Source organism: Rhinolophus hipposideros (genome assembly GCF_964194185.1).
Source record: "Rhinolophus hipposideros genome assembly, chromosome: 6".
In the NCBI taxonomy this organism is placed as follows: Eukaryota; Metazoa; Chordata; class Mammalia; order Chiroptera; family Rhinolophidae; genus Rhinolophus; species Rhinolophus hipposideros.
This window is the reverse complement of record NC_138052.1, coordinates 50521571-50786907: the sequence shown is the minus strand read 5'-3', so window position 1 is coordinate 50786907 and position 265337 is coordinate 50521571. Positions and strand designations below refer to the sequence as shown.

The window sequence follows — 265337 nt, the reverse complement described above, 5'->3', positions numbered from 1 at the left end:
AAAAATAAAAGTGCAGGCCTGTAACTATAGATTGAGACTTGGGTGTTCACTGAGGCAAATATTATGTGTAAGATCCTAGAGAGCTAGCATGCTATGTGGAGGGAAAAAAATGTAGAATAAAGATTTTTCTGAAGAAATAGTCCTATCATTTAAGTAAATGGTGAGTTACCAATTACACATTGCCATATAAAAAGTGTGATCAGTGAAAATGTTTCCAAAATCAAAAGATTTATTAATTTTGAAATAAAGGCCATGTGACATTGGAACCTACAATAAAAGAGGAAATATGTATAGTTTTATTATATTGCAGCAGTCCAAAGCACCAAATTAAACATTAGTTGCAAAATTATCGAATTTGTCAACACTAGAAGAGTTCTATTCAATAGTAGCCAATGAATTGCATCTTTTTTCCTCAGATGTGCATGCAAAATTTTCCAATGGCCTTTGAAGAAGAGGATGCCCTTAATACACCCTTTCATGTTTGCAATGCCTTCCCTTGCCTCTTTATTTTTGCATTAGATTTTCCACTTAAGACATCATTCCTTGAGCTAGAATTTTTTTTAACATAACAATTGCCAGGATTTTACTATGCATTACCTCAATTATATGGGAACATAGTTCTGATTCGAAATCTTACGTTTATGTTAATTGTGTCAAATTGGTTTACTATATTTACTTACTTTTACAGTAGGGTTTGCTTTCTGTGAAAACAAATGAGAATGTTCCCCCCCAAAAGCACCTTTTAAAATTAGTTTTGCTTTAATAATTTTTAATATATTTTTTAAAAGCATGGTAATTTAAGATGCTGTTTTCCATAGCCCGACACAAAAAATAAGTAACAAGGTTTACTTAGCAGGAGTTAAGATGATAGAGTTGTCTTGAGTTTATCATAATTGGGAACAAATATATGATGTCTATATGGAAATGAGAAAACTTGCAGTACCATTCTTCACAAATAAACCATTTTACATGATCCATTAATGCTGTTGGTGGGATTGTGAATTAGTATAGCCACTGGAAAACTGTGTGGTTGTTCAAAAAACTGAAAACAGAACTGTCATACAACCCAGCAATTCCACTTCTAAGCAGTTAATTTGAGGAAAACAAAAACTCTCATTTGAAAAGTTATATGCCCCCCTTGTTCATTGTAGCACTATTTACGATAGCCACAGTATGGAAGCAACCTAGGTGTTTGTGTATATACAATGGAATGTATATACAGTGGTGTGTATGTGCAGTGGAATATTTTTCAGCAATAAGAATGAAATCTTGCTATTTGCAACAACATGGATGGACCTGGAGAACATTACGGTATGTGAAATAAGTCAGAAAAATACCAGATGATTCTGTTTATCTATGGAATCTGAAAAAAAACCAAACGGAGTCAGATAACAGAGAACAAACTTAAGGGTGCCAGAAGGGGATGTGGGTGGGGGTGAAAAGGTGATGGGGAATAAGAGGTACAAACTTCCAGTTATAAATAAGTCATAAGGATGCATACAATATACAACACAGGGAATATAGTCAATAATGTAATAACTTTTTTAATTGACAGCTAGTTAATAGACTATGGTGACCACATTTTAAGGTACATAAATGTCAAATCCCAACATTGTAACCCTGAAATTAATATTGCTTGTCAACTATATTTTAATAATTTTTTAAGAGAGTAGAACAAAAAGTTCTTGCATGTGTCTTAACTGCAATTCCAGAAGTAAAGCATTAAAAGAATGGGAGGCATTTCAAAGAAATAATGACTGAAAATTATCTACTATAAGTAAAAGACATGAATTCTCAGATTCAAGAAATAGTTTACATAAAACTAAGTCTCTACATCACATTAATACTTTAGAACACCAAAGACAAAGAATCTTAAAAGCAGAGAAAAGATACTATCCCACAAAGAAGAGCAAAAAACGACACCTGACAACAGGAGTCAGAAGAAAAATGGTGTAGTATCTCCAAAGTGCTGAAAAAATGTTGATAATTGTTAATGCTGGATCATTTCCTCAGGGTTTTTGAAAATTTCTATAAGTTTTATTTGTAAAAAAGCTTACAACATTGAGGGAAAAATACTGTTATTTATTATTTAAGAGTAAGGACAAACGAGATTGAAAACCTGACGTCAAAAAATGTGTGGTTGCTGCTAAATTAGCACATAGAATTTCATAAACAGGAAAAGAAGGTGGAAAAAAGCCATACCTCAAGAAGTCATGAAAACAATAATCAAGAAAATGCAACAATAAATAAAGGATAAAATAAAGGAAAATAAAAGTGGAAAATAGTATTTTAGAAAAACAATAGACAAGAATAACAACACTCAAAGTTGTTTTTGAGGGAAGAAAGCGGGGGTGCGGGACGGAGACAGAAAAAAACCACTAGGGGAGAAATGATTTAAAAATTAAAAGGAAGGGATATGGTTAGTGTGCTTTTCTATATGTTATGTTATACTTCAATAAAGTTTTAAAATTTGAAAAGCACAAATAGTGTTATAAGGAAAAAGGAATTCAGCAGAGCCATAAAACAATAACTCAACAGCAATAACTTGGTAGAGAATTTTTAGAAAATGTAACATCCAAAAGTCACAAATACGTGAAGATTAACAACATGCTACTAATTAATGGATCAAAAAAGAAATTACAAGAAAAATCAAAAAATACTTTGAGACAAATGAAAATGAAAATACAACCTAGCAAGACTTAGGGGGTGCAGCAAAAATTAGCTCTAAGAGGAAGTTTGTAGCAATAAATGTCTATATCAAGAAAAGGAAATTTTGAAGTAAACCTAAATTTACACCTTAAGGAACTAGTAAAAGAAGAATACACGAAGCCCACTATTAGTAGAAATAAAGATAGAAGTGGAAATAAATGAAATAGAGACCAAAAGGACAATAGAAAACAAAGGAAACTAAGAGCTGGTTCTTTTAAAACAGAAAAATTGGCAAAAATTTAGACTCACTGAGAAAAAAAGGACTCAAAACCAGAAATGAAAGGAGACATTACAGCTATTACCACAGAAATACAAAGGATCATGCAGGCTACCATTAACAATTGCGTGCGAACAAATTTGATAATATAGAAGGGACGGATAAATTCCAGAAACATACAACCTACCAAGCCTGAATCATGAAGAAATAAAAAATGTGAAGAGACCAATTACTGGTAGGGAGATTGAATCAGTAATCAAATTCTCAACAAACAAAAGTGCATGAGAGGCAGCCTCACTAATGAATTCTACCAAATATTTAAAGAAATAATCCAATCCTTCTCAAAGTTTTCTAAAAAATAGCAGAGGAGGGAACATTTTCAAACTCATTTTAGGAGGACAGCATTACCCTGATACAAAAACCAGACAACGACACTACAAGAAAAGACCATTGCACTCCAATATTTCTGCTGAACATAGAAGTAAAATCCTCAACAAAATATTAGCAAACCAAATTTAACAATAAACAATTAAAAGAATCATACATCATGATCAAGTGGAATTTGATCATGGAATTTGATCCAGCAAGTATCCTTCAACATCTACAAATCAATATGATATACCACATTAACCAAATGAAGGATAAAAGTCATTTGCTCATCTCAATAGATGCAGAAAAAGCTTTTGACAACATCCATTTATGATAAAAATTCAACAAAGAGGGTATAGAAGGGACATAGCTTAATAAGGGCCGCAGCTAACGTACTCAGTGGTGAAAGGCTGAAAGCTTTTTCTCTAAGATCAGGAACAAAAGGATATCCACTCTTGCCACTTTTATTCAACATATTACTGTGTTTCCCCCAAAATAAGACCTAGCCGGACTATCAGCTCTAATGCGTCTTTTTGAGCAAAAATTAATAAAGACCCGGTATTACATTATACTATATTATATTTATTATATATTTATTATATCATATTATACCATATTATATTACATTATGTCATTATATTACATATTATATTCCCAGTCTTATAGTAAAATAAAAACGGATCTTATGTTAATTTTTGTTCTAGAAGACACATTAGAGCTGATTGTCCGGCTAGGTCTTATTTTCGGAGAAACACAGTATTAGAAGTTCTAGCCACAGCAATTAGGAAGGAAAAAAAAAGGCATCAGAAGGAAAGAAGCAAAACTCACTTTTTGCAGATGACATGATATTATATATAGAGAACCATCAAGACTCCACCAAAAAATTGTTAGAACTAATAAATGAATTCAGTAAAGTTGCAGGATACAAAATTAATATACAGCCATCCCTTAGTATCAGTGGGAAGTTGGTTCCAGGACTCCCCACAGATAGCCAAATCCACTTATGCTCAAGTCCCTTATATAAAGTGCTGCAGAGCAGTGCATACAGCTAGCCCTCTGTATCTGCAGATTATCAACCCCAGATTGAAAATACTGTTTTTGATCTGTATTTGGTAGAATCTGCAGGTATGGAGGGCCAACTGTATATTTATTAAAATAAATCCACATATAAATGGACCCATGCAGTTCAAACTTGTGTTGTTCAAGAGTCAACTGTACAAAAATTTGTTGCATTTCCATATGCTAATAACAAATGATCCGAAACAGAAATCAAGAAAATCCCATTTACAGTTGCATCAGAAAGAATAAAATACCTAGGAATAAACTTAACCAAGGAGGTGAAAGGCCTGTACTATGAAAACTATAAGACACGGAAGAAAGAAATTAAAGAAGACACAAATGGAAAAATATTTTGTGCTCATGGATTGGAAAAATATTGTTAAAACAGCCATATGACCCAAAGCCACCTACAGATTCAATGCAATCCCTAACAAAACTCCAATGGCATTTTTCACAGCGTAGAATGTCTGCCATATAGGTCGGATAACCACAGGAGTAATACCCCATCCTATTCACAGGCCCCACTGACACCCAAGGGCAGGACACTGTGCAGGGCGTGGACACAGTGAAAAGCCAGTACTGGAACATACTCCTCTAAGACAAACCAAAATGAACCCAGTTTAAGCAACTCATTTAAGTATATAGAACCTCAAAAACTTAAAACATATATCCTCCGAAATGAAAAGTCTATTAGAAAAATTCTATTTAGAAGGAAAGCCATAGTCAATAATTTAAAAAAACAAAAAACGTTTAAGATCTTCAGATCTATCTAACTGTAAATTAGTAGATCATATATATGTTCTACGTGATAAGTAACAAGCAGAAGGCACTAAGAAATCCACTACAAAAACATTGCACAGGAACCGAACGAATATTATACAAGCATTAAAATCATGATCTGTATTCTAATTACAACTATCTAAAAAGACATATAGGATGAGATGTTATAAATACATTTTTAAAGAAAAAAATACTAATGCTTCTGCTTTCCCAATGATTTAATTCAACTTTTTTCTTTTTTTTTTTTGGAATTTTGGAAGTTTGCTGTTGTTTGGGGAAACTTTAGAATGGCAGATAGAGTGGATGTGGAATACAACCCTACCTCCTCCAAATAGATAAACTCCAAATGCTATATATAATATTTGAGATATTTTAATACATAGCTGAGCTATAAGGCAAGAAGAAGACCATAAATAAAGAGAAAGCCTGCAGCAGAAATTTGAAGTTGGATCTCCTATGGAGTTCACCTGACCAATATAGTGGACTTTTATTATACCTTACAATCAGAAAGTGGGAGGAGTCAAGGCTGCCAGGGAGAGGCTGCTTCTGGGCTCCACTTACTGGCAGGGTAACTATGCGTCTTCCCAGCAATATTTCAGCACTATGACGACACAACACAATTTTCGATGGAAGGTGCTCATCTCTGCAACAGTCTGCCCTTTAGCCACCAAATATTGAGTATATTCTTCTTCCCACAGTGAACATACTCTCACCACCCGAAGGAATAAAAAGCAACGTCTCACCAAGTTACTGCATCCTGTTCACAGTCGAGGACTGAGCGGGGAGACTCAGGCACAGACCTCGCTATCAGATCCGAATGTGGCTCGGTGTGACCTAACAACGCAGGAACTAATGGACATGTTACCTTCCCTTGGACCCCCAACGCTTCCAATGTACCATTGCAAATCAAGGACAGGACAACTCCAATAGAGACTCCAATAGAGACTCCAATAGAGACTCCAGAAAAAGGACTGATGGAGGTCTATAGCAACCCAAACCTCAGACATGTTATGGTCAGGCCTCTCTACAAGGCCTCCACTTGAAGATGTTCTTTATTCCCCCTTTCATTTTTGTGTGCAAACAGGCCAATTCTTGTCTCATTGCTTGTCAGCATGCCAAAGTGGGGAGAAAAGAGAGAACTCTTGGGGGTCTCACACCTGCAATTCCAGAGATCACAAATGTCATTTCACTTACAACCAAAAACAAGTCACATAGCTTGACCCAGACACAAGGGGACCAGAAGTGAAGAAGTGGAAAGATGTAGAAAGAATTTGTGTAGCACAGTGGGTGTACTATCTTCCTGTTTTACAGAGCAGGCAATGAAAGTTCAAGGAACCAAGGTCACATAGGTATACAATCAACAGAGTCGGAATCTGAACATAGGAAGTTTGGCTCTTGAGCTTGTGCACTTAGCCACTGCGCTACACAAATTCTCAAGGAATTTGATGAAATCTTGGGAAGTGCTCTGGACATGTGTAAGCAAGATGTGAAATCAGGGTTCAAAGTGATCTCATCTAGTTTGAAGGACACAAGAAACCCCAGCCAACACCTAAGAGTAATTTTTACAGCGTTCTGACTCTAGAACTCCACTCCCAGCCAAACTGTCTTTATATATATATAAATGGAGTTTCATTCCCTCACCTCTTTCAGCAGGTTGGTAAGAAGCCTGTGTTTCAGCAGATCTAAGTTAGCTTAGCAGAAAACCAGGGACATACCAGAGACCGAGCTCTGAGTCTTTATCAGGAAATCCCACTATCAGGAAATATCCATGAAGGGTTCCTCACTCCCTTCCATCTTCCTGTAAATATAAAGGCACATTGGGGCCTCCCCTGCTGGAAACCTGTTCATGTGCATGCATTCCAGTTATGCCACCACCAGATCACCCTGCTGTGGGATCATGAGAGCTCAGGGCACTGGTACTCTGTGCTACTTCTACTTGTAAGTTTTTCTCAGTAAAATAATTTCACTCTTTAGCACATGGCACTAGTGACTTGTACACCCATTCACTGTAAGACCCATTTTTGAACACCCAGGAACCCAGAATGTATGCCTCCTCCCTAAATACACACACATATCTTCTTTAAAACGTTACCCAGGGAAGGAAAAAGAATCCGAATACATAACTTCTAAAACAGGAAGATCTGATATACTAGAAAGAGTTGTGAAAAATAAAACTAGTAAAATATATAGTTAAGTCCAAATAATTACTGATGCTATATTTGTGAGTTTAAGTAGAACTGTTTAAGGAAGTCTCAAAATGCTGTGGGCATAAAGTACAAAAATTAATGAACGCGAACAAAAGCTTAAGAGAGTTTCAACCAATCCTGAAAGGTGTGGTGGGGAAAAGAGAAGAATGAAATTGTACTAAGATTCTTATTTTGTTCTGAAGACTGGTAGTTGTCCCCAATATCCTTTCTCCCCTTCTTAAACAGCAATAGAATTTTTAGTGGCACTTGGCTACAGCTACAGACTAATGTATCAGTCAGGCAAAACCGAAACTATACTTGTCATTTAAACAGAATTTAATACAGGAATTAGCTCAATAGATATTGGAAGACTGACACGTCAAAGTGAACATTGAGGTAAAACAGAGGTAGTAACTTCCGGAAGCATCTACAACTCCCAGGGCTGTGGGAACGAAGAGAAGAGACTGAAGTGATAGCAGGTAAGGCTGTGACTCAGACCCGTGAGGAGAGAGGGATGTGGTTGGTGCTCGGGGTGCTAAAAGAAGCCGGGGTGGGACCAGTTGATGCTGATGGGCTGCAGGACCATTCTCCGGGTGACATGAGAGGTATAACCAGCAAATGAGGAGGAAGCAATTCTCTTCTCCAGTGTCCCTCCACTGCCTCTCCCCGGTGGAACTTATTACAAAGTCAGCTGACGAAGGAGAATTGTAACTTGCAGAGCCTCCATCTCAGCATGGAAAACCAGAGTTTAGAAGGGTGGGAATACATCTGAGAGATAACAGCTCAATAACCAGCCCAACTGCTTTCCCAGACTCCCTTATCACTGAGGCAGGCAGGTGATGAAGTCCCTGCTCACTGAATGAATTGAAACCACACGTGCCGTTGCTGGGTCATCCCTCCCCTTTTCCCTTTCCTGGGGCTGCAGCGTCCACATGGAGATGAGCCACAACTACCAGGCAGATGACGTTAACACCTCAGATGGTGGAGTAATAAGATTCAAAAGGCCTAGGTTCCTGAAATCATGGAGTCACCAGACATTGATGAAGAAACATAGACTTACATAGGCTTGTTGAAACTAAAGAAGAAAGAAAAAAATAAAGTGGACATCATGAAATTGAGGGTAACAACAATAGAACATAAACACATCTTTGGGTGAAAAAAATCACCATTTAACTATAATCTCTGTACAAGAAGTACATTAAAGCAAAAAGAAAGGTTGAAAATAAAGATGAAAAGTGATATCCCGGGAAATGCAAACTAATAAAATTAGAGATCAGGCAATATTAATATCAGGCAAACTGGCATTCAAAGTCTACAGTATTAAATGAAACAAAAATACTTATGTTAAAATGGTAAAAATCTATCAAAAATATAAATAAGCCTTCTTGTTCTGAACAGCACATCACCAAAATACATTGGAACAAAGCAAACCATGTATAAGCTGGGCCCCAAGAATTTTTAATTCGTGAAGAGAAATTGAAAAGAAATTGGACATAGCTTGTTATACAACCCAATTTCAATTCAATTTGATGTTTCAAACTACTCTGATATTAGACAGACTAACCCAGAATTTGAGACATTGTATGCACATTATTGGGTGATTATCCATTTGAGTCGATGAAGCCTTTGTGAGGAGAATTGGTTTTCCTGTGAAGGAATGAATATTCCCATTGTCAGTCATTCTGGGAACAGCTCCCTGGGCAGAGACAAGGCTGGAGGGAGAAGTGTTCCAGCAAATGGGAGGCTGGTGTTCTGGGCATGGAGCTGCCTGGGGTGAGCCTCTTGGCTGAGGTGTGCTGAGAGCGAGGGAGGGGCCCCAGGTTAGGCTAAGGTTGATGGTGCTGCTCTGTGCTTTTCTGCGCGTGTGTCCTGTATGGTCCTTTTTCTCTGGACCATCAGAAAGGTCTGTCTTTTCTGTTCCCACCTGGTCTCAACTTGCGCTGCAGGTTATGGGACAAAGCTGGTGCAAGGAGAGCGCACAGCCATAGCACAGCCCACAGCAGCAGCAGGCTGAGGTGGCCAGTGACCGTCAGTCAGAGAGAGATAGCTGTGTGGAGACGGCTGCCCTTCAGATCCTGCAACATTCAGTTGAGAACTGCAACCAGCCCAGGAGGACCCCCACAGGAAGGGACCTGGATCAATGAATCCCAACCTCTTTCTCCACACTCCCTCCAATCTCCTGTCCACTGGCCAAACTCAACCAGAAGCCAGAGGACAAAGAAATCTGCTCATGCACTCCATCCACGTCAACCCCTCAGGGCAGAAAACAGGATGGAAATGGGTGAACCTTGGCCCTGGAGTAGGGGAGGGAAGACATGCCGCACAACTCCTGTATGTTATCTAGTTTCAAGAAGAAATGTCAGTGAATCTGAAAGGATGCACTTATACTTAGTATCTGCATTTTTTTCCGAAGCATTCTGTACCAAAATCTTTACATTAAAAAAAAAAAAAAATCAATCGGGCCGGCCCGGTGACTCAGGCGGTTAGAGCTCCGTGTTCCTAACTCCGAAGGCTGTCGGTTCGATTCCCACATGGGCCAGTGGGTTCTCCACCACAAGGTTGCCAGTTCAACTCAAGTCCTGCAAGGGATGGTGGGCTGCTCCCACTGCAACTAAGACTGAACACAGCACCTTGAGCTGAGCTGCCGCTAAGCTCCCCGATGGCTCAGTTGGTTGGAGTGCGTCCTCTCAACCACAAGGTTTCCGGTTCGACTCCCACAAGGGATGGTGGGCTGCGCCCCCTGCAACTAGAAAACGGCAACTGGACCTGGAGCTGAGCTGCGCCCTCCACAACTAAGACTGAAAGGACAACAACTAGAAGCTGAATGGCACCCTCCACAACTAATATTGAAAGGACAACAACTGGACTTGGAAAAAAGGCCTGGAAGTACACACTGTTCCCCAATAAAGTCCTGTTCCCCTTTCCCAATTAAAAAATCTTAAAAAAAAAAAAAAAGTCTGTTCATAACAGACCTGGGAGGCAGATACTGGTATCACAGGTGAGAAAGCCTAGGTTTAGAATAGTAAAGGGCCTTCCCAAGGTCCTAGACCTGGTAAGTAGAACAATTAGGGTTCAGGCCTAGGTTGGACATGAAGGGAAAGGAAGGCTTTGGGTTGATACAGAAAAGCCTATTTTACCATTTCTACTAAGAAGAAAATGGCAAATAGTTGCACTATTTACCGGGAGTACTTTTGTACTCCCGTAATTTTGTTTTTTTAACAAAGTGTTTTTAGTAATAAATTTTTAAAAGACTTAATATGTCTAGGATAGGAGTGGTATGCACTATTGAATAAGGAATTAAAAAGGCTAGTAAGTATCTTTAGTTTAAAAGGGAATTTTTTAATATGAATTTTTTATTTCAAAAGAAATGTACAAGAATTGTAAATGCAAAATGATTTCTCAATCAGGCAAACATCTATAATTCTCTCTTATATTAGGGCTTGCCTCCTGCATCATTCTGTTCCCGAGGTCCTTTTAAGGGGAGAAAAAGAAAGATCTACTCATTTCCATTTCATTTAACACAAAAAGAATAGCGTGTAACACTTGAGAAAAGCCAAGTTTTCATTTTTACTGTTGCTAGTCTAGAAAATTGGAATTAGTCGGAAAGTAAATATTAAGACTGAAATACAACTAGTAACATGTATACTTTTCAGTGCATTTCCTTCTGAAATAGGAGTCAAAAGAAAATTTTACTTTTGAATTAATTGAACAAAACTCCACCTAGTGGTGGTGGAAAATGTCTTGAAAGTGAATAGAAAAGTGTCTTGTAGAAAATGTGGTCAATTCACTGTCAGTTTATTTGACAGGTAACTATAGTTTAATATTAAAATATTCAAGGGCTGACATAGTTTTGTTGGCTACAACTTTAAAAAACTGGGCAGATAAAATCCTGTTGCACCACATATCACTGAATACTTCTTTCTTTATGGAGTGTCCCCTAACAGATTGTAACTGTGTGTCTACAAAGCAAGAACTGTGTGCTACATTTTACACTGAACTTTAAATGAACTATATCATTTAATCTTCACAACAAACTCATGAATCGAGTTCTATTTATTTTTTCTGTTTTGTAAATTAAAATATCGAGGCTCTAAGCAGATAATTTTCCCACGGGCACTCAGGAAGTAACAGCTAGGATTCTGTAATGGGGTAATATTTTAATATTAAATTATGCAATTTTTATTTCTTTATCCTGCCCCTCTCACCCTAAGCATCAAGTAATAGTTTTCTAGGTACATGACCTGCAGAAGAATCACGGAGACAGTCTAGAACAAAGAAGTTATAGCTCAAAACAGACATTTTAAAGCCTATGGTGGAAAAAATAGTAATGAGAGGCCTGGTTTTTCTACAGCAAGAACTAAGCACTTGAATAAGATACAGTTTCTTGCCTCCTAACACTAAGAATTAAGCTTGGAAAATTAATCAGAGTGTACTAAGAACGACAGAGAAGAGAAATTGCAGAATGTGACATATAAGTCAGGCTTCTGGGGGTGGGAAGGAGCTTGGAGAGATTTGAGGGAAAGGGTCCTCAACACATGTCGGGGCCTGTTCCTTGACCCCAAATATGGGGTCAACATTCTGATGTAAGGGAATGAGGACGACCAGCAGAGAGGTTCCAAAAAACTCAAAACCAATGACGTGTTTCCTGCTTTCCAGTACATGGCAAAGCAAGCTTCCTACAGATGCCCTATGTTGGGAATGGTGCCAGAAAAACATGACACCCGGGAAGTGGATTAGCAGTGGATGAGAGACCTGTTTAGATGGATGTGGCCCAGGGCAGCTTCACAGAGGCCCAGTCCGTCCAGAATGGGACAGGAAACGCAGCTAAGAAGTCCAGGCTCCAAAGGAGGAGCACCAGCGTGCTGAGAGACTTGGGAGCCTGAGAGAGTCGGAGGGTCAGGACAGTGGTGATTCAGAGAACCTGAAGGCAGGACTTACCAACATCAGCTGCAGAAGCCCATGTACAGTGATCACAGGACAGGTGGCTTCTGGTCCGCAAGAGAGACAAGACCTCAGGGGATACCAGCAAAGAGAAGATGACAGCTTGGGGACTGGGCCATCCTTCCTTATTACTGTTATGTTATTTGAAGTTCCCTCTGAGCCAAAATGTCATTTGGGAAGAAGAGGATGGAGGTGGGAAAATCTCCTAAAAGGTGGAACACTCATGCCACAGAAACCTTGTAAACTTAGAGACTGCTGCTTAGGAGAGAGGAGTTTAAGAAAGTGAGATAAGAGTCCAGGCATGGCACGGTCAGGTCATGGAAATGTCCCCCATCTCACATGTCCTCTGGAGTGTTTTTGTTTTTCCTGCTCCGTTCTTGGTGTGACCAGTCACATCAACTTGCTGAACTTTTAAATGTAGTTTGTAACCAAGCAACCTGACAGCTACCAAAAAATAAGCTGAACGCTGGCTCTCAGCAGACGAGCAGAGCGTGTGCGGGAATCACCAGGAAAGCCTCTCCTGTACAACCAGGATCAGCACCCCACAGTGGGGTCACAGTACACCGGTGTCCCTGAGATCTGGGGAAAGGAGCTCAAGTCTCACCGAAGGGAAAAGTGGACAGCAAGCACTAAACTGGTCACAGGAAACCAAGAATAGAAACTAGCCTTGGGTCGTTAGCTAACAAGGTCACACTTGAAGATAACGGGAAGCTGCCACTAGTTCTGCTACCCTCGGACATTTAGACTGCACTGTTGTCCCAGTGAATAATTTCTCAATGGTCCCTTCATCTTTGCATTATTGCTCAAGACTTAAAGTCACAAATGGCAGCATGTGATTGGCTGGGCTCTCGTCCCCAGCTGCTCATGCTAGCTCTCCAGGGACAGGGGTTACCTGTCCGACTCAGGTTGTGTAGTGGGAGGTCTTTCCCCACCGAGACGTGCAATGGAAGACTCACCCAACATGGAAATAATGTATAGATACTGAGCAGCCAAAGGAACCAACAAGCATCCACCATAGTGAGACCAGTACAATCAAAGCATCAGAAACAAAACTGGGAAGGAAGTGGAACCTGAAAGGCTGAGGCCTGCTTCCCAGCATAAAATCGTCTGGGAAACGAAGGGAAACTTCATTGGTTTAGGTAGGCGTAATTTAAAATTTATTTCCATTTCAACTGGGCAACGGTGGGCTGAAAAATACCTTGTACAGGTATCTCCTGCCTTTCAAACGTTCGGGTTATGTCACTTTGCTTTTATGAAAGACCTATGTTGGTACCCGTTTTCTCTAACGGAGAAGATTTTCACTTTTACGAAAAAAGAGAAAGGCAAAAATAAAGTTCACCTCAGTGTTTGTTTTGCAGCAAGCCTTATAGAGGCAGCATGCACCCCGAGCAGTGAGGCACTGTTTCGACTGTACGTTAGTGTTATTTTAGGTTTTATGTGTTATTTGGTATGATTTGGTATGTTATTTTGGGGGTCTGGGAATACTCATAATTTTTTTCATATAAATTAATGGTAATTGCTTCTTCGCTTTACACCATTTCGCCTTAGGAAAGGTGTCATAGGAATGCTGTACTTTCAGCAAGCAGGGGAAACCTGTGCTTGAATGAAAAAAGTCCCCTTGGACAGAAGGAGAGGTTCGTGACTCGGAAGCAGCTCGGAGTTGCCTGGGGGGCTGCCTGGGGGCACGGCAGGCACATGAGCACAGCGGACTGTGGACTGGGTCCACTTGCGGGTGCAGTTTTCCTTCAGTTTCTCCCCCTCTGAGCCTTCACGGTGCAAGAGCATAGCTAACGTGGCCGTTCTTGGTAGGTCAGGATGGAAGACTGGAAGCTGGGTGAGTGTTTTTTTTTTTTTTCATTTCACAAGGCACTTCAGGGCAGAGGCAGAGGATTTCTGTGGTTCTCAGACTGGGTATAGAGTTGACACGCGACTCTCAGGGGGGTCTGCACCTCCCCCTTACGGCCAGGACCAGGCAGCTTGGCTCAGCAGGTGTGTTCTCGTTGCTTGTGAGACTTGTGGCTTTTTGGCCATGGCTCCTCTCTGGCCCAAGACTTGTGTGTATAGCCCAGATCTGCTGAGTTTTATCACTACTTCCCAGATGTGGGGACAGAGCCCCAGAAAGCAGTTTCCAGGCTCTCGGCCTCACATAGAAAGGTGCAGGCTCAGGTAGTAAATGGCCATCAGCTGTGATTGGATGGCCATAATGTGGCTAGTTGGCCGTCAGCTGTAACCAGTGAGCCATTGGCCACTAATATAACTACTGTGGCTACACTTGCAGAAAGTGGGGGCTAGCAAGAAGATGGTGGGTGAGCCGGCAAGCGGAGCAATGTGGATCCAGCCTCCAGTGAGACTATAGTGCCGGCAGCGAGAATATAGCAGTATGAGTCCCCTATCTATGGCTCCGTGGGTATTCCTTTTTGGCCTCACCATGTCCTGCGTTCTTATGTGGGGAGCGGGACTAGAGACCCTGAGTGATACCCTGCACGACACCAGATTCCTCCTGCTTCCCTTCTCCAGCCTGAATGGACCAGTACTTCCTCCCACCTGCTGCCAGGCGTCACGTTAGGGCTCACTGTGTGTTCACATCTCAGGCATACTCAGGATGATGTTGAACAAGTTGAGGTTGTTGCTTGGGGACTAACTCACTGTTCAATGACGTCCATAAATCCCTTTGGAGTTGCTGGAGACAGGCCTCCTCGTCTGTCAGTACTGAGAAATGGCCCATCAGGGCAGTTTACAGATTGCTGATTAGAGAACACTGCCACGGTGGCCACGCTCCCTGGGTCGGACCACCCTCATTCTTAGGGGCAAGCCAGCCCCAACCAGCTTTCTTAGAAGTATAATTTGGCTATGGATTTTTTAAAATCTAGGTTGAATTAAATTTAGTAAACTGCACAAATCTTAAGCATAGAGCTTGAAGAGTTTGTAGGGATTTATGTACCCGTGTAAACATCACCCAGATCCAGATATACATGTGATTAGAGCTGAGAGTGTGATTCGTTATATCCAAGTCCCCTCAGTGGGGGTGGGGAGTGGTTCTCAAACATCAGTGAGCATCAGAATCATCTGGAGGGCTTGTTAAAACACATTGTTGGGCCCCGCCAGAGTTTCTGACTCGGTAGGTCTGAGGTAGGCTGAGGATGTGCATTTCTAACAAGTTCCCAGGTGATGTTTCTGCTGCTCCTCAGGGGCCCCACTAACAGAACCCTTAAGAATTGCCGGTAAGTGTTAGGTAAGCTGCCTGGTATTTATACCCATGCAAAGAAGGAAAGCCCATTAATAGAACAATTGTAATTAATGCGGAATAGCCAGGTATTTGGCTGATGGTCTTTAAATTCTGGCCTTCTGTTGTCTGGCCCAGGACCCTTTGATCAGTCTCTGTTTCCATCAAGGGGTCGACAAAGTTACAAGCATAGACTGGATCAGTATATGGCCTCTTGGAGACTACTTACCAGTGAATTAATCAGTGCTGACTACTCAAAGAGCTGAAAAGAACCCGTATACTTTTATAGACTAAAAGACTACTATTTTTACGCTCAGAGAAGGAGTATTGGTAAATTGCTCTGAGATCCTCAAAAGAAGATTAACCAGAGTAAAAAAAAAAAAATTCAGCTGAGTACATTTAAAGATCAATTTGGCTTTATTCAATGATTCATGAATCAGGCAGCATCCCACCTAGCAAATAGAAAGAAGTTCCCAAGAGCTACAGAAAGGGGAAGGTTTTTAAAGGCAGAGAGCAGGTGGAAAAAGCAAGTTTCTTAGCAAAGAGTAGATTGTTTCAGACTTAGGTAACCTACCTGTGAGGAACTGATGGGGTCTTGTTGGGAATTACCTCACTAGTGCTGACCAGGTAATTTCAAATTGACTGGTTAAGGGTTACATTCCTAGGAGAGGCTGAAACTGCAATTAAGTTAGGTATTAGGTCTTGGTTTGCCGACATGGGATTTAACACAAGTGACTCCATTTGGGGGCCTGTTGTTTCTTTTTAACACCAGTTAGCACCTATGGTTAGGGCATTTTAAATACTTCTTAAAGGAACACTGTGGCAAAATAAGAAATATATGTTTGGTCTTTGTCCCCAGTTTCTGACACATAGCTCCTAAGACCCTTGGAATCTCTGAAGAGTGGTAAGTGTCTTGTACGCTCAGGAGATGACTGGTACCTGGAGGGTTTGCTAAAACACTGTTGCTGGGCCCGCCAGAGTTTCTGGGGGCCTCTAAAGAGCTTCAGGATAGGAGCTGGTTGACCAAGCATACTTAGAGGGTTGGAACTTTCAGCTTCACCAATCCACTCACCCCTGACCTCTGGGGAGGGGAGAAGGGCTGTAGGTTGAGTTCAATCACCAATGACCAATGGTTTCATCAATCATGCGTATGTAACTAAACTTCCATAAAAACCCTAAACCACAAGATTGGGAGAGCCTCCAGGGTTGTGAACACATTTTTGTGCTGGGATGGTGGCACGCCCAGAGAGGCATGGAAGCTTTTTGCCCCTTCCCACATACCTCTCTCCATGCATCTCTTCTATTTGTTCCTGAGTTGTCTCTTTTGTAATAAACTAGTAATAGTAAGTAAGGTGCTTTTCTGAATTCTGTGAGCCATTCTACCAAATATGGAATCTGAGGAGGAAGTCATGGGAACCCCTGATTTATAGCCCTTTGGTGGGTCAGAAGTACAGGTGATAACCTGGGACTTCCAACTCAGCAATCCTGTGGGGACTACTCTCACTCCAGATGGTTAGGGTCAGAATTGAATTGTAGGATACCCAGTTGGTGTCTGGAGAATTGATTGGTGTGGAAAAAAACCCCAACACATTTGGTGTCAGAAGTGTTATGAGTAAAAGCAACTCAAGCACATTTAATAAATATAAAACTAACCACCTAGAATATGAATTTTTTGTTTTTATATTCATTTTCTGAACCTAGAAAGCTTTTCATAACTTTCCATATATTCCAGATTATTTTATGGTGATTATATATTGCTTTTATAATTAGAAAGAGCAAACCTCAAAACAAAACAAAATTTTTCCAGGGAAAGCAACAATAGATGTCCAAGGAGTTTAAATGATTCACTGACTAACCTCTCTTGCTGCCTCTATTTGGATAAATAGCTATATTTAAGTAAGAATTTCTGTATTACAAAATATTTACTTTTCTTCCTACAAACACATATATATCAAAATGTCCATGGGTTGTTTTTCACTGTAATTTGAATCTACAATGTACAAGAAATGAGTTTTAAATAATAGTCGTTTAATATACTATCATCATATATATCATATATATATATATATATATATATATATATATATATATATATTACACACACATACACGTTCTTTTTTAAAGCAGCATGGAGGTGGAGCAGTGTTTGAAAACAGAGGGAAGCATCTTTTTTTTTTTCCAAAGAAAAATTAAACTACTTTCACTGTGGGGTATACAGAGTAATTCTGGTCCCAGATTCATTTCATTCTTTTGTGTTTACGTAGTGTGGTTATTCTGTGAGCGAACATTCTGGCAACTCATTCTTTAGAAAGAAATGCACTTGTAGACAGGATTTGCACCATCAGCTCAGTTGTCTGTGCCTCCAGGACTGAGAGGGAAGTGACCAGAATGAAAGACACACTGCAATTAGATGGATTTACAAGGCTTCCTCTGAACATCACACCAGGGCAGGACCAGTGCTTCTTCTGGGTCCTTCCGAGGCGGTGGCCACAAGTAATAGCCATAGTGAAAGTAGACTTGACACTAACCTCGTGGGAACCATACTGAAGACAGGACCAGTTAGGGACAGTCTGCCTGGGGAGGCAACAACGGCTCTATCCACTTTCATTGGGCCTTTAGGGCAAAAGGCAGCCAACATATGCAGCTTCTGATACTTTTCAAAAGTTGCAATTCATTGGTCTAGTGTTTGGTTCACCCCCTTTAAAACTAAAAACACCAAAGCCTTCAAAAGAAATAGTCATGCATTTTTAGAATATAAAATGAAACAGAGCAGCCATGTATGATCCATCCGTCGCACATGGAGCGTTCTTTGCTAATGTGTCCCTAAACGCGTGCTTTCTTGACTCCTCTTGCAGTCAGGGGCTTGCAGCTTTGCAAGGCAGCCCTCTCCATCTCCAGACAGCTCTCATGGGTAAGGAACAAGGCCTTACACCATGCCCCCAAACGCAGTCTAATCTTTGAATGTTTTATGACACCTTTGCCGTTCTCCTAACTCAAAATGAACTTGTGGTCAGCTCAGGGTCTTTATTACACGAGCTTCTGTTAAATCACCTTATGTTTAATTATTTGAGCCAGAGCATAGGACTTTATATGCTCCTGGTGAAATAGTAAAAAACTGATTTTTGGGGAGAGGAAGCATTTCATCTAAGATCCCACAACTGAGGTTTTAGCAGATCATTCCTTGGTAGCTCATCAAAGTCCGTTTCACTCTTGACTCTGGCATCCAAAAAATTGTCAGCATCAAAACAAGACAAAATTAAAATGACAAAATACTTCCATGTATCAGGCATTAAGTTCTTTGTATAAATTAACTAACTTAATCCTCACGACAACTTTATGAGGTAGGTCCTCATTATCATCCACATTTTAGGGTTGAAAAAACTGAGACACAGAGACATAAATGACTTGCCCGAGGTCACAAAGCTGGTAAATGGCAGAGCTAGGATTCACATCCAGGCAGTTTGGCTTCAGAAGAGGTATGCTGAACCACTGTGCCTCTCGAAGCAACCTTTCTAGTTTTCTGTCATCTACAGATTTCTAAAAATGTCTTTGATTTTAAGAGTGTCATAGGCTATTTATTTCCTCAGCACTTGCTGATCCCCAGGCCTTATGCTTAGCGCTGGGGGCACACATATAGGACAAACAGGGGAAGGCTCGGGGGAGGGTGATTTCAGTCTTAAGTGACAGAAACCTGGCTCAAACTAGATTAAGCCAAAAAGGGGGATTTATTAGCTCGGATATTCAAAGTATAAGAGGGGGAGATCTTGGTTTGGAAGCAATAGGATCTCGAGGCAAAGATGCTGTGGTGAGGGGGCAGGGATTTGTGACCAATGGAAGATGAGAGAAAGCCTGCCAGGCAGAGGTAAACCAGAACCACCTACAGGAGATGGAAGTCTTTGGTTGAAAGCAAGAGGGGCCTGTTTGGGCTACCTCATAGATAAAGGAAATGTGTTAAAAGGCAGGGGATGGCTTGTAAAATCATAAAATCAGCTGAAGAGCCAGGCTTACCAGTTTGAGGCATCCACGGAGCATGAGATTCACTGGCAGGCATCTTCCCTGGAATGAATCGGTACCAATCGGTACTTCTTTCCTCCCATAATGTCTCTTTCCCCAAGACTTTGAGATACCTCTGCACACCTATTAGAATTGCTAAAATTATAAAGACTGACCACACCAAGGGTTGGGGAGAATGTGGAGAAATAGTTCTCCTACACTATTGGTGGGAGTGTCGAATTACACGGCCACTTTGCAAAACCAGTTTGTCTATTTCGTAAAAAGTTAAAAATGCATTTATCACCTGACCCTACCATTCTACCCCTAAATATTTACCTACGAGAAATGGAAGCAAGTGTGTATGTTAAGAGGTGTACACAAATGTTCATAGCACTTTGTTCATAATAGCCCCAAACAGGAAACAACCCAAAAGCTCAGCAAAAGGTGAATGGATAAACAAACTGGTCATCTCCACACAATGAAATGCTACTCAGTGACAAAAAGGAGTGAACTGTTGATGAACACAATGACAGGGATGGATCTAAAATACTTATGTTGAATGAAAGAAGCCAGTCGAAAAAGGTAATGCAGTATATGAGTCAGTGTATATAAAATTCTTGAAAATGCCAACTAGTCTATAATGACAGAAAGGAAATCACTAGTTTTCCGGGGGGAGCAGCTAGAGGAAGAAATTACAAAGGAGAACAAGAACACTCTTGTGGGGGATGGATATGTTTGTTATCTTGAATGTAGTGGTGGTTTCATAGGTACACCCACGTCTAATTGCCTCAAAGTGCACATTTTAAGTATTACAGCTTGTCATATGTCCATTATACGTCAAAAAAGCTGTTTAAAATGTTTTCTACAAAGTCCCCACTAAAGATTTGGAAAAGAGATGATAATCTTCCTCCTCTGCAGTCACCACTATTGGAGAAATTATTAAATGTGCAACAATTTCTTAATGTGTCTTTGGTCTGTTATCTTTGGAGGTGTTGGCTCGTGGATGTGACATGCCTCAGGGGAAAGGCAGAGCGTCCAGTGAATGGTTTCATGCAGCCCAACTCATTTCTACACAGGAAACTAGTAAATCAGTACATCAGAATGTGTATGTTTGTAGGAACATTAGAAATCATCTAGTTCAATAGTGACATTTAGCAAGTGAACAACTCGAAAATCAAAGAAATAATTTGCCTACAGGTATTTGGCTGGTTTTAAAAAAATCATGATAGAATTAATGAATTTTAAAATTCTCTCGTGGGCCAAATCATAAGCCTTCTCAATATAAACATTAACAACAATCTAGCCACATTTTTTTTTTTGCCAGATTTTTTATTTGTTTGGCTGGTTTTTGTTTCTTCAATAATCTTTGTGATTTATCCAATCTAGAGACACACCTTTCCCGTGGGAAAAAGGGATGGGAAAGATGTGGCACTCACGTAACTGATTGTGCCTTTCTGACTTCAGCTGTTTCTCCACCAAAGGTCTAGACAAGGATTCCTTGAACATGTGGCTAGTGGTGGCTCCCATCTTCCTCGTGTTGATGAACCGTTAGGTAGAGTAATCATGTTGTCTGCTTCTATCCTTTGGCCTGCTTGGATAACTGGTAAGGAACAACAATAACAACAAAACACATAACCAAGAGGAATTTCCAAGATTCAGATAAACATTATTTAAATAGCAATAGTCATCCAAGTACTTTAAGCAATCTGTTATATAAGACATCGGGTTCATTTCAATAGCAATGTTGGCACAAGTTCAATTTTTTTTCTATTAAATTTGGGGACAAATGGCTAACCTTTTGTAATAAAATATAAAATACAGTGATAGTTCTATAGTATACCTTATGCAAAAAGTGATTTCAGATGTATGAAAAATTTTAAACCATAAAAGTATTAGTATAAAATATAGATGAATGTGGACTATACATCTTTTTTGTTATATGCTCAGTGCATATCCCCTATTCCCTTCGAGAACTGCTCTTTCTTCACATGTCCCCTCAAGATGAGACCCTTTCAGTGATGAGTCCAAAACTGCCTGGAAACAGCTTATTTGTCATGAGGGTGAGGGTGGTGGTGCTGGGTGTTTGAGGGGAGGGGGATAGGCTAATCTCCTAAAACAGATTGTATGAATTAGTTTCTCTTTTCCTGGAGTTGCAATTAGGGCACAGAGATGCTAGTTCACTTGTCAGGGGTGCTGGAACTAGAGTGACCACAGTATGGATAAACCATTTGTCAGAAAAGAAGAGAGGAGAATGACGCAGATACTTAGACAGGAGCAGAGAGGAGAAGTGGTCAGCTCAGAGAAGTGGGGAAGATGCTTTGGTTCCAGTTAAGGTCCTAGTTCTAGAATCTCACGTGGCCTGGTTAAATCTTCTACCTCTAGGTTCCAGTTTAAATCCCAAGTATTATAATAATTTTCCTTTAATTAAGCCAGCTTCTATTGCTTGCAAATAAAGCCTAGATGGAAGCAATAATCTTGGCAAAATATTTCCTAAGTATGGTATCACAAGAAGACTCCCCAAAGTAAAAGTTTTTTTAAAGTCCTCATAAAGATTAAAAATTTCTCTATCCAAAAAAATCAGACAAGATTAAATTCAAGGAACAACTGGAAAGAGAGAACTACACATATATGACAAAGAGGTATTCTTAATTCATTGAAAATCCATAACAAAAGATAAATATACTAATAGAACATCAGCAAAGATCTTAAAATACGCCATTTCCAATAGAAGAAATACAAGTAACCAATTTATATATAAAATGTTCACGTGCAAAATGAAATACATTTTTGGTCGAGCCCTTGGACAGTCTGCTAACTGGTTCTCATTTCTAATTTTGCCTTCACTATAGAACCGCCAGAGGGCGCCTTTTGAACACATTGGAACATGTCACTCTTCTATTTCAATCCCTCTAATGGCTCTCCATCTGATCTAGAGAAAGCACAATCCCCAGGCCCCGTTACCTCACTAACCGCATCTCCTCCCATTCTCCCCCTTCCCCGCTCCACTCCAGCCTCTGGACTGGTTGCTGTTGTTTGAACACACCAGGTGTGATCCAGCCTCCAGAACTCTGCCAAAAATACTCTTCCCCGATATTCTCATGTGTTGTTCCTTTACGTCCTTCAAGGTGAAAAGTCACCATCTCCATGAGGTTAGAACCATTGTACTTAAATGGGTGCCCCACACACGCACACATACACACACTATCTGCTCCCCTCCCCTTTTCGGATGTTTCTGTAGTACTTAACCACCTTCTAGTGCACAATACAACTCACTCACTTATTTTGTTAATGGTCTGTCTCCCCATAACTAAATTTCAAGCTCCATGAGGGCGGGGATTTATCCACAGCCCTTAGTACATAGCCAGGCGCGTAGTAGGCGCTCAGTAAACTTATGTCTCATGAATTAATTTTAAAAACACAATGTTGTGCAGAGCCTGGGAAATGGTTACTTTCATACGCTATTGATGAGACTGTAAATTGGTGCAATGTTTCTGAAGGCTGATATGGCAGTGGGGATCAAAGGTCTAAAAAGGTGTATCTCTTGTGTAATATTAATTTGACTTCTAGTAATTTATAAGAAAGTGATATATTAGAACTCTTTTGGTTGTTATCTTAATAATGACGGAACGATTTATTACAAGGATTCATTATAAGCTATATTATGAAGGAAGAAAGGGAGAATGCATTATGTGGGCCATTTAGACAAGACACACCCACCGTCTTAAGTCAGGCTCCCCAGAGAACAGATGGAGATAGATTTACATGCAGAAAGTTTAGTGGACAGTGTTCTTTGAATCAATAACTGTACGGCAGTGAGGAAAGGAGGCTTGGGCAGAGGGTACGGGTGAACTGTGATGCAGTTATAATCAACGCCACAGTCAGTGCCATGGAGTCGTCCCACATTGAGGCAAGGCTCTCAGGTCTTTACTCTCACAAAGCAACCAAGCATTGGATGTAGGTTGCTTGTGGGGAGGGGGTGTAACTTGTTCCAAGCAGCTGTTTAGTCCAAGGACAAGTCCTAGGAAGTGACTCAGCTACTATGAGCCATTAGCAACAGACATGCCAGCCTCTGGGGGAACAGGTACCTCAGTCCTGATGGGGAGAACTTGGGCAGCACATCAAGTATCTACTCTACCTACAGAACTTGAAGAAAGTGTACATCCTTCCAAGCCTTAGAATAACTGGAACTGGACCCTGGGATGCTGTCAGGACTCTCTCTCTCTCTCTCTCTCTCTCTCTCTCTCTCTCTCTCTCTTTCTCTCTCTCATTTTTTTCTTCTGCGCATCTCTTTCACTCTGGACCATTTTCTGTTTCTTATTCCACGTGGTCAAAGACTATTTCCAGCAACCCCTAACTCAGACATGACAGCTTCATCCTCAGAGACAGAACAATTCTAAATGACCCAGCTTGGGTTGGCGTCCACTTACCCAATGACTATGGTAGAGGGTAAAATCACATGGTTCTAATGTGACACCTGGATTTGAGGAGGCAGAGAAAGAGGCAAATACATGCTTGCATGTGCTGCATCTACAGAATCAGAGAAAAATCACTCAACGTTTATAAACTAAAATGTTAACAGTGCTTATTTTTGGGTAGTGGAATTAACAGTGGCTTTTCTTTTTTCTTTTTTCATACATATTTTTGTAATTGTTATATGTAGAAAAATAACATTTTTCTAATTAAAAATAGTTTTTAAAAGGAAAAAGTAGGTACCTGTCTCTGGTCTTCTGCATATAAAGGGCCTCTAGTTATCGGGTATGGAAAGACTGTTCAAATAAAGGAAGATTTTCTGGGAACTGGTGTGGGGGGAAAAAATCTGGCTTGACTTTGCAAAGCCTATTCCACTGAACTGCAAACAAACTAAACATGGAAAAGCCAAATACTCAGCAGTTATAATTAACCTTCCTAAATCCTGGTACTCCTTAGACCTCTATCATGGACTAACTTTGTAAGTACAAACTTTAAACAAAATCCTCTGTTTGCTTTTGCCAAAATGTAGGCAAAATCAGGCAGGGTCACATAAACCATTGACCAGAATGTTATCAGCACCCTAGCATACTCCCCACTAGGGAGGTCCAGTACGTAGGTAGCTTATTTGAAATCATTGTGTTGGCTTCTATTTTACATTAATACAGCCAACTGATGTTTGCTAAGTATCTATGTGCTGGGAAACATAAAGAAAAACACAATAGAATGCTACTTTTCATGAGCTAAGGATCCAGTAGGTAGAAAGGTAGAATGTGTGTGTGTGTGTGTATTATTCACAAACATATATATTCACAAATATATATTTTATATATTCGCATATATGTTTGAATATATATATATATATACATATATATATATATATATATATATACTCAAATAATTATAGTAAAACAAAATGTATTTAGACCCATACTTGAAGCACAGAGTTCTCTGTGAGTTAATTACTCCTAAGTAGGTTGGCTTCATGTAGAAATTTCAGTTTAAATGAATGTTTTGGAACCTCAGCTAAACACAATCATTATGTATTTTTTAATTATATATTTTATATATCATTATATATTTTGTATTCGTTTTGTTTTGTTTTAATCAAACATCCGTATTAACATATCCCTGTATTGCCATGGGCTGTACAGGCTTAAAAACTAAAAAGAGGCCCTGCCATTAAATACTTTTAAATAAATGAAACTCCTAACTTTGTGACAGGGGAAAGAAGAGTGGAGTTTTATGGCCTTGAGGGTCTGGGGGAGGTCTGGTCTGTAGAATGTGGATGCTATCAAGACTGCCTTCTTCACTCTAAGAGATGTACGAGGCTGACCCTGATTATAAGCAAAACCAGCTCTTCCCTGAAGGCGATTGTACCGTAAAAAAAAAAAAAATGCTGGAGAAACGAATTAGCTGTTTCATTCCATTAAGTAATGGGATAAAAATGCATGTTGAATGGTAGAAAGACTAATGTTTCCCATCACAGTTGTGGGGGGAGCCTTTTTAACTGGAGACAGCTTCGGTTTCGAGGGACAAACTTAACCCAATGCACTGAGGATGGAAAAGGGGTGGAGACCATGTTGAGCGAAGACCGGATATGACAGCTTTTTCTCATTCTAGGCTTTTCCTTCTTTTTGTTAGAACTAACACTGATGCGCCCTGTCTCTAGAGTTTATCTTTCTCCAATTCGCATTGTCCCTCACAGGAAACACAGGAAGACATACCGGTATCTAAGACAGCCGGTTTCCCTTCACAACTCGAGATACTAAGCACTTACCACATTTCTAAAGCTTACAAGAATCAGGCCAACCCAAACTCGGAGAACAGGAGTATTCATTAAATCAGTCATGGATATAATAAACACTCACCGGGAGGTCGTTTATCCTACCTCAGATTGGAATTTTAAAATCTTACTTGCCAGTAAAATAAATTTCATCCTGGCACTCACCTGCTGAAGAGCTTATTATCTTTTGACCCTTTGTAATTCCTGGGCGATCCATGTCTGGGCATTCTGGTGGCACTGATGGTCCAATCACAGGCAGCTTCTAAGGACAGAACCCCTTTTCCTCATTTCTCTCTACTGCTTAGCCAGCTGTCTCCCACCACTCACCATCATCCTTTGAGGGCAAGAGCGGAAGAATTTAAAAAATTTAACCCTAATCCAGTTATATAATGTCTTTTTCATTTTCATCTGCCCAAAACATATATAAAGATTTCTATCAAAGCACTTTGCAAAATATTGAGTTCATAATAGATGTTTTGGATATATGTGATGTTTGCTTTACTAATTGGATTTTATCTCTCGTACATTATCATCATCAATAATGTTTGTCAAGTGAATAAATGTTTCATTTCCAAACTGGACTCAAGTTAGAGTAAACTCAATTTTTTAAATAGCAAAATATTTGTTTATGGTATTAGGCTAACTTTTACAAGAAAGGGTCTTCAGTGAACAAACTATACCAATGCATATGAGTATGCCAACAATAAAAATTTGTGTGTGGGTGGGCCGTTTTATAGAGAAGGTGCTGTGCTCTAGTTAACCAAGCGCTGGAGTTCTGAGTCGGAAGTCTGGATTCCAAGTTCTGCCACATTAGGTTACCATAAGGTTCAAGTGAGAAAATGTATGCAAGGAATTTCCCACAGTCCCTGGCACCCATTTTAAACTGGGGACATCATTTATTAGAATTTTGTCTTGAGCATCTTTCTTACCATCTCACGTACTAAGGAAAAAGCCAAATTCCTCAGCTTTTGGGAGTGCAGAATCAAGGTAATAGGCAGAGAAAGATTAGCACTAAGAGGCAGGAGGAAAGGGAGGGAGATTCTTGCTTGCTGGGCCAGTTCCTGGATCCCCTGTGTAATGAAGAATTTAGGTACTACTTGAAGGTTAAGGAAAGTAAACAGAAATCAGAGAGACCAATCTGTGAATAGGAAACAGGGATGGAGCAGCGAGCAGGAAAAACCACACAGGCTGAACAGAGGGAGAGAATTTGGAAGGTTTGAGAGTGCTGTGCTCCAGACCAGCTGTGGGATATGACAAAAAAAGAGGACATTTTAAAAAGAGTTCTTGTGCTGTATAAGGTGAATATGCTCTAGCATTCTTTGTGAAATCCAAGTAATGACTAAAATTCCTTTTTAATAACTTTTGACAGATGGACCCTTTCTCAGAATGCAACTCTATACAGAGACTAGGCCATTTGGGGTCTTGGGATATATTCTTATAAGCTGTATAGTTATTAGCCAATTATTAACATAACACTTACTCATCCATGAATATTGTTTAGGTAAGTATGCTCCTATAAAGCCTTCTGGTTCATCACACTTAACCAGACTTGGAATCTCAGTTGAGGTTCAACAGGAAATCCTGAAACATATAAAAAATAATTTTCTGATATTGAATCAATAATATATTTTAAAAATTTTAAATTATTTTGAAACTAAAAAATTATGATGACAAAATAAATGGCTGATTTAATGAAAAAATCCAACTGTTTAGTTGGCATTGCATAGTAGAAAAACACACTTCACAAAATAATTGATTGCAGTTTTTGGATCCTGCAGGTTGTGTCAGTGATACCACCACGACTAGACAAGTAGATAGTTTAGGAAGCAAATATCTATGAAGTTAATAGAGTTGGGTGTTGCTCATACATTTGAGAAGAGATTGTTTAAGAGTTAAGGAGAGGACTTATTGGCACAAAACTTGGGAACCTACCTTCAGAGAGAATTTGATTTTTACTGAATACTGAGGAAGATAATCCTCATGGAGAGAGGAAGAAAACCTGTATTTGTTGAATAGCCACTCTGTGCTTTATTTAATCCTCCAAATGACCCTAAAAGGTCATGTATGAGTTGCCTGCCCAGCCCCTTCGGTCTACTCCAAGTTATATGCTGGTTTTTCTTTGGGGAATTCATCTCAGCCGTGAAGTTTGGGAGGAGTAATCCATTCAGGTTCAGGGTAACCTGTGATTGGCCTGCGCTCGCCCCATCTCCCTGGCCACAGCATGATTCATAGATGGGCACATATCCCAATTCAGGCCAATGAGAGTGAGATATTCAAGGACTTGTGCAAGACTCTCTTCTCTTGGATGGAGAGGTAGAGATGCGCGATGTCTAGAATCTCTGAAGTCATTTTACTACCACTAGGGGACAGTCTGGAGATGCTGTGGGGGGTGGAGGTGGGGAGCGTACCCTGTATTATATGCCGATAATGACTACTAGAGAAACGGAGAAACTTGGGGGACATTTTACACACTGCTGGATCAGCTTATCCTGAAACTCATTCTGACTCTGGGTTTTTCCATTACAGAGCCAGAAAATTCCCTTCGTTTGTTTAAGCCCATTTGAGTTAGGTTTTCTGTCAATTTCAACCAAAAGTTGCAAACCAAGTGATACAGAGAGTATTTCCATGTTACAGAGGAGGTAGTGAGAGATGAAACCAAGATTTGGAGCCAGACTTTCTGACTAGTGTTTTCAAAGATGTACTGTAGTATTGGAGAAATTCGAGGGAGGTAGCAGATGACAATTCCCCACCCTCAACCCTGGATTCAGTGAAATCCAGTGTTTGACACGCGATGTGTTCTGTATACTATGCTGCCACTCGATATTACGAGGAAACAAAATGTTTAAAATACTCTTTTTTCGCTATGCTTGGTTTCTAAGTTGTGGAGGGGTCCACTCTAGTGCTAACTCTTTCATCTCTTTATATACTTTATAGAGTATTTCTCTGTTCCCAACTCTAAAATTTAGCCTCATTTTCCCAGGGTATCAGAGGTTTTGAGTGACATCTCCTGGAACTGCTTGCAAGCGAGGCTCATTTAGACTTCAGACAAGAATTCTAAAAACTTAGTGACAATTGCAATAGTAGGTAGGTAGGGCTTGAACTAAGGGCCACTGTAATTCCGTTTCTCTCCCTTCAACCTATTCTATGCACAGATATCAGATTCCTCATTCAGAAGTTCAGTCCTGACCAAACCACTTCACAAATATTTTCCCTGGTTTCCCACTGTCTACACCAGCAATCTCATCAGAGAGTGCGCATATCCCATTGTCTTGTAGAAAGAAAAAGTAGCATTTCTACGTATAGTTATTAGTTATTTTTGAAGTGAGGAGAAAAATTAAGCTTTATTAGTAATTTAGATACAGATTGACACAGATTCCCTTACTCATTTTATATGTTGGAAAATCCTACATCACATGTATTAAGTTATCCTGAGGGGAAAAAGGGAGTTCCACTATGGGGTGAGGTTGACAACTGCTATTTACATGGCCAAGTTAATGGCATTTGGGGTTATATTATATGCTTTTTAACTGAGCTAATCCTTACCAAATGGACAACTGTCTTTAAAAGATCCTTTCAAGGAAACCATGCATTGAAAATCACACTAACGCAAGCCCAAGTAAACTTAACAGAAATGGCAAGACTGGCATGACTCCTGAACTTGGTGCAAGCTGTTTGTCAGCCACATTATGAAGTAAACAATGATGATATAACAACATCAGGGTAAATGTGACCAAAAATTAGAAATTATCAAGAAGACTTTAAAATATGGATTTATATAATTAATGATAAACTGTACTTTGAGGGTATATTGTGCTATAAGTTATTAGCTTACAATAATAGCACATGTGTGTTTGTATATAGACACACACATACATCTACACACATATATTGGTGGGTACTTAAAATTTTGTTACTGGAATATAGGGCGATAAAACAATTTGAGACCAGAGTTTTACATAACGAATCCAAATTCCTAGTTGCTTCAAGTACTTGAAGAAAAGCCGGCAGGGTTCAGATAACATAATAAGCATCGATGTAACAGGTTGGACCTCTACATATGTCCCCAACCTATGAGTCTAGCCTCTCCTCCCACAAGTCCTTGCCAGATGGTCCTGCCTGCAATTCTTGTCTCATGATTTCCCACCTCTTTCCTCAAGACTTTCATCATGCTCTTCCCTCTTACCTGGTTGCCTAATTCCTGTCCATACCTCAAAGCACAGCTTCAGCCTTCATGAAGCCATTATCCACTTCGTCAGCTCTCTTCTCTGAACTCCCACAATATTTAATCCAGACCCCTCTTGTGGCCCTTGTCATTGTTCCATCTATAAGGCTTATCCCCAGGGACTACTATATTTTTAAGATATGAATATATGTTTGATTCGTCTTTGTCCTTTGCCAGAATCTAGCACAATACCTGTTATATCATAGGTACTCAGTAAATATTTGTCGATTGTGAGAAGGATGGATGGGTGAATTCCAATCAGTGCATTGTCCTAAATGTCTGATACAAGAACTATTTTATAACAGTACACAAAGGAGCTTCGTAAACAATCCCTCACAGGAATAGACAAGGTTTGAGCCTAGATTGTGATTTTAAACAGAAATACACTTCTCTCTTTTTCAGCTGTTATTTCATTAAAGATTGTATAATTCTCACCCAGAATTCATAGCTATTTTGCTGATTTACAGCTCACAATGTAATTAACTTCCATAAGTCATCTGATTGTGAGTACCCACATTAACCAGAAAAAACATGGCCATGTTACACAGATTTGATTTGCAGCCAAATCTCCTTATACCCCCTTGAAAACAAAATTTGGCAGAAATCCAACTGCTCAAGTCAAATAGACATTCAGCTGCCCTGTGCATTAGTTATGCCTGGTGACCTCAGGAAAATACACACAAATGGAAAATGCTGGCTTGAAGTACTATAAGATGATTGTAGTTCAGAACAAAAACATTTACTTGAGAGCAGCCATAATCGCTGTACTTTTATCTAATGTATATTTAAAAATGTATTTGATTTTAAGCCTATAAAAAATTCCAAAATATCTGCTATACTATCTACCAGGATATAAGCATTCTTTTACGTATGTATTCAAAAGACATTAAAAACAGATCTTTCTTTTTTCTTGTCCACTCCAAACCAGTGGTCATTTTGACATGTCAAAATAAATTTTATCACAAAATTTAAAAAATGGGACCTGTGGCCTATAGAAGATTCTAAGCTAGAGTCCTACTGTGGTCACATCACCTATTGAACGAATATTTTCTCTTCAAGCTGAACAATTAACAAATCCATTATCATGGGCCAGGAATAAAAAACCTTATCATTCTGCTTTTGAATTCCAATTTTCCTTATCTTCATACCTACACACACACACACACACACACACACACACACACACACACAAACACAAAACCCTTCTACAAACATAGTTGTTTTCTTTTTCAAACAATGCTCACTAATATGCAATTCCAAATCTGTGCCTGACCAGTCTACAGCTGTCTCCTCTTAGCTTAATTTTAGGGGATTTTCTTCTATAAGAAGTACTGTGTAGGGGAACTAAGATTTTCAGTTCTCAAGAATGTCTTCGTATTTTTCCAGTTTTACTTCATTTCTGAGGTCCGGGATTACTGCTGTGGATATAATTTAGGCACCCTCTGGTGGTCAACACAACATCACTAACTCTGCTAAACATAACTTGAATTATTTAAGCTTAAAGGCCAATTTTATAGCTTATCACATAAATATTCTTTTTTCCTAAAGAGTTTCATGGTCTAAATCTTTATGTTCAAGGAAAATGCTGCCTCTAATATTATGTATATGGGTTTGCCTTGTGAAAGTGCTATTTATCAATCATGGCATGCCATGCAAATATCAGGTAGAGTATATATTAAGAAAGCCTTAGATAAAAAAGAGGGGGAAAACTCATCTGGCTTAAGCATTTGAGGAAAACATGAAAAACAGACCAAATTCACTCTAAACAAATTTACAGTATGGACATAAATACTTCCACTGGTAATATAAATAAGTATAGGATAGAGAGAATGTCACACTGTGAATATTTTTAATAAATAATTTAAGTCTTAATCCGCATAGCAGAGGAAAAGAAAATGTTTTTATGACATTAGCAGAAATGCTCTGTAATTTTTTTCTTCAACAGCAAACTTATGCACTATTTTAGGAACTGTGCTAATAGCGCTGGTATTCCTAGTGTTTAAAGCTGTGTTGGCATGATGAAGTGCTATAATTTTAACTTGTTATTGCGAGGCAGAAAATGCCTCATTAATTTCTACTTCATTCAAAACTGAGGAACAAATCAATATTTACCAATGGGAACGAAGCTAAATGACTAACACAAAGAAAACCCAAAACACTTGTGATAAGTTGCTAATTTAAAATGTAGAAAAAAAATTGAGGCTTATTTAAATTCTGTTTGGTCAACAAAACTTAAATAAAAATGAGAAACCATTTTAATAAATTTGAAATGGATTGTTCAGTGCATACTTTACATTTTAATCCTTATTGTATAAAAAGCAACCCTTTAAAAAGGGTTGCTTTTTATGCAATAAATATGTTAGTATAAATACTGCAGATGAAATCGCAGTAACAATGTTTTAATAAAATTTGACTTCCTTATTACATTAGGTATTTATGAAACCATAACTTATGACTCTTAGACTTCCAAGGTATACCAGCACGTTAAATATATTGAAGTCAAATAAAAATGTCTTGTTTTACCCATAATTCAGTTAATTTAAATATTTTAAAACATCTAAGAATGACAGCTAAACCTAAGAGACATTAGCAATAACTTAGTCCTATTCCTTCATTTTATAAAGGAGGATGATAACCAGAAAAAGTAAAACATTTGCCTAAAAATTTAACAACTAGTTAGTAACAGAGCAAACAAGTCTAGCTCTTCTAGTTCCTTGCGTGTCAAGCACAAAATTAAATCTTTGAATGAAAACAGAAATGTTTTGAAAAATCAATTCATTCTTTGCCCTTTTTAACAAACAATCTAAGGCACCACCCATAATAATCACCCCCAAGTGGTTAACGCCCTTCCTTACATTGAATCTGTAGCGGAAAGGCTATTGCTGTATTTCCAGCTAAGTGTGAAAAGAAACACACTCTATTTCTCATTGGATAATACAGTGTTATAAAAACTAATAAGATTTTCAAGACATAGCACTTTAATCAAGTATAGAAAGCATTTTGTTAGGTCATCAAAACATTAGGAAATCAATTGGAAGGAATTACTTGTGGAAAGCTAGATGCTTAAAAAGGGAAACATGGCAACATTTCAGCTGTTTTGTTTCAAATAGTATCCTAAAAACATCTCTTGGGATGAGTGTGTCTGTGTTTTGGGTATGGGAGTGCTGAGACTTGCACAGAAAAGAGGAAGGGGAAGGGAAGAAGCTGGGTCTATCACTAGGATTCAGTTGTGATCAGCCACAACTAGTGATTCCAAAGCTGCTCCAGTAACCAAAGCTTGGCTTTATGAGGGAGGGGTGAGTCTGAGCACAGGACTATTAATTTCCCTCTGACCCCCCCTCCCTCCCAAGGATAACCCCCAAGGGACAGAGAGAATTACCAGCAAGCTGAGGTGTAGCACCAACACTTTGATGCTCTGGTACCTCTCTAACAGAGCTGAACAAAGAGAAGAAGCAAGCACCTTTCCTCTCTTAGCCTGATTGGACACATCATTCTGAGTAGAGGAGCCTGTGAATCAAGACTCCTTGAAACAAAATTCAACTTCCCAAACTACAAGACCCAAATATACAAAATGGCTCAGAACAAAATACCCCGCCCACCCTTGCTACTCTGCTTCTGATACTAAACAGATTTTTCTTTTTAAATTCAAACCACTACCCTTTAAATTGGTGGGGGATGGAAGGTAGGGGAAGTGGTCAGGGAGGACAACAGATGGCCTAAGATTTTTCTGTTAGTTCTGCCACTAAATAGGTAGACACATTTGGGAAAATCTTTTGACTGCTGAGCCCTCAGTTTCCTAATCTGTAAATTGGCGTAGTTTGGTCCCTTCTTGAAAATTCCACATGTTTATGTGAAAGGGAGAATTTTTAAAAGTGTTAATTATAAAGGCTATCCTTGGATCCTAGAATAGTCCATAATCCCCCTGAAATAGTGTGAACAAATTTGGGTAAGTCTACATGCACATAAACATTTTTCCACGAAGAGGGACAACAGTATTTTCATTAGAGCCTGGAAGGGAACTTAGGTTTCTTCACCCTTCTTTGGTTGACGACCACTGGTTGAGATAGTAAATGGTGTCTTCAGTTTCTGATTTATCTGGTTGCAGACAAATCAGCAGCAGTCTTTACATGGTTATAAAATCTGTCCCACAAAGCCTTGTGGAGTTTCTCATTTATTTTCATGAGCTGTGCATTTGTAATTTTTCATGAGCAGAAAAGCTATTAAAAAATCGAGTCCTTTTCGTTAAAGATTGAAAATTCTGGGGATTTCAGGATTTATTTTGATATTATTGGCCAAAGGAGAGCCATTTTACTACATCAGAAAATTTCAAGCCTATAGCATCTTAAATATTTGCCCATTCATATTGAATTATTTTACTGTCTTTTTTCTTGAGTTAACTGACATGAAACAAAAGGCTTGGCTCCTCCTTCTACCTCGGTTTTTTTTTTCTTGCTGATGTTTGAGTCCGCTGTGAAATGATGATAAATTAACTGTGGTTCTATTTGAAGTAGTAATTTTCATTTTTATAATGATTTGGATGCTCAAGATAAATTAAATACAACCTATTTATATAATATCCTTAACAGAATTAATTGAAAATTAGAAGGGGAAAATGACATTAGGGAATCTGAGGAACCGAAAGAGGAAAGATGCAGGTAGGAAGAAATGAGAACCAAAGAGAAAAATCTCAAGGTTAGATGCTGCTGATACGGTATCAAATCCATAAGCAGAGACACAAGAAACAAGGAGGAATTTTTAAAACAGGGACTATAGCAACGAGAGAATACTGAATTTTTGAATACATTAAATGCAAACGACAAAAAGAAAAATCCTAAGCTTTTCAAGAACATCTTTTGACTGATAATCTCAAGGCGTTACATGGCTTCTTGTTAATTAAGGCAGAGACAGAGGCCAGCAGAGAACATCACAGAAAGAAGGATGTTGCCAGTGATTCTCAGATAAACGCAAAAAGCTCAGGGGAGCAATCTTTTGTGGTAAAGGAGAAGTGCCAATCAGTGAGGAATGTTGGTTTTCCCTGAGACAATATCAAAGCGGTGTACAGTAAAAGGAAGAAAATGAGGTTTAAACATTGACCTTGTAAGAATTTAAGTAAATCCCAGGTGCTTTTTAACCGACTCCTGTTCCCTCACACATGACAATCTGATCAGAATGACTCCTTGCGGCTGTTAAGTCCAAATGCAATGGAAAGCAACATGCAGTGCCTCTCTGCGATCGACTTCAGGTCGCAGGCTCCAGACTCTCCTTTTAACCCCAAGGGCGCCAAGGGAGAGACAGACATAGCCTCAAACGACCCCGATCCCCAGATGGCCCCGGTGGGGTCCTTGTATTCACGCGTGACTCTCTTCCTCCGTGGAGCGGCAGCTCAGTGTTTCTCCTCTCCGCGCCTTCTCCCATCCCCTGGAAAAAACGCACACCCTGGGCTCTCGGCGAAAACGCACCGGCCCCGCCCGCGGCCCCGCGCGGCTCCCGGAGGCCACCTGCCGGGCGGCGGCGGCCTCTCCTCCGGGACCCGGCCGGCGGGGCGCGCGCCCCCGGCCCCCGCGCGCGCCCGTTGCCATGGGAACGCACTCCGCTCGCCCGCCCGAGGGGCCGGCGCCGCGGCGCATCCAGAGGGAGCCACTAGCGCAAGATGGCGTCGGCGCGGCCGCGGGATGCGGAGTGAGCGCGCCCCGCCGGGGCTCCGCGAGGCTGCTCCCCCCCCGCCGCCGCCGCCGCCACTGCGGCGCCGCCCCTCCGCCCGCCACTGCGCCTCGGCCCAGCCTCCCCGCCGGCAGGTACCGCCGCCCGCGCGCGCTCCGCGTCGTGCCCCGATGGCAGCGACAAGTGCCGGCTCGCCGGGGGCTAGCGGGTCTCCCCCGGCGCCGGGCGCCCGACACTAACGCGCACATAACTTTTCTTGCAGCGGCCCCGGCATCCCGGCCTGCAGCCCCCCCGCGCGCCGGCGGCCCCACCACGCCCCTCCGAGGTGAGCGCGGCGGGCCGATGCCGTGATCTCGGGTGGGCCCGGGCGGAGCGCGTGGACTGGCGGCGGCGGCGAGCAGCCGGCCAGCGCCTGGACAATGGCCCTGACCCTGTTTGGTAAGTGCAGCCCTTGGCCCGCGCGGTCGCAGGTGGGCCGCGCCCGGAGCTCGGGGCGGGGGCCCGGGGCGCCCGGGGAGGGGACGCCGCGCGCGCTGTGGCGCGCGGGCTGCGGCCGTGGACTGGGGGCCCCGGGGGCCCCGGCTCGCTCCCTCGCGCCTCTCCCATTGTTTCCTCTCCCGGCAGCGCTGATGGGCGTGTGCTCCCTCGGCCGATTCTGGGATGGGAGGCTCGGAGGTCCTGGGTGTTTTGTGAACCGAGGATTCTCTAAGATGCCAACTTGGGAGCGAAGTTAGCTGGTTGTTTCCAAACCGACGATTGTCAAGTCGGTAAATAAAGATCCTGGAAAGTTTATTTATTTTGGACAAGGTATCTGTGCATCCCACCCTCCCTGGAATTGCCAAATGCATGTGTTGATTCTGGTTGGAATTGGGGGCAGTTTTTTGGACTCGGTATATTATTCCTTTGTAAACTAGAATAAGTGGTGAACTTAGTGTTTGTTAAAATAGAAAATGTTTGCCCTAACGAATATGAGAGCAGAAGAAAGTTGGTTACTGGAAGTAAGTGATCTCAGGAGAATATATTTCAGCATTTCAGGAAAGAAATGTTATTTCTGTGATGTAATTACTGCAACACTATTGTTTCAGTGGTTAAGACTTCAAGGTTTCGTTTTTTTCCCCTTGAGTCAGCAATGACAATGGATTGGAACGGACTGAAAAGATACATTCTTTCCTTTTACAGAAACAGATTGTAGTACATGTGTACCTTGCTTTAAGAAAATCCAATACATACAGCATGTGAAAATTTAGATCTTCAAAGTATACAATTTTTCAAAGAAACAAAGTACAATGACTTGTACAATGATATGTAACTGATACAAGGACAGTCTTAGTAAATTAAAGTATCAAGTTTCCAGTTACGTTTTAATGTCATTGGATCAAACAGATACAGGCATCACCTACCACAAATGCCTTTTGATGTAAATACTTAACAGTGAATTAATCTCTTGGAATCAAAGTTACTTTTATTTAGCTATCTTATTTTATAAATTAAATTTAGACCCAGAGAGGTTATTTACCAAGGTCACATGACCCTTTTGTAGCAAAACTGAGCTTAGAACACAATTCGCCAGTCTTCAGTCTGGGGCTGTGTTTATTTTAACCAAATACCCAGAGTACTAGAAATGACATTTCTTCTTTAGTGTTGAGTCTCCATAGGTGTTTTAAAACATGTTTCTTTCTTTGAAACTAGTGAAAATCTCACTGTTTTTCAGTACACTGCATCTAATCTGCATTACTTAGGTAGTAGATGAATTTTCCTTCACTGTGGACTTTTTTTTGTACAAAAGTTAGAAATGATGAAAGGCTTTACTCATAGTTGATATTTTCTTTTATTGAAGCGTTTATCTTACCCTATTGTAGCTAATACATAGCAGTAAGATTTCTAGAAGTCAATTTCTCTTTAAAACTATTTCTGACTAAATCATTGTCCTTCCTAAAGAGACAGTCTGCATTTTCAAGGTTTGTTTTCTAAGGTACATTTACAAATTAACCACTTTTAGAATACTGACATTCTTGATGAATAAAACAGATAAACTGGGGAGAAGTGGAGTGTGTGACAAGACTCTTAAAAGGATTCTGAAATTGTTAAATCTTTTAACTCCTGAAGTGGAGATGAGGAAAGGAAGAACATGGAATGTGACCTTTAGAAGAAGGTATGAGAAACCACTCCCACCCCTCAGAATGAATAAAATATCTTTAAAATTTCAAAGTTGTGGGAAAATAGAATTTAGTTTACAAAATCAAATTTGGTTAACAATTTTTAAGAACATTTATCTGTTATAAAGCAAAGTACACCTGTGTGTAGAGGCTATTTTTTCAGTAATGATAGAGCAGCAGCTGCTCTCAAAAATGTGGTTGCATTCCACTCATTAGTCATTGAGATGTCTGTTAAAAATGTTGATTCCTTTGCCCAGAGACCTACAGCATGTGCCCTTCTGGGGAAAGGAGATTTTCAAGGGACTCCCCTGTGATTCTTATGCACACTCAAATTTGAGAACCATTGTATTAAAGATAAATACTAGTTGTCCAATTTTAAATAGCTTTTGTATATGTTAAGAGCAGTCCTCAAGGGTTAGAAGAAACGGATTTTATTTTAGAAATTACTAGTATTTAACTAGTTGGTCTTAGTCAGGACTACCTACTATCCCTTTACATTTACTCTTTTTTTAAAAATTAAAATTCATTATTTCTCTGTTTCACACTCAGCACCTTTATATTTACTCTTAATAACCAATTTAGAACACAGGAGCAATGAGATAATTAAAATTCTGTGAGAAAGGACTGAGAGAGAGGTGGTGAAGACAAGATAGGAACAAGAAACTCGACAAAAGGGACTTACGACTCATCAAAGTCAGATCTCAATAGATTTCCACCTAAGCCTCCCCAAAGTAACCCATGCCAGGACTCTACCTTGTGTATCTTGCGTGTGCTAGTTGGTTAGGCGAGTGTCTTAAGTCTGCTTGGGTGCCATAGTAAAATACCATACACTGGGTGGTTCACACAGCAGACATTTGTTTCTCACAGTTTTGGAGGCTGGGAAGTGGGGACCAAGGTATCTTCAGATGATTCCTGGCTTGCAGACATCCAGCTGTGTCCACACATGTTAGGGAGACATGGAAAGCAAGCTCTCTGGTCTCTTATAAGGGCACTAATACCACCATGAGGACCCACCCTCATGACCCCATCTAAACCTAACCTCTTCTCAGAGGTCCCATCTTGAAATACTATCATGTTGGGGGTTAGGGCCTCAACATATGAGTTTGTGGGGGGACACAATTCAGTGCATAGCAGCCAGCACTAGAGTCTAGTTTTTTAAAATTTGTGTATTATATTTCCATCCAGGTTTTTTTTGTAATTGTAAAGATGTTCTTTTTATAGGAAATTGGTGAAAGTTAGCTTCATTTTAAAAAATGAGAGCCTCTAAAATTACTACATTTAAATATATACATTTACATTTTTTTCACTTAAGTACATTGTAGGAACTCTAAAATAATTGTCAAATAAAGCTGACGAATGAAGAACGTCTTATCTCGTGTTCACGATTAATCATCTTTAATGCTTGAAAGGATATTTTTAATGGAAATTTCTGCTTTATTCTGTGATAGGAAAACCAGACCCCAGCCCTTCCTGATTTTACAGTCTCATTTGGGAGTTGAAAATGTACATTTGTCATGCAGGGTGTCATACAGGGTCTCAGCTCCCCCTCCCCACACAAGAACGCAAGATATGGTGAGGCCAAAAAGGAACAACAGAGCCATAGATAGGGGAGTCATACCACTATAGTCTCGCTGGTTGGAGACACAGAGCAGACATCGGCCAGTACCCCAGCAAGGGGTCTTCCTGCACCCCTGTCTCACTGGTGGCGGGCTGAGACACAGGAAGTAGGATCCACAGGATCCGCAATCCACCATCTGCTTCTCTGCCTGCCAACCAACCAACCAGGCCAGTCACGACAGTTATATCAGTGGATAATGGCTAACTGGTTACAGCTGTTGGCCAACCAGTCACAGCTGATGGCCACCTACTACCCGAGCCAGCACCTTTCCACGTGAGGCCAAGAGCCTGGAAACTGCTCTCTGGGACTCTGTCCCCACAACATTTTTGAAGGTTCATGAATTAGCAAGAGTTTTTCTTCATTTTTCAGATGAACCCACCCCTCAATCATCAGCATTGATACAAATAATTTTTAAATCCTCATAGCAAAACAATTATCCAAATGTAGTTCATCCTCTGCTCACTCACCTTACTTGTTCATTCAACAAACATCTGTAGCAATTAGCAAGAGACACGATCCTTGCCTTCTTAGAGCTTACGTTCCAGAACTATACTGTTTGCACTTAACTACTGTCATGCGGGAGACCCTGCTCGCTGCACCATTTGTCGTGCGAGGTAGCCTACGGGGCCACTAGTCCCGCTCCCCACATAAGAACGCAGGATATGGCTAGGCCAAAAAGGAACACCCACGGAGCCATAGGTAGGGGAGTCATACCACTGTAGTCTCACTGGAGGCTGAAGCCACACAACCTGCAACCTGCTGTCCGCTTTTCTGCCTGCCAACCAACCCACTCACCAACCAGTGCAGCCACGGCAGTTGTATCAGTGGCTGATTGGCTAACTGGTTACAGCTGATGGTCAGTTAGCCACAGCAGATGACCATCTACTACCCGAGTCAGCACCTTTCCACGTGAGGCCGTGAGCCTGGAAACTGCTCCCTGGGACTCTGTCCCCACACTACCTAATTCCATATAGGCTTTGTTAGAACTTCCCTGGCAAAGAAGCATGTGTTTTCTAATAATTGTTGCACTGGAAGGAAAGACTCAGATCATCTAATTTAGGACTTTTTAGCTGGTGTACCCGACAGAATGTCCTAATTGGCCCCCCAATAGAGCCCTAGTTGACAGAGCTGGGTGAAAAAGCATTCTGCCAGGTCATCCTTTGGCAAGAATTTCTGTCATTTATAACTAAATGGGGACTGTGGTTTACAGCTCAGACCAACTGATGAGAATTGGTCACTCAGTTACAGTCCAGCGGGGCTGACTGAACCCTGAATAACTCTCTTCTCTTTACAGATGGAATTAGCTCTGACATTGCTCCCCTCCCATTTTTTCTTTTCCCTCTCATTACCATATAGTCATTATCATCATTGCCATAGATCACTTCTAATACTTAGGATTTCACTGAAATTTCTTACCTTCTTTCCTCAGACTCTTCTAATGCCATAGAAACCTTTCTTTATATTACTTCATTTGGCGTCTCACTATCCTGACACATTGGCCTCTGGACCTCTTTGAAAAAGGTACTTTGTAGCAGTTAAACGACAGTGATGTATTTGTGATTCAGTTAGGAAGTTTTCTGATTTCCCATGATTGTCCTGGCTTTAACATTTATTTTTAAAAGGACAAGTCAGCTGCAGATTTTCACTAAGACTTATTTGACCAAAAGCTAATTTCTTTGGAAACTCCCAGTTGAACACATTCTCTACTGATGTTTTTATTTTTCAGACGTTGCTCATCAAAGAATATGAGAAAGGGTTTGTGGGGACAGAGTCCCAGAGAGAAGTTTCGAGGCTCTCAGGCTCACATGGAAAGGTGCTGGTTCGGGTGGTAGATGGCCATCAGCTGTGACTATTTGGCCATCAGCTGTTTTCGGTTAGCCATTAGCCACGGATATAACTGCTGTAGCTAAGCTAGCTAGTGCGGATTGCAGTTAGCAAGTGGGGTCGGTTGGCAGAGAAGCGGATGGCAGATTGTGGATAGTGTGCTCCTGCTTCCTGTGTCTCCAACCCAGCGCCCAGCAAGAATATAGTGGTATGACTCCCCTTTCTATGGCTTCATTTGGCCTCACGGTATCCTGAGTTCTTATGTGGGGACCGGGACCAGGAACCCCTCATGACAGGATTACCTAAGCTGTAGGATGGTCCGATGGTGAGAGCCCAGCTGCTTTCTTAGAATGGTTCATCTTTTCAGCTGTCACTAAAATCACCATTTTTATTTAAGTAATTATCCATATTCTCTTACTGGTATCAGAAACTTAATATTTCAGCTTTAAAAGCTTTCTTTTAATGTTTGGAGATGTGTTCCTATGTAGGAGAGATAAAAGAATTATAGTTGCTATAACTCTGATAGTCACCATCTGTGCACAAAAAGATATTGGTGATGTAGTCATCTGAGTCACATCTGTCCCTGAAAATAACCATCCTGTAAGCAGCCTAATCTTTGAAGACAGTCATGTGTGTAATTGTAAAAATCTGACATAGGGCCGGCCCGGTGGCTCAGGCGGTTAGAGCTCCATGCTCCTAACACCGAAGGCTGCTGGTTCGATTCCCACATAGGCCAGTGGACTCTCAACCACAAGGTTGCCAGTTCAACTTCTCGAGTCCCGCAAAGGATGGTGGGCTCTGCCACCTGCAACTAAGATTGAACACGGCACCTTGAGCTGAGCTGCCGCTGAGCTCCCGGATGACTCAGTTGGTTGGAGCGCATCCTCTCAACCACAAGGTTGCCGGTTTGATTTCCCGCAAGGGATGGTGGGCTGTGACCCCTGCAACTAGAAACAGCAACTGGACCTGGAGCTGAGCTGCATCCTCCACAACTAAGACTGAAAGGACAACAACTTGAAGCTGAACGGCACCCTCCACAACTAAGATTGAAAGGACAACAACTTGACTTGGAAAAAAGGCCTGGAAGTACACACTGTTCCCCAATAAAATCCTGTTTCCCTTCCCCAATAAAATCTAAAAAAAAAAAAAAAAAAAAAAAAAAAAAAATTTGACGTCATTGTCAAGAAAAGTTTCAGTTTCTTTTATATCAGTATTTCTCAACTTTCTTTTTTAAAAAAAATCACTCTCCATAAAAAGCCTTTTAGACATTTTTTTCTTTTTTTTAAAATTGAAGTTTATTGGGGTGACAGTTGTTAGTAAAGTTACATAGATTTCAGGTGTACAATTCTGTAATACATCAGCTATATATCACATTGTGTGTTCACCACCCAGAGTCACTTCTCCTTCCATCACCATATATTTGATCCCCTTTACCCTCATCTCCGTCCCCCCACCTCTCCTTACCCTCTGGTAACCACTAAACTATTGTCTTTGTCTATGAGTTTTTGTTTCTCATTTGTTTGTCTTGTTCTTTTGTTGTTTTCAGTTTTATATACTATATACGGTATCAGTGAAATCATATGGTTTTCCATTTTTTCTGTCTGACTTACTTCACTTAGCATTATAATCTCAAGATCCATCCATGTTGTCGCAAATGATACCATTTCATCTTTTCTTATGGCTGAATAGTATTCCATTGTGTATACTGTTATTTATCCATTAGTATACTTGTTTATTAATTCATCTATCAAAGGACCTTTGGTTGTTTCCATGTCTTGGCCACCAAGAATAAAGCTGCAATGAACATTGGAGCACATACGTCTTTACAGATAAATGTTTCCAGATTTTTTGGGTAGATACCCAGGAGAGGGATTGCTGGGTCATATGGTAATTCTAATTCTTGATTTTTTGAGGTATCTCCACACTGCCTTCCATAACAGCTGCACCAGTCTGCATTCCCACCAACAGTATATGAGGGTTCCTTTTTCTCCACAGCCTCTCCAACACTTGTTACTATTTGTCTTGTTGATGATAGCCATTCTGACTGGGGTGAGGTGATATCTCATTGTGGTTTTTATTTGCATTTCTCTGGTGATTAGTGATGTTGAGCATTTTTTCATATGTCTGTTGGCCATTTGTATGACCTCTTTGGAGAAATGTCTCTTCAGGTCCTCTGCCCATTTTTTAATTGGATTGTTTGTCTTTTTGTTGTTGAGTTATATGAGTTCCTTGTATATTTTGGATATTAGCCCCTTATTGGAAGTGTTGTTTGCAAAAATCTTCTCCGATTCAGTTGGTTGCCACTTTATTTTGTCGATGGTTTCTTTTGCTGTGCAGAAGCTTTTTAGTTTGACATAGTCCCATTCGTTTATTTTAGCTTTTACTTGCCTTTGGGGTCCAATTCATAAACTGCTCTTTGAAGCCAAGGTCCATAAGTTTAGTACCTATGTTTTCTTCTATGCAGTTTATTGTTTCAGGTCTTATGTTTAGGTCTTTGATTCATTTTGAATTAACTTTGGTACAGGGTGATAGATAGCAGTCTAGTTTCATTCTTTTGCATGTGGCTATCTGATTCTCTCAGCACTGTTTATTGAAGAGGCTGTCTTTTCTCCATTGTATGTTTTTGGCTCCTCTGTCAAAAATTATCTGTCCATATTTATGTGGGTTTATTTCTGGGTTAACAATTCTATTCCATTGATCTATGTGTCTGTTTTTCTTCCAATACCATGCTGGTTTGATTATTGTTGCCCTGTATAGTCAGGGAGTGTATACCTCCTGCATTGTTGTTTTTTCTTAGGATTGCTTTGGCTATTCAGGGTCTTTTGTGGTTCCGTACAAATCTGACGTTTTTTTGTTCTATATCTTTAAAAAATGCCATTGGGATTTTGATGGGGATTGCATTACATCTGTATATGGCTTTGGGTAATATGGCCATTTGAACTATGTTGATTCCTCCAATCCATGAGCACAGAATGTCTTTCTACTTCTTTGTGTCTTCTTCAGTTTCTTTCAAAAATGTCTTATAGTTTTCAGCATATAGGTCTTTCACATCCTTAATTGTTCTCTCCATGAAACTTTAATACAAGAGATATACTGTATGTATATCTGCTTTATACATAAAAAGAGTAACTTTTTGACACCCCCCCCCCCAAAGCCAGCTTTAGCTCCCTTGCGAGTGGTATTACCTTCCATTGAGAATATATGTTTCAGACTAAAGCAGTCATAAGAGTATTAGTTAGGCAGAAAAATACTGTGTGGTCGTACTTTGTATGTTATATCATAATAGTTCTGAAGGTATGACATTAGTATAATAAGTTATACATTTTTCATCATATTGATTTAACCTCAGAATTAACATGTTACTATTATTTTGAGAGCAGCCATAACAAAGAAGTCCTTGTTGGGGTTGGGGGTGTGTGTAGCTTTTCTTAAGGTACCTTTTGTACATATATCTTTTCGTATGGGTAATTGAGGTTTTCTCAGTCTTTATGTAAAGTATTAGTAACAGCACCTTTAAGAAAACTTTATTATTTATCTGCTGTATATAAACTAAATGAAGTTATTGAACTTGATGTGTAAACCCAATGTAAGAGAAGTCCTAGAGCCTGGCATTACAACCAAATTCCAAGACATAAGTCATTTTTACATAGAAAATGATTCCCATAAACTTTGATTTTTATTTATTAACATAATCCTACTACTCCTATAAAGCAGAATAGGAAGAAACTAAGAAAACGGGATGGTCTGACCATATTTTACATTGAAAAGTCATTGAAAAAAATCATGTCTGACAAAATAAAGTTATTACCAGTATACATTTCTAATTTGGCTCCTTGTTTTTAAAAAACAGAATGACTATGTTGTGAATATGCAAAAAAACCCACTGCACTGTATACTTTAAAAGGGTGAATTTTATGGTGTGTGACTTATATATATCTCAATATAAGCTGTTATTAATTAAAAAAATCACCCGAGGGGGTAGGAAATCAGATTGAATAGAAGGGAAATTTACTTCATTTAAACGAGAAAAAAGAAACCCACCAGAAAATAGCATTTTTAAAAGAGTAGTTTTATACCAAGGAACCTTTAAAACTTTTTGTTTTTTAAGAAAGTTTTTTTGCTTTTATTCCCTAAGGAACAAAAAACAAAATTATGAATTGATAGGTTAAAAATAACTCTGTCTGTTTTGAATGGTTGTTTTAAATTCAGAGAAGTGAATACTTCATGGAAAGAGTTAATATGGACAATTGAGTAATTTGTCGGAGAAAGGAAGATGAGTCAGGCCAGGCCTGTGGCCAGCTGCTCGCTGGTGTGGCGGGGGCCACCGCCTGGTGTTTTATCCAGCTGCGCTGAGAGTTGTTCTTTCCCCTTTCCACGCTGACTTTTCCTTTGGATTTCATTGGACTGTATATGTCATGGTGTAAAGCAAGCAGAAGAATTATGTAGTCCAAGAATTATATCTCTGCTTTCGTAGATATTTATGACCACAAACTTGACATCTCAAAAAACCAAATGGCTTCTCTTCTTTAGACTGCTAATCTTTCCTGATTTTCCCATTTCTGCCATTAGCTCATATCTTCAGCCATTGTAGTACGTATATTCTTTCTGTATTGTGCCCTTATATACTCATGGAACATTGTTTTTTAGCTTCTTAATAGCTGTGAAATTATCTTGTCAGAGATGATCTTAGGATTTGAAGGGGCTTGTGTTAGGTAGAACAGGTAACAGGTAAATGGTGTAGATGTCCATTTCAGGGATCTGTAAACATCTGCCTAACCAAATTATTTCCCCTACAGGCCTTCCCTTGTGAATAAATTTTACACCATTACATTAAAATTAAAGCATGATTTTTAGCACGTTATCTATGAGGAATAACATACTAAATATAGATAACTTATCTTTATATAGCATGAAAGAATGATTTTAATTTGTGGACTGAAGATCTTAAAGCAGGGCAAGCATTTTGACTCAGGGAGATACACTGTAAGAGAAAACAAAGTGGCAAGTATTAATATTTAGAAGGACCTGTAGGGGGTGGTGTGGTAATAAGCAAAACCATATTTGGGAACTAAGGGAAGGAATGGATGACAGGAGACCATAGAGTGAGAGAAGGAAACAAACACAGGAGCTGTACTATTTCATATTTTTTTCCTGAAGAGTAGCTCTGAGACTTGGTATGTATTTTCCTATTTTGTGATTTGTGTACTCATCTGTTCAATGGATTTTGGCCTAATATGTGCCAGGTATATATTAGTTCCTGTTCTTAAAGAATTTATAGCGGGGTGCCAAAAAATGTATACACATGATTTGTGTTCATTTTTTGTTATCAATATATATGTTAAGTATTACAATTTTAATACAGTTTTTTCCTTTCTTAAAATGTGTATACATTTTTTTGGTACCCTCTGTATTTACAGTGGAGGGAAACAGATGATTAAAAGGGAAAAAAAAGTATAATGTGCCAGGTCGCCAGTGCTCTGAAGAACAGTTGAGCAAGGCGAGGAGGCTGGGGCTAGCTTTGTGGCAGCGTGGTCTGTGATGACCTCACCGCTAAGGTGGGTTTTGAGCAGAGACTTGAAGGAAGTGAGAGAATGAGTTGTGTGAAATGGGGGCGTCACCTCATAGTACAAGCATTTAGGCAGGGATGTACTCGGCAGTTTTGAGGACTAGAAAGAAGGGCGATGTGGCTGGAGCGGAATCAGCCAGGGGAAAGTGGTGGGAGAGGAGGACAGAGAGCCACCAGGGGATTGAGGGGTGTTGGGGTCAGAGATTATGGAGGGCTCTGTACACCACAGTGAGGACTGCAGGTTTAACTCAGAGTGAGATGGGAGGTTTGTAGGGGATGCGTCCATAGCATGTAGTGTGGAGGAAAGGGCTTGGGTTTTGGAGTAAGGTATGTTTAATCCTTTCTCTGCCAAGTGTCAGCTATATGTTCCAGCCTCGTTTTCCTTATATGTAAATGGTCTATTAATTCCCTTCTCCCATTTGTGCAGAAATAGATGAGATCATGTGTGGATGGTTCTCTGCACAGTGGTTGAAGATACATGGTAGCTAATAGTGTCACTAATATTATTATTATTATTATAAATATTAGCAAAGATTTAACATACCAGCAGTTTCCCCATTTGTTTATTTCACAAGTCTGTTGACCCTCTTGAAAAAGTAGTTCTGCAATATTTCTATTTATGTGTGTGGCTAAATACATGCCACATGCCATTGTAGACTTTGTCTGAGAATGCTCTAGTGGAGTCTTGGTTCAGGGAGATACAGTGAAGACCAGATAGACTTCTGATAGCTGGATACTTGATACTTTCTGTTGCACTCTGAAAATGTGAAAACTACACTTCCCAATAGGCGATGTTTACTTCTCCTTTGGGAGGTAATCCAGAATATAATCAGATATAGCCCCTGACCTCAGGACACTTAAAATGTATCAAAGGACTGTAAACTCAATGTCTGGCACATAGTGGGTGCTCAATCCAAGTTTGTTGAATGAACGAGTGAATATACAACAATGGACTATCACTCTACATGCTTTGCCTGTGAACAACCTTGACTCAGTTTAAACATTTGCTTTTGTTTACCTTTTCCCCTCCTTTGTTTTGGGTTATTCTTGCTTATTATTAGGTTGGTGCAAAAGTAATTGTGGTTTAAAAGGTTCAATCTAATTGCAAACACCACAATTACTTTTGCACCAACCTAATAGGTTTGAGTCCATAATTGGAAACTTAAACCTGCTGCTTAGAAATTGGTTTATCTAGCAATTCATTTCCCTACTTACAGTCCTCCAGTGAGTCCCATCACCATTTAGGTCAAGTCTGAATTCCCTAGCTCGTATATAGGCTGTCAGGATGGGCCCCTGCTTACTGGCCTGGCCTCTTCTCTTATCTCTCCTCCTCAAGTATGTGCTTCAGACGTGCTGCACTACCTTGAAGTTTCCAGTGTTGCGTCCTGCACAACACAAGCAAGTGGGAAAGGACGAGGGAGGCGGCGAGGGTTAAGGTTTATTGAAGAAAGAGACAAGAGACACTGAATGCAAAGAAACCACAGAAGACCAAGGGACTCACAGCCTTAAGAGACTGGAGCCCCGAATCGGGTCGTCGTGGGTATTTATTGATTTTTTACAATAGGCATCACATGATTCTGGGCAGGGTCTGTAAAACTCTGACACCACCAATACAATTAGCATATTTCCAATCACCCAATCATTTTGTCCCAAAGCAACCTGTACATGTCGTCCCCACATGACCAAGGTGCGGTGTGTGTGATCCCTGGGGGAGCGGATCTCTCAAAGCAATTATCCCATGAGGTCAGTGCAGAGCAAGCTGGCTTCGCTCAATTACTGTTCCTTGCACAATAGGGTGCCGGACATCTGAAGCATGCGTCAGCAGCTTCCCAGAAAGTGTTGGAGGATGGGCACACCTCACAACTTAAGGTTAACTCATGGGGGTCCCTGGGGTCCCGCCTGGCTTAAGTTGTCCCTCCCTTGAGGGATCTTACTCGTCTTTGGCTGCAGACCCAGCATATTGGGACCATGAGAGAGAACTTATAAAACTCAACCCCTAAAGGGAAAACCCCGCAACCCTCTTTCCCTAAGGAAAGGGTGGAAGGGACAGACGGTTAGGATGTTGTGTGACAACATTCCAGAAGGGATTGTACTCAGTGGACCTTTGGCACCATCATTTGTCAAGCCCTTCTTTGCCCTACTTCTGCACATCTTGCAAAACTCAGCTTGAACAGTCATCTTTTCTAAGCAGTCTGTGAGTTAGTTATACCTTTTCTGCATCTGTAGTGCCCTATATACATCTCTGCCCTCCCACTTGTCACGTGGTGATATAATGGTTCGTTTATATTTTCCTGTCTTCCCTATTACATGAAGTTCCCTAATGGGAAAGCTATGGATTTCTTCTCTGGGTCCTTAACAACTGCCAGGGTCTGATGCAGACCAGCTACTCAATAAACATTTGAGTGAATGTTGGATATTACAGTAGTCTACTATAGTTCTTAAATTTGGGAGTTAATTTCAAGGCCCAAATCCATATAACACACCTTTTAATTTTCATTATTTTTTGGCATTTTTAAAAAAAATTCAGTAAATGTGCCATTATGTTACGCCTTGGTTCCATACTTTTAAATGGATTCTCTAACTGGAAGCTCACAAAGGCTTGAATGAAATAGAAATCTCTCTGGGAGCAGATTCTTTGAGGTTTAACTATGGTATCACAAAGGCTTGAATAAAATGGAAATCTCTCTGGAGCAGATTCTTTGAGGTTTAACTATGGTATTACTAACCAGCAGCAGATGTTTCTAAATTATTTGGCATAATTAGATAACAAATTCCACTTCATTACACTATTGTTCCTTTTCATTTCAGTGGTACAAAGGAATCGTACATAAATTAGCTTGGTTTGTTCATGTTTTACCCTCACAGGGAACATAATCAAATTGAACAGGAATTCAATATGAAAATGGCTATCTTAACCTTTTAAAAGTTGTAAATAAAAACAATACTCTTTCTTTCATAATAGTAAATTTGTGTGCTACGTGAACATTCCTATTTTCCTGTTTATTAGGAGAGCAGATGTAAACAACAGTTTAGACGTTCATATTTTTAAATAGATAAAAAAATTATTTGTTACATATTAATACCTCACATTGTTCCAGAAAGAATTTCAGGTAGTTTACAATAAGATACAACTCAAGAGGAATGGAAACAAACACATGGGAATTCGTTTTTCTCTGTCTTGCATCATTAGAAACAATCCTCTCCTTTGGATTGTTTCCCTTAGGTTATAGTCCTGCTTTTCTATTCTGTGTGAGAAAGCCTTTCCTCAATTTTGGAACCCTCTGCAGCTCTATCGTGGATTATTACTGCTCCTCCTCTTACCAGAGGTTTGAACGGAGAGCATTTGGCACACCCCACCTCTTCCCGCGTGCCTGCTCTTCAACCCTCGTCTACACCATCTCTTCTCAGCCATGGTGTTGTATCATAATAATTTTGGGGGGAATAAAATTTGAATTTTATTCAGTTGGCTAACTGTACAAGGAAGGGAAGAACAAACATCAGAAGATGAGCCGGATTTCAAGTGATGGTAGTAGTAGAACATAAAATGTCATTCGATGAGAGTCCCAAAGCAAAGAAACAAAACTAAATGTTTCAAAGGAAACACAAATTGGGGACAATAACTTAGATTACAGAATTAAATTTAATAAGAAACAACTCCTTTTAAAAATATATATAATTAGGAAGCAAGTAAAAAAATAGCCTCTTTAGCACCCCGTAGTGAAAGGAGACCACAGAAAACCCTCATTCGCTCCGATCACCTGCCCTCATCTCATCAGGCCTGGCTGTAGGCCTTATTACCTTTATGATGTCAATTCAAACACAGAACCTAAATCTTAGTTTAGCCGCTCAACGACACGAGGCCTCAGAGCTCAGCCTCCCATCCCCACCTTCAGACCAAGTCAGTATGAATTTTATGTGTTTCCCCTGAGTGTTCAGGCAGCACTCTCTGTGTCTGTACCCATACACAGGGCGCACACCATTAAAGGATGTTTCGCCCTGTTCTCCAGAAGACCGCCCAATGGTCCACCTACGTGGGGGTGATGCAGAGAATGTCACGGCCAGGATGAACCAGGTAGAGAGGACGAGGGCTGTCCTGAGCACGGTGCTGGTGGGGGTTCAGGAGGCTGGAGAAGGGGCGCAGGCATGTGGCCTCCCCTGAGTGCCGGTCATAATTAGCTATGAGGCATCTAGGAATGCCGTCAACTCTAGTGGAAAGAAAGATGGGCAACAGTGAAAGGAAATATTTCTCTGCCACTTTTTAAAACAACAAAGAGGAAGACTTTATTTAAGACTCTTGCAATAGGTGTCAAGACCATCACAATAGGAGAGATGGGACTTAATTCAGAATACAAGAACAAGTGGGGATTTATAGCCAAGGAACAGGGTGGGGGTGGGGGTGGGGGTAGGTGGATGGAAAATTATTATTTTTTTTAAATGAATGGTAATTTTTTTTTTAAAGATTTTATGGGGAAAGAAGAACAGGACTTTATTGGGGAACAGTGTGTACTTCCAGGATTTTTTTCCAAGTCAAGTTGTCCTTTCAATCTTAGTTGTGGAGGGTGGCGTTCAGCTTCAAGTTGCTGTCCTTTCAGTCTTAGTTGTGGAGGTCGCAGCTCAGCTCCAGGTGCAGTTGCCGTTGTTAGTTGCAGGGGGCACAGCCCATCATCCCTTGCAGGAGTCGAGGAATCGAACTGGCAACCTTGTGGTTGAGAGCCCACTGGCTCATGTGGGAATCAAACCGGCAGCCTTTGGAGTTAGGAGCATGGAGCTCCAAGCGCCTGAGCCACCAGCCGGCCCCAATGGAAAATTATTAAGAGGAAACGTCAAGGGTAGAGGGATTTCTTGCTAAACCTACCTAACAGGATTCTTGCTGAGGGGAGGCCAGGCTGGTCTGATTTCAAAGGTGAGTGTGGGGACAGAGCCAGGAGTGCAGTTTCCAGGCTCTCAGCCTCACGTGGAAAGGTGCTCACTCGGTTATTAGATGACCATCAGCTGTAACCAGTTAGCCATTAGCCACTAATATAACTGCTGTGGCTATCCTAGGGAGTTGGTTGTGGGTTGGGTGGCAAATTGAGGATCCTATGGCTCCTGCTTCCCGTGTTTCTAACCCAGCCGCCAGCAAGAATATAGTGGTATGACTCCCCTACCTATGGCTCCGTGGGTGTTCCTTTTTGGCCTCACCATGTCTTGTGTTCTTGTGCGGGGTAGCGGGAGCTGAGACCCCGCATGACAGTGAGGGATGAGGAATTTGATTAAATATAAAGAGGGATCAGATATCAAGGGTTGGTTGGGGGATTCCTTCGAAACTGACATGGCAGAATTTTTGCTGAAACTGGGCTTTGCAGGCCTGGTGAGGCTTGGGGCCAAGGTTAAGGCCTAGTGAAGAAGAGGGCTGAGCGGAGCCTGATGTGAGGTTGATCAAGGACAGCCTGCTGTCACAACTGCCACCTTACGTTGTGGTGGAAATGCTTTCTCAGTTAATAACCGGGGAACGGGCTTTTCCTTAGTCCTCAGAGTTGAGCTTTCTGCACTGTTTGGTATTTTTGATTGCCTCTTTAAATTTTTCTTTCTTGTCTTTTCAGACATTGTCTTTTCTGCTACTCCTTTTCTTCCCTCTCACTGTCCCCCAGTTTCCTCCCCTAAAATGTCAGTGCTTTTTCAAGAACTGACGTCCCTTTCTCACTTGGGAATATATAGACTTCCAGCAGTGAGCACCGAGTGGATGATTCCCATCCCCATCTCTGGCCTTGCCCTTCCTTCCACACCCTCCAAATCTCTGTCAGGATTTCCCGCAGACACTTCAGACTCCATGTGTCCCAGCCCCAGATCCTTAGCTTGCGTTTACTCTTCTGTCCTCTTCCCTTGCCTCTAATACTCAGTCAGCTGTTAACTCTTGCAGCTTAGTCTTTGGAATAGTTTCCATGTCTTTATTCTTTCTCTGTGTTTCCAATTCTTGCTCTGCCCTTCCTTTCAGTACTGTGGTCCGTTCCCTCCCTCCTGCCTGCCCCTGCCATTTATTCAGAAGGAATCCCTTCATCTTCTTAATTCTTTACCATTTTATCTGTGAGTCTCCTGTGACATTTATTAGTGTGTTCCTTTCATAGTAATTATACACCTTTGTCCTATCTTCTCTAATGTTTCTGTAAGGTAAGATTCATTCTTTCTCGTTTCTGTCCTCACCGTGCTTAGCTCAGTGCTTCTCACATTGCAGGTGCTCAAAAATTATTTAAGTGAATAAAATAGTTCCGAAACCATGATACTTCTGTAGTTTATCAATCCCCAGGGCAGGAATATAAAGCATTCTTTAATTTTTTTCTATAACTTTGTAATGCTTTAACCAAGATAGCAATAATAAACATGTCTCAAAATCTCTCATATATTGTTTTTTGTTGCCTAGTGAGCTTATGTTCAGTCTTTAAAGAAATACATATATCCCTGTAATGCTGATGCATGTCAAGGGCAGATATATCATTTACTTTGGGATGCGTTGCTCTTTTTAAAATTTAGTTTAATTTTATTAGTTTCAGGTGTACAAAACAACATAATGATTAGACATTTACACCTTTCACAAAGTGACAACCCCACCATTCCACTACCCCTCTGATATCATACATAGCTATTGATTATATTCACTATGCTGTACTTCACATACTGTGACATATATATATAGATATACATATCTCTCTCTATATATAAAATTATAGTTGACATTCAGTATTATTTTATATCAGTTTCAGGTGTACGTGCAGTAGCTGGCATTTATATAATCTATGAAGTGATTAACTCCCTCTGAAAAGTCCAGCACCCATCTGACACCCTATATAGTCTTCACAACATTATCGACTATATTCCCCATACTGTATTTCACATCCCCATGCTTATTCTGCAACTACCAACATGTATTTTCTAATCCCTTCACTTTTTAACTCATCGACCCCAACCCCCTCCTGTCTAGTAACCATCAGTTTGTTCTCTGTATCTATGAGTCTATTTCTGTGTTGTTTGCTCGTTTATTCTGTTCTTTAGATTCCACACATAAGTGAGATTATGTAGTATTTGTCTTTCTCAGTTTGACTTATGTCACTTAGCATAATATCCTCTAGGTCCATCCATGTTTTTGCAAATGGTAAGATTTCAGTCTTTTTTTATGGCAGAGTAATTAATACTCCATTGTATAGATGTACCCCAATTTCTTTATCCAGTCGCCTATTGATGGGCATTTCGGTTGTTTTCGTATCTTGGCTATTGAGAATAGCGCTGCAGAAAGCATAGGGGTGCGTATATTTTTTTGAATTAGTGTTTTGGATTTCTTTGGATGACTATCTAGCAGTGGAATTGCTGGGTCGTAAGGTAGTTCCATTTTAATTTTTGAGGAACCTCCATACTGTTTTCCATAGTGGCTGCACCAATTTGCCATCCCACCAACAGTGTACGAGAGTTCACTTTTCTCCTCATCCTCCCCAACACTTAACTGTTTGTTGATTTATTGATGATGGCCTTGTGACAGGAGTGAAGTGGTACCTCATTGTGGTTTTGATTTGCATTTCTCTGTTGATTAGTGATGTTGAGCATCTTGTCATATGTCTATTGGCCATCTGTATGTCATCTTTGGAGAAATGTCTCTTCATGTCCTCTGTCCACTTTTTAATTGGATTGTTTGTTTTTTGGTGTTCAGTTTTATGAGTTTTTTATTGTTATAAATTTTGGATATTAACCCCTTATCAGTTGTATCATTGGCAAATACCTTCTCCTATTCAGTAAGATGTCTTTTTGTTTTGTTGATGGTTTCCTTTGCTGTGAAAAGTATTTTAGTTTGATGTAGTTTTTCTTTTGTTTCCTGTGCCCTAGGAGATATATCAGTAAAAATATTACTAAGGGTAATGTCTGAGAGTTTACTTCCTATGTTTTCTTCTAGGAGTTTTATGGTTTTGGGTCTTACATTTAAGGCTTTAATCCATTTCAAGTTTATTCTTGTATATGGTATAAGAAGGTTGTTCAGTTTCATCTTTTTGCTTGTATCTCAGGTTTCCCACCACCATTTATTAAAGACTGTCTTTACCCCGGTGTAAATTCTTGCTTCCTTTGTCATAGATTAAATAACCATATAGGTGCAGGTTTATTTCTGGGCTCTCATTCTGTTCCATGGATCTATGTGTCTGGTTTTATGCCAGTACCATGCTGTTTTGATTACTATATTCTTGTAGTATAATTTGATATCAGGTAGCATGATACCTCCCGCTTTGTTCTAATTTCTCAGGATTGCCATGGCTATTCAGGGTCTTTTATGATCCCATATAAATTTTAAGATTATATGTTCTAGTTCTGTGAAAAATGCCATTGGTGTTTTGATAGGGATTTTGTTGAATCTATGTATTGCTTTGGCTAAGGTGGACATTTTACCCACATTAATTCTTCCTATCCTTTAGCATGGCATGTTTCGATTTCTTTGTATCTTCTTTAATTTCTCTCTTCAATGTCTTATAACTTTCCGAGTACAGGTCTTTTATGTCCTTGGTTAAATTTATTCCTATGTAATTTATTGTACTTTATTTTATTTTTTGATGCAATTGTAAGTGGGATTGTTTTCTTAATTTCTCTTTCTGATAGTTCATTATTGGTGTTTAATAATGCAACCAATTACTGAATGTTAATTTTGTATCCTGCTAATTTACTAATTTCATTTATCAGTTCTAATAATTTTTTTGGTGAAAAAAAAAAGGTGAAAAAAGTGGTGAAAGTGGGCATGCTTGTTTTATTCCTGATCTTAAGGGGAAGGTTTTAGCTTTTCCCCATTGAGTATGGTATTGGCTGTGGATTTGTCATATATGGCCTTTATTATGTTGAGATATGTTCTCTCTATTCTCACTTTGCTGCGAGTTTTTATCATAAATGGATGCTGGATTTTGTTAAATACTTATTCTGCATCTGTTGATATGACCATATGACTTTTATTTTTCGTTTATGTGTGTATCAAATTAATTGATTTGTAAACATTGAACCAAACTGACATAACAGGAATGAATCCCACTTGACATGGTGTATGATCTTTTAAATGTATTGCTGAATTAGGTTTGCTAAAATTTTGTTGAGGATTTTAGCATTTATATTCATTAGGAATATCAGCCTATAGTTTGTTTGTTTCTTTCTTTTTTTCCGATGTCTTTGGTTTTGGAGTCAGGATAATGGTGGCCTTATTAAATGAGCTTGGGAGCCTTCTGTCCTCCTGGATTTTTGGGAATAGTTTGAGGAGAATAGGTGTTAATTCTTCTTTGAATGTTTGGTAAAATTCACCTGGAAGGCCATCTGTTCCAGAGCTTTTGTTTGTTGGGAGCTTGTTGATTACTGATTAAATTTCATTTGGCAGTAATTGGTCTGTTCGATTTTCTGTTTCTTCTTGATTCAGCCTTGGAAGGGGGTATGCTATCAGGAATTTATCCAATTCTTCCATATTGTCCAATTTTTTGGTGTTTAGTCCCTCCTAGTATTATAATTTTTTGTTTTTCTTTGGTGTTGTTTGTTAACTTCTCCTTTATTTCTGATTTTATTTATTTGGGTCCTCTCCCCTCCCTCCTTTTAAAAAAAATTTTATTGGGGGAACATTGGGGAACAGTGCATTTCTCCAGTGCCCATCAGCTCCAAGTAGTTGTCCTTCAATCTAGTTGTGGAGGTCACAGCTCAGCTCAAAGTTCAGTTGCTGTTTTCAATCTTTAGTTGCAGTGGGTGCAGCCAACCATCCCATGCGGGAATTGAACCAGCAACCTTGTTGAGAGCTCACACTCCAACCTACTGAGCTAACCGGTTGCCCCTCAGCTCAGCTGCAACTTGTTGTCTTCAGTCTAGTTGTGGAGGGCGCAGCTCATTGGCCCATGTGGGAATCGAACTGGCAACCCTGTTGTTCAGAGTTTGCGCTCTAACCAACTGAGCCATCTGGCTGCCCCCCATTTTTTTCTTGATGAGTATGGTTAAAGGTTTGTCAGTTTTGTTTATCTTTGAAAAAAAGAACAGCTCTTGGTTTTATTGATCTTTCGTGTATTTTCTTTTTTTAGTCTTTGTTTCATTTATTTCCACTCTGATCTTTATTATTTCATTCCACATACTACTTTGGGCTTTCTTTGCTGTTCTTTTTCCAGTTCCCTTACGTGTAAAGATAGACTGTTGATTTGAGATTTTTCTTTTTCTTTAGGTAGGCCTGCATTTCTATGAATTTCCCACTTAGGACTGCTTTTGCTGTGTCCCATAGCTTTTGGGTCATTGTGTTTTCATTTTCATTTGTCTCAAGGTATCTTTTGATTTTTTTCTTTGATCTTGTTGTTGATTCATTCATTATTTAACAGCATGTTAGTCTCCATGTGTTTGTGTGTTTTTCAGTTTTTTTCTTGTAATTGATATTTAGTTTCATACCACTGTGGTCAGAGAAGATGCTTGATTGATTTCGGTCTTCTTAAACTTATTGAGACTTGGTTGTGTCCTAACATGTAGTCTGTCTTGGAAAGTGTTCTATGTGCACTTGAAAAGAATGTGTGTTCTGCTGCTTTGGGATGAAATGCTCTAAAAATATCAGTCAAATCCATCTGGACTCATGTGTCATTTAAGGCTGCTGTTTCCATGTTGATTTTCTCTGTGGAAGATCTGTCCATTGGTGTCAGTGGGGTGTTAAAGTCCCCTACTGTGATTGTATTACTGTTTATGTCTGTCTTTATGTCAGTCAATATTTGTTTTATATATTTAGGTGCTCCTCTTTTGGGCGCATAGATGTTTACTAGGGTTATATCCTCTTGTTGGATTGATCCCTTATTATGTAGTGTCCTTCTTTGTCTCTCATTGTAGTCTTCGTTTTAAAGTCTATTTTGTCCAATATAAGTATTGCTACTCCAGATTTTTCCTTGTTTTTATATGAGTGAAATATCTTTTTCCATCCCTTTACTTTCAGTCTCTGTGTGTTTTTGAACTGAGGTGGGTCTCTTGTAGACAGCATATGCATGGGTCTTGATTTCTTATCCACTCAGCTATCCTATGTCTTTTGATTGGAGTATTTAATCCAGTTACATTTAAAGTGATTACTGATAGGTACATAGTTATTGCCATATTATTGTTCATATTTTTTTATTTTTGTTTTCTCCTTTCTTCTGCTTAAAGAAGTCCTTTTAACATTTCTTGTAATGCTGGCTTGGAGGTAAAGAATTTCTTCAGCTTTTTCTTGTCTGGGAAGCTTTTTATCTCTCCTTCAATTTTAAATGATAGCCTTGCTGGATAGAGTAGTCTTGGTTGTAGGCTCTTAGTTTTCATCATTTTGAATATTTCCTGCCACTCCCATCTGGCCTATAAACCGGCTATTGAGAAATCAGCTGATGGTTTAAAGGGAGTTCTCTTTAAGTAACAAGCTATCTTTCTCTTGCTACTTTTAGAATTCTCTCTTTGCCATTTTAATTATGATGTGTCTTGGTGTGGGCCTGTTTGGGTTCATCTTGTTTGGGACTCTCTGTGCTTCCTGGGCTTGTATGTCTACTTCCTTTGCTAGGTTAGGGAAGTTTTTTGTCATTATTTCTTCAAACATATTCTCGATCTCTTGCTCCCTTTTTTTTCCTTCTGATACTCCTATGATACGAATGTTGTCCCAAAGGTCTCTTAAACTATCGTGATTGTTTTTAATTCTTTTCAATTTTGTTCCAGTTGAGTGTTTTCTGCTTTCTGATCTTTTAAGTCGCTAATTCAGTCCACTACTTCATCTAATCTGCTGTTAATTCATTGTAGTGTGTTCCTCATTTCAGTTATTGTGTTCTTTATTTCAGACTGGTTCTTTTCTATGGTTTCCATGTCCTTCTTTATGCTTACTATCTCTTTGTTGAAATTCTCATCAAGTCTGTTAAGTGTTCTTATAACCAGTGTTTTCAACTCTTATCTCTGCTAGGTTGGTTGCCTCCATTTCATTTAGTTCTATTTCTGGAGGTTTCTCCTGTTGGTTTATTTGGGATATGTTTCTTTGTTTCCCCATTCTGGCTGCTTCATTGTGTTTGCTTCTTTGTATTAGGTAGATCTCCTATGTCTCTCAGTTTTTGCTGGGTGGCCTTATGTAGTAAGTGTCCTCTGTGGTCCAATGGCGCAATCTCCCTGATCTCCTGTGAGTGTGTTTCCGGAGTGTCCCTTGAGTGTGTTGTGTTTGTTCTCCTGTTGTGGTTGAGCCTTGATTGCTTTTGCTCATCAGTGGGTGGGACTGAGTCCCAGGCTGACTGTGAGGATTGGCTATGCCCACAGTGTAACAGCTCCTGTGTGTGTGGTGATCCCCTCAGAGGGGATTTGCCCCCATGGGCTCTTGTGCCTGTTGAGACCTCCTTTTGGGTGTGCCGCTTGTGTGGCTAACTAGGTAGTGCTCTGCTGTGGTTTGAAGCTGGCCTCTGGGTGTTTTGTTTCTGGTGTTTCTTGGGAGGGGCTCCCATGCAGGCCTGGTAGGAGCCATAAAGCTACATGTGGCTGCCTGCTGCCTGTGTTGGACCTGGAGGCATGTAGAGGTAGCCTTGCTGTGAACCGAGGCTGGCTGCTATCAGTACTGTGCCTGGAACAGCTTAGCAAAAGGCCCAGGGCACCCTAGGCCTGTTGCCACCTGCCGTTGCCTGTAGGGCTCAGCTGTTGAAAGCCCCTCCGTAGGTGCACAGGCCAGGCTAGTTGACCCGGTGTTGAGAGTGTGTCTGGCGGTGCAGCACTAGCTGGGTGGGGTGGGGTCCCAGGGAGTTACAAGGTGTGGCTGGTGGATTCAGTTTTTAAGATTAATGCAGATTCAGTTCTTAATCCAGTGCATGGCCTGTGACCACTTTGCAAAATGCCCTGAGGACACTGCAGCCAGCTACTGCTTACCCGAGGCACACAGATTCCCAAGAACCACCCAAGAAAGGCTGTGGTGCAGGCTGTGGCTCAGTGTTCACCACTAAAAGTTTCCCAGATCACTAAGGGCCGTCCACTGCTGGAAAATGTTTCCACAGCTTTTGGGGTGAGGCCAGCGCCCCAGAACCGAGAATGCCCCCAACAATGTAGTACTAGCTGTGTTGGGTGGGGATCCACGTAGTCACCAAGGTAGTGTGCACGCACAGATTTTATCAGACCAGTGTGGTCCCCAGTCTTGGCCCTTTGGGGGAGAGCTTAACACTGAAAAGATGGCGCCCTCCTCTGGCCACACAAGTGTCAGGCTCCACACAGGGACAACCATGGCTCCTGTCCCTGCAGCTCACTTGCCGGAGTCACACAACTCAGTTCTTCCCCACTCGTTCCTGGGCTTCCCGAGCTGTCTCTTCTCCATCAGAGACCAGGTGAGTGAGTGAGTCTGTGTGTGGGCTCCACAAGAGGGCATTTGGGTTTCCAGCCACCCTCTGCCCCACCTGATGGGCAGACAGAGTCCTCAATGATTTTCACTGCCAGATGCAGTGGGAACTTCTCTGCCCGGCACAGGACCCCTGGGCTGGGGAGCCCAGCGTGGGGCTGGGATCCTTCCCTTGTTAGGGGGTCCTCTGCCCCTGAGGTGTCCCCCTGGCATTCAACCATTATCTCTAGGTTTAGGGTCAGCCCATTGCACACGCAGTCTCTATGTGGCCTCTTCTTTACATACTTAGTTATAGCAGTTCTGTTCAGATAGTCTTTAGATGATTTTTGTGGTTGATGGTTCTATAATTTATTTGTAATTTTGGTGTAATCCTGGGAGGCAGTAGGCATAGTGTTTCCCTGATCCACTATCTTGGACAAGTCTCCGGGATCCGTTGCCTTTGTCAGCTTCAGTTTTTTCAAAAGTTTCTGGTGAAATTATGGTTGGATTTATACTGCTATATATTCTGTAAAACGTTTCCTTGTCCTTTCAACTTTCAAAACAGACGAGAAGGGTCACTAAACAGTATCTGCAAACACAGGGTTTGTTAATCCAGTTGATTTGCTGGTCCCTTTAATGTATCCACTATTCACCTGGAAACAAACTTCCTGAGAGAGTGCACGTGCTAAAGGTAAGGGAAATAATGGGTACTTCGTTTGATATCTGTTCTTTGTCCTTTTAGACATTTGCAGGTCTTTAGCAGGGAGACAGTGAAGGGAACCCCTTCCTTGTTCAGTCTTTTTTTCAGAACTAGTCAAGTTCACAGGACATTTGCATTTTATTCTTCCATTTAAAAACCGTAAGTCGTTGAATAGTAGTCACCTAAGCAGTGGACCAAAAAGCTCATGCTAATGATTGTTTTCTAGAATGTGCTGAAACCCCGAAAAGAAAAATGTAGTCAATTGTTTATAGGACATTTCACATGTTGCTAATAATACTTTATTTATTGATAAAAGAATTTGATGAAATTGACCTTTGCCACCACTATAAGTTGTTTTTGGTGATACTATGTGTCTAAGTCTTTGGATGGCATTTGTTAAGATTTGTTGAGAGATTTGGATGTTATAAAGGTGCTCATTGTATATGTGTGCAAAATATGTAGTTAAAGGTGGGAGCCGTAAAAACAATTCATGGTGGAGGTGTTTTTTTTCCTTTGGTTTTACTTCATAATAATTAAAAGTTTATCAGAGGCTTTAGGTTATATTCCCTGAATGAGAAATGATTCTCAATTTCTCAGTTCACTCTTTTAGTTGAAGTTAAAAAAGGATAAATTATTTCCAAAGAACAAGAAAAAGGAACATGATGGGTTAATAATAACAGTATTAAAAAGGAAGGAGGAAACAGAAATTGTTATATAGTAAGGAGACTTACAGAATACTTAGAAGCTTGTCATCCTGAATTTTCCAGGTAGATGGCTCTGTAGTTCTCTGGAGAGACCCACGCCTCCTTTTTTGCAGTGTCCTCCCCTCTCCATCTGCTGTTCTTCGGTCTCTCCAGTCAGAGGAGCTCTTGCTCTCTTTCTCTCCTTTAGTGTGTTTCTCTCTCTCTCTCTCTCTCTCTCTCTCTCTCTCTCTCTGTCTCTCTCTCTCTCTCTCTCTCTCTCACACACACACACACACACACACACACACACACACACACACACACACACAGGCTTCTGGAAGGAGCAATGATTGTACACATATACTCACAGGTCCCAGGACTTGTTCCTTTGGGGTGAGACCTCATTCAGCTCAAGATGCCTTTTGACTTCACTCCTCTAATCAAAACTTTTCTTCTTTAGTCTTGATTTTCAAGTATAATAATCGGCCTTAGGGAAACTAGGGGCATTTGAAAATTTTAAAATGAGTTTTGGAAATAATTTTAACTCAATCAAGTTGGTAAAAGTCTCAACAAAATATGTCCAATATTTTCAGGTCTTATAATAAGCTATTTTCCTTTAGCAGGGGAAGAAAGAAAATTAATGTATGTTAAGTGTATCATTATTAGACAATTTGCAAAAAAATCTGTCCCAGGGTGGTTTTTTTGATTAGTAAGCTTACTTAAAATAAATATGCAATTTTAATATGTTGCTTACTATGTATTTTTAGCTGCCATAATTAAATGGCAAGATACAATTTGAAAAGTTGATATATTTACCTTTTATTTTTAAATTTAAATAGAAGGCTTATGGAACTATAATGAAAATGCATTTAATTAATAATACCTAGATTTAGAGACCAAGAATTTATAGTAGGTGAATTTCATCTAAATTTCTTTGTTGAGAAAATGCAGCAGCTTTTAATAATAATTATCAGCAGCACTTTTTCAAACGTATGATTTTAAGGCAGACTTAGAAATGGTAATATAATCTGAAATGAAGGAAGTCTACCACTTTAAACTCTGATGTTCTGCATTTCACGTCTATTTCCTTAAATTACATCCATCTGAAATTTTCTCCTAATTACAAAAATACGTTGTTAATGTTGAAAACTTGGATGAACAGGTACATTTAACTGTATTTATTATAACTTTGCATATTGTCTCTTTTCTAAAGCACTCAAACCAAAGATGGAGTTTAATATGCTTCACACTTTATTTTCTAGTGCCTTATTATAAAAAGTTTCACAGCCCCCGAGAAAGCTGCTGTAGAAATATTGTCTATCGTATTGTCACAAGGCAACTAAATATATTATGGTAGTTATGTTGTAAGTAATCACTTACAAAACTCTAATAAGAAAAAAGTCATTAGTGACACTAGCAAAATGGTATGCTCTGGGCTAATTTTATTAAAACAGATGTGAGAGGTTATAGAAGTTGAAAATGCTATCAGATCTTAAGCCAGTTTAGACTTGGCCAAAGTAATGTTCTCCCCTATCTCCCCAAGTATTTAGTCTTTTATTTTCCTCGCATAAAGTAAATGTCAAACCATAACACAAATCTTCCTAGTTCTTGCAACCAGTGGTAGACTTGGATTTACTTTGCAAAGCACAGAGCTCTCATAGTTTTGTATCTCACAGTTAAAAAAAGGTGAACATTCTTTAAACCTCCAGGTAGTGCTGCATCGTCAACCAATAGCAGAATTGGGATTAAGCACCTTTTAAGTAGAAAATGGGGAAAGAATCCTCAAGTAATTAGCATTGCTCCCTAATACCCCCAACCCCCCTCATACCCCGCAAAAAAGAGTACCAGGAGAAAGAGCTCTGAAGAAAATATTAGGGAAGTTAGAAAGAAAACTTGTTAACCAAGGGCTACTATTCGGATGCCTACAGTGGGCAGATGGGTAACAGAGGCAGTAGGGAATTTTGAAGAATTTCCTGATTTTAAATGTTGGTAATTATTTTGGGCCTTTAAAAACACTGTGTGGGCCAAAGAAAACACCTCTTTGGGCTGGCAGGTGATGCAACTCTAGGCCACTATGTAAATTTAGAATATTAATATTTCTTCTCTAATATTGTATGAAAAAAACAAAACCATGCTATTTCTAAAGAGAATCATATGAACGTGACTCTGGGGCATTTTCTTTCCTATTAGTCTTTTGTTGTTGATACTGTTTTTTTCATCTTCATATACTACGTAACTTAACTCAATTTGTAAACTTTTGCTTATAAGTCATGTACACACATCTATAGATGTGTCTATTTATTAGTTCCATTGAATTTTAGAGTTCTTGATAAGTTTTTTTTAATTTAGTTTTTAACAAACTACAAAAGGCCTCTATTTCGCAAGGCAATATTCTATGACTGTTTGCTACACTATAAAATTAGGAGAATCATTCTAACTTCTCCACTGACTAGATGCTTTTTTAATTCCTTTGGTGTATAAGATTCTCAGTCTTCATTGTTGCATAATATATCTCTGCAGCCTAATTCTTGAGTTGTAAAGATCAAATGTGATGGTTTGGCTATGAATATTTCAAGGAGAAGGATCTTACCTCAAATCCTAAAATACACTTCATTACAGTTATTGGTATTTGGACCCTGGAAAATTAACCTTTAGTGAATACTCTGATTTAAATTAAAGTAATATTTTGGATATTGAGTGTATTTTTATTGATTATTTATGACGATTTGCTTCTGGAATTGTACTAATGAATACTGATAACATTTTCTAGGGAATCCACAAGATGGCGCTTGCTAACCTATTGCCTCTGTTTTTCCTTAATTTAAGGAAATTTGGCAACAATTTAAGAAGGAACATCTAAATATTTATGTATTCTAAATGTTAAAGTCTAGATTTCCAGAAAGTTTGACTCCTTAAAATCGATGAGCTTCAATTTAACATTTTGTAAAGTGCTCATTTCTAGTATAAGAGCTAAGAGTCTTTATTGAAGATTTTAAGGTTATTTTGAAAACACTGGGATCTGTGTCATACTGAGGGCTGGCTCACTTCATTCCACTCGCCTTTAAACACTTATTTTTAAAGAATATATATGATTTATGAACATGTGGTTTATATGTGTAGTTTCTAGATATTTTAAAATATTGACATTTTTAAGGACCTAGCCATTACTAATTGTTCTAAATGTTTTGTTTTCTATTTAAAAACAATTTCTAATTATGAATGAGATTTAATAAGTGGAGCAGTAATGAAGGGCAACAAGAATTCACCCACCATAACATGGATCACATTAGATTTCATTTTTACCCCTGTATTTTAGAATTTAATCAATACTGTTCTACATGTTTGCTGTTTATATTAACATTGTTGTTTGCGAAGGAAATTATATGGAAATTATGTTATAGTTGGTAAGGGAAGTTTTATATTTGTTTATTGTTTTGTGAAATCCTGCTTATAATTTCAGTGCAATGAGCTATATTCATAAAAGACTGAGACAGGAAACTATATCTGGTATAATTTAGAGCAAATTAGGTTTAGGTCTGTAGCATTCCATAGGTCTGATTTTTCTCAGCCTTATCATAAAAGTGGTCAAGCAATAGAATAAAAGGCTTATAATTGAATTAAGGAGTAAAAGAAACTTTCTGTTGAAAACTACGTCAGATTTGAAAAATCTAACTTGAAGCTTACAACCAAATCTTTTAGATGGTTGTGAAAGTAGTCATTTTTTCACCATTCTTATGAAGGTTTGTAAAGAAAGAATCTATTATATATGAAGAAAGAATCACGAACGTTTTCTCTTTTAAAATAATTATTGTATGTACTAGCTGCTAAGCTTGCATAATAAATGTGTCCTGTGGGTAGGCTGCATGTTAAAACCATTCCTTTGTTAGCTTGCCCTTTTCCTGTATCAAGGGTTTTAGTATTCGGTTTCAGGTTGCCATCATTTTCATCATATTATTTTGCACAGGATCTCCTTTAAAAAGAGTTATAAAACAAACTCTAAAGTTCAATAATTTTCACTGAATTTATGTAAACATTGAATTTAAGTTAAATTAGTTTCTGAGCTAAGAAACTTCTGGAGAAGCATTTGTCAAAGAAATGTAATATGGGAGCAGATGCAGGGGGTGTACACACAGCACAGAGGCCTGGTTCATCCACTGGCATCTCTGAATACTGAGATCTTAAGGTTTTATTTTGAAAGTGCTTTGATTGTTTTTCTATTGGTAAATGAAGATTATGGTTTCCTATGTGCCTATTTTCAGTTATTTTTTTCCTAGAATTAAATTCTACAAAGCTTCTGAAAATGAAGTGTTCTTTGTGGGTCTTTTCCTTCACATATTTAGAAAACGTAGACATGTATGTAATTGTCAAGGAAAGGATTTGTCTTTTCAGTTGGTCGACTGATTGCAAGCGTTCTGGAGCTTGGTTCTAGACTTAGATACATTTATACACATTTATTTTTCTAATCCCTAAGTGGTATGTTAAATTTGTGTGTGCGACCTTCCTGAGATTATTTTTTTTTTGGCCCCTAACAAGCGCTATTTGAGATCATTATAGCACCGTCCTCACACTTGATCAGTAGAACTACTGACATTATACTAAGAACAGTGGAACTGTAAGGAGCCATATTTTTTAATTCCTCAGGATTTTTTAAAAATGCAACAAACATACAGAAAAATACATGGTATATAAACCCATTTGAGTAAAATACACAACTAAGTAAATAAATAAGTAAAACAGAAGTCAGCTTGATGAATTATTATAAAATGAGCACACCTATGTAACTACTGCTCAGGTCAAGAAACAGAACATTATCAGAATCCTAGCTAGCCCCCTTTGGAACCCTTGCCAATCTCGGTTCCCTTCTGCCTCCCCAAAGTTTATCAGTCTGCTTATTGCAGAATGACAAAAAGTGTTATTCTGTAATGGCTTAGGTTATGGCATCTTACATGTTCTGAATACTGTGTATGAAAATCTTACTAGTGACATCTACATTTCTTTCTGTAGAAATTTCCTTAATGTCAAGTACCTCAAGAATCAAGTTAAAAAAAAAAAACACCTTTTTTCCCTTCTTTTTGTTTTTTTTGCTGATAACAGTAATGAATATTCGTTTGTCCAATTGACTTGCCCAAGGTCAGACTCACAACCAGTAAGCTCTAGCAGAGTCAGGTTTCCAACCCGCAGAGCCCATACTTGTAACCACTACCGTGCACACCAAAGCTAGTAGTAGCACGAAGTGAGACACGCCCTCGTAGTTAGTACTGAAACAGCTGCCTGGCAGACAGTATGTTATTCCTCTTCTTCCCTAATACTCAGAGGCGAAGCGCCCAGGCATCTTTTGCTTGTTTCATATGTTCATAGTAAAAGATCCCATAACATTGTTTCAGTCCTTAATTTTCTGAACCCCAGTGGCTATATTGTCAGCTTCTGCTCCAGGTTTCTGCTCTTCCTAAGAAAATTGTGTTTTATTACCGGGCTTTGAGCAGCCTAAGTCGGTCCATTGATATACCATGCAAGGAGACCACTGTGCTCTGGAACCTAAAACACTAATAACTGTGTTTCATATGCATGTTTTCTGTTTTATGCTCCAGCAAAATGCTGAGTCACTATATTTCTGTACACCATCTGGTGAAGCATGGGCTGTGTAGGAAGGAGGCCGGATGACTGGACAGCAGCCCATCAGCTCTGGGAAATGTCAGTGAGCCTAGTTGCTATGCAGCGTTCTCTTTCTAACCTTAGACTCTTACTTTGACGACCCCTGTAGCGGTATTTGTGGTTGAGGAACGGAAGAGTTCTAGGCAAAAGTATTGTTAAGGTAATCCTGGATCACTAGGGAAGCTATGAAAGTCCTCATAATTTTCTTGTTATATTCACTGACATTAAATGACGATAGAAGACCAGAGAAAGAGAATATCAATTATTATCATCCCTGTATGCCAGGAACTTTTCAGGATCTCCCTCATCCAGAATTTTGAGAATATACTTATAAATTCATTTTTTCCATTGCTGTGGATGTTATGAATACTAAAGGTTCTATTTTTTCTATTTCTGGTCTTCCATATACGTACCTGAGTCAGAATTTTTCAAACCTTCTCTCTGATTCCGTTCTGTAGCTCGATTCCTTACAGTCTCTTCACAGAACACATTTCACATAGGCGAATACTAACCTGTTTCTTTGGCCTCCCTGCCTTCCTCCCTCCCTCCTAATAGAGTGAGAATAGTTCCAAGATTTCACTTGACTTTTTGTGCCCTAACTTCCATTGTTTGTCTGAATACTGCATTGTTAAAACTATGACCACTGCTCTCCCACCACTTCCCCTGATTTTTGTCTTCCATCCTAGTTCATTCATTTTGTAATCATCCCTAACAAAAGTGATTTCTGCTTTAAATATTAGAGAAAGTGAAAGTTTCAAGATTGAAGGAAGTATCTACATATTCAAGATTGGAGGAAGTATCTACATATTCAAGATTGGAGGAAGTATCTACATATTCAAGCCGGATTTTTTAGCTTAGAAAATTTAACTTTTTCTAAGGGGATGGATTACTGCTCTTGATTTTATAGGCTTGCTTCATAAAATGTACACAATAAGTGCCCTTCTTGTCACTAATTCCATCGGGATAATGAACTATCATCAGGATATCACCCTGCTTCGGGCGTTAAGTTACTTCTTGGGGGTTGATAGATTTAATGAGGTGGAAACTCTTTGGACATGGAAACCAGAGATTATCCTAAACATTTCAGTGAAGATGATACTCCAGCTTGAGCTGCAGGGAAACCAGCAGTAGCGAGAAGACTTGAACAGCATCATGAAGGAACCTGACCCTAAGGATACCAGCTTGTCTCTGCTGTCCTTTGGTCGTGAAGCTAAATAGACATCTCAGGGTTTTTATTGTCCATTCTTCAGCCTACAATAGTTGTTGTATTCTTGTGGGCTACCCTTGAATTATTTCCTCAAACATCTTCATTCTGCCTCTGAGAAGTTGTTCTGGTCTTTCTTCTGTTCACACGAACCGCAGGTTGTCTCCCTTCAGTCCCCAACTTATTTGGCTCTGTAGTTTGGCTTCTTATTGTTTTGGTATTTTTAAATGTAGTCACTTGACTTTGTACTGTTTGCCTTGTTTCTAATCTACATGCCTTTATTATGTATCAGTAGTGGTTATAGGAGCATGAGACCTGGAGTTGCGGGATTTCGGCTCAAGTGGTTCTGCTGCTTGTGACTTTAAACAGATACCTTGATCTCTCTCAAGTGCTGGTTTTCTCATCTGTAAAATGGTGATAGTAATTATATCTACTTTACAGGCTTGTTGTGAGGCATAAATGAAATAAGTATAAACGCGTTTACCAAGAGCTCAGCATGTTGTAACTGTCCAGGGCAACACAATACTGTTTTCTTCTAGTTATTGTTTTAGGCTGGTGGTTCTCAAACTTCTAAGTCTCAGAACCCATTTATATTCTTAAACACTGAGGAATCTAAGGAGCATTTGTTTTTGTGTGTTATATGTATTGATAATTAAAAGTAAAATTGTGAAATTACAATAATTATCAGTTGGTTTAAAAAATAATAAAACTATTACATGTTAGCCTAAATAGCATTTTATGAAACATTACTATATTTGTAAAGTAGGAGTAGTGGCATTCTTTTACATCTTTACAAACACTTTATTGTCTAGTTTAAAAGACGGTTCCTTTGCCAAACTTCATATCTATAATCATCTGTTGTAATATATTTTGACTGGAGTATGTGAAGAAACTCAGGCCTCATACAGATATTTAGTTGGAAAAGAGGGAAGTATTTTAATAATCTTTTCAAATAGTTGTGGATATTCTTTGATACTACACTAGAACTTGACAAGTGGTAGTTTCATAAAGGTAAGTTGCAATGTAGACTCTGAAACCAAATCAATGAACATTTTGTTACATTAAAATCCACTGGTCTGTCTTGTACTTTGACTGGCTCTTTTACCCAGGTATGATTTTGTACTGTCATGCATTTGTCATTTCAAAAATATTAGTTCATTGAGTTATGCAAATCTTCCAAATGTTAACACATTTCATTATATATCATGTTAACAAATCACATTTTTAATACCACTATTAATCTCATTGGAAAAGCCTTTAAATGTTAACAAACTATTAAGCTCATGATGGTGCACACTAGTTTCCTCAAATTCTAATTTTCACTTGAAAGGTTGCATTTTATGACTGGCAATAAATACTGTCATTTTTCTTAATGTGACAAGTCTGCATAGTCATAGTTTGTCAGTCCATTCTTTGGTGAAACGGTGCTGACGAAAATTGCAGCTAGTCCGGCTCACAACTCGATCCCACATACACTTTTCCTCAAAGACAACCATTATACTGCAGTATGCAGCAGATATGCACACTTCTCATTTTGTCACACAGAATATCAAAACGACATGTATTCAAGGGTCAAGATTTAATTAAATTAATACTTTTTAAACTGCTTCATATTCCTAAGTGAAATGGAGTTTTACTCTTTAAACTACAAGTGTGTGGTGCTGAAAAATCCAATGGCAGCTGATGCCGTTTGTTGCCACTGCATTGTTTTGTGCTGAGGCACCAGCAGTTTTACCTACCACAGCCTTTGCACTACCTGTGCAAATGTCAATACAGTGAAAAAGGCAAATAACTGCAGAGAATAATTATGAAAATTGTTTTGACCTTGTGGACCCCCCCCGCCCGAAAGAGACTCAGTGATTCACAAACCACACTGAGAATTTCTGTTCTAGGCTTGAAGGATACAACAGTGTGAAAAGCAGACAAAAAAATCCCTGCCCTCATGAAGTTTACATTCTAATGGGAAGAGACAAAAAACAACATAATTTGGTAAAATGTTGTTAGTACTTGTAGATAAGTACCAAAGAGAAAAAACATACAGTGAGAACAGAGGGAATACGAATTGTCAGGGAAGGCGTCACTGAGGTGACTTTTGAGTAAAGAACTGGATCAGAGGACGGAGCCAGTCGCAGAGATACTTGGGGGGATCATTCCAGTCCAAGGGAACAGCTAGGTGGAGTGTTTCTCGTACATTTGATGAATGGCAAGGAAACCAAAGAGACTGAAGAAGAGTGGGTGAGGAAGAGAGAAGCAGGGGATGAACTCTGCAAGGTGAGAAAGACAGATCATCTAAGGTCTCGTGGGTCAGTGCTTCTGAAAAACCAGGGGTGTGCACATCACCTGGGGATCTTGTGAAAATGCACATTGTGATTCACAGATGGAGTGGAGTCCTGCAATTCTGCATTTCTAACATTACCAGGTGATGTCATTGCTGTGGTCCTTTTTGAATAGCAATCGTGTAGGTGGTTATAAAGAGTTTGGCTTTTATTCTGAGTGATACAGGAAGCCATTATGGTCTAGCAGAAGAGTGTCATGTGCTGACATATGTTTTAACATGATCAGCCCTACATATTAACACCAGTACCAGGTCTGTAATCCCTTACCCAAAACCGTTGGTAACAGATGTGGGTTGGAATTAAGAAGTTTTTGGATTTTAGAAAGGTAGCATGTCTCATATGTGGTCTGTTTGATAACACGCCAGCAGTCTGAGACGTCACTCTCATCACATGGTGTTTCCTCATTGAAATGAATGGTCACACTCTGTGGGATAAATAACGATAGTAAATATTTGCATATCTGTTCAGGGAGGCTTTGCCATCAAATTTAAAAAACACTTTCAGGGTTAGTCAGACCAAAGTTTCTGCCAAATGAATTATAAAAATACTTTCACTTTTTAAAGCATTTGGATTTTAGAATTAAAAGGTGGGCCTTTGGCACTGTTATACTTTCAGTTACGTGCTCCTCATGTCTCACCACTGCAGGAACTTCTTTAGGACAAATAAGTCTGTTACATGTTCATTTTAGGCCTTTTTGGATGCAACTGTTGGCAAGAGAGACCACAAGCCCCGATCTTTCATTCCCTGGGCTCGCCCCTCAATGGCAGAAAACTAGGTACCTATCAATTTGGAACACAAGTTCTCATTTCCAAAGACTTTTTACATCTTGGCAGCCTATACTGTCATGTGTGCAGTCAAAGCGCAGTTAATTAAAACATGCTGAGCATTTTATTATACCTTGGGACAGTTAGCATGTGCTTAGAATTATCCAACTGTGCTCATTTGTGGTTGACACAGTATCACTTCTCTGACTGACTCTACTTTCTTTCCTGCAGCTGTGAACTGCCTTATTGCACATCTGGCCCACAAAGCAAACTTCTCTGTGTTCTTCAGTCTCTGTGTGTGTGTGTGTGTGTGTGTGTGTGTGTGATAGCAGACACTGAGAGAGACAGACGCTGATTGGGTTTCTCAGAGAAGCCCAGTTTAAAAGAAGTGTATTAGGAAATTTTGATAAGATGAGAATGTTGTGATCTTTTTCCATCTCATGTCAAAGTGCCATCCCTTGGTATCCATGGGGGATTGGTTCTAGAACATCCTCCATCTCCACGTGAATACCAAAATCTGTGGATGCTCAAGTCCCTCATATAAAATGGCATAGTATTTGCTTATAAGCTACACACATCCTCCCATGTACATCAAATCATCTCTAGATTACATATAATACCTAATACAATGTAAATGGTATACAAATGACTACACTGTATTGTTTAGGTAATAATGACAAGAAAGAAGTCTGTACAGGTTTAGTACAGACGCAGCCATCATAGTCTAACTAGTAGTACACATCAGCAACAATGTAACATTTAAGAACATATTTTAGATCCCTAGTTGGTTGACTCTGCAGATGTTGAACCCATGGATACTGTGTAACTAAAGGAGGGTCAACTCTGTTACTAAAAAGAGCACTATCTCTTTACCTCAAAGTTTCATTTAAGGGTTAGTATATCCTGCTTTCTGAATACCTGTCCTCTTGATAAAGCTTGACATTAATGCAAGGCAAGACATTGAAAGGTTGTTGTTGGAATGCTTGCTGACAGAAAACAGGTTGACTCTCATCATTGGGGTGTACTAACTATTCTGTGAATTTGTGTCAAAAAAGAACACATGTTCTGAGAAATACATTCTATTGCATACTCCTAAGCCTGAGAATATGGTGATAGATTCCTTTTCCAAGGGCAAGGATCCAAGTGAGTCACTGCTACAAAACTCTGTTGGTGCGTGGGAAATGCATGGGTTAGTAATAATTTGTCCCAAAGGATGAATAACAACAAGGAGAAAACATTGCAACTTTTCCTTTAAGAAAAGAACAAGGAGGGTATGTACTGTGTCTACTGAAGGAAGTGAGGGGGTTCGAGACAACTTAGTTATAGTTCTTAGGTAACCGGCTAGGAAGATCCCCACCAAAAGTATAGCTTTAGTTAGGTATTTTCTAGAACTTGTATTTATAAAAAATAAAAATTCCCCAGAGAGTTTTCATGTTGTTAAATTTTTTATATTTATAACTTTAAGTGCTCTGGATGGTTAAAACTCTCAATTGCTGGGTGTGGAAACTTTTTGTTCATCAGGTATATTCTTTTTGTGTGTGGTGAAATGTATATACCATATGATATAGTCTGTTAAGGGTGAATTATAAGGACTTCATAAAAATTTATTGCAGTCTAATTTTAGACATGTGAGATGGAGAGAAATCAAGCAGAAGGGTATACTTTATTGCCATTGTGTTTTGTGTATTCTATTTTTTGATGTTATTGAGAGGCTTGGCAGGAGTTAAAGCTCTTAACATTCTCTATCAGAAACCTCGTGGTTAAGTGGGACTGTCTGACAACTTTCTGTTAATATGCCAACATGTTAGGATAAACATTATCAGAAATAATGTTCATTATTTATTTTGCTTTCTTTTAAAGAGAAAATCTCAGAGAAATGGGACTTGTCTAGAAGAAGAAATAGTGGGTTGGAAAATGACAGCACCTACCTTTGAATTGAGTTGAATGACTCAGTTCTTTTGTGTAGCTTTTTGTTTCCAGGAGTACAATGAAAAGATTTGAGGAAGCAAATCTGTAATTCTATCTGAGGTTATACTGTGCGTACTAACCAACTTGGTCTTTACTTTCCATATAGTTAACTGATCTCATTTTTTTCTCTTTCGTTTCCCTGCATTTGTTTAGATTATTGCTTAGAATCACAGAAGGGAATTACAGACAGAATTACAGATTTGCTTTGTGTAGGACTTTGTGTAGTCGACTTGCTCGGTTGACCAAGTTGGTTAGAGGAAATATTGCTTACGTCTTTAATAAAAGGCCAAGTTTGAGTTTTAAAAAGGAGAGCTTTCCAAATTTGATTCACATTTCATTTAGAAGGCTTTGTTGGCCCAAGCTATGGGTCTATGGCGGAGTTGAGTGCTGCTTTTGCAAAATATTTGTTTTGGGGTCTTTGATGAAGTTACATGTAACACTATAGTTGCACAGTCTAAGAAGTTTTTTCCTTATATTAACGGTTCTGGGTCATTATTCTCTTAAGAATTAAAAACAATTATCTTTGGTTTTAAAAATAGTTTATTTCTGAATTATATCATGACACATCCATTTTCAACTTGGAACAGTTTTAAATGACTTTGTTTCTTCTAAGGGTGAATTTAGCTGACCTGATTTGGCCATGATTTTGCAAAGTGAATTTTAATTATCTTAGTTGAAATGCCTCCTTTCCACGTTTTGAAGCATTTTCTAGGAAAGAAGTTTATTCAGGACACGAGTGTACCTAGAAACCTAGCAAAACTCTTTTTGTTTGTTTCCTCGTTAGTTTAGAATCGTGTATGTTATTATGAGCCTTTTGCTTTTTACTGTGAATTTACTGTATTCCACGAAATATATTTATTTTAGAGTAAAAAATTTGGTTGGTTGTTTTCTTTGTGACTTTCAAATATTAACGGTAGTAATTGTTTGGTATTTATTGTGAATTTTATGCCCAGCTTCTTTTATAAGATTATAGTAAAGTAGAGTTTTGTGGTCACCAAGCATCTCATTATTTTGGTGTGCCAAATTTGGCACAGAAACAGAAGCAACAGGTGGAGATTAATCATGAATGGTTTACATTTTCTGATTAAAGCAGCACAGGGAATCTCTTGCCAGTTGGTTGAAAGGTAAGTCTTCATTTGAAGAAAGAAAATGTTACTCTCTTGTCAATAAATGCCATTCTTTTTACAGAAATAAAAATTGTTCATTTTCCAATCAAAGGCAATCTGAAACAAATGTGCTGTAAAACATTAATCACATAGTTTTTGAGTGTTCATACATTATTAGTCTAAACTTCATTTAAAATGCAGCATAGTCCTTTTTGAGAAAATCTATTGTGTAGTTAAAAAGTTGTAAAAGCCATTTTGGTTTGAGTCTAAAACAATAAACAGCTTAAATTTAACATTCTAGGCTGTTCTGGAGTGAACAATTTATGTTTTAAAATAAAAAATTAAGCAGATTTAAATTTCATCATTATATTGTTTTAAACCAATGAATTCATAAGACAACTATATAATGATACACAAAACTACATAATAAAACAAATGAAATAAAACTTTTAGTTTTCAAAGGTCAGTCATTATCAATGACATCCATAGACATTCCGGATGTAAGTAGGATATGGTTGGAGATAGCATTAAGATATACTCAACCATATATATTTTAAGTTAATCTAAACATTCAGAATTTTAGGGTATTTATAAGTAGATTTAATCTTATCAGTCAATAAGTGAACACTTTGAGTACCTCTTAAATAGCCCTAATATTATAAATTACAATATAGCATATAATATCAAAGATACCCTAGATGTATCTTGCTAAGGTTTTTTAAAACGTTGACTAAAGTTGCAGGTATTTTGAAATTTTTTAATATTTAAAGGAAAAATGAATGTCCTTGAAAATGTTAATATTCAGAGAAAAAAGCACTAAAGGAAATTATAGGCACAAAAGTTTAACACTAAGTCTTGCTTAAAACATGCATCTTTGAGTTTATAGAAGGAAGAAAAAATGGTATCATTTTTCATAAAAATAAAATAAGATTTCCTTGATTCCTAATTTTTAGCAATTAACCAAGAGTGAAAGAAAATTTAATTAAGAAGCTGTTCTCTTTTCCATAATGAATGTTTCCCATTCAGCAGATTCAATTAGAACAGGAAGAAGTACGTGAAGACCTCCACAAAGATTCTGAGGAGGAATTCTAAGATTTTAGAAGATGGTGCTTTATTATGTATAAATTTGTCACAAAGCTTGTAGTTGATTAAGCCTCTAAGACTGGAAATATGATTTCTCTGGTAGTATATTAATTTCAAGAGCCCACTCAGAATAATTAGAACTTCCTGTGGTGTTTGTTAAATGAGATTTTTTTCTATGTGAATGTTTCCACGTTTTCCTCTTCTTACAAAGTTAACTTACACTTTTTGTTTTAATAGGTTTTTTTCTCCTTAGCACAAATGTAACATATTCATTGTATAATTTTTTTTAAAAATGACATATAAGAAAAGTAAAAATCACCATCTAGAAAAGGCTTTCTGCTGGTTCTAGGAAAGAATAATACCCCAATGACCTAGAGTATCCATTGTATGTAGTAAGTTAACTTCTCTCCTGTGCTTCTAGAGAAACACTTGTTATCTATCATATATGGGAGAACTGAGAAAATAGTCACTCAAAACATTTTCTGTGTTTTGTGGTTCACATGAGGAACCTGGATAAGAAAGGCGAATCTAGCAATCACTATTGTTATTTAAATTAGTGTATTTTAATTCTAGATCTTTCTAGATCTCTTTCTTCTTGTCCCTCCTGTATGTACACATACACATACTGTGTTTCCCCAAAAATAAGACCTAGCCGGACAGTCAGCTCTAATGCGTCTTTTGGAGCAAAAATGAATATAAGACCCAGTCTTATTTTACTATAATATAAGATCGGGTATAATATAATATAATAATAATATATAATATAATAAATATAATACCAGGTATAATATAATATGATATAATATAATATTAGGTCTTATATAATGTAATGTAGTGTAATATAACGTAACGTAACATAATACCTGGTCTTATATAAGACCGGGTCTTATATTAATTTTTGCTCCAAAAGACGCATTAGAGCTGATTGTCCGGCTCGATCTTATTTTCGGGGAAACAGGGTACATATTCACATACGCAGATACCTTTTCTTTCATTTACAAAAATGCAATTATACTGTGCATACTAACCAACTTAGTCTTTACTTTCCATATAGTTAACTGATCTCATTTTTTTCTTTTGTTTCCTTGAATTTGTTTAGATTTTTGCTTAGAATCACAGAAGAGAATTACAGACAGAACCAGGCTTCTTACTTCTGTGCTTGCTCTGACGTGGAGCTGTCCGTGCACCTTCCCAGGTCTACCACTTGTGACTTTTGAGTCCAGTGCTTTCTCCCTCCTCTGAGTCTTTGCTCCCTCAGATTTGTCTACCTTGCCATTTTGTCTACCTTTGGCCTTCCTGCTACCTGGCTTGTTTTCTCTCACTCTTGAGAACTGACCTGGGCCTGACTATAGTATTCCTCTCAGACAGCTGAATAGTTAATGGGAAGTAAGTACAAAGCAGAGAAAAACACATGGTGTATTACTTATGGATACTCCTTGGAAAACTCAGCCAGATTCCCTCCAGTGCCTGAGTCTCAAGCTTTCCTCAACGTGTCTTTTATTGCATCCACTCTGCACTCTTCAAACACTTCCAGAACGTTCTGGTTTCTGTGTCCTTATTCAGTGTGTTCCTTCTGTTTATAATGTTGTTTTCTCTCTTTATTTCCATTCTCTTTCTCTTAACCATTTTACTTAAAAAAATCTTCTGTCCTTCAGAGCTTTTGTCAGATGATACACCTCTGGTTTGTCTTTCTTGACACTGGCCAACAGTGATTCCTTCTTTTTTTTCCATCCCTTCATCATTTCAGCAAATATTTATTGGGGACCTATTCTTGCCAGGCATTTTGACAAGATGATGGTTTGTAAAACTCTTACTGTGTCTAAGAGTATTATCTAGTACTCATGGTACGTTGTTTGTAAATAATAGTAACCATCTTATTTCCTTACTGCCTTTGAAGGCATCGGCTACATCTGGACCCATCTTGTAACTGAAAGTCTTAGCCATGGAAAGTGGGTAATACATACATTTTTCTGGAATGAATGAAACTTTCTGATATTTCAACATTTCTGTATGGCAGCATAACTTTGGTATTTTATAAAATAATCTTTTATGTAGAATGAAAAGTATTACTGACACTTAAAGGTGATGGATCAATCTTTTAATGGATTTTGTAGGTGTGTACTTACTTTAAACACTCATCCATACCATGCTAAGATTATTTTAAGTGGCTGTCCTTGAGTTTGTTAAGATGAGCTGTCCCTGAGTCATAGCTTGTCTGGCTATCATTCTCTATCATGCTTTAGTGGTGGAAGTCTGTTACATTTATATGCTCAGTCTGGGTGGATTTTCTGACAATCAAAAAGAGGTGATGGGAGCCCTTGAGACTTCTAGGTAGAGACAGATCACAGACATTTGGTGCTGATTGGCCCTTAATAACTTTCTTTGAACAAGCTGAAATGACTTTGAAGGGCTGAACACATGATTTCCTCTCTTTTCTTAGTTAACTTTTGTATCTCTTCTATAGATGAAATGTATCTTATCCCACCTTACCCCATTTCCTAGCATGGTTTAAAACAGTTGTTCTCAAAGTATGGTCTGGGAGCCCCTGAGGGTCCCCAGAATTTTTCAGTTTCCGCAAAGCCAAACTGTTTTAATAATAATAAGACATTATTTGCCTTTTCACTCTCATTCTTTCACAAGTGTCTAGTTTAATCTTTCAGCAGGTACATGGCACATGATATCACAACAGGTTAAATACAAAAGCAGATATGAGAATCTGGCTGTCTTCAATTACACCAGACATTAAAAAGATTTGCAAAATATAAAACAAATTTTTTGTTTTAAAAAAACATTTGTTTTTCATAAGTGTTATATTGAGATAAAATGGGTTTATTTTTAATAAATTAACAAATAAGAGTCCTCAGTTTTAATTTCTAATGTGGTTAATAGTGATAGATATTTAAAGCTCTTCGTAATCCAGATTTTTGAAATAAAGTTTGAAAGCTGCTTGTTTAAAAGATTTCAAATATTTAAAAGAACAGATTTTCTAACAGATTAAAAGGTGTCCTTTTGATGTAGTCACAATATCTTCAAACTGGAATATATCAGAATTGATTCTATCAGTTTCCAATTGTTGGGCTCTTAGGTTGGATCCATTTTTTTAGTTTTAATTGTAATGTCGCAGTAGCATTCTTCTATATTGGTATTTTCTTAATAACTTTATTATTTTACAATACATTTCTAGAAATAGGACTGCAGGGCCAAAAAAGATATGCACACGGAACTGAGATGATCTGTTACATAAATTCAGGGGGCAAATGTGCTGCCATTTTTTTCCTATTAATTCATGTCCAATTATCAGGGAACTCAGTATCTTCCTCATTAGGCAGTCTCCTCCTTCAAGCTTGAACTCCCAGGAGGCTTGCTCAGTCCTGAAGTGGTCCCATCCTTTTCCAAATGCCAGAAGAAAGACAACTGTAGTATAATAGAACACTATCTTCCTTCTCTTGATCATTTTCTGTCAGTGTCAAAGACCAACCCTGTATCGTTTGTTGGTAGTTCCTTGTCTGACTGCTGCTAGGATGCTGTTTCTGGTCAGACTTGGCCCAGGTCACAGTAGTGACCCCAATTGGAGGTCAAGATTGTGGTTTGTTAGTTCGCAGTCTTATATACAATTCAGTGTGCCAGGGAAGCTGAAGTCAGAGAGCCTTCTGACATCTGCCTCATGCTTGGCCACAATCTTTCCTACCTAATAAACCATAAGCCCTTTGAGTGACCCTAGATCACTAGTTTCACTTAATCCATCTCAAGGTCATTTGATTTCAGGAGTGTCTCTACCTTTTCTTGCCAGTGGAGCTGGTTTGGACTGTGAGTTTCTTGTATGACAGAACTCCCTAACTTTGAATCTGAGGAATCAAAGACTAGGGTAATGTTTCTTCCCTTCCTGAAGGATTTAGGGTACTGGATAATTGGTCTCCCTGATTCTAGCAACTAATTCTGCATATCAAGATGCTGAGAGATGGTTTTTCGAAGCCATCCAACTTCTCCTTCCCAGTGGGCCCTTTGCCCTGAGTCCAAAAGACACTGGTGCCTACCCTTTGCCTAACTTGATCAACAAAAAGATCCATGCCAAGGTGACCTAACATCTCTACTCCTAAACATAAGAAAGATTCATAATTTTTAAATACTCTCCTTCAAAGAGTATTTCACTTAAGTTCTGCTTTCACAGATGCCTGTATTACACACTTTTAAAGGCTTACATGTTATGTGTCACCAATTGTTCTCCACAGAGTTTGTGCCAGTTTACACTTCGATCAGCAAAAAATGGATTGCTAGGAAAAGACTTATAAAACCCAATGTATGCTCTTAAATGAGTAATTAGATTTTTTTTTAATATTAAAGGAAATTCAAACTTTTCTCGAAATATTTCTCGATTTTTTTGCTGAATACTCTTTTTATTTGGCCACATAATTGTGATCTATAGCGTTTTGAGTAATATCTTCTGTAATAGAGTAGGTGTATAGGGACGAACAAAATAAAGGACTGCACAGCTGAAATCATTGACAATGGCTCACAGCTACTACAGTACTGTCATTGTGTGTTTAAAATTACTTTTGGTGAAGGCAGGAGAGGGTACTTATTTACTAAAGATCTCCTAAGTACAAGGTGCTTTATGAATGATACCCAATTTAATCCTCACAAAAAACCTGTGTTGTTACTATTCCCATTTTAAATGATACGGTTATTCCATTTTATAGATAAATTAAGATTCAGAGAGATGGCAAATTTCCAAAAGTCACACAGCAAGTAAAGGTTGATGTTCCCCTAAGAAAGCCCTCTAGGACTAGATACTCAGTTCACCAGGTACCTTCTCCAAAGTGAAAGCAATCTGCAGGAGGGCCTCACTGCTCATCGCTACAGGCTTTGCACAAGGTTTGCAAGGAGTTAGGGCCACCTACAAAGTTAGAGGGTAGAGTCGTGAAGACTTCCCTCACTTCTGACACCAACTGCAAATTGGAGGGAGTTCCTCCAAAGCACCCTCAGTTTCGATAATTTGCTAAAACTCACGGAACTCACTAAACTCTATTGTACTCACAGTCATGATTTATTGTAGAGAAAGGATACTGATTGAGTGAGATCAGCCAAACAAGATGCCTGTAAGGTAGGGTCCAGGAGAAGTACAGAATGTGAAGCTTTCCTCTCCAAGGAGTCAGGCTGCATATTCTTCCAGAATTGATGTGTGTCAGTACACACAGAGTGTTTCCAACCAAGGAAGCTCTCCCAAGGCTTGAGTGCAGAGTTTTTTTATTGGGGCTTCATTATGTAGACATGGTTGATTAATTGCCCACGTGGTTGATCTCAGTCCCCAGGTTGACTGATACTGTGTGACCCAAGCCCCATTCTAAGTCATATTGTCGCTCTCTGGCTAGCCTGAGGTGCCCTGGCGAAATTACCTCCTACCGTGTTTCCCCAAAAGTAAGACCTAGCCAGACAATCAGCTCTAATGCGTCTTTTGGAGCAAAAATTAACATAAAACCTGGTTTTATTTTACTATAATGTAAGACTGGGTATAGTATAGTATAGTTTAATATAATGTAATATAATATAACATAATATAATACTGGGTAATATATTATGACATGATATGATATAATATAATACTGGATATAATATAATATAAATAAGACCGGGATAATATAATATAATATAATATAATATAATATAATATAATACCTGGTGTAATATAATATAATTAATAGCGGGTCTTATATTAATTTTTGCTCCAAAAGACGCATTATAGTTGATTGTCCCACTAGGTCTTATTTTGGGGGAAACAACAGTAGGAGCTGAGGGCAAAAACCAAACCTCTTAGGGCAAAATTAAATTCTTTACACCTGGTCCCAACCAGGTTGAGTGCCTTCCCCCTACCTGGCCACACCGGTGTCTTCTACATGGTGGGTTAGGAAGTGCCTCGTATTGGGAGCTTATGCTCTTTGGACCTTGGCAATAAGGCCAAGACACAGGTGGAATATGGGTGATTTCCAAGACAGTAAATGTACATTCTCCTGTTAACCTCTGAACTGCTTTAGGATAGCATTCATTATGTCATCAATGAAATCATAAAATGATTTGAGTGGTTACAGTCAAAACTTTTCTAGTATTAAAAGTGTATAATTGAGTTAATTATAATTACTAAGACAAACCTCGATATAATTAACCCCACTCCCCAAACACACACCCTAGCAAAGTAAATATCTACAGAGGGTGCCAAAAAAATGTATACACAATTTAAGAAAGGAAAAAACTGTATTAAAATTGTAATACTCAATATGTACCAATAAAAGATGAATACAAGTCACGTGTATACATTTCTTGGCACCCCCAGTATATGTATATATCACTGAATTAAGGTCATATTTCATCCTTGCTTTATATCATTACTAAGCAAGTTCATCTGAGTTGGCAGTTTTCCTAAATAATTGCTCATTCATATACAGTTAGTCCTCATTAGTCACAATTCTGTATTTGCATGTTTGCTTACTTGCTGGCATTTATTTGTAACCCTAAAATAAATACCTGTGACATTTCATGGTCATTTGCCAATGATCACAAAGAGGCAAAATATTTGAGTTGCATAACCTGCGTACTCCCAGCTGAGGTCAAACAAGGTGACTCTGCCTTTGTTTCAGCTCTCATACTATAAACACGTGTCCTCTTCATAGTCTATTTAGTGCCGTGTTTCATTTTTGCATGTACGTGGTTTTTTTATTGGTGATTCTGTTGTTTAAAATGCCCCCCAAGCATAGTGTCAATGTGCCTTCCGGTGTTCTAAGCACAAGGCTGTGATGTTTGTTATGGAGAAAATAACACGTATTAGATGAGCTTCATTGTGGCAGGAGTTACAGTGCTGCTGGCTTTGAGTTCAGTGTTAATGAGTCAACAGTACATACTAAATATAATAAGATATCTTTAAATAGAAACACACATGAAACAAAATTGTGTATTGATTGGTTGATGAAAATGTGGCCAGAGGCACACAGGAACCTAATCTTGTGTTTCCCCTAGGAGCAGTGTGGTTCAGAATTCAGTAATTCACTGTTCAAGGTGACTTGATAGAATATAAATCCTGCAAATAATGAGAGTCAACATTATTTGCTCATTCCTTCATTCAGTATTCATTTACTCATGTCATCTTTTGTTCCTTCTCTAAGAAAACATAATTGAACACTTCTGTTGGGTGCCAAGCAATTTCTACATGACTGACTTACACTTTCCCTTTTGTGTTCTTGTGCCCCTTTGTAGTAGTCTTGCTGTAGCCCTCTGATTCTGTTTGTGTGGTTTATGATAACACGTCATAAATGAAATGTAAGATTGTGTTTAAAGGTTGGGAGTTGGGGGCTGAATGTTTTGGGTCTATGACTATTTTTACTTTTAACTACATGTGTTAGATTCAGCCTTCCCAATAAACTTCCCAAGAATTGTCTTGCTTCCTTGGAGACCAAGATTTTTAGCATCAAATTCCTTAAGGGATTCTTGTTGGATGCCAGCAGAGCCAGGTGATGTGATGTGGCTTGCCATATCTTCCTACGCCAAAATGCTATGTCTGCTAGTTTGGCTACATAGTCTTGCAGGCAGAGCTTATGGCTGGCAATACTTTGCTTTCTCTGATTCCCCCTCACGTATTTATATGTCCATCTCTTTCCACTTCCTCTTCACACTGTCTCCTACATCTGCACTCAAGCAGAGTGTGGGAGAATGGACTTGAAGAACAGATGTTTACCTCATGTTCTTTGAGGCTCCCTGGATACACTCTCTTTCATTGAAGTGTTTCTCATTTCCTGGTTTTGATTGTCCAGGATGTATGAGGACTAAGAGCTGTAACTTGCTGCTCTTCTCTCCTGATGTTAGTAAAACCAATTACACTAGAATCCCCCAAATGTAATGGGGGGAAATATAGAAATACCTTTCTGAAGATTAAAATTGTTACCTGGTCAATTTGAAAAAGAAAAATTCCAATGACTTCAGGGAACTTTCAATGAAATAATCATAGATTTAAGCCCAAAGAAACAGAGACATTGTTGGCAATTATTATGTCAGTAATTGTTAAGAAATGAGTGCCAGCAGTAAAAATTAACCTTGATATTTTTCTTTGATAAGTAGTTAAATAAATACAGTAACTTTATTTGAACATCTTTGAAACTGTAATTCAAGAAAGTGAGGACTAAGACTACAAAAAAATTCCTTTGAATGGCCGTTAGTGCCTAGCACAACGCCGAGGACAAATGGGCCTCAACAAATACTTATTAAATGAATTAATGATTAGATTATCTCATTTAAAATATAAATATTCAATAATGCTAATTTGATGTTTATTCTTTCAGATACAGATGAATATAGACCTCCTGTTTGGAAATCTTACTGTAAGTACACAAATAATTTTAAATTGGGAGGTGTTGTAGTGCTTTATAAGTAATATAAAAATATTAGAATCATTAGATATGAAGAGTCATTTCATTTTGTGCCCGTTATTGAAAAATTCACAACAGGATTTGGGAATAGCATAGAAGTAATCATGGAAAACAGGAGTGTTTCCACAAAGTCTGTATATGGTTTGCATATCTCGAATACATTTCATTCCTCTGAGCTTGCCTAGAATGGAACCTGAGACCACTTGTTGACAATGGCTGATAAAATCAATGTAATGAGAAGCTAACTAACTTCTCAGTTATCTGACTTCTCATTAGTTATCATTAGAAGCTATCTAACTATTCTCAGATCCTGATTCTTTATATATGAAATGAATGTCAGTGATAATAAGTAAGGAGGCTGTCTTGATAGAAAGAATAGGTAAAAAGAGGCAAAAGAAAGTAGTCTTTTTTAAAAATTTCCTTCTCAAATATAAGAGAGACATTTGAGTTTTATATTGCTCTTTAAACTTTGCATTAGAATAGACATTTCTTCAAAAGAGTCTAGGTTCTTAGTTCTTTATGTTTTCTTTCTCGTTTCCTAGAGAATATTACTGCATTTTGCCGTGTATAATATGCTCCTGTATATAATGCACACCCACGTTTTTGGCCCAAATTTTCAGGGGGAAAAAATAATCTTTCGTTTTAGTTTTTTTATTTCAAATTTTTATTTGTTTACAGTTAGGTACTTGTATTTTGTATTATAAAGGAATTTTAACGTTTATTTTTTTAACATACTATGGTAGAAGAAATTTTATGTAACAAATAATTATAAAACACAAGAACAGATACAAGGTACAAGAAATTTTATGTTAAAAATTATCAATATTTACGCACCATAGAAGGCCAAGAACCTTGTGGTTGCAAGTTTAACAAAACTTGTCGTAAGTTCAACAAAACCGATAATCGTATTCCAGGGTATTATTTTGCATATGGATATCGTTATTGATTTCTAGAGTTACACTTTTATCTCATAAACATAAATAAAATAATAAAAACATTTATATAGATATGGAATTAGTACTGCCCATGTATAATGCACATCCTTATTTTTCCCTCACAAATTTGGGCAAAAAAGTCTTCATCATACACAGCAAAATATGGTGTTTCATCAGTGAAAAATATTTCAGATTTTTAAAAAATGCAAATAGGGTTGATGTAATCAAAGTAGTTTTTAAAAATCCATGAATACACTATTGTAGAAATCAGTGCTGCTTTTGTTTATTGTCTGTAGAGTTGAATAAGCAATCTAAGAAACCTGTACTTTACATATAGATTATTAACATCTTATAAATGTTGAGTTATTCTCAATTTTGATATTTGTAAGTTTTTTAAAAATTTGCTGACTGAAGGAGCAGCAATTCAGATTCTTGTTAGTTTTATGTTCCAAGAACAACAGAGAGTTTTATTTTAATAGGTTGCTACTTTGGGCTATCTATAGTAAGCAAAATATGAACAATTTCTAAAAATATTGCCATAGATGCATTTTCCACCACTCCCACTGCTGCCTTTTTGTTTCTTGGGAGTATAGTTCAAGAAAGTATAAAAATGACTAATGTTCTTTATCTCTTAAAGATTTTGTCTCGTAATCTCATTGGCAGGAAGCCTATTTAAAATTCTTTTCTGCATTTTCTGGTTTTCAATTTATCTTTGTTCCCTTTGCTCTGACTTGTGTCTTGCACATTTTTTATGTCAGAGCATTTATGAAGCCTCAGGTCGTTATTGAATCATGGTGACGATGTTTTCCCTCTGAGGAATATTGATAACTAAATGTAGTATATGCAATTTATATTTTCTGTATCTTCATATGTCTTACTGTAGCTACCATTTAAAAATGGCCTATTTCTATTTTTGGTGAAATACTGCAACTGAGTTCTATAGTTTCTTTTATTGACTTCAGTACCTGAGATTCCTTCCCCCTCCATCATTTTAATAGTAGAAACAGGTAGGAAATTATTAGAATAAACTTTATCTCCTGACTATCAAATGAAAAAATTTGCACTTCAAGGGAATTTTATGATTAAACCACTAAAGCCAAGTAGAAAAGTCCATTTTTAAAATTGGTCATTTGAATATTTTTGTACGATAATCATGATGTTGTCTTCAAGAATTTGAATATGTACAAATTTTAACTAATAAGTAAACATATAAAGATTGCATTTTAACATTGAAGTAATTGTTGTGATCATACAGATTTGTAAATGTGTTTGTCAAAGTTCTGATCCTAGAAAAAACCTGTGATTTAGGTTAAGTTTTTTAATTTACTTTTTGTTTTGTCTTTGCCACTATCAGACAATTTAACAGTTTATATTTAGCTAGCTGTAAATAATCTCCAGTGAGGTATTTACTTAATAGTTCCTTAAGAGGTTACCTGTTCAGGCATCTGTGCATTTTAAAAGGAAATATTTTAAATATGTCAAGCCCATGCCATTCTATTTCATCTATAGAGATTAGAATTATAAGTAACTGGGGTAGTAAGCCCTGCCCAGTGCCCTTAATAATTGAGCCATGACAGTTTGCTTAATTCTGAGCCAGACCTATATGTGTCTTGTTTGAAGTTGATAATTGGCAATAAATTCTACAACAGTCTTTGGGACTGACAAATCATAATGCAGTCATCATTTTCTCTGTGATGTGAATCACATTTTTGTCATTAAAAATATTTCTCACAATAGTAATAAAATCTAAATGGATTGAGATTTTTAAAAAGTGAGGTATGTCAGTCCACGTAAGGAGGTAAAAGCAGATGAAAGCTATTCAAAATGAGCTGATTGTTAACTTATATTCTGTATTACATCTATAAAACTAAAGGGGACAATTAAAGTTTAATGTCAAAAGTTGCAACATATTAGGGTTTTTTGTTTGTTTTTTCTGCCTTCAGCATGGTGGGATCTGAATGGCTTTCTTTGCACAGTGAGATTTCTATAAGAAACTAATTTTCACTATGATTCTGTAAGAAACTTATGTATCCACACCACTGTTCTGCTTTCCAGTTTTGGTTCTGATAAGCTTGTGAAAACTAAATTTTAAAACCTTGTAAATACAAACCAATGGTAAAATAGAATTAGCAAGAAGTGTAAGTTGAGGACTCTCTTTAAACAAATACCATTTTGTTGCTTTTCGATACATATGCTTGAATTAAACCAGGGACCTAATAATATGTAATAAATGAAGCAAGTGAGCCAGGTGGGAACTGTGGGGAAATTAGAGCATAAATAGATGCCCAGTCTGTAGGGACTAGCTCATAATTAGCTCCCTTTATTGTGCTCATTCATGTAAAACTCTGGGTCCGATGTCCCATTTTCTGATTTTTCAAGAGAAGCTAGAATTATCTTTTGCTTTTGTTGTTGATATTAAATCTCTTAATTTTAAATGTTAAAAAGAAATTCAAATTTAGAAAACAGCAAACCAAACACATGTGAGCCAGTTTTGACTTCAAGAGACCAACTTGTGATCTCTGAACTTGATTAAAAATGTGTTGTCTCTAGGCACTGAGAAATTCATTAAGTATATAAGCATTGACACCTCTGAGGTGATTGAAAAATGTTAAGTGCTTTAATCATATATCTTTCTCACTTAATAATTTTGCTGTTAATTTTTGGTGAATCAGTTAATAATTGCAATTTAAATTTTGGCTGAGTTCCAGTTTAAATTACCAAAAATTCTAAATTCAGAAGGCCTGAATTAATTAGTCTTTATTACTATGTATAGTTTTTAAATGGTCCTTTTGATACGTGTTCCCTGAATTCATGTTATATTCAGTTACACAATGTCCAAATAACATATTTATTTGAAATTAGTCTTAAAGATAGACTAACCATTGGTAGCCAATGAGGAGGCATTTGTCTAAAAATTACTCCTTTCCATGAACAGAAGTGTACCCTTTGAAACTAATAAAAACAAAGGCTAAAATTCTCATGTGACAATATTGTCACTCCTTTTTTCATGCTGGTTTATCTTAATGTATGCTTACTGAATAGGTAAATATTACTGATGATAAGTAAATAGTACAGTATTTGTGCATTGAATGAAAATCAACATTTTACTTTCTCTAGTAACTTCTAATGTCCTTTCTGACTAGCATTCAGTTAGCATAATTGAGTTTCCATAGGTAGCAGTACTTTCCAAAGCATTTTTTGACAAAGGAAAACAATTGATCTTTTGAGAATAATTAAAAAAGAAATATGAGTTGAATTTTCATATCTTAGAATTATAGCTACCAATGTGGAGGAATGGACCTGAAGAATCCTCCTTTTTTGCAAATCATGTTTTGGCTTTTCTTAGGAGGATGGAGATTTACAAATATCTCTGGGCGATATACACGTACTCTAACTATCAGGGCCAGACAAATTTGGTCTTAGTGCTCCTTTTTTTCCCTTCCCCACCTCAGAATTACTCTCCTCATACCATGTCTTTAAACCATAAAAATAATTTTGAAAAACTTACAATAAAATATGGTTATCTTATAATAAAATATGGCTATCTGTTTAATGAGCTGCCTTTTTCCGGGATTTTAGCAACCAGAAGGCAAAGGAATACATTTCTGTCAGTAGAATTTTAAACATTACTAAACGACAAAGGGGCTTTGTTTAATTTTTTTATTTTTAAACAGTAAAGCTATATCTTCTCAGTACCTTTTAAATTATAGTATTACCATGGTATTGTTTTGGTGATGAACTCAAGTTGCATTCTGGTAACCAAATATTATTGTAAAGAAATTTTTGTATTAATATCACTTACCAATATATAATCATAACTAGTTTTTATTGAGTGTTTATTTTGTGCCAATGACTATTTTAAGCCTTTTACATATAGTAAGTTATTTAATTCTTTCAGTATTCCATGAAGTAGAAACTGTTTTTATTTTACAAATGAAGAAAACTGAGGCTCAGTATGCAGAATTAGTGGCAGAACCCTAATGTTCACACCCCAGGTGGTCTGGTTCAAGAGTTCACATTCTTAGCTGCAATTCTGTATTGCCTTTACATAGCAATAGAGAACAATGGTGTGTGTCTGTCTGTTCTCAGTGTATATATTGTATGTATATACATACACACATACATGTATAGTCTAATTATACATGTGTATATATATAATCTAATTCTATATTTATATTTGTTCCTACATATGACTGACTATGATCAGAAGTGGAGTCTATATAGATATCCAGTTAAAATCTGAGTCATTTATTATCTGGGTAGTTTGATATTATGTTGACAAATATGTACGTATTTAAACACAGTGTTAACTTCAGTTCAATTATATGTGATTATATATGTAGAAATACAGAACAAATTCCCTCCAAGAGATAAGTTTAAATATACATAGACACACTTTCTCTGACAACTGCACATTGTATTCACGTTTCTTTATTTCAAATCAGAAAGCCTAGGAGAAGCCAGAAGGTCATGGTATTGGTATAATTTTCACTGATCCACTTTTAAATACCCTAAAAATTATCCTCTTTTTGGAAGTTATTTGAGTACCTGAATTTTTTCTTTTGTTTCATTTGCTGTAGTTGAATAAGTGATGGTAACTTTGGCTCAGAATTGTTTTAAAGGGAAATTATCTTTGAAGATAGATGTTCACAATATAAATAGGGGTGAAAAACAGCATATCTGTTACTTCTAGCCTGTAAATTCTAATTTTTGTTTCAATTTTGACAATAAATATGCTTTAAAAATATATAACCATTATTGGTTTATATTGGAGACATGCTTTATTTAATACAGCACCAAAGAATTGGGGAAAATAAATGAACAGATTATGGAGAACAGAGCCAAATATCCAGTACTGATATAAAGAAGAAAAATACTTGTGTGGATTATGACTTTTCTATTTGTGCTTGCTCCTGGGATTTCACTAAATTCAGTTTGGTTTACTTTCTTTGCTTTGTTAATGACAAATAGAACTGTACCACAGTTTTCTAGTGAACATAAAAAGCAGCCAATTTGTGTTGCCTCATATATTCAGAAGTTCTGTATAAGGGAAATTGATGTCTTTTACTTTCTGCCTTCTCACAGTGTATCAGCTGCAACAGGAAGCTCCTCATCCTCGAAGAATTACCTGTACTAATGAGGTGAGTGTAATGAAACTGTCATAATGAAATGTCTCTCACTCATTGTTTCCCAAACTTGGATCTTCTTCAATGGCTTGGTTATTTGTGCGATTAACGATTTACACTAGTTGGTATCATAAAATTGTAACTTGAATGCATTTTTTAAAATATTCTTCTTACTTGAAAGAACTGCCACTGTTTAATGGACTGTTTGGAACACAGTATAGAATATGACAGTATAGTTTTAAGCGATATTAGTCTTCGGTTAATTCGTACATTCTTCTTCCATTTTTTTGTGTTATACTTCTAAAAATAATGCTTGAAAGCATCATTGTAGTATTGTTGAAGTGACTTTTCCATTAGAAAGATCTAAATTATGATGTAAAAAATGAGCAAAGACATAGTTCACCAAAAAGGATAGGATATATGACAATATATGAAAAGGTGGTCAACTTCATTAGTAATAAGAGAAATGCAAATTAAAATACACAGCGAGACCATTTTCACCTTTCTAACTGGCAAAAACTTCGAATATACTTATTTGTTAAATCTGTGAGGAAACATACACTCTCATCTATTGTTTATGGGAATGGGAAATGCTACAATTTTGAGAATTTTGTAATGTCTAACAAAACTATATCTGCATTTATCCTTTGACCTACTAGTGCAAGTCATAGGGATTTACCCTGATGAATTACCTGTACAAGTATGGAAAAACATATGCTCCAAGTTTTTCACTGTAGGACTGTTTGTAATGGAGTATTGGAAAAGACCTAAATGTCTGTCCATAGATGACTGATTGAGTAAATTGTAATATTAAAAAGAATAAGGAAGATTTCTGTGAGCTGATGTGGAATGATTTAAAATATATATACATCTATTACTAAATGGTCTTTTTAGTAATAAAGAATAGAAAACAAGAAAATAACAGATTATTTTTGTAAAAGAGAAACACAGGAAGGATTAACCCAGAGACGAGTGAAATATTTATCCGTAAGTTGAAGAGCAATGTGGAGGGTGTAAGGATAGGAGTGAGACTTCTCTGAGAATATGTTTCTATATCGTTGTGACTTTTGAACTATGCAAATGTTTCCCATATTCAAACAACAAATTAAATTTAAAAATGATAAAAAAGCAAAACTAAACATGAGTATATGAATATAACAAATTCATAACAACCACCAAAAAAAATTAAGTTGTTTTTAAACATATTATTCTGACTATTCAAACTTAGAGGGAAATATTCTAAGAACAAGATCTTTAACTGTACTTAATAAATTTGTTTTTGTTAGTGGTACTTGTGTAGAAATTCTGAAATTATTTTGTGTGTTGTATGAGGTAGAACAATTACAAAATCCATTACATTTGGATTTTGTGGAACCAGGGTTATTAGCAATATAAATATGGAATGAGGGAAAATTGAGAAGAACATTGTGGTGTTAAGTTTGAGTTGGAGATATCAATATGAACTCAGATTTAAAAATACATATTTTCTATTTTAGTCCATGGAAAGGGCTTCAAAGCAATGATGCCCAGTAAAAACAAACACACCATTACCCAAATTTTGGCTTCCAAATATTGTTTCTTACTAAAAGAAGCCAGTGTCCCCAAGAAAAATTCCTGATTCCAGATCACGGGGCATAGAGATCCTGGAACATTTTGTATGTCAGAAAGCAAGAAGGGCTCAAAAATGGATGGGGATGTATGTCGGAAAGATACAGGGGCCCACTGAAAGGGTTCCATGAGCAAAATCTGTGACAATTGGACATCAAAAAAAGTAAAGATAGTAGTGAATTATAACACATTGAATGAAAAGAGAATTTGTAAGTCCATAATTATGTTTTTTAAAAACCTACCCCAATACAAAGCGAAAAACAGAAAGAGGGAAAAAATGAAAAGTTGTTCTTTACAATAGAATGGTGGCTAAAAATAAAGTGATAAAGGTGTACAATAAGACTGGTTCTGGAAATCACCAGGCAGGGCAGGAAACAGGAATAGTGAAGCAGTGGAATCCAAGGCCCTGGTGACTAGGTAGTCGGGGGGTTGAGTGAGAGGGAGAGGCCTAGTAGATGTTGGGGAACCAGTCAACTTCCCTTTCATGATCTTCCGTCATGTCATACTTGCTTGGCAAAACCACAACCCTGTTTAAATCTACCTCTGCCTACTCTGCACTTACTCCCAAGAAACAACATGGTTGGAGAAAAATGAAGTGCTGACCAGTCTTCACATTAAATTTATGAAACTCCAGTCCAGTAGTCATACTGTGCTTCCCAATCCATTTCACTTTTTTCTTTCCTCTCACCTCTAAGACCTTACTCCCTCTCCGCTCATAATCTCATATATCCTGCTTTACTCCTGATTGAAGCAATCAGAAGAGAACTTCCACCACCACATCTACTTGGGCCCACACATTCTGCACTGTTGCCTGTTAATCATAGAGGACAGCCAGCTCTCCACTCTACTAGGTCCCATTTCCTCTCATCTACTCAACACGTAATCCAAGCAGTCTCCTTCCCCCTTTATCAACAGTTCTTCTCTTCTACAAGGTCATTTTCATCAGCCCACAAACATCCTATTACTTCTTCTATCTTAAAAAATTCTCTTGACCCTATTTTTTCCATTGTCCCTGCCCATAATCTTTGCTCCCCTTTGTAGAAGACACTTGAAAAGAGTACAGAAAGTGGTCTGTACTTGCTATCTCCAATCCTGCTCCTCCCATTTTCTCTTAAACCTCCTCCAGTCAGGCTTTTACTCACTATCATTCCCCTGGGAGTGCTTAGACCAGGTCACTAGGGATCAGCCCTCTTGCCTGGCCCGCCAGCAGCACGTGACACAGGTGATGTTGCTCCTTTGCTACACTTCCCTCACTTCGTGTCTAGGACACTGCTGTCTTGGCGTTTCTTCTGCCTCCGCAGTGTCCTCGGCTTGTTCCTCTACTCCCTAACCTTTTGGTGTTACAGTGCTCCAGAGCTCAGTCCTGGATCCTCATTTCGTGTCTATCTACATTTACTCTCTGATAATCTTACCAGATTCAGAATTTAATGCATCTTATATTTCTGGTTTGGGGAAAAAGCTATGATCTCCTCTTCTCAAAATGTTGGTGGACCCCGTTCGAATGTGTCTGAGTCTCCAATATTAGATTGCACAAAAGTTAATACACATTATTTTTTGAAGGTGATGTTATGGGTACCTAATGCATGAATGCATTCTTTATTTAAAAATTATATTAAAGATAATACCAAAGTCCCTTTTTTGCCTTTCCTGTGGCCCCCTAGAGGTAACTATTTGCATTTGGTATATTTTTTCTGGATATCTATGCTGTAAATATATATAATAGTATTGTGTGTGCAAGTGCTTTTTCTAAATGTGTCATACTGTATTACTGTTCCATAATATATGTCCGTATTTAGTAGTTTGTCTTGGTGATTTCTTCATGTTAGTTTTTATAGATCTACCTCATGCTTTAAAACTGTGCATATTATTTATACTATAAAGCAGTTTAGTTATTCCCATACTGGTATGTATTTAAGTTATTTGCATATTAAAAATGACTACAAACAGTGATTCAGTGAACATTCTTATCCATGTTTTCATCTGTACATGTGCAGGTGTGTCTCTGCAGTAAATACTGAAGGTTTGCATGTTTTTAGTTTGAATGGACACTGCAAAATTCTTCTTCTGGGTAGCATTTTATTATAAACTGTAGAACCTTAAATTAATTCCTTAAGTTAAGACCTAAATGCTGAATTTTCATTTCAAGAGCAAAGATTTGCTCTCAAGCAGATACATGACCCCACTCTAATAAGCTCTGGGCCTAAAAATAGAATAGCCATCATCTGTAGCTGTAGGGACCAACTGGCATATTTTTAGTACACTGAGGTTTATGAGCAGGGAAAATATGGAACAAGACCGTATCAAGTGGAATTTACCTTGAGAAGACAATAAATAACCTGACTACAACCTCAGTAGACAATAAAAGATTCCTGAAGGGTAAAGTATTATTTAAATATAATTTTCAGCAAAAGTAAAATCATGTCTTTCCTTCATATATGAAGATAAATATGTTAAAAATTATTTATTCATGATATGAGGAAAACAGATAGATGTTATAATCAGTTCAAAGGAAAAGTGAAAATAACACAAATTTATATGAAATTAAGGAATATTAAGATGAATTGCAAATAGAGACAAAACTGGCTTTTTCACTGTGAAGGGAAGGGAAGGAAAGAAGTCAATTAAACCACTATGATATAGGCAAAAGTTTATGTATCAGTTACCTACAACTTAGAGAGTTCCAAAATAGCTCAAAGACAATAGACTGGGCGAGATAAGCCAGTAGTGTATGCTATAGGTGAGACATAGTTTTTCACTGAAACACAATTTTTTTTCTACGCTATGAATAAATATCTCAAGTTTGCTGAAAGCAGTATCAGACCTTGATGCCCAGTGGATAGGTAACCTAGACTTGGCAGTCAGGCTCTTTGTAGAGGCCAAGGCAGAGAATTACTGAGAAGATAGACCTTGAGTTGCATTGGAAACTGCCATATTTAACCTAATTCGGATGAGTCAGTGTCAGTTGCTATTTCTGAATAAGAATCCTAGTTTTACATTGGACTCTACTGTTTTGTAACCTTGAAGAAGTTATCTCTGATAGGGTTCTTTGTCAATAAAATGAGAATGATAATACTGTATAATGAGGATGAAATAGAATTAATTCATATCTCCTTGCGAGGATTCAGTGGTCTTCCTATGTCATTAAAACATAGCACATAGCATGAACTAAATAAATGTAGTCCGTGGTGTCACCCAGGTACCTCTGAGGGACAGCTTATTCCATTCCTGTGATTTTCTAGCGAGGCCTCACTTCTTGTCATTCACCCAGTTTAATTGTCATCTTCTCAAAGAGGCCCTGTCCTGACTACCCAACTTAAATACCCCATTAGCCTTCTCTTTTACATTACTTTCTTATTTTCATTATAGTACTTATCACTACTTCCTATTTTCTTGTTTTCTTTTTATTTCTTTAGACTTTATTGTCTGTCTCATCATTAGGATGTAAGTTTCAAACGGGTAATGACAATTGTCATATTTCAGTGATGTGTCTCCTTCCAAGTAGGGCAATGCCTATCACATATTTGCCATTTAGTAAATGTTTCATAAGTGAACAGGACAGATACTCTCTTTCAGTCTGTCCCAGTAAAAATCCCTTAGAACCTTTTTTCCTGATCCTTTCTTTAGTTACAGCCAGCACACCTGCCATGAAAAGCTAGGAGAGATTAGCTGTGGTGAAGGAAGAGCTGATGGGAGAACAAAAGGGCAAGATTATATTGAGATGTTAACAGAAGGGGGAATATGGAGTAGCAGGAAGGGAGAGGATGGGAGAGAAAGCCACAATCTGTTCTGACATAATTGTGGCATTAACAATTTTTGGAGGTTTTATTTTACTTTTTGCAAAAGTGGTGTAAATATTTTTCAGATTCATAAAATCCTAGAAATAAAAGATGATTTAGTCCAACTTTTTTTACATACACAGTGTTTTATAGATAAGAAACAGGTCTGAGAAATGAAGTGACCACTCCAGATGGCACAGTTAATTTGCTGATAGAACTGGAACTCCAAGCTCTGATTTTTCTTCTTCTTAATATATGCTTTAGTTTTTCACATATGCAGAATGTTGAGTTATGTTCTGAACATTTGCATTTTCACAAATATCTTTTTTTTTCTTTCCCAATAGGTAGAAAACAGACCAAAGTATTATGGAAGAGAGTAAGTATGGATTATCAGAAAACATTTTGTAGGTTGGAATATGTAAGAAAGACAGGTAAATGGGTGCTTTTAGTAAAAATAATAGCAAGATGAAGGAGGTATTCAAGTTGGGATGAGCTAAAATATTCTTATTACAAATGTAGTTATTCTAAAAGGTGAAAACACACAAAAAAGGCAAGTATAGAGAAGAAAATAGCATGGGAACATGTATGCAATAATATTAAAATAAAGATTGAAACCATACAAGTAAATAAATACTCTTAGATGTATATGAGGAAAAGATATATATATATATATATATTTTTTCTATATATATATATATTTTCCATATATATACACACACACACACACATACACATATATATTTGTGTGTATATGTATGTGTTAAGCATATAGATATATATACTCACATATGTACATACAGTTGGGGTATAGGTGGTTTATTCTATATTTATAATTTATACATTCTCTATAAGTAGATTCAGGTTACCCAGAAATAACTAATGTTAACAAGTATTATCTTCTAAATATCTGTTTTCCTAACCATTGAGATATTACACATATAATTTTTGTAGCCTGATTTTTCCATTTCATATTAATAATGAGCATTTTCAATTTTATGAAAAATGTTAAAATAATTTTTAAAGTCCTCAATTTTTCTGATGGTTAGAAAAACAGAAGTATAGCGTTTTGGGGAAAAGAATAAAAATCACCTATAATCCTATCATTCCCCAGATAAAATTATTTGTGTTTCATGATTTAAAATCATGTCAGATAAATTCCAAGAGCCCACTGTTAAACCTAACTACTGTAATTGTCATGATTTGAACATATCTATCGTGAACTGTTGTAAGACGTAAATTGAGAAAGACTGACCATTCCCATGAGGAAAAACTCCAAAAGTCGACACTTGTACCCTAGTAAGTTTCTTAAATTATTAATGTGTCATTTCAGGGCGTTTTAAATATATTATTCCAATTTCAAATGACTGTTTTTTTCTACCAGTAAAAGCTGCAAAGTTTCATTAGAGCATTCGCTCCATTCAGTTATTTTTGAGTTATTTTGAGTTAAAAGGACATAATGTACGAGTATGTGTAAATTCTTTGTAAATTATAAATCCCTATACAAATGTAAGGTGATTTTATATTTTTGATATTAATCATCAGTCACCACTAACATGTTTTTCTTTTTCAGTGTTTTACATCTGAACGTTATAGATGAATCTACTGTTTGTGTAGAGAGTGTGTTATTTATGTTTATTCTTTTTCCTTCTCTTTTCTCTGTTAATCAAAAATAGGGTTTTGGCAGAGAGTGAAAGCAAGTATTACAGTTCTTTGCTTTTGGCTTGATTATCCAGTGATGGAGATTATGCACATTATTGGGCAATCATGCCAATTAACGGCAACCCAGGGTCCTGGAAAATTGCCAATATAGACTCTGAGCCAAAATTTTGGAGCAATGCTATTCGTGTGAGGAAAGGAAATGGGACACATTTCTGTGTATTTTTTAGCATGTCCATATGGTCAGACAGCTACATAAGAAGGGCATTGTCCTTTCAAGAGAGTGGTTGGTCTTCCCTCAGATGGATGTGAATTCTGATTTTGTAATTGTTAAATGGATTGGCTAGCTAGCTACTTTGGTGCTGTTCTTATCACCACAGAGAAACTGGTCAGGGGCCAAGGCCAGAGAAACACAAGCATCGTTAAACCCAACTGCTCCCCTTTTATTATATGGCAGTACTTTGTCTAGAAAACAAAAGAAAAAGGCGGGGGTTTTGTTTTATCTTGTTGAATTGAAAAAGGTGGAAGGCATGCGGTTTCTGATTTGACTTTGTTTCTTAGGTTTCACGGCATGATCTCCCGAGAAGCAGCAGACCAGCTCTTGAGCGTGGCTGAGGGGAGCTACCTTATTCGGGAGAGCCAGCGTCAGCCAGGAACCTACACTTTGGCTTTAAGGTTGGTCATGGACCTGTAATTATAACTATGTTCATTTAAAACCCTCTTAGTAGAGGACTTTAAATTTTAAAAGCATCCAGCATATGATTGAATTGCTTCTTGTTTTCTTGGGACCTAATTACCATTTTAATAGCTTTGAGACCCTTAAAAAATTCCTCATGAATGGTAGCACTCGGTAATTAAGACTTGAAAAACTTGTAAAGCATTTTTATTGTAGCTGCTTTCTTCTATTTCATCTTACCATTCTCTTCCATCAGTCCTGCTGTGTCAGTTCCCATCCATTTCTTGAATAAGAAAAGGAACTAAAAGATCTTCGTAACTCATAAAATTAAATCCACTGTCATTTCTCTTAAGTCGGCTTTTGGTTGAAGCAGCTTTTCTTGGGAGCTCTTGGCTCTTCTTATCCTTTGGGCTTACCTCATGCCAGGCCTCTAACCTCATTTAATCTTCACAACCCTAGGATGTTGCTTTCCACTTTACAGATAAGGAAACAGAGGAACTAGAGGTTGAGTAACTTGGCCAACGTCATACATTTAGTAATTTGTATAGCTGGTATTTGAACCCAGACCATCTGGCTTCAGAACCTGTGTTCTTTTTTTTTGGAGGGATTTGCCATTTTATTGATTTATTTTTTATTTTGCAATTACAGTTGACATTCAATATTATTTTATATTAGATTCAGTTGTATAGCGTAGAGTGTCATGGTTAGACATTTATATAATTTATGAAGTGATTCTCCCCAATTAGTCTAGTACCCACCTGGCACTATGCATAGTTATTGCCGTATTATTGACTATATTCCCTATGCTGTACTTTACATCCTTGTGACTATTCTGTAGGTACCAATTTGTACTTCTTAATCTTTTCACCTTTTTTCACCAAACCCCCTCCCATCTGGTAGCCATCAGCTTGTTCTCTGTATCTGTGAGTCTGTTTCTGTTTTTTGTTGTTGTTGTTTATTTTGTTCTGTAGATTCCACATATAAGTGAGATCATATGGTATTTGTCTCTCTCTTATTTTACTTAGCAGAATACCCTCTAGGTCCAGCCATGTTGTCACAAATAGTAAGATACCATTTTTTAAACGACTTTTACTAAAATATAGCTAACATACAATATTGTATTAGTTTCAGGCACACACCATAGTTATTCAACACTTACATACCTAAAGAAGTGATCATCATGATATGTCCAACAACCATCACTGACACCATACCATGCTATCACAATGTTATTACCTACTTTCTCATGCTGTACACTATATCCCCATGACTCACTTGTTTTATACCTGGAAATGTGAACCTATTTTTCCTCTTCACCTTTTACCCCCTTTTAAAATTTTTTAATTACAACTGACATTCAATATTATTTTATATTAATTTCAGGTGTACAGCATAGTGGTTAGACATTTATGTAATTTAAGAAGTTATCCAGTGATTCCCCCTGACTAGTCTAGTACCTACCTGGCACTATACGTAATTATTACCATATCATTGACTATATTCCCTATGCTTTACTTTATATCCTCATGACTGTTTTGTAACTACCGATTTGTACTTCTTAATCCCTTCACCCCCAATCCTCTTCCCACCTACCACCCCATAAATCTGGTACCCATCTGACGCCATACATAGTTGTTACAATATTATTGACTATATTCCTTATGCTATACCCTACATCCCATGACTGTTGTGTAACAACCAATTTGCTTATTAATCCCTGCCCCTTTTTTACCTAAGGTTGCTCCCTTCTCATCTGGCAACCATCAAAATGTTCTCTGTATCTATGAGTTTGTTTCTGTTTTGTTTGTTTTTTATTTTGTTCTTTAGATTCCACATATAAGTGAAATGACATTGCATCTGTCTTTCTCTGTATGAAATATTCCACTCAGCACAATACCTCCAGGTTCATCCATGCTGCAGCAGATGGCATGAACTCATTCCCTTCCATGGTGGAACAGTATTCCACTTTGTATATATACACACACAACACCACCTCCTCTCTATCCATTCTTCCATCGACAAACACTGAGGCTGCCTCCATATCTTGGTTATTGTAAACAATACAGCAGTGAACATACAGATGCACATGACCCCTCAAAGTAGTGTTTTGGGTTTCTTCAGATAAATATCCAGCAGTGGGATTATTGGGTCCCTCTTTGTCTCTTGTTAATAGCCTTTAAAGTCTGTTTTGTCTGGAATAAGTATCGCTATGCCAACTGTTTCTTTGTTTCCATTTTCATGAGATATCTTTTTCCCATCCCTTGATTTTCGGTCTTTGTGTGTCTTTCAATCTGAAGTGAGTCTCTTGTAGACAGCCTATGTAAGGGTTTATTTTCTGTTTTCTTATCCATTTCTTATCTATATCTTTTGATTGGCACATATAATTCATTTTTATTGAAAATAATTGATAGCTGTATAGTTATTGCCATTTTATATTCATTTTTTTGATTTATTTTTTTAAATATCTTAAAGAACTCCCTCTAAGATTCCATGTATTACTGGTTTGGTGGTGATGAACTCCTTTAGCTTTTTCTTGTCTGTGAAGCTCTTTATCTTTCCTTAGGTTCTAAATAATAGCTTTACTGGATAAAGTAATGTTGGTTGTATTGCTTTGAATATTTCCTGTCAATCCCTTCTGGCCTGCAAAGTTTCTGTTGACAAATTTGCTGATTGTCTTATGGAAGCTCCCTTGTAGGTAACTATTTTTTTCTTGCTGCTTTTAAGATTCTTTCTTTGTCTTTAACCTTTGGCATTTTTATTATGTGTCTTAGTGTGGGCTTGTTTGGGTTCATCTTGTTTGGAATGCTCTGCACTTCCTGGGATTGAATATCTATATCCTTTGCCAGGTTAGGGAAATTTTCCATCATTATTTCCTCAATTAGGTTTTCATTTCCTTGCTATCTCTCTCTTCTCCTTCTGGTACCCCTATGGTGGGAATGTTGGTAGCCTTAATGTTGTACCAGAGGCCCATTAAACTGTTCTCATTTTAGGGGATTTTTTTTTTTTTCTTTTTGATGTTCTGACTGGGTGTTTTCTGCTACCTTATCTTCCAAATCACTGATTCGATCCTCTGCTTCATCTAATCTATTGATTCCCTCTAATGTATTCTTCATTTCATTTATTATATTCTTTATTACTGACTGGTTCTTTTTTATGTTCTCCATTTTTATGTTTCCTGTCTCCTTGTTGAAGTTCTCCCTGAGATCATTGAGCATCTTTATAACCAGTGTTTTGAACTCTGCATCTGGTAGATTGCTTGTCTCCATTTTTGTATAGTTCTTTTTCTAGAGCTTTGTTTTGCTTTTTTATTTGGGACATGTTTCTTCGTCTCTCCATTTTGGCTGCTTCCCTGTGTTTGTTTCTATGTAGTAAGTAGGGCTGCTGTGCCTCCTGGTCTTAGTAGAGTGGCCTTATGTAGTAGGTATCCTGTGGAGCTCAGTGGCACAGTCTCCCTGCTCACCTAAGATGGGTGCTCCAGGTGTATCCATTGTGTGGGCTGTGTGTGCCCCCCTGTTGTAGTTGAGCCTTGGTTGCTGTTTGCACGTCAGTGGGATGGATTGGCCCTTGGACTGATTGGTTGTGGGGACTGACTGTGACTACAGTGGAAAAGCTGTGGTGCATGGGCTGACCCTATGGAGCAGGATTTGCTTTAGTAGGCTCTGGTGGCTGCCCAGTCTGCCCTTTGTGTGTGTCATCCTTGGAGGCAGCTGAGTGATGTTCTGGCTCAGTCTAAAGCTGGCCACTAGACATGCCACCCCTGGGCCCTCCTGGGAGGGGACTCACTGCAGGCCAAGTTCAGCCACAGCCTGTGCCCTGCCCGGTGCCAGCTGGCATAAGTCACAAAGCATTCTGCAGATGGCCTCCACCCATGTTGGGCCTGATGGGGCCTCAAGAGGCCAAGCTGCAAACCAAGGCAAACTGCCACTAGTACCAGGCTTAGGGCTTCTCAGCCAGAGGTACAGGACACACTGAAGCCAGATGCTGCTTTTTTTAGTTTTGTGAACCTTTGAGATATTTTAGGAATGTCTGCAGTATGACCCAAAACAGGCTGTTTGTATGAAAAAGCCACTGGAAATGGATTGGTCGGTCTGAAAGTTAGGTGGGGCAGGGTCTCAGGGAACCACCAGGGCAGAGTAAATGAAAGGTGTTCCCAGGTTGATGGAGACTCAGATATGGGGGCTGCCTGTGTCTTTACTCCTGGAGTGGGCGGGTTCAACAAAGAAACAATGGCTTCCACCAGCTCCTCCCACTGGGGGCTAGCTGCCCCTTCAGCCCTCAACATGACAATTGAGTTCCTTCTCCTATGTCCCTGGCACCTTTTGAGCTGCTTCCCTAATGCTCTACTCAGAGCAAGTGAGTCCGTAAGTGAGTCAGTCCATGCGCGGGCTTTTAAGAGGAGTGCCTGTGACTGCAACCTCCCTCATTTTGCTCAGCCACAATCTCCACTGGTTTACATAACCAGAAGTTAGGGGGACTTCTTTCTTCAGCACTGGAACCCTGCGCTGCGGATATGCTGGGACCCCTCACTCCTCAGGGGGTGACCTCCGCAGCCGAGATATCCCTCCCGGTTTTTAATGGTTACATGCAGGTATGGGACCAGCTGTTATGCATCTTGACCCCTCCTGCCAGTATCAGGGTGGCTTCTTCCGTATATCCTTAGTTGTAGGGCTTCAGTTCAGGTAGGCTTCAGGCGATTCTCAATAATGGTTGTTCTGTAGTTTAGCTGTAATTTTGATGTGGCCATGAGAGGAGGTAAGGATAGTGTTTACCTACTCCACTATCTTGACCGGAAATCCCCAGATTTCCTTTTTTGTCTTGGCTGAGTAATAGTCCATTGTACATAAGTACCACATCTTCTTTGTCTAATTGTCAATTGGTGGCACTTAGGTTGCTTCATATCTTGGCTATTGTAAATAACACTGCAGTGAACATAGGGGTCCATATATCTTTTCGAATTAGTATTTTGGATTTCTTCAGATAAATACCCAGCAGTGGAATTGCTGTGTCGTAAGGTAGTTTTATTTTTATTTTTTGATGAATCTACAAACCATTTTCCATAGTGGCCAACGAGTTTGCAATCCCACCAACAGGGCACGAGAGTTCCGGTTCCCTTTTCTTCACATCTTCATCAACACTTGTTTTTTTGATTTATTGATGATAGCTGTTCTGACAGGTGTGAGGTGATATCTCATTGTGGTTTTATTTTGCTTTTCTCTGATGATTAATGATATTGAGCATCTTTTCACATGTCTCTCTCAGAGTCTTTTGCTCTTAATCACTCTTAACATTTCTGCTTCTCCAAAAGCTTAGACAAATTATCCATTGTCTTTGCTCATTCCTTCATTTGTTCATCTGTGTATTCATTCATCCATCTTCTGGAGAAGACTTAAAAATAGAAACTTCCTAAGAACAAGGTCAAAGAGATGACATTTCTTTTGGTGGCCACAAAGAGAATAGAAAGGAGATGTTGTTGGTTAGGACTCTAATAGGAACATGTCTGACCTGTTTTCCACTCACTTGTGCTTGTGAAAGTAGGGACTGCTCTTATTCTGACCCACCAGATTTAATATCAATCTTTCTGACAAAAAGAATGGTATAATTCCATATTATTTCATACTGAATTTTGAATCAATTGCATACATGGAGAACAGAGCTTGTTACAGGATTTCATGGAAACTTACTTCTTATGGCAAATAATAAAGTGTAAATCCCCCTTCTATTGCTTAACTAATTATATTTTTTTATGGTATACAGGAAAAAAAGTCTGGGCTGGGAATTTAAATACTTATTCATTTTACCATTAAATGAACTAGAGTGATTTGGAGCAAGTCACAGAATTCCTTCAAGTCAGTTTCTTCATCTTTCTATTCCTAATATTGTATAATTCTAGGATTCTTTAACATTGCATTTCCAAATAGTCTGGTCATCTGAGTGGGGTAAATAAGCCTCCATGTAAAGGCAGTGGACCTTAATAAAGACGAAAGAGGTGGGGTGAGAGGAGAGGCAAATTGCACAGCACTCTCTCTTTTCCCTTTGTTGCTCTTCTTTATCTCCCTCTGAGCTCACATAGTAAGTTACAAAACTGGAATTTGAACTCAGTTCTGCCTTATTGCAAAGTTTATGTATTTTTCATTAAACCATGTTGCCTCGCATAACATGCTATCAGTTTTCCCTTAATGACACCAGCAAACACTAGGGGTTTAATTTGGAGAAAAGTAGCACCCAAACCTTCCAAGCTCTTTTTTATACCCACCCCCTCACCCTGTCTCGTGGTGTATATACCTATGTTATCTAATATGAAGAGAACTTTTTCTTCTTACTCATCTCACAAAGCCAGACCTAACAATCTTTTGTTTCTTAAGTTTTTCCCAAATTTTCCTCTCCTTTTCAACTTCAAGCCACTTCCTGGACTAGTTCAATAACTGCCTAAGAAATCTCTCTGTACTCAGCTTTGTCCCTCTAATTTATCTTCCACAGTATTGTAAATGACAGCCAATCTTAAAATCTGATGTTGTGATCAGCAAGGTTGTTATGTTGAGTGGGGCACGAGGTTTCAAAGATCACACCTTGCCCCATCATTGACATTTCCCCATACTTGTGGGGGCCTAATCCTTCCCTGACGATCTTTGTGCATAAATGTCAGGTCTTACTTAGGGGAGTATGTATTGTATGTGTGCTATCACAGTACAAATTTTCTGCAATCAAAAGAGGTTTTCATTCCATGGCATGGAAGATAAGCTGTGGCTGACATTTTACTCTCCTCTTCGGCACCATCTTCTCCTATATTCTATCTCAGCCTGAGTTTCAGGCCAGGCCTTGTCTGACTTTCTGCCTTTGCTCATTTTGTTTCAAGAAAAATGACTTGCTCAGTGGAAGTTTGCTATACAAAGGAATCCACATGGTTGGACTGTGTAGTTGAAGATAAGATGCTAGCCCAGGCATCAAATGATACCTCCTAAAGAATGAAGTGTTTCACAGTGACTTTGGGATTTTCTTTATGTTGATTTTAACAACATTCAGACTAGCTATAGTTTAATAAGATATGGCAAATAATTAGTTGTGTGTAATCCTAAGTACTTTAAGAAGTGTAATTGGAAACAGTTTTTATGATTTTTCATTGTTTTAAAATTAATTCTTTAAAAAATATTTTATGTCATTTAATTTTTCTCACTAGAAGAAAAAATTATTAGGTTCAGTGTTGTACTTATGGAGCGACAAATGAAAAGGGATAGAACCAGTGCATGTTTTTTATTGTCATTTTCATTAAATGTTAAGTATATACAAAAGAATTCTTATAAGAAATATAAAAATTATTAAATATCATGATACTATAACTGTTATGTTCCCTGCATGCGTTTAAGAAACAGCCATTCCTTTGGAGTCTTGTGTATACTATATATCCCTCCCCTACTCCTACTTGCTTTCTCCTGTTCCTCACACTGGCAACCTTATCTTGATTATTCTTCCCTTGCCCTTCTTTATAAATTTATAACATGGTTGTATCCCTATGCAATACATTGTTTTGATTTGCTTGTTTTTGAACTTAAATGGAACATGTGGGATGTATTCTTTTTTTTTTTTTACTCAACATTATGTTCCTGAGATTTATCCTTCCTGTAGAACATGGCTAAATTCATTCATTTTCACTGCTATATAATAATCCATTAAATAAATACCATTTATTTATCCATCTTACTGTTGATGGACATGTGTGTAGTTTCTGGTTTGACACTCTTAAAAACAGTTTTGCTATGTATAATAATATTGTAAATGTTTCCTGGGGCATGTTAAAATTTTCTCTAGAATATTTACTTAGATATAAAATTGCTGCTTTTGCTTTATTAGATCTTTTGCCTTATTAGCCAATGACAATTTTTCCAAAGTATTTGTGCTAATATTTATTGTGTAACATTGAATAAGAATTCCTGTTGTTTCCCTTCTGGCTTTCACTTAACAGTGTCTGACTTTATGCCAGCCTGATGGTGTGTAGTGACTAAGTTGCATGTTTTTGATTCCTAATGAGGTTGAGCTTCTTTTCATATTTGACTATTCACATTTTCTCTTCTGTGAAATGCGAGTTCAACCCCTTCCTTATTTTTTTGATATTGGGTTGAATGGCTTTTTCTTGTTGATTCATAAATGTCACTTGTTTTGGATACCAATCTTTGGTTATATATGAATTGAAAAACCTCCTCCAAGTTTGCGACTTGTTCTGTATTTCCATTCATGGTGTTTTAAAGCTTTTAGTTTCAGCTGAAGTATATAATCCATTTACATTTAATGTAATTACTGATATATTTTAGTTTAAAATACGTGCAAGTAGGTGAATCATAGCTGAACATTAGAGCCTCACTATTCCTCCTAAGCCATTCATTTAATGTGGGCCCAGTTGCTTTCACTCTATCCAAGAATTTTCTTGGAAATATTAAAACCCCTCTTTACATCAACGTTGCACATTTACTACGGCATCGGGACTAGAGTTATGCATTACTTTGACTTCTTATTATGCTCTCTGTCAGCGTTTCCCTTTGATATAAAATATTCCCTTTTCACAGTAGCATGAACTCCTAAATTTTTTTACTCAGTTCATTTTTTTACTCAGGTCATTTTTACTGAGAAGAAAAAGACAATCTTAAGTATGTGTTTTACTAAAACTAGAAAAGAAATCTCTCTGAGCTTTAGTTTCCTATTTGTAAAATGAGGATGGTAACCCATTATTTCTCCAAAGAGACCTTTTCAAAGTCTAGCAGCATCCCATTCAGGAATCAAATTATCTTATCAACTGAGATGCCTTCATCTGCAAGTGTTATTTGATATTCAAAATAAGCAAACTCCACTGGCTTAAACAATACATTTTTTTTTTTTTTTTAAATCTTTACGTTCCTTTATTGGAGCAAGATTCCTGACCAGTATACAGTGATGTATTTACTAAACAGAGACCTGTGCAGAAATTACATACTATCCATCTAGATAGGTTTTCATTACACTTTGCCTATTGATGGAATAGTTCCATTTATAAAGTTTTATACATCAAACAGCTTTGAATTTGACCAGGCTGTCCATTAATTCAACTCTGAAAAAGTTAAGTGGCATTTAATTTTAGCTACTATATTTTACAGCATTAAAAAGCTTAGGCATTAGGTAGCTTCTCAAAATGTTCTTCTATGCATGATGGCATTTAGCAGAGCAGAGTCCATCATCTCACCCAGATTCACACAGACGGGTCTCATTTGAGAACTATATGCTAAATAGCTGGTACTTAGAGACAGAAGTACTCCTCACCTGAGTTTCTTACCACCAATGCGGACTTCTTACTCTGAGAGCCTGTCTTCTTGGCAGCATTTTATAGTGCCAACGAAGACATGCCAGCAATTGCCCCGTGTGTAACTTGGCATTAGAGCACCAGGTCTCTCTGATGGTGGTGGCAGGCACTATTATTATATCCAAGTAAATAAAGGCCCATTTTTTTAAAAATGCCAATTTGAAATACAAATTAAGGGTACAAATATACTCAGAACTGAGTTTTTGAGCAATCTCGTGTCCCGAATGATTTTAAACTTTCAGAAATTGATGGCAAATTGTACCCATGATTTAAACAATACATTTTTTAAGGCCATGTCTCACATGATGAGAAATTCCGCAGTGCAGTGGCATGGATGTTCAGTACGCCAGTGATGTTATTGAACTTGTGGTCTTTCCGTTTCTATTCCTGGGCCCTCCCAGTATCAGCTCCAGTTTAAGGCTAGTTTTCCTTGTGGTCAAAGGTGGCTGTGAGGGGCAGTCCCAGTTGTGCAGCCTTGTTTGTGCCCGGCAAGGGCGTACAAGGCAACCTCTCCTCTCCCAGGCAGTGTGCGTTCTTCCCTTCAGGTGGATGGAGCCAGTGTGGGGTTCCTTGCCCACCCCCGGGCCGGTAACAGTCTGCAGGGAAATGCACGAATTGATCGCTTGTCTAACCAGCAGTGGCTCCTGACCTGCAAGGTGGGGTTAGCTTCTGCTAGAAGACAGGGCTTTGGGAGGAAGTCTGGATGACCAAACAAATTCTGGTTTTCTCTTCTTGTTTGGAAAGAAGGAAGAAGATTGAGGTGAGGAAAAGAAAAGACTGAGGTGAGGAGGGAAAATGGATGCAGTTACACTATACAGCATAGTAGGTATTCGTTAAAGTTGTTTCCTTGTTAGGATCAGTTGATTGTGTAATTCTACAAATCTTTCAGTCCTGATCAAATTCTTGTTAAAGTAGTACAACCAGTTTTAGCTTTGGTAAATAGTAAGAAAATCTGGTATGAGTTCCACTGAAAGGTTTATGTGAGACCAGGCACCAAAGTTTTATAAATTCTGTCTTACTGATTTTCTTTGACGTGTCATATTTTCAAAACTTGTTTTACAATTTTTTCTAAAGTGACTTAAACTAACTTAGCATTTTAAAGGTGATATGGAAAACCTATGTTAATAATGTTAGTACTGTGAAATACATGGTACTTTTGACTAATATATAACTTAAAATATGTACCACTGGCACGTCACTGATATGTGTCAAGGCCTTTCATGGAAATCAGGTGCTTGGTCTTTATTGTTGAATTGGGTAATTAACATAATCTCCCTGATAACTGCATTGTCCAAAACAGCAGCATTTATTGAGCTTCTGTCTTCTGCCAAGGACTATCCAAATGGGTCAAGTAAGAAGACGTTTAAGCTCCCTCTTACAGGTAGAGTAGAAGTTTGCCAGGTTGAAGGATAAGATGTGATGAAAAATGAGTGTTTTGGGAAGAAATAGCCAGGCAGGAATATATAGAACACACCGTGTTCTCTGCAGGTGGCTGGGGGTTGGGAGTGCAGGAAGTTTTAGAGAGAAGGATGCCAAGAAAGCCAGGTATTTCATGCTGAAGAATTTGAACTTTATCTGTAGGAAATGGGAGTCAATGAAGAAGCTTAACATGAGAGTGGTGGTTACATTTTTTAATTTAGAAAGATCATGGTGGGAGCAATGAGAATAATGAGTGGAAAGGGTGGTGGGAGCTAAGTTTTACCAGAATTGTTTAGATAATTAATTTAGTAAACAGTTTTTTGTGGGGTTTTTTTTTTTGTTTTTGTTTTTTGGCTATGGAAAACTGATCTTTAAAAGGATTTCTAGATATCATAGATTTTAAAGGGTTCACTTTGAGGAGAAATGTTAACTCCAAATTTGGCAATTCCAGAGACATTTCTGTTGAGTCTGACTCATTTTAGCTTCTCTAAATTGGGAGAAGAGCAGGATGACATATGTGCTAGAGTCTCGATAATCCCTAAGTCTTGGATCTGGATATTCCGGGATAGAATTGGACGTATTCCAGAGAATGCTTTGTACCCACACTGCTTGGCACTTCCCTGTTGGTTTTTTGCTGACCAACCATCAGGATAAAAATTGTTTTTGGAAGCATTTTCTCAGTCTGTTGAGATCTTGCTTCTTGGCATTCCCTCTGTTTGGCTCAAATAAATTTTTATAAAAATGAAAAAAAATTATTTGGAAAAATTCTAGATAATGGGGAACAAATGAGAATTTAAAAACTGAGAATTTCTCAAGCATAATGTTACTATGCTTGGACATATTTATTCTATTTTAAAAATGTATCATATTATTTGATAAATTCTGAAATATATATGTATACATATATTTGTATATATATATATATATATATCCTATGTGAATCTGAAAAATAAAATGTATCATATAGCACATTATGTATAGTATCGTACTACTTATGTACGATTATGTATCTATTGGGTGTATATGTAGTAGATGTCTAAAAGGAGGACCACTAAAATGTTCATAGCGTTCATCTCTGAATGAATAATTTAAAGGTGATTTGTACCTTTGTACCTTTCTGAGGTCTGGGGTTTTTTTTGTTTGTTTGTTTGTTTTTTGTTTTTTTACAATGCAAGTATATCATTTTTACAATCGACCAAAGTCATTAGGGCTATTTTCATTTTGATAAATATCGAAGACACTAGCTGCAATCACAGTGGAAAATAGCACCTCCTAAATCTCTGAAAATATGACTCTAAGTAGAATGGATCAGCTTATTTAAATAATCGTTCAGAAGAAGAATCGGTCCTCCTTGGGGGCAGTAGAGAAGGAAGTCACAGAGGCCAGTGTTCTAGAGTCCTGTGGCAGAGGTGAGCCTAGGCCAATTGGTGGTGCTACCTCTAGTATAGAGGTGAATACAAGGAACCATGTGAGTATGCTAATATAACTATACTGCATTTCCCAAACTCATGTGATCATGAGACCCTCTTTTCATGGAGTCCCTCTACGGGACACACTTTGAGAAATGTTCCATTAAACATTTGATATACTCAATTCCTCTCGCTCTGGACTCCATGCTCACCAAGCAACCTTCTGATTAATGGCTTCCTACGTAGTCTGTCTACAGGGAGAGAAAGCTTAAAATGTATAGGCTGAGTATTAAGAACCTTTGAGTTATTTATTTTCAGTTAACAAATTAGAATTACATGCTGGGAGTTGAGGAGAAAAAGAAGGAGAAAAATCTACCAGGGATCTGCTGTTTGGTAAATTCAGATAGACACCCTCCTTATTTTTCTTTCTTTTACTTTTTAAACACCTCTTTTTGATAAATAAGCCTAAATTGATAGATAAAAAAATTTAAGGGCTAATTGCCTTGCAGATTCTTTTTCTTCCTTTTGCTGATTTTTTTCCTGGACCAAAAAAAGATTTACCTATGCAAAGAGTGTTCTGAAACATCTACCTGTGGCAACCAAGCACTGTTTTTATGTATTGCAAAATAGCATTCTTTTTTTTTTCTAACTTTATTTGCAAGCTTGGCTTTTGCATGTTATGGTATCTTACTCTTTTTTTTTTAAACCTCTTTTTAGTATTTAGTTATAAATAACATACCAATTCACCCATTTAAAGTGTTCAGTTCAGTGGTTTTTAATGCACTCACTAAGTTATGCAACAAAATCCATTTTAAAACATCACCCTAAAAGAACTCCCACTCATTTGCAGTCATTTCTGATTTCTCCCCCACACTCCCAGCCCCAGGGAACCATTAACCTACTTTTGTCTCTATAGAGTTTTACATCCTGGATATTTCACATAAATGGAATCATCTATATAATATGTGTTCTTTTGTGAGTGCCTTCTTTCCCTTAGTATATTTTTTATTTATTTATTGGGGTGACAATTGTTAATAAAATTACATAATTTCAGGTGTACAATTCTGTATTACATCATCTATAAATCCCATTGTGTGTTCACCACCCAGAGTCAGTTCTCCTTCCATCACCATGTATTTGATCCTCCTTACCCTCATCTCCCTCCCCCCACCCCCCTTACCCTCTGGTTACCCCTTAGTATGTTTTTAAGGTTCAACCATGTTGTTGCATGTATCACTACTTCATTCGTTTTTATTCGTGAATAATATTCAAATAATGTTCCAGTGTTTGCATATATACCACATTTTGCTTATCTGTTCATTAGTTGATGGACGTTGGGTTGTTTCCACTTTTTAGCTATTATAAATAATGCTGCTCTAAGAGCAGAAGTTTTTGTGTGGACATACAAGGTGTGATAAAAAAATACAGTGAATGTTTAAATTTTTAAAAAGTGTATTATAGTAAAAGGTACATTGCTATTAATCCCCCTCAAAATACTCACCCTCGCTTTGAACATACTTATCCCATTATTCTTGCCACTTTCTGAAGCAGTTCTGGACGTTCTCTTTCGTGTCCTTAGTTGCGCTGTCATGGCTGCTTCAATGTCCTAAATTTATTCAAAACGTTTACCTTTCATGGTCATTTTGACTTTAGGGAAGAGCCAGAAGTCACACAGTGCCAGATCTGGTGAATATGGATGAGGACACACTGTGATGTTTTTATTTGACAGAAATTGCTGTACTAGAAGGGATGTGTGACACGGAGCATTGTCATGATGGAGAATGAAACAGTTTGCCCATTTCAAGTTAATGGGTTGTTCGTGATCCATGATTTACGGCACACTTTAAAACACACCTTCTGTCAACCGTAGCTTACACCCGACTGACTGCACCGAACAAGTTGAAACTTGTCACACACTGTTATTAAGGTTCAATGCACCGCCTCCCTTATAAAGATCCCTGCCTTTCCACTGGATGTCACTCAGCAGCAGCATTCACCGTGTTTTTTGTTCACACCTCGTATGTTTTAACTTCTCTTGCATATATACCTAGGAGTGAAATTGCTGGTTTGTATTGTAATTTTATGTTTGACATTTTGAGGAACTGCCAAATTTTTTTCCAAACTTGTTTTACCATTTTATAAACCCACCAGCAACAAAAAAAGGTTTCAATTTCTCTATTCCTCACCAACACTTACTATGTCTTTGATTTAAACAGTGGATGTGACATCTTACTGGGTGTGAAGTGATATCTCATTGTGGTTTTGATTTGCACCTTATTGTTGAATGGTACTTCATTTTTAAAATTTTTATGCTTAGTATGATTTTTATTCACTAGTATTCTGTACAAACTTCCTCTCAAAAGTACGCATATATATATATATATATATATACATATATATATATACATATACATAGCAGTGACTTTAAAGCAAAAGTAGAGAAATCAAAAAGCTGTTTTTAAGATTTTTAAGATTTTTTTTTGTATTTTAAAGGCACAGCATGAAACAAATTCCATTGACCATTTCATTTAGGGTGGAGTTCAATTTCGAGTACATTTGGAGGCTAATCCATAGGAACTTTGATATGAGAGAGATAACTCTCTGGTTATCTACTTCGCAAAGGGAATCTGAGACCTGACTTGTATGTCTACCTTAAGGTACAGTAGAAAACATACCCGGTTATCTTAATTTAGGATCTGTTACTTGGTAATCAGATGTGTTGATAATGTGCCCTTTTTCCTGTGAATGATTTGGCACACCCAAATATTTTATTAATGGAGTTAACGGTTTTATAAATATTAGTTAACATTTACTGTATCAGGCACTAGAGTAAATAGTTTGTGAATTATCTTTCAGTATTTTGCTATACTTTTTCATATTATGGCACCCATTGAAAATGACAGTGTTATGTTGTACACGGAGGTAAATGCACAAGGCTGATGAGGGCCAAATGTGACTGGCCCAAGGGCTTTGGCTGCATCCAGCCTTCCCAGCTTCTGAAAGGGCTGGATGGGTTTGATAGCTTGTAACCTATAGCCTCTTTTCATGGCATTCAGGTCGGGAAAACTCAGTTTTATCTACAAAATAATCTTATGGGGAAAGTACTGTGTTTTCTGTGTTTTGTAGATAAGAAAGCCGAGACTTAACTTGCACAAAGACCAAAAAGCTAAGAAACAGAAACTATAACTTGTTTTAAAAAATCCAAAATAATGTAACATGTAGCACTTTATGTAAGATGACAAGGAATGTGGCATAAGAGTAAATTCAGCTTTTAAATCAATGAGTTTTTAATAATGCTTTTTAAGTTATCAACACATTACATTTTTACAAAGGAGATAAACATTTATTTAAAGACTTTAAGGATGAGATTTACTCAACTAATTCTCAAGGATTAACTTTTCACCATGGGTCCCCAAAAAAAGAGAAAAGCCAAATTAAGTATATATAAAGTTTAATTATTAAAGCTAAAATTCCATTATAAAATCATTTGGCGATCATTTGTGCTTATAAAAGTAATTTTGTAGTGAGTTTGAATAACTTTTCACAAAACAGTAATAATTTATAAAAAATAGCATATTTGCATTCATATAATTTATTACATCTCTATGGATTATGGATGTGGTAAAAAAAGATTTTTTTTCCAAACAAGAGAAACTTATATAATGATAATTATAGTACTTTCCCACCACTTCTAGTTCCACTCCTTAGAGGTAATGCAATTCACAATTATTTGTATGTCCTTCCAGAACATATATAATTGGTTACATATAAAATATACAAATATTTTTATGGTATATATGTCAGTTGTATTTTATTTTAAGTGATCATTGCTAGGGATTGCCTAACCATAGCAGCAAAGACAATCTCCGATCTTACAGAGGTTTGCCTTGTCTGCCTGGCTATATAGTTATGTAATAAACAGCTAATGCCTGACAGAAGCCATCGGTACCTTGTTTATTCAGTTTTATCTGATGGTTGATAGTTAAGAACATGTTGAGCTAGATTCTGTTCGTTTAGCTATAGTTCCTATGATGGGGAGTTGAAGATTGGTGACAGAATGGATAGTAAGATGATAAAATGGGGCTACTCTATTATGTAAATGCAGTTGTGATTTAATTTATTGTGGCTTTGAGTTGAGAATGCTGGTAAGATTCTATTAAGGAAGGAATTCCTGTGAGAATGTTATTTATTCTTTACTGCTCTGAAAATTTAGTATGAAGAGACTATTGCTACTACATTAGAAAATGATAAAATGCATTGAGGTAAATATAATTTTACTAATGATTTTTAAAAAATAAAGCACAATTCTTAATTGAATCTCAGACTATTTGGTTGTGAACTATTTTAAAGTGAACTCAGCCAAAGAGTTTCTGGGTAAAGTCAAAGAATTATATTGGTAAAGGGACTTTCACATTTAAAAAAAAAATGAACATTGGTTGAAAGCTTTTTTCGTGTTCAGGAAGAAGGATCAAAAGGAACTGGGGAAGGATTATGCTGCTGGTAGGCGTTGACGTGTAATGTACTATGTGTTCTTTTGATCTGATAGCTCATGATGGGTTTAGTTGGTTACCATGGTTTCGTTTCATTTCCTGCAAACCTTGTTGTGCTATTTGGAATAAGTGGAAAATAATGTTCTGCAGAATAATTTTTGAAAATGGTGTTCCGCTTCTTTTAAGATTATAAATCACTTTTTTGAACATTTTCTGGATATAAGAGTACATGACAACAATAGAATTTAGTAGTCCTGCAATATCAGAAAATCGCTATTGATAAAAAGGATAGCATAATTTACTTAAAAATGTAATACCATGTTATCAGTGCCATAAGCTTTTAAAAAATATTGGTTTAATTTAATTTACCCGAAAGACCTTCAGGTCAAGTATACTTTAATAAAACAAACTATAGAAGGTAATTGAGATGACACAATAGGGAGTGGGTAGTTTAATATACGGCATCCCTAACTTGAAAAAAATAGATGTTTCTGAAAATGGTCACAAATTGAGACATACTGTAAATGCACAAGAGTTCATAGCTGTTTAAAGAGATTAGTTTTTTCCTAACATACATACAATACAGAAAACATTAAAAATGTAGAAAAACAGAAAAGCAAAAAATCACTTTTAATCCTACCTAGAGATAAGTGCTATAAAAATTGTAGTGTATCAAATTTTAATACTTTCCTGGATTAAACAAACATGGTTCCATACCACGTACACTATTTTATGGTATACTTTTGCGATTAGCTATATATCATGAATATTTTCCATGTCAGTAAATATGTGAGAAATTTGCTATTTCAATTAGTTCTTCTTAAAGTCAAGTTTTGCCTCCCGTTTTTAAAAACTTTGTCATTTATTATATTTACTTCTTTAAATTTAGATCTATCATGAGCTTCTGTTTTTTATTTATACGTGCAATATGGAAACTATAACATGCAGAAATATAGGAAAAGAAAAATATTACCTATAGTCTCACTGGCCTCAAAATAAATAATATTCTGGTCATTTTTAAGAAGTATTTTGTTGTTGTTGCTCTGTTTTTAAAAAATTATAGTGATACACTTCTGGGTGCAGAGGATACAAGGATAAACAAGCCTTATGGAGTTTATCAGACAGTGAGAGGATTAGACTTTAATGAAATTGCCCCATATATATGAAGTTAAAACTAACGCAAGCTCTATGGAGGGGAAAAACAGAGGGAATCTATGACTGTATAAAGGACAATCTGATCTAATTCAAGAAATTTATTAAGATAGGTTTCTGTCAGATTTTGTCTTATTTAGAGGTAGGTCATTTATCTGTGGAAACACTAAAAGCTGGCTCTTCTTTCCTTCGCCTTCCCCCTGAACCTCCTTTTATTGACAGTCCTTAAAGAGAATAGATTGTGATCAATTCAGGGGAGCCTATTCTCTCTCTAGTTGGTCAGAGCTATCTTGTTTAGCAAGTTTTCAGTTCTGTTTGTGGTTTCTTTAATCAAGTTATGTGTGTGTTTCCAAAATAAAAGTACACACATATATCTGTAGTTCAGCTAGGCACCAGATAGGTTGATGAAACTAGTTCATTTATGTACTAGTGTGGAAGAGGAGGAATATTTTTGTTCTGTGGAGCTGAACTTTGAAGTGCTTTAATTTTTAAAATTATCCACTCAGTAGAACTAGCATATCTTGGAAATGTCTGAAAAAGTGCATTTATATACGTATATCTCATATACCACACACACGCAGACAGATTTCTTTCTCTGAAGATAATTTTGTCATGATCCTGTAGAAATAATCTTTTGTCATCTATGCTGTCAGCTGTTCAAGGATAGGCTTCTAGGCCTCTGCCCTGTGAAAAAATAGATGAATGAATGCGTTTTCTCTGAAATTATAATGTACAAAATAATAAACATGCAGTAAGTATACACAGTGATTAAGATATTGCTTATTTCAGAAAACAGTTATCTTTCCATTCTTTAAATTTCAGTGGATTTCAGAAACTGGAGCATCCATTTTGAATAAGAAAGAGCACAAGTTTCCAAATAATTATACAACTTCTTCTAGTCAGATTTTGGCAGAACACAGATTTCAGAATTTCAAAACACACCGATTTTAGATTTGCCAGAATATATCAGTAGAAGATGGGAAAAGAAACTCCTCTCTTCCTTACTTTTCTCCTCCCTCCCCTATTTTTCATCTTATTTATAAGCCATTTCACTAAAGCGTATAGATGATTTGAATGTTGATATGACATTTATAGTGTATATAAAATATAATTTATACCATTATAGGAAAGATGTACATTATAGACGGTTGGTGATACACATTAAAATTTAACTAGATGAGCCTGACATTTGAAAAACAAATATGATGAATTTTGAAGATGTGAACAAGAGAGGTTGTGGTTTTCTCTTTTAGAAACTTAATCTTTGTCATATTTGGATGCATATAGAAGTTAATGAGTTATGTAGCAGTATCCAGTTCTAGCTCGGGAATATAAACCAGGCTCTTTATAATGGGTTTTTTTCTTTTCAATTCTAGATTTGGCCTTTGTGACTTTTCATTTTTCGTTTGATATGAGTGAAAAATATTGAAACCAAAAATAGTTGAGGACTTTATAAATGTCATATAAGCATTCATAGATGTGGCTTTAGAGTCCAGTATAGGTGTTATTTTTAATTAATAGGTGAAGCCTTTCATTTTCCTCTTGCACCAGAAATGTTTAAGTGTCTAGATTCAATCACATGCCTGTCCTGTACTGGCTGAAAATATTAATAAATCTTCAACTCTTCTCTGTCAATAAAAATAAGCAATTTTTGTGAGTTCAGTTGAGGTGAAATGGAAAGCCATATATATAAATAGCCCATGGCAGCTACCATTCTCTTTCTGTTTCTGAGTTTGATTACTTTAGATACCTCATATAAGTGGAATTATGCAGTATTTTTTTTTTGTAATTGGTTGATATTTTCTTTGCCCATTTAGATTGCTCCCACATCTTGCCTATTGTGAATAATGCTTCAGTATACATGAATGTGCAAATATCTCTTTGAGGTCTGTTTTCAGTTCTTTTGTATGTATACCCTAAAGTGGGATTGCTGGGTCATATGGTAGTTCTATTTTTAATTTTTGAAGAATCTCCATACGGTTTTTCATAACGGCTGCACCATTTACAATCCCACCAATAGTGCACAAGGATTTCAATTTCTCTACATCCTTGCCAAGCCTTGTTATTTTGTTTGTGTTTTTTTAGTAGTGGCCATCAAGTTACTTTTTTAAATTGAGTTGTACAAGTTCTGCTTATATACTGCTGGATATTAACCCCTTGTCTGACATATGGATTGCAAATATTTTGTCCCATTCTATAGGTTATGTTTTCATTCTGTTGATTGTTTCCTGTGCAGAAATTTTTAAGTTTGATGTGGTCCCATTTGTCTATTTTTGTTTTTGTTACTTGTGCTTTTGGTATCATATTCAAATCATTGCCCATTCCACTGTCATGAAGATTTTTCCCTATGTTTTCTTATAGGAGTTTTATAATTTCAGGTCTTACATTTAGGTCTTTATTTGAGTTAACTTTTGTATATGATGTAAGACAAAGGTCTTTCATATTTTTGTGTGTAGATACCCAGTTTTCCCAGCACCATTTGTTGAAGAGACTGTTCTTTCTCCATTGTGTAGCCATGGAACACTTGTCAAAGGTCATTTAATCATACACATAAGGTCTTACTTCTGGGCTCTCCATTCAGTTCCATTTGTCTGGGTGTGTCTTTATATTTGGCTAAGTGCTTGTCAATTTATTGATATTTTCAAAACATTAACTCTTAATTGTGTTCAATTTTTTCTTGTTGTTTTTCTGTTCTCTACTTCATTTATTTCTGCTGTAAAATTTATTTTCTTCCTTCTGTTAACTTTGGTTTGTTTTTCTCTTTCTAGTTCCTTTGAGGTGTAAAGTTAAGTCATTGATTTGAGATCTTTTTTTTAATATCAGTCTTTATTGCTATAAACTTTCCTCTTAGTAATTCACGTTTTTATTTGTGTCAAGATATTTTCTAATTTCTCTTGTGATTTCTTCTTTGACTCATTGGTTATTCAAGAATATGTTGTTCAATTTCCTCATATTTGTGAATTTTCCAGTTTTCCTACTGCTGTTGACTTCTGGTTTTATTCCATTGTGATTGGAAAAGATACTTGGTCTGATTTCATCCTCTTAAATTTTTTTAAGACTTGTTTTGTAACCTAACATGTGATTATCCTGGAGAATGTTCTCTGTGTGCCTGAGAAGAGTGTGTATTTTGTTGCTGCTGGATGAGTGTTCTGTTTATGTCTGTTATATCTAATTGGTATACAGTGTTGTTTAATTCCTCTCTTTCCTTATTGATATGTCTAGTTGTTCTTTATTGAAAGTGGGGTATTGGAATCTTCTACTATTATTATGTTACTATTTCTCCCTTCAATCTTGTGAATGTTTGCTTTATATATTTGGGTGCTCTGATTTTAGGTACATATATATTTATGATTGTTATATCTCCCTGTGAATTGACTCTTATCATTATATAACATCTTTGTCTCTTGTGACAATTTTTGACTTAAAGTCTGTTTTGTCTAATATGAAAATGGCCACCCCTACTCTCTTTTGGTTACCATTTGCACAGGATGTTTTTTACATCCTTTCACTTTGAGCCTTTACATCTGAAGTGAGTCTCTTGTAGACAGCATGTAGTTAAATCTTTTTTTATGCATTCAGCTACTCATTGTCTTTTGTTTGAGGAGTTTAATACGTTTACATTTCAAGTAATTACTGATAGGGAAGGACTTGCTATTGCCATGTTGTTAATTGTTTTCTGTCTGTCATAGCTATTTTGTCCCTCTTTTCCTTGTTTGGTGCCTTCCCTGGTGTTTCATTGATTTGTTTGTGTAGACATGCTTTGATTCCTTTCTCATTTTCTTTTGTGTATCCTCTATTTGTATTTTCTTTGTGGTTACCATGAGGCTTACGTAAAACATCTTATAGTTATAACAATATAATTTAAGCTGATAAACCTTAACTTGTGGGGGGCTGGATGGCTCAGTTGCTTAGACTGGAAGCTGTTAACAGCAGGGTGCTGGTTCAATTCCACATCAGCCAATGAGCTGCACCCTCCACAGTTAAATTGAAGACAATGAGCTGCCACTGAGCTGCCAAAGAGGCGGCTGGATGGCTCAGTTGGTTAGAGTGCGAGCTCTTAACAACAAGGCTGCTGGTTCAATTCCCACATGGTGTGGTGGGCTGCGCCCCCCCGCAACTAGATTGAAAAGAGCGACTGGACTTGGAGATGAGTTGTGCCCTCCACAACTAGATTGGAGAACAACGATTTGCAGTTGATGGGTCCTGGATAAACAACACACGGTTCCTCAATATTCCCCAATTAAAAAAATTAAACAAAAAAAGAACTTAACTTGAATAGTATACAAAACTATTATATCTTGCCACCTCTACTTATGTTACTGATTTCACAAATTACATCTTTATGTAATGTGTATTCATTAAGATAGTGTTATAATTACTTTTTGCTTTTGTATTTTAAATTCTATACAAGAATTAGAAGTGTTTATGCACCTCTTTTACAGTATTACAGTATTCGGTATTTGTCTATAAAATTACATTTACCAGCAGAGCTGTATATATTTATATACGTTTATGTTGCTGTCTAAGGTCCTTTCGTTTCTACTTGCAGGTCTTCCTTTAGCGTTTCTTGTAAAGCAGATCTGGTGATGGTGAACTCCCTCAGTTTTTATTTATCTGAGATAATCTTTATTTCGCCTTCATTTTTGAAGGACATTTTTGCCAGCTATAATATTCTTGATTAATGGTATTTTTTCTGTCAGCAGTTTGAATACATCATCCCACTCCCTTCTGGTGTGTAAGATTTCTGCTGAGAAAGCCACTGATAATATTATGAGAGCTCTTGAGCATAAAGTCATTTTTCTCATGCTGCTTTCAAGATTCTTTCTTTTTATCTTTGACTTTTGACAGTATGATTAAGTGTCTCAGCATGGACCTGTTTCAGTTCATTGTGGTTGGACTTCTTTGAGTTTCTTGCATTTGTATGATCATTTCTTCCTCTGATTTGGGATGTTTCAGCCATCGTTTCTTTAGATAAGCTGTTTGTGCCTTCCTCTTCCCCTCTCCTTCTGAAACTCCCATAAGGCATATATTGATCTGGTTGATGATACACTGTTAAGTCCTTTAGGAGCTTCACTTTTCTTTATTTTTTCTTTTCCTTTTTTAATAATTTCTGTTTTAATAATTTCAAATGACTTGTCTTTAAATTTGCTGATTCTTCTGCTTGACCACATTTAATGTTGAATCTTTCTAATTATTGTATTATTTAGCTCCACAATTACTGTTTGGCTTTCTTTTTTATATTTCTCTCTCTTTGTTGATACTGTTATTTTGTTCATGTGTCATTTTCCTGATTTCATTTCATATAGTAATCTATCTGTGCTCTGTTTTAGATCATTGAGCCTCTTTAAGAAAATTATTTGGAATTTTTTGTCAGGTAATTAATACATCTCTGATTCTTTGGGTTTAGTTTCTGGAGATTTATTTTTGTTCCATTGATTGGCCATGTTTCCTTGATTCTTCATGTGATTTGTGTCTTTTCTTTTTTCCTTTTTGCTGAGTTTCATGTTATTTTTTAAAACAGCCACTTCTCTCCATCTTTATAGACTGATTTCATACAGAGGAAGACCTTCACTAATCAGCCCAGGGAGATATTTTGGGGACCTCTGACACTTTTGGAGGGGGTGGTGGAGAGTTATATGATTTCTCTGGGCTTGTGTGTGTGTGATTTCCCAATTAGATAGGTTAGTCAGTTGTAATTTCTTGTACTGTCTGGTGTCTGTGGTACTGCAGGTTCTCTGATCCTGGAGGAACAGGATTCACTCCTCTCCTTGTTCTCAGTAGCCCCCAGGCATCCAGTTTGCCAGCTCCCTGTAAGTTCCCCAAATCAGGCAACACAGATAACAATCCCCTGGGCAGCGCTCTGCAAAGCTGGACACATGCTTCTCCTTCCATTTTTCTCCCTCCCTCTTCAGAGAGAAGTAACACGTTGTGCCAAGCCATAACAGCCTCTTTCTGGGGCACTGCAGGAGTTCTCACGCTGCAGCAAGCTGCCCCCACTTTCCCTTGCTTTCAGCAACACCCCACTTCCCCATCCCGTGCCACTGAGCATCCAAACTATGCCAGTTCCATTAGCACTCTGAATCAGGCAAGACAATAACCAGTCCGTCAGGCAGCCCTCTGAAAAGCCAGAACATTAGACACATGTTCCACTGTTCTCTGCCGGCACCCCAACACCCAAAGAGAAGCCACAAGCCAAGCTGAGCGGTGCTGACATAGGGAAGGAGCGATCATGGATAAGATAAAACAGCTTTGCTCACCCATTTCAGTACAGTTCTTGGCTTTGACTTGCCTGGGTTACTGAAGTTTCTTAAATGGTTGCTGGAGTTCTCCTAAAAGGATTTTGGTCCATATATTGTTGTTATTTGGTGTGTTTTGGTGTTGGGGTGGGGAAGAGGGGCTGGGACTGCCTATTCCACCATCTTGCTCTTATATATTTTTTATGTGTGCACCTGTCCCTTATCAAACTAAATGTTTCTTCTGGTTTGTCCTCCCACCCACCCCTCCTTAAATTGTCCTGTCTTCCCTGAGTCCAGTAGGACAGATCTCTTATGAATATATCATGTTATCCACAGGCTAAAATCGCTGCCCTGTGGCTCTTGTCATTGTTCTGAGTCTCCTCCTGCTCCCCATCTGCTTGTTTCAGACAATTGTGTTAGCTTTTGGCTCTGTCTCTGCTTTCAGTTGTGGTCATTCTCCAAGTGACAGATTAATTCCTCCTGCTAGGTCTTTCAAAAATTTTCCTAAGGGTTGCAGAAGATGTTAACTGCCAGGTTTTTAGGCTCACTTAGAAATCTATTTATGACTTGGGTGTTTTTATTTTCAGGAATGGTACTCAATGTTCAAGATTATATTTGAGTCTCTACTGAATATATTTATGCCTGGTGTTGATCACATGGGTATTAACTTATTTTCTGAAAAGATCTTCACATGTTCCCTGAGTTCCCTAGGAACAAGGTACCACCTACAGGAGTAATCTATTTGTGTGTCTGTCTGTCTTTATAAATGAGTTGAGGTCCTCCAGGGCATTAACTAAGTCTTACCTTGGTTTCCTTGAACCTCATGCTTTGTGTATACTGGGTTTATTTAATAAAATTGCATTAGGTAATTGTCATATTTAGAATACTTCTTTGTGGCACAGTTCTTTTCATGAATAAGGAACTAAAGAAGGCCATTTTTCATTCTATTTATTGCTCTTATCTAGGATCTCTTAAGTGGACAGATATTCAGGATTCCTTTGCTCTGTTGCCCTAAATGATACACAACCGAATTACTGGGCTTTTGATGACCTTTTTGGCCCTGTGGTTTTAAATCAGTATATATGGTCAGTGGTTAAGAACATGGCTTTGCAGTCAGATAGTCCTGGATTCAAACTCTTGTTCCACCATTTTTTGTATGACTTTGGGCAAATTACTTATCTCTCTAAATCTCAGTTTCCCTATCTATAAAATGAGGGTACCATAATACCTTATAGGTGTTAGAAGGATTATTTGGGGTAATGCATGCTCAGTTCCTAGCACATAACACTCAAAAAATATTAAATATTATTATTAAAATGAACACATGCAGGCACATTGTGTATAACATTTTGAGCCTTTATTAGCCATTAAAAGTCAACAAGTGGCAGTCATGGCTTTGTTGATAATTATTTTTTTACCAACCAGCAGTTTGATTATAGCTGATACCTAACATCTTTATTAGAGACAAGACGCTATTTAAGAACAACTTCAGAAATAAAGTAGCAATTACAAATTTGGTTTATTGCTTTTCTGTAGCCTGAAATCCTGGTCTGGTTGTATTTAAAATCTGATGAGAACCGTATCCATCAGTTTAAAGTAAATTTTTGTGTTAAAAACAGACATCCAAACACAAAAGAATATATTCTGTATAATTCCATTTACATAAAATAGTAGAAAATTATAATGACAGAAAACAGGTAAGTGGTTGAATAGGACAAGGGACAGAAGGATAGGCTACAAAGTGTCATGAGGATACTTTGGGGGGTGTTGGAAATGTTCTGAATCTTGACTGTGATAGTATTTTTTGTCAAAACTCATTGAGTTGTGCACTTTCATGCAGTTTATTGTATATGTTATACATTAATAAACTGTTTTTTAAAGTGAGGCATTTTTATGATGCATTTTATATAATAATTTGCTTATTGTTAATGACCACTAGGTAATAAATTTAAAGGTATATACTTAACCAAATTTAGTCTTGCCTCTGCTCGTCTACAATAACATCCTACTTATCTGGAGGTCACAATGTTGGCCACCTCAGGTCCAAAATATGGCTGAGAGGCTGGAAATAAGTGGGAAATGCCCTTGAGTGGCTAAATAGCTACCAAGGAGCCCATGTGTTGATTGCAAAAAAATGCTCAGTAATCCCCATTATAATCTGTATAATACTAATAAATCCTTTTGTCTTTTTTCCAAGCTTAGAGCAGATTCAAAGTAGCAAATTAAAAGGTGAACACAGGTGATAATCTGCAAAGTGGATTTTAAAAAACTAGATTCAAGAACTTTAAGTTCAGTAATTAAGGGCAGTGTAAATAAGTGAAAGGCAACTCAATACACTATAATAGCTTCTGGGATATTTCTGTATTCAGACACTAAAATTTTAGTAGTGGTGTATTCATGATAATGAACCTGAGTCTTCAGGTTGAAATTATAGTTTGTATATGGTTGTTAGAATTGTATACTTTATAAAGAAATGATTGAATAAAAGCATTTTGTTGTTTAAAGGAATTAAATAGTAGGAATCTGGAAAGCATGTATATGAAATGTGGGTTTGTGTTTGTAGTACACAAACGCATATTTATATACATGTATAGAACTCTACAAGGATTCACATATATAGTGCCATGCTTTTGTAGATTTTATTGTGGATTTTTTATCTTGAATTAGTAGATTCATGAAAACAAGATTTTCGTTAAGCTTTTAGTGGGACTGATCACCAAGTCTTGAAGAAACCACATCCATTATTAATTAGACAAATATATTGATCGTCTCTGGATTTACCCTGGTTTTTAAAAGATTATAATGTGTGTACAATACTTTAAATAATCATATATATTTATTTATTGACTGGACATAATACTTAATATTGCTTATCTGATTTAATGAAAACAGAAGGTAGCAGAAGTTATAATTGGTTCACTATACTAGAAAAGTGGATTTTCATTTATTTACTCCCAATTATCAATATGAGAAGCAGTTTCATGTTATAGAGATCATCACACAAAGAACATTACAGCTCTGTAAATGACAAATACTGTATCATGATAATCATCACTTCTTTTTTAATTATACCTAACAAAACTCTAGTAATCTGCTTATTTTGGGCAGTTCCATGTTACTCACATGTATTTTTTAGAATACTTTTTATTGTTACATTTAGCTGGCTAACTTTGGAAAAAGTTTTAGTGAAGTCTTTATTATTCTATTCAACAGCCATTTACTTAGAGCCTAATATGTGCCAAGCACTGTGCCAGTCTCTGGTGCTTTTAAAAGTGAAACTAATAACTGATTCTTAAAGGCTCAGGGCTCACTAAAGTGTTTGGACTTTTTCTTATAGGCAATTATGAACCATTAACAATTTTCAAGAGGGAAGATGATGTTATAGGCTCTCTTTTGGAATAAACTTCAGTGGCATAATGGGTGGAGTTTGCATAGATTCAGAAAGATTAATCAGTAAATAAAAGTTTAAATGTAGAGGGAGATTGTAAAATCTCAGATAGTCATGAAAGTTTTGGCAGGGTTGACTGGGTGATGGTTCTATTAAGGGATATTGGAGAAAGAATGGTTAAGAGAAAGAGAAGGGAAAGATGAGAGGAGAGTATTGATAAGTTTGGTTGGGGACCTGTTGATTTGGCAGTGCCTTGAGATGCCTGGGAGAACAGTATACGTGAACTCACATTGGCTGGGACATCTTACAGGGAGAGACTATAGAGCAGTCCTTACCAGTTGAGAAAAAGAACAACTTTCAACAGTGGATTGGGGTTTTTAATTTTACTTTGTTCTGTTTGGGGGTTTTGGTTTGTTTTTATTAACCTGCCTATTTTGCTGTTTACGAACTTGAACCTCTCAGTTGCTGCATCTATAACATTAGGGGATCGGATTAGACTGGTGTTTCTCAAGCTTGAAACTGCCCAGGAATCACCTTGGGATCATGTTAACCATACAGATTCTGAACCTGAAGGTCTGGGGTGGGACCTGGAGGCCTGGATTTCCAATACCCATTGCCAAATTTATATTATTTTTTAAAAAAACAAATTTATGTTCTTAAGTTCTGTAGTATAAAATACTTATACAGATTCTGTTTCTGATTGCTTTTACTTCCAGACTAAAGTCTTTGACTGTCATTTGGATGCTATATTCTTTGCTTTAAAAAAAATAATAAATGTATTATAAAGCATACAGAAAAATACATAAAACTTACATGCAAGTTTTAAAAATGAATTACATTTAAATACATGTAAACCTATCTAATCCCTACTACATCAAGATATATTATTGGTAGTCTAGAAATTCTCCGTGTTTCCTTTTCTTATCATTATCTCTACCTTCTACATTGTAGTTAACCACGAGACTCGCTTTAGAGTTATCAATATGCTTTTCTTCATAGTCTTACCATCCATACATACATTCCTATATAATGCAGTTGGATTTTTCCGGCCTTTGGACTTTATAAAATCAAACTACACTGTATGTATTCTTCTGTGGCTTACTCTTTGTTACCAACATTTAAAAAATTCATCTATGTTGTTAAATGTATCTGTTTTTTTTTGCTGCACAGTATTTTATTATATTAGCCAGGGATCTCCAGAGAAAAAGAACCAATAGTGTGTGTGTGTGTGTGTGTGTGTGTGTGTGTGTGTGTGTCCGTCCGTGTCCTAGGGCACATAATCATTCATACTGTCTGGGATATTACCCAGGATTTCTGGGTCATAGGGTGTGGTTTATTCAACTTTACTCGATAATATAAAACCTTTTTGTTAAAGAATATAAGAGGTATTGGTTATATTAGCTATTCTATATGCTCGATGGTACTTGGTATTGTCAGACTTGTTAAATCTTGCCATTCTAAGGATTTAATTTGCATTTACTGGACTATTCTTTGAGCACCTTTTCATGTTTACCCTCTTGGGGTGAGTCTATTTTTGTTTATTGTGTAAACTTGTCTTCTTGAATTATCTCTTTGATTTCTTGCCCTTCTACTTTCTCTGTTCTCTCTTTCCAGAACTCCTATTATTTAGATGTTGGACTTCCTGGATTGATTTTCCCTCTTATTTTTTTTCTCTTATTTTTCATTTTATGGTCTTTTTTCTCTTCTTGAATATTTTCTTAACTTTGTCTTTCATTTCTTCTTTTAAGATTTTCATTTATGCTACATTTCCTTTTTTCTGCTTTTAAAAAATATATTCTATACTTGTGTCTTTTACAATATCTGAATGTTTCTTGCTAAATCCTATTTAAGAATAGAAATAGGAAATAATTCTACTTTTGTTCTGGTGAGCATATTGATAATTTAAAAAAATTTTTTTCATCTCCTTACATGATTTGTTTCCTTTAGCTTGCTTTGATTCTATTTGTTTATCTGTCTTTGTCCTTTATGAGGGGAATTTTCCTTAGAGGTCAACTGGTCCTTAGCTAATTGCTCATATTGAAATTCTTTTGGCACTAACAAGCTGACTAGTAGTTCTGAAAACTTGAAAGAAGTCTGTCAATTATAGGATGAGTTCTCTATTCTTAAGTCTTTTCGGTTAGGCTGATCAGATTTCCCAGAAAATAATCTTCTGCTCCTATCAGGAAAGGTACAAGCCTTCTGAGAACCTGATGGTGAAGAAAGGTGGGGAGGTCTCAAGCTTCAGCAGTTAAAACTTCCACTTGGTTTTCAGGAATGTACCTCTGCCTCAACTCTGTCTGGTGTTCCTCAGCTCAAAATCTCCTTGTTTTATTCTATCCAGAAAACAAGTTTTCCACCAGAGTGGGGAAGGGGTGGCAATGGGTCAAGATTGGGGAGGGTGCAAGGGGGGCGGGGGGCAGATAGCCAGCTGCTTCTTAAAAAGACCTTCAGCTGATCCTTCCATATCAGCTTCTCCTTGCAGGGCTGCCTGAGGCCACTTTTGGAGGTTTAGTTAGGCACACTGGTTTGCTTCTTTCTTGAAGATGATTTATTCTGCCAAGGGAGTATCATCATGAGTTCATGTTTTAATAATTTTGCCCATTTTACCATCAAAAATTATATATAGCAAGATAGACGAAAGTACTGTCCTAACAACAGTTTTAATTCTAGAAAGTATTTTAAAATTGTATATTGCTGTGTTCTTTCTTCCTTAGCCTTTCTTAGTTAATCCATCTAAATTCATTTTTTAGTATTTAAGTGAATGCCTCATCAAATTCTTGTCTCGGTTTAAACCTTTCTTCCAAGGGTATGTTTGTGATTAAATGAATTTATGAGATATTTGTATTTCACCATTAGATTAGCTTCTTTGACTTTGATAAACCATACACAAGTGTATATTTATTATAAATAAAATTGTTTTACATGTTGGTTTTTGGAAATAGTTCTAACATTTGATTGTTAATTTAGACAAGTGTGTTGTATATGTTTTGTTTTCTATTTGTTAACAAAAAACATCTGTTAGCTTGGAGCTTTCCTTTGAAGAGATACTTCCAAATACTTTGGCCCAAGTCAGAACTAATTCTTGGTTTTAGAAAAAGTAAAGTAAAAATCCCAAAGGCTATTCTTTATACATATTTTCATCACTTTGTACCCCTGGACTGGATTTTTTATGAATATAATTTACTCGCTAAAAAATAGAATAGATGGCATTAAGGGTTTTCTTCACTTTTTAAAGCTAGCTGCTAGAATTATGTATTTTGAAAGTCAGTTTGAATGCAACTGGGCACAGCATTAAACAGTTTTTTAAAGCATGAAAACCAAAACCTAGAATCACTGGAGAAAAAGACATTTTTTTTTTCTAGAAAGTGGTAATTATGTACAACAGTAGCAGTTCAAAGCAGATTATCCCCATCTTTCTTTTCTGTTTGTTAGCTACAGTACCATTTTGGCGAAAATGAATTTTCGTCTGGTTGAACTCTATCTAGGTGAGAGTTGGGCCTGTACGGTTTCAAAAGTGTTCAACAAAGAATGGACAGCTATTAAAAAGCAAGGGCAGAAGTAGATCATAAATATAAGAAAAGATAAAAAGAAAATTTTCCTATAAAAGTGGGGAGAAAAGCGTTGAGCTTTAACAGTTTTTGCAAATCAGTGCTCCAGAGCCTCGAGGTTCGCAGTTGTCAGTAGATCTAGTTAACATCCTGCTGTCAATATGAGGATATTTACTGACCTTTCTCATTTGAATTCAGAGACGTAACTCCCAGTGCACAGTGGAAAGGCCCTTCTTGCTTCTCTCCTCTTTGCACTCTTGTAGTCCCACTCTGTTTAACCAAGAAGTACACACTTATTCAGGAGAAATAATTGTAATAAAATAAATTAAAATAAAATAAATTCATCCAGAAGAAAAATTCACAAAATATTCCTCCTTGCCTTTTTTTGACTGTAAAATCAACCAATGCAGAGATGCTCCTGTACAACCATTGTTACCAGTTATTTATTCAACCCCCTTCAATGCATATTTATTGAGTATCTTTTCTGTTTATTGTTTGGTAACTCATTCTGCCATTCCCTGTGGAGGCATAAGCTAACAGAAAAGGAGAAGGGGAACTGCCATTCGTTGAACCTACTATATACTTAGTTTTGACTTCAGTATTGTTATGTAATTCTCACAACCATGTGGGGTAGGGTGATGTTATTCCTATTTTCTCGATGCAGGATCTGAAGAATGATTGTCCTAAAATCACCCAGCTAAGAAGTGGCAGATCCAGGGTTTAAAGTTAATCTGATGCCCAAGCCCAAGGTTTTCTATTAAACACATAGGACCCAGGACTTGCCTGCCTCTGGCCAAACCCTGTTTCAAGACTGCAAGGTGCTTTTGTATTTGGACATAAGTGGTAGCTCTGAGAGTTTATGTAAGCTTAAGTACATATACTCTAAGATGTTATTATACAGTGAGTTTCTGGGTTTACATAGGATGAGTGAGATATTGGATTCACTTGGTTTTATGAATTACTGTATTATAGAAATGTAACTTTATATATAAGAACAAGATTATACACATTTTTATAATCATTTTTAAGAAATCTAAGATGAAATTTTTAAAATTCAACACTTCATCTTGACTTTGTATTGACTTGTTTTTATATTTGTCTATTTCCTGTTGAGGTTACCAAGGAAACAGGAACTTTTATTATGAACTACCTTATATTTAACATAGTTCCTGGGTGTCTTGTGAAATGTTTGCTGAATAAATGACAATCTATGAGGAAGGATTCTTTGCCCTTAGATTTGGCATCTCCCTTTTATGGTTCTTTTTTTGTAAAATAGACACATCCATTCACCACCTCACTTAAATTTTCTTTCAGATCAAGGAAGGGGCAAACTCTCTCTATCCTTCTGTTATGATGCTGTTCTTTATGTATCTTCCAAAGTAAAAGAGAGGGCAGTGCATAGTAGGCAAAGATACAGCTTCTTCAGTAAAAGTAATGCAATTTTTCTTAAAAAAATCATAATTCCTAAACGGAAATTTATATTCTTGTCTTTTCAGGTTCAGTTTTAACCTATCTATGTTATGAGTTTTATTTAGTTATCTGATCAGCTTTCTTAAAACTGGAAGTTGGATTGGTCTGGAAGTCTAGAGTTGAAGTGTGCGCTCAGGAGGAATTGTAAATCGTTCACAGGGTTTCTTGAATTCACTGTGAGGAAGAATAAAGGACAAACTTAATTAGTCCTTTTCACCCAAAAACCTAGAGGTAGCCAGGAAATCCTCTCCTGGGATGGATTAGAAACAATCCCATTGTAAATTGCCAGGAAGTATAACCCTAGACTTCTACTCTTTCAATCTGACCATCCCAACCCAGGTGAGGCCAGTTCATCCATCTTTCCTTCCACCCTGTGCTCCTGTACTGCTCGGATTTTAGAAGACAATTGAGTGACAAATGCCTGCCACCATTGCTTGGATAGTGTTCATTTGAAGTTCCATACCCATTGTAGAAATGCCTCCTCTAAAATCATAAGCCGCTACAGGAGTAAAATGCTCTAATCCCTCATTGAAACGCCTCTGAAAGCAACTGGTATATGAAGGGACTTAATGTTAAACAATGCTATGAGTGTTAATTGTTGTAAGAACCTTATAAAAATTATAAAGTGGCTTTCCATGCTTACTTCTCAATAGTAGATAATGTACATTAGCAAAGAGGAAATAATAAGGGAGTATGTTAAACCGAAAAACGCTTTTTATGTTTAACTTTGGTGTAGAAATTTTACCTTCCAATTTTTTAGACTTACATTATAATGAAAATTTACTTGAGGGAAATATGTCTTTAACATTAGAGGAAGAGGAAGAATGGGAAAGTGGAATTATATGGATCATTCACGTTCACTTAAGTATAAATCAAATTTAATTGCTTTTAAAGAACCAAAAGATGAATAGATTTTATTTTAGAGAAAGGACCAATATGGATAGAGTGTTGGGTTCCAGAGTAAGTAATTATTAAAGTCTAATTTGAAGTACAGAAACAGGTACTTCAGGCATTATTAAAATGTGTTTCTTTTTTCAAGGATACATTAAAAGTAAAATCTTAAGGAGTGTCTAACTCCTGTCCTTCTGGAATAAAACCTGTACCGGAATAGAATAATATTTTGCATAAGTTTGCAGTTCTATTTAAACACTTTGTTTTAGTATTAAATGGGGTGTTATTTTAGTATTTTAGTTCACCTCTGTTTTTGTATTATTAACAATGAAATTAAATATATCCTTTCTGATTTGTTTAGTTCTTAATCAGACTCACTCAGGGCTACCTTTGCGAGACCACGAGGCTGGTCCCTGGTGCCTTTTGACATCAGCTTTCATTAACAGTCAGTGCCCGTTCTTGCCTTTGTTTTCTTGCAAGGACACAGATGCTAGGCCTGCCAACTTGGATCCATTTCTGAGGTTTGCTACAGGAAGCAAAATACTGAAATTATCGTAAAACTAAACCATTCTTCCCCAGATGTTACAGTATGTCACCAAAATATAACTCAAAAGGGAGAACAGAATTTCTAGAGACCAGTAGTTTATGACTTATATGCCATATATATATGCAAACATTTCTTGTCCACACTCAACAAGCAGACACAGAAGAAGGGCAATGTAAAAGGGAAGAGCAGTCATTGACCCGAGTCTAGGACTAGCAAAAGTATGTTTCTGTTACCATCCTGCCCTACTGTATGACTCAGGTTCTGGAATCAGCTCTACTTTAAATGATTGCTGGTGTTACACTCACGTGAGCCCTAAATTGAGCTTTCCCATTAAAAGACGTGAGTGCTGGGATCTAAAGTACATTGGATATTTTTATTGATGAACTTGAAGAGACCATGTTAATGTAGAAAATTCATATATCATGGAGTTAACTGATTGAGTATAGAATGTGTTGTAATAGGATATGAAGTTTATTTTCCCCTGTTTTTTCATAATGAAGTGGCTTAAAAAGATAAATAACAACAAATTTTTCCTTCCAGAGTAGTCATGTTTTTGGCTAGTCATCCCAAGTTGTTGCAAGTTCACTCTTTGTGTTCAAAAGTTTAATTTTCTATATTCTGAATGATTCAGAGATTAGCCACAATTTATTTAACAAAGAAGACACACAAAGCTATAGTTTTTGTTTTTTTTTGTTTTTCCAGAAAGAATTCACTTGCTTACTTTTCTTAAAAACATCTTTCCCATTTCATTGAGGCAGATTTGGAAGTCAAACCAGAAACTTCAGGCTCTACTACGATGGAAAGCACTTTGTTGGGGAGAAGCGCTTTGAGTCCATCCACGATCTGGTGACTGATGGATTGATTACTCTCTATATTGAAACCAAGGCAGCAGAATACATTGCCAAGATGACGATAAACCCAATTTATGAGCACATAGGATACACAACCTTAAACAGAGAGCCAGCATACCAAAAACATATGCCAGTCCTGAAAGAGACACTTGATGAGAAAGATTCTACAGGCCAGGATGGGGTATCAGAGAAAAGGGTAAGCTACTATGAAACCACACTTTATCTTCTTCTGTTTGGGGTCCTTATAAAAAAAGTCATTATTACCAGAAGAGATTGACTTCTCCACAGTGCTTTGAAAGGACATGTTTTCCTTAACATCTAGTTTCTGTGGTTCTAAGCTTTGCATATATCTAATTCTTGTTTAGTTAAAATGTCAGGTATATCTTTTGTACTCCTGATTATTTCCTATTTTATCAGTTTAGCAGTTTTTTAAAAAATATGTTGGGAAAATTCCCTAGTAAAAAAGTGCAGTGGTTTGGTTCAGAAGCATTAACTTATGGTCAAGAAAAGATAGCTGTATTACATAAGACTGAGGAGTCGCATGATCTATCAAAATTACTTTTTTGTTTCCCTTAAAAGATAATGCCCCTTATGAATAGTTCTGTTCTTTAGCAAAATGATATATATCCATATTTTTAAATATACATGATTAAATTCGGTCTATCAATTACTATTATACTATTTTGAGAATCAGTCTTGAGTAACAGGAGGATTTATCTCTTTATGAACTCTTAGGAAGTAATTGAATCAGGAAGATTTACTTTTATTACAAAAGACAATTTAAGTTTTCGTTTGTCATATTTTAATTGTAATATATTTAAGGTTAACATCAGAAATTTTAACTCCTTGGTATTGAGATGATTTTACTTTGAAAATTGTCCCGTCTCCCCTTCATCACCACCTCCCCCTTCAAAAAAAAGAGTGAGTTTCTTGATGTTTTATATTGAGTGAGACTTAGTTGGGGGAGGGTATTACAGGTGTGTTAATTTATTTTTATATTTTTGAGAATCTTGAGTTGCTATATTAAAGAAATGCAGTATTGTACAGTGGTTTGAGCTGGATTCTGTCACCAAATGGATTTGTGTGCAAATTTTTCTGTTTTACCAATCGAGTGAACTTTAGCAAGCTACTTAATTTCTCTGTGCTTTGATATTCTTGTATGTAAAATTGTAATAATAGTCAAGTTGTTGTGAGAGTTGATTGAATGAGATACTAAGTATAAAACACCTACACAGTGCTTGGCACATAGTAAAGCACTCAATATGAGTTTGGTGATAATGTTATCATCATAACAGCCATATTACCTCAAGGCAGCATCCTAAAATACTTCCTGTTATCTTGGAGTATTTGGGTACAGAATGGAAATTTTAAAATGTTTATTGTTCAGTCCAAATTTTAGTTTCTGGCAGGTATTACTTAGAGTAGCATTTTGTGGCTACAGAAAAACCAACATCTTAAATTATAGACTGTAGAAAATTTGTAAAAAATGGTTTTTTATATACTCATGTTTGTTAGGAACCACAAATCTTTTTTGGAAGTAACCAGAATTTAGAGTCCTAAATGCATGCTGTAGTTAATCTCCTTTTCACTCTCTAGTTCCCATTTTCTTACGTTGGGTTATTTTCCATTTGTGGCATTTTCCAATAATGCTTGTATTTAAATATCTAATACTGATATTACACTTTATGCAGATGTGCTTGAATATTCTAAGTCAACATTTGTGAAATATTTTTTAAATGTATATGTGTGAGTCTTTCAAAGTTGCGTTTTTTAAAATATATATGTGTGAGTCTTTCAAAGTTGCATTTTTTAAAATATGTATGTGTGAGTCTTTCGAAGTTGATCAGCCTGATGATAACCTATGTGAGTGAATGTGTTCTCTGTATACTTTTCATCATCAAAAAATTTGAGCTAATGGCGCTTAGCTATTTAACACTGGGCTAGTCATTTAACTTCCCAGGACCTTGGTGGTCCATCCTACAAAGTAAAAATATTATTCACAGAGGCAAGAGTCTGAGGTACATAATACCTAGAGGACCCTTTTAGCTCTAGTGTCCATGAGTCCCTATGAATTCTGTCAACATTACATGTCACATTACCTGGATTCTGTTGTGCTGATGGCCAGTGATAGCTATATAGAGTGAAATAGCTGTCGCTGGGAAATCTTTCTGCAGCAGTACATAACTAGGAATCATTTTAAAAAATCACTCTGCTTTAAACTGCATGCATCTTAAATCTAGTTGGCTTAAAATCCACTTACTCAAAAATAGATTTATTTTATTTACAGGTGTCATCCAACAGGACAGGGATGATGACCTGTTCAACAGCTTGAAACATTGATTCCCTGTCACAGTGGATGACATTTGTAAGTAAAGACAATCATATTTAACTAATTTAAAATACCTATTGACACAAGTATAGTTTAATAAGTATTTTACTGGGTCCTAAATAGATAAAGTCTCTCTTGTCCATGACTCCTTTTCCTCAGAGGCAAAAGTGTTGACTATGCAGGAGTTAGTATGCTGTTGTAGAAAAGATACCAGTGTTGGAAATAAGAGCTCGGTTCTAGCTGTACAGGTATTGATTTTATGTGTCACTTTGGGCACACTGCTTCATTTCTCTGAGACTGTATTTTCCCACCTTTAATAGAAGAGCTTTGTCCAAGACGTGGTTTTATAGTCTGTGCTACTTTAAGGAGTATAGGTATTGTAGGAAAGAGACAGCACAGTACTAGAAAGCACTGAAGTAGGGTCTTAAAAGGAGAGATCTGTTTTCAGCTTATCCAACAACTATCTCAAGGTATGACCTTGACATAATCCCTTAGCCTATGTGGACTTCAGTTTCTTCATATGTAAGACCAGGAGATACCTATAAAACATTAATTTTTTAGGATGTTAATAAATACATAACTGAAAACAGGATTCTGTTTTCAAATAGGTTCGATAAAATTAGGTTTCTTAAAGAACTTAACTATTTCTTTTCTGTAGGCTTCTCAGCTTCATTAATGACTGCATGTGTATTATGACTTTCAAAAGTGCTCCCAAACGTATGTGCATCAGCCCGCCACTATTCGGGAAATTTCAGGAAAATAATGTTTCATGAAACCCACTTTGGAGAATTTTGAACCAGATGATCTCTTAAGGTCTTTTCTTGTTCTAAAACGGAAGGATGAGAATTCCATGTTTTTTAGTCCTTAAGGTCTAAGTTGAGCATCTGAGCTTTTATAGAAGGTTGGCAAGATGGTTTTTTTTGCCACAGGAAAGGAATCCTGAAGATTCTTAGCTGTTCCTAGGAAATCTGGTGGCCTGTTGTGAGGGGGGAAATTTTTTTTTTCCAAGTGATATTTGTCATTTTTCTTATTAGCTATTAGGTTAGTGCAAAAGTAATTGTGGTTTTTGCAATTTTTAACCTTTTAAACCATAATTAATTTTGCACCAACCTAATATTTAAGTTGCTACCTCAGCTTGAAATATCAATTAGAAACATTTAAAGAAGTTGAGATATTTAATCATAAAATTGTAGCATGTTGAAAAGCCAGACTTTCTTCTCTTTTAAAATAGCCTAGATTTAGTAGTCCAGACTGGCCAAGAGCCCAACTATTATTAGTTACTTTTTAAAAATTTATCTTGGAACTGTATTTGAATAGTTTCTTCTTTCAAGTAGTGAATATGTTTGTTTCAACAGATACTGGACCAATGGCTGAATACAATAATTTTTATGATAATTTTACACTTATTAATAATGTAATTTTAAATCCTCCAAAACCATGCTTTAGAAAATGTCTTGTATAGCTGCTAATAATATAAACTGTCAAATAAAATATATAATTTGCATTTCAGAAATTATACTATGAGTCAGGTCTCTGAATCTAGCCAGAGCTCTTTACTTTTGGATTTGTCTCAGCTCCAAACATGTCTCCCATGTAAGGATGACCTCTTTGGCAAAAGAGTGTGCAAAACCAATTTGGTGATTTTATGGAACTTCACCAAGCTAAATTACCTCTGTGTGTCTCTGTGTATGTATATACATATTTTTCCCCTGTAAGTTTAGAATGAATGCAATAATTGGCATATTGTCATATTAATTTATTCTTAAGGAATTTATTTTACATTTAAATTCCATATTTTTAAAGACGTCTTTGGGGATCACCAGACTACATACATATTGAAAAGCCTTGTGATATTTAAAGTTGAAATGGAATTCGGGCCCTGCCCAAAACTGCCCTTACTACTGGATACCTCCATAAATGACAGGAATCTTTGTCTCCTGAAATAGTAAAAGGAGCACAGGTAGTCTGGTCTGCTAATTAATTGTCTTAGTCTCTCTCAAAGCAACTCTTCTAAATGTTTTTACTTTGCTTCAAAAAAATGTATCCCATTATCTGCATCCATTTAATCTCATGTAGAAGTCAGCAGGAAGTCCATATTTAAACTTCATCTTACAAAAGTAGCAATACCAGAGGAGTGGATGGCATAAAGCAATCTGCAGAAGACTGATTCACTTCTTGATTTTGTGCTTTCTCATTCTTTGGGCCCTATCTTTTTTTTCTCCTTCGTGTTCCTCCCCAAACTGTCCTCTTCTGTTCTTCTTCCTAGCCCTGCCTTTTCCACATCCATCTCTCTGTCCTCTCGTCCAATTTACATGCTCAGATTTCCACTGTGCCTCGTTCAAGGTTAAGACCAGTTGTCAGGATGAACAGGCTTTTAGAGAACTGCCAGATGTGCCCAAGTTCACTTACTTCCATTGAAAAGCCAATTTAGTAATTTATGAGGAAGACTACAGCTTCTATACAGAACTTCCAGTAGTGGGTTTGTCCTCCTCTGTAAACATCCTTCTTAAGAAATCAAGTAGAATTTTTTTTGAAAGCCTACGTGGTTGGTATATAAGTACATATTAGTCTTTGTGGTCTTGAGCAAGTCTTGAACCTCCCTGGGGCTCCAGTTTGCCCCCGTCTCCAAAATGAGAACTATGGATGCCATTGCACTGGTGGTTATGAGTATTAAATAAATTGTGTAATGTGGACTCCTTGTAAATGTGGTGGTACAGAACCCATTATTTTACTTTGGGATCAGAGTGCTCCCCAACCTGGCACCCATTCTTGGATACTGTCCTACCGAGTACTGTTCTCCCAGCCTTTACTAGAAACAGCATGTTCCAGTTTCTCTTCAGGATCCCTCCTTTCAGTGCTTGAACTGCTCTCTGAGTTCACAAAATAAAATGCGAAGGCTAATAATTGCTCCGTCCAGAAAGTACTTTCTCTTTTAATACTCTGGTACCTCTAATTGTGTCCAGTCAGGAAGCGCTTGTCTTTGCCAAATAATGTATTAATGACTTTTAAGGCTAAAATATGTTTCTTTGCTGTGGAATTTGCGTTTCAGTATTGACCAATATTTTAACTCTACTTTTCTTGAAAGTAAGACAGGTAGGGCCCTCTGCTTCTCCGCCTGTCAGTGAACTTCTATTGAACTTGCACTCCTTATTGAGACTGTTAGGACCTCTCAAATTTCCCCTGACTTCTAAGTCTGCCTGTTCTCTTTACCCCAGCTGGGTAAACCCTCTTCTTTCTTTGCCTTAATATCTTCACACTATTTTCTAAATAATCTTTCATGATCTAGCTATATAAATGCGTTCTTGTTACTCAAAACTTATATTGGAACATAAAGAAGTTAAATCACTGCGGAAATATCATCCTCATTTCTTCTTCAGTCTCCATGAACTAACTCATCTCCAATCAAAATTAATTGCATTTAATTAAGCACTTGTTGTATGTCTCCTGTTTGTAATGGAACAGGGTAAGCCCTGAAAGGAGTAAAAGATGTACAAATTAAAGGGCCTTCCTCGAAGAACTTACAATTTGAAGTTTTCATTATTTGTATCTTATTTAATTAATACTTAGGCATTTTTGGATAGCAAGAGGCAAGATGCCTATATCATCTGTATAGTATTTTAAGAGTTCGATAAATATTAAGTTGTATTTACTCTGATTTGAGTTTGCTGCTATGATAGCCCCGGGGATCACAGAGAACACTTTCATGGATAAGAACACTAATTTTTCCAGAATCGCAGATTAAAAGTTAATATGACTTTCCAGCATTCCTCCTCAGTTTCAAGGCTTTCATCCCTCAATATTGTTTCACTCCTGATTCATCACTTTGAGTTGTATATAAACAGTTGTTGACTAAATGAACAAATAAATGAATGTATTTTATAGCCAAATCCAAGGCCCTAATATAAATCCGTCCTGAGATCAAGGGAAAAAAAGTATAGTAATTCAACTTGATTTGTTACTCTGCATTTTTTCCTTGAAGAACTCAGAATCCGTAGAAAGTCCCTGTGAGGGAAGGAGAGCCATTCCTCAGTTTATCATTCCCCAGGTAAAATAACTGAGAAAAATTGTCTTTGTCACATGAAACAGTTTGTGACGGTGGTGGTTACATCCACCTCTTCAGGGTTATGTTCAAAGAAGCCAAGGTGGTGGAATGGCGTCTCTCCGAACTGGTTGTCAGTTGTATGTTGGGACAATCTGAAGTCCACCAGAGAATCTTATGCTTGTAAAATGATTAAAGAAAACTCAAATTGGGCCCAGGAAATTATTAGGTTGGTGCAAAAGTTGTTACGGTTTTTTAAACCTCAATTACTTTTGGACCAACCCAATATTTGTGTGAATCTTATGTCCTCCCAGCTTATCACCCACGGAAAGGATTAGTAATTGAAAGCCATTAGGAAAAACCAGATGGAAAGAGGAAGATGAAAGATAAATATTAGTTCCTTAGCTCCAAAGAACCAGGCCAACGGAAGACCAAATTGTAATTTTCCAAGCCAGCTGCAGTTTTGAAAGATTTCTGTATGTGGGCCAATTAAACAAATAAAATAACTCTTAAATTACTGTTTTGAGGATTGGAAAAGGAAGCTATTAGAAATTCCTTCACAATTGCTATTTCAAAGTCTTTAGGGTTTTGGTGAGGAAATAACCATTGGTGGCAAGATCCTCATCCGCTTAACTTTGTGAAGTAGAAATCAATTCTGGTGGCTTTAGGAGGGTGATGGCATTTTGGGGTCCAAAGCAAGTCAAGACTGTCAAGCAATAATCTGGCTTTTCTGTGTTGCTCATAATCTATCTTTGTGGGCAATTCTAAAGAATCAGCTCTCCAGTTTTCAGTAAATCCTTTCATTAGATCTCATGCTCAGTGATTTGGATCTGTACTTTTCATCTTATGCTTTTGCTCCATCATATTTCTCTTTTATGTTTGGAATCATTTCTCCTTCCCTCTAGTATTTGGATCTCTCAGAAACTGGTACGTCGTTGCCATGCCCTGAGCCTTTCCTTACTCAAGTTATGAGAAGTTCGTTGTTTTTATGTCTTCATAAGTCAGCCCATAACTCTTTTTGGGTCTCCTTCAGGTTACTAAAACTGGTCAAACATTTTTAAACTTGAGCATACTGCAATAATTATATTATTTCAATGAGAAATTATAGACATCTAGAATAGCTGCTAATCGTGCCCTTGTTTGTATGTCTCCTTTTAGTATGCTGCTACATTATTTTCACTGTGGTTTGTTCAGTAACTTGAATGAATCCACCCTATTACCCTCTATTTCCTCACCATTCAGTGAAAATACACTAAATGCTATAGGTTTGCTGATGACCCAATGCACATTATTCAGTTTTACATCTCATACAACATTTTCCTTGAAAATGTCTAAGTTACTGCAGCTTGTAATTATTTACCTGCAATGTTTGGTAAAACATCACCTTTACCAAATTTCCCTCCAAAAGCAGAAGCTTTTATACAAGCTGCAGATGGTTTAGCACATTCTTGAAAAATTTGTACCTCTCTTCCTTTCACCCATTCCACAGGAAGGGATCTCTGTTTTGGGTATAGTTTGCTTAATAACTTTAGAATAACTTTGGGCTGCTGCCCAAGTTCATAGAAAGAAAACACTGTAGTCTCCTGTCCCTTGAGAAAGTTCTGTTTTTTAATGTAATGGGAAAACTACAAATTAGCCCATATCTCTGTAGGTAGGCTAATTTTCTAAGAATTTTTTATGTCCACTATGTTGAGGTATAATTTTCATGTAGTAAAACGTACAGTTTGGTGAGCTTTGACAAATGTATACACCTGGGTAACTAACACTACAATCAAAATATGGAACATTTCATTACTCTAGAAAGTTTCTTCATACCCTTTTGTAGAAAATCCTGCTGCTACACCCCACCTTGGGGCAACCTGATTAAATTTCTGTCAGGACAAGAATTTTTTTAGTGTTAATATGACAGGTGACATCCTATTTAATGTTTTAATTTCTTCCTACATTTATAGCATACCTTATCTTTTTTTTAATTAAAGTTTATTGGGGTGACAATTGTTAGTAAAGTTACATAGATTTCAGGTGTACAATTCTGTAATACATCATCTATATATCATGTTGTGTGTTCACCACCCAGAGTCAGTTCTCTTTCCATCACCATATATTTAATCCTTTTTACCCTCATCTACCACTCTCCCCGCCCCCTATGCTCTGGTTACCACTAAACTATTGTCTGTGTCTATGAGTTTTTGTTTCTTCATTTTTTTTGTCTTGTTCCTTTGTTGTTTTCAGTTTTATATACCACATGTCAGTGAAATCATATGGTTCTTGGCTTTTTCAGTCTGACTTATTTCACTTAGTATAGTAATCTCAAGATCCATCCATGTTGTCCCAAAGGGTACTATATCATCTTTTCTTATGACCAAATAGTATTCCATTGTATATATATACCATCCATCATAAATAAAGCTACAGTGAATATTGGAGCACATATATCTTTATGGATAAATGTTTTCAGATTTTTTGGGGTAGATACCCAGGAGAGGGATTGCTGGGTCATATGGTAATTCTATTCGTAATTTTTTGAGGAACCTCCACACTGCCTTCCATAACGGCTGCACCAGTCTGCATTCCCACCAACAGTGTATGAGAGTTCCTTTTTCTCCACAATTTCTACAACACTTGTTATTATTTCTCTTATTGATGATAGCCATTCTAACTGGAGCGCACCTTATCTTTTATCTTTTCTCTTTTTATTTGTTATAAAAGCATCACCTTATTGTCTCGAAATACCCACCTCCCATATCTGATTTTAGATGTAAAATTTCTCAGCTCATATTTTTTGTTGGGAAATATGAACAATGAGGGAATTACTGGTGTGTAGTAGTGATTGCAAGGCACTCTGACTTGTTGAAGATCTCAATCCTATCATTCTGGCCCGTTCACTGTTTAATTTGTAATAAAGGCTTCAATATATGTGTGCAGACAGTGAGAGAGGAGTCTTAGATACAAGGAGAAGAGCTTCTCTGCTCTGGTAGGATCTTGGACCTGAGCCAGAAGCTCTCAGCAAGCTAAGTGGCCAGCTCCCCTTTAAACATTGGCTATCCCCTTGGCATTCCTCTCTGGCCTGGAATAGGTCCCACAGCAGTTATTAGTAATGGTCACAGATGTTGGGAAAGTAGAAAGTTCCCTACTCTCTTAGTGTGAACTGGACTAGGTGGTACCAAGTATCTTAATAAGAAAAACTACCATTTCTGCTTCCCCTTTCCAGTCTGTTCAAATGGGAAGAGGCATTCTTTGTGGTAATGGTATGATTCCAGAATTCCCTATGGAACACCACTGTAGGATTATTTTCCAGCTTATTGAACTCTTTAAAGCATTTAAATTTCTCTCCCTACAGTCCTTGAAAGTGTGCAGGTGCAACCCACTGAAGTCATGTAGAATAGAGTTATCCTTTCCCCAGGCCCAGGAGAAGGTAGCATTCTCTTGTGTAACACATTCCCATGGGAGGACCATGGGTTGTATAAAATTCTTGGAGAAATGGTTATAACATTTCTCCTTTCTTCCTCATGAAACCTATTGGAATCTGAGTGAATGAGGGAAATGTCAATGCAGGCAGAACCTTGACTTCCCCCTAATTTCTTAAAAATAGATTAAATCTTTTGCATATTCATTTTAGTCATTGACTTGACTAAATTAGATCTCATGCTCATGCTACCTTGCCTAAAGTAGGCCCTCCAGTGATCTGGAACGCTCTCTAAGCAAGCAGGCCTCAGGCTCAAGAGTCTCTTCTTGTGACCCTTTTCCGGAACTCTAGTTAGTTGACTGCATTCTGGAGGTCTAGTGTTTCTTAAGGCTGGGAAGACTAGGAATAGTGGTGGAGAGAGGAGAGTACCAGAGTGTGAAAGTAGTAGAGAACTGTAGAAATGTTCTATCTGTGGCAATGGCACCGGATGTAAAGTACAGCATAAGGAGTATAGTGAGTGGCATTGTAATATCTATGCACAGTGTCAGATAGGTAGTAGACTTGTTGGGCTTATCACTTTGTGAGGTGTGTAAATGTCTAACCATTATGTTGTTTTGTACACCTGAAACTAATAAATGAAAATAAATTTTAAAAAAAGAAACTTAAAAATTATCCTCATCATTTTAAATGATGAAGAAACGGGTATAGCTAGAGAAGCTCTTTTTGACATAAAATCTTAAATGATTAGTAATCAGTGCTATTTTTCTTCTATGCTGTTTATGTCATTATGATAAATCTTCCTTAAGTAGTCGTTTTTAAAAAACATGAAGTAAAAATGTTTCAGTTACTTAGTTCAGATCAGGATTACTCAAGTTATTTTAATGTACTTTCTAAATTCAGATTTTGTCTATTCTTGCAAAATGGCCTTTTCCCTTCAAGTAAAAGATTTGTTTCCAGAATAGTTAATGCTATAAAATTCAATATTTCTTTAGGAATAAGAATAACCAAAATTTTAAATTTATAAGTTCATTAACTTCGGGGATAAATTAAAAGCACATACAGTTGTTTTTCCTTGGAATTGAAAATCTATAAAACTTTTACATGAGAGAAACATTTCTGAATTTGTTGAATATAGAAAGTTATGCATTAGCTTCATATGTAATCATAGTCAAGCTTGTGTATACCCTTTAGAGTTACCCAGTTCTAAATTAATGAAACACTTTGAGGGGAAAGGCTTTCTAAATTTCCATCTGCAGCATGCACAGAGAGGCTTGAAACTATTATTTCAGCCAGAACTATTTGGTATCATATGGACATAACATTCTAATTACCACTTATTTCAATGTGAATAGTGAATTGCCTTTGTTCCCTTTTAGATAAAGCTCACCCACCCTCTTCTCCCCTCCCCTCCCAGTGAATACGACAGATGCTTTTATTTGGAAGCAGTATTCATAGTTACTGCAAAGGGATTGATTTTATTTCACATATATATAACAGGGGTGCCAAAAACATGTATACACATGAGTTGTATTCATCTTTTGTTATCATATATATTGAGTATTACAAATTGAATACAGTTTTTTTCCTTTCTTAAAATGTGTATACATTTTTTTGGCATCCTCTATATTTAAATGCACAGTGATATTGGATTGTAAACAAGTGTTTTCAATATTTCACTTTTAGTTTCATACAAAAATAATCTAAACTTTTGAGCTAAATTTTTCTCTCTGATGGAATACTTACATAGTAATACATCTTTAACATTTGATCAGGTGTTAAGACTCGTAAAAGAATTTCTGTAGTCCTATATGCTAGTGTTTGGTCATAGCTTTGCAGCAATCCACAGCATCTGGTTCAAATGCTCTCTTTGTGCTATTCCTTTTTTTTTTTTTTTTGAGATATGTTTTCCACAAAGATCCACCTTTATTCCTCAAATAGAAGCACTTCAAAAGGAGCTGTAATTATCACGTTATCTCCTATTTATCCAATCATTCACACACACACAGCAACCAATTTTTTTATTGGGCATGTTTTTGGAACAGAATATCTGGATCCTTGTGTTACGACTTCATGACGTCACTTTAAGCACGTCATTAACCTCTCTTAGCCTCAGTTGTAAAATGAAGGACTCAGTTTTCATAGATGACATTCAGGTCCTTTTCTAGCTGTCATGATTCACTACCCATAAATTCTCTTTGTTAACCCTCAAGAGGTTTTCAGACATAATCTATGCTTCTGAGAAGTTACTGTTTAAAGAGGTATAGAACAACTAGGCTCTGATTCTGACTAGGATTGTGTCTTTAAGCCAGCCACATAATTTCTTTGGCCGCAGGAAATTGAAGGTCTCTTCTACAGTAGCTCCACAATATACATCACTAAGGGTTGTGAAACTAAGAATAATAGAAATAACTAACATTTATTAAGCCTCTGTATGTCAGAAAGTGTACTAGGTACTTTGCCAGATTATCTCCTTTAATTTTTATAACAGTCTTTTCAGACTAGGTGTTAAAATAACATGGATATTTTGGGGAGTCACAGGTTTATGGTGAATTATCAAGGGATTCTAGGGTATGTTTTAATAGTGCATCCTTTATTTTTAAAAATGAAATCAGGTGACAACCAGACCTTTTCACCAAATGCCTTTTGGTGTCATCGTAAAGACAGAACATTGGAGTGTGTTAATATTTCGACTAAGGGATCATTGTATTTTGAGTAATTGAGTTATTCCAAAGGGAGAAGTTAAAACATCCTGGAACGTGTCCGAAGGAAGCTGAAGCATGGTTCAGATGGGCCTTTCACCCACTAAGGCATGTCACTCTACAACTGCACCGTTATGTTCAGTTTTTAAAATAAACTCTTATCAAATGTTAAAAGAATAGAAAGAGTTCAGTTTACAGAATAAGAAAACGCGTGACTTGAATTTTTTAATATAAAAAAGAAAACAAAATATTTTACCCAATAGTTCTCTAATGGTGGCTTATGTCAAGTGTTACCCTCCCTTCTTTAAGTACCACAGAAATGTATAATCCAAATGGTCTTGTTCCTCTCACAGTAACAGCAACAAAAATAAAGGATTTATCATTATGTGATAGTGTAAATTATATAAATGTGCAACACTCAGTAATTCAACATATGAATTTTAAAGTCGCAGTATACTTGGTAGAATGAGATGTGGATAAATTTCTTTAAAGTTTTTATGATTGAACCATATTAAGTGATTAACAATTTATCTGTGTATTAGTAAAATATATTGATAACTAAGATTTATAATATAACTAAGCTTGTCATTTGTTATATTTAAGCTAAGTCGGCACACTTTTACACTTTCAACATTTGAATTCAGGTTGACATCTTCAGGTTTCCATCAATTCAGTCTTCAAAGTACTTATTAGCATTTCATTGTCAAAGTTGAAACTTAGCTCTTTGAAACTGACAAAAGACCTCTCAGTTGACAGTCACCTCCTAAATAAACAAGATTTTTTTTTTGAAGGGTGTCGAAGTGTTTTTCAAATCAATATTCTAGAGACCATATATGTAAAACTCACTGTAGAGAGTTTATAATAATTTAGAAGCAAAAAAAAAAAAAGCAAACAAAAAAAAAAACCTTTTAGCTTTTTAATACAATTAGACAGTTTATCATTTTCCATGGTTTCTCTCAGAAGCCGGGAAACCAATAACCTGAATAAGGATTAGCATTTATAAAAGAAAAAAATTGAAAATATTATTATTAATGGTAGTGCTTTTGAGAAATAAAATAATGAAGAAAATGAAAAACATAACTTTAAAATAAACTTTTGTGGAATTCTAAAATATGCAGTCATAAATAGTTTTTGCCTAAAAGAGCCACTATCAGACCAGTGTTCTTAGCAGTCTTTATATACAATAGGGAGATCCTGCCGCACAGTATATGTTACAACTAATAGCTTAGATCAGTGATTCTCAAACTTTTTGTACTCAGGAGCCCTTAACACTTTAAAAATTGTTGAAGACCTCAAATAACTTTTATTTATGTGGGTTGTGTCTATTGACAAAACAGATTTTTAAAAATTATTAATTCATTAAAAAAATAATAAACCCATTACATGTTAACATGATAGCATTATTATTAAGATAACCATATTTTGTGAAACAAATTTAGTTAGAAGAGTGGCAGTTTTTTCATTTCTGTGAATCTCTTTAATGTATATCTTAATATTAAGAAAACAACCGGATTCTTATAAATGTGTCTGCATTCAGTCTGTGGTGATATGGTAATTTGGTTGAAGTATGTGAAGAAAATTCAACCTCATACAACTATGCATTCAGAAAAGAGGAATATTTTAATAGCCTTTTCAGATAATTGTGGATATTTCTCTTTGCTATCATTCCAAAACTGGGTAAGTGGTAGTTTCTTAAAGATTACTTGCAATGTGGAACCTGAAACCCTATAAAAATCATTTCTTATTCTGTTACACTAAAATCTACTGGTCTTTCTTGAACTCTGAATGGATCTTTCAACTGTGCATGATTCTGTAACATTATACATTGGTCATTTGGAAGATATTGATTCACTCACTGAGTTATGTAAGTCTCCCAAACACACAATTCTTTATAGGATATAAAGAAACTATATTGTTAATACCATCATTTGATTTCATCATAAAAGTTATTTAAGTAGTGGGAAGCTGTCAAGTTCAGGGTGGCAGACACAAAATTTCCAAAATTCTTATTTTCACTTGAAAGTATGAATTTTATCATTGACTGTCAATGGTTTTCATTGAGGTGGCAGGCTCACTTTGTTCATTTTTGAGAATATGCCAACTCTGAATAACCAAAATCTATGTTAGTCATTCTTCCAAGTAAAAAAATGGTATTCTATAGCAAAACAGCTGGCTCAGTTTGTAACTCAAACAGTACTTTTCCTTAAGAAAACTGTCCCTAGAAGGAACCAGATACCTTTTACATCATTTGGTATGCAGCTCTTATTCTTTTGGAGAGTTTTTCAAATGTAGTATGTAAAACTCTAGATTTAATGTAATCTACAGCAGAAAGAGGAGATGACAGGGTTAGAGGGGGAAAAACTGTCTAAATAAGTGACCCACAAAAACTCATTTAGTAGGCTGTCATTCATTAAAATCAGTATCATTGGTATAAAGTAATTAAATTCTATGTTTATTGTTTCAAAGACTGGTTTCTTTTAAAAATGGAAACAACAATGAAACATTATTTAACTAATGCCACAGTTTGATACTTCTAACAATAAAAAACAAAAGCATCCACCTAAAAAAATCTACAGCTGATCCTGCAGGAAGAGATACTTTAGACAAGCTATTTTTTAAACATCAAACTTCTTATTTTAATGTCTTCCTTATTAAGACATGCATTTGAAAATAGTTTCATCTTGGTTTATAGTCAGTTAAGGGTTGGAGTTCTTAGGCAGAAAAATAATCAAACTTGAAACTGGGTTTACTAATGGTAGATACTGCCCCAATTCCCTTTTCTTCTAACATTCTCTTCTAACTCATCATTACAGAGGGTTCTTATTCTTCCATAAATTTTCATGGCGCTTTGCACTATTCTTCCAGTAACAGTTGTTTTGTTCCTGCGTATTAATTTAAAGCACCGTGATTCAACAATCTTTGGAATTGAACACTGCACTTCATGAAGCCCAAGCATCCCTCTCTCTCAGGTGGCACTTGTTCTCTTAACACAACAAATGTTTTCAGTTCAGTCACGTCCTTTAGTCGGCTATGTTGCTAAGATACCTAATCTATGTTGTTACAGATTTTCTAACACGTTTTCAGTTCATAGTTGCATATGTTTTAGCTATCAAATGAGGAAACAATATTTAAAATACCCTTCTTCCTTGCACCTCTGGCCAGCCATTACATTTTTAAAACTAAATTGTAAGATATTTTAAGGAATGGCCATTATAAGAAAATGGCCATTTTTTAATTTCTGTATTTATTCTGATAGTGTTTTTAGGGCAGGGGGCTAAAAGCATTAGGGCAGAAAGGCCATTCATCTATGAGTCTTGAGAATTCAGTGATGCTTACACATGTGCTATGATGGACTTTGTGTGCTCTTTCTTTCAAGATTTAGCACCCATTTGTGTTAGGTGATAAGGCTGATGCTCATGACAGCGGCATGAACAGGCCTACCCCCACCTCTACTCTGAGAACTGTGAGGGCTCTGCATGCTAGGTCTTGAAAATGCATGATGACATACATGCCATACATTTTATGTACACTCTCTCATCTCATCCTCCCAACCACCTTTTGAGGTAGGTACTGTCATTATTTCTGTTTACAGATGAAGAAACTGAGACTTTCCGTAAGGCTCCATAACTAGTAAATAGAGTTGGTATTCTTTTGCAGGTAGTTTTTACTCAAGCACCCAGCTTTTAACCACTTAAATATAGATAACACTGAACTTCAGTTAAATTTTTTAAAATTGTTTTAACTATTTACGGAAGGGATGATTAGGCAGACTGAGGAGGAGGGTGTATAAACAGCAGTTCTCTATGTGTATTATTTCTGATAAAAGGACTTTATAAGATGGTCAGCAAACTACCCTGTGGTTTGGTCATTAGAAGGCTTTTGAAGGTACTTCTGTGTTGGAAGAGGAGAGCGATCTGGAATGGAGAGTTGTGTGAAGTCACCAATCAGAGTCTCAGAAGGACTGAGAGTAGGAAGCAGCTTGGAAGGAAGGCATGGACATAGATTTTATGAATAAACTCAACCATCATTAAATAAATGCGATTATTAAGATGGAAAAATATATTACCCATCTAATACTAATTCTAAATATAATGAATTCATTAAATATGTAATTGGTTAATATCTGGTCCTTGTGAAAATAGCATAGGGCCCTATTCTTTGCTATTTGCCAGTTTCACTACTGCCTAGAACATAGTAGATACTAAATAAAATATTGGTTGAATGAAAACTATTTAGGAGAGCCTTGTACATACAGAAAGTCTCCAACTTATTATATGATTTGACTTACCAATTTTTCAACCTTATGATAGTATGAAAATGATACTCATTTAACCATTTTGTTTTTCACTTTCAGTACAGTATTCAATAAATTACATGAGAAAGTTAACACTTTGTTATAAAATAGGCTTTGTGTTAGATTATTTTGCTAATGTAAGTGTTCCGAACACGTTTAAGGTAGGCTAGGCTAAGCTATGATGTTAGGTTATGTGTATTAAATGCATTTCAACTTACCATAATTCACAATGGGTGTATAGGGACATAACCCCATTGTAAGTCAGGGAGCATCTGTATATGTTTTGACAATTTCTGTATTTTCTTTTAATGAATTTGTGGATATTGACACTTTCTCAGGTCACGTGTTCAGAACGCCAAATCCTCATTTTTTATACTATATTACTTTAAAGATAAAATATATCCTAATTATGTAATTACTTACTGCATTCACCATTCTGGAATCTTTGTTATAAATATAAGACTTAGTTAATTGTTTACCCATGAGATTGGAATGGCTTTCTATCTTGTAAATTATGTATGTCTGTTTGGTGAATTTTAATGGAAGCTTAATTACCTATTTTGAAAGACAGCTTAATTAGTTGCTCAAGAGATTATTCTCTCAATTCATGGGTTTGGAGGGTAGTTTTGTCGATTTGTTTTTATTTAAGGAACAGGAAAAGCCAGTGCGAAAACAAAAAGAAGTGCAGCTCAGTAACTCTCAGTTGACAAAGGATCTGTATATATCTAAGGAAGAGGAACATATCACTTTACCCACCATCATCAACATAATGAAAAAGGCTTTTTTAAATTCCAGAAATTAATTACTAAGCCTGACCTTACTTCTCTGTATGTTGTGAACCGTTTATCAGGCTTAGAACTGAATTGGGGTGGTCATTTTCAGCTGTAAATGTTTCTGCCTCTGACGGATCTGGGTCTTTGAAACCCTGGGTCTCACCTAAGGCAAGAGTCAGCCGAGTCACATGTTGAGTGATCATGAGGATCGAAGTCCCAGGGACACACAGTAGACTGGAGAGAGCATAGGGTGTGAAGTCTGGAGGCCTGGGTTTCCATCATGGCTCCTTTGCCTACCGATTATCTGCCCCTGAGCAAATTACCTGAATATTGCTGTAGTATGTTCTTTGTAAAAAATAGGAATGTGAGGATGCAATGAAATAGTGTGTGTGACAGGAGCTTTGTAGAATCTAAAGTTCTGTATAAGTGCTCCAGAACTTTAGGGGACAGTGTAAGAGCTGGGACTGAATTAGTGTATGGTTTTCTGTTTGTTTTTGTTTTTTTAACCAAATGGGCAGAAGAAAAATAAAGTAATTAAAGTTATGGTAAAGTAGGACTAGAATAGGATTATTAAGGCACTTGCCTCACAGAGAACATCTTGCTCTGCAACATGGTGACAGAATCAGGCCCACTGCTGGAAGGGCTCTAAGGCCTCCCTCAGTCATCCAGGCCTGCTCTCTGGAATCTAGATTATGCATTTCCTGCTGCACAGCAGGGATATGCTAAACCTAAAGATAAATATGACACATCTTCCTAGAGTGTCAGTTTTACTCAGTGGTCATTAATTGAACTCATTTTTGTATTAAACATTTTATATGGGTACTTTCTGGGGAGCTTAGAGAGCCACCGGCGTCCCTGCACATTCCTCTTCACTGTTGGCTGTTCTCGGGAAAATTTTGGCGGAAAGAGTAGGAAAACACTGGCCTAAGCTGACCAGATATCCTTAGATAACATTTGACCTTATCAACCTAAGATCTTCAATTGCTCCTTAAATTGCCTACCATTACCCTGTCCTTTGTGGAGAAGGAAAACAGCAGGGTGGATTCCTCTCAATACATTAAATGTCACTGAAAGATAGATGTTAAATTATCCTTTAATCTCTTCTTCCTCCTCACAGGAAGTTGGCTGCAGTCTGACTTTCTGTGTCTTATTTTCTAATGTACTGATCATTTGTGGGGCCTGATCCAGATGCCTCAAATCGCTCTTTAGATGTCGAGTTCCATATGGGGCACAGTATACACATAGAAAAGAATCTAATTATCTCTTGTATAAAGGAGAGCATTCAAGTTAGGGGTTGTTAATGTTCTCTTAATTTCATTAGGATCCTTTGAACTAACAGAAATTTCATAAAATGAAATGCTGTGGAGATGTTATGAAAAGTTTATTTTAGAAAATGCCCAGATGGCAAGTTAGTTTTACTTTTTTTATTATTATCTTGATATAAACCATGCCGTGTAGCAGTGTCATTACAAAGAAAAGACAAGTTAATGTCTGGCAATGAGGTGAAGCAGTAACACATCTGTGAATTATGCTCATGCTTATACTTCTTCTCAGAGTAATTGTTTATGAAAGTCAAATCTTTTACCTTCAGGCCATTATTGCCATTTTCAAATAAAAAGTAGGTTTTCAAAAGTATGTTTGAACTTCACGAATATATTTCATGCTATGAGTAAGCATTTATCTCAATTGAAGCTTAAAATGGATATTAAAGTAAATTATAATAGGAATATTCTATTCAAACTACACACATAGGAAATAAGCTTTTATGACTTAAGTTTAAGAAAGTTGGTAACAGGTGCTTTTAAAAATAACCAAATCTCATAGACTTCATCCTAGCCTAATCAATGGAAATCACTAGAGGAATGAGAAAACTGAAAATACAGTGTTCAGCTTTTGTTTAAATACACTGGTTTGCTTCTGTTAATTTGGTGATTACAAAGTATTCACCTGGACTGCAATAACTTGAAATAACCTCACATGGTGGTTTAAAATCTGAAAATACTCCTAATAACATCAATCTGAGTCTGCTTTTTAGTTGTATTTTTCTTACGTATATTACAACTAAAAGCTTTTTGAAAAATTAAAAATGTTTATGATACAAGAGTTTTACACTGGATTTTAAGTCCCTAATTGTTGATAAAGTATTAGAGCCTTTTTAATCTCCTCTATTATTCCAGAATAATAATAGTGTTTCTCTATGTCTTACAGGTGATAGGTATCAAAAATTGGGGTGAAATAAGAACCAAAGAGTTAAGAACACATTTCCCTACTGTGTTCAGGTTCATTTAGGAGGGGAAATGAGAAGTTCCCACGCCGGCCAATTTCAGCTTTTCCTCAGGAAGAACCAAGAAAGCATGTTGTTATGGTCATCGTCATATAACCATCACTGCCAGTGGCCAGAGACTGGAGAGTATTGAACTAGAATATTTTACCCATATTATATAATTTTAAATATATTACATTATTTAGTAACTTGTGGTTACATAATTCAGGACAGGAAAACATCTTCCATTTATTTTATTATATCTCCCTGAAGCACCTATTATATAAATTGGTGTCAGTACATCAGGGCTACAATATAATATCCTTTAAAAACTTGTAAATGAAAAAATAACACCGTGTCTTATGAATTAATGTTGAGATCACCACCTAAAATATTTGAGCAGAAATTCACAAAAGTACAGGAAAGAGACACCTGGAAAAAGGAGACTTAAAGAAGTAGAAGTTGCGTATGTCCATCTAAGCACTGACTTAAAATGAGGAAGCCCCAAATAAATGAACATTGAATATTCTAGTTCATTGGCAAGGCCATCCGAATTGGAGAAGATTCAACAGATACCTTAACTCTGTGCGTTAAATACTCAGTTCATCGAACTCACTCCACTTGTTTTGATTCCATTCCTAGCACTCCTATTTTTTGTTTGTTTGTTTGTTTCCAGTGTAGGTATGCTACCTTGGAAAATGTTGGTGACCCACTTCATAATTATATCTCATATCTTAGTATAAACTACTTTTACCTATCAATTTCATGAGCTGGTATTACAATGCCAGTCTCCCTCTGAGAAGGAGACACTATCTCCTTGGGCTGGCAAATTAAGTTTCTGAGCCTGCAAGACTGAGTACTAGACAGAAGCCCATAGTAAATTAGCCATAGCTAGCTACCTCATGGCAACTCACGGGAGATAGCTAAGCTGGCCTTTCCCATGTGAGCACACCAAATCTTTACATTCCTGTATGTTGAATGAGTATGAACCTTCCTTTTTCCTTCTGAAATTCTGTTAAAAATATAGAGAAGACCATGGAGTTCACTTAGTCCAGCTGGGACTTAGAAAAGTCCAGTGGCTTGGCTGTTATCAGTCTGAACCAGGCTTGGAGACCAGACTGTGTGCCACTATATCCCCTCCTCTCTAGAACTGGTATTCTTCATACAGAGTGCAAAAAACTCCCTTAAAACTGTCACTTGGAGAATTTGATCATTTCTATTGTTTCTTGAAAGAATAGGAATGCAGGGCTTTCCTGTTTGAATTGTTTTAAATGTCTTAATGTTCATAAGGGGACATGCTAGAGAGAGTATACAGTTTGTAAGTGTCAATATTAGTATAATTTCAATTTATTATCCACTGAAATGGATGCATTGATGGACATTATTGTTATCTGTTTAGATGGATATTAAGTTAATGCCAGAGGAGCTAAGTAATGAAGACTGAGTTAGTAATTATAGTGTAACTGGTGCCGGTAGCATAAAAATTTAGAGCCCTGCCAAGATATAAGAGCTTGCTGTGCAGCGTAAAAAAGTTATTTATCCAGACGTAACTTAAGGATTTATAGAATTCTATATAGAAGTCTCTAATGTTTGACTTAAAATGCACTTGAAATTTTTTGATTAAATGAAGAATCTCGTAGATAGTATAAATTCAAATATACGCAGTATTAAAATGGCCAGTGATCCGAGTGGTGGTAGAATAAAAATGATCTAGAAATTTATTCAAATGATAGCCTTTCAGAATTGCATGCTAACAGTAGATAATGTGAGAGGCAGGGCAGTCTAGAGGACAGACACAGAATTTGAAGCCATATAGACCTGGGTTCAAATCCTAGTTTCACCGCATATTAGTTAGGTGGCCTTGGGCAAGGTACCACATCTCTCTGAGCTTCTGCTTTTCATCTATAAAATACCTAACTTTATTATACATGTGAATCATTTACTAGCACAAGGCCATGTAGTTGTCTATTAATAAATGTAAGCTGACATGTTATTAAGTACCTTGGAATATATTCTACTCTTGACTCTAATTGAAAGTAGGTTACAAGTTATAATTTGGGGGACAAAGGTATGCATAATCTGTGTGTTTAGAGTGAGCGGAATTTGCTTGGATCTACACATCTTGATATTGGAAAAACTATGTTGTTTATATCTCAATTTTAACAGATTATAGAAATTTCAGGAAAGGAGGGGAAACTTCTACTTACTGATCTTTTTCTGTGCCAGGAATCTTGCAAAAAATGCTTCTCACATATTATCTCATTTAATTATTCGTAATTCTATAATGTAAGTACTCTTAATGCATTTTACACATAAGGAAACAAAGATTGAAATCAGTTAGTTAATTGACGAAGGACATGCCACAGCCAGGAGGTGACGCGCTTAAGGTCAGCACTTTGGTCGGTCTCCAGAGTCCACGAGCTTGTTGCACTTGGTGGAAATGAGAGGCTAGCTCAGCACAAATCCAGGATGATTTACTAGACAAACTACGGAGTAGTGGAGTCAGTGGTGGAAATTTCTTTATTTGAAAAACAGCAAACGTGTTCCTTTCTAAGGTCACCTATTTCCCTCTTTCATTCCTTATTCCTCACACAACTCTTCACCCTCAACACACCATTTTTATAGTCCACTGCTCTATATGACAAATGGTATAGACAAAGGTAGAAACAGAGGGTTGTGGAACCAGTGCATTGCTCATCCTTGTTTTGCAGGCCGGACACTCATTCAGGTGAGCATTGGGAAGTGATGTCAGAATCAAGGATGGCCAGAGGCAGGTCCAAGACAGGCCAAAGGTTCCCAGTCAAAATCAGCCAAACACTGCTGGTGTTTCCAGTAAGATAACGTTGTGGGAGACGTGCTCTGCCAGTTTAGACCCTCACCCAGTTACGCCATTTTCTTTTATGTTATAGAACCAGAATATGGGGGGCTATCTCCCTAACACCTTGGGTTTGTTTCCTACTCTCATTAAAAGGTAGCAGAAACAGCTGCCAGGCTTTGAAGACAAAAAACAGGAATTCAGATCACAGATCCTGACTGTGACCTTGAGCAAGTCACTCTGTGAGTGTTCTTTATTTATAAAATGTCCATTATACAACATACTCTCAAAATAGTTGTGACTAGTATGTGTAAATAGGATAATGATATGAAGCATCAAGCCTTGTTCCGGACCACCTAAATGCAGATAATCTCCTTTCCATTGCATTTTCTACCCCGCTCCCAACCCTGCTCCCTCAGCCAATATACATGTCATTACATGCCTCTTACAAGATAGGATTAGAACTAGAATTTGGGAAATTGGTAGTAACCATAACACAAAGGGAAGCACAGGAGTTTCCAGGTATGTTTATATGGTATAAACCAAAAGCAGATTGATCTACAAACTCCCTGAGGGCAGGGACCTTTGTCTTACACTACATAGGGCACTGTGTGGCTACTGATGGTACAGCACCCTGTAATGCTACAATTCATTGAGTGCTGACTGTCTGCATGTAGTCTTTTCCTCCTTTATGTGCCATCCTCTTTCAACTGACCAGTCACCTGTAAGGTAGGTCTTATTATCATCTCTAGTATGTGGATGAGGGAACCACGGCACCAAGCAAATCACCCAAGGTCAGGATTCAAACTTCAGTGTCTCTGATTTCAAATCCCATCTTTGTTATTATGATAACACACTGTCCCCCAATTAAAATAGCTGCCTCCATTTGGTTTTATTTTTTTCACCAAATATTTATTGAGTCTTGATTTGTGCAAACTACTGTGCTAGATTTAGGATTTATACCAAGATGTATGAGGTGTGATCAAACAATATGGTGAATGTTTAAATTAAAAAAAAAATGTATTACAGTGAAAGACACATTGCCATTAATCACCTCAAAATACTCCCCCTCGCTTTGAACACACTTATCCCATCATTCCTGCCACTTTCTGAAGCAGTTCTGGAAGTCCTCTTTCGTGTCTTTAGTTGCATTATCATGGCTGCCTCAATGTCCTGAATCGATTCAAAATACTTACCTTTCATGGTCATTTTGACTTTGGGGAAGGGCCAGAGTCGCACAGTGCCAGATCCAGTGAATAAGGTGGATGAGGACACACCGTAATGTTTTTATTTGACACAGGTTGTAGTACCAGAAGTGATGTGTGACACGGAGCCTTTCCATTGTGATCACAAAATACCGTGAATGCTGCTGCCAAGTGCCATCCAACGGAAAGGCGGGGATCTTCAGTATGGGAGGTGGTGTGTCGAACCTTAGGAACAATGTATGACAAGTTTCAGCTTGTTCGGTGCGGTCGGGTATGAGCTATGGTTGAGAGATGGTGTGTTTTAAAGTGTGCTATAAATCATCCTCCATCATGACAACGCTCCATGTCACACATCGCTTCTGGTACGGCAATTTCTGTCAAATAAAAACATTGCAGTGTGTCCTCATCTACCTTATTCAATGGATCTGTCTCTATGGAACTTCTGGCTCTTCCCCAAAGTCAAAATGACCATGAAAGGTAAATGTTTTGAATCAATTCAGGACATTGAGGCAGCCACAACAACACAATTAAAGACACTCACGAAAGAGAACTTCCAGAACTGCTTCAGAAAGTGGCAAGAACGATGGGATAAGTGTGTTCGAAGCAAGGGGGAATATTTTGAGGAGGTTAATGACAATGTATCTTTCACTGTAATAATTTTTTTAAATTTAAACATTCACTGTATTTTTTTGTCATACCTTATACAAGACCTAATATTATACAAAGAGCTACAAAGATAACTGTGATAGTGGTAGAATGTGATATATCTCATAATTAATGAAAAGTGAAGGACTCTAAGGTTCACAGATGGATGTAATCATGTCTAATTGGTGCAAATCATCAAAGGCTTCATGAGGAAGGGGGAGTTTGGAGCCTAGAGGGCTGCATTGCTGTGTGCTAAACTTGAGATCTAGAGATCTTAATTACTATTACTTTTTTTACCATCTGTTGTTACTTATTGCTTACTCTATCTGACCATTTATTGCTACTCTTCAAAATTGAAAAGAGAAAATAACTAGAGAAACCACCTTCAATAGAGAGGAGAAAACAACTACCCTCAAACTCCAGTTTCCTCTCATTTGGGTGGATAGCGCGTAGAGTTCAAGAACCCAACTCCTATCCACTGTCTATATTAGCTGTGCACTTTGGGGAAGTTAACTTCTGTAGGCCTCAGTTCTTTCAGCTACAAAAGAAGGATAAAATATATGCCTCATAGGCATTATTCTGTGGATTTGATGGGATTCTATATGTCAAGTGTTTAGCTGGGTTCCTGGAACATAAGTACTTAATAAATAATGGCTATAATTAATAGATGCTATAACTATCTACCCAAGTAGATGGATATGGCCAGATATAAGGATGAATAGGTACATTTGTCTGAATCATCAGAACATTGATTTGGGTTCTGAATTTTAGAGTTAGCAGTTCTTATGACTTGAGAGCTCTTCCACAGCAGAATGCAGAAATGCAGTTGCAGTTATTAAAGGCCCAAGTAACCAAACCCCCAGTCATTTGAGGGTAGTTAAGACCCTTTGCACCTGAGCTGTTTTTTGTCTCTTTATTGCCCTAGGCAGCTGCCCAAATTGCAATTGATCCAGTATTTCTTGATTAGGTAGAAAAATTATTCAGGTAGGACAGTCTGACTCTGCAGAGTCTACAGTAGAGTTTGTCTCTCAATGACAAAATGTTCACTTTTACCCAGCCATGAATTTTCTGGATAACTCTACCATTAGTCTTTTTATGCTTCGGTTGAATTTTAGTAACGACAGATGGAGGATTGGGGATAATCTATATTAAATGGCCCTCAGTCAGAAAAAAAAAAGCTTCCTGGGTTATATGGTGATTGTTTTCTTTAACTTAGTAGCTTAAACATTGTATTAAACATTGTGGAGAAAAAAATTACTATTAAGTTTGCCTTTGGAATCTCTGTTTTTATCTGGTGCCTACTGAGAATCAGATAACTTCACTTTAGGTTGTACATGACTGAAGAGTCAGTTGGCCTTTATAATTTTAGTCATCACATGACCATCTAGGTCTAAGCTGAGAAGTAATTTAGGTTAGACAAGGAAAGTTTTTTCCATTGTATTTCCTCTTAGAACAGGAGCATTTTTGGTCACATTAATCACATAAGGGTATCAATTAATGGAAATGAAATAACAATGGAGGTAAATGTTAACTTATGCCTTTTATTAGAAATATTTTTAAAAGAATAAACTATTTTAAAAGAAGGGACTATAGACTCAAGTAAATAAAAAAAAAATATTTGGGGATGTTGAGAAAATCAGTCATTCAATATTTCCAGTCTCTAGCATGGTTTAATTACCACTTCATGCCCTAATTAAACTAGACTCCTACAGATTATGAAATCTGAGATAAATTGCATTAAGCAAATGGACTGAATTAATTTAAATATATAGTTTTAGATTCTTTAAGTACAGTGTAATGTTAGAATCATAATGGGTTAAACTTGATTATTATACTATGAGGAAACAGATGTTTGGGAAATCAGTATGAGAAAACAAGCTTCTTACAGCACCTTAGTAAAAAGCATAGGTATTGCTCTTATTATAATAAATGGCGGTGGATTTGAGTCTTACCCAGCCACCCCACTTCATTTTTTAAAAAATATTTCCAAAGAAACTGTATTTTTAATGATTTATTTTCACTTTTTTAAACTTTAGTTTTAAATATAGTTGATATACAATATTATATTAGTTTCAGTGATTCAACATTTGTATACCTTATGAAGTGATCACCACAGTAAGTCTAGTAACCATCTGTCACCATACATAACTGTTACGATATTACTGACTATATTCCATATGCTATACGTTACGTCCCCATGACTTATTTTATAGCTATAAGTTTGTTCTTCTTAATCCCTTTCCCCTTTTCTGCCCTTCTCCCCATCTCCCTCCCCTCTGGCCACCATCAGTTTCTTTTCTGTATTTATGAGTTTGTTTCTGTTTTGTTTGTTCATTTGTTTTGTTTTTAGAGTCCACATTTAAGTGAAATCATATGGTATTTGTCTTTGACTTATTTCACGTAGCATAATACTCTCTAGATCCATCCATAATGTCATAAATGACACTATTTCCTTCATTTTTATGGCTGAGTAATATTCCATTGTATGTATACACCACATCTTCCTTATCCATTATCTGTCCGTGGACACCTGGGAGCTTCCATACCTTGGCTATTGCAGACAATGTTGCAATGAACATAGGGGTGCATATCTTTTTGAATTATTGTTTTCATTTTCTTCAGAAAAATACCCAGAAGTAGACTTGTTGGGTCATAAGGTAGTTCTATTTTTAATTTTTTGAGTTCTCTCCATACTGTTTTCCATAGTGTCTGCACTAGTTTACCATCCCACCAACAGTGCATGACAATTTCCTTTTCTCCACATCCTCACCAACACTTGTTATTTGTTGTCTTTTTATAATAGCCATTCTGAGAGGTGTGAGGTGGTATCTCATTGTGATTTTGATTTGCATTTCCTTGATTTAGTGATGTTGATCAGCTTTTCATGTATCTTTTGCCATCTGTTTGTCTTCTTTGGATAAATGTCTATTCCAGTCCTCTGCCCATTTTTTAATTGGATTTTTTTATGTTGAATTGTATGGGTTTTTAAATATATTTTGGATGTTAACTCCTTATTGGATATAGCATTTGCAAATATTTTCTCCCATTCAGTAGGTTGCCTTTTCATCTAGCTGGTGGTTTCCTTTACTTTGCAAAAGCTTTTTAGTCTGATGTATTCTTATTGATTTTTGTTTTGTTGCCTTGGCCCAAGGAGACATCCAAAAAACAAAAAATTGCTAAGACATGTCAAAGAATTTACTGCCTAAGTTTTTTTCTAGGAGTTTTATCATTTCAGGTCTTACATTTAAGTCTTTAATCCATTTGGAGTTTATTTTGTGTATGGTATAAGAAAGTAGTCTAGTTTCATTTTTTTGCATGTATCTGTTTTCCCAACACCATTTATTGAAGAGACTGTCTTTTCCCCATTATATATTCTTACCTCCTTTGTTCATAGATTAATTGACCGTATAAGCATGGGTTTATTTCTAGCCTCTCTGTTCTGACGTATGTGTCTGTTTTTGTGCCAGTATATTGTTTTGATTACTATAGCTTTGTAGTATAGTTTGAAATCAGGAAGCATGATACCTCCAATTTGAGATTTCTCAAGATTGCTGTGGCTATTCGGGGTCTTTTGGGTTTCCATGTAAATTTTAGGATTATTCTAGTTCTGTAAAAAATGTCATTGGTATTTTAATAAGGATTGCACTGAATCTGTAGATTGCTTTGGGTAGTATGGACATTTTAACAATATTAATTCTTCCAACTATGATCACCCCAACACCCTCTTTCTACATCAGCAAACAAACTTCCAAGTGTCCTATAAGCTCAATTCCATTACATCTGGGACCTTTGTACATGAGGAATTATTTCCACCTAGCTCCCACTATGACCTGGCCTCAAGCTCTTTAAATAATGAATGTTGAGACTAAGAATTAAAATAATGATTGGATCTATTTAAGTATAGACCACAACCCAGCAGGGAGATAAAACTGACCACTTCCAGATGTTAGCAACGTTCCTTGTTGTACAGGAAAATAGGATGATATCTAGTTAAACTTTTCTTTTTCATCAAAATACTTGCCAGCTTTTGCTCATCTTTAATAAAATTTAGTTTTAGTTAACACAGTCCATGCACAAAGGAGTGTATAGATCAGCCTTTCATAATTTACCTGGCAGTAGTGCCTTTTTAAAAACCTGGTGCTGCATGTTAATTTTCCTTTGCTTTTAATAGGAAACAATATATTCCATTTTGTAATGATGCATGACTCATTCATTGCTCATTGTCTTCCCACCGTTTTTTATTTCCCCCCCTTGAACCAGCAAGAAAATCTTACAAGAGAGGAGGGAGAAACAGAGTGAGTTGAAGAATACAGTACTTAAATACAGTTGCTTGCTTTTCATTGGTTATTTCCTTTCTTACGGTGACCAGTCTAATCCAGCCTTCCTTGTCAAATCCCTCCCCTCCCCCACACACTGCTAGGGCTGCACAGGGTGTCTTGCTAGGAACTGACTGCAGGCAGTATGTAGGCATCTTTCATTCAGAATGGACGTTAATACATTGAATAGAGAAGAAAGCTTTTAGAAATGTATCATTTGTCAAAATTGGATGGCTTTTAAAAAGGGAGAGAGATGCTGAATGTTTTGTATGTTAGCACTCATTCTTTATTTCTGTTCAGACTCCTAAGTTTTCAAAAGCTTAAACATAGAGCCCTTTAAAAAGAAAGAAGAAAAAGAAAGAAATCTTCTGGTTAGTCGACCTCTTTTTAAGAAGTGCTTCATCATCCTCCTCCACTTCTCTGTGATGTTTCTCTGCAGCTCTCTGTAGGTTAGGTTCTGTGCTGGCTGGCAGAATGCTCATTTGTTAGCTGAATACAGAGTTCATCGACAGACATAGATCAATATAGGTTTTCTTTCTTTCCTGTGAATTCCAAAATGCCATCCAAAGAGTCTTGGTCGGGTAGGAAAACTAATAGAACTGCAGTTCACAAATCAAAACAAGAGGGCCGTCAGCAAAATTTATTGATAGCAGCCTTGGGAATGAAACTGGGTTCTCAAAAGTCGTCTGTGACAATCTGGCAACCTCTGAAACTCTTTGCTTATTCGCAGTTGACATCACTTGTTAGAAGAGCAACTCTGAAAGAAAACGAACAAATTCCAAAATATGAAAAGGTTCACAATTTCAAGGTAAGAATATTCGTTTTTAACCTTTTCTAATCAGAAGGGAAATGTACATTATTTGAAATATACAATATTAAAGGAATATCTGCTGATGTCTTTTTAAAACTAGGATGACTGGACTAAAATGTTCTTGCTATTTAAGGAATGAAGATGTTTGAAGCATGTTTTTATTTAAGGAATAGCTGGATAAAGCTAATAGAATGCAACCCCATTTTATCTAATGCTGATTTAGTATTCTGTTTAATCAGTGTATCTCAGTGGTAAAGGTCTTGACTGATATTTAAAAGATCTATTTAATAATGATTTTGGCAGTTAATTTTGTTTGTGATGCAAATCTGTCTAACTACCTTTGTTGGATATTTCGTGAGAGGATTAGATCTTGTCTCTGTTCATTTCTGGTAAAAAGCTTTGGCTATAAGAGTTATGTGCTATTGCATCTGGATTGAGCAGATGGTCTGCATTTCCCATAGTCTGTCTTTCCTCCTCTGGTAATGAATTGACCGTGATGAGAGGAGACTGATGACCAGGGGAATGTTGCTGCTGCTGACACTAGCAGCTTCCCTTCAGTTTTTGACTATTTGCTTTCACCTGTGTGTATGTAGTTTTTCATTATTGTATTAATGTGTTTTACCAACTGTGATTATCTTTTATCAAGATGATGTATGTGTTGATTTCAAGCTGTGTGTAGCTCTTGCCTGTATTTATAGCATGATATAAGGCCTCGGAGTTCAGCTCTTTGCAACCTGATTTCAGAGAACGTACAATGTGAGACCATGCAGAGGAGACCCAGTTACACTTGGTGGGTGGATGTATGTACTGCTATTTCTATAGTAACTTCCCGGTAGTTAGACAACTCTATGATGAAGTTCTTGAGACGTGAATATTTTTAGCTTAGATAAAATGTCATTAGTTTTGATGCTAGGGGGCATCTGGTTTCAAAAGATGTTCAAAGCTGGAAACCCCGATCTTCCATTTGTTTATTAATTTTTCAACATTTATTCAGCAGATAGAATGCACAGGCTCTGTAGCAGGAAATTCTATTCCACATTTGCAATTCATCCTGATTTTTAACACCATTTATTTTACTCAAATGCTAACTACAAAGCCCCCTATATGCTCTGCTTTTTCCATAGTGAGGAATGGATTTTTAGGACCTTCAGATCATTTGGGGATGAAGGATAAATTCCAGAGGGTGTGTAAAGATTGCTAATATTTCAAGGTAAACCGAATGGCATTTTCTTCTCCCTCTTTAGTCGTATCACTCAGGCCTTGCCTTTCAGCCAGTATCTTTGATTCAAAATTAAACAGACCGTTTAGTGTGTGTATCCAGTTCCAACCACATTTTCCATTTATGAACCTAAGTGACACGTACAGGTTACTAGGCCTCAGTGTCTTCTTGCATGATATAAAACTTGGTCTTACAGGATTTATAAAATGATCCCAAATAAATCTTTTTGCAAACATAAAGTTTATATGCATATTTAGCCACAAAAAATAGCAGTTTAGTCTCCTACGCAAGAAGCTATGCATACTGTTTAGAAATGGCTGAGATTTTAAAATATAACTCCAATGATGTACCCTCTGGTGTGTTCAGCAGAAACAGATTGACCTGCGCAGGATACCATTTTAGTGCTAAGTCAAGCTCATTGTACATGCTTTCTGTTAATATTGATTAAAGGCAAAACGTAGGTTTGTTCAAAGAGTTGCATAAACCAGCATATTCTCTTTTTCTGTTTCTTTGTGTCTTTCAGTAGTTTCTCAATTTTAATTTAAGACATGGCTTTCATGAGCAAATTTTGTACAGACAGAAAGTGCTGACCATGGGACCAATTGTGACTGTTAGCTTGATATCCAAAGATATTTGCCGTAAAAAAAAAAATTTAAACAAAAGGCACATTAAAAAGTGGAAGTCTGATTCCTTTTCTGGAGCTGAAAAATTAAAACCAGCTTGGGCATAGTGTTTTTTAAAAAAGCATGCTCGAGAAAGAGTTTGTGTTAGACAGTGAGTTGTATTACATATTTTTTAGAGTTGCTAATAAAGTCAGAAGCCTCAGAATTTGACTCTTTTCATCGAAATTACTCTTTGTTATTTAAAAAATGTTTCTATGTCGTGGCATTATACAAAAGAGAAGGGGGGGGTCATACTTGACTTCCGAGAACATCCCCAAAAGAATTCGGACTCTGTGGCAGGAGCAGTTGTCTCCCACACAAATGTTCACTTAGAATGTCACTGTGATATGTAAGTATAAGTTCAGTGATTTATTGTGGGAAAAACACTGAGCATTTACGTAATGGCCGTGCCATTGACAATTTCCTATGTTGGTAAAAGTATATTTTGCCTAACCACGAGTCCACTCACCAAAACCTCATTTCAATGTGGTTTTCTTTTTTGCTTCTTGAACTGCCTTGTTATGTAACGTTGCTCTGTGGTGTTGAACAGCTGCCAAATCTTATTTCAGAGGCTAAAGCCAAGAGTGTCTTATGTCTTATACCTTTGGTGAAAGCATTCACCAAGGTGAAATCCCAAAAAAATCAACTGGGCCTAACTCCAGACAGATGTGTATTTTTTAAGGGTTTTCGAAGGGGGTGGGGAAACAAAACAAGGAAGGCTTCCCATTTTACTGTGTTATGTAACATGGTCTTTTTTTCCTCTTTCTTTTTATTGTTACTTATAAGGATTTGATAAAGAATCAATCACAAGGAAGATCATTGCCTCTCTTAGGAGGATCATCATTTTAAAAATAAATGTATCACATTTTTTTAAACATGATTTCCCTATAAGTTGTCAGCATAACTTAGAGCGAAAATAATTTTAACTGTCTCCTGGATCAACCTTTTATTTTAAGAACTACCCCTCCTCCCCTGCTCCTAACACGAGAAAGAGCAAGCTAATTCCTTGAGCAGACTTTAAACCAAACAAAAACCTTCTGACATTAAAAGTAAGACATAGGCAGCCCATCAGCATCCCGGGCACATCTGAGGCTCTGGCTAGAAGGATAACCAACTCCCAGCCCTTGCCCTCAGGAGCTTGCATATTATTTATTTGTATGACCTTGGGCAGATTGCTGCTTCTCTCTATAAACCTGTTTTTACATCAGAAAAATTGAGTTCCTGGTATGTGTAGGTGCATGGTAGCTACCATTTTTGTCATTACAAATTACCCCTAAATGGGTATTTTTTCTGAATCTATACCAAGACTGTCGTTCTTGCCCAGTTACAGAGGTCATGACACAGTTGAGAGCTCTGGCATGATTGTGGGGGCTAAAGAAATCTCTTGCTTCTTTCTTAGCTCCCAGGCAGGGTTAGATGTTATATAATAGCAGTTGCATTTTCATGCACCACACAATACAGGGAAATCCTCTATATTTCTTTTACTCCCTCCAGATTATTCAATGTTTCGTTTGGTATGTTTCAGATAGCTTTATAAAATAAAATCAGGATTCCATAAAATAAGAACAGAAACCTGGCTACTTAGGCGAATTAAATAATTAAAAAGAAAACATTAAGAATTACAGTGAGTAAATACTTTAAAATATGAGTTTAGTTCTTTTTTTAAGGTAGTTTTGAAGTGACTGGTTAATTTTAGAGTTTCAGATACTTGTATTCTGCATATAAATGAAAGATGTAGCATATTATATTAAGAGACTTAATGTTGCCAAGATAATATGCAAGCAGTGAATCCTTAAATGGGAATTGATACTGCAATTAAAATAACATTATAATATGAACCTTGTAATAATTAGTAAAATTACTGATTCAAGACCTACGGGGATTAAAGCGATGATAGTGACTCCATCAGTCCCGGCCAATAGACTAGATATTCTGCTGTTTAACAAACTGAAGGGTAGGAATGGCCAGCACTTCTGCGGAAAGTGGTCTTTTCTTTCTTTCGAAGGACACAGGCAAATCCAAGCCATATGTTCTTCACTCGATTCACATTTGAGAATAAATACAGAATGAACCAGCAAATAAAGACAGATAAACCATATTTTGACGTGTATAATGCGCTCCTGTGTATAATGTGCACCCAAGTTTTGGCCCAAACTTTCAGGGGCAAAAAATCTTTCATTTTAATTTTTTAATTCAAATTTTTATTTGTTTACATTTAGGTACTTGTTTTTTGTATTATAAAGGAATATTAGCATTTATTTTTTAACATATTATGGTACAAAAAATTTTATGTACCAGTCACAAATTTACAATATTCACGCATCATAGAAAGTCAAGAACTCTTCGTTGTTGCAAATTTATCGTAAGTTCAACAAAACCAATTACCGCATTCCAGGGTATTATTTTGCATATGGATGTTGTTATTGATTTCTAGAATTACACTTTTAACTCATAAGCATAAATAAAAGAATTAAAAACATTTATAGGAGGCGGCTGGTTAGCTCAGTTGGTTAGAGCACGGTGCTCTTAACAACAAGGTTGCTGGTTCGAGCCCCATATGGGCCACTGTGAGCTGCACCCTCCACAAGTAGATTGAAACAAAGACTTGACTTGGAGCTGATGGGTTCTGGAAAAACACACTTGAATAAATAAAAGTTTAAAAAACAAAGTATTAAAAACATTTACATAGCTATGGAATTAGTACTACTCATGTATAATGCACATCCTTATTTTTCCCCTCACAAATCTGGGCCAAAAAGTGCGCATTTTACACGGCTAAATACGGTAGTATGAAATGTGGAGTTAAACTACATGATCTATAAGTTCTCTTACAGCTCTAAAATTCTCTAATTAAATAATACTGAGAAGCTTTTAACTTGTTAATATAATTATTCTGTTTTCCATTACTAAAACTTTGTTAAGGCCCATGTAGGGACACATTTTCAATATATTAATTTTTAAAAAGAATCAAAATAAACTATAGATGAAAAACTTTTTTAAAACCAGTTATGTTAAGTGAAACATCATATTCAAGGACTGTGCCTACCACCTCCCCCAGTTTTGTCTCTCTCTGCTTCCTTCCCATGCCCACATTTAGTATAATGCCTGATGGATGCTCAAGAAGCAGCTACTGAATGACTAATAAACGTGCAGAGTGATTCGGGGAACTTTTGTTGTCATGGTGGTGGTACTTGTTATTGTGAAACCATTTCTCATGGCAGCAGGAAATTTCAACACAACATTAGATTCTTCTCATCTTAAGACCTATATTGTTACAATTAGGTTTTTTAAAAATCAAATTCATGTGAGTTTTTAAAATCAAATAAAACCTCAAATATCATGTTATCTTAAATTTGTCAGGAATATCTGTGTTCACATTTTCAGTGCTTAGAAATGTGAGTATTGTTTTGAATTAATAGTAATATAAAATAAGTTAAATGCAATATGACAAAATAAAAAGGCAGCCTGGAATGTCTCATCATAAGCTTCAGCAGTGATGTCACTCATCATCGTCTCACATATGGGATATGAACGTAGCGTTTCCAACATAAACCTTATAAAGGAACAACGTTTTTCTCCAAATAGATTAAGTTGAATTATAATATATATCTTAATATTATACATGTATATGTATATGTATGTGTATACACACACACACACTTCCTAATTCTTAATGTGGGTCACTTGCAAGAAAATATAAAATAAATATCAGTGCATGGGGGGATTGTTTCTGTCTAGGGCAGTCAGATTTGTAGAGGGCTGATAGATTGGACAAGATTATCTACAAATTCCTGTAGGCATTGCGTTCCTGTTGCTACCTGGTAGTCATCAGATGCTGTGGAAGCCAAAACTAATGAGCACACAGGACTGTTTTCACTTCTGCCCCTGCTGGTGCTGAGGAGGACCGCAAAGACTCGTAAACTTCCTTCCAGGCCTCCATGCTGCCTCTCAGCATTGTGGCCCTCTCTCTTCAGCCCTGTCTATCCTGCTTATGGTTTGTAATTCTGTCTAGGGAACTGGTTGTGACAGGTCAAGTGCAAATCTATGTCACTGAAATCACTGGAAAGGTGACTGCCTCCCATTAATAATCCAAAAAGAAACATTTCACAAGGTTCTTGTTGGTTAGCAGATGGTTGCTTATACTTCTTCATAGCCATTGTATGGGGCTACAGAATTTTAAATGCTATACTTCACTCAAGGGAAACCCATGATATCATGGAATGGAAAAATTAATATTGCTAAAATGTTTATTCCATCCAAAGTGATCTATAGATTTAATGCAATTCTTATCAAAACCCCAAAGACATTCTTTACAGAAATAGAAAAAGCAATCCTAAAATTCATGTGGAACCACAAAAGACCCCAAATAGCCAAAACAATCTTAAGTAAGAAGAACAAATCTGGAAGCGTCACACTTCCTGATTTCAAAATATATTTCAAAGCTATAGTAATCAAAATAGTACGGTACTGGCATAAAAACAGACAGACCAATGCAACAGAATAGAAAGCCCCGAAATAAATCCAAACTTGTACGGTCGACTGATATGCAACAAGGGTGCCAAGGATAGAATAGTCTTCTCAACAAATGTTGGGGAAACTGGATATCCACATGCAAAAGAATGAAATTGGTCCCTTATCTCACAATATATACAAAAATCAACTAAAAAATGGATTAAAAATTTACATATAAGCCCTGAAACCAAAAAACTACTAGAAGAAAATCTAAGAAGAAACCTTCTTGACATTGGTCTGAGGGGTTTGGGATATGACACCAAAAGTACAGGGAACAAAAGCAAAAATAGACAGCAGGTGGAATTGCATCAAATTAAAGAGCTTCTGCACAGCAAAGGAAACAGACTGAAAAGACAACCTATGGAATAGGAGAAAATATTTGCAAACCATGTATCTGATGAGTTAATGTCCAGTCTAAAATATATAAGGAACACATACAACTCAATAGCAAAAAAGCAAATAACCTAATTTTAAAATGGGCAAAGGACTTGATAGGCATTTCTCAAAATAAGATTATACAAATGGCCAACAGGTATATGAAAAGATGCTCAACATGAGGGAAATAAAATCAAAACCACAATGAGATACCACCTCACCCCACTGGAATGGCTGTTATCAAAAAGACAAAAGATAACCAGTGTTGATGAAGATGTGGAGAAAAGGAAACCCTGGTGCACTGTTGGTGCAAATGTAAATTGGTGCTGCAATTATGGGAAACAGTATGGAACTTCTTCAAAAAATGAAAAATAAAACTAACTTGCAGTCCAGCAATAGGTTGCCTTTTAACTCTATTGTTTCCTTTGCTGTGCAGATTTATCATTACATGTAGTCCAACATGTCTATTTTTGCTTTTGGTGGTTAAAATTTGGAGAGAGTTTTAGGAGTTTTTCTTTCTGTTAGTGGGACTTATTAGGTGCCCTATTTTATGGAATTAAAAATATACAAGAGAGTAAATGTTAATGTAGAGGAAAGATTTACAAGTTTGCCTTTCTCACTAGGAAGCTGTTAGTGGAATATATTAAATGCACTATTTCTTTTACATAATTAAAAACCAAACAATTGAAAACAAATAAACCTGAGGCCAGCCTTTGAAACTAATATGCAGGGTTGCCACTTATAAACACCTTAAGAAGCCTAGCTCTCTCTCACCAGAACCTATCCTAATTTTTATTCCCAACCAATATCCTATTTTGAGACTCTCTGGCAGAAAAGTACATCGAATGTATCATTCATTCTTTCCAACATGTATATCCAGCCTACTGAGAATGATTTAGAAAATCTGGTATCTCCAAAATTTATCCCAAAGTAGAAAACCAACCTGGCATGTGACCCCCAACACAATAACAAGTCAAGGTTGTAAACATAGGAAGAACACACAATTTAAATAAGTTAAGAACACACAATTTAAATAAGTTACCTCTTCCAAGATTCTGTTCTCTTAATATTTTGGTTCGTGTCCACACAATATAATCTTCAAGGATTATATTATATTATTATATTATATTATGTTTTTTCCCACATTTGGGACATGTTGGTACTTTAATGGCAACTTTTATTGTCACTTGTGTCATAACTACATTCTCCCCTTCCAGATTTAGCTGAGGATTGAGTCTTCTAGCCTGCTTATTTTGTAAATTAATGGAAGAGATAGATATGTAGTATTTTATATCTTTATTTTTCAAAACCTTGTTTAATTGACAAGTTACACTGTCATACGTCATCATCTTTGTGACTCACTATGTCAGCTTTCCTCAGAGGACAAAGAGTCTTCCTTAGGAGTGAAGCCTACTATGGCTTTAAGAAGATAGTCAAAGCATGTGCCTGAAAAATACATAAATGTCATAACATCTTATCTCAGTTATTATCTATATTGTAAAGTTCCCTATTATCTCAATACACTTATCATCATTAGTCAGATTCATTATTCGTATATAATAGTACATGACACAAAAATATCACTGCCTTCATCAAAGAGCCCAAAGGGCAGAGAGAGAAGAGAAACATGTATATACACAAAAGGAAGTGGAACATAGGTCTAAGAAAGATTTTTTTAAGTGAATACGAGGTCTGACAATTAAGTTCGTGAACTTGTTGCAACGATGTTGCTAACCTTTTTTGACATCAGAGGGATGATTCATTATGAATTTGTGCCAACTGAACAAACACTTAACCAAGTTTACTATTTGGAAGTGCTGAAAAGGCTCCGTGAAAAAGTTAGACGACCTGAACTTTTTGCCAACAATTCATGGCTCTTGCATCACGACAATGCACCAGCTCACACGGCACTGCCTGTGAGGGAGTTTTTAGCCAGTAAACAAATAACTGTTGGAACAGTTATTTGGAACACCCTCCCTACTCACTGATCTGGCGCCCAATGACTTCTTTCTTTACCCAAAGATAAAGGAAATATTGAAAGGAAGACATTTTTATGACATTCAGGACATGAAGGGTAATACAATGATGGCTCTGATGGCCATTCCAGAAAAAGAGTCCCAAAATTGCTTTGAAGGGTGGACTAGGCGCTGGCGTCAGTGCATAGCTTCCCAAGGGGAGGACTTCAAAGGTGACTGTAGTGATATTCAGCAATGAGGTGTGTAGCACTTTTTCTAGGATGAGTTTGCGAACTTACTTGTCTGACCTCATACATGCAAATACTGATTTTTCTTTCTTAAATATTTTACCAAAGTAATGCTGGCATCTGGAAAATCACTACAAATTATTTTCCTGATAAACACGAAAAACACCAGTTTTTTTTCCAGGTTTACTCTTCTTAAATTATCTTAAGATTCTTCTACCATGTTTCCCCAAAAATAAGACTGGTCTTATGTTAATTTATGCTCCAAAAGACACATTAGGGCTTATGTTCAGGGTATGTCATCCTGAAAAATCATGGTAGGGCTTATTTTCTGGTTAGGTCTTATTTTCAGGGAAACATGGTAGTTACAAAATAGGAAAGCTAGAAAAGAAAAAGGGAAATAGCCCAACAGTGTTACACTTCTGAAGAACATCATCAACTGCTTATTTTCTATATTTTTATATTCTTTGAGGAGCAAAAATAGAACTTGGGTGTGTTTTTTAAAAAGTGTTATCCAGACATAAAAATTAAAAAGAAAAGAATATATCTATTCTTAGGTCACGGGAGCCAAAGGATTCTTGTGATATCCTCCTGTCTGTTGTAGAAGAGATGATGTTTTGGCTGTCTGTGTAAATGGATATGCCCAACTCCAGCCTAAAATATCAGGCTCACTCTTTGTCTTTTGTAGAACTTCCTTTGTTCAGAATTCCAGCTCTTCCATGTGCCGCACCCTAATCATTGCTATGGTTCTGCCTCGCAAGCTTGGACAGTGCCCTTGTTCATAAAGAGAAAGTCCATCTCTAGGAGACATGCTATTTTGCTTTGATGGTTGCTATTATAGCTCATTACTCCAAAATTGTATGATATTGCTTCAGTGTGTCATTTTAAATTTGGAGCCCAAGATGACTGATATTTACCATTTGTTGGAACAGATCTATTTCAAGTGTCAGAAAGCCCAACCCATGCTCCCTAAGGCAAAAACGGAAATCATTGGGTCTCATAGTAGGAAAAGTCTGGTATTACAGGAAAGTATCCTTTGACCTGGGGGTGATTAAAAATGCCACCAAAAACTCTGTCTCTGAGCTCTGTCTTCATTTTTAGGCTCCCTCTGGTGACAAGATGGCTGGCAGAGGTGCCAGCTCTATATATTCTTAGATTCGAGTCAGCTGCAAAGAGACCCTATTTGAACAAAATGTCCGGACCTGGTGGCCATTCATATGCCCATCTCTGAACCAGTAGCTCTGGTTTCAGGAGAACAGAATGTGCTGATTGGCTTAGATCTAGGTCACATACCCTCCCCTGGAGCTAGGAATAAGGTCTGTTCGATACAGTCACACAGATTGAGGACTGTTATCCCAAAATAAGACATTTATTGTTTGTGGCTTAAAAAATAAGAAATGCCCACTATAACATTAAATGACAAATGAAATCACCACTTACAAGATCCTACCGTGTTTCCCTGAAAATAAGACTGGGTCAGGTCTTATATTAAGGTCTTATATTACTCCAAAAGACTCATTAGGGCTTATGTTCAGGGGATGTCATACTGAAAAATCATGCTAGGGCTTATTTTCTGTTTAAGTCTTATTTTCAGGGACACATGGTAGTACACAACCTACTAAATACAGCAATGTTAATGTAACACTTTGGTGGGAGAGATGGACTAGTAGAGCCCAATGACAAAGGAAGCCTAAAGCAGTTCAGCCTCTGTACAGGACATTGAGAATTGGTTGATTACGTTAATATTATTTCACACATGTAGAAACTGAAGCCCAAAGAAGTCCAAAGTTCAAGCTCACATGAAATATCAATTTTAGAAACAAGAACGTTTTCAGCTATGATGGAAGAAATAGATATACCTTCCCATGTTAAATAATGAGAAAAACAGAAAAAGTATATAAAACAACAGTCAGGCATTGAACAACAGGTAATACGATACTGTGATACATGAAAGAAGGAACACAAACAAGATGGGTCTTAAGATTGCTCTTGCTTACTGCCTGAAGGGAGGCCACAGCACATGGATGGGGAATCCCAAGAAAGACCAGTGCTCTGGCCAAGTTGAGGACACAGGGATTGGAGTTTGGCAAGATAAAGTAGCTAAAACTTGTGAGACAGAGTTTCTGGGAGGACAGAGCTGTACACAGAAAGAGCTTTGAAGATCTGTATAGGAGTCTTCTTGAGTCTTTGAGTACTTATCTACACATTCATGAAAGAAAAACCTTTGGAAAATCACCAGAAAGCAATAGGCTGAACAATTACTGAAATTCACCCAGGGCTGAGAACAGTTTTGCCTACCAGTAGGGGTGGAAAGACATTATAATACGTGAGGCATTGTTTAAAAGTCCTCAAAGGGGTAGCATTTTAGTAGCATGACTAAATTAGCGATAGGTGAAAGGCTACATTGAGGAAAGAAATAAAAGCTATTTAAAGTAATCCAAATGAAATCTCTAGAGATGAAAAATATATCTGAAATGAAAAATACACTGGATGGTATTAAAAGCGTATTGTACCACAGAAGAAAAGATTAGTAAACCAGAAGACATAGCAATAGAAAATATCCAAAATAAATTTTTACTTAAAGAATTAAAAAAAAACAAACAAAAAACAATGCAGCATTAATGACCAGTGGGACAATATCAAACAATCTAGCTTAAGTATAATTGGAGGCAGAAGGAGCAGTGATGGAGGGCCAAGGGAACCGAGCAGTTATTTGAACATACAGTTATGTGTCACTTAACAAGGGGGATGCGTTCTAAGAAAGGCATCATTAGGCAATATCAATGTTATGCAAACATCATAGAGTGCACTTATGCCAACCTAGATGGCATAACCTACCACCTAGGCTGTATAGTACAGTCTATTGCTCCTAAGCTACAAACCTGTACAGCATATTACTGTACTGAATACTGTAGGCAGTTGTAACACAATGGTAAATATTTGTGTATCTAAACTTATCTAAACATAGAAAAGGTAGAGTAAAAATATAAAGTGTGTGTGCACATATTGGGGTGGCCAGGGGAGGGCTGTGGAGGGAGGCACCTTTGGAGAGAGGGTAGATGTCGGGAGGAGGAAAAGAAGGGAGAGAAGGGGAGAGCAGAGATCAAAAGAGACCGAGAGAGAAAGCTTGAGATGAGAAATAATGGGAGAGGGAGAGAAAAGGAACAGAACTTGGAGGAAAGAGAGAAAGAGAAATGGAGGGAAGGGAAGTGAGTTTGTGAGCATGAGTGTGTGTGTGTGTATGTGCATGCACACAGGCAGGCGGAAGGCTAGTGGACTACTGCTGATCCTCCTCGTCTGTTTAACACACCAGAGCTAGCAGTAAATCCAACATCATAGTCGGGTCCAGCCTTTTCAATATCGCAAACAAAGTTTTGCTTATAATCTATTATAATCTTATGCAACCACCAGCGTATATGCAGTTCATATACACAGTTGATCGAAACATCATTATGCATACGTGACTATATAATGACCAAAAATTATGTAAATTTGCTGAAAACCCACAGATCCAAGAAGTGCAGTGAACTCCAGCTTAAAATATATATATATATATATATATATATATATATATATATATATATATATATATGAAGAAAACACCACCATGGCACATCATAGTCAAATTGCTTAAAAAAAAAAAAAAAAGTGTTAAAGGGAAAGTGAGAGAGCATCCAGAGAGACAGAAAGAAAATCAGGTTACAGGAAAGAACAATTTTCTTCCTAAAGTGGTATTTCTTTGCCACAGCCTAAGAAGTGAAGTTGTTCATCCCTCACATATAATAACAAAATGTATATAGGACATCTCTAGCATTTAGAAATTAAGCAGGTGTCCAATTTCTTTTGCATTTTATTTTCACATTTCAGCTTTTCAATGTATTTATAGTTTTATGACTTTATAAGACCTTAAATGTATACACCCACACACCAGAATACAATGTGCAGTTTTTAAAGAAGAGAAATTAATTTTATACTACTATTTTCTTTATTAACATCTTTAATTAAAGATTATTTCAGTGTAGGAAAAATATGTCAACAGAAGAAACCAATTATTTTCCTTTGTCACTGGTACTCTTACATATCTTACAAAATTTTTTAAAAAGAAGTTGCGGGGGGGAATACATACTACATACAGATAAATAAAGAACTACAGCAAAAATTCTCATCAGAAATGATGCAAAACAATGGAATGACATCTTTAAAGTACTCAACAACAAATAACTATCAACCTAGAATTCTATACCCAGCAAAAATATCTTTAAAAAATGAAGACAAAACAAAAATATTTGTTGCTTTAAACAAAGAAAAGCTGAATGAATTTATCACAAGGAGACCTGTACTATTAGATTATTAAAGGAAGTTCTTCAGACAGAAGGAAAATAATATGAGATATAAACTTAGATCTGTACAAAAGAATAAAGAATTCCAGAAATGGTGAATATATGGGTATATGTAAAGAATGTTCTTACTTCACTTTAGTGCCATTAAAAGATAATTGACTGTTTAAAGCAAAAATAGCAATATATTATGTAGTTTATACAAGTAAAATATATGACAACAGTGTTGAGAGAGTGAAGTATAGTGTTATAAGATTCTTCACTGTACCTGAAGTGGTATAATGTTGTGTGAAGGTAGCCTCATAAGTTGAAGATATATATTGTAGACCTTAGAGAAAACTCTAAAAAATAAATTACTTATAAGCTAATAGTGGAGACAAAAATGCATTCATAAAATACATGCAATTTATTCAAAAATATGCAATACAGAGAGAAAGAAACAAAGAACAAATGGAATATATCGGAAACAAAAACATGATGGCAGATTTAAACCCTGTCATATTGATAGTTACATGGAAATGTCTCAAAAACTCAATTAAAGGCATAGATTGTCAGAGTGGATAAAAAGGCAAGATCCAACTATACGTTATCCACAAGAAACCGACTTCAACTACATGCTATCCACAAGAAACTGACTTCTCGCTCAATGAAGAAGCAATATATCTTTAATTCAGGGCTCTGCCCAGTGCTATTCAACTCTAACCTGAGGGCAGTAACACTCATGTAATTCCTGGTCTGAATTCAGAACTTCTGGTTACAAACCAGCTGACCACTGACCACTTCAGTGCAATGAGGCATCTCCTGTCAAGGAAATCATTTGTTATACCCCATCAAGATACTGAATCTTCAGGTCCAGGGATGTTTACGTTTCTGGATTAAAATCAGTGTACTTATGGAAAATAAAGGCATGTTTGAAATTGTTTAGAGGTTAAAAAAAAAAAAAAAAAGAAACTGACTTCTCTAAATACACAGAGAGGCAAAAAGGATAAGATATACCATACAGAAAATAATTTAAAGAAAATTGGAGTGGCTATATTTATATTAAACATAGTAGTTTTCAGACAAGAAATATTATTGGGAGTTAAAAGGATAAAATTCATCAAGAGGACACAATTTAAAATTTACGTGCACCTAATAACAGGTTCAAAGTACATAAATAACTGAATTGAAAAGTGAAATAGACGATCCACAATTATGGATGGAGATTTCTACACTTCTCTCTCAATGATAGAACAAATAGAAAATTAGTAAGATATAGACGACGTGAATAACAGTATCAACCAGTTTGACCTAAGTGATATTTATACAGTATTCTATCCAGCAACAGCAGAATATACATACTATTCAAGTGAACATGGAAGATTCACCAACACAGATAATATTCCGGCCCACTAAACAAGTGTGAATAAATGTAAAAAGATTGAAATCATACAAAGCATATTCCCTTACCACAACTTCAATAACAGATATCTGAAAAATTTCCCACATATTTAGAAATGAAACATTTTACTGCTAAATAATTCATGGATTAAAGAAATCATAAGGGACGTTAGAAAATACTTTGAACTGAATTAAAAAGTACAACATCAAAATTTGTGGAATGTGGCTAAAGCACTGCATATAGTGAAATCTTCACCATTAAATGCTTATTTTAGGAAAGAAAAAGCTTAAATCAATGAGCTAAGCCTCTACCTTAAGAATCTAGAAAAAGAAGACCCAATTAAACGAAGTAACAGAAGGAAGGAAATAATAAAGAGCAGCAATCAATGAAACAGAAGAAAAACAATACCTAAAATCTGGTTCTCTTTTACTACAACTTTAAAAAGGGTTTTAGCTACATAGCTTAATAATTTCTTGAGCATTATAGTCAAACCTTTTTTCAGATATATTAAAGGAATGCTTTCATTTGTAACATATGTTAACAGTAAACGTCTTTATGTGACAAATTTAAAACCAAGCCAAAGATAAATTGAAACCTGGTTGTGTGGAAATGTTAATATTAGTACAGACTTGGCTTCAAGAAATTGTGGATCATAAGATAATGTGGATTGATCTGAGGCTTTTTTGTGTCTCAGTGTTCAGTTTACTTATGTATAATGTTGGTTTAGAGACTATATCACTCAGCTGTGGGTTGTAGAGTGGTTTTCATTGCACAACCAAGTAGATTCTTTTATTTGACTATTATAACTTCATTATATAACTTTAAGTGATTAATATTTTGAAGTATTGATTCACTGTGTCGATATTTTATTACTCATTTTTAAGGCAAACTTATTTATGCAAGGAATGAGACTAAACTTTCAAAGTAGAAGTGTTTATGTTATGGCATTTGACATTTTAAAACTTTAAACATGATTCAGTTTAGAGGTAAAGTTCTCTCATTAGAGCTCCAATGGGAAGAAAAGGAAAAGAATCTGCTTCTGAAACTTGAGAAAAGCCTAAACATTAAAATTACAAGTTTTCTAATACTTTAAATACCCATATTTTGAAATGGAAAGTGTTTTTAAATTACTGGTTATATTTATTGTTATATTATTTATTATACAATCTGTACCTTGTAACGTGATCAAAATCAATAAATAAAAGGAATGCCTTGGGGGCCGGCCTGGTGGCTCAGGCAGTTAGAGCTCCATGCTCCTAACTCCAAAGGCTGCCGGTTCGATTCCCACATGGGCCAGTGGGCTCTCGACCACAAGGTTGCCAGTTCGACTCCCACAAGGGATGGCGGGCTGTGCCCCCTGTAACTAGCAATGTCAACTGGACCTGGAGCTAAGCTACGCCCTCCAGCACCCTTCACCACTAAGATTGAAAGGATAACAACTTGACTTGGAAAAAAGGCCTGGTAGTACACACTGTTCCCCAATAAAGTCCTGTTCCCCTTCCCCAATAAAATCTTTAAAAAAAAAAAAAAAGAATGCCTTGAGAACTTTTATGTTTCCACTGCCTGATTCTTGAGTTTCAAATTAATGGCTCTGTGTATAAGGGGCCACTCTTGAAGTTTAGAGCAGAACACTGACACCACAAACCGTGTTCTAGCATTAGTGTGTTTGAACGTGCTTCTAAGAAGCAAGTTCACTTGTCTGTACCACATTAACTCAGCTGTAACTATAGACATATTTCTCCCTCATAGGGAGGATTGATTGGCATGGGGAGGGGATTGGTAGATCATCAAGAAAGCCATAAGGAAATTTAAATTTTGTTAATAAGGCCTGATATAGCATTATGGTGAATGGATTGCATGAGTGGAATTAATATTAATTATTTTTTCTGTACATATTTATTTACTTCAAGTATTGTTTCATACACTAATCAATAAAAAAAACACTTTTATAATGTTATTCATTTGGGAGCAGAACTAAATTATTATGTTGCTCCAGTAGTTGCCCTACTAGTAAAGTAAGGCTAGTATTGTTATAGTTTTATCATATTCTATCAGCTTTTTCCTGTACTTATTTCTCCTATTTAAGAGGCTATCATTTATTTGTGGTGTGACCAATGCAGGTCTAGCAGGCTTTTATGGTATCTCCCTCAGTTTTGAACAGTTTTCTCACTCTTGAAACATTAGGTCACTGATTTTCTGCCATCTGTCATCCTTTACAAAAGGATCCTTCTGACTGTGTTAACTACCTGTGTGGTTAAGTGTGTACCTCGGAGCTCGTGAACTCTCCCTGTGCCATCACCTGTGACAGCGAGGCGCCCTCAGCATGGTCCAGTCCTCCATGCACAAAGAACCAACCCCATTCTGACTGCTGTCACCAGTGGGTGTGCTCCTTCTCCTATTCCAGGCACTGAGCAGCTCCCCCCCCCATTGCTTAAAGTCTTGTTTCAGCAATTGTTTGATGCATTCCTGCTGCCTTTCCTGCCTGGGGCACCACATTACACATCCATTCCATCCGGACGAGAGGAGCAGGAATGGCATAACGTCAGTGCTGGCGGCTTCACACCTCCAAGCCTCACTGACTGCTATGGACTTTCCCTCAAGAATTAAGGCCACTAGTGCTTCTGACTAGATTTAACTAAATAACAAGGCAAGAAGGTATTGCCTTGATACGAAAGACACTCCTAGTTTAAGTACCCCATCCCCACCTTTTGTTTTTCTTTCTGCAAGGAATCCCTACACAATTTAAAGTATTTGTTGTTAATGGTCATAGCTAATGCTATATATTCTCTTCTCATGGCTTAATAATATAAATCAAAGTGCTTTAACTGAAGGGGCAAAATTAGGACCAAAATTCTGAATTTCAAGTCCCTTGAATCAAACATTAAGCCATCTTAGTGAGACTAAAATTGGATACTTAAAAGAATACATTCTGGTTGCCCTACAGATAAAAATGGGGAAAAAGGGGGGGAAAAGCCTTTCCTGCCCAGCTGCCTGACTACCTACATTCCTTTCGTTTTCATTTTGATCATCTGTTCTCTCCCTTCATTGCCCAACACCATGCGGGAGAAGTGACTCATCAGAGCCTCCCAAATGAGAGCGGCAGCTGAAATGTCATTCCCACCTTCCCAAGCAAAATTTCATTCCCCCTAATGTTCTTATCACCTGCAACCTAGTTTACATTTGCAGCAGGCTCTTTGGCTGTTCGCATGCATGCTTATTTCTAGAGGTAGTGTTATGGCTTGGAAGGGATAATGAAGATAGGCTGAATTTTCTTTCCTCTTCCCATGGCATGCATTTCTTTTCCACCGTTTCTATTACTGACATTCAAACTGGAGATACAGATGTCAGAAACAGGATGAGAAGCAGACGTGGTTTCCTTACAGAAGCCAGGGTTTTGGTCAGTGTAACTGCAGGCCCAGTTGGGAATCTCTTCAGTTTTTACCTAGGTCAGTGCCCAGGAGACACACAACCCGTAGCCTATGCCTTGTAGGCCCATCCGTACCCCACCCATCTTCCTCCCTGTCTGTCCTTGTTAGCCAGGTTCCGACCAGTGCCTTCTCTGTGACAGACTTTTGGGGTCCAGTTATCAATCCAGTCTTTCTTCTCTGTTTTTAAGGTGATTAGGGTGAAAGCAGTTCTTCACAGGTGAAGAGCAATCACAAATACCATAGCAATAAAGTTGTCTTTTTTCCAGTGGCAGAAGAGAAGAGGGCTTTAAAACTGGTTACTATGCTGTTTGTTCATGAAGGTATAATTCATGTCGTGTACTCTGTCACTTTCATTTGCCAAGGAGTACCAAAAGTTTGGAGGTAGCCTGGAAAAAATACCTGTGGTCACCTTACAAGGTCGCTTTGCTCAGGACCAGCCCTGGCTGCACTGATCATATTCATGCTGAAGCTGGTTGCTCTTTTGGATTATCTTACCAAAATGTCCTCCCCAGAGGAATCTTTTTTTTTTTTTTTTTGTAAATTGATCAAGTGATTTGTTTAAATAACTCTAAGGAAGAAACAGTACTGTTGAAAAAGGAATTGGTGTTTCTCACCTTATAACGTCAGTATTATGTCATTAAGGTCATATGGTAAACAGCAGAAACAGGCAGCTTCTGCTTGCAAGAAACAGTAACTAAAGACTAGTGGATGTCATAGGATAAAGGTGCTACTAACACCTCATTGATGACAAGACCACTGCCATCAGCCTCAACTAGAAGAAACGCAGACAAGCCAGACATTTGTTTAAAAGACACAAAGGCCTTCAACAGGAAGGTAGATGACACATTTTCTTGATTTACATCCAGTGCTACTATGTTTCCCTGAAAATAAGCCCTAACCGGACAATCAGCTCTAATGTGTCTTTTGGAGCAAAAAGTAATATAAGACCCAGTATTATTTTAATATAAGACCAGGTATAATATAATACCGGGTCTTATATTAATTTTTGCTCCAAAAGACGCATTAGAGTTTATGGTCTACCTAGGTCTTATTTTCGGGGAAACACGGTAGCAAAGTTATCAGGCTTCCTCATTCACATCTAAGAATCAGTGAATGGAAAAGAGAAGTGGAGGAGGAGGGGGAGGGGGAGGGGGGGAAGGGGGGGGCAGAAAGAGCTGACAGCCCTGGAGAGGAAGGAGTGGAAAACTAAGACATAAACTTACGAAAACATACAAATCTGGGGCTACTTCGAGTTAAAAAAAAAAAGACACATGGAAAATGTCACAATGTCTGTTGGTTGTGTCTGTTGTAAAGACATTAGTAACTTTAATTCCCTGAATGCTGAGCAGCTGCAGACCTCTCGGGGCTATATCTACTACACATAGGGCATTCGAGGCAAGTTTCACTCTCTTACAATCTAGCGCTGTGGCCCGAGGTCTGGGCCCCCTGAGAGCCACTCCAGACCTCCTTTCTCCCTGATGCCAGCTTAGTTCTTTCTTAGCATCCTCCTAAGCAGAAAGAATCTCCAAGATACACCTTTTGACCTTTTAATGAGTATTTAGTGATTGCCCATGCCATTCTGATTTGATCATTTTAAGACAGGTAGTTAAAATCCAACCATACACAGTCAACGGCATTGGTGCCAGTGCCCTAGAGCCTTATCTGCAGGAACAGCACCCTGTTTCCATTGTGCTAGACAGAGCAGTACAGCAGAAGAGCTGTTCTACGAAGTTGTTTAATTTGGCCAGTTGATGTTTTTTATCTTTTTCTGAATTGGTGAAATATGTGATATAAACATCACTGGTTTTGTAAAACTGCATACAAAATAAAACATTTAGATAAAGCTCAAATTGAGCATAACCACCCTTTTAAAAAGAAACTGTGTGTCACTTTTGCTTTAATGCATTTGACACTGTTATGGTATGACTCGAGTGTCATTCCTGAAAGAAACTTGCTTTCAAGTCCAGCAACCCTTCTCAGAATTTCTGACCAGTTCCAGTTCCCCACTTTCCCCAAACTCATTTGCTTAGTAGCTGAACTTACATTGTAAGGCACAGACACTACAGACTATGAACTTCCTGAGCTTTCTGGCCTCCAAGCCCCCCACCACTGCTGCACAGCCATCCTCTCCCCTCTTATTCTTTTTCCAACTCAGGAAAAGGAAAAAGTAATTTTCCTCTGATTCTGGCTAATCCCTCAGCCCTGGATCCCATCTCCATTTGACTCCTTCGGGAACCTTACTCCACAAGTTACCTCCTCTTTCCCAGAAATCTTCAATCACTCATTCCCTTCCATTTCAGTTTTTAGTTCCCACCTCACTTCCAAATGTCTTTCTCTACTTTTGTTCCCTCTGTTAATGCCATCCACCCCCATTCTCCAGGCTCAAAACCCAACGGTTAGCCAGCTTCTTCCCCTCTCCTCTGCCGTTCGCTGATTAGTTACCATACCCTGTTGATTCTGCCTCCTAAATAACTCTTTATCCCTTTCTCTCAGTTACCACTGCCAAGTTCAGATCCTCATCCTCTATTACCTGGAACACTGCCACAGAATCCTACCTGGCGTGTCTTCCTCCAGCCTTGCCCCCTTGACTGCATTGCTCTCCTGAAAAATCCTCAGTGGCCCTGCATTGCTCACTCGGCAAAGCATAAATCTGTAAACATGTAAAAGGCCCTGTCTGCCTCTCATCTCCTGCCATGCCAGTCATTCCCACCCCCACCCCCACCCTTCCTTGGAATTCTCTAAACATCTCATTGTTTCGCTCATGTGTGTGCCTTTGATTTCTTTGTAACCGCCTTTCCTACTGTGCCCCACTCCAACTTGCACACCCCCATTCTGCCCCACAGGTCACCTGGCTGAGCCTGCTCATCCCTGAAGACTCAGCTCTTGGGTTGCGTCTTAACCCTGAGCAGGGCTCCTCCTCCAGCTTCCCTTGCACTTTACAGACACTTTCAGTAGAGCATTTTCAGTGTATTTAATGGGAGAAACCTACAATGCAGTCCTTGAGCCAGTATCCTTTTTATCTTTGTATATGTCATCAATTAATAAATGTTTATGAATGAATAAAAATGATTAATGAATGAAATCTGTTTTGATGACCTCTAGGGAAATGAAAAGGACAAAATGGCATTATTCAATTTTTACTAATGTAATCCAGTGTCGTGGAGCCATTGAGGTCCAAAACAAACAAAACTTAAGAAGTATGAATTCTAGATATAGAAATTCAAAAGGGAATCCAGGTAAACCCTATTATACAAATAGAAATTTAGTGAGCTTCTGGTACTTCAATGTGTATTTCTAGAACAGTTACCTGGAGAGCTATATAAATAAGCAACCTTCTAAGTGGCTTTAAAAACAAAATTAAAAAACAACAACAAAACCATCCTCAGTAGCCCTGGATGCGTTTATTTAAAGCTGTCCAAGAAGGAAATATGTAAATAACAATTTCCTAAAGATGGTCTTCTGAGATAATTGTGTGATCCTTTAATTAAAGAACACTGGGTGTGCTTGGATAGTTAAACCCTTTTCTTCGGAATATGTAATACAAAGAAATGTCCCAAGATTTTCAAACCGCTACATCCACTACTGCTTTTGTAAAGGTGAGGCAGAACACTGGTTCTATCATAACCTCTCTTTACTCAGTGCTGTTCGCAAGAGCCCTTTTTAAAGTAATTTCACACCATCTACCCTGTTTTTGCACTCCTAATGTAACTGTAAGACCCTGTATCATGAGATAACTGTCAGGTACAAAACTGCAACTTCCTCCATACTTCCAGTCCTTTTTTTTGCTAACCTTACCAAGTGAAGTGATACTGGACTATCCTGAGATCTAGCAACCTAAAAGCCAGTTTATATCCCAAAGACTTTCCCTAAAAATAACTTCACAATTCGGTAGCTATTTTATGATTCTAAAACTTTTTTAATGAGTCAGTGCTATCTATTTCATTCATTTTCCTCAAAGTAAAGCAAGACTACATCTGTATCCAGTTATCTTCACTCACAGGAACACACAAACACAAAAACATCACAGACTATCTGAATGTTGATTTGGGGCTCTGCTTCAGGAACTCCAGGAAAGGCTTTCAGTTTACAGGCTCTAAACATCATGAACAATCCAGAAACAACTGTGTTGCATTCTTGATGCTTTTCCATAGAAGACATAAAAGGGATTATGGCCCTCTTTTCAAAATTAACTCGACATTTCGTACTCAAGCTCACTGGGCAACAACCAGCGTCACAGCACATACCTACTTGGAATGAATCCCAGGTTATCCATTGGAGGAGCCTTATATGGATGTTTTTGCTAATAGTAGTTATTTTGAATTGATATACCATATACCATATTTGATTCTAATATGTACTCTTTTTTTATTTTAACATTTCTGAAATTGGCATTTATCTTACAATCAGTGCTTGTCATAATTTAATTGACATGATTTTTCTAAACAGAATATACAGAGGATACCAAAAACATATATACACATTTTAAGACAGAAAGGGAAAAACTATTAAAACTGTAATACTCAATATATACTGATAACAAAAGATGAATACAAGTCATGTTTGACTTCTGCAATTACAAGAGGTGCTCAAAGTGGTTACCATCAATGTCCAGACACTTCTGATTATGGCAACTACTGCCTGAGCAACATTAACTAAAGTGTCCACTTACATACATTTTTTTGGCACTTCAGTGAGTGTCTTACATTTAGTATAAGTCATGTTCAATAGCATCTTAAATTTCAAGAAACGTTTTATATGTATGTGACTACATGTAGTTAATGTATTTCTTAAGTTTCAAGAAATAAGTTACATATAACTGTATAGTTATATATATTTCTTAAGTTTGAAGAAATAAACTTAAGAAATACTTATATATTAAAAATCACCTACTTGGTTTCTAAGATCTATTTAATACATAAATAGAGCAGTAGTAAAAATTATAATATTAGCTGTAAATTTCATTGTTTGCAATAGCTGTTTTAGCAGACAATTTATGTTAGAATCAAATTGTCACACTCTGATTTTCACTCTCTTGTATTTACTGTTTTCTGCAGGACGAAATAATATAAGAAATTATCTCAAGTAAATGTAATTTCACACAACTCAGTGGCTTCCATGTTCCCTCTCCTTCTTATTCTTTTAACTTATTTTTTGAGTGCATTTTCAGCCAATATTTGCTTAGAAATCTTAAAGTGTTACTAATAATATTCATTTTTTTTATTCTTTAATGTTTGGGATTTGGATTCATTGCTTCTCTGTTCTACCAATATTTTTCATCTGAGTTAAGCTAGAATGCCTTCTCTTTTCTATACATAAAAGTCTATAGGTATCTTAGCATTTGAATCCTTTCTTTGGGGATTCCTTTCTCAGGGATAAGGGCATCAAATGCAGTAAAACCTTTATGAGCTGAAATGATTAGTGAATAGTTACTACACTAAAACAGGGTTTCTGACTAACTATAGTTTCTGCATTTTCTAAAATATACTCATTCTCTTTGCTAGCATATTAAGTATCAAATAGTTTTGACAGAAATTGGCCCTTTCTGTGACCAGTCAGTAAATATCAATATCACCTTCAGCATCTGTGGCTCTACCTGGTCACAGGACGCAAGGTGGAACATCTGACAACAGGCTTTACAGGACCCAGACATACTCTGCATTAAGCCTATCCTTCTTCATGCCGTAGTGCTCAGAAAATGCTAGTATTTGTATAACATATAGATGAGGCTGCTTACAGCTGGAGGGAACAGTTGGAAAACTACACTGTAGAAATTGTTTTCAAGAGTAAATTACAAAATATTGGTTTGATTTATCACCATTTCTCAAACAAAGAAGAAATCAAACTCCGAAATAAACTTGAACTGCTTGTCAAGTGCCACTCAACCAAGATTTTACCAATGTAACCATGTCGTGCCTCTTCAGTACTAACTGTGGTTTGTATACAAGTGCTTTGACAGGAAACATCTCCTCATCTGTGTGTTTCCCCTCGGGTCACTTTGTCACCTCTTTTTCAGGTCCATACCTTCCGAGGGCCTCACTGGTGTGAATACTGTGCCAACTTCATGTGGGGGCTCATTGCTCAGGGAGTGAAATGTGCAGGTAAGAGCTCTTCCCTTTCACTTCATTGACTAAGCTGTGAAGTTCTAAGTGAGTTATAAGGAGGTTTGCTGTTATGCACATGCCATGGGCTGGATGCTGATTTGCTCTTAACACACATCCAGTTGGCTGGATTCTCAGGCAGCCATTTTGGAAATGGATATTTTATCTGCCCTTAACCTTGTACTTAATGGACAGCAGAACAGGGATCTGGTATTAGTCCATTAAAAAGAGAGAAGTCAACTTGTTCAAAAAGTCTGATAAAAGGAGATAAAAGTAAGGCAGTTATATTTAACTGTTGCCTTAGATGTTGCAGGAACTAAATTTATAAAAATTGTTTTAAAAAAAGCAGTATACAGGAACCTATGATTGTTGTCTTGGAAACTGAATTTTAAAGACAACTTGTTAAGCTGGATTGTCCTTACTCAATTTTAGTGAAATCAAATTGAAGCTTTAAAAATTTGTGACTTTATCTTCAAAGGTGGTTACCAAACTATGAAAACCACTTAGTAACTAATCTCACGTTTGTGACATTTTGAAAACTTGAATATGCCAAATATTTTTTATAAAACATGGCCATGATATTTTTAAATTTAAGTTTAGAAACTTTTAAGATTTACAAATAAAGAACTACCAACTCAGGGATTTATTGAAATGCTTTTTGAAATAAATAGTTATTCACATCACATGAAATTAATTTGTATAGAACAACTATACAGAGAATTGGCCATTTATTCAACCTACTCTAAATGCTGACATAAGCTTAAAAATAGCACTTAAATTTTAAATGTATAATGTTTGGCCATAGAAGTTTCTGCTATTTAAATTGTAAAACTAAAAAAAAAAATACCTTTTTACATTTACATGTCTTTTAGCATGAGGCTTAATGCTAAAAATGTATATTAAGAGTAAAGTATTTCAGAATGATAACTAGTAATTCTGTCAAATCTAGCACTGTAAAAATCCACATTTCTTTTGTGGCATGATTTTTAATGCAATATTTTTGTTGTTGATTATATGCAGAAACTTCTGGGGTCTGATTTTTCTTATTTCTACATTGCATTTTCATTAAAGAGCAAAATGCAATACACATTGCATGTGAATGTTCCAAGTCACCCTTCTTTCAGTTATTATTCCCTTAGTATCACTAAAGCATAATAAGTTGCAGGCATACATCACTACCCAAATCCATTCAGGGACCTCCCTGCCACAGGGAGGGATAAGAATTCCCCACGTGTGGACTCTGAACTGCGCAGAGGTGTCCATCAAGGAGAGTCTCAGCTCAGATCCAGTCTGACTCCTCTGTTATCTTAGAAGGATGACAGCCCCATTTGCAAGTCTATCCAGAGAGTAAGTGAAAACAACCGTTATGTTCTGACTGGTGGTTTACCCAGAGTGAGGATGAGGAAATGTCATTGGGAAGGCAGTGGCTAAGCCTTTGAACCAGAGAGGAACAGAGTGGAAGATAAAGTGTTGATAAAGGGGGGTTGTTCAGACCATTTCAGAGATGGATGGAATACTCATTCCAAAGCCCAAATCACCTGCTGGGGGATGATTCTCTCCATAAGCCTGGGTTGCCTTTAGGACACAGCCTTGGCCCGCTGAGACTCTGCAACAGTTTCTTACACACTTTGTGACTGTCACTAACTTAAAAGCTTTTACTAGAGTAATTGTGTGTATCATTTATGTTTTGAAAGTGAAGGTCATCTACATAAGAATTCTGAGTCAGCTCTTAGCAGAAAACAGGTACAACACCTATGAATAATCTTTGCAATATGCTACGTTCCTAAATCATGTTTGAAAGAAATGTTCTGGAACATTTATGATAGTAATAATATGAACTAAAGGAGAAAGAAAATGATTCACTTCTCCCACCTGCATTAATAGCCTTCACCTCTTGTTCTGAGTAAAGGGCAGGAATGAAAGAAAAACCTTGAGGAGATTTTTCATTTTATATCATATCTTGTCCTTAAAAGCATTGTATTCTGTGTGACTTGAACCATATTAATGTGTAGTATAAGAACAAGACAGACCATTTTTTTTTAAATTTGGAAAGTTGGAATTTGAATTAGTTCTGTTTTCTATGACAACTAATTATATTTGGATTGACAGTGGATGTTTAGATATAAAGTGACCTTTGAGCCATCCACTTTATCTAAAGCAGAATGCAAAGTATTAAAAATTTAGAGAAACAGAGAGAGAGAGAGAGAGGGAGAGAGAGAGAGAGAGAGAGAGAGAGAGAGAGAGAGAGAGAGAGAGAGAGAAAACACTAATTGTGGTGGGCTTAACAGTGGCTCCCCAAATACTTCTACTTCCTAATCCCCAGAACCTGGGAATATGTTACCTTTTGTGGCAAAAGGGACTTCGTGATTAAGTTAAGGGTTTTGAGATGGGGAGATTACCCTGGATTGTCAGGGTAGGTCCAGTGTAATCACAGTCACAAGGATCATTATAAGAGGGAGGCAGAAGAGGCAGAGTCAGAGAAAAGATATAAGAACAAAATCAGAGGTCACCAAAGAGAGAAGATACTATGCCTCTGGCTTTGAAGATGGAGGAAGGGGGCCAGGAGCCAAGGAATGCCGGCAGCTCTAAAAGCTGAGAAAAGCAAAGGAAAGAAACATTGTCCGCTAGAGAATCCAAAAGGAACATGGGCCTGCCGCCACCATGATTTCAGCCCAGTGAAACTGATTTTGGGCTTCTGACTTGCAGAACTGTAAGATGATATAAACTGATGTTGTTTTAAGCCACTAAGTTTGTGGTAATTTGTTACAGCAGCAAGAGGAAAATAATGCACTAGCCTCTAAACATTAAAGATATTACTTCCAAAGAAAAATGGCAGGCTTACTGCTTGTCAGAAAAGATGTATTTATCTGCTTTTGATCCCTAAGACAGCTTGCTTTGTTGTGGTTTCTTTTTTCAAAATCCACCAAGGCACAGCTCGTCAGGAATTTTTAAACAAGTGTTTGCCAAAAGCAGCAATTTTGTATCCCACCTTATTTTTTTAACATTCTGTAAAGTGTTGGATGGTGTTCCAGTCACCATTCTGGCAAAGTTGCTGTAGGAATGAGACTGAATCCAGCCAGTAGCAGGCACGCTGTCCCGCCAGGACTGAAAGCCTAGGCCCCACAGCCAATGAGGACAACTGAGGGAGCAGAGGGATAATCAGAAGAATGCCAGTCGTTACAGTCAGGAGCTTTTCAAAAGCCGCAGCACGAGGCTCTGCAGGAGACATGAGATGTCTCCTCTCCCAGCACCTCCTGTACTCCTACCTTCTTTAAAGTGAGTAAGTACAGTGACGTTGCAAGGAGCATCTAATTGCATCTTGGGAGTGATGCTCCTACGAAAACACTGAGGAGTGAAGTTGGTAGCCTTTAAAAGTGAAGCTCAAAGGATTGTCGTTCAGAGAAAAGAGTTTCCCAGACCAATTTCCCTTTCTTTATAAAATGTAAGCTTCTATGTTAAAGTAATCTGTTATTATTATATAATCACTGAGGTAGCCAAACATCCCTCCCACCGAAAAGACCATTATTCCACCAGCATTCCTGAATTGCTTTCATTTCAGCTTTCCCAGAATATTCTAAGGAATTAAGCTGGATAATAATTGTTGTAAATCAGACATATCAACTTAGTAGTGGTTATTTATTATAGTGACTTCATTTTCCAGTGTATCATTATCATTGCTACCGGCCCCCAGAAGGAAATGGCAGCTTTTTTTTCCTAATAAAATTTATTTATTGCTTCAAATATACAAGCATTTAGCTTTTAGGTTGAAGAAAAAAAGTGCTTTGATTGACTGTACCTTAAAAGTTATGTTTGTCCTATAAACCAGTAAGAAAGAAGTTAGTTAGACTTGCTTAAAACTTTCATGTAGCCCCTTTTAATTGAAAGTACTATTTTCATAAATATCCCAAAGAATAAGGTATTTGTCTTAGTTTTGCTTATGAAATTAATGACTTCTGGTGGAAATTAGATATGGGCTACTCCTACTTTTCCTGGATTGTGGGGGAGACTACTAAGAAATAGTTTTAAAATAGAACTTTTATTTGCAACTATTTAAAATATGAACACTCATAGAAAAGAATGAATAATTATATTTATTTGCAAAACACATTAACATTATTCCTTAATCCTATCAATAGAATATACATAATATCAGCTGTTTATTTCAAAAGTAGGTTTCTGTGCTTTCTAGATATAAAGCATACATATTTTTAGAGAACTCAAGCCCTAGAAAATCTGAGAGTAGCCTAGTTAGTAGTCTAAGTAATAGAAATATTTTATTAATAAAGTACAGAATAAAATGTGATTTGTATTTTTTATTCCTCCTTTTATATGTTTATTCTATGCTTACTAACTTGGATAATTGAGAGGGGGAAATGTGGTTTAATTGTAACATAAAAATAACCTATCAAACCAAGAGTTGCAACAAATGAAATGATCTTTTATGGACTCCCCCCCCCCCCCGCCTTTATAGTGTAGCTTTTCCCTGAGAGAAATGGTACTATATAGGAGTTATATGACTTTAATAAATAAGTATGAAAACCAAATAAAGTCTTAATAGCAAACTGAAATACTGATATATGGCTAGTCCTTGAAACAGCAATTTTCAGAGCAAGCTCAGAGCTGGTATATTGCACTGTGAACTTAGGGATATAAAGATGCTTTAATGACTTTGCACTATCTTTTCGTCTTCTGAAGGACTTCTTATCCAATTCTGCCAAAAATTTGGCTTTTGACATATATTTCTAATACTGAGCACAATGTATCCGTAGTTTAATTTCATTCAAATGGGAGAAAGAATATCAGTGTAGAAAACATTTTCCTCTTCCTTAAATACCTAAATCTGAGCTTGGTCATCACTTCATCCAGTTTTCACTGCGTCACAAATTAGTGGTGCAGTAGAGAAGAATTTTGTGTCCACTAGAGAAGCTCACAACCCATAAATGCCAACAAGCACCGGATAAAAAATAATCCCAAGAAAGCCTGTTCTTCCTGCCAAAGCTCTGGGCAAAGGGCAGTCAGGCAGACAGAAATCTTAGGAGCCTGCTAACGTTTAAATGGGAGATAACTTCAAACATTCAAAGGAGAAAAGTTAGTATTGTATCAGACCGTTAGTGCCATTCAGATGTTTTTGGTAGTATGGAGATGCATCAGAATTGTACTGTTTTGCTTTCTGCTGGATTTCCATTCAGAGTTTATACAAAGGGAAAGGACGTGACAAAACAAACATATAATGGGTAGGTTTTATCACTGCTTTTTAAGTCTTTGGTAAATTAAATATGTGTGTGTGTGTGTGTGTGTGTGTGTGTGTGTGTGTGTGTGTGTATGAAAGTTCTGTATGTATATAAAAACAGTAAAATACAGCTTTTACTGCTTTTAATACAACTAATGGGTACCATGTACATTATTGAATAAGAGAATGAAAATAGCAAAATCATCTTCAATGCTGCAAACAGTGGAGTACATTGTGTACTACTGGTGAAAAGTGGTGTATATCACTCAGTGGGAAGAGCACAGACTGGGAATCAGGAAGCCAAGGTTTAAATCTCAGTTCTACCACTTTCTGGCTGAGTAATTTGAACAAGTCCTTTACACTCTCTGACCTTCATTGTCCCTGTCTGTGAAATGAAGACATTGGATAGGTTGTTACCTGAGCAGCCCTTTCTGACTGGTTCTGTGACTTTTGTGTACACGTTTAAAGTATGAGGCACACCAACATTATTATTAGATTATGAAACTTTGCTGACTTTTATACTTTTAAAATACTACATAAGAGTTCTTCTGTTTCTAGACAAGATGAATAAATATATTTTGTTTTATTCCTCACATTAATAATAACAAAGACCCTGGACAAAATATACACATCACCTATCAGAAGACTCTGAAAGTTGGAGAAAAGAAGGAAGGCTGACTAGGAGCCTCAGGACTCAGGAAACCTAGCAGCAAGTTGCCTGGTGGTGTTTGGAGTTTTGTTTTGTTTTTTAACCTCCTGTGTATCCCAGCCTGGACACTAGAGAAAGCCACAATCCGTAAATGCCAACAGGCACAGACAAAAGATAAGTCCAAGAAAAGCCTGTTCTTCCTAGCCGAAGCCCTAGGAAAAGGGTCGCCGCGTTGAACAGAAATCTTTTAGCTATACCTTCTGTTCTCCAGATGAATACCATGAAAACGCCATATTGCTGTCCCTCCCCAGGGACTGCTGCAGCAGCAGTATGTGGGTAGAACCCTGTTTTCCACCCCAACCTCCAATAACAAGGGTACGCTTCTTTCCCATGAGTCTAGAAGTGGAGCCCTATCTTCCATCACCATCTTGCAGGAAGAAGGTGGTACCTCTCCTTGGTAGAGTCTGTGGATGGGACCCTGGTATTCATCCCCACCCACTTCTGTAGTAGAGGCAGAACCCTCTCAGCCCAAGTCTATGGGCAGAGCCCTTCCTCATCACTAGGCTGCATTAATGAGACAGCTAAGATCATATTAAAACCCTTGTCTTCTGTGCCCATCCCACAGTTCCATGCAGCACAGCACTCATCCTCAACCAGGTGTGTGGGCAAACCCTGACTTCCAACCCCACCGTGAAGTAACTAGGAGGTGGCCTTTTCCGCCCCAGAATGTGGAGTAGAGTCCTGCATTTGGGTAACATATAAGTGGGGTCGGCAAAACAGCACTGCAAAAGCATTACAAAGGCTTTGTAAACTAGGTTGACATTTGAACCACAGCCCACAAGAGTGAGCCAGGACATTCATTCCAAATCTAAACAGTTTACTGCTAAATTAAAGATTTCACTAGGAACCACAGTTTTATAACACTCAAAATATACAGTTCAGAGTTACACTTTATACCAAGAAAATCTCAACTCAGATGACAAAAGACAATCAACAGGCACCAATATTGAGGTGACATTGATGTTGGAATTACCAGACAAGGAAAACAGTTATCATAAAAATGTTCCAACACGCAATTATAAACATTCTTGAAACAAATGAAAAATAAAAAATATCAGAAAAGAAAGATATAAAAAAGAACTAAGTGGAAATTTTTAAAACTGAAAAACTTATTAACAAATAAACTCACTGGATAGGATCAATAGCAGAACAGAGATGACTGAGGAAACAATCAGTGAACGTCAAGTTCAACTGAAATGACCTAGTTCAAACAAGAGAGAAAATAGATCTTAAAAAGTGAACTGAGCCTCAGAGACCTATAGGACAATAACAAAAGATTTAACTTTGTGTTGTTGGAGTCCCAAGAAGAATATAAAGAGTAAGAAGCTGGAAAAAAAATACGAAAAATTAGTAGCTGAGAACTCCCAAATTTGGTAAAAGCAGCCAGAGAAAAATGACGTACTTACTAGGAGATACTTTTATGTAAATGAAATGTATTAAGAACAGTGTCGATGAGGAAGCATCTATAAGCCAATCTTCCAAGTCCTTTTTGGAACCTGGCATTCACATCTGAGAGACAGAACTGGCCTAGAGTGCCTTAAGGTGGCCTGAAAGTGATCACGACAATCCACTAGGACACTACGCAAGAAAGGCCTCTCAAAGTGTTTCATTCTTATAAATAACAACAACGCAGTCATGGAAACACTTATAATTTACTACATGTAAGTGCTTTACATATATTAAAGCCTCACATGAACGTAATACTAGATAACTATAGAACCGAATAATAGATCTAATAATAAATACTATATTATTCCGATTTTACATAACTGAGGCACAAAAAAGTTAACTACTCAGAATTGCACAGCTAACAGATACTAGATCTAACTCTAAGTTATAGAAGTTACACAATACATTAAAATATACTGGGGAAACACGGTCTTAAGTGGACATTTTGCCACTGATTTGCCTTATCATTGAATCGATATCATTGAATCGACAATCTTAACTATTGTCTAATATAGATATAAAGAGAAATTTGTGTTGGGTTATGCAGTCATTTGGACGTAACTGTACAGAATGGTGTTGGGTTATTTCTTCTGTTAGTATAGATGGAGCTCTTTGCTCAGGAAGCCTTTATGTATTCAAAGAAGAAGCTACTGTTCTTTAGTGATGTTAATGTTTAGCCACTATTACCACTGGCCATGCCATCTCCAGTGTTCTCTCTCTCTCTCTCTCTCTCTCTCTCTCTCTCTCTCTCTCACACACACACACACACACACACACACACACACACACACGCATGCAGTCTCACACACTCTCACACACATGCACTCAAAGACTCAGCTTCCCACTATACCTAGCCTGTCTTTGCACTTGGGAAGTGCTCAGTACATATGAATTTTCCTCTCTTAGAGTCACCACAGGCTTTAAGTACTTATTCAAGTTGGCAGTGTCTGCATATTTATGAAGAACAACTCCATGTATAAGTTTTGGCTAATTTTGCCGTACATAGCTAGATTGCAGCTTTACTGAAAGTCATAATGATGATAATTTGTCTACATTTTATAATATGCAAAGCACGTTGAATGCATTGGCTCACTAATTCTCTTAACAATTCTGTGAGTAAATGTTATGCTCCCCTTTCTGTCAAAACAGCAAGCAAAAATGAAGCTTGCCCAAAGACTACAAACAGTTGTCATGTCATTGTATGATTTTCAAATTGGTTTCATTAAGACCTGGCCATAAACAATACATACCCCCTTGGATCAGATATACAGGAGGTCAGCATAAAGTTTTCATGAACTTAAAAACAAATGGGTTATGTTTTTAAAAACATAAACATAACATTTATTTTAAATTATTCAGCAGTGGTTAATCACTCTTTAGTCTAACAAAAGTATTTATATTCCTCTCTATACCTTCTAAAATTCCATTGTGCTCTTGTTGAAAATAAAATTTCTCAAAATATTAAACTAGAAAATGTTTGGGTTCTAGCATCTTAGAAGTTAAAACCCAGTAAAATTACAAAGCAAAGGAATAATTTCAGTAGAAGCAATATGGTACAGGTGTTAAAATCACGGGCTCTGGAATCATCCATAGGCTTCAATCTCAGTTCCCTACATACTAAATGTACGACTTTGGGTAAATTACTTAACACCCATGTGCTTGGTTTTGTCAGGTTTATCAAATGAGAAGAATAACACATTCTTCTCATTTCATAGGGTTTTGTGAGAGTACCCATTTCATAGGGTTTTGTGAGAGCTTAAATGAAATAATAAATATAAAGCACTTGGAATGTACTTGGCAGTAGTAAGCTGGTGAAAATAGTAACAAATAATACTATAGCTATTTTTAGCTACTAGATGAATTATATATTATATAGAAAGGGTTATGAATAAATATAAATATGAGCACACCATTTTAAGAGGTCTCCAGGATATTCTTATTTTTGGAGATCCAATTCCATCTCATATCAAATGTATTAAAATGCAGTTATATCCCACATTAAGTATAATTTGTATGTAACTTTAAATACATGGATAAAATTTTAGTTGGCTAATTGGCATAATGTTACATTTTGTAGACATTTAATTAAACACTTGGTTTGGTTTGGGTTATTTTCCTGAGATCATAATAGCAAGTAAATGATGAAGCGTTAGCTAAAAGGTTGGTCTTCTGACTTAAAACAAAAATTTTCCAAGAGAAAAGATGGGAAGAATGTTTTCCCACTCTGCAAGGACTACTGGAAGCTAGTCCCCTTTTAAACGTAATTCAAGCTGGAATGTCTTTTGCTAAAATAAACAGTCTAGAATGCTCAAAATTCTGAAAACAATAATGAATTTTTTCTTTTTTTTAGATTGTGGTTTGAATGTTCATAAGCAATGTTCCAAGATGGTCCCAAATGACTGTAAGCCAGACTTGAAACATGTCAAGAAGGTGTACAGTTGTGACCTTACAACGCTCGTGAAAGCCCATATCACCAAGCGGCCGATGGTGGTGGACATGTGCATCAGGGAAATTGAATCTAGAGGTGAGGCATTTCCCGTGTGGTTCAGAGCAATTGTAATTCACCGTGAATGTGAGTCCTAACACCGTTCTGGGTGCCTCATTGCACAACCTGGTTATCTTCTGGAAGTTTAGGAGGAATGATTTCAGATACCAAATGATCTGAAAGTCTGAAATTAATTAATTTAACAAATAATTGAACAGCTTGATTTCAAGGTACATTTAAGTACATTTAACCAGTTATAGAAAATATGCTTAAAAATATAGATGATGCTTCCAGTCTATAAAAGTTGATATATAGATACCTGTTCCTTTTTCAGTTTTTATATTTTTCTTGAGTCTGAATAGAGGTATAAATGCTCTATAAAACTATCCTAGGCAAAAACCAGAGCTGCACCCTAATTCTTTTCTCCCATGGGAAAAATATTACAGGCCTATTAACATAGTTGATCTTAGTCTTCTGTTATGTAAAAGAATTTATTATGTAATTGGGGTGATGAATTATTTCCCTTAAGATTTAACAAATTCGATCTAATTAGGCAAAATGATGAGTCAAATTACAGATTTCCACATGACAGTAGGTCAGACTTAAAGAACTGTGTGTGAAATGGTTTTATTTTAGGAGAAAAGTGTAAAGAGGTTTCTAAACATGTATATTTTATAATTCTTTCTGACACATTACTTCCCCAGCCTGAAGCATGACAAGAAGTTAAAATTTTTTTTAAAAGGCATAATTCCAAAGAAACTAATTGGCTCCACTGCTTGATTTTTGCAGGTCTTAATTCCGAAGGACTGTACCGAGTATCAGGATTCAGTGACCTAATTGAAGATGTCAAGATGGCTTTTGACAGAGGTATGTTCTTCAGCACGTTCATTAACAGGACAGTAATACTCTTTGCCGAAAAGACATAATGTCTTACGTTATTTTTTACATTGTTTTTCTAACTCACTGATTATTGTACCAAATAAAAGACTTAGCTTATGATTTATTTTTTATTGATTGTATTAAACTGTTCAATTTCAGGGTGAGAAAGAAGCATAAAATTTAACTATTTCACCAATATTTGAGTATCCAAGGTCCATGTTCACCAAAATGCATGTAGCACAATTCAATTTACCAAAAAAGCATGGAGAAAATGGGGGTGGGCGTATCTAACTCATTATAGATCTCAGATTTCCCAGGTTTCGTTTGGGCCCATCTAATTCTGCTTGTCGTGCATGTATCTTCGTCAGCATTTTTAACTGAGTGGAGATCCCAGTGCTGGCTCATGTGTCAGGGACCAGAAGCTGAGAGGAACTGAGGACCTTCCGGCATAGGACCCGCCACACTGTGCAAGAAGGGGCCCGGCTGAAGAAGAGCTCGTTTTCTTTTAGCGAGCATTGAAATTTAGATTTGTTCCCATGGTTCTCCAGTTTGTCTTTAATTACTAAAATAAGGTGGGACCAAAGACCTATAATCTTAAATACAGAGAAACACAGTGAGACTGGTGATCTCTTAAAGAGCCTCTTTCCTTTCCAAATACATATTTCTAGTTCCATTATACTCCTTTCCCATAACAAACCTCTGACAGCCAACAGAGGCAAAAGACAAAAATAAATTAAATATTATTACCAACCTGATGTGAGGAAATCTAGGCCAGCCCAAGCATTTGATAAAAGCCAAAGAAGAAGTGAAGTAATGGTATGTTAAGTTCAAATAAGCATCAAGACAGTCCCAAATCAATTTCAAATTGAAGGTCAAGAGACATTTCTTTTTCTCTGGAATACAGCAACTGAGCATGTCCATTCCCAGCCACTGGCAGGGATTCTCAAAAATAACTCACACTGACAAAGAAACTGAGGGTTTCCTTGGGGCCCAGAAAGCAAATAAATGGCATCTTCCTCTCATAAAAAATACAAAACAATCTTTTTGTGCCCTGAAAACACCAATGAAAGATTCGAAAATTCATGAAGAGCTCACCTTGGCTCCCTATCGCCCGCCACACCCTTGGGGTCAGAATTTGATACCACTCCCCGACTCCCTCCTACAGCTGTCTTTCCCAGCATTCATCTGCAGAATCTGTAGGAATGAGGTAAAGAACTTTAAGAGGGGTGTAAAAGAAAACAGTGGCTCAGATCATTTAAATCAATTCTGTGCAAAAATGCTGCCCCAAAGCTATGAGTGTTGAAAGGAACAAGGGATCAAATTAATGGATCAAAGTAAATTTGAAGTAGTCAAGGATGGTCACTTATAGAAGGCTTGATAACCCCTAAATAAAGAGATCCAAGAAAAAAGTCAGGGTCCATGGAATGCTGGCATGAACTCATTCCAATGTGAACATAAAAGGCAGGATTTGGGAAATTTTCCCTCACTTAGGAGATAGTCACTGAATGGAGCACTAACTACTCCAGGGTCAGCACGTGCCGTTACAGCTTTGCCGCGTTTTATCTTCTAGAAGAACAGAAAATATTTATGTGACCAGAACAGTGAGAGGTCCATGGAAAGATCAAAGCAAATAAAAACCCTTGAGCCTTCCCCCAGGAGAGCCCCACCACAGGCGAGCCCCGATCTGGTTGAAGAGTCAAGGGCTGAAAGGAATGAAACAGGGAACAACGACATTTCAGTGGGTGCTACTGCATGAGAGCCCTACTTAGAATGCAGTATCTAGAAATCACATTACAGAATGTGTTTATATTATTTTAAAATAGGTGGAGGAGAATATAGAGATTCTTATCAAAAAGCAGGTTTAAAAGAACCAGTTTAATAATATACATAATAAGCCCCAGAATGTTAATATTTTAGGCTCCTTGCTTTTTAAAGTCTATTTTCCATGGATGAACTCAAAAATATCTATATAACAGCTATGTGTGTGCCAGGCACCATGTTCTTTACTTTAGATACAGCAATTAACCATGTACACTTGGTCCTTGCACTCTTGGAGGGCTCCCCTTAAATAATCACATAATGGTTATCGATTTTATTTTAATAAATGCCATAAAGGAAAATAATAGCTGGGGAACTTAACCTCTTCGGTTGGGGTGGGAGGTGGTGCTGGAGATCAAAAGAGGTTTTCCCAAAGAAAAATATGCATGAATGTTAAAGCTTACAGGATGAATAGGAGCTGGCTGTGTATTGGTTGAGTAGCAAGGAAACAGGATATATAAAGGCAGTGGCCACAGAGGAGTCTGCGCAAAGGGCCTCAGGCTGACCGTGTCAGGGCATTGAGAGGTGCTGTGGCCTACAGAGGAGTAAGTGAGAGGACAGCGGACTGAGATGGAATGAACACAGTACCACAGAATTAGCTGAATGGCAGAAGATTCTCAGACCAACCTCTAAGTTCTGTTTAACCCATCGTGAAGCTGAACTGTAGGAATTGTGACTTGACTTTCAAAACCAAAAATTGTACTGTAACCTGTAATGAGACAGGACATTCGAAATCTGGATTCTCATAGAAAAATAACTAATAGATATTGGAAACAGGAGGCATGGGGTGTCTTTTTTTTCCTGATAAAAATTTTGGTAGAGGTGGTAATTGCCTTTGTCATTTTCCTACCTTCCTTTGCGCTTTCCTACCGCCTTCTCTAGGTCCTTAGGTGCCCAGCACCTCCATACGTCCCTAAGGTTCCCCCCCGCAGTGAAGCAGTCCCCATTGCCTTGTCCTTCCAGAAAGCATGCTATCCCGATTTGTCCTGCCACTGCATAGAATTTGAACCCAAGTGTGAAAGATGGACACTGATGATCTAATTCATATTTTAATGCAAGTGTCTGATAGGTCAAGGTATTTGTATTTTAAAAGAGTTTGCTTTAACAACCAAAAAGAAGGAAAAAAAAGCCTTTAGAATAGTTTTAGGTTTACAGAAAAATTGAGCAGAAAGTAGATTTCCCATATAAAGCCCCCATGCTCCTGCCCACAGCTTCCCCATGGACATCTTGTATTATAAAAGTATAGTATATTTATTACAATTTATGAACCAATAATGGTAGATTATTATTAACTAAAGTCAGTAGTTTACATTAGGATTCAATTTTTATGTTGTACAGTTCTGTGGGTATTGATAAATTTTTTAAAGTGTGTAAAATCATGTGTCTACCATTGAAGTGTCATACAGAACTTTGACCACCACGAAAATCCCTTGTGCGCTACCAATTCATCCTTCCTTCCTCCCCGAGCCCCAGGCAACCACAGGTCTTTTTACTGACTATAGTTTGGCCTTTCCCAATATGTCATATAGTTGGAATCACAGAAGATATACAGACTGACTCCTTTTACTTAGCAGTATGTATTTAATACTTAGCAATATGTATTTAATACTTAGCAACATGTATTTAATACTTAGCAATATGTATTTAAAGTTCCATGTCTTGTCATCGCTTGATAGCTCATTTCTTTTTATGGCTGAATAATATTCCATTGCCCGGGTATTCCTCAGTTTATCTATTCACCTATTGAAGGACACCTTGGCTACTTACAATTTTTTGACAATTATGAATAAAACTGCTATAAACATGTGTGTCAGGTTTTTGTATGGGCATAAGTTTTCAGCTCCTTTGAGTAAATACCCAGGAGCATGGTTGCTGGATTATACGGTATATGTAGCTTTGTAAGAAACTGCCTGTCTCTCTGAGGGTCCGTACTATTTTGTATTTCCACCAGTAATGAGTGGAAGTTCCTGTTGCTCCCTGTCCTTGCCAGTCTTTGGTGTTGTCAGGGTTCTGGATTGTAGCCATTGAAATAGATGTGTATTGAAGAGGCTGCGTCTTCATCCATAGAAATCTTTCGTAAGCCAAATGGAACAAAAGAAATCTAGCCTAAGATCTAGCTCAGAGTAGACACTAATTAAACCTTCATTAGATGAAAATTCAGGGATTTTAACCAAGACAAGTACGAAATGCACAGGGGAAGGGGCCACTGAAGGAAGGTTAGCTTTGCTTGGGAATCTTAGGGCCCAGCACCTCTAAAATATCCCTCCATATTATAATTTCTTCTCTTCCTGTTATTTCAGTACTCTAAAGTTTTCTTTTGTTTTGCTTTTTTACTTCTCACTACCTTCCTTAACCCCAGGGCTCAGGCAAGGTCCAAATGTCATGTGTAGCAGCCTGGGGTGATAGAAAAGCACAAAAAACAAAGACCTTTGGTGTTAGGGGTCTTTTGTAAGGTGGGAGTTCCTCCGTTGTTATTGTTCACATTCTCTGTGATTATATTAAAAAGAGAAAAAGGCAATCCCACATTATTCCCCTAGGAATTCTCAAGTCACTATGAAATTTAAAAATATTTCTGCTGACCTCAGTCCACTCTTGATTTTCCCCTCCATAACTAAACATGGAAAAATAACTTCAGAAAATTTGAAAAAATAGATTTTGCTGTTCACAGAAAATTGATCACACACACACATAAATTTAGCCTACTGAATCTGATGTTAAAAACTGAAGCATTGCTAATCTTTAAAACCCATGTACAGAAAACAGTGCTGTGAATCCAGATATTTACTTTTGTTTCTTTTAACATCCTTCAAAGATGGTGAGAAAGCAGATATTTCTGTGAACATGTATGAAGATATCAACATTATCACTGGGGCACTGAAACTCTACTTCAGGGATTTGCCAATTCCACTCATCACATATGACGCCTACCCTAAGTTTATAGAGTCCGCCAGTAAGTATGAAGGCACGCGTTCCGAATAACCTGACAAACCGCCTCTTCTTGGGAATGACTTCTGGGTTTTTTTCTGCTGAGTACCTTGAATGCATTTTATGAAATATTTCCCCCTCACCTCTGTTCATGGTTAATATACTCACAAGAATTTTGACCACTTCTCTAACTTATGACTGCTACCATCCAAAGCTTCCTTGTAACGTGCTAACCCTTGTTTTCCAAAGTAAGGCCTGTGCCCATGCACCTTAGATATGGACCAGTACTTTTGTAAAATAAAATATAAATGAATAACTGGAAAAATAAAATTGAAAAAACAAGGCCAATTATTTTGTTGTTAGATTTAGCATGCATCAAAATTACTCTGTCAGATTGCTATAAAAGTTTCTAAATTCTTACTCTTAATTTCCTTACTTATCCTGTGACAGACCATTAACAGTTTGTAAACTGGCACAGGTCCCTAGATCATACTTTAAGGATTGCTATTTTAGATCAAGAAGTTATGTTTTAAGTTCTAGTTGAGATGAAAATGAGAAAAAGCAAAGGCGCATTTGCCAAATTTTATTTATAGTGCAAAAATCATACCTGTAATTTATACTTCTTTTTTTTTTAAGAAGGGAATTCTTAACAAATTTTAACAGTCGGCATTACCATTTTTTAGAAAAGATAGGCTATTTCTGGCATTTGCTTTTCTCTCTCAAAAACCATATGTTGTCTTGATCTTTAAATAATAACTTCACTTCCTTAGTAACACTGATTTGCTTTTTGACTTTGAAATTTCATGAAGTACAAACTTTCTTTGTTCTAATTTTTAGTTGCCCCTTCAGAGGTTTTGTTGAGAATTTTGTGGTTAGTTCCCTGGAGCCCTGATTTCATGTAGAGAACAGCCACGAGAATTACCCTGATTGGTACAGATTTTCTTCTTATGAGACTCCCTTGTTCAGGACCATCCCATTTGTCTCAATAAATGCCCAGTCCCTAGAACAGCCTATAGCACCTATATATGTCCTGGATAGCCTATATAGAACAGCTATAGCACCTGGCATGAAGAGGACCCCATTACCTTTCTGATCTCGCCCCTTCCACTCTCCTCTTTGCTCACTCCACTGCAGCCACTTTCGGCTCCTCACTTGTCCTCAAACATGACAGGCATATGCTTCCCTCGGGATCTTTGCACGACGGGTCGTCTACCCGGAACCATCTTCCCCCAGATCTCCATGTGGTTCATTCACCTGCTCCCTCAAAGTCTGTGCTCAGACCTTCTTTCCACAGTGACCACCCCATTTATAATTGTACTCCATTTATAATTCCCAGTATTTCCAATGTTTCTTATCCTGCGTGTTTTTCCATAGCACTTGCCTCATTCTAATATAGTCTAAACTATAAGATACATATTCATTGTTTATTGTCAGTCACCCTCCAATAGAGAAAGTAAGCTTTCCAGGAACAGGGAATTTTGTTTCCAGCAAACCAACACTATCCTTAACTTCACACCATTCTCCCTAAGGATTAATTGTGGAAGTTAGAAGAAAACTACAGTACTCTTTTTTTTTTAACTTCCAGAATAGTGTAGTTTCAAATTAATTAGTCCTATATAGTTTCTCATAGTTAATGGAATTTTCTTCTCTTAATTCTAGAAATTGACTGAATTTCAGTATCTGAGATGGCATTGCGTTATGAACTGGCACTCTTTAAATGCCTCAAGGTTCAAAGACCCTGCATTATTTATTCTGGCAAAAGGCAAATAATAACATTCTTTATCATTAAGAAATGAACCAGGAACTCTGGGGAAACTTGGGGAAGAAATTGTAAAATGGCCAGAGTTTCTTTGAATTAAAAAGCTTCAGTCACTGTTCACATTTTGAAATTTATCCAATCTGTTCTGCCAATGCTAAGAACTTTTCACATTCATCTTATATCAGTTTTTACCTGACTCCAATACATTCCCGTTGAGTTGGTTTGTTTTATTAATTAGAAAGACTAGGATTCTTGGTCTTGTGTCTTGATTGTTATATTCTGATTAAAGTGGCCTTCCAGCACTTCAGGGCGCTATCCTGATGAAGACTCAGCAGTTTGGGATCCCTTTGCAGTTGCCTTGAAACCGAGCATTGAAAGGCGCACCTCATCTTCCTGACATTTGGGTAGAAGCAGAAATGTGCTAGGAAGGAGCACAAAATTCCAAAAATGCCTTTTGTTTCTGATTATGGAAATAATTGCTAAATTTAATGCAATCTGTGATCTCAAAGGAATATGCTGGATTTTTTGGCCAACACAGGAGAACTAAAACATCCAAATGAAGGTTGTCCCTTCAAAGTTTACATCTTTGGAAGAGTCACATTTATTTTAGGGATTCTGTTGTCATTCAAAACATTTGGAAATGCCTTCAAAGTCTGTATTGAATCTTCTGAATATCCTAAGTACAATATCTTTGTGCTTTGAGGGTAGATTTGACTTTTTTATATACCATGAAGTAATTTAAAATTAAATCTAATGAATAAATGAAATAAATATTGGATAATTCATTTCTCGGTTTAGAAAGAAAAAAGCATGAATATCAATTAAGAAGACTTTAGCAGGGGTTGCAAGGAGCAAAGGGATGGCATAGATTCTATACCATCACTGAAAGGGGATTTTCAAAATATTTTGAATAATGCAGCACCCCCTAAATATGTCTTCTATAAAGTATGTTCTTCTCTGATGACCTCATTTGAATATATAAGTTTTTATGTGTACATGTGTCAGAATTTTTAATAGTTACATTCTATATATCTAATAGCCAATCTCCATAGTTACTAGACTCCAAGACACTCAAGTGAAAAAAACGGACTGCTCTCCCCAAAAGTCCAAGTAAATGGTATTGCCACATTGAACCTAAGCTTTGAAAATCTGAGACTTGACCCTTAAAAATATTTTCCAGAGCTGAGGGTAAAGAGCTGTGAGAACACATTTCTTAACAGTTTTCAAAGATCACCACAAGAATAGAATTAAACGAGCCATTAGTACCAGTTGTCTGTTAACGTTTTCTCCTTGGTATTCATCTCTACTTTAGAAACTATGGACCCTGATGAGCAATTAGAAAGCCTCCATGAAGCACTGCGACTGCTGCCACCAGCTCACTGCGAAACCCTCCGGTTCCTCATGGCACATCTCAAGAGGCAAGTTACGGACTTTGAAGCTTATGCTTGTACTGCATCCAAATTTTAAGAATCAAATGAAACCGGAGGTGAAAGAAAGGACAAATGAATTATTGAATGAATAAATAATGCATAGCTATGTTGTTTTCTTGTGTGAGATTGTACAAATTCAGACGGAATGCTAAAAATACTGTGCACTACAGTACTGAATGCACACCTGATTCTGAAAGAAGTGTATTTGCAATTCCGGTATATGTTGGCAAATACGTTAGAAATACTAATATCCTGCCAAGGACATGCATTCATTTTTGTTGAAAGGGAAAAGTTTGTAGCTATAAAGACACTGCATTAGCATAATAAAGCAAGAGCAAAACAACTTGCAAGAAGGCTGGGTTTTTTTCTTACTTCTTGCTCCAAAATAGGCACTTTAGACTTGATGGTGGGATTTTTAGATTATTGATTTAACGTTGCCAATGCTGAAAACTGCTGCAAAAAATAATGGAGTAAAGTAAAGCATAAAGGGAGGAATGGAAAATAAAATATTTCGTTACTTCTGGCTTACTATTTTAAAGTGATTGATGGTGATACAGCTTTATTTTCCTGCTCAGTCTCCCTCCATCTCTACCAGTTAAAGGAAAGTTTTAAAAATTATATGACCAAGTTTTAGTGGTTTTAGGATTTCAAAATATAAGACCAATGAAAAACAAAAAAGACAGCAGAACTTGGCATCTACTTTGTATGCCTTTAGGCGTGAATTACCCAGAAATGAATATTTAATTGATGGTGCTTTTAATATTTACATGTTTTTCCTCCTTAAAAGCACTACAAGTTAAAACTTTTGTTTAATTTGCTTACAACTTCACTTGTAAATTCATGTTTGTTTCATCTTTGGATGCACTTAAGAACTGCACACTAAAACAAAGGAATAACTCTCAAATTATAGTCTGTGTGCTTTCACTATAGCAGTAAAAAGAATATAAACACTTAAATACTCCCTGACAAGGTTGCTTACCCTGAGCCATTTCCTGTTAATGTCCTACCACACTCTCCCTAGACACTTGCAAAAATAATCTACAGGAAACAAGAGAGCCAAAGTGGAGGCAGGGAGGGAGGGCTGATGGAATAATTAAGACAACCCAGTTCCTTCTCTCCTATTTGCAAACATACCCCTGCAGCTCTAGGCTGTGGCCAGAGAATCCACTAATGGAACTGAACCCACACCATCCAGCACTTTAACTCAGGCTTGATCTTGAGTGATCACCAGAAGTTTAAATTATTTATTAACATAATTAATCTGTACTTTGAAGTTAGTGAGAAGTATAGAGAAATAACCTAGGGGAAGAGTTGATAAACAGGCACAAACCTTTTATTGTGAATCTTGTTTTTGTTCTAGTGCCAAAGCACAGTGAAGAACTGCATGGTCTACGCAAAGTCATACTCCTCTCACTTGTATTTTTCAGAGTGACCCTCCATGAAAAGGAGAATCTTATGAACGCAGAAAACCTTGGAATTGTGTTTGGCCCAACCCTTATGAGATCACCAGAACTAGACGCAATGGCTGCACTGAATGATATACGATATCAGAGACTGGTGGTAGAGCTGCTTATCAAAAATGAAGACATTTTATTTTAAATCTTTAGTTTGAGGGAAAAAAGAAATGTTTTACAAATGAAGGAATGTTTTATAGTAATTTAATTGGCTCTCATAGCTGAATTATTTCTTGGTTAGAAGTTTGGGCATATAGCCAGATTAAAATGAAGGAACTTTCTGTTGTTTTCGTAGCAGCGCTCAGCTGTCCTTGTAAAACAGTGAACACACGCTTTCTTCCAGTTCTAGTAATCCTGGGTGTTTATCATGTTACGAGAAACACAAGCTATTGCATGATTAGCCCCTGTTTGGCAAGGAAACCCCATACAAAGGAGACAGGCCCGCACCGCTTTTTGTCCTGGGTAGGCTGTATTTGTAATTCAGCATGTTTCGCAGAGTAAACCTGTTGTGACTTCGCTTTTGGGTTCTATGTCATCGGTTTCTGATGCTTAATATAAACATGCTCACAAACAGATGAAACAGCATTTCCGGCTGCTCACTGCCATAGACTAACTAACGTATGCCTACATTTCTCACATGCTTTATTTCTGGTTTCTCTTAGTTCTTATCTAACTTTCTTTCCAGCAAAAGCAAATGTTTTCAGATTTGTACTTTAGTAAATTATCCATACCAATTAAAAAGTACAATGCAGAGCATTTTCTGTTACATTATTATTGGGCTTTAGTTGTAATTTTATGTTTTTATCTGGCATGCAGTTATTAATTTATTAAATTTGGCTTTTAGAAATCAAAAATATCGATAGCGTACTTTTTTCCATGATTGAAAATATTTGTAAAAATGTGTTTGTCCATTTATTTAATACTGAGTGCTCTCTCACCTTTTGTTTACTACTGAAAAGTTGTCTGTTGAGCTCCTGAAATAATTTAAAATCGCTTAGAATTAAAACAGCCATTCACTGATTTTTCTTTTTATTGTTAATTTCAGATGTACAAACAGCATAATTTATTAAACATTTATACACCTCACAAAGTGATAATCCCAACAAGTCTACTATCCATCTGACACCGTACATAGCTATTATAATACCATTCACTATATTACTAACCTATGCAGTACTTTACATTCTACGACCATATATATATATTTTTTTAATTATAATTGACATTCAATATTACTTTGTATTAGTTTCAGGTGTGGTTAGGCATTTATATAATTTATTAAGTGATCCTCCTGAGAAGTCTAGTACCCATCTGACACCATAGTTTTTACAACATTATTGACTATATTCCCCATACTGTATTTCACATCCCCATGACTATTTGTAACTACCAATTTGTACTCCCTAATCCATTCACCTTACTCGCCCATCCCCCAACAATCCTCCCATCTAGCAACCTTCAGTTTGTTCTCTGTATCTATAAGTCTATTTGTTTTGTTTGCTCATTTATTCTGTTCTTTAGATTTCACAGATAAGTGAGATCATACACCTACCCGGAAAATAAGCCCTAGCATGATTTTTCAGGATGTCTTTCTCAGTCTTAATTAATTAAGCCTAATACACTCTAGGTACATCCTTGTTATTACAAATAGTAAGATTTCAATATTTTTTATGGCAGAGTAATACTCCATTGTATAAATGCACCACAATTTCTTTATCCAGTTGTCTTTTGATAGGCATTTCAATTGTTTCCATATCTTGGCTATTGTGAATAGCACTGTAGTAAACATAGGGGTGATATTCTTTTTGAATTAGTGTTTTAGATTTCTTTGGATAAATACCCAGGAGTAGAATTGCTGGGTCATAAGGTAGTTCCATTTTTAATTTTTTGAGGAACCTCCATACTGTTTTCCATTAGTGACTGCAGCAGTTTGCAGTCCCACCAATCCCTTTTCTCCACATCCTCGCCAGCACTTGTTGTTGTTTGTTGATTTATTGATGATAGCCACTTTGACTGGGGTGAGGTGGTACCTCATTGTGGTTTTTATTTGCATTTCTCTGTTGATCAGTGATGTTGAGCATCTTTTCATATGTCTGTTGGCCATCTGTATGTCTTCTTTGGAGAAATGTCTCTTTATGTCCTCTGTCCACTTTTTAATCGGATTGTTTGGTTTTTGTTCAGTTTTATGAGTTTTTTTTATAAATTTTGGATATTAACCCTTTATCAGTTGTATCATTGGCAAATATCTTCTCCCATTCCCAAGATGGTTTCATCTTGTTCGGGACTTTCTGTGTCTTTTTGTTTTGTTGATGGTTTCCTTTGCTGTGAAAAATATTTTAGTTTGATGTAATCCCATTTGTTTATTTTTTCTTTTGTTTCCTGTGCCGGAGAAGATATGTCAGTAAAAATATTACTAAGATGGTAATGTATGAGAGTTTATTTTCTATATTTTCTTCTAGGAGTTTTATGGTTTTGGGTCTTACATTTAAGTCTTTAATCCATTTTGAGATTATTCTTATATATAGTATAAGAAGGGGGTCCTGTTTCATTGTTTTGCATTTATCTGTCCAGTGTTCCTAGCACCATTTATTGAATAGATTGTCTTTACCCCCAGTGTAAATTCTTGTTTCCTTTGTCATAAATTAAATCACCATATAGGCATGTCTTTATTACTGGGCTCTCTGTTCTGTTCTATTGATCTATGTATCTGTTTCTATGCCAATATCATGCTGCTTTGATTACTATGGCCTTGGAGTATAATCTGATATCAGGTAGCGTGATACCTCCAACTTTGTTCTTTTTTCTCAGGATTGCCGTGGCTATTCAGGGTCTTTAAAGGTTCCATATAAATTTTAGTATTATTTGTTCTAGTTCTGTGAAAAATGCCGTTGGTATTTTGATAGGGATTGCATTGAATCTACCTATTGCTTGGGTAGTGTGGGCATTTTAACTATATTAATTCTTCCTATCCATGAGCATGGGATGTGTTTCCATTTATTTGTATCTTCTTTAATTCTTCAGTATCATAACTTTCTGAGTACAGGTTTTTTACTTCCTTGGTTAAATTTATTCCTAAGTATTTTTTTTATGTAATTGTAAATGGGATTGTTTTCTTAATTTCTTTTTCTGATAATTCATTATTTGTGTATAGAAATACAACCAATTTCTAAATATTAATTTTTGTATCCTGCTGCTTTACTAAATTTATTTATCAGTTCTAATAGTTTTTTCCTGGAATCTTTGGAATTCTCTATATACATATAGTATCATGTCATCTGCCAATAACAGTATTTTTTCCTTTCCCATTTGGATGCCTTTTATTTCTTTTTCTTATCTTTTTTTTTCTTTTCTTTTCTTTTTTTTTTTTTTTTGGTCTGATGCTATGGCAAGGACATCCAGTACTATGTTGAATAAAAGTGGTGAAAGTGGGCATCCTTATTTTATTCCTGATCTTAAGGAGATTCAGCTTGTCCTTATTGAATATGATATTAGCTGTGGGTTTGTCATAGATGGCCTTTACTATGTTAAGAGATGTTCTCTCTATTCCCACTTTGCTGAGAGTTATCATAAATGGATGCTGCATTTTGTCAGGTGCTTCTTCTGCGTCTATTGATAGGAGTATATGGTTTTTATTTTTCATTTGGTTTTTGTGGTGCATCACGTGAATTGATTTGTGGATGCTGAACCAACATGGCATACCAGGAATGAATCCCCTTGACCGTGGTATATGATCCCATGTTAGGTGCATAAATGTTTACTCTGGTGATGTCCCATTGTAGGACTGATTTCTTTATTATTATGTAATGTCCTTCTTTGTCTCTTATTGTAGCCTTCATTTTAAAGTCTATTTTGTCCAATGTGAGTATTGCTAACCCAGATTTTTTCTTATTTCCCTTTGCATGAAATATATTTTTCCATCCCTTTACTTTCAGCCTGTGTGTGTCTTTTAATCTGAAGCAGGTCTCTTGTAGACAACATGTGCATAGGTCTTGGTTTCTTATCCACTCAGCTATTCTACGTCTTTTGTTTGGAGCATTTAATCCATTTACATTTAAAGTGATTATTGATAGGTATATAGTTATTGCCATTTTATTATTCATATTTTTTATCTTTGTTTGTTTTCTCCTTTCTTCTGCTTAAAGAAGTCCTTTTAACATTTCTTGTAATACTGGCTTGGTGGTAATAAATTTCTTTAGCTTTTTCTTGTCTGGGAAGTTCTTTACATCTCCTTCAATTTTAAATGATAGCCCTGCTGGGTAGATTAGTCTTGGTTGTAGGCCCTTGTTTTTCATCACTTTGAATATTTTCTGCCTGTAAAGCTTCTGTTGAAAAATCAGCTGATAGTTTTTTGTTTGTTTGTTTATTTTTATTTTCATTGGGGAATATTAGGGAACAGTATGTTTTTCCAGGACTCATCAGCTCCAAGTCAAGCCGCTGCTCTCAATCTAGTTATGGAGGGCACAGCTCACTGGCCCATGTGGGAATCAAACTGGCGACCTGGGTGTTATGAGCACTGTGCTCCAACCAACTAAACCAACCGGCCGTCCTCAGCTGGTAGTTTAATGGGAGTTCTTTTGTAAGTAAGTAGCTGTCTTTCTCTTGCTGCTTTTAGTATTCTCTCTTTGCCATTTTAATTATGATGTGTCTTTGTGTGGGCCTGTCTGGTTTCATCTTGTTCAGGACTTTCTGTACTTCCTGGGCTTGTGTCTGTTTCCTTCACCAGGTTAGGGATGTTTTCAGTCTTTATTTCTTCAAATAGGTTCTCGATCTTTTGCTCCCTCTCTTCTCCTTCTGGTACTCCTATGATGCGAAGGTTGTCCCAAAGGTCCCTTAAACTATCTTTATTGATTTTTATACTTTTTTCTTTCTGTTGTTCCAATTGAGTGTTTTCTGCTCCCTTATCTTGATTCAGTCTTCTGCTTTATCTAATCTGGTATTAATTCATTGTATTTTTCATTTCTATTATTCTTTATTGTTGACTGGTTTTTTTCTATGGTTTCTATGTCCTTCTTTATGCTTACTATCTCTTTGTTGAAATTCTCATCAAGTCTCTTAAGTGTTCTTATAACCAGTGTTTTAAACTCTGTCTCTGGTAAGTTGGTTGCCTCCATTTTTTTTAGGTCTGTTTCTGGAAGTTTCTCCTGTTGTATTTTTTGAGACATGTTTCTTTGTTTCCTCATTCTGGCTGCCTCTCTGTGTTTGCTTCTGTGTATTAGATACATCTCCAATGTCTCTCAGTCGTTGCCACGCAGCCTTATGCAGCATGTGTTCTGTGTGGTCCAATGGTGCAGTGTCTCTCATCTCCTGTGTGTGCATTTCAGAAGTTTCCGTTGAGTGTGTTGTGTGTGTTCTGTTGTAGTTGAGCCTTGATTGCTTTTGGCCCATCAGTAAGGTGGGCTTGACTCCCAGGCTGACTGACTGAGAATTGAGTACACCCACAGTGTATGAGCTACTGAGGGGGTGGGAGTTGTGACCCCTCAGAGAAGGATTCTCCCCCATGGGCTCTTGTGCCTGTTGAGATTACCCTTTGAGTGTGCCGCTTGTGGGCATGACCAGGTAGTGCTCTGGTGTGGACTGAAGCTGGTCTCTGGATGTTTTGTTTCTGGTGTCTCTTGGGAAGGGCTCCCATGCAGGCCTGGTAGGAGCCATAAAGCTACATGTGGCTGCCTGCTGCCTGTGTTGGACCTGGAAGCATGTAGAGGTAGCCTTGCTGTGAACCGAGGCTGACTGCCATCAGTACTGTGCCTGGGACAGCTTAGCAAAAGGCCCAGGGCACCCTAGGCCTGTTGCCACCTGCCGTTGCCTGTAGGGCTCAGCTGTTGAAAGCTACTCCTTAGGTGCACAGGCCAGGCTAGTTGACCCGGTGTTGAGAGTGTCCCTGGCGGTGCAGCACTAGCTGGGTGGGGTGGGGTCCCAAGGAGTTACAAGATGTGGCTGGTGGTTTTTACAAAATTAGTGTAGATTCAGTTTTTAATCCAGTGCGTGGCCTGTGACCACTTTGCAAAATGCCCTGAGAACACTGCAGCCAGCTACTGCTCACCTTGGGCTCATAGATCCCCAAGAACCACCCAAGAGAGGCTGTGGTGCAGGCTGTGGCTCAGTGTTCACCACTAAAAGTTTCCCAGGCCACCGAGGGCCGTCCACTGCTGGAAAAGGGCCGTCCACAGCTTTTGTGTGGGGCCAGCGCTCCAGAACCGAGAATGCCCCCAACAATGTAGTACTGGCTGTGCTGGGTGGGGATCCACGGCGTCACCAAGGCGGTGTGCACACACAGATTTTTATCTCACTTTGGCTCTATGGGGGAGGGTTCATCATAGGAAAGATGGCGCCCTTCTATAGGCTACATGTGAGGCAGGCTCCACACAGGAACGATGGCTGCTATGCCCCCAGCCCTTGCACCAAAGCCACATAACTCAGTCTTTCCCAGTATGTCTCTGGTACCTCTCAACTTGCTGCCCTTCCACGCAAGGTCAGGTGAGTGCTTGCAAGCAACCGAATCTGTGTGTGGGCCCCAGAGGGCGTCTGGGTTTATAGCCACCTTCGGTCTTCACCAGGCCAGACGACAGAGTCCTTGCTGATTTTCACTTCTAGATGTGGGAACTCCTTTTCGTGGCACAAGACCCCTGTACTGGGGAGCCTGGTGTGGGGCTGGGACCTTTCCCTGTTTCGGGATGACCTCCACCACCGAGGTGTCCGTCCCAGGCTTCAACCACCATCTGTTTTGGGAATCAGTCTATTTCTCATCTCCAGCCCTCCTACCAGTCTCAATATGGACTCTTTTTTATATCCTTAGTTATAGGGGTTCTGTTCAGCTAGTCTTCAGATGATTCTTGAGATTGTTCTATAATTTATTTGTAATTTTAGTGTGATCCTGGGGACAGTAGGCATAGCATTTACATAATTTGCCATCTTGGACCTTCCCCCTCAATAATGCTTCTGATTTTTCTTCTTGCAAACACTGGCAAAAATCTAGAATATTTTCTCAACTGTGAGAAAGGAGTTCCTTATAGAACCATCAGAAGAAGAAAAAAAGCTAAAAAGAAGGACTTTCTAAAACATTTGGTTTGTTGGATAGGTGTGGTGTAGACAAGCAGCTGAGCTGACGACACTGTCTGAGCTGACTTCCAGATAGTAACCTGACAACGGAAGAAGGGTGGTTCGCATACATTTAGATGTCAGGAAATGGGCCTGATACTGTCACTAGCCACCTGTGTGGCTTTGATCTGATAATCCAGTCTGTTTCCTTCTGTGTCAAATGAGCACCCTTCCAGAACTGCAATTCTGCCTTGTTTTTAAAAGTAAATAAATAGTACAAGACACATTTCCACTTTTGCCATTTCAATCCTTGATACTTTCAAGATTGTCTCAAAGATAGTGGGAAATGACAGAAATGTAGAGTTTTCCCTTCCCACATTTTTGCCTCTAGGCTATAGTTGGAAGTTGGTAGTACGTTCTAATGTTTATATTCAGAAAAGTGTGGTAATTCAGAAGATAGTCCATCACAGCTCTTTTGTCAACCAGTCTCCTATGAATATGTCATTGCACTGAGCAACATCAGATACATAGATTAATAAAGTACAAAGATTTAGGGTTTTTTCAATCTAGTTGTGGAGGACGCAGCTCACTGGCCCATGTGGGAGTCGAACCAGCAACCTGGGTGTTATAAGCACTGCACTCTGACCAACTGAGCCAACCAGCCGCCCGAGATTTTATATAACATAGACATTTTTATTTAATGGAGGCCACTATAAGACAACATATATACACTAAGGTAATGCTTTTGATTCCTGAAATACATTTGTCAGAGAAATCTGATCACATGACTCTGTCCCTGGGTTAAGTACACCCACTGAATTTCTTATGTACTCATGGCTGAAGTTCTTTTTGTACAAAGTTCTTCTAAAGGAGAAATTCGGTAAAGAAGTTTGTAAAGAAATATGCTTTATTAGAATATAACCACCTTTTTTTCCCCTAAAAGCAGCAGATGTGGTTGTCTTTGGAGTAGGTACTTAACTAGAATTAGAGGTATACCTAGGACAGAAGCCATGTCTGATCATAGAAATATAAAGCAAATGTTCGGATAAAGTCCTGAGTACGTCTTCAGCTAGGTTACTGTTTATAAGGTCTGGGAACAAGAGTACTTGGTATGATTTTAAACTGATGAATGTGTGGTTCATCCCCTAAGGACGTGCAGATCCAAATTACAGCTACGTCATCTGTGAGCACTCTGGGACTGTTGGATGACACTCCTTGAAATGAAGAAACAATTCCCAGTTGCTCAGGGAGGCTCCTATTCAGTAATTAGCCAGAGTCTTTTATACATATCTTTCTATGACTAATGGGAGATTTCTGAAATCATGACCTTTTGTGATGAAGCAGAGTTTTCTATTTATTTCCACCACAGTCAGGAATGGAAGGAGGGACCAATAAACCTCTCCATGATCACCCACAGGCTTGGCAGCACTATAAATGTTCTGCCTTGAACTCCCTTTTTTCCCAATTTTCTGTATATAGTTTTAAAGAAATTATTGACAAATCAAAGATTTTCCCTTCTTTACATTTTTTTGTTAGTTTTTGATGCCAGTTAGTTAAACCAGCTGGCAGGGGAAATAGTTCTTCACTGAATTGAGATTTAAAATGTCTATAAATGGAAGAACGGATATTTATCAACAATGTTTCTGGTTACTTGATGAGCTCAAATAGAAGGCCTCTGAATAAATTAGCTTCAGGGTTCCAACACTATTTATTTTAACAAAATATTTTAGCGTTTACAGCCCCAAAGGTGATTTGGTATTATTGGTAAGTCCATTTAAAAGCAAAACTTTTTTTTTTTTTTAATGCGCAACTATATTTTAGCCATTGGGCGGATGACTTATGGAACTCCTTAAGCATCTTTGTAACCTGATTTGCCTGTAACAACTGGCATTCACATTTGTCTATTAGTGTTAAGTGAAAGGCCTTTCCTTTGATGAGCTGAGGTAATGGTGATCTTTACATCCATCATTATCACACATCACTCCCCTACTGAACATCTGGGTGGTTCTGACTTGATTGGCATGCATTGTGGAACGTAGGGGAAGGCTAAGAAGAACCTAGCATCACCAGGGAGCTGTCAGCTAGTTCTCACTTGCATTATCTGTCCAAATGAAGCCCAGACCTGCGTCCAGGGTACATCTGACTCCTCATTCCACTCCTCATTCCCCATTTCCTGCCTGCTCCCCATGGGCCAGTCTCTATGCTAAGCCTGGGAACAAGATCCAGTTCCCAAGAACTTAACTGGGTCAATTTGGCCTAGTTAAACTTGAATTTGTCCTTTTTCCTCATTGAGCAGCTTATTTCTTATGGGCCTCAGCACTGGATGTGAACAGCAAGTTAAAACAAGACAGCATGAACATATATGCCTTTCTTTGGGAAAATGGGAGCTCACAAGCCACGCTCTTAAACAATTCCATTTGATACTTTTAAGTTGACTGTAAACATTCACTTGACCAAGAAAAGGAGATAGGAAATGAAAATGACTTCACACAATGCCAGCTTATCTGGAAACATCAAAAGCATCACTTCTTGCTGCCTGTCCCTGTGGGTGTGTGTTATCTGGAATGGGACAACAGAGCAGGAAAGAGCCCCACATGTCATCCTCTGCCGTGGGTTCACTAGCCCCCAATTTCCCTGCTTCACATGAGGCTAGGCAATGGTGCTTCCAGCCCCTTGCAGCCAGATGCACTTGCCTCATTTTGGCCAATTCCATGCACAGTTGGTGGTCATTATGAAATAAATGGTCTCAACCTGACAGCTCAGAGTCTCACCAATTATCTAAAACAGGCTGTTTACCTTATTAAAGCCATAGGGAACTCTCAGCAAATGCTTAAGCAATTTTTAAAGTAAAATTTCACTAGACATATCACAGAGGGATCTCACATCGGTTAATATTTCACATATTAAAACCAAAAATCAAGAGAGAACTAAGCTCAAAATTATGACTCGTTCTTCATGTAGTGTAAGGGAAATCCTGATGGATGAATTTCATTGTTCTCCATTGAAGAGATTAAATTTTAATACAGTCTTTCAGCCATATTTCACAATGTAAATGTTTTTCGTTGCTTTTTCCATCAAATAGCACAAAACACAAGAAGTATAAGCACCGTGTTGTTGACGTAGCTGTGGGAGCTCGGGTGAATCCTGGCAAGTACTGGGGATTTTACTGTCATTCAGATACAGTCACAATTATATGGCAGCAGAAAACACCAGGATGTGAAGCTGAAAATCGAGCGACTTTTTTCTAGTTCTGAAACAACTACTTAACTGCCCATGTCACTGTGGTCACCCAGAAAGCAGAGGAGGTAATGTTTAGGGATTAAAATGACTCACGGAAGTTCATTAGCCAAAAGGGCCTTCTAGAGGTAAAAAGGTTGTAAACTTGGAATGTTCTGAAAACAAAAATGGTTTTGGTTTTCATTGTATCAAGCTTAGGCCCGTGAGTTTCCTTCAGTGTGTTTACTGCTACAACCTGGGTGCGCACCGAGGCTTATCCCTGCAGAAACATCAAGGCTCGGCCTGATGCTTGGAGTCTTCTCCATATGAGTGGACATTTTCCTAAGATAGTTTTTATTTTTACCAAAGGAAATTCATAATAGGAATAATTTGTTATTTAATTATGTACAAACTGTGTGAGACAGGAGATGATAGGGGCACACAAAGGTTAAGTTCAACTACATCAGGGCCAGCACTCGGTCCCAAAAGTCTAGGAACTTAGTGACGTCAAAAATATAAAATGTGGGATGGGATGAGTGGAGTAAAAAAAGTAGAGCTTTAGAATACGCTCAAACTTAAGTTCTTATCTTAAAATAGATTTAGTGGTTGTTTTATGTAAGCCTCATGGTAACCACAGAGCAAAACCTATAGTACATACTCAAAAAATAAAGAGGAAGGAGTCCAAGCATACCACTACATAAAATCATCAAATCACAGAGAGCAAGAGAAGGAAAAGAACTACAAAACAACCTGAAAACAAAATGGCAATAAGTGCACACCTATCAATAATTACTTTCATTGCTATGGATAAATTCTCCAATCAAAAGACAGAGTGGCTACATGGATAAAAAAAATAAGACCCATTTATATACTGCCTACAAGAGACTCATTTCATATGGGAGGACACACAGACTGAAAGTGACAGAAAAAGATATTCCATGCAAATGGAAACCAAAATGGGATAGCTATACTTATATCAGACAAAATAGCCTTTAAGATAGACTGTAATGAGAGACAAGGAAGGGTACTACGTAATGATCTAGGGGTCGATCCAAAAACAGGATATAACGTTTATAGATATTTGTGCACCCAACATAGGAGCACTTAAGTATATAAAACAAATATTAAGAGACCTAAAGGGAGAAATATTAATAGTAGGGGACTTTAATTCCCTGCTTTCACGAATGGATAGATCATCCAGACCGAAGAGCAATAAAGAAACATTGGCTTTAAACAACAGGTTAGACCAGATTTAACAGGCATACAGGCACACCTCGTTTTATTGCGCTTCACTTTACTGTGTTTCACAGATGTTGCATTTTTTACAAATTGAAGGCAAGGCCCTTCACCAGCAAAGATTATAACTCCCTTTTTGTGGTAGTCTGGTATCAAACCCACACTATCTACAAGGTATGCCTGTACAGAACATGCCACCCAAATGCAACAGAATGCACATTCTTTTCAAGCACACATGGAACACACCCCAGCATAGATCACATACCATGTCTCCCCGAAAATAAGACCAGATCTTATATTAATTTTTGCTCCAAAACACGCATTAGGGCTTGTGTTCAGATGTCATCCTGAAAAATGTTAGGGCTTATTTTCCAGTTAGGTCTTATTTTCAGGGAAACACATAGTAGTCCATAAAGAAAGCCTGGATAAATTTAAGAAGACTGAACTCATACCGAGCATCTTTTCCGACCACAGTGGTTTGTAACTAGAAATCAATTATAAGACAAAAACTGGAAAACTCACAAATATGCTACTGAACAACCACTAGGACAAGGAAGAAATCAAGAGAGAAATAAAAAAAAAAATGCCTTGAGACAAATGAAAATACAACATACCAAAGTGGATGTGCTGCACCAAAACTCTTGGAACAGAAGCTGTTGACCAGCACCAAGCGACAGCATGAAGTGTGGCCCTAAATGTAAGGGCTCCAGGCTCTCAGCCCATTAGTGGTGGCCTGCTGCTCTGATTCTATCCTGCTTTAGCCCAGTTCACTGATTTTCAAACTTTAGCATCTTTCGAATCACCTGGAGAATTTGATAAAGGCCTTACCTCCAGTTTCTGAATTAGGTGGTCTGGGGCAGGTCCCCAAAATTTGCATTTCTAACAAGCTCCCAGGTGATGCTGATACTGCTGGTCCCAGGATGACACTTTGGGCACCACTGGCTCAGTGTTTCTCAGCCCTGGCTTACATTAGAATCACAGAAGGCCCTACTGCAGGCCAGTTAAATCACACGGTCTCGGGGCAAAGCCCCGGGCAGTCAGTGATCAGGTGATTCTAACATGTTCCTGGTTTGCAGCCTGAATTCAGCTGCATTTCTTGGTGTGTTAAAATGTACCCAGGATTCATTCTAATCAGCTATGGTAAGACACACAGACATGGAAATGATTGTCATGAAGGAGGGAGGTTATCCTCACAGACCCCTCAATAGGAGGCATGGCACGCCATGCAGGGGACAGACCAGGGAAGAGAAGGAGACAGAAGGAGAGAGGGCAGACATGGCCCAGAGCCTTTACTGGGGTTTCCTCAGGAAGGAATGGGCAAGGCAGGGTAGGTTCCTTGAATCAGTTTAGGATTGGATAGTTTGAATAATTTTGGCAAGCTCTGGGGTACAGGGATGATCCCCAGTTGTTTGGTACCTGGCCCTGGGGTGACAGGGCAGGGGGCATATTGGCTTGGTGAGAGTTTGACAAAGGAGGTAATTGGGAATGTGGGTTCTGGATTAGTTGGTTTGTAGATTACACAGGAGACTCTTTTGCTATCTCTAGGAATCAACTAGCCCTGGAGGGGGCTGTCTCTCCATGATCAAGTCCCCAAAAGCCATCAAGAATAAAGAAAATAAGAAAACAGTCAATACAGTTGGCTACTTCTGTTTCCCTTCAGTCTCACCTCCTGGTTTCTAACCTAAGTCTGACTCTGTCCTGGATACTTTCCTTTTTACTCAAATTTTATTCTAAATTGCATAGCTTAACCTAAATTAGATGTTAAGTAAGAAAAGGAGATGGTTTCTAACATGAACCATGTTAAATCATTTGAAGGATTCCTTATTTCCCAGACTGCATTTGCTGAGACTTGCATTCCACAAAATGTAAGAAATATGTATGAAGTGTCCTGAGAACTCCAACAACCTTCAGCAACCTAACACAGCCAGAGGCCTAAGAGCTGAGACCACTGTGTCAACGTGACCTAGCTGTTCCAAGAAACCTTTGCCCAGGGGAGCTAAGACTGCTTCAGGAAAGCCCTACAGATCGTTTTACTTGAGACAACAGATTACTCACCTGAACAAGCATCTCGTTTACAGTAGCTTACCTCTCAAGATTCCCTATAAGACCCTTGCAATATTCACCAGCCTTGTATTCCACTTGTGTTCCACTACCTTGAAAGACACCTCTTAACCACTTGAGCCCAGAATCCCAAAACCTTTCAAAATCCTCCTCTGACTTCCCCATTCTGACACACGGCGTCACTGTTGTGGTGTCTTCTCTTAACTGCTTTGGATTCTAATCAACTTAGTTTTGCTTTATTAGTAAAATACATTGGGGAGCTCAATGTATAATCAGGAGTTAATTCAAGAACAAAGGGCTCTATAGTCAAATAAGCTTGGGAAATACTATATAGCAATTCCATCTTTATGAAGATTACAATCTTGTACATTGATTTAGGTCAAGTCACGAATGATTGATGAGAAACTAAGGACTGCTAGGCATATAAAGCATTACTCTGACATCATGAAGCTAATGGTGAATGAGAAGGCACCCAGACTTCCCACCACTAGAAGTGTCCTCACCCCCCATCCGAGCTTGTGTACCGGGCTGGCTGCCCTGGGGAGGGGACTTTCCACGTTATTAATGGTTTCTATATGATTAACGAGGGAGCTGTTGTTGGAATCCACCGGGCTGTCCAGAGAGCCAGTCACTGAGGCACCCCCAAACAAGGCATCTATCTACTGCCAGAGCAGGGGGAGCCAGGATTCTCTCTTACCCTGGATTCCCCAAACCACTGACCAAGTGCACACAGCCTAGCATTGTGCTTTGCACAGAATGAGCCTCAGTAAATGCTCACTATTCGTGGTGATGCTACTGACAGATCAGAGGAAATCCCCATCTACTCCCTCCAGAAATGGGAGGTAACACAAGTCAGGGTGGGTAACTTCTCTACTGTTTCCATTTTGGAAACACCCTGGTTTGGGCCCAGATCTGGGAGAAGAAAATAGTAAATATCAGAGAATTCCAGGATCCAATGCATTGTCTGTGAAACAGGTAGCCAAGCAAAGGGGACAATTGGCCTCACAAAATCAAGGCTATTCGAATTACCAAAGAGCATTTTGCTAGTGCATTCCTTGATATGTCTTCATTAAAAATTAATCACCGTTAATATGACGTTAATATTAATTACTCCCTCCTACTTTCCTCCCTCTCCCTCTCACTCTTCCTCTCCTCTATGCTATCTTCTCTGGCTTGCTTACTACTGTGTTTCCCCCACAATAAGACCTACCCGGAAAACAAGCCCTAGCATGATTTTTCAGGATGACATCCTCTGAACACAAGCCCTAAGGCATCTTTTGGAGCAAAAATTAATACAAGACCAGGTCTTATTTTCGGGGAAACACAGTAGCATCTCAGATTGTATATGGCTATCTGTCCGCAAAGGGAAGCCAGAGGTTTTCATCCTGCAAAATTCATACCACTCCAGGTCCACTGAGCTGATTTTGGGTTATACTAAAGTGTTTTGTTTTTTCCTTGCCTACCCCCCATGAACCACTGTTCTTTCCTTTTTCCAACTTTTGGGAGAAGCAAAGGGTTTGAAGGAAGGTCATTCTAAGGGAGCTGGGGATTTCTCACAGGGGTAAATGCCACATGGCTCCGCATTGCTCTGTAGTGGGTGAGAAGCTGAGGGGTGGCCCAGCAGAGGACTGGACCAGGCCAGCTTTAGCCCAAGATGCAGAGAAGCTCCGCTTGCTAGGAAGCACTTCCCCCTCCCCCACTTTGTACCTGCGCAAGAACAAGGAAAGAGGTAAAGGGAAAAAAATCCCTGTGACCCACCCACAACATGGATAGTTGCTCTCTTTCACGCATGTTTGCCTTACACCGAAAGCCCAGCCAATCCAGCATAATCCAAAGAGCAAACATACTAAGTCAGTTTTCAGAGGGCCTGTGGCTTTCTACAACGTTCTGGGAAAAGACTTCAGGCCTGGAATTTAGAAACACTTTCTAATTATAAAAGCTGCATTGCAGGAGAGATGAAATGAGGCTGGCCAGCCCACGGCTGGGGGCGCCTGAAACATCAAAATTGCAGGCTTGCTTTTCTGCCCACCACCCCCTGCAAAGTTTTCTGGGGATCATCAGGGGAGAGGGACTGCTGGGGAAGGTGGGCCTCCAGCCACTCCAACAGGGAAGGGGAAAGTGACCTTATCAAAGGTCAGCCATTCCTGAATGCAATAAGAAATTGGTACTGAGAACATACATTTGAAAGAAGTACTTGTTCTCAAAGATCAAAGGGGAAGATTAGGTGAAAACTAGGAGGAGGTCAGGGAATAAAGCACTGAGGATCTAATTCTTATCTGAGTTCTTGCAGTTCCTGTGATTACCAAGCGCCTGATTTTCTGGTCAGAATGTGTAACTTTTGAATCCCGTCCACTCATCCCAGCACTCTGAACCCGAGTAGGATGCAAGGAGTCTTGCATTGCCCGAGTCCCCTGCCTCTCAGAGGCTTCCAGGAAGAGCTGGTCCCCAGTCACAGGTTAGATGGGGCTCCAGGAATGTCCTTTACAGACTAGACCACAGCCGGCAGCCAGCAATCTCTACTGCACCGGGTGTTTTTATCTGGGCCCCGTGGAGTAAATACCAAATGGCTCTGCATTGCTCTGTAGTGGGTGAGAAGCTGGGGATGGCCCAGGCCAGCTTTAGCCCTTCTTTAGGGCAGAAAAGAAGAGCCGAGGCTTAGAAATAAGTGGGTGACCTCACAGAGCTGCATGGTCTCAGTGGAATCTGGTTGCCATGGGGAATGTGAGATGTGAGGTTTTTCAGCCCAAGCTGTTTGAGAAGCAAATTTTCCATCATCTGTATGTAAACATATTGCAGTATCTTTAGTTTTAAATTCATTTCCTTTTTCACATAGCATCTAGTGTGGGCTCATACATAAAATAATTACAAAAGGTAATTTTCCAGGGACAGCTCCTTGGAGTGTATGTGGGGTTCAGCCTGTGTTTAAGCATGAGTGTGGGAAGGAGAGAGCTGGGCTGCTTTTCAAGAAGCGGTCAGGTCTGTCCAGGTCATTGGGGCAACTCTGATGTTGCACGGGCCCTAAAAGCAGGAGGAGTTCCAGAAATAGGCCAAGGACGGCATTTCCTTCTTCACTTGTCAACGAGGAAATTTTACCTTGTTTTTTTTTTTGGCTTTCCCGTTATTCAATAAATGACTCCACAGCCGTCTCTCTCTCTGTCCTCCAGTTTAACACACAGGAACAATTTTTTGAGCCTCTCTTAGTTTGCACTGCTAAAACAAATTACCAGAGACTGGGTGGCTTCAACAACAAACATTTTATTTCTCACAGTTCTGGAAGCTGCAAGTCCAAGACCAAAGTGCTGGCAGATCCAATGTCTGGTGAGCATGCCTGCTTCCTGGTTTGCAGAGGGCCACCTTCTCAAATCCTCACATGGCAGAGAAAGGAAGCAAGCCCTCATGTCTCTTATAAGGGCAGTAATCCCATTCAGGAAGGCCCCATCCTCATGACCTAGTCACCTTCCACAGGCCCCACCTCCTAATACCATTACATTGGAGGTTAGGATTTAACACATGGATTCTGAGAGGACATATTCAGTCCATAGTAGCCCTTGTGGACTTTTTTTTTTTTTGGTGTGTGGTAAAAAATGCATAACGATTCTATTCCTATGAATGTACCTATTCTAAGTACCTCATTTAAGTGGAATCACACAACATTTGTTCTTTTGTGTCTGCCTTGTGTCATTTAACATAATGCTAAGGTTCATGCATGTTATAACGTGTCAATACTTAATTCCTTTTGAAGGTTGAATAATAATGTCATCGTATGTCTATACCACAGTTTGTTTATCCATTCATTTGCTGATGGACACTGGGGTTGTTTCCACGTTTTGGATTTTGTGAACAATGCTGCTGTGAACATGGGTGTACAAACATCTGTTTGAGTCCTTATTTTCAATTATTTTGGGGATATCCCCAAACGTGAAATTGCTAGGCCATATGGTAATACCATGTTTAACTTTTCAAAGAACCATCATGCTGTTTTCCACCTTGAGCCTCTGTGGACTTTTGATCACTGTTTCCTGGGCAGATGAGGATTGTTTTCTGATGGAGTTTGGCAGCAAGCATCGTTGTATTTGTTTCCTTCTCTCATGTGCACTCAGCTATTTTTCTCTGAGGTTTGCCACATGTCTTCTTAATTCAGTTCTCGTCTATTGATTGTTTAGACTCTAATGTGTCTGGGGGCAGCAGATTAATGATCTATTGGTTAGTAAATAGAGCTAGACTAGCAACAAGGTGGGGTGTGGGGAAGGGGATCATCTTCCTGGCTTTCTAAACCCTCCTGAGCTACCCACCCTGTCAATCCAGCAACTCTTTGTTTCCACTGCTCACCCATGAGGACCTGGGCGTCTGGTCAGGTAGGCCCCTCCAGTTTTCCCCGACACGCCATGATTTCCCGTTATTATTCACCACATCCTTTCCTTCATCACAACGCCCTCTCTCACTCCCCACACCCACTTCTTTCTCCACCCAGCCCATCCTCAGGACCAGCAGAAGCTTACACACCACATAGGCATTCACAGAGCTGCTTCTCCTAAGAACTTCCCCAGTACTGGAAGTTTCTACAGCCTGGCCTAGTGTTTTCAGTTATTTCTAATGTTTTGTCTTCTTGGGGGCAGCACATCCCATACCCCACCTCTCACCAGTATCTGCTAAAGCTAAGCTCACAGTAGAACTTGGTAAATGGCAGCATATTGATTTATGACCCTGGTCAGAGACCTGCACACAGGTGTTGCTTGAGGTCCCTGAAATAAAGGAAGCCCTTAGGTAACAGAAGAGGCCATTTCTAGGTGTGGAGGCTGGAATATGTCTCATTTTTTCCCTTTTTAATATTTTGTTGTGAAATATAACATATCTTCAGAAAAGCTCATGAAATGTAATTGTACAGTTTAGTGAATAATTATAAAGCAAATACCCTTGTCACCACCATTTAAGTTAAGAAGGAGAACATTGCCAGGTACTCCAGGAGCCCCCTCCAGCCTTGGAAACCCTGGTCAATTCTGACTCCTTCCTTTCCCCCTGGGGTAACCATATCCCAAATTTTATAATAATTTTCTTAGATTTTTTAAAATGCCTTTACCTCTTTTATAGGCATCCCTAAAAATTATGGTTCAGTTTTGCTTGTTTTTGAACTTTGCATGAATGAAATAATTCTGTTTATATTCTTTTTGGATTTGCTTCATTCACTCAAGTTATAGGCATGCCATTGTACCTAGCTGTAGTTATTTCACCTTTACTATAACATCCCATGGTACAACATTCCGTGGTACAAGCAAAGCTCAAGTTATTTAGTTATTTAGCTACGTACAAAGAAGAACACAAAGACATTTGAAATCGCACCATCCAGAAATAACCATCACAAACATTTGGTCATCATTCTATTTGGTTGGTGCAAAAGTAATTGCAGTGTTTGCAATTATTTTTAACTTTTTAAACCGCAATTTCTTTTGCACCAACGTAATGGATATCTTGCTGTGCAAATTACACAGATGGAAGGATGTATGAAAGAAGGATGGAAGAATGGATGGATGAGAAGATGGATGGGTAGATGGATGGGTGGAGGCATAGACAGGTAGATGAACACATAAATTACACATATAATTCTAGAAAAAAGTCCTACTGCACATGTTATTGGAAAATAAAAATTTGTTCCTTCTTTTTAGAAATATTTGTTGCTTTCTTCCTCTAATTACAAGAGTAAGATATTCTCAACGAAGAAACCTGGAAATCACAGCAAATAAAGAAAAAAAAATTCATCCACATCCCACTACCAGATTACTATTGACATATCTGTATACATACAATGTAATATTCATTTATTTGTAATGTCTTTATCAAAATAGCACAGCAATTCACCAGTCTCACCCACCTCCCATGTTTCCCTCTTAGGTTTATATTGCCAGGGGCCAGGGACTGCCTGGTAATACTGACCTCCAGGTCCTAGGATGGGCCAACTCAAAGGGGCCCTCCCACATAGCCAGGGCTCAATAATAACCGAATCTCACACTTTCCAATAAGTATCCAAAAGAACTAATAGACCAGCCCTCATTTGTCAAGTGGTAGGTGGCAGCATTTTGTTTCTCAGCTTGGCCACAAACTGAGGTGTGCATCTGAAGCAAAACAAAGCCAATTCTGACCATTACGTATAGTGATAAGCAGTTTAGAGATAGGCATAGCTCAATCCACAGAAAAGATCAATGGCAATCATTTTTTTATAGTGCCTAACACTGTGACTAGAATCTTACCATCAGAACAATAAACTTCATTAATGCTCTCAGAGTATAGACACTGAAGCTCAAAGTGACAGCCTTGAAGGCAAGGCTGGTTAGCTGGATACCAAGACCAAATGTGGCAGTACAATGTATGGTTCCTAAAAAGCACAAGACTAGCCAAAAGTCGAGACCAAATGCCTCCATAGCTATTAATGCAAGGTCTTGAGTCAAATTTTAAAACAACCCACTTAGGAAATAGAAACAAAATTCTGTTCATCTTCATCCCTAGAGCCAGCTGGGGCCGTAGTACTTCTCCCCTAAGAAGTGAGCCGCGTTCTGTGCTCCCGCCACCATGGCCAACACACAGGCCAGTAGGCACCTGGGCCTGTCGTCCAGACCCAGCCTCTTGTGAGAAGCTTTAACAGGGCTTTGGAAAGCCAGACCCAAAGCTTCCTAGCTTCTTCCCCACTCTGCAGAGAGGCGGGGTTGCATCTAAGTCGTCATGAGGCTGTGTGTTGATTATCTCCATCCCCAGTCCCTCATTCCTCACTCATTCCAACCTCCCTGGTGTTCCTTGTTATCCAAGAGTCTCAGTGATCCCCACACTCAGAGCACCTACCACCACAGGTTCTCTCCACTCTCCTTCACTAGTATCAAAGTCTCCCCAACTCCCATCCTCACAACTGGCCCATAACCTATCCCTCAGTCATGTGATGCCCAGCTCCATGGAGGGCACTGAGCTGTTCATACATTGCTGTTCTCAGGCAACAGGAATGTATTTCAACGGGGTCCTTCTAAAAGCAATGCTGCCCTCCAAACGCATGCCCCCACCAGAAGCTACAGGTCCTGAGCCTAGCTAACCGAGCTCTGCGTGGGGCACGCCAGCTGTGGGGACCCTTGGAGTATACCGTGTAGGGACAACCTGCTCCCTCCAAGCCTGAGTTCAACCTGATTCCAGGGAGTTGGGGGCTGGGGGAAAAGAGAGAGGGCACCGCTCCATTCCTGTCTCAGCCCCTCTCCGTGGGCTTGCAGAGCAACCTCACTCTGTTCAGCCTAGCCCAAGCACCAGCTGGAAGGCTTGCCAGATCTTTCTCTATCCCCCATGCCACCTCCTCCTCTCACCTAAAATGGGAGGAGAGAGGGGGAGGAAACGCGCCTTTTTCTCCTGTGCTGAATTTATCCCAACTGCAGAAGGTGGGGAGAAAATAAATAGAGCACTCTCGTTAGAATTTTCCCAAATCTCCCAGTGTTCTCCAGCTTACTCCGTTTTCTTCCAACCTTTGTTGGGGGAGGAGCTCTGGCTTCTGGCTGTCTCCTTGCTCATGGGGGTTCTCCTGCTCCCTGTGGGAGCTGTAGACCCCTGCTGAAGCTTTGTTTCACATATTGGGACAGACGATTTTGACAGGTGCTTAGCATTTTCTAACCAGGGCTCACCTTTGCCTTGGTCCCTAGAGGCACAGCGTGTTTTGTTGCGCTCCGCTTTCTTGCACTCACAGGTGTTACTTTATTTTTACAGAATGAAGGCAAGACCCTCCACCGGCAAAAATATTACTACTCGCTTTATTGTGATACCGGCTTTATTACAGTGGTCTGGAACCAAACCCACAAAATCTCTGAGGTGTGCCTGTAGTTCACCACCAGTCCCGCCTGCCCCCTATAAACTTTTACCAGAGCAATGGCACATTTGATTTTGCCTCATACCCCCCTCTCTCAGGATGGAGGTTGTAAGGAGAGATATAAAAATGGCAACAGACTGAGAAAGAGAAGGGAAGGACCTGGATACCCACAAGTGGACCATCCAGCTTGGACGAAGGGAATCGAGAGGAAGAGCAGGAGAGAACAAACTCCAGGGATCAGGAGGTCATCTCCTCTCATTTGCATGAAAGCTCATTGACCAGAAAAGAACTATTAGTGGTTTCCCTTCTGGAAAGCGGGAGAATTGGCATCGGCACTCAGAATATAAACAAACATATGGGTGTTATCATCTTGCGGTGGGCCACAGGCCTTGACCCTTTCAGGGCTCCCCACCGGACTTGAGTGAGTAGCTAGAACTGTGGCGAGGCAGGAACCATGGAGAATTGTGGCAGAGGGCTGGGGTCCTGTGTCTGCAGGGCCCCAAGGCAACAGCCAGGTCAAGCCCCAGTGGTACCTGTAGGAGCTGCAATGTCCAGAGGATCCCAGCAGGGGTTGCAGAGTCCCTGCAGGACTGGGTTCTGGTATGATTTTGCCTGGAGGTCTGGCTGGAGCAGGACTCAGGCCTCTCTTTTCCCAAGCTTGCTCTCCAGCAGTCCTGTAATTCTGAGCCATCTCATTGCCATTCAACACATTCCTTTTCTGTTCAGATCAGCAGTGTTGGTTTCTGTTGCTTACAGGTGAGGTCCCCAGCTGATTCCCTAAGGCGTCTGGGCTCTGATTCCAGAGACTTCCACCCTACTGCTTTCCAAATGCTTTCTGCCTGCCAAGCACTCTACATATCTAAAGAAGAAATGCCTTTAAACCTGGCAGCAGATCTGCCGTCTGGCCCCCACAGCCGAGTTTCCTCCACCTGTGGCCTTTTCCCACAGGTCAGTTGAATAGACTGAGGGGTAACATGTCATCTGGGCAGTTGAGGACACCTGAATCAACAAGGTCACCAACCAAAGTAAAGTGTGATGTCCTGAGAAGCCCCCGTACCAGACTCCTACATGGCTTCTGACCAGCTGATTCAAGCCCAGCTGTTCTAGTCACAAGATTATTTCTAACTGGGACTTTTAATCCAAAAAGTAAGGTGCCCAGAGCCTAGAGTGGCTCTTCCAGCGTTACAATCCTCACTGCGATGATTAATAATCACCATAATCCCATTTATAATAACAATTTGAAAACTAGGCAAGTATTTCCTTTTTCGCTTGCCCATTTACATTGGTATTTTTCTCTCTGCACATGCTTTTAGTACCTGCCTGGCAACATTAATTATTGAAACTGAAGTACAAGGTGGGCAGAGCATCCCTCTGTGCCCTTGAAATGACTGGTTTGCTTCTGCTCTCAGGAGAGTCAGGATGTATGCATTAGTCCTTGGGAGAAGGATCAGATAACAACAAGGGTTTCTAAATCCATTCAGATTTGTGGGGAGGGAGTTATGGAGGGGATCAAGGGGCTGTACTTGAATTAAGGGGATGACTTCCTCTGAATATCTCTGGTCTCAGACTAAAACATGGTTGCTCCTAGCCCAGGGACCTTGAGCAGAGAGAAGTCGCTCTCTAATTGTTCATTCTTGAAGGCTGTGTAATTCACCCGCAAATGGGGGCTCTGAAATCAGTGGAACATGTGGGCTCTTCGAAAATCCAGTCCCCTGTGGTCCTGGGGTCCCAGCTTCCTGATGACATCCAGATGTGTCATCATTCCATGGGTCTGATTAGCTGTAGAACGTGCTATTTCCATGTTCCCAGGATTCATCTGAGTTAACTCTGCTGCTAATTGGGTTTGTATCTGGCAGTGGTGACATCGAAAAAAGGTTTTGTAGTCAATTATGTTCTCGTGGAACACACAGGAAAGGGTTGTCCTGTCAACGCTGAGGTAGTCTCTACCTTAATGAACTGCCCCAGACAAAGGCACAAAAGGACATTATGGTCCCTGAGTACCTGTCTTTACTGGCTTCTGTTGAACAAGCTGTTGCGTTCTATCTGGGCAGGGCACAAGCTGGCTTTCCTGAACTTTCCATTTGCCTGCTTCCCATGGAACACATCTGAATGTGACCAGGTGTGTTAGAGCCACTTTCAAAAATCATCCACAAGAGGGCTGGCCCAGTGGCTCGGGCAGTTGGAGCTCCATGCTCCTGGCTCCGAGGGCTGCCGGTTCAGTTCCCACATGGGTTGGTGGGCTCTCAACCAAGGTTGCCAGTTCGATTCTCGAGTCCCGCAAGGGATGGTGGGCTCCGCCCCCTGCAACTAGGATTGAGCACAGCAACTTGAGCTGAGCTGCTTCCCAGATGGCTCAGTTGTTGGTTGGAGCGGGGGCTCTCAACCACAAGGTTGCCAGTTGAATTCCTCAAGTCCCGCAAGGAATGGTGGGCTGCGCCCCCTGCAACTAGAACTGAAAGGACAACAACTTGAAGCTGGACAGCACCCTCCACGTCTGGGGTTGAGGGGTCAACAACTTGACTTGGAATGAGGTCCTGGAGGTGCACACTGTTCCCCAGTGGAGTCATGTTCCTCTTCCCCAATAAAATTTTTTAAAAAATAAATTATTAAAAACACTTCATGGGTGATGATGCTTCCTTTCTAAAAAAAAAAAAAAATCATCCCCAAGAGAAGGAAATGCACAAATGCTCTTCCTGTGACCTAATGACCGAGAGCTCGGTTTAACTGCAGCAAAGCCAGGAAATGGACACTTACCGTCCGCACTGCCTCTATAACTCAGCCACATGGCACACACCTGGGGGAAGAAAAGTGGCATTCTTCCTGCAAGGTTTTTTTCTGGTCCAGAACAAATCATCCTTCAAATGGTTTAACATCCTGAACGTGGGTGGACGTGATGCTGATGTCTTATGGAAAAGATGGTATGTTTATAGAAGAATCATCTGGCTGACTAGGGTGGTTGCAGGAAAGGCTGACGGTCACTCAGGGAAAACTGCCTTGGCTTTTTTTCTCTTTGGATCTTGATAGGTCAACTTCTGCCACATTTTTAGAATACTGGGGGTTTCCAAACCTCTGCCACGAGGACCGGGAGGCACTTCCTGTTACAGGGAAATGGAAATGCTAAGCTCGATGTTAACTGTTCAGAAACAGGCAATCAAATGCTGGGAGTGTCCCGGGAGGAAGTGGGCTCTCTCTGGGGCATGTGGCTCCCTCTGGGCAGTGGGAAGCCCCAGTGAGTCGCCTTCTGAGGAGGTGGCTTCAGTCCCAGGCGGTGGTGGGGGTGAGCAAGGCTGCAGTCAGGCCACGTGAGCAGGGGTACCACGCAGGGTGGGCAGCGCCCAGCGTGAGCCATGCCAGACCAGCCCCAGGCCCGAGGTCAGCCTGCACTGTGTTTGCCTCGAGGGTCCCATGACCAGCCTGTAAATGTGATACAATGTGGTCCAACCACTCCTGCCATGGGAACTGGAACTGCACATTTCCTGCCTTTCATCTTGGTGTGTTGGGGATGAATATGTCAAAATAAGCAAACCGCAGCACCGTCACTGGGGTGAGTGACAGGGCCGTGACTCGGGGGGTACAAGGGAGGGCTCTGACCGAGCCATGTGGAGCAGCCTCGGGCAGCAACAGAGAAGAGCCTGGGGCATGTTGTACCGGGCACCATCTGCCCTCACCAGGCCAAGCAAGTCCTTCTGCTGGCCGGGGACAGGGACGGTGCTCAGACAAGGTGCACAGCCTGAGTGGGGACATATGTTGCAGTTGACAGAGCCAGATTGCTAATTCTGGGTTATTTCTGGGTGATGCTGGGAAAGCTTCACTGAGGAATTTTATCATTAGCTGGAGAGCATCAGGCCCTCCCTTGATCTCTTGCCAGAGTGGATTTTTGGAGAAGAGCCTGGCTTTGAAAAGGCAAATTCAAAGAGCAGAAAGGCAGACCATGAACACACCAAGCTAACTCTGGGGTGATGAAACTGATTTTTTAAAAAATGTCAGGACACAGTGAATACAGAGATGATCACAGGTCCCTATAGAATCCAGCACTGCCTGGCTTGCTGAGTTTTCTCGATAATCCCCGTTTGCTTTCTCTCTTCAGCTCCCCACTCCCACGCACATCTTCACTCTATCCCCACAACGGGCAGCCAAGTTTTCCCTTCAGCCTTTCACCCTTGAAGACATAGATCTTTCTCCCTGAGACCAAGCCCCGTGTAATGACGGAGACCACATTCCCGGGAAGCTCCCTGATGTGTTCCCCTTGGGTCTCTAACAAGAACCTCTCACTCCCAAAGCCTGTCTGCCAGTCCTTCCTTAGACTTAACCCAACCCAATGCCCTGGTATCACTTTCTTAGCTTAAGTCCTCTGACTCTTTCTTTGCCCTTCCTCAGCCATATGGGAGAAGAGAGACGATCTGTTTCCATCTTAGGGATGAATTTCCATCTGCAAAATATCAGTCTTCATGTATATGGTACAAGAGAGAGCTCTGGTTTAGGGGAAAAGGGGACATACACACCCTGCGTGACTGGAGGGTGGGGGTGTTTGTCACAGAGCCAGACCCTGGAAACACGTTCTTAAGGTGACGTTCTGGTAAATACACAAAATCCTCCTGAACCAACATGCGATTTAGCCACCAGATTAGAAGTGAACACAGAAGTATAATCCTCCAAATTTGCCAATTATACTCTAGGAAACACAAGACAAAGATCCGTCTCCAGAAAATTGTATCTTTAAGAGGCCTGGCTTGAGAAGCGCTCTGAGAGGGGTCAGACCCCTCAAACTTAATCCAGAATTAATTGAATTGGGCCTGGAACTGGCTTGGCTGGAACCAAAGACTATCACATTCTGATACCAAATTAGTGATTCCTGTGAGGGGTATTTCTGCCCCCCACCCCCAATATATCCTGAAAGGCCTCAAGGCAGGAAAAAGGAGGAAAAGGCCAGGTAATAGGACAGCAGTTGTATGTCCAGGTCAAGGAGGCCCCAGTCATCCTCAGACCTCTTCATCCAGTGACAGTGTCATGTTCAGAAAGGCTTCTCATCCAGCCTGGGCTCCCCGACTATCTGTCATTTCCCCCACAAGAGGCTGGAGCGGAATCTGTGTGTGCTGCTGGGCAAGTCACCACAGTGAAGGCAAAATGGCTCCTGGATCCTACCTCACGCTCTCTGAGCTCAGGTTCCCCCTCACCAGCTGAAGCTGTCTTTATTGTTCCTAAAATGAATAACAAGCAACATCAAGTTGAATTTCACCAAAACAACTTCAAATACTCCTGAAAAAAATTTTACAGAAAAACAGAGAAAAGGACCAGTCTACACAAAATTGGCACAACCACATTGTGAACCCATTAAGAAAGAGAACTGGTTTTATTCCTCTGACATTTTGCACGGGTTGGCAGGAAGGGAGAAATGCACTGTATAGTGTTCAGTTAGGAGGCCAGATATCTGGAACTGTATGGAATTTCCCGATTCCAGCAGGACGAATACCCTCTGAAGAGCATTGTCTTCAATTTGGGGGTAGGACTTCACATGTGGTCTGTCTCCTTCAGTTTGCAGAGATGTCCCTCAGATTTTCGCTTCTCAACTGTGTCTGCTGGTAGCGCTCTGATGGCACAGGAGGATGAATGCATTCCCCAAAGGCCCAGGAACTGCTCACACGGGCCGCAAACAGCACCCATCTCCTCTGAGGTCTTGTATCTTAGACATTCATGCAAATCTTGCATTCGTATTTATTTTCACCAAAAAATCAGGTTTTAAATTCATTGGTTGAACCCAGTCTGTAGTCCTGGGAGTGGACGATATAAGCAGAGGAACTGGGAACCTGGACCAGGGTCAAGAGTAGAAACTCCCTCACAGGATAGGACTGAACCTGAGCAAGGCTGTGCTCCCACAGTGGGCAGGCTGATGAGGAGCAGAGGGGTACCAGCAGGGGGTGCTATAGAGAGGTGCCCATCAGAGTGGGGGGAGCTTGAGCACCAGGAGTTGGGAGGTGCCATGGCCAGCTGTGGGAGAGCAATGGGGACAGTTCTTACAGGATATCCTTGTGCCTCAGGGATCCTACTTAGTGCAGGCTTCTCTGGGGTAGGAGGGAACTTCCTTAATGGCTCTGCCCACAATCAGCTGGTCCAGATTTTCAAGATGGGTCCTGTCCCCTGGGGTCGGAGGTTTGTTTTCCTCCCAGTAGTCCTTAGAGTTCCTGTCCAATGACAGAGGACTTTGACAGGAGATGGGAGCAGCAGGCTTTGGGCTACCTTATCTGGAGGCCAGAAGAGGCCATGTCCCACCACTCTCCCAGGAGGAATATCATCATATTTTCTTCTCAGCATCGCCAGTTTTTTCTGGCTGCAACTCTGGCAGCTAAATAGACACACTTCTTAGTTTATAAGTTGTTAGTTTATCACTGTATTAGTCAACATTTGGTTTATAGTCACAACACAGCTAATGCATGATTTTGCTTGCTTCACAGAAAATTAAATAAAGAATTTCAGAGGGAAGTGGGCTGGGGGCAGGTAGAAAAGGATAAAGTGGGTCAAATATATGGTGACAAAAGGAGATTTGACTTCGGGTGGTAAACACACAATACAACATATAGATGATGTGGTATAGAATTGTACATTGAAACCTATATAATTTTATTAACTAATGTCACCCCAATGAATTTTTAAAAAGAATTAAAGCACATTAAGTAAATGGTTAAATCGATTAATTTTTCTCTCCACGTCTTCAAATAAAATCAAAGCTCCAGGCAAATGCAGCCTGTCTACCTGGAAGCTCCAGACACCCCCAGGACTGCCAATGTGCCCAGAGTTGTGGTAAAATAAGTTAGTGCCTGTGGGTACAAAGCCCCCAAAAAACAGTTTCCAGGCTCTCGGCCTCACATAGAAAGGTGCTGGCTCGGGTAGTAAATGGCCATCAACTGTGATCAGATGGCCAGCAGCTGTGGCTAGTTGGCCGTCAGCTGTAACCCGTAGGCCATTGGCCACTAATATAACGGCTGTGGCTACGCTAGCAGGAATGGAATGGGGGCTAGCAAGAAGATGGTGGCTGGCAAGTGTGGACTGCTGTTAGGCAGATTATGTAAATCCTGCTTCCTGTGTCTCCAGCCCAGCCGCCAGCGAGAATATATTGGTTTGACTCCCCTATCTATGGCTCCGTGGGTGTTCCTTTTTGGCCTTACCGTGTCCTGCGTTCTTATGTGGGGAGTGGGACCAGAGGCCCCGCCTGCCACCCTGCACGACAAATGGCGCAGCGAGTAGGGTCCCCTGCACGACAGTGCCACTGGTGCATTGAGTCAGGTCACACAAAGGGACATATAGATGCTGGCAATTTAAACAGTACCAATCATGGCCATATAATAGACTTATGTACTTAAAATTAGCATGACAAATGAAATAGTGCTTGAATAAACCTTAGTCTTGGCTAGTCAATCTTTAAAAGTCTAGCTAGATAATTATGGAGCTGACGTGTATTCATTTGTTGTAAGACCTCTATAACAAAAAAGAGAAGGTAAATCCCCACAAATATTCAAGCACATCTAAACTCTTCCACTGAACTGCAGAATACTAAATAATTCGGTGCAGTAACATACAAGGCCCATCCTCGTAATCTGTCATTAGCTAAGTGGTCCCAAGACCAAATTACGTAGCACTTTAGAAAATGATGGAAATGAGATTGTAGACAAGATCACAGTTGATCACTGCACTTGGCAAATTTACCATGCATTTCGCAGGCTTTCACTAGAGACACTCATGCTTTTATGACTTTATGGGTTTGGGGCCTAAACTAGAGCACGCGTGGTTTAGTCTCATGTGTAGAATCCTTATAGGATATTCCACTGATGTGTCAGAAACCCTTACTGAATCCTCTTTGATCTTTGCCAGATTTTTTTACCCAAAAGCACATTAAGTAAATGGTTAAATCGATTAATTTTTCTCTCCAAGTCTTCAAATAAAATCCTTACTTAAATCCTTTCCCTTCTGAAAAGGATTCAGAAGTCTTTACTCACCTTAGAAAAGACCAAGGGCTGGCCCCAATATTATTAGCTTTTTGAAATTTGGTTACTTTTAGCCAAAGGGACTTGCGAGTCTTTGTTAGAATCATGTACTAATGGTTAGGCGACAACTAAACTATTCTCTTAAAGAACAAGTGAGGGGAAAAGGAAGACTCTGTTAAAAAGCTCCAACAGTAATTTTTAATTTCTTGTATTGTCTGCTTTATAATATTCTGAGAGCCCTGACAAGCTTTTCTCTTTGGCAGTTTTTTTTAGATGAAAGGAGTATTGCTCATCATTTTTCACTGTGTAACAAATACAGTAACTATTCAGCTAGACATGAGGTTTCAAAGGCTCAGTACAGTTGTTGATTTGACTGCATTTATTGCACCAATGCAATTCATTCTTTTGAAAGATAATAGAAACTTTCCATTGTAAAAAATGCACGAGAGGTGAAAACAATATTTATCCCCTTTACCAATGCAATTATTGCTTTAAGAAAAATCATTAAAAAAGAAAATTTAAAAATTTAAATTATCTGTCTTTGCTGAGCTAGGTATTATAAAATGCTATAATACTAGTGTCAAGTTATTTTTCCGAAGTTAGTTCTTTATTAATTTGATTTTTGATAATTCCTGTCCCTATGTCAACAGTAGAACATTCTTGGCCCAAATTAAGACTAATTAAACATTATTTACAGAACACAAGTGAACAACAATGTTTAACAGCACTTCTCAGAATAGAAACTCAAGCAGTAGACAAAATGGAAATTGAAAAACATTCATGGTTTTGACTCTTTCAGATCACAGAAGAGACTGAAGTTTGTTTATGTAACCAATGTAAACCCAAGGTCTGACATGGTCCAGTCTTGGCTCTGGGTCAGACCTGCAGAAAAATAAAATTGGAACCAAATCAAATCTTTTATGTCTCTTGAGAAAGTGCCAAAAGTAGGAGTGTGTTTTAAACATCCAATAAACTCCTTTCTTCAAAATACTCTTCAGACTTCTGTATCTCAGTCTCCAGTTCTTTGACCAGTTCTCTCTCCTCCTGTTTCCCCTAAGGGCTCCAGAGACCCTGCTTGAGGCTTTTCTCTCTCTCTCTTTTTCTCTGCTTCAATTCTTCTTTTGCCACTCTACTTGGTCTCCCAGGCTTCTCCACTTTTCCTTCAGATTGCTATTACCCAGACTCTGCATAACCAAGAAACGTTCAAAACTCCCTTCACTACAGGCAGAGGGTTCACTACAGACACGTTGGATTTTGCATCAGATTTATGTTTCTTGATTTCTGTCTGCCCCAGAGAACATGAGAAGCTGGTTACAGAAGAATTTTGCCATCAAAGCATTTTCTGAATTAATCAAGTGGTTAGACCCTGGAGCTGCAGGGCCAAGGCGTGGCTTCAGTTCCTGTCAACTTTGCTTTGTCTTATAATCACAGTTCACACTTACTTCTACCACGGGTCAGTTGTGTCAGAATGTACCCCAGAGACAATATATCCTGTAAGAGGATTCGCAGACTTTTTCTCCTCTCCCTCTCCCTCTGTCTCTCTCTCTGTCTCTCTCTCTCTGTCTCTCTCTGTGTGTCTCTCTCTCTGTGTCTCTCTCTCTCTGTCTCTCTCTCTCTGTCTCTCTCTCTCTCTCTCTCTCTCTCTCTCTCTCTCTCTCTCTCTCACACACACACACACACACACACACAAACACATTTTTCTTCTAACTCAAAGTGCAGTTGCTCTAGATGAAGCAAGGGTGGGAGGCAAGAAGCACAACCCGTTAGGGCACATCTCCCCATCCCACCTTCTCTCCTCCTTTCCTTCTCTTGTAGTCACCTTCTAGGGGTGCCGTTTGGACCATGACTGTAGTGGTCAGAGCACCATATATGGGATCAGAAATATCGATCTCTGTTGTGCTAAGCTCTGCTACTTATGACCTACGTAAGCTTGGACACATTATACATAATACCTGCCACACTGGATGGCTGTGAGAGTGAAATAGTGGACAGTGGGATCTCAGCAAACGGTGATTTCCTCCCGACCCTTCGTCTCAAGGGAACAAAGGAAAGAGTAAAGCTGAATGGAGCAAATCCATCCCTGACCCTGGAAAATAACAGCAGCAAGCTGGGATGGACCCATGGTACGTGGGCAGCAGCCTGTTTTGTATGTAATAAGAAGCATTCATATAATCCAGTTCTTAGAGATCCAATAATTACTACCAAACTATCAGCCTGAACTGTCTGGCACTGAGCTGAGAATGAAAATAAACAATGACAAAAGAAAAGAAAAGAAAAAGAAAAAGAAACTGACCATTTCAGTCAGACTGAGACTATGAGAGAGGCAGGTCAGGTGTGTGAACTGGATAAAATCTCAGACCCTGAGGAAGTCTGTATTTTCAGATGAATTATCAGGAAGGCAGGTTCTTGAGCTGTCTGCTCCAGAGTTCCCCAGAACTGTATACTGCAAAATGGAGAAGCAGAGCTGCATTCTCCCAGGGCCCAAGGCTGACCCCTCTTTCTTGACTCTTCTGAGGGAAGACTGCTGTTCCAGGGCTCCCTGGGAGTGGGCCCGAGCAGCCTGCCTCCCAGGAAGGAGCCCGCTGGCTGGCCTGCAGGTGCACAGTGCCACAGTGGGTCCTGGGACCTATAAGTGATGTCCCAGAGAGACAGACGCCCCATCCGGAGGGCGTCTGCTGCCACTTTAATGGCCGTCTGTTGCCACCTGCTGGCCACTGGGATGAGGCGCCAGCACTAGAAATGGGAGGGATTGGCAAGAGGTAGCCAGGCTCCTGGGGAATGGCACCAAAATACAGACTCAGACTGAGTGTTTTCTCCAAAAGAGTGATGTTGGGAGGACCCACAATGATTCCACTCATTAAGCCACTCAAGAACAGGGACTTTTATGAAAGCAATACCCTTCATTTATGTATTATTTACTTAGTCAGTTACAAACACTTGCAGCTATGTACCAGCTACCCTGCAAGACCCTCGGGTGATTGATAATCACAACTGATTCTATCCCCAAATGATATTATCCAGTGTGATCTTCTACCTTTTTCATTGAATTAACCTTTCCATTAATTCATTCACTCGTGAGCAGTTATTGACTGAATGACTATTACATGACAGGCTTGGGCCCAAAAGCTGAGGAGACAGCAGTGAACAAAAGCAGGTGCCGTCTCTGCAGGCACCGGTTTACAGTCTAGGGGGAGAGACAGACATTAATCAGATAATTACACAAAGAAACGTAACAGTACGCAACTGTGATACACAGAATAGAAAAATATAACTGTGATAAGGACAGGACTAAATGAGTTCAATTGATTCTAAAATGGAGATTTGGTATGCTTTAAATTATTTTAAATGTTTTCATCTTTGACCCAGTACTTCCACTTTTAGGAACTTACCACAAGGCAACAATCAGAAAATTGGGTCCACTGCATGATTGTTTATAAAAGCAAAACAACAAAAATGAAACAGGAAACCATTCAATGTCTAATAATAAGGGGTTGGTTAAACAAAATACTATACTAAAAAAAATAGAGTATTCTGCAGCTATTAAAAAAATAAAAATGTAGAGCCACATTATTTTATTAGGAACATATTTATTATACACTGTTTGCTAGTTATAGAAAAGTACGTGTAGTAAATCCCATTTTTGAAAACATTTTACGGGTGTTTCCTTCCAGCTTCCTACTACATAATCAAGGTTTTGATCATTATTGTGGGGTCATTATGATGGTCATGAAAATATGCTGTTCTTTTCCCATACCAAAAAAAAGAGAGAGAGAAAACAAAAACTTTAATTAATTTCTATTGACTCTATTTCCCCTACCCACTATCACCTCAATCCTTTGTTACTCTCTGCAGTAAAACCCCTCTATTTACTGCCCTCTTCAACGAACCCCAGTCAGGTTTTATATGTATCAAGGTCACCTGTGGCCTCCCTATGGCTGAGCTGTAGTTATTTCTGTCCTCATCTCACAGCGTCCAGCAGCAGCATTGACAGGGGGCCACTTCCACTTCCTTGTATGACTCCGTCAGCCAGCTTCCAGAATCCACCCTCGCTTAGGTCTCCTCCCGCTTCCTTGCTTCCTCCTTTTGCTTCATCTTCTTCTTCACAATTTTTAAATGTTACTTCTTTTCTCTGCCTGTACTCATTTCTTTGACCTTATCCAGTCAGGGCTTTAAGCCTCATCTACCCTAGCCCAGACCTTTCCCCGAACTCCTGACATAAATGCAACTGGTCAGATTTCTTTTCTTTTTTTTTTTTTTTGTTGAGAGCCCGCTGGCCCATGTGGGAATCGAACCGGCAGCCTTCGGAGTTAGGAGCATGGAGATCCAACCGCCTGAGCCACCGGGCCAGCCCCTCAGATTTCTAATAGACATCTCAAACTCATCCTGTCCCTAACAGAACTCCTGTCCCTAACAGAACTCATGGCCACCCCTCCATTTAACCTGCGTCATTCACAGACTTCCTTAATTCACTTTTTGGCACCGAAATCCTTCCTAATGTTCAAGCCAAACCCTGAAAATCGTCTTTCATCATCATCCTTTTTCTTGTATCCAGATCCAATCCTTCGGGAAATTCTCCTAGCCTCAGTGTCAAAACATATTTCCCAAATTCAACGGCAACAACTCTGGTCCAATCTACCACCCGGATTTACTGCAGTAGTGCCTAACTTGTCACCACAGGAGCCAGAATTGTCCTTTTACAACACTTCTCAGGGCGTGTCACTCTTCTGCTCAAAACCCTACAGAGGCTTCCCATCGCACACAGAGTGAAAGTCTACAAGGCAAAGTCTACAAGTGAAAATCTTCCCTGGCTACTCTCTGTTATCACCTTCTAGCCATCTCCCTGTCACTCACTCTGCTCCAGCCTTGCTGGCTTCCTTGTCATGTCTTGAGCACACCAGGTCCATTCCCATAGGGACTTTTATATTCGCTCTTCCTGGACTGCTCATCCCACAGATACCTGCATCTCCTTCAAGTCTTTGCTCAGATGCCTCATTCTCAGTGCAGCCGACGCTACCTACCAGGTTTGCAATTGCAGTCACCTCTCCAGCTGTCCTGGCCCCCCTCAACCCGCTTTACTTTTTCTTTTTTCCACAGCATTTTCCAACTGATAAGATACTAAAGAATTTCATTATTAACCGTATCTATTTTTGAGTGTACATTTTCTCCAAGTAGGATGCATTTTTCCTGAGGAACAGAAATCTTTGTTTTGTTTACTGGTGTATACCAAATGCCTAGAATACATACATACATATGTACATACATGGACAGGGTCTGAACAGATATAAAATAACTCATTACTGACGGACATTTCTCGGTAGAAGGATAATGTGTAAATATTTTTCTTTTCGTTCATCTGTAAATTTGAATTACTTGAGTAATAAACTTTTTAATGAAAAAATAGGTTTACTTCTGAGGATAATGGCAGTTCTAATATATTTTTTTAGTCTACACTTTCAACTGTTCACCTCCAGAAAAGAATTGGTAAGATGGTAGAAATGTGGGAAAGGCACCCGTTTACATCACTGTGAAGCCATTGTGAAGCCATTGTGAAGCTCCCCTGCCCAGACAGTGGGAGAAATTCTGTGTTGACTTGAGTTCCCCTAGAAGCAGACCCTGTAAGGAGTTTATTTGAGAGTTAGCAGAGTGGGGAAAGTGAGGCAGAGAACAGAAGGAAGTCAATAAAGGGAGGGCTGTCAAGCCACTACCACTACCATGGGCAACGCAGACTCAATCCCATGACTGAACTCTGAGACACAGGGTAGAGTGTGCCTCAGTTACCCCACTGGCGGGGTGATGAAGCTGGGGGATTTATCCTCTTACAGTGGTTGAGGGCTGTTTCAGAGGGCATTACTCTCTTGTACTTCCAGCTTGTCCCATGTGTTCCTATAGCCAGAAAGGAAAAAAAAATCCCTCAGGCACAGGTGGCAGGTGTGGGAAGCAAGCAAAGGTGAAATCCAAAAGGACTGTGAAGGTCTGCAATGATTCCTTGATCAGGCCCTGATTTGGCTCGCTGGGGGGACCTCCCTTGTTGCTGTGGCTCCTGGCTATGCCCCCTGTGAGGTTCTTTTTTATCCATTCACCTCCATGGCCACATCTGAAGTGACAATGGGGAGAGTGCCACTTTGGGAATATGCAGATAGTGTCACCCTCTTTTTGCCTGTGTATGTTTGGGACCCAAGAACTGTTTTAAGGCTTGAATAACCACAGTTTTTACAGTGTGGATTCAAGAACTCTTTGTCAAGTCCTTCAAAAACTTAGTAAGCTCCTAAAAATACTTGTTCGCAGTCATTTCCATGTGCCAATATGCACACATAGAGTTCTTTTTTGGACATAATTCTCAAGGTAGATTGACTTCTTGCATTGTAAACTCTATGCCTCTCCTTCAACTTAATAGCAACCATCTTGAAGCCATTTGGGGGAAAAAAATAGGCCTGAGTGTGAAGAAAGCACCCTTAAACTGATCTTTGCTGCAATGGTGAAACTATCTGTTTAATGAGAATTCTTAATGGGCTTTTGTTGGCCAAAGACTTTTTTCCGTGTTTTATCACCATTCTTTGGGGTTCAAAACAGAAGACTCCAGGGCCAGGGGCCGGCCTGGTGGTTCAGGCGGTTAGAGCTCCATGCTCCTAACCGCCGGTTCGATTCCCACATGGGCCAGTGGGCTCTCAACCACAAGGTTGTCGGTTCAACTCCTCGAGTTCTACAAGGGATGGTGGGCTGTGCCCCCTGCAACTAGAAAAGGCAACTGGACCTGGAGCTGAGCTGCGCCCTCCACAACTAAGATCGAAAGGACAACAACTTGACTTGGGGGGAAAAAAGGCCTGGAAGTACACACTGTTCCGCCAATAAAGTCCTGTTCCCCTTCCCTAATAAAAAAAAAATCTTAAAAACAAACAACAAAAAAACACAGAAGTCTCCAGATTTCTGGACTCATTGTATTCCCTTTCATTTCTGCTCTTGAACCAGCCAGTTTTTGCCTGAGCCTCATTCTTCCTTGTACTGACTTGCTAGGCAAAGCCAGTAAGAACTGATGTGCACTAACTTTTCCAACCTCTTCTCCTAGAGGGTTTTCCAACCTCTTCTCTTAGAACCACAGGCTCTGTACATACTTTGCTCACTAAGTAATTGAGAACAACAATTTTATTAACTAATTTGCTATTATAGAACATGGGTCTTTTCAGCCTCCAATACCCATTTTCCTGCCGTCTTTTGCAGTGCTACATACTTTAGGGTTTATTCTTAATCACAGGACTCCAAAGTAAGGGAGTAAATTTTGTATTAATAATGATAACACTAGCTGCAGAACAAATAAACCCAAGAATTTCAATGGCTTAAGACAATAAAAGTTTTGTTCTCATTTATGAAAGAGAGCTGGGTTGTGACCAGGACAATGGGATGCCCTCCTGCATGAAGTCATTCCAAAATCTAGGATGTCAAAATGATGTCCCCTTCAACATGTGGTTTCCAAGGTTGCCCCTGGGGGTCCTGTCTGTTCCAGCCAGTCAGAAGACGAGAAGAGCATGGATAAGCTCTGGTAGGAGGTTTGTGAGTCCCATAAAATTTCTTCTCACATTTCACTTTCTGGAACTCAGGCACATGACTCCATCTAGACGCAAGTGGGGTGAGGTGGGGCGTAGTTCCTGGTTAGGCAGTCGTAGTGCTATGCTATGTGAAGGGAGACAACCAAATTTTTAGTGGCGAGTTAGCTAGTCTCCCACAATTTAAACAGAAAAGACATAAACAATGTGAACTTTCAACTCTCTCCTCTACCCTCCAAGCCTTTTCTCGAATTGTTTGTTTGGACTCACTGAAATGGGGAGTTGTCAGGATGCTGTCCTGGGACTGTCCTTGATCTTCCTCACCTGATTCAATTTGGGAAGGAAGCAAAGAAAGCACAGGCAGGGCATCCACATAACTGCTTCCTTCCTCGTTTTGGTAAAAATACTTTGCAGGTTTAGCCATTACTAGTAACTACTGGCTTTTTGGATTCTTTTTTTAACAAAGAAATTGAAAAGTTGAACCACTCTGCTCTTTTCTTTCCTTAGTGAGAGAAGGCAGAGAAAGGATAGGATGGAAGGAAATAGTAACCTGAACAACTATGTATGTGCATTGGGACACTTTCCCATTAATTACTCTTCACTTGAATAACAGTACATGGGAGGTGGGCAGTTTGCTCCAGTGAATGACCCACCGTAGGATAAGTATTGCCTGATACAGAGACAGGGGTTGGAACAGCCCCTCTGGAAGCCACTAAAACCAATTCTATGAAGAAGCCATCTTTGTTAAAAAACAAATTCAATCAAGCCTAGAACTCTCCAGCAGCAGATTCAGTACCAACCACACGCTTCTCAAATTTATTCTGTCCCAAAAACCCCAGGCACTCTCAGTCTAGAGTGAACCCGAGCCAATGAATTTTCTTGTGTGCAGAATGTGGACTTCTGTGATTCCGGATGACGAGTGTCTTATACTCCCAGCTGACTATCTACTCAGACCAAGTGACCTTAATCAAATCAATCCACAGAGATGCAGTTCTGGTTTTCCCAAAAGGGAGAGAGTTGCTCACCATTCAAAATAAGTCTTTCCCTACTGTAAGTTTTTTTTTATTCAGACCTGACTCACGGTACATTTAAAACACAACGCAGTTCACACTCAACTTGTCAAGGATATATAGCCACTGTGTCAAGTGAGGCACCCTGTAGTAATGTAAGGCCCTCAGCAACTCCCTGGGCTCCAGGGCTCTAGGCAGCCCAGCTGTCACTGCCACAAACAGGTGGTGTAAAACAATAGCTCCCCCAAGCCAACTCAATTTCCAAACCCTCTAGCAGCCAAAGTTTCCAGCCAGAGTGCCGGCGAGCAGCACAAGTCGCCAGCCTGCTACCAATCCTCATCAGTGCCCACAACCCATGGAATCCTGGCCGTGTCTCCTGCTCCTTGCTCTCTGCTCAGGTAAGCATCGGGGTGGGGGGCTCTCCTCCGAGGCTGAAGCACTAGAAGCCCCCAAACCAGTCTTGCTTCTTTGATGGGAACACAGAATGGCAGGCTTCCACAGCCCGAAACTGCTCTATCACTTTCTCATGGATGTTAGCTTGATTGGGTTTGTGGATAAAGTTTAGTTTGTGTTATCAAATGAAAATAGGAGCTGTCTGGTCAAAGGCAACAAAATGGACGTGAGGGTCTCTCCCTCCCTCAGTGCCTGGCATCCGATTCACCCACACGCTTAGATTCAGCACGATTTCTGTCATCCTGGAACTGCTTTCATATTTGAACAACTATAGAGTTGTTGACAACTACAGAGCTGTTAGAGTGATGACTTATACTCACAAGCAGTATGTTTAACAAGTCCTTTTATTGCTCCTGGAGAATTCTGATAATGAAGAGGATTGATTGACAGGTCCATGTGCCGGAGAGAGAAAAATATTCGTAGTTGTAAATAAATTCTCTCCATAGAGATGAAATATTTTGTAACTTTTTAAACTTCTGAACATAAAAAAAGAGTTCATGTGAATGCATTTTTGCCTATTTTTTTTAAAAGGACATTACTATACATAGGTTTGGGTTTGAATTGAAACTATAAAATCTTACACAGTCCTTGACCTGCACTCAACTCTGGAATGTGTCACAACACAGCAGCTGAAACGCTATCCTGAATCCCAAACTTCCGGTAGAGGAAAACAGACATTTGCTGATTGCTTCATGTAAAAGTTTACTGGTGATATCATCTCAACAGAGAAATAAGGTGGCTGACATTCTGTGATTTTTCTTCTCTAATATTGCTCTGACAAACACAGGTCTTCTGGGCAAAAAAGGTAAAGAGCTTTATTATTAATGCTTTCCAATAGCAGAGTTGAAGGAAAGAACCTAAACTCTAATAAATTCAGATAAATTATATTCTGTAGGATTGGGACCTAATCCCACCAAATCCCACAGAATATAATTTAGTGATGGTGATGGTGGTGCTCTGTGTGTGTGTGATGGTGTGATGGTGTGTGTGTGTGTGTGTGTGTGTGTGTGTGTGTGTTGGCAAACACTATATTCAATGAAAATTCCTGTGATATGCTTACATATGAAAATCCTTAAGAGATCTCTTAGGACACCAAAGATCTCCAAAAATGCATGTTTAGCTATTTTGAAAAGTATGTGATACATATTTAGATCACACCTAGAGTTTGCTGGTATCAATTCACATGGATAATTCACAGAAAATTAGAGCTAGATGAGGCAGTCCAACATCTTCAAATTTTTATTATAGGAAAAGAAAGACATGAACTGACCTGCCCAAAGTCACTTAATTTATAAATCTTGGAATGTGATCAGCTAGAGACTCCATTTGTTACGTGCACAGTCAGGAAAGAGCCTGAAGTTGCCAAAGGTAGCAAGATAACACAGCACCAAGCTGAAATAAGAATTACCCAAGGTGACTAATATAGCACAGAATTCCTTTTGCCCAACCCAGCAGGCATAAAAATACAAATTTGACCAGTATGGTATATAAAAAAATAATAATAATAAAAAACCACTTTGAAACTGTGGCTGAGTTCCCCTACTTAGAATCAGTCCTTTGTAGGCAAAATTCTCATTCATATCAGGGACACTTTTTCCTGTGTTAGCTTAACACATGATGATCTCTCTTCTATTTACATAGCATTTTTCATTACAGTCTTCTCTCTCCCGTCTCAGGAATCCCAAGTACTTCATTGCCGTTTCTTTTAAGGCATGTTACTTTCCAACCTGTTCACCGTTATTTGTGTAAATGACAAATGTCAATCTCCATGAGGGTAGGAGGACAGGATTTGTGTCAGATTCACCTTTGAAGATCTCAAAGCTCTTAAAACAATGCTTTGCATACAGTAACTGCACAAAAAATATTTGATGAATGAATCAATGTTACCACCATCTGAATAAGGATTGCCAAGATGATCCTGCTGAAAAGGGAGACTTTGACATTATTTATTTGTTTGTCTGTATCGTTATAAATTTATACCCTGCCTTTTTGAGAACGTATTACTGTGATTCATTGAAGAACTGGCCCAATTCTCCAGACCATGTTGGAGTTGGGAAGAGAATCACAGAATTCTGACCTCAAGTCCTGTATGTTTTCTATCACTCTATCCTCTTTTGATGAGGATAAAAGGAAAGAACACTAGGAAACCCAATGTAAGAAATGGAGACCTCCTCGGAAATTCCTGAGACATTCATTACGGAAGGAGCAAGGCCCCTTGTTACTGGCAAGGGTGGAAGAGGAGGAAGTGAGGTCGCTGGATGCCATCCGTTCCTGTCTCCAGTCCTCTCGTCTCCCCAGTGCAGCATTGCATTGGCCTGCATAGTTTTCCTATTACACAATGCTGACCATCTGCTCTATCTGTTGCTTTCTAGTATGTTCTTCCTGTCAAACTGGAATAAACAATTCCTTTGAAAATAAGCAGCCAAGGAAATGCCAAAGCAATCGCTTCAAGCCCAGTGGCCAAATCACTCAGTGACCGGTGCCAGTCCCCTTCCCCTGTGGGCTGGGTGGGATCTGGGACAGACAGGTGTGGAGGACAGAGGATTGCCAGTCCCAATGGCTCAAGGTGACCGCAAATACCAGGCATTTGGACAACGGCCTCCCATGAAAGCTCCTTGAATGCAGGTGGTTTCAGGGAGATGTCATGTGAAAGCTCTGCATGGACCCTTTTGGTTTCAGAAAACATGGCAAACTAGAAATGAACAGGCAGGCTAGTGCGGGGTTCCCTACACAGTGTCCAGGGAGATCATAATGAAGAGATTTCAGCTACACTGAAAGTTTCAAAAATCCAAATGAAAATGACCCTTTAGGGTGAAGGTAAAGAAGCCCTGGTGTCCGACTGGCCTCACTTACAACCAATCCCGCCTCTAACTAGCTGGGAACCACAAATACATTGCTCCACTCTTCGAACCTCAGTGTTTTCTGGGGTAAAGATTTACCTTTAGGTAAATCTAAGGACTGTTAGAAGGATTCTATAAGATAATACAAATACAAGGCCTTTAATAAAACTTTACTGACTAATTAATGCACACCTTTGGGGGAATGCAAAGGTTTCAACTCATTGCACAACAATGGTTGTTTTGAGCTCATCCAAAGTTCTGGATGAGAAATAATGGCCGAGGATGTGGGCTCTGGGTTTGAATCCTGGCTCCAACACTTATGAAATCTGGGCAAGTCACTTAACCTCTCTGTGCCTCAATTTCCTCATCTGTAAAATAAGGACAATAACAGTACATACCACACCCAGTTGTGAGGGTTGAAAGAGTTAGTATACCAGGGGTGCCAAAAAAATGTATACATGCGACTTGTACTCATCTTTTGTTATTGGTATATATTATTACAAATTTAATACAGTTTTTTCCTTTTTAATAATGTGTATACATTTTTTGGCACCCTCTGTATATAAAGCATGCAGAAGAGTGGCACATAACAAGTTGGATATGTCAGTTATTATTTTGATTAATAAAAATAGAAAAAGTAATTACTTTTTACTGAATAATTATTTGTTGACAAACTCTACAAACTTAGAATCAAAGGAGAAAAGTAATAAAGAAAAATAATAACCTGGCTTAGAAGCAATAGGTTAACACTACTGGGAAAAAATGAAAGCATCTCACTCATTCAATTTTTAAAGTTTTCTTGGCTCAGGGAGAAGGTATGGGGCTTTCAGCAATAACCTGAGGAAAAAGGAGCTCTGGTTACATGAATCAGAACAAATGGAGCATGTGCCTGCTTCCTCTCCCAACCCTGACCAGGCAATCCCCAATCCACATAAGGCTTGAGTTACAAAGATCCTTCATAAAGCACTTGGAATCTGGAACACTTTTTCTCATAGGAAATGTAGTACATGCAGTTGTGCAGTTTCAAGGAGAGCCCACAACACACTCATAATATTAAGCTAGTGCAGGAGCACAGTGCAGAATGGCCAGAATGACAGGGCTCTCTTCCGAACTCTGCCCTAGCTGCATGACCTTGGACAAGTCACCTTGTCAGAATCTCAGGTAAGAATACCTGCCTGCCTGTCTCACCGGCCTCTGGTGAGGACCACATAACTGGACATGTAAAAGGGCTGTGAGCTCCAAGAGTATTAGATGACATAGCTCTTCATCCTGAAGGAAGATGTAATAAAGATTCCTTGGAATAACTCATGCTCTAAAAAGGAGCCCCAAACCCAAGTCAGCAAAACACATGGTCTTCACTGTGTCTTAACAACTTAACTGAAACATGTACCCACCAGCAGTGATATTTTTTAAGCTATGTAAAATACACGACATAAAATTTACCATGGGAAAAGACATAACATTACCATTTTAAAGTGAAAAACTTAAGAGGCATTAAGCACATTCACAATGTTTTGCAACCCCCACCACTTTCTAGTTCCAGAACTTTTTCATCACCCCAAAAAGAAACCCTGTACCCATTAGCAGTCAGCCCCCTTGTCCTTTCCCCTCAGTCCCTTGTAACCACGAATCTGCTCTGTGGATTTACATATTCTGGGTGTTTCATACAAATAGATTCATACAATATGTGCCCTTTTGCATCTGATTTCTTTCACTTAGCATAATGTTTTCAAAGTTCCCCATGTTGTAGCATGGGCCAATGCTTCATTCCTTTTTATGGCTGAATAATATTCTACTGCATGGTTATACCACAATTTATTCATCTACTTATCTGTTGATGGACACTTGGGTTGTTTCTATCTTTTAGCTATTATATGTAGTACTGCTATGAACATTCAGGTGCAAGTCTTTGTGTGAACAATTCTTTTGGGATATATCCAGGAGTGGAATTGGTAGGTCACATGGTAACGCTGTGTATAACTGTTATGAGAAAGCACAAAACTGTTTGGCTGTACCATTTTACATTCTCATCAGCAGTATGTAAGGGTTCCGGTTTCTCCACAGCTTCACCAATGTTTGTCATTTTCAATTTTGCTAACTATGGCCATCCTCATGGGTATAAACCAGCATCAATTTTTGGCCATTACACCATGACCCGACTCTGAAATACTAAGACGAGCTTTTGTGTGGACCTGTCTTCTCATGTGTACATGTTCCTAGCAAACTTGATTCAGCCGGAGGCTGTATTAGGGAATGTCATCTGTCCAAAGTACAAGTGTCATGAAATCTGGCGCTCTCCACCGAGAAAGGACCACACCAGCAGCTGTACTTGGAAAGGAACTTAAGGCCATAATAGCTGCCTTTGGGAGCCCTTCAAAAAGGGGTCCTGATTGCCTTCCATTAGCTGGTCGCACCTCAGTTCCTTGTGGTACTGTATGTGGAGGTAAGGAGCGGCATCTAACAGCATGTGTGTCATTTGTTCCCTCAGCTGGCCTCGTCCTGGGCTCTGAACATGAGACCCGTCTGGTGAAAAAGCTATTTAAAGACTACAACAGGGTTGTGCGGCCAGTAGAAGATCATCGCCAGGCCGTGCAGGTCACCGTGGGCTTGCAACTGATCCAGCTCATCAGCGTGGTGAGATCAGGGTGCTCCAGGCTCCCCATAGCACCCACACCCCTCTCCGGGGAGCAGCCTTCCCTCAGCTACCTTCTCTGCCCCCTAAACATGGAGTCTTGTCTTTTTTCAGGATGAAGTAAATCAGATCGTGACAACCAATGTTCGACTGAAACAGGTAATTCAACTAGATAATTGCATTTATGTTGTTTTCATTAACCCTGAAATTGAACCTTGGCCCAGAGGAAATCAATTTGGTTAACAGGGATATATACCAAAATGTTGAAAGCAAATATTGTGGGGTAGTGGGGTTATGGATCATATTTGTTGGTGTGTGTTTGTTTTTCACTTCATGCTTTTTCTGTGTTAGTTTGCTAGGGCTGCCATAACAAAGCCACAAACTGGGTGGCTCAAACAACAGAAATGTATTGCCTCAACAGTTGCTGAGGCCAAAAGTCCAAAATCCAAGTGTCGGCAGAATAGGTTCCCTCTGAGGGCTGTGAGGGAGAGTCTGCTCCAGGCCTTTCTCCTTTACTTATCGTTGGCCGTCTTCACATTCATGTGGCATTCTTCCTGAATGTGTATCTGTCTTTAAATGTCCCCTTCTTATAAGGACACCAGTCATATTGGAATAGGGCTTACCTTAATGACTCATTTTAACTTATTTACTTCTGTAAAGACCCTATCTCCAAATAAAGTCACATTCTGAGGTACTGGGGGTTAGGACCTCGACATATGAATTTGAGGGAGACCATAAGTCAATCCATAACATTATCCAAATTTGCTGCATTGAGCAAAGCTTACTTTTACAACGTAGGAAAAAATATAATTCTTATTTTAGATGTTGTTGCCTGTTTGAGGCAAATGTGCCTAATAGGGCCATTCTTCTTTCCTGAAGTGGGCAGTATGACGTGATAGATCTGCCACCACCCAGTGACTTGGGGTACCTTTGTTTTCCCAACTGTAAAATGGGGTCAATAATCACCCTTATGTCACAGGTTTGTTGTGAGGACTAAATGATGAATGTTGCTAAAATGCTTAGAACTGTGCCTGTATAAGTAAGTGCCGTGTAAGTGTTTGCCGATGTTGTTTACTAAAGTGAAAACTGAATTCTGAATCAAACCTTTCTCACTGGAGCACCGTTTCTGTCACTATTTGAAATACCACACCCATCAGAGCTCTTGATAACCCTAGACTGTTTTAAAAATGTGTTTAGCTTTTTAATTAGCTAAATGTCTTAATTTCTAGCAATGGGTGGATTACAACCTAAAATGGAATCCAGACGAATATGGCGGCGTGAAAAAAATTCACATTCCCTCTGAAAAAATCTGGCGCCCAGACCTTGTTCTCTATAACAAGTAAGCAAACAAGACAGGATGGGGAGGGGACATTCCTGGGACAGGTGGAGCCCAAGAGCCCTAACGGAAGGGCCACCCATCTCAGTATGCTTCTCACTATGGTTCACATTAAACAACACTTAAAAGCCAAGAGCTCAATCGACACGCTAGGGATGCCATATGGTGTCTCCTGTTATGAATAGAAACAATTATCAGAGCCAAATTGAATCAGGGCTGTGGGGTGGGGGACATTTAATCCCTGAGAGCTCCTGGAGGGTATATGGCAACTATCCAAGGAACCCAAACTTCCTATAATTGAGTTCCTTGGAATTAAATGTCCTTCCTACCAGTAGGTCTGAACCTCCCGGGGTTGTGATTTATCACATCCTCATGGCATCCCAAGACACCGCACCGCTGATGGCCTGGGAAGCCTAGGTAGCCCATCCATGGGCTCCGGGACAGACTGCATGTTGTGAAATTATAATGTGATTCAAGACACTGCTTTAATGACATGCTCATTATGATACGCCCTTCATCTGTCAGGGAACGTTCATTTCAAAGCACATTTTTTCCAGGCAACAGCATTTGACACTGGCCAAGAGGATCTGTGGCCTGACATCATGTAGCAGGCTGTACCTGCTCGCAGACTTACCTGGGGAGGCAAGGGCTAGTGAATGGAAATGATACCCCTTAAGGCTGATCCTCCCCTACTTTGATTTTCTACTACGTATTTTCCAATTATACCTGAGATTTAAGCCTGAGCCAAATTATCCAATTATTTGTGTAAACTTTTCAGATAACTATGTTGATAGAGCAGAATATCTTGTGTTGGTAAAGTTTCTCTTTCAGTAAGAATCTGAGGGAAGCGATTAAAATCCTCTCTGGTCCTTTTGACAAGCTTGTTCAGGAACATCCAGTGGGGAGAGAACCCAGTTTTACCTGCCTATAGGGAGAGATTTAGATGATCCTATGGCCCTCTGCTCTTTGGGAAGGTCCAAAATTGCATAGTTTTCTGCATAGAGGCCCACTTCCATCCCAAGGAAAAACCAACGGAGAGAAAATCTCTTGGTTTACAAAGTGAGACACCAATATATGCTAGACGTCCCTGAAAGCCCACCCAGGCAGACCACACCCGCCTGTTGGACACCTATGCCCTGCTCTTGGCCAAGGCCTGGGACACAGCCTGTTTGCAGGACAAGTAGACTACTGCCCACCGAATAAGGCCTGCAGAAGTGGCCTTTTGTTATTTGTAATATCTACCATGTTGGATTTTTTAAAACAAGATATTACTGCCAATATTTGTAAATTTGAAGACATCACATTAAAATCTGGATATGTAACCTCTCTAGAAAAATCCAGCATTCAAAAATATAGAAATTTTGGATTAAAAACATTCAGATTTCCAGCTTCCCAGGAAAAAAATCCAAATATCTGGCAACATTGCGCCTTTGCTCCGGTTGGGACACCACGTGCTGAGCTGAGTGAGCCTTCCTTAGACGAGAGAGAGGCTCTCTCTTTCCTGCAGCCGCATTCCTCACTCCTTCCTCGCCTGCCTGGCCCTGGAGGTATCTGAGTCTGTGATCCCTCCCCACTGAGTTCTAAATAGTCCCCTTCCTTAACCTGCTTGTCACAGGAATGAGCCACTGGACCAGGTTTTATTCAAAATTCCTGGGTTTTTCCCCAGTTAATTTTCGAAGTATATCAGGGAGGGGGTAGATGGAGATTAACATTACAAATACCTTTTAAGAACTGGAAAGAAAAAAATTGAGGTGCAGTGGTTCCGTGTTACCTGTTATTTCTTTAAAACTGTAGATTCCCAGGTTCTTCCCCAGGTAATTTGATTCAATGCTTAGATGATGCTCAGGAATCTACATTTTAATAAGCACCCTGGTGTTTCTTATCATCAGACAAATTTGGGAACTATTGACATAGATAAGAAGAAATACTGCCGCTCTGAAAGCTTCTATAATTAGCACCTGAATAATTAACAGCTGTCTCCTCTTTTATCCCATTGTAGTGCAGATGGTGACTTTGCAATTGTCAAGTTCACAAAAGTGCTCCTGGACTACACTGGTCACATCACGTGGACACCTCCAGCCATCTTTAAAAGCTACTGTGAGATCATCGTCACCCACTTTCCCTTTGACGAACAGAACTGTAGCATGAAGTTGGGCACATGGACCTACGATGGCTCTGTGGTGGCCATCAACCAGGTAAGTGGTGACCTCACCTGTTGAGGTTGGATTCAGGAAAAGTGTGATTCAGCTGTCCAGCTCTGCCTCTTCATAATCACAGGCTATCAGCACCAGTTAGAACTCTGGGGATCATCTAGTTTGATGGTTCTCAATTGATTGGGAAGGTTCTTGATGTGCTGCACATAAGAACCACTGGGAGCTTCCGTGAATTCCCTATTCCCAGGCTCAGTACCAAGAATTCAGATTTAGTCAGTATAGGGTGGGAGCTAAGGCACTAATATGTTTTGAAGCTCCCAGGCTGACTTGAATGTGTAACCAACATGGAGGCTCCCAAGAGCCCCAACCCCCTTATTTGAGGAAAGGAACCTAAGACCCCAAAATGGAAGTGGGTATGTAACAGTACTGGAATCGGTTGCCTTGTCACAGCTGATTCTGAAATACTGTCCCTTTTCAGGGTGACATGACTAGGTTTTCAAAGTGTCATTTCATCTTCTCAGGAAAGCGACCGGCCAGACCTGAGCAACTTCATGGAGAGTGGGGAATGGGTGATCAAGGAGTCCCGCGGCTGGAAGCACTGGGTGTTCTACGCCTGCTGTCCCTCCACCCCCTACCTGGACATCACCTACCACTTTGTCATGCAACGCCTGCCCCTCTACTTCATCGTCAATGTCATCATTCCCTGTCTGCTCTTCTCCTTCTTAACTGGCCTGGTGTTCTACCTGCCCACAGACTCAGGTGCGTGCAGTTGCAATGGCTGCTGCTGCTGATACTGACAGATCTCACGCTGCTGTTTTGGGATAAGCCACAAATAATTATGGGCTAATCAACAAACACAGGCAGACAGTCCCAAATCATCATTGCTGGGAGATGCATTTACTGAGTGGCCATGTGCAGTGGTGAAAGTCACTGTGGATGGAGCTCACAGCTGGAGGAGACTATGGGGCAGTCAGAGAACTGAATGTGACCTGAAGATGCACAAACATAGCTCAGTCTAGTTAACGTGACTCACCACCAACACCTATTTGTGTGCCCAGAAGTATGCTGGGCGAGGTGGGGCTCACAGATACTCCTCATGCCGCTTCCCCTATGCAGTCACTTGCTCTGTACTAACCTAGCTCCTGCCTCTTTTGCTCACTAATAGCCACTTGAAAATAGCTTTTGCCTGTCTGTGTTCCAGATGGCAGCACCTTTATAGACAAGACTATACTTCCCAAGTAGCAATTCTTTCTCACATATCAGCTCAAACAACTTACCTCCTACTGACTAATCACATCTGTGACATAATTTCACCAAACAACAATGTACAGAAAGGAAGAAAAGGGCATATATATATAAAATTTATGGCAGAAAATTAGGGAAGAAAAAAGATGGTACAGACAGTCCTCACACTTATGACAGGAAACAATTTCATCAAAATAATAAAAAGGGAAACTCACGAAAATCTAAATTCAACTTTCCAACAAGGAAAAAAAAGATTATGTATTTACTCATTCAACATATAGTATTTGTTGAACAACTGTTATGTAGCAAGTATACAGCAGAGAGTAAGGCAGAATTCATCCCCACAGGATGTTTTTTCTAGTGATTACACTTGTTTTTAAACAAATGATCACAAACTCAAATATTTGTTCAACTTTCTAATCAAAGGAAAGATTCTTTAAGCGAAGAGAGAAAACACTAGTCAGAGCAAGATGGAAACTAATCACAGTTCTATGAATGTTAAATGATTTATGCTTGTAAAGCATTTAGAATAGTGAGACTGCTTGATAAGTGTTAGGTATTATTATTATCACTACTATTAATCAAGAAATTTGATGTAACTTGATCAATACTTCATATTTATAATTCTGTCTTCTTTTTCACTTTTAAAGACTTTTCTCCCCACTTGGTAGAATTCTACGCACTAGGTAGAATTGATAATTTCTTGTTTGCATCTGCTCTGTATCCTGTATGTACTCCTAGCATATGGAAGCATCTGGACGCACAGGGAAAAGCTCCATACGAGAAAGTAGGGCAACACAAGGGTTGACACAAACATATGACACATATGACACAAACAGCCAGCCCAGCCCAAGGGAAGTCCCTTCCAAAGCTCTGTACTGCATCTGAGATGGTCAATCACCACAGAAAATATCCCATTCAGCCCCTGCCTTTCTTGTTTGCCATACTTGCCTCACCAAGACTCCCACAGGGAATTGTTCACCCTGAAATGACAGGGCCTGGAGAAAAGAGGTGGGGCAGGCGGTGCTCGGGTACCTTAATATGAAAAAAAACACAAAAGAAAAAATAAATCAACCCCTTCGACGAAAGTGAGAAAGTAAGTGGCGTGAAATCATTGATGTCCTTTTCTCAGTTTGGGTCTTGCAGCTTGCTTCCATCATGAGAAAAATTATACGTGTATTTCTGGGCTGCCCATCCATCTGCTGAGCAACAAGTAGGTCAGGCTTCTGTTCAGTTCTGTGAGGTTTATAACATTCTTCTGCAGATGGAAAAATTGTCGCTGGGGATCTGACTTGCCACCTAGCTTGGTATAACCTGGCTCCCTGGGCTCCACCAGGAAATGGAATTCTGGGGCATGAGATGAAGTAGACATCCCTGCATGGCAGGCTCTAAGGGAAATGCCTGCCACTTGCCATTGTCAGCAGAGTTAAGGTGCAAAGATCTCACAGGAAATTCTGTCCCCGAAATTTCCTCAGAATGATGCTTTGAGAAATGCCTGTCACGTTCTTCTCACCCTTGGGTTTTGGTCGTGTCTTAGTTCTGCAAAGGCTGCCATAACAAAGTACACAGACTAGGTAGCTTGAAAAACAGAAATTTATCATCCCCAATTTCTAAAAGCTGGACGTCTTAGATCAAGGTATTGGCAGGGTTGGTTTTCCCTGAGGCCTCTCTCCTTGGCTTACAGATGACGGTCTTCTCCCTGTGTCCTCACATGGTCTTTCCTCTCTGTGTGCATCTGAGTCCTAAGCTTCTCCTCTTATAAGGACACCAGTCATATTGGATGAGACGTCAAAGACCTCATTTTAATTTAATTACCTCTTTCAAGGCCCTATCTCCAAATACAGTCACTGATGTGCTGGGCTTAGGACTTCAACGTACAAATTTGGGGGAAGTCACATTTCAGCCCATCACAGGTAGGTTGTACTTCTTCATGTTGTCCAGGAGAGAAGATGACTCTGAGCATCTCTGTCCTGTTGTCCTTAACTGTGTTCCTACTGGTCATCGTGGAGCTGATCCCTTCCACCTCGAGTGCTGTGCCCTTGATCGGGAAATACATGCTGTTCACCATGGTGTTTGTCATCGCATCTATCATCATCACTGTCATCGTCATCAACACGCACCACCGCTCCCCCAGCACCCACGTCATGCCAGAGTGGGTGCGGAAGGTGAGTGAGGGAGGCCCCTGCAAACTCTGCCCAGGGCAGCCATTCTCTTGAGGACCTCTATCGGTCCCCCTTCTGTGTGGCCAGTGGAATTCTGGCTAACTCTTGGGGGCGGTTAGAACTGCAAGTCCTGTCTGGGCTGTAGGGGGTTTGGGGTAGGACCTTCCTTAGGCCTCTTTCTAGGGATAAATAACTCATGTAGCCTCCTCAGAGAGAGAAGAAAAACAGGATTAACAAAGCACACTCCTAATTTAAGCTTAAAGAATCTCTTTGATTAGAGAGAATAAATAAGTCACTGTCTTTTTATTCAAATTCTTTGAAATCTTAAGAGTTCTGTTTGTATGTCTTCCGGTTTGTGAATAGGTTGCTTATTTTTTGCTGGTAGAATCATCTGCTGAGAATAAGGGCTGGAGGTGGAGGGCGGTTTGATGAGAGATTGTCCAAAAGCAAGTTTTAGTGAAGAACTTGGTCTCCAATATTTACATTATTGAAAGTTAAAATGTGTTATTTTAAATGCGTCAGTTTTTTGGTAAAACTTCACAGAGACACCAACAACCAAGGTCTTGTGTGCAAAACGCAAAAGATTTGTCATGAATTCACAGAGAAACTACTGCTTGTATTCTTTTTAGAGGAGAAACAGTCCCTGTTTCTATAAAAACTGTTAAGTGACTCCTGGCAATACCTATGCTGCATTTCTTCAGAAAGAAGAAATGGACGAAAACAGTCTAACTGTTCTGTGGGGCCGGAACTTTATATATTTTAGCCCAAGGGGCCCTTTCTTGAACCATATGACCATGAAAACACATGGCCTTGAAGAAGCTGGTACTTACAGGGGAAGTAGAAGCTTAAGCTTCATGGGTTTCTTGTGAGTTCGATAGCGGCGCACAGGCTCCCTCCAGTGGCGAACTCCTCACATGACAGAAGCATCCCTCAACCATAGTAATTTGATTGGCCACAGGGTATGTATGAAGGAATCTTTGGGAAAATCTAGTATAGTTCTTTTATTTTAAGGACAAAGAGGTTAAGGCCCAGAGAAGCTGAATGACCTGCCTAAGTCACACTGTTAATTCAAAGTCAGAGTTTGATGCTTGCCCTGCTGGCAATTCTTCTCATAAATGGGTTTTTTTTAATGTTAGGTTTTTATCGACACTATCCCAAATATCATGTTCTTCTCCACAATGAAAAGACCATCCAGAGAAAAACAAGACAAAAAGATTTTTACGGAAGACATCGATATTTCTGACATTTCTGGGAAGCCGGGGCCTCCACCCACAGGCTTCCACTCTCCCTTGATCAAACACCCTGAGGTGAAAAGTGCAATCGAGGGCGTCAAATACATCGCAGAGACCATGAAGTCAGACCAGGAGTCCAACAACGTAAGCTTTGTGCCTTGAAAACCACACCTTCAGGTTTAAATGATCAAATGCTTGCATGCAAAAGGAAGGATTTGGCTTGATGGGTAGGTTAGCAATAAGAGGGAGCTACTGACCTAAGACGTGTCTTGGTGACCGCCTCGAGGCCACCTGAGTAAGACATCACATTGTGAATAATCTATTCAGAAAATAAAGAGCATGATGCCAGCCAAGGGACATTGAGGTCTTTGAGATGCCGAATGCGCCGTAGACAGTGCACAGCATGAGCACTGTTGTCGAATGACCACCTTAAGGAAATCCTAATGCTTTGCTCTCTCCCAGGCGGCCGAGGAATGGAAGTATGTTGCAATGGTGATGGACCACATTCTCCTCGGCGTCTTCATGCTCGTCTGCGTCATCGGAACCCTGGCTGTGTTTGCAGGTCGGCTCATTGAATTAAGTCAGCAAGGATGAGCAGAAAGTGGAGCTGACCATAGGTCTGCCCCCATCCCAGGCAGAGCAGAGAGAGGTGGGAAGACAGGAAGATTTGTCTACATGGATACAAGCTCGCATAACAAACGTTGCATTTTCTGTATTTATGATTAACGGGAATAATTTGCATTTACATAACGTTATGGCCTCAAAGTGTTTTCACAATGCTTCTCCCATGATCCTGCTCTGTCTGCCTGGCGCCTGGAGAGTGGGCCCTTTTCAGTAAATGAAATGGGATCGCTACAAGAAGTGTTCATTTCCAATGGCATCTGGAAGAGTTTTGCCGAGAATAACTGAGGTTTTCTGTTGGTTTGTTTATTTTTATTTTTAAAGGAAAGAATGTATCCTTTGCTTAAAAGCCAGTTTTGTACCTACTAAGAAAGCTCCACATACCAGTACCCAAAAGTTAAAGCATTTGATTCAGAGTGCAAAGAAGCAGTAGAAAGGCAACAGGTAAGTTCCAGAATGGCCACCAAACTGCACCCTGCATCAAATACCCATGCTTGAAAGTCGGCTTCTGGAACTGGAGGTGAGGAAAGAGTTTCCCGTTTTAACACAGCACCTGAGTTTGCTGCTCAGGGTTTGAGGGAAAGCAGGTCCTAACCTAGATTGAGTGGAAGGGCCAGGCACTGTGAAATGAAAAATTACGTGTGTGGGAATCATCTCATACACATAATTTTTCATTTCATCCTTATAACTCTTGTAATGTCCCTATTTTACAAAGAATAAAACTGAACTTGAGGGAGGTTAAGTTCCTTGCCCAAATTAGCAAGTAGAAGAACTGAGATTTGAACCCAGATCAAATCTGAGTTCAAAGTAGCTTTGAACAGGTTGGGTCTGTTCATTTGCTCACTTGCTCTCCTGACCATCCCTGGCTCCTTCTAGGCCATTCCATAACTCTGGTCAGTGTTTCTGAGAGCGTCATTCTTAGCGTCAACCATCTTTCTGCCTTTTCCCCCCTCTAGTTCTTATCCCAACAGGAGAGAAAATTATTTTTCTCCATTGCAGTCTTCCAGCCACAATGTAATTCACCCAGAAATAAAAACCAAGCAGCCCTGGGCTTGGATCTCCAGAACACGTTATTGCACTGCTGGGCAGCCTGCAGTCTCAATCACCCAGGTATAATCTCAAGCTACTTCTCCATGGGGGTTCCTATCGCACACGCATGGCAGGACCAAGTACTTTCATTTTAGAGTAAACTAAAGCAAGAACAGTTTGGTGGTTCATCAAAAAACTAAACACAGCTTTATCATACGATTCAGCAATTCCACTCCTAGGTGTATACCCACAAGAATTAAAAGTAAGAACTTGCACAGATACTTGTATGCCAGTGTTCACTGCAGCATTATTCACAATAACCAAAAGGTGGAGACAACCGCAGGGGCCATCAGTGAATAAGCAAAATGTGGTTTATACATACAGTGAAATATTATTCAGATTTAAGGAGGAATGAAATTCTGATATATGCTACACTACGGATCAACCTTGAAAACATGCTACGTCAAATAAGCCAGACACTAAAGGACAAATATAGTATGATTCAATTTATATGAGGTACCTAGAATAGGCAAATTAACTGAGACAGAAAGTAGAATAGTGGTTACCAGGGTTTAGGGGAAGGAGTGGGTTATTTCTTAATGGGTAGAGTTTCCGTTTGGTATGATGGAAAGGTTCTGGAAATGGATAGTGGTGACGGTTACACAACATTGTGAATGAACTTAATGCCACTAAGTTGTATACTTAAAAATGGCTAAGAAGGTAAATTTTATGTTATGTATGTTTTACCACAACTAAAAGAGTGAAAACAATGGCAAAATGATGTTTCATGCTATATATACTTTACTACAATTAGAAGGGGGAAAAAAGAGTTTGGTGCTTGTCTAATGCATCACACTCTCCCAGGACTTATTGATTCAGAGAGGGAACTTAAAAATCATTGCTATTCTCCTCATTTTAAGGATAAGGAAAGTAGAGCTCAAAGAAGTGATCTTCCTCAGGTCACAGAGCTAGTTAGTGATAAACCAGGTTTCCTAATATCTGCTTTTGTGCTATTTCCACTACATCAAATAACTCATCTCTTCCCCCAAAGCAAGGCCCTCTGACATGTCCCTTATTCCTCCCCTGGTACTGAAAGCTGGCAGAGTTGGCCTGAGTGGACACCACAGTGTCACAGTGTGTAGCTCCAGCAGCGAATCAATATCTATTCCATCAATCTGTCACTAAGTGAAAGATTGTCATCTTTGGAAGCTCTTGCCTTAGTCAAAGCCTGGTCCCAGAAGCTAACCTAAATGTCCATCGATGGATGAATGGATAAACAAAATATGGTCTACGTATACAATGGAATATCATTATTCAGCCTTAAAAAGGAATGAACTTCTACAACAAAGATGAAACTTGAAAACATGATGCTAAGTGAAATAAGTCAGAGTGCAAATGACAAATACTGTATGATTCCACTTACATGAGATTCTTAGAGTAGTCAAATTCATCGAGACAGAAAGTCAAATAGCGGTTATTAGGTGTTGGGGGAAGGGGTGAGTTATTGCTTAACGAGTAGAGAGGTTTTGATTGGCATGATGGAAAAGTTCTGGAAATAGAGAATGGTGATGGTAACACAACCTTGTAAATGTACTTAATGCCTCTGAATTGTACACTGAAAGACAGTTAAGGTGATAAATTTTGTGTTATGTATATTTTACCACAATAAAAAGTGTTGTTATTTTTAAAATCACAAACTGCTCCTTTTTTATCCTTGAGAATGGTCCTTGGGTGAGGATTGGGTGAAAATTGGGCACTGATAGAGAAAATAGTTTCCTCTTGGAGGAATATTCCTATCCCATCCTTAAAGGATGTGGCTCCCTCCTAGAACCAAGCCCCAACATATTTTCTCCCAGAAAGTCAGCTTGGAAGAGTAGAGCAGGGAAATTGTCCCACCTCGAATTGAAACAACTTTGGGGTAAGTGGCTCACCCACCACGCAGGGGACCTACAGGGAGGGGAGAACAGTGAACAGAATGAGGGCTCCCCTGTCTCTTCCCAGCCCTTGGGGCACCTCTTCCTCCAAAATTTCTTCCCTTTCTATCAGTTAGTGAAGGCTCTGCTATGGTGCATTGTAAGAGTCTATTTTTCCCCCCAGAAAAATAAACCTCTTGAACAATATTTTCTGAACACCAACCTAACATAATGTTTTTAAGCCTGTGTTTACATTCTCCTTTCTATAGCCTTTTGCTATATACCACTTATCACTTTATAGTATTTTCTTGTGTACCTGTTTGATTTTAACTTCTAACTTAGAATCTTCCCAAAGGAAAAAAGTTACTTTTATGTTTATATTCACAAAAAATGTGTTGAATAAATTAAGAGGTAAGTGAATGTTTAAGCTACCTAAATTATCTTTAGAGTCCCCTCGTTCTTTAATTAATACCCTATGTTGATGTAATTGGTCAAAACAAATGCCTATGGCTTCAACCATGTTAGTATGAATTTCTTATACTTCTGTGTTTCTTCATATGACCACCATAGGCTTTACAACCTGAGAAAACGCATAATTCTAGGAAAAGCAGGGCTGTGAGCACTTCTCCCACATCCCTAAACACAGCTACTCCCACTACAACTGACCGGTGTCACTAAACTTTTATCCATCTTTAGGCCTTTGCCTCCAGGAAACCTCCCCCACCACTGGCTGCCCATGACCTGTGCTCTTTTTGATTTTCCTTCTCACATATAATGGGCCTGATGAGTTCTTGTGATGTCTGCCTCACTAATTACTATATGGATGCCAATCTTCTGTTTTCAACAAGACTGTCCCTACCTGAAGAAGAAAGTTGGGATCTCGCTACCCATACTTCCTGTGGAAGCTTGAGAAAGTTCCTTAACCTTTCTGAGTCTCCAAGTAAAAAATGTGGATAGTGACATCTTCTCCAGGACACCTGGGAACTGGCCGACACTCTGCAGGTTCTCCTTAAATAAAACCCCCCAGGGCAAAGATTATGCCCTAAACCACTTTATAACCTCCACTGAACCCAGGAGAAGGTTGAGTACCTATTATGTGTCCAGAAATATTTGTTGAATTGAATTTTTCTCCATATATTTTTTATTTACATACCACAAAATTCACCATTTGAAAGTGTACAATTCAGTGGTTTTTAGTATATTCATAGGGCCGTATAACCATCATCACTATATAATTCCAGAACATTCATCAACCCATCTCCATTATATTTCTTTAAAGCTTTATTTAGTTTTCAATGAATCAAAGTACATTTTGACTACATCTCACTAAACATAATTATGCTACTTTATAATCACTGATAGTATTTAGGATGTGTCAGACACTGCTTGGAGCACTTTATAAATAACAAATCCACCATGGTAAGTTGCAGCAGCAGCAGTATCCTCTATTACTGATGAAGAAACTGAGACATGGAAAGGATAGGAATCTTGCCCAAGACCACACTGCTAGAAGTGACAGAGCTGGGATTTGAACCCAAGACGCCGAGTCCATGTTCCTCACCACTCCTGCTACCTCTTGACCAGAGTGTTAACAACCAACCAACCAATAAACAAGCAAACACATAACCTTTAAGCGTTAAGAGCCCATTTTCTCCCTCCCTTATTTATCAGTCACCCTCGGCTGTGATTTTTTCTAAACACAAATGAATTGGCCACTGCTGTCCCTGGGCTGGGCTCTATGGGTGACACAAAAATCAAGAAGGACTTGTCTTCACCCTCCAAAAGTAAGTAGTGTGAAACAACAAACAGGTAGAAGGTGACGCACAAACCACAGGCATTGAGACATAGGAGAGTCTGGCCAGTGATGATGGCAAAAAGCTGGTACTTACTGTTACAAAAAGAATCACAAATAATGACATAGTTCTGGGAAGACCAAAGGGATTGTTTTCTCTCTTCAAGATGAAATTCAGATTTCTTAACATAGGTGGAGTTTGGTCATGAATTGGGCAAATGTTCTTTCACTTTAAGTTATTTTATTCTCAGTGAGCTAAAAATACATTGATCTCTGTTTACCTTAAACTGCTTCCCACATTTAAATTATCTATACACTGTCATTTATAGGGGGCTGCTTTTAGATAACACTACACACTTTATTGGATAGAAATGGTGTCTCTGAAAAATAGGGTGTGGATTTGATTTTGATAATTCAAGGTTCTTGTTTTTTGTTGTGTGTGTTTTTTTAATGTAAAGTACTGGGGAGCTCGCTATGAGGAAAAATCTGTAGAGAATCCTTTAAAACCTCATAAAGCAAGAAATCCTTTAAAACCACATAATTACTTGCAAATTTCCCCCCCTAAGTTCTGTATTTTTATTTAAGACACATCTGAATTTTACAGACTTCATAGTCTATTCTTTGCAGCTCTTTGTAAAATATTGCTCGTCCTAATTTTGAAGGCCTGGACTCAGTCAACATTTCTAGACTTTGACCTTCACGAAATCTCGGGCACTTAGAAGAGGCTGTCATCTCAGATTTGTTGCCCACATATGAGGGCCTGAGAACTTTCATTACTGGGAAACCCTGGGTTTATTTAGGGCTCTAAAGTAGGCTCCTGCTTGCTCTAGAGTATCTGTTTATAAAACAATTTAGATGTTACCTTGTTTTCCCCTACTAATCATGTAATTTAGGAGAAATTCCTTTTAGAAAATAATGCACCATCGATAATAATTTTATTGTGTTGTGATGTAGTATTTTTGGTTGGTGGGCTATTTTGGGTGAGGGTGATTAAAAGGCACAATATACGCATACTACCCTGTGATTTGGGAAGAAATAGGCAAATCTAAAGAAATACTATTTTGATTGAATAAACTAGGCAGCAGCTCCCTCTTGTGCTGGAAAATAAGTACTGCAATCACTGAATTAAAATGTGGTAAAAACGCCCCTTAAAAGAAAATTTTAAGTTAAATTTTCTTAGTTAAAGAAAATTGCTTTAACTAAGAGCCTTTCCCAAATGCTTTATGTCTATGAAAAGTATAGGGCTTAGTAACTCTTTGTTTTAACTGGCACATCCTCTGACATTAATATTTACTTAATTATTATTTAAACACTCATTGAGCACTTACTAGGTGCCAGTTACTAGGGATACTAGGGTGATTACACAGTTGCTGCCCCCCAATTGTTCACATAGTACGGTCCACCTAGATGCCACCTTTCTCATAATGCTTTCCTGTGCCCTGTCAACTGTGACCTCTGGCTCCTCTGAGCCGTCCCTTCCCTCCCTCCCCCAGACGGAGTCATCTCCTGCCTCTCTCCACCTTCTTCCCCTGACCAGTCAGTTATTTTCCTGTTTTATCACCCGACTGGATTGCAACCTCTTTGAAGACAGCAGCCACATCTGACCTACTCTTCATTT

General features: G+C 38.3%; 2 protein-coding genes across 8 annotated transcripts; both read left to right on the top strand.

Moving 5' to 3' along the window:
- Positions 1 to 35591: 35591 nt before the first annotated feature.
- On the top strand, positions 35592 to 207515 carry CHN1 (chimerin 1). 7 transcript variants are annotated; one of them, XM_081052386.1, is made up of 14 exons: positions 35592 to 35747; positions 35876 to 36051; positions 83883 to 83921; positions 89990 to 90045; positions 95759 to 95790; positions 97632 to 97745; positions 132377 to 132665; positions 161984 to 162061; positions 186192 to 186276; positions 196015 to 196188; positions 196939 to 197016; positions 201659 to 201796; positions 204843 to 204948; positions 206388 to 207515. In XM_081052386.1, exons 2-14 carry the CDS (start codon positions 36033 to 36035, stop codon positions 206557 to 206559), a joined length of 1380 nt encoding a protein of 459 aa, XP_080908512.1. In that variant the 5' UTR covers positions 35592 to 35747; positions 35876 to 36032; the 3' UTR covers positions 206560 to 207515. The 7 variants fall into 7 exon arrangements, with proteins under 7 accessions (XP_080908512.1, XP_080908514.1, XP_080908516.1 ...); XM_081052388.1 differs by lacking the exon at positions 132377 to 132665 and having other exon boundaries at positions 35721 to 35747; XM_081052390.1 differs by lacking the exons at positions 35592 to 35747; positions 35876 to 36051; positions 132377 to 132665 and adding an exon at positions 72574 to 72675.
- Positions 207516 to 244609: 37094 nt separating this feature from the next.
- Positions 244610 to 261707, top strand: CHRNA1 (cholinergic receptor nicotinic alpha 1 subunit). Its single transcript, XM_081051429.1, has 9 exons — positions 244610 to 244709; positions 250093 to 250238; positions 250351 to 250395; positions 251466 to 251575; positions 253572 to 253767; positions 254247 to 254484; positions 256912 to 257135; positions 258269 to 258508; positions 258827 to 261707. Exons 1-9 carry the CDS (start codon positions 244667 to 244669, stop codon positions 258956 to 258958), a joined length of 1374 nt encoding a protein of 457 aa, XP_080907555.1. The 5' UTR covers positions 244610 to 244666; the 3' UTR covers positions 258959 to 261707.
- The last annotated feature ends 3630 nt before the right edge of the window (positions 261708 to 265337 follow it).

Bases quoted from the DNA above. Each gene is read 5' to 3' on its own strand.
- CHN1 (XM_081052386.1), top strand. The intron at 132,666-161,983 runs GTAAGCTACTAT...GCTTATTCGCAG, and splicing joins ATGGGGTATCAGAGAAAAGG to TTGACATCACTTGTTAGAAG. The intron at 197,017-201,658 runs GTATGTTCTTCA...CATCCTTCAAAG, and splicing joins CAAGATGGCTTTTGACAGAG to ATGGTGAGAAAGCAGATATT.
- CHRNA1 (XM_081051429.1), top strand. From the start codon at position 244,667: ATGGAATCCTGGCCGTGTCTCCTGCTCCTTGCTCTCTGCTCAG. The intron at 251,576-253,571 runs GTAAGCAAACAA...ATCCCATTGTAG, and splicing joins GACCTTGTTCTCTATAACAA to TGCAGATGGTGACTTTGCAA. The intron at 253,768-254,246 runs GTAAGTGGTGAC...TCATCTTCTCAG, and splicing joins CTGTGGTGGCCATCAACCAG to GAAAGCGACCGGCCAGACCT.